This window comes from Saccopteryx bilineata, chromosome X, assembly GCF_036850765.1.
Source record: "Saccopteryx bilineata isolate mSacBil1 chromosome X, mSacBil1_pri_phased_curated, whole genome shotgun sequence".
NCBI lineage: Eukaryota > Metazoa > Chordata > Mammalia > Chiroptera > Emballonuridae > Saccopteryx > Saccopteryx bilineata.
Window position 1 is genome coordinate 43,600,713 of NC_089502.1, and position 288,358 is coordinate 43,889,070.

Here is a 288,358-nt window from a genome sequence, read left to right on the forward strand (position 1 = left end):
GCTCCAACTGGAAATGATTCTGGGATGTTGTTACAAAGTCAGAGCTCCCGAATGATTCATTCCTGTCTTGTGACTGCATTAGAGTCCAACTTTTCCCTTCCTCCAATCTTGTTTCTTTTCCTACTTCTCACATGTGTTGATCCTAAGAACACTCTCCAATATACTTTTCTCTGACTTGTAATCTAATTTCTGGAAAATTCAACTTACTACAATTAAGTTGAAAATACTTATTTTTAAAAAAGGATTTTACTTATTGACTTTACTGAGAGAGGAGGAAGAAAGAGAGAAGTATCAATTTATAATTTCTTCACTTTAGTTTTTTATTGGCTACTTGTTGTATATTCCTTGACTGAGCAAGTCCCAGGTTTCAAACTGGTGATCTGAGAGTCCCAGGTGAATGTTCTATCCATTGTGCCATCATAGGCCAGGCAAAAATACTTATTAACATTGGAAGATATTAAAATTTTTTTTCTAAATGAAGAAAGCAAAGTTTCTAACAATTTCTAGTAATATACCCAGCTAAATTAACTGAAAACCCTTTTGATACAAACTTCTGTAAGTGAAAGAGAAACTATACATTCTTTTAATGACATAACTGAGCTCACAAAAAAATAAAAGAAAGCTCCCAGATGCCAGAAATGCAGAGGAAACTGAAAATCAGAGTTGTGATCTTGTGAGTGGAAGTTGTGTTTGCCTTGGAAGGGAGTTTCAAATTCTAAGAACCACAGGGATCCAAGGATTCCATCATAAAGTTCCCCTAAAGGACATACCTTCCATGAAAAGTTGGACTAGAAGAAACTCTGCATCTGTGGCACAACAAGAAACTTTATCTGTTTCTGTCTAAGTCCTAGATTGAAGAAAACAGTCCCTCTGAGTATAATAACACAGACTTGTACCTCATGTTGATTTCAGGTTTTAATTTACCTGCATATCCAGGGAAATTTTACTCTGAGGCGCTTGGCAGAAGCAAAGAAAAATTACTTTGCAAAGATGCTCCCACAACACAGATCACAAGAAGTTTTCAGAGAATTTTTAAAAGCCCCATTAAAAAAAGATATTACAATAAAAATCTACAAGAATACATTATCTACCATGAGTGAGATTCGGTAGATGCAATTACCAGCAACATTAGAATACTGAGAATCATTGAGCTGAGGGACAGATTTGAGAAAATTATTCAAAATTTAGAACAAATAGAGATGGAAAATATGACAGGCTAAAAGAAGTGGAGTATACAATGAAAGATCAAACCTTAATCTAAAAGGAGTTCCAGAAGGAAAATAGAGAAAATGAGAGAAAGGCAATATTCAAGGACATAATGAATGAGGATTTTCTAGGATCAACAAAGGACTCAAAAAGCACAAATGCCAAGTAAAATAAAATTAAACCAATATCCAGACCTCTATTAGTCAAACTGCAGTACACCAAAAACAAAGAGAAAAATCTTTAAAAGTACCAGAGAGAAAAGACAGATTACCTTAAAAGGAACGGCAATAACATAGACAACAAACTTTTAAATTACAAAATGTAGGCCAGAAAACAAGTAAATATCATCTTCAAAGTTCTTAGGGAAAATATATGTCAACCTAGATTTCTAAACTCAGCTAAATTATTATTCAAAAGGGCAGTAATTGCTGAGTTCAGCAGCATATATGCTAAAATTGAAACAATACAGAGAAAATTAACATGGCACTGAGCAAGAATGATATGCAAATTTGTGAGGTGTTTTGTATTTTGTTCAGTGTCTTGGTATCCTCATATGCTTGGCTGATTAACACACATACACACACACACTGAGGGCAATAAAAACATTTCTAAAAATGAACTGAGAGAATCAAGAACTCACAAAGCCTTGCTGAAGGATATACTAAAATATGTCCTCCAACCAGGAGACAGTGATGTGGAAAAGAGAATAGTAATCAAAGATATTAGTAAACAGATGGGAAGATGTAAATAAGCATTGGTTGTAAAAAAAAAAAAAACAATAATAAGGATGATGAATGATTTAGAGATATAAAAACAAAGTTGGAGAGGCATATTTAGGTTAAAAATGTCTAAGTCCTTGAGTTGTTTTAAGGAAGGGTAGAACTAATGAAAAACTTTTGACATTTTAAGTAAAAAAACCCACAAAACAAAAAATATAATGTATAACTTAAAAACTAGTAGGAAAAAAATAATTCAAAAACTGACTAATAAAGAAAATCATGAGAGAGAAAAAAAGCATAGAAGAAAGTAGAACAAGAGAAAAATCCTGTGATAAGGTGATATAAATACAAATATAACATTAATCCCAACAAATGTGACTGAACTAAAACTTGTGATTTTTAAAGACATAATCTTGGCTGCATTTAAAAATCCAAAATTTACTGTAATTACATTAACTAGTGTTAATTTAATAAATTCAGTAACAAAATTTAGCTAATTTCTGTTCATAAAAGTCATATCTAAAACATAAGGACATGGAAAGTGATGGAAAAATATATGCGAAGCAAATACTAGCCAAAGTTGATGGAGCTATGTTAATGTTAAGCCAATAACACTTTAAAACAAATATTTCAAGGTTAAATTGTGTCACAACATACTGATAAAAAAAAAACAGTCCATCAAGAAGATTTAGCAATTCTAAATCTGTCTGCCTCTAAATATATTGCCTCAAATTATATAAAGCAAAACTTGACAGAATTATAAGAAGATACCAAGAAATTGATCATCAATGATACATTTAATACCCCTCTCCATGTTGATAGAGAAAGCAGACTAAAAATGAACAAGAATGTAGGTTTGAGCAACACAATTAAAAAAAAATCTTGAATTGATATACAGGGTAGAACAAAAGTAGGTTTACAGTTGGAAGTATGCAAAACACAAAGTTTGTTCTTGTGTTACTACTTATTAATCATTGTATTATTTTCCATATGAACAACTCTAAACTTACTTTTTGCCACACCTTGTATATAGAATTCTGTGCCTGCCTGACCAGGCGGTGGCGCAGTGGATAGAGCGTCGGACTGGGATGAGGAGGACCCAGGTTCGAGACCCCGAGGTCGCCAGCTTGAGCGCGGGCTCATCTGGTTTGAGCAAAGCTCACTAGCTTGGACCCAAGGTCGCTGGCTTGAGCAAGGGGTTACTCGGTCTGCTGAAGCCCCATGGTCAAGGCACATGTGAGAAAGAAGTCAATGAACAACTAAGGTGTCACAATGAGAAGCTGGTGATTGATGCTTCTCATCTCTCTCCATTCCTGTCTGTCCCTATATGTCCCTCTCTCTGACTCTCTCTCTCTCTCTGTCTCTGTAAAAAATAAATAAAGAAAAGAATTCTGTGCCCAATAACTACAGAAACATATTCTTTAAAGATACATGTAAATCATTTATTACACTCTTTTGACACAAAGCAATAAAATTAAAACTCCCAGAGACAGCTAATTAAAAAAAAAGAATACATTGGAAATTAAAAGAAAGCAAGTTATAAAACCAGTAGATGCAATATCACCCCACTTGGGGGAAAAATAATATCTATTTTATGGATTGAAAGGGGGAAAGGTTTCTTGGCTCAATGGTGATTTTTCGTTTTGTTTTATTTTTAAAGACATGATTTTTTTTTGTATTGTTAAAACTTTCTGCTTGGAGCATGTAAAGCATGTATTTTTTTTTTTCTAATTAATAAAAGTCAACAATGAGTTTTACTTAGGATAACATGTATAATAATACCTTGTCTGGGCTATTGAAATAGTCTCTTAACTATGAATGAGTCTCTCTTCATTCATATTCTTACCTCCTAAAAGGCATTCTTTTCTCTAAAGCACTTAGAATAAAATCCAAATTCCTAACTTTACCCTGCAACATTCTACATGGCATTGCTCCAGACATTTCCAGACTGACCTCCGGTCACACTTCCCAGGTTCACTCTATTCCAACCACACTGGCTTTCATTTCCTTGAACTCTCCAAATGTTTGTCCACCTGGTTCTTCATATTGGTTACCCCTTCGCCTAGAAGCCGTACTGTTCTCCTCCCCCCAACACTCTCTTTGCCTGGCTATGTCCTAGGTATTATTTATGTTTTATCTAAAGTGTTCAATCCTTAGGAAAGCTTTTTCTGCTCTCCCTTCCCAGACTAAGTTTTGTTTTTCTGGTAGATAGTCTCAAAGTACCTATTTTTTCCCCTTCATAACAGTAACAATAAACTTGAAAATACTTGTTTATATGTTTACTTTATATTGTTTGTCTCCCTTGCTTAACTGTTTACTCTGTGAGGACAGGGATTATATATATATATATATATATATATATATATATATATATATATATATATATATAGTTTGTTAATTGCTATACTGCCATCTCCTAGCACAGTGCTAAGTGAATATTTGTTGAAAGAATGCATAAATTAGTGAAGAAATAAATAATTGAGTCCTCACAAATTTTACTAGAAATTATAAAACTAAAAAGTGAGGTAAAGAAGTTTGTGAAGGAGAAGGTTAATGATATGCCACAATTGTGGTTATAACTTCCAGTTCTGGTAATGGCTAAGATTCATTGAAAAACGCTGACAAGATCAACTTCCTTCTACATTCTCTTTCCTATATTTTCTTTAGTAAACTATTCCTCTTTACAGAAAGAAAGTCCTCTGAATTACCTTAAAAACATAGCAACAACAACAAAGTTATTTCTGAGGCCAAAACCACAAGGACAGTGAAGTAGAATGATTTATAGATGGGTATAAATTAGTGCATTGCATTTCATTGTCTTGAATCAAGCTCCATTTCAATATATAATTGATACAGTACCAATTAACCAAAGCTTAGTTCAGGTTGGCCTGGATATGTTCTACCTTCTTTTCCAGGGACAATTGTACACATTCAGTCAGTTTGAATAATGGTCTCTGTACATAATAATAGACCAGTACATAGGAAAGAGATACATTTTCCCACCTTCTCACTGCTGTTTCTCTGCTTAAGTTTGCTCCAGAGTTTATGCTTTAAGGGGTAATCTTAAATGCTTAAAATACAGCCTTTGAAAAAGATGCTAAAAAAGCAAAGTAGGATGTTCTTTTCACCTTGCAACATCATGGACTTAAATTAAATACTAGTTTCCTTTCAGTTACTCCCATCCTCAACTCTTAACTTCCACAGAAGAAAGCCATGGCAGTAATTTTCATGTCAAATTTTCCATGAGAGCATAATGTTTTAATGCAACAACTTTTTCCAAAATCTCAGTTTTTTCCTTCGAATTGATCAAGTCACAAACTAGATGTTTGGTAGTTATCTACATAAGTAAATCTAGGAAGTATCTGCTGGAGTACTTAGTCCCTTAATAATTCACAGAGAAGCAATAAAAATCTTCATTTATTCATATCTTTTCAAAATTTACTCCCAGGTAACACCAAAGTTCTACAATAATGTGTGAGGCCAAGTCATACAAGCTTTAAAATAAATTTATTCATGAATAATTCTGAAATAAATTTATGCAATGCAGTAGAAAAGAGGTAAGAGACATTGGCTTAATTCACAAAAATAGGTATGACCACTTAAAAATAAAGATAGAAAATGAGAGAACAGGATTTGTAAATGTATCACACTTTTCCTTATAATCCTTTTAATTGTCAAGGATTTCAATTACTAAATATAAACAATATCTTGAAAAGCATTGTTAATAATTATTAGTGTATAAAATGAAAATATTTTTAACGTAACTAGATTCAAACATTGAGAGTAGGACTGATGAAGCCAAATAATACTGTATGCTCAAGAGTATTTCTGATTCAAGTAAAACAAGAGATTAGTATGGTGCATCAAACTATTTATAATCCTTTGTTATTTGTATATTCCAGAACAATAACGAAAGACTAAACAGAGGACACTAAATCATTTGATCAACGAAAAGACAACCAAATACACTTTTTTGATGATAATAATGACCAATTGCTATGCAAATGATTGTATCAGAGTATAATTAATTGGCTTAAGTTCTTATGACTACTGAAATAAAGTAGACCTACCATTTCAAGGTCATATCTCAGTTATTTGATTGACCAGTAGTAATATAATGGTTAATCTATAAATTCTATTCAGCTATCACTGTAATAATGGAACAGCTTATTAGTATGAGAAAAGAATATTTTCTACCAGAGTAACAGAAATGACTTTAAATGATCAGAGTATCAGTACAATTGAATTAGGTCCTTTCTAAAGTATGTCAGAATAATAAAGAGAAGATAAGAAACATTAACCAATTTTTTCAATTTTGAAAAATTTTATCAAGGCTATTTTGACATGTTTCCCCCTTATTCATGCAGTTTTAGAAGAAACTTAAACATCCAACTCTTTTTTCAAAGTCAGGGTAACTTCAAGAGTTTCAGTTTCCAGAGTATAGACAGCTTTGGCACTGTTGCAATCCACAGGATGAGGAAGGTTCAACAACAGTTTCCTAAACAAAACAAAACCATAGAATCAGCTTCCTAAAAGGATATCAAGAAGATATCATTTTAATAAGACAATGGAAAGCAGTATATACTCTCAGAACATTAGAAATCAGAAAATAATATTTAGACAGTATGAGTACTAGATCAAAAGTATGCTTAAATAACACAAATAATATACCAGTTTTCAGGGCTTAAAAATCCAAGTAGTGGTTTTGACTTCCCCCTCTTTTTTTCTAAATTGACCTCATTTTGTATTATATAAACATAGTCTCGGGCTATGTTTATAGATATAGAAATAGAACCATTCCAGCTTTAAGTTGGTTGGATACATCTGTTGCCAGCTATACTTATGTGTGCATGGAATGTGGCTAGCTGATACAAATCTGAAAATCGGAATAGTTCTATAAGAATTCTGCTAACACAACTTTAGGCTGAATCTTTATTGCAGGTGTAGTTCTTGAATCTCAGGCCTGGGATGATTTCAATACCAGATCGATGAGAGTGCTTCTCTCTGCTTACTTCTGGTTCTTTCCTCTATACACTAACAAAAATTCCTTGTGAGGGATTGCTGGATTTATTTTGCGGTTGATGGGTCAGTTGCTAGATAGCTTCATGCTTTAGATGCATTGCTGGTATGTGACAGACAGAGTTCTGTCATAGCTGTGTGAGTGAATTATGCATGGGGTTGGCACATTCTGGTAGTTAAAAAAAATTAAATGCCTGAAATACTTGTTACTTCACATTCTTGATAAAGGTTTAACTATCTCTACAAAAAGTGGGGTGGGTCTCTACAAAAAGTGAACTGAAAAGCTTTTTTTTTACAAGATATAAGATCCACATCAGGGCCTTGGCCAGTTGGCTCAGTGGTAAAGTGTCAGCCCAGTAAGTGGATATCCCGGGTTCAATTCCCGGTCAGGGCACACAGGAGAAATGACCATCTGCTTTTCCACCCCTTCCCCTCCCCCTTCTCTCTCTCGCTCTCTCTCTCCCTCTCTCTTTCCCTTCCTCTCCTACAGCCATAGCTTGATTGGTTTGAGCACATCAGCCGGGGTGCTGAGGATGGCTCTGTGGAGCCTTGGCCTCAGGCACTTAAAATAGCTCAATTGGAAGCATGGCCACAATGGGCAGAGCATCGGCTCCAGACAGGGGTTTCCCAGTAGATCCCAGTTGGGGTGCTTACGGGAGTCTGTCTATCTCCCTTCCTCTCACTTAAAAAAAAGATCCACATCAGTAAAGGAATCTGGTACATTTTAGGGGTATTATTTGATACTTGTATAAAGAACTAGTATCTGAAAACAAAATCCTTGAAAATCAGTTGCTTCTTTAATCATTTGCAGACCTCAATTTAGGACACTAGACTCATTCAAAGTATTTATCACACATCTAGGAACCTGAAGGAGAAAATTTCTGTGACTGTTATTTCATTCCACATATTTGGGGCAGGAGAAACAGTTCCTTCCACCTTAAGTAATGAAATCACAATGCATTTTAATGTGGCCTGTAATATTTGACATCTCAAAAAAACGTAGGTGCAGAAACATTTAGATTCGTCTTTTTGTTTTTATTTTTTAGATTTTTAAAAATTTATTCATTTTTTAGAGAGAGGAGACAGAGAGACAGAGAGAGAGAAGGGGAGAAGAGCAGAAAGCATCAACTCCCATATGTGCCTTAACCAGGCAAGCCCGGGGTTTCAAACCAGTGACCTCAGCATTCCAGGTCAACGCTTTTACCCACTGCACCACCGGTCAGGCCTAGAGTCTGTCTTTTTAAACTTGTTAACAATATAGGTTGTGTTAGAGTTAGATTTGCTTTATCTCTTTTTCTACAAATGATAATATATTCACTTTAAAAAGGAAGTAAAGATCAGTGATGGTAGCTTCACTGCACTAAAAGACAACTATAAATCAGCTGAAGAAGGAGTTCCAGTGATAATGTGCACTTCTCTGCTCAGAGAGAAATAAATTAAAAAGAGACATTTAATGGCCATCAAAATGATCCATCTATTCCTGCATTTCTGTCTAGTCCTTAGTAGTATGATTTCACATACTAAAATTTTGAACAATACAAACTGTGAAACTTATTTAGGCTCTTAGGAGAAGGAAAGTATTTTTGTCTTGTCCATTTTACTGTCTGACAGCTGAACTGAGATTTATATTTAAACAAAGTAAAATTCTACAAATACTTAACCATGTACAAATCATTAAAGGATACGAATGTATCTTATTTTGGTGTTACCCCAGTTTCTAACAGAAGACTTTATTAATGTTTGTTGAGTGAATAAATAAATGAATGAAAAGCAAATCAATCACTGCAAAATGACATTTGAATAACTATTATAGATTAGTACTATAAAATATGAACAAATATTTAAACCCAAATCCCTCTGCTTTTACACTGATAATATGTCTGTCTTGTAACAAGCTACAGTTTAAACACTAATCGTATGTTTATTCAGTGCCAATTTTCATTAGAAATTATTTGAACTCAAACAAAATATATAAAAATAAAAATTACCTACACAGTGAACTCTAGAGATTTACATGCTTACATTTATATTGGAAAATTCAAATTGATGTAGCTTGCAAAATATTTAAATAAAGGGCAACTTTGCTTTGTGCATATTTACATAATGCAGTTTTATTTTATGTAATTAATAATGATTTGATTTACATATCTGGGTTAAAAACAGACATGGCCTTTTTAAGGTTTCATATTGGAAACATAACTATTTTCAGATAAAGTGCAGAAATAGCTACTGAAATGTAATTCACGATTCCATTTAGAAAACTTTTTTTAGCTATCAATGTCATTGTCATTGAATATCAGTCAACTCACAATCTGAATTAAAAGAGCAAAGCAAAGGTGAGAATAATCTAAAGCAGCACTCAACCAAAATTAATTTATGTGTTTTTAGGATGTATTTTTATTATCACATTCAAGGAATTCATGTATAATATTCTTAAAATTCACTTCAGAAAAATAATGAAACTCCTTATGAAGACAAAGTCAGGAAACTCTGGAAAATTATTCAATATCCCCTATGTTTCCTCCTTTTCATCTACTTAATGTTGGAAATCTACATGACAAAACAGTTTTTTTTAAATGAAGAATTCAGTAAACTGCTTTATTTTTTTATTAAATTTAATGCAGTGACATTGATAAATCAGGGTACATATGTTGATAGAAACATCTCCAGATTATTTTGACCTTTGATTATGCTATATACCCCTCCCCCAAAGTCAAATTGTCTTCCGTCACCTTCTAACTGGTTTTCTTTGTGCCCCTCCCCTCCCACCACCCCCTCTCTCCTTCCTTGCCCCCTCCCACCTACACCCCCCTCCCCATTACATTCACAGTCTTGTCCATGTCTCTGAGTCTCATTTTTATGTTCCATCTATGTATGGATTCATATAGTTCTTACTTTTTTCTGATTTACTTATTTCACTCCATATAATGTTATCAAGGTCCATCCATTTCATTGTAAATGATCCAATGTCATCATTTCTTATGGTTGAGTAGTATTCCATAGTATATATGTACCAAAGCTTTTTAATCCACTCGTCCTCTGACGGACACTTGGGCTGTTTCCAGATCTTCGCTATTGTGAACAATGCTGCCACAAACAAGGGGGTGCATTTCTCCTTTTGGAGCAGGTCTATGGTGTTTGGGGGTATATTCCTAAAAGTGGGATAGCTGGGTCAAAAGGCAGTTCGAGTTTTAATTTTTTGAGGAATCTCCATACTGTTTTCCACAAAGGCTGCATCAGTCTGCATTCCCACCAGCAGTGCAGGAGGATTCCCTTTTCTCCACGACCTCGCCAGCACTTATTCTGTGTTGTTTTGTTGATGAGCGCCATTCTAACTGGTGTGAGGTGATATCTCATTGTGGTTTTAATTTGCATTTCTCTAATGATTAATGATGTTGAGCATTTTTTCATATGCCTATTGGCCATCTGTATGTCTTCTTTGGAGAAGTGTCTATTCATTTCTTTTTCCCATTTTTTTTTTTATTGGATTGTTTGTATTCCTGGTATTAAGTTTTACAAGTTCTTTATAAATTTTGGTTGTTAACCCCTTTCAGATGTATTGTCAAATATTGTGTAGTTTGTCTTTTTATTCTGTTCTTATTGTCTTTAGCTGTGCAGAAGCTTTTTATTTTGATATAGTCCCATTTGTTTATCCTGTCTTTTATTTCACTTCCCCATGGAGATAAATCAGCAAATATATTGCTCCGAGTAATGTCGAAGAGCTTACTGCCTATGTTTTCTTCTAAGATGCTTATGGTTTCACAGCTTACATTTAAATCTTTTATCCATTTTGAGTTTATTTTTGTGAATGGTGTAAGTTGCTGGTCTAGTTTCATTTTTGTGCAGGTAGCTATCCAATTTTCCAAACACCATTTATGAAAGAGGCGGTCTTTGCTCCATTGTATTTCCTTACCTCCTTTGTCAAATATCAGTTGTCCAAAGAGCTGTGGGTTTATTTCTGGATTCTCTGTTCTGTTCCATTGATCTATATGCCTGTTCTTATGCCAGTACCAGGCTGTTTTGAGTACAACGGCCTTGTAGTATAACTTGATATCAGGAAGTGTGATACCTCCCACTTTATTCTTCTTTTTTAAGATTGCTGAGGCTATTCGTGTCCTCTTTTGGTTCCATATAAATTTTTGGAATATTTGTTCTATATCTTTGAAGTATGTCATTGGTATTTTAATTGGTATTGCATTGAATTTAAAGATTGCTTTGGGTAATATAGACATTTCATGATGTTTATTCTTCCTAACCATGAGCACGGTATATGCTTCCACTTGTTTGTATCTTCCTTGATTTCTTTTATCAATGTTTTATAATTTTCCGAGTACAAGTCTTTAGTATCCTTGGTTAAATTTACTCCAAAAATAAAGGTACTTTATTTTTTTGGTTGTAATAGTGATGGAGATTGTTTCCTTAATTTCTCTTTCTGACTGTTCATTGCTGGTGTATAAAAATGCCTCTCATTTCTGAGTATTAATTTTATATCCTGCCACTTTGCTGAATTCATTTATCAGGTCCAGTAGTTTTTTGACTGAGACATTAGGGTTTTCTATACACAATATCATATCATCTACAAATAATGATAGTTTTACTTTTTCTTTCCAACTTGAATGCCTTTTATTTCTTCTTCTTGTATGATTGCTGTGGCTAGGACTTCCAGGACTATGTTGAATAAGAGTGGTGGAAGGGGGCAGCCCTGCCTGGTTCCTGATCTTAAGGAGATTGCTTTTAATTTTTGCCCATTGAGTATGATGTTGGCTGTGGGTTTGTCATAGATGGCTTTTATCATGTTGAGTTATGTTCCCTGTATTTCCACTTTGCTAAGAGTTTTCATCATGAATGGGTGCTAGACTTTATCAAATGCTTTTTCTGCATCTATTGAAATTATCATGTGGTTTTTCTCCTTTCTTTTGTTTATGTGATAAATCACATTGATTAATTTGCAAATATTGTACCAGCCTTGCCTCCCCAGAATAAATCCCACTTGATCACGGTGTATGATTTTTTTCATATACTGTTGCATCCGGTTTGCTAATATTTTGTTGAGGATTTTAGCATCTAAATTCATCAGGGATATTGGCCTATAATTTTCTTTCTTTGTGTTGTCTTTGCCTGGTTTTGGAATCAGAATTATGATCACCTCATAAAAGGAGCTTGAAAGTCTTCCTTCCTCTTGAATTTTTAAAAAAAGCTTGAGAAGGATAGGAGTTAGTTCTTCTTTGAATATTTGGTAGAATTCACTTGTGAAGCCATCAGGGTCTGGACTTTTCTTTGTTGGAAGTTTTTTGATAACTGTTTCGATCTCATTTGGTGTAATCGGTCTGTTTAGGTTTTCTGATTCTTCCAGATTGATTTGTGGAAGATTGTATGTTTCAAGCAATTTGTCCATTTCATCTAGGTTGTCTATTTTTTTTGGCATACAGTTCTTCATAGTATTTTCTTACAATATTTTGTATTTCTGTTGTGTCAGTTGGTATTTCTCCACTCTCATTTCCAATTTTATTATTTGAGTCCTCTCTCTCTTTTTCTTGGTGAGTCTAGTTAAAGGTTCATCGATCTTGTTTACCTTTTCAAAGAACCTGCTCCTAGTTTCATTGATCCTCTGTATTGTTCCTTTAGCCTCTATGTCATTTATTTCTGCTCTGATCTATATTATTTCCTTCCTTCTACTAGCTCTGGGCTTTACTTGCTATTCGTTTTCTAGTTCTTTTAGATGCAGTGTTAAATTGTTTATTTGAGCTTCTTCCACGTTTCTTAAAGTGTGCCTGTAGTGCTATGAACTTCCCTCCCTGGACTGCTTTTTCTGTGTCCCATATATTTTGAGTTGTTGTATGCTCATTGTCATTTGTTTCTAGAAATTTTTTTATTTATTCTTTGATCTCATTCTTAATCCATTCGTTATTTAACAATGTGCTATTTTGTTTCCATGTGTTTGAGAATTTTTTAGCTTTTCTGTTGTGGTTGATTTCTAGTTTCATGCCATTGTGATCAGAGATAGTGCTTAATATGATTTCAATCTTCTTAAATTTGTTAAGACCACTTTTGTTCCCTAACATGTGGTCTATTCTAGAGAATGTACCATTAGCACTTGAAAAGAAAGTATATTCTGCTGCTTAGGGTGAAAGGTTCTGAAGATATCTATTAAATCGAGTTGATCTAGCATGTCCTTTACATCTGCTGTTTCTTTGTTAATTTTCTTTCTTGAGGATCTATCTAGTGATGTTTGTGGGGTATTGAAATCCCCTACTATTATAGTATTGCTGTTGATCTCGCCATTTATATTCATCAAAGTCTGTTTTATATATTTAGGTGCTCCTATATTAGGTGCATAGATACTTATAATAGTTATATCTTCCTGTTGGATTACTCCCTTTATCATTATGTAATGGCCTTCTTTATCTCTTACTATATCCTTTGTTTTAAAGTTCATTTTGTCTGATATAAGTATTGCTACCCCAGCTTTTTTTTTCATTTCCATTTGCATGAAATTTTTTTCCCATCCTTTTCCCTTCAATCTATGTGCATCTTTTGATTTAAGGTTTGTCTCTTGTAGACAGCATATGTACGGGTCCTGTTTTCTTATCCATGCAGATACCCTATGTCTTTTGATTGGATCATTTAATCCATTTACATTTAAGGTTATTATTGATATGTAGTTGTTTATTGCCATTTTATTGGGTTTTTTTGGTATTTTTATGAAGCTGGAAATGGGGAGGCAGTCAGACAGACTCCCGCATGTGCCTGACCGGGATCTACCCGGCATGCCCACCAGGGGGTGATGCTCTGCCCATCTGAGACATTACTCTTTTGCAACCAGGGCCATTCTAGCACCTAAGGCAGAGGCCATGGAGCCATCCTCAGTGCCCGGGCCAACTTTGCTCCAATGGAGCCTTGGCTGTGGGAGGGGAAGAGAGAGATAGAGAAGAAGGAGAGGGTGAGGGGTGGAGGAACAGATGGGCGCTTCTCCTGTGTGCCCTGGCCGGGAATCTAACCCGGGACTCCTGCACGCCAGGCTGATGCTCTACCACTGAGCCAACTGGCCAGGGCCTTATTCTTTAAAGCTGTATTCCTTTTTTTCTATATTCTTTTGCCACTTTGATCTGTTTACAACAGGGCCCTTAACATTTCCTGCAGCATTGGTTTGGTTGTAATGAATTCCTTGAAATTTTTTTTTGTCTGGGAAGATTTTTATTTCTCCTTCAATTTTAAATGATAGCCTTGCTGGATAAAGTAGTCTTGGTTGTAGGTTCTTGTTCTGAATTATTTTGAATATTTCTTGCCATTCCCTTCTGGCCTCAAGTGTTTCTGTTGAGAAGTCGGATATCATCCTTATGGGGGCTCCTTTGTAGGTGATAGCTTTTTTTCTCTTGCAGCTTTTAATATTTTCTCTTTATCACTTAGCTTTGGTATTTTAATTATGATGTTTCTTGGTGTGGGTTTTGTTTGGGTTTCTCTTTAAGGGAGTTCTCTGTGCTTCTTGAACTTGTGAGAGTTTCTCCTGCATTAATTTAGGGAAGTTTTCAGCTATGATATGATTGAACAAAGTCTCTATGCCTTGTTCTATCTTTTCTTCTTCAGGAACCCCTATGATGTGAATGTTATTTCTCTTCATGTTTTCACAGAGCTCTCTAAGAGTTTCCTCAGACTTTTTGAGTCTCTTTTCTTTTTTCTTCTCTGCCTTCTTGCCTTCATTCAAGTTGTCCTTTAACTCGCTGATTCGATCTTCAGCTCTATCCATCCTGTTTTTAATTCCTTCCATTGTGGTCTCATTTCTGATATTGTATTTGTCATCTCCAACTGATTCTTTTTTAATGTTTTAATATCCTTTTTTATACTTGCTATTTCTTTATTTAGGTGTTTGTAATAACCATCCATTGTTGTTCTAAGATCCCTAAGCATCCTTACAATTATTATTTTGAACTCCACATCTGGAAGTTTGATTATTTCCATATCACTCAGTTCATCTCCTGAAGGTTTCTTTTGTGGTTTCATTTGGATTGCACTTCTTTGTCTTCTCATTATGTCTGTGTTTGGGTATTTTGTTTATAGAGTTGGTTGAGTCTAGGCTTGGTGTTGTCTGCCTCCAGTTTTCAATTGTGTTATTTCTCATAAACTGCTTTATTTATTTTGGTTGTAGAATGTTAAGTACCTTGGTATTGTTAATAATTACAATATAATTCATTATTTGACTAATATTAGTAGTGAATTTAGTGAAAATGAATTCACCTGTTCTCTGCCTTAAAGATACATGAACAGAATGTCCTCTCTTATCATTCTTAAAGCAAGTAAACATAGGTTTACAGGGTGTCAAAGTCAGAAACTAAAGAAAGTAAATGTTAATATAAACAAGCTAAAAAACAAGACACATTTCCAATAATACAATTTTGGATAATAGCATGGCTCCAAAGAATGCTCCAGTATTTAAATAAACAGATAAAAACCTTAATTCTATCTTCTATCTTAATAATTTTTCCTTAAGAGACAATACCTCTCTGCACTGATCATTTAATATATAAGTACAGCATGATTGAAATGACCTAATGCAGCCCACATTCTCTGTGGAAAAGTATCTCTGCATCAATATTTCATTTAGTGGTCTCTGATAGAGATCTGGAATGACAGCATAGCCAGAGAAGCTGCCTAAAGATTGATGGAGACCATGAGCACTGCTAAGGGAACGGAAATTAACTCTATGGTGTGTAGATATGTGTGTACTTTTAACAAGCGCTATATAATGGAAGATTGATTATCCATTTAACTAACTTTCTTTGCACAGTTTGGGTGCAAGAATATATGTGTGTATAATATGCAATAAAAATTATAATACTCCTTGAAGTGAATAGTAGAAATAGTGAATAATTTTTATAACATAGACAATCATGAGGATACATCTTAGAAATTATTATATAAGTAATGAGAAAATATTTGATATGTATTTATACTGTAGAAATCAAAGTTAAGCTATGTATGTACATTAAGTTGTTTACACATATAAGTCTTTTGCATGAGGGAACTATTATTTATTATTTTGAAGCTCTAAGATCAGCAAAGGAGAATTATAGGTACTGATAATGGAAGGAAGAGAATGTGCCTGCAGCTGACTGTTCCTCACACCCAGCTTGAAATGTTGATGAGTTATTAAGAAGCACTGCAGTCAGCCAAAGTATGCTCACTGCTATCCATCCAGATGAAAAGTGAATAAAGCAGTGAGATATTTAGGTATTTTATCTAGCACACACCAGGTTCCACTGAATCCTTCTTTATAGAGTTAGTTTTGAGAAAAAGGACTGATTCATACAGGTTTCAAGATAAACATTTTATATCAATTTTACAGTATGTACTCCTTTAGGAACATAATTTGAACCTGTGTTATAATAATACTCTTTTGAAAATATCAAAATATTTAACTGAATCATTCCATTACCATCTGTATTATTTTTAAATGTATTCATACAACTTGAGGATCTAGTGATAAATTTGCTGTTAGAATTTCTGTTTTAAGTAATTGAATGACAAGAATTTTTGTTGATTTTTAGATGAATATAATTATTTAATCCTAGATCCCCTGCCATATCCAAAAAGTTTAAAGATGCTTTTCTGATGCCAAAAATGTACAAAAAACAAACAAATGAAAAAGAGCATATGCAAGACTTACAACTTAAGGGACATTTTTCCTGACAAATAAGCCAACTATATCTGAATGTCAAGAATGGTGTTTTGCTGTTACCAACCTATTCCAAATGTGCAAATTCACAATAGAAAAAAAGCCTCAGTGTTTCCAAATACATTTATGTTCATATCAATTAAAGATATGAATGATTAACTGACATTTTAACTTTTCTTTAGATTTTAAAGTTGATGCAAAATGACTATGTACATTTTAAAATATACATATAAATTAAAAACTCATTAATATTATAATACATTGTTCTAGTTCTAAGTTTTACTCACTTATCAGGAGTACGAAGGTCAAGGATCACTTCCTGGACATTAATTTCAATTTCAGAAACGTTTGTATTTGGCAGTTTAATTTTAATCTGAATGAGAAAATGAGAAGAAAAATGTCATTGTTTTGAACAAAGTTAATTTGAAGAGTGCCAGGCTATGCTCTTTCCTCACGACAATCTTGAGAAGCAAGTATTATTACCCCCATTTCACCAATGGAGAAATTTAGATACAGTAAAGTTTAGTGAGTGGCCCAAAAGCAATGGTTTGTAATTTGACTAAGGTCTATCTGACTCCAAAGTGATATAGAAACACTTTGATCAAGGTACTTTCCTGTAACCTTCATTGTCTGAAAGTGCATTCTTGTGCACCTGCTAAATTCGGAGTCCTTCAGTTGCTTTTATATCAGTGGACACTTTGTATAAAAAATGGTTAGTTCTCATGTTAGTTATGGTTGATGAAACCATCTGGTAGTCTCCTGGTATAAACTCCCATACCACATTTCCTTGAGAAGTGTAGGAGTCCAGAAAAGTTGTTAATACAACAAAAGAGAAATAACAGTATGACCCTTACACATAAAATGGGAGTATTTATTAGTTTGGTAAGGTTTACTTAAAAAGGTCTCATCTCAATTACCACATAACCCAGCAATTCCACTCCAAAGAGCATTAAAAGCAGGTGTTCAAACAAAAACATGTACATAATGTTTTTTGTTTATAGCTTCAGTATTCACAATAGCCAAAAGATGGAAACCACCCAAATGCATATCACCTAATGAATGAACAACTTAAATGGTATATCCATAGAATGGAATATTATTCAGCCATAAAAAGCAATAAAATACTATTATGTGGATGAATCTTGAAAACATTAAGCTAAATGAAAGAAGCCAGGAACAGAACCTACCTATTGGAATATTTTTTTATGTAAAATCCCAAGAATAAGCAAATCCATAGAGACTGAAAACAGATGGGTGGTTGACAGAGGCTGGGGAGGGAGAATATAAGAGTGATTGTTGGTGAGTGACATCAGAGAAATGGTACCATGAGGAGTGCCCCCAATGCCTCTCCTTGAAACTTCAACAAATTCAACAACCAGAGACAGAAAAACAATCCCAGGAGCATCTGAAATACACTACATCAAACAAAGGTATGACTGGGTGAAAAGGAGGCTGAATATATAATCCACTCTGAAGGAAATAAGATGAAGAATGGAGTATTCTGCTTTCCTCACTGACCTGAGCAAGGGCTGCTTTCACTTGGAATTGAGAGAAAGAGAGGGCTGAGGGTGCGGAAAAATCTGGGCTAGGGCAGAGATGTTCAAGCCGAGGAGAGAGTGTGCCCATGGTTCAGCCCACGCAGAGCTAATGCCAGTGGCAGACCCTGGCAGACGTGGGCGAGCGGTTGCCTTGTTTACTATCGGTATCTTGGTCAGCAAGTGTGGGTAGTGTATGAGTGGATCCATCTGGCACTTCGGGTATGGGTGCCCGCATTCCCAGATGGAGGGGCTGGGTCAGAGACTGTGAGTAGTGACCCTCTGTGTAGGCTGTGACTAGAGTTTCTGAATAATCCCAGCTTTCTAAACAACAGTGCACGGGAAGTGCATGAAAGCTGGCTTCCCTACACCCAGACTTGTCTGGGCGTGGCACCTCCACAAGCTATACAGGCTAACAAAGCACACTCTTGGGAAGACAACTACATAAGTGGTGGGGGGAAGGGCGTGCAGGCAGCTTGCAGACAGCCTGTGAACAGCAGAGTTGCAGAGTGCTGAGGCATACTAGACATGCCCAGAGGCTCATAGAAAGAAAACTGAAAGGCAATTGGCTCCCAGTCCTGCCTGATTATGCTGGCAGCTCTGGCTAACAAAGCCTTATCCAGAACCCTGCATTGAATGGGGATAGACGGGGGATTTGGCAGCTCTTAGAGCCTCTTGCTTTCCAGGCAGTGGTTGGAGCAACTTCACAGCTGGTCTCCAGGCTGCTGGTTCAGGAAGGAGAGATTAGGAGAGAGTCTCTGGGAAAATGGACTCTCCCATTGTCGGAGCTTGCAAATGCTAACAAGCCCCACCTACCAATGGGATTAAGGCCTAGTTTATGTCATCACCATAGTGACACAACAACAAATCTCTGCCTAAGAGTGCCACAGGGGAAGAACCTGGGGTACAGTGCCACCAGCCAAAAAGAAAGAGAAGAAAAAGGAAGAACATAACTTCTCAAAACCAGGAAAAATCCAGTCTTTATAACTTTTTCCTTTTTTTTTTTGTATTTTTTATCTTTTTTTTCCTTCCACCTTGGTCATTTTATCTTCTTTCTGTTTTATTCTTTTCCTTTCATTTTGAACATTATTACCCATAGGTGTTACATTTTCCATTCTTTTTTTTTTTCCTGAGTGTTACATTCCAAAAAACTTAACTCAATTGCTTTCTCACTCTCTTTTTGTTTTTTCTTTTCTCTTTCACTTTTTCTCTCATTTGAATCTCACCCACAAACAAATTATTTTATTCTGGATTCAAATTTTTTCCTTATAGCATTTTGTGCCTTTTTATCTCTTTAGCATTTCCGCCAACTCCAGCTCTCCAATCTATAGTTTTTATGCCATTTAATACAATAGAATTTTCATTTTTCACTGTATTTTTTCTTTTTTTCTTTTGTTTTCTTTTCTCTTACACTCTTTCATTAGACCATCATTTACAAACAAATTATTTCATTCTTGATCCAAACTTTTTCCTTGTGGCATTTTGTGGGTTCTTGTCTCATTTTTTGCCTCTTTGTAACTCCCCCCAACCCAGGCCTTCTCTTCTACATATTTTTGTTAACACAATAGAATTTTCAGTTTTTCACTGCATTTTCCCCCCAAAAAATTTTTATCAACTCTTATTAGTGTTATTAACAATACTACTCTCAAATGTCATTAAATAAAAATAAATTTAATATCATGGATACAAAAGACAATAATGTAGCTAAGATAGATTAGGAAAAATCAACAGGAAAAAAATTTCAATAGCTATACTACTCAGCCATAAGAAATGATGACATCAGATCATTTACAGCAAAATGGTGGGATCTTGATAACATTATAAGGAGTGAAATAAGTAAATCAGAAAAAAACAAGAACTACATGATTCCATACATTGGTGGAACATAAAAATGAGACTAAGAGACATGGACAAGAGTGTGGTGGTTACCAAGGGTGGGGGGGAGGGAGGACATGGGAGGGAGGGAGGGAGAGAGTTAGGGGGAGGGGGAGGGGCACAGAGAACTAGATAGAGGGTGACGGAGGACAATCTGACTTTGGGCGAGGGGTTTGCAACATAATTTGATGACAAAATAACCTAGACATGTTTTCTTTGAATATATGTACCCTGATTTATTAATGTCATCCCATTACCATTAATAAAAATTTATTAAAAAAAAAATTTCAATAGCTTAGAAACCTTGAAGATAAATGACAGAGAATTTAAAATTGAAGTTTGAAAAATACTCAGGGATATACAAGAAAGCACAGAAAGGCAATTTAGGGAGCTCAAAAAACAATTCAATGAACAGAAAGAATACTTCACCAAGAAAATTGAAACTATGAAAATGAATCAAACGGAGATGAAAAACTCAATTCATGAACTAAAATCGAGGTAATGAGCTTAGCCAATAGAAAAGTCCAGATAGAGGAGAGAACTAGTGACATAGAAGTCAGGCAACTAGAAGTACTACAGAGAGATGATGAGACAGACTCCCAAATTTAAAAAAATGAGATAGCCCTAAAGGAATTGTCTGACTCCATCAGAAAGAGCAACATAAGAATAATTGGTATATCAGAAGAAGAGAGAGAAAATTGAATGGAGAACATATTCAAACAAATAGTAGACGAGAACTTCCCAAGCCTGTGGAAAGAACTAAAGCCTCGAACTCAAGAAGCAAACAGAACACCGAATTATCTCTTTTTTTTCAGGGACAGAGAGAGTCAGAAAGGAGGATAGATAGGGACAGACAAACAGGAACAGAGAGAGATGAGAAGCATCAATCATCAGTTTTTCATTGTGACACCTTAGTTGTTCACTAACTGCTTTCTCATATATGCCTTAACTGTGGGCCTTCAGCAGACCAAGTATCCCCTTGCTCAAGCCAGCGACCTTGGGTCCAAGCTGGTGAGCTTTTTGCCTGCGCTCAAGCTGGCAACCTCGGGGTCTCGAACCTGCGTCCTTCCACATCCCAGTCTGATGCTCTATTCACTGCACCACCACAAGGTCAGGCATCACACCAAGTTATCTTAACCCTAACAAACCTACTTCAAGGCATATCATAATAAAATTGGCACAAACCAATGACAAAGAAAAAATTCTCAAGACAGCCAGGGAAAAGAAGAATACGACATATAAAGGAAGGCCCATTAGATTATCAACAGATTTCTCAGCAGATAATCTACATGCTAGAAGAGAGTGGACCCTAATATTTAAAGTTCTGAAAGAGAGGAACTTCCAGACAAAAATATTATATCCATCAAAATTATCCTTCAAATATGAAGGAGAAATAAAACATTCACAGATACAGAAAAGATGAGGGAATTTATCACCAGAAAACCCCCACTTCAGGAAATACTAAAGGGGGTTTTCCAACCAGACACAAAAACAAAACAAAACTACAAGTAAAAGCTCCATCAAGATGGCAATAAAAACAAGATTAATCTGTGATAAACAAAAAGAGGAGAAGACAAAGATTAACAGTAGCAAAGGAGGATGGAGTGCAGAAGCACTCATGAGATAATGTACTACAATGAACATGATATGTATGCTTTCCATTACTTAATGGTAAACACCCCTGAAAAAAACAAGACTGAAGTACATGGCTTGAAAAAAGAAGTTACAGAGAAAAGAAGTATGGATTACAACCAAACAAACAAATGATAGAAAAATAAAAGAGAAGAACCAAACAAGATACAAAACTACCAGAAAGCAATATATAAAATGGCAATAAAAAACCCTCAAGTGTCAATAATTATATTGAATGTAAATGGATTGAACTCACCAATAAAAAGACAAAGAGTAGAAGAATGGATTAAAAAAGAAAATCCAACTGTATGCTGTCTACAAGAAAAACATCTAAGCTACAAGGATAAAAACAAATTCAAAGTGAAAGGTTGGAAAACAATACTCCAAGCAAATAACATCCAAAAAAAGCAGGTGTAGCAATACTCAGATCTAACAATGCTGGCTACAACACAGCAGAGGTAATCAGAGATAAAAACGGTCATTTCATAATGATAAAGGGGACATCGAATCAAAAAGACATACACTTCTTATTATATATGCACCAAACCAAAAAGCACCAAAATATATAAGACAGCTACTGACTAACCTTAAAACAAAAACTGAAAAACATACAATCATACTTGGAGACCTTAATACACTGCTGAGGGCTCTAGATCATTCATCCAAACAGAAAATCAATAAAGAAATATTGGACTTAAACAAAACACTAGAACAATTGGATATAATAGACATCTACAGGATATTTCATCCCAAAGTGCCAGAGTATTCATTTTTCTCTAGTATACATGGAACATTCTCAAGAATTGACCATATGTTAAGCCGCAAAAATAACATCAACAAATTCAGAATGATTGAAATTATACCAAGCATATTTTCTGATCATAAAGCCTTGAAACTAGAACTCAAATGCAAAATAGAGGTAAACAAACCCACAAAAATATGGAAACTAAACAACATATTTTTAAAAAATGAGTGGGTCAAAGAAGAAATAAGCGCAGAGATAAAATACATACAGGCAAACAAAAATAACAATACAACATATCGGAATCACTGGGATGCAGCAAAAGCAGTAACAAGATGGAAGTTCTTATCACTACAGGCCTCTGTGAACAAATGAGAGCTCAAGTAAACCACTTAACTTCACATCTTAAGGAACTAGAAAAAGAAGAACAGAAACAACCCAAAACCAGCAGAAGAAAGGAAATAATAAAAATCAGAGCAGAAATAAATGAAATAGAGAACAGAAAAAGTATAGAAAAAAATTAATAAAACAAGGAGCTGGTTCTTTGAAAAGATCAACAAAATTGACAAACCCTTGGCAAGACTCACCAAGGAAAAAAGAGAAAGGACTCATATAAACAAAATCCAAAATGAAAGAGGAGAAATCACCACAGATATCACAGATATACAAAGAATTATTGTAGACTACTATGAAAAACTATATGCCACCAAATTCAACAATCTAGAAGAAATGGATAAATTCCTAGAACAATACAAATTTCCTAGACTGAGTCATGAAGAAGCAGAAAACCTAAAAAGACACATAAGCAGGGAGGAAATAGAAACAACTATTAAAAACCTTCCCAAAAATAAAAGTCCAGGACCAAATGGCTATACTAGTTAATTCTATCAAACATTCAAAGAAGACTTGGTTTCTATCCTACTCAAAGTCTTCCAAAAAATTAAAGAAGCAATACTGCCAAACACATTTTATGAGGCCAACATAACCCTCATACCAAAACCTAGCAAGGAGAACACAAAAAAAGAAAACTACAGACCAATATCTCTAATGAATACAGATGCTAAAATACCAAACAAAATACTAGCAAATCGAATACAACAGTACATTAAAAAATAATTCATCATAATCAAGTGGGATTCATCCCAGAATCACAAAGCTGGTTCAACATACGTAAAATGGTTAACGTAATACATCGTATCAACAAATTAAAGAACAAAAAACATATGATCTTATCAATTGATACAGAAAAGGCATTCGATAAAATACAACATCATTTTATGTTTAAAACACTTAACAAAATGGGTATTGAAGGAAAATATCTCAACATAATAAAGACCATCTATCATAAACCATCAGCTAACATCATATTAAATGGCATAAAACTGAGGACTTTTCCCTAAAATCAGGTACAAGACAAGGTTGTCCACTCTTATTTAACGTAGTGCTGGAAGTTCTAGCCAGAGCAATCAGACAAGAAAAAGAAATAAAAGGCATTCATATTGAATAAGAAAAAGTAAAGGTTTCACATTTTGCAGATGATATGATCCTGTACATCAAAACCCCAAAGACACCACGAAAAGACTACTAGAAAAAATAAACCAATACAGTAAGGTCACAGGATACAAAATTAATATACAAAAGTCCATTGCTTTCCTATATGCCAAAAATGAAACATCAGAAAACAATCCCCTTCATGGTTGCACCCCCCTCAAAAAAAAATACCTAGGAATAAACATAACAAAGAATGTAAAGGACCTATATAATGAAAACTACAAAGCTTTGTCAAGGGAAATCAAAAAAGATATAATAAAATGGAAAAATATTCCTTGTCCTTGGATAGGAAGAATAAATATAGTCAAATGACTATATTACCCAAAGCAATATACAAATTTAATGCAATTCCCATCAAAATTCCAATGACATTTTTTAAAGAAGTGGAACAAAAAATCACTAGGTTTATATGAACTATAAAAACCCCCGAATAGCCAGAGCAATCCTAAGGAAAAAGAATGAAGCTGGGGGCATTACAATACCTGACTTCAAATTATATTACAGAGCCACGATAATCAAAACAGCATGGTATTGGCAGAAAATTAGACACTCAGACCAATGGAACAGAATAGAAATCCCAGAAATAAAACAACATGAATATGGTCAAATAATTTTTGATAAAGGGGCCAACAACATACAATGAAGAAAAGAAAGCCTCTTCAACAAGTGGTGCTGGGAAAACTGGAAAACCACATGCAAAAGAATGAAACTTGACTACAGTTTGTCCCCTTGTACTAAAATTAATTCAAAATGGATCAAAGACCTAAATATAAGACCTGAAACAATAAATTACATAGAAGAAAACATAGGTACTAAACTCATGGACCTTGGTTACAAAGAGCACTTTATGAATTTGACTCCAAAGGCAAGGGAAGTGAAGGCAAAGATAAATAAATGGGACTACATCAGACTAAGAAGCTTTTGCACAGCAAAAGAAACTGACAACAAAACAAACATACAGCCAACTAAGTGGGAGATGATATTTTCAAACAACAGCACAGATAAGGGCCTAATATCCTCAATATACAAAGAACTCATAAAGCACAACAACAAACAAGCAAATAATCCAATAAAAAAATGGCAAGAAGACATGAACAGACACTTCTCCCAGGAAGAAATACAAATGGCCAACAGATATATGAAAAGATGCTTATCTTCATTAGCTATTAGAGAAATGCAAATCAAAACTACAATGAGATATCACCTCATACCTGTTAGATTAGCTATTATCAACAAGACAGGTATAAAAAGTGTTGGAGAGGTTGTGGAGAAAAGGAACCCTCATCCACTGTTGGTGGGAATATAAAGTAGTACAAACACTATGGAAGAAATTATGGTGGTTCCTCAAAAAATTAAAAATAGAATTACCATATTACTCAGAAATTCCTCTACTGGGAATATACCCCCATAACAAAAAAACACTGCTTCGTAAAGAAACATGCAGCCCAATGTTCACTGCAGCATTGTTCACAGTGGCCAAGACATGGAAACAACCAAAAAGCCCTTCAATAGATGACTGGATAAAGATGTGGTACATATATACTATGGAATACTACTCAGCCATAAGAAATGATTTATGGGATCATTTACAACAACATGGATGGACCTTGATATCATTATTCTGAGTGAAATAAGCAAATCAGAAAAAACTAAGAACTATATTATTCCATACATAGGTGGGACATAAAAATGAGACTCAAGGATATGGACAAGAGTGTGGTGGTTACCAGAGTTGGGGAGGGAAAAAAAGGGGGTGGGAGAGAGGAGGGGCACAAAGAAAACCAGATAGAAGGTGACAGAAGACTATATGACTTTGGGTGATGGGTATACAACATAATCAAATGTCAAAATAACCTGGAGATGTTTTCCTGAACCTATGTACCCTGATTGATTAATGTCACCCCATTAAAATTAATTAAAAAAAAGAGTGACTGTTAAATAAGTATGGATTTTCTTTTGGGTTGATGAATATATTCTAGAATTATATATTGGTGATGGTTGCTCAACATTGTGAATGTATCAAATGTCACTAATGGCAAATTTTATATGATGTGTATTTCATTATACTGCAAAGTCTCATCTTTCTTATTTAATTAATTCTCTTTTTTATAAAATTTGATTATCTATCTATCATCTGAGATAACATGGCATATGGTTTCAAAATACAAGAGAAAACAACCTAAGGTTGAGGTAAAATATGAGGCTTTATCTAAAATGAGCTGAAAGACTTAAAATATTGGATATCTGGTGATTTCAATGCTGCAATGGCAGGGATAAAAGGCATAGGTTATGAGAGAAATACATATTAAAAATAATGAAAAAAATAAAGTAGGCAATAGCATTTTTGCCATATAAAGTATGTGGATCAATACATATCTGTAAGTTATAGATTACTTTATTAAATCTGTGTATAAAAATATTTGTAAATAAGTTTTTAAAAGTCTTACTATCTAGGAGACAAGATGGCGCTGGAGTAGGGGGAAGTACCAACATCCACCTCCCAGAACCAAAGTGGATTACAAAATAATTTCAAGGACTATCATCTGGAAAGGACAATTTTGGACTAAACTAAGAGGACTCTTCAGCCAAGGAACACTGAAAAAGCCACACTGAGACTGGTAGGAAAAGCGGACATGCAGAGAAGGCTGCCCAGCTCCCCGGAGCGAATGGCAGCTGGAAGAGACTCGTGTGGCGGGAAGTGAGTTTAGCAGCAAGGGGAGGGTACTGAGCCCCAGGAACAAAGTCCCAGCCTGCAGCCCCAGAGCCCAGAAGAGGCATAAGGACAGTATTTAGCTGGAAACAAGTCAGGATACTGTTTGTGAGAAAAAGTCTGATTTCTCACACCCAGGATTCTTCTTAAAGGGACTGCACAGAACACCTCTCTTACAACCACTCACCCGGGGCTCTGGGGATCAGGGAGAGAGGAGAGTACCAGAGTAGCAGGAAGAGAGTGTAATCTAGGAGGCACAGGGAGAAACATTTTGGGAGACAGCCATCCTAACTCCTGGGATGAGTCACTCCCCAAATCTGAAGTGAATATTTTCCCCTGGAAACAGCAATACCAGCAAAGGGAAGCAGGACACCAGCCAAACAAGCTCCCTCATGGTACTCAGAGCAGAGATGCTTAGAAGGAGGGAGCTTTCAGGTCTACAGTAGTGTGTGTTAGGGTCTGAGTTGCAGCGCCCACACCCCACATGGCTGAGAACTCGCCAGAGGGTGTGCAGCAGCGGGACACAGAGGCACAGTTCTGTCGGCCAGGGTGGAAGCCTGCTGGCCACCACTGGGCTCACGTGTGAGTTCAATCTTGCCTGGCTGGGGAGGAGTAGGCATGCAAAAGCGGTCAAGCCCAGCTGCCTGCAGCCTGTAATCCAGCCTGCGGGAGAATGGCGGGAACCCTGGAAGGGGTGGAGACCAGCCCTTGAGCAAGGCACAGGAGCACAGCCTTGCCCCACCCACAGAACTGAGGCTTGTGGCCTGACATGGGAGCCAGCTCCTCCCTCAGGGGTGGAGCCAATAGCCCAGAACAGGCAGAGTTCCACTACTGAGCTGAGCGTGGGCATGCATTCCTGCCCGGCTGATAGAGCCCAGGCTAGCAGTCGTTCCATAAGTGGGCTCCTCCTGCAAGGGCAGGGTAAAAGCCCAGAAACAGGCAGAAACCCGCAGCTGAGCCAAGGTGCTTGCCACTGTCCTCGGGGCCAAGCATAATGCCACCCACGGGGGCAGGCAAATGCCAAGGTCACCAAGGTTTGTGAGCCCAAGCACGTGATCACAGCCACTACCATGAAGGAGGTGGAAACCACAGCAAGAGCCCCAGTGGGCAGGCACCGGCAATGATCAAACCCAAAAGCCCTAGGCAGCAACAGAAGAGGGGGTGGCGAGCCTGCAGACAGACCATACTTAGGGAACAGAAGCCATACCCAGTGGACTCCAGTGGCCAAAACCTTTGTTTATACAGAGAAAATGAAAAGGCAGAGAAATGCAACACAAATGAACCAAGAGAAATCCCCCAAAAAGGACCTAAATGAATCAGATATAACCAAATTACCAGATGCAGAGTTTAAAATAACAATTGTTAGGATGCTCAAAGATATTAGAACATCAATAGATGGTCATTATGAACACCTAAATAAAGAGATAGCAAATATAAAAAAGGACATTGAAATAATAAAAAAGAATCAGTCAGAAATGACAAATACAATATCTGAAATAAAGAACACAATGGAAGGAATTAGAAGCAGGATGGATGAAGCAGAGAATCGAAACAGTGAGTTACAGGACACGATAAATAAAGGCATGGAAGCAGAGCAGAAAAAAGAAAAGAGACTCAAAAAGTCTGAGGAAACTCTAAGAGAGCTCTGTGACAACATGAAGAGAAATAACATCCTCATCATAGGGGTTCCTGAAGAAGAAGAGAAAGAACAAGGGATAGAGACTTTGTTCAAGCATATCATAGCTGAAAACTTCCCTCAATTAAGGCAGGAAAACATCTCCCATGTTCAGGAAGCACAGAGAACTCCATTAAGGAAAAACTCAAAGAAATCAACACCAAGACACATCATAATTAAAATACCAAAGCTAAGTGATAAAGAGAAAATATTAAAAGCTGCTAGAGAAAAAATGACTATCACTAACAAAGGAGCCCCCATAAGGATGACTTCCGACTTCTCAACAGAAACACTTGAGGCCAGAAGGGAATGGCAAGAAATATTCAAAGTAATGCAGAACAAGAGCCTATAACCAAGACTACTTTATCCAGCAAGGCTATAAATTAAAATTGAAGGAGAAATAAAAAGCTTTCCAGACCAAAAAAAAACCCCCCAAAAAACAAAAAAAAACAAACAAACAAACAAAAAAAAGCTTTACAGACAAAAAAAAAACCTCAAGGAATTTACTACAACCAAACCAAGGCTGCAAGAAATGATAAGGGACTTGTTGTAAACAGATCAAAAGAGAAAAAATATATAGCAAAAGAGAAATACAGTTTTAAAGAATGAAATGGCAATAAACAATTACATATCAATAATAACCTTAAATATAAATGGATTAAATAATCCGATCAAAAGACATAGGGTAGCTGCATAGATAAGAAAACAGGACCCATACATATGATGTCTACAAGAGACACACCTTAAATCAAAAGATGCACATAGACTGAAGATTAAAGAATGGAAACACATATTTCACGCAAATGGAAATGAAAAAAAAAAGCTGGGGTAGCAATACTTATATCAGACAAAATGAACTTTAAAACAAAGACTATAGTCAGAGATAAAGAAGGTCACTACATAATGATAAAGGGAGCAATCCAACAAGAAGATATAACCGTTACAAATATCTATGCATCTAATATAGGAGCACCTAAATATATAAAACAGACTTTGATGGATATAAAGAGCGAGATCAACAGCAATACTATAATAGTAGGGGATTTCAATACCCCATTAACATCATTAGATAGATCAAGAAAGAAAATTAACAAAGAAACAACAGACTTAAAGGACATATTAGATGAACTCGATTTAATAAATACCTTCAGAATCTTTCACCCTAAAATAGCAGAATATACATTCTTCTCAAACGGTCATGGTACATTCTCTAGAATATACCACATGTTAGGGCACAAAAGCGGTCTCAACAAATTTAAGAAGACTGAAATCATATCGAGCACTTTCTCTGATCACAATGGCATGAAACTAGAAATCAACCACAACAGAAAAATCGAAAAATCCTCAAACACTTGGAAACTAATTAGCATGTTATTAAATAACGAATGGGTAAACAATGAGATCAAAGAAGAAATTTAAAAATTCCTAGAAACAAACGATAATGAACATACATCAACTCAAAATTTATGGGACACAGCAAAAGCAGTACTGAAAGAGAAGTTTACAGCATTACGGGCATACCTCAGGAAGCTAGAAAAAGCTCAAATGTACAACTTGACCCTACATCTAAAAGAACTAGAAAAAAAAAACAGCAAGTAAAGCCCAGAGCTAGTAGAATGAAGAAAATTATAAGGATCAGAGCAGAAATAAATGACAAAGAGGCTAAAGAAACAATACAGAGGATCAATGAAACCAGGAGCTGGTTCTTTGAAAAGGTAAACAAGGTCAATGAGCCTTTAACCAGATTCACCAAAAAAAAAAAAAAGAGAGAGAGAGAAAAGACTCAAATAAATAAAATTAGAAACGAGAGTGGAGAAATAACAACTGACACAACAGAAATACAAAATATTGTAAGAAAATACTATGAAGAACTGTACGCAAAAAACTACACAACCTAGATAAAATGGACAAATTCCTTAAAACATATTAATCTGGAAGAACCAGAAACACAAACAGATCAATTATACCAAATGAGATTGAAACAGTTATCAAAAAACTGCTAAAAAAAAAAAGAGAAAAGTCCTGGGCCTGATGGCTTCACAAGTGAATTCTACCAAATATTCAAAGAAGAACTAACTCCTATCCTCAAGCTTTTTCAAAAAATTCAAGAGGAAGGAAGACTTCCAAGCTTCTTTTATGAGGCGAGCATAATTCTAATTCCACAACCAGGCAAAGACAACACAAAGAAAGAAAATTATAGGCCAATATCCCTGATGAATTTAGATGCTAAAATCATCAACAAAATATTAGCAAACCGGATCCCACAATATATAAAAAAAATCATACACCATGATCAAGTGGGATTTATTCTGGGGAGGCAAGGCTGGTACAATATTTGCAAGTCAATCAATGTGATTCATCACACAAAAAAAGGAAGGAGAAAAAACACATGATAATTTCAATAGATGCAGAAAAAGCATTTGATAAAATCCAGCACCCATTCATGATCAAAACTCTCAGCAAAGTGGGAATACAGGGAACATAACTCAACATGATAAAGGCCATCTATGACAAACCCACAGCCAACATCATACTCAATGGGCAAAAATTAAAAGCTATCTCTTTAAGATCAGGAACAAGGCAGTGGTGCCCCCTTTCACCATTCTTATACAACATAGTTCTGGAAGTCCTAGCCACAGCAATCAGACAAGAAAAAGAAATAAAAGGCATCCAAATTGGAAAAGAAGTAAAACTATCATTATTTGCAGATGATATGATATTGTATATAGAAAACCCTAGACCTGATAAATGAATTCAGCAAGGTGGCAGGATATAAAATCAATACTCAGAAATCAGAGGCATTTTTATACACTAATAATGTACTGTCAAAAAGAGAAAATAAAGAATCAATCCCCTTTACCATTGCAACCAAAAAAATAAAGTACCTAGGAATAAATTTAACCAGAGAGATTAAATACTTGTACTCAGAAAATTATAAAACATTGAAAAAAGAAATCAGAGAAGATACAAACAAATGGAGGCATATACCATGCTCATGGTTAGGAAGAATAAACATCATTAAAATGTGTATATTACCCAAAGCAATTTATAAATTCAATGCAATACCAATTAAAATACCAATGACTTATTTCAAAGATATAGAACACATATTCCAAAAATTTATATGGAACCAAAAGAGAACACGAATAGCTTCAGCAATTTTGAAAAGGAAGAAAAAAGCGGGAGGTATCACACTTCCAGATATCACGTCATATTATAAGGCCATTGTACTCAAAACAGCCTGGTACTGGCATAAGAAGAGGCATATAGATCAATGGAACAGAACTGAGAACCCAGAAATAAACCCACACTTTTATGGACAACTGATATTTGACAAAGGAGGTAAGAGCATACATTGGAATAAAGGCAGCCTCTTCAACAAATGGTGTTGGGAAAACTGGACAACTACCTGCAAGAAAATGAAACTAGACCACCAACTTACACCATTCACAAAAATAAACTCAAAATGGATAAAAGACTTAAATGTAAGCCGTAAAACCATAAGCATCTTAGAAGAAAACATAGGCAGTAAGCTCTCTGACATCTCTCGCAGCAATATATTTGACGATTTGTCTCCACAGGCAAGTGAAATAAAAGACAGGATAAACAAATGGGACTTTATCAAACTAAAAAGCGTCTGCACAGCTAAAAACAATAAGAACAGAATAAAAAGACACACTACACAATGGCAGAATATATTTGACAATGTGTCTGATAAGGGGCTATTAACCAAAATTTATAAAGACCTTGTAAAACTTAATACCAGGAATACAAACAATCCAATCAAAAAAAATGGGCAAGAGAAATGAATAAACACTTCTCCAAAGAGGACATACAGATGGCCAATAGGCATATGAAAAAAATGCTCAACATCACTAATTATTAGAGAAATGCAAATTAAAACCACAATGAGATATCACCTCACACCAGTCAGAATGGTGCTCATCAACAAAAGAACACAGAATAAGTGCTGGTGAGGATATGGAGAAAATGGAACCCTCCTGCACTGCTGGTGGGAATGCAGACTGGTGCAGCCACTGTGGAAAACTGTATAGAGATTCCTCAAGAAATTAAAAATGGAACTGCCCTTTGACCCAGCTATACCACTGTTAGGAATATACCCCAAGAACACCATAGCACTGTTTGAAAGAAGAAATGCACCCCCATGTTTATGGCAGCATTGTTCACAATAGCAAAGATCTGGAAACAGCCCAAGTGTCCGTCAGAGGACGAGTGGATTAAAAAACTTTGGTATATATATATACTATGGGATACTACTAAGCCATAAAAATTGATGACATCGGATCATTTACAACAACTTGGATGGACCTTGATAACATTATACTTAGCAAAATAAGTAAATCAGAAAGAACTAAGAACTATATGATTCCATACATAGTTGGGACATAAAAATGAGACTGAGAGACATGGACAACAGTGTTGGGGCTACAGGGTGGGGGAGAGGAGAGGGAGGGTGTTGGGGGAGGAGAGGGGCACAAAGAAAACCAGTTGGAATTGGCTCAGCGGTAGAGCGTCAGCCTGGCGTGCGGGGGACCCGGGTTCGATTCCTGGCCAGGGCACATAGGAGAAGCACCCATTTGCTTCTCCACCCCCCTCCTTCCTCTCTGTCTCTCTCTTCCTCTCCCGCAGCCAAGGCTCCATTGGAGCAAAGATGGCCCGGGCGCTGGGGGTGGCTCCTTGGCCTCTGCCCCAGGCGCTAGAGTGGCTCTGGTCGCAGCAGAGCATCGCCCCCTGGTGGGCAGAGCGTCGCCCCCTGGTGGGCAGAGCGTCGCCCCTGGTGGGTGTGCTGGGTGGATCCTGGTCGGGCGCATGCGGGAGTCTGTCTGACTGTCTCTCCCCGTTTCCAGCTTCAGGAAAAAAAAGAAAAGAAAAGAAAACCAGTTAGAAGGTAATGAAAGACAATTTTATCAATGTCACCCCATTAAAAGTAATAAAAAAAAAAAGAATGTGTCTCACAGCTAATTCAGGCAGTTAGAAGAATAGTATAAGTGTGCTAATTCTGCTTCTCAGGCCACATCCTGCAAAAGGGGCCCCAAGCAAATTGGTGATTTGGCTCCTCTTATTTTGCCAATTGGATTTAAAAAAAAGTAGGTCAGGAACGCCCTGAAATGGAACTAACAATACATGAGCATAAATTTAAAAGACTTTTAGATACTGGAGCTGATGTATCTGTTATTGCTAAGCTACATTGGCCTCCTTCCTGGCCCACTCATGCAGCAGCCACAGAATTACATGATATAGGGCAGAGTAAATCCCCTCAACAAAGTTCTAGTTTTCTACATTGGGAAGATTAAGAAGGTCATTCTGGATTTTTTAAGCCTTCTGTGCTCCCTGGATGGCCAAGTAATTTGTGGGGTAGAGATGTTTTGAAAAATATGGGAGTGTTGCTTGTCAGTCCTAATGGTTTAGTCAGTACTCAGATGCTTGATTGGGGATTTTTGCCCACCAAAGGACTAGGGAAAGAACAGCGAGGAATTCTCACACCCATAGACATGGTACCCAATACCAGAAGGTGTGGATTAGGATATCAAAATTTAGCATAGGGGCCTTGGTAGCTCGTGCTACCTCAATAATGCATTGTGCAGACCCAATTATTTAGAAATCGGATAATCCTGTATGGGTATACCAATGGCCCCTTTCTCAGGAGAAACTTAGGGCAGCTGCTCAATTGGTACAGGAGCAGCTACAGCTTGGGCACATTGACCCATCTAATAACCCACGGAATACACTTCCATATTTTGATCTTGTTGCCTCCTGGATTATCAAGGGGCATAGGCCACCCTTACAGCTTATAGGTTTTGAGCCTCAAAATCATTGTTGTTCCTTTTTTCAAAGGATCAACAACAATGGCTCTGGGAAACTTCCATTAAATGGCAAATTGCTCTTGCAAATCAATGGACAACTTTATACTGAAACTGTCAACTTAAAATCAGCTCAAAGTCTAGAATTATATACCATGATCATGGCTTTTCAGCATTTGCCATATTCCCCCTTTAATCTATATACAGACAGCAAATATTTACTTATGGTGTTTCCACTATAAAGACTGCTGTCTTGGCCCTGGCCAGTTGGCTCAGCGGTAGAGCGTTGGCCTGGCGTGCGGGGGACCCGGGTTCGATTCCCGGCCAGGGCACATAGGGGAAGCACCCATTTGCTTCTCCACCCCCCCTCCTTCCTCTCTGTCTCTCTCTTTCCCTCCCGGAGCCAAGGCTCCATTGGAGCAAAGATGGCCCGGGCGCTGGGAATGGCTCCTTGGCCTCTGCCCCAGGCGCTAGAGTGGCTCTGGTCGTGGCAGAGCGATGCCTCATAGGGGCAGAGCATCGCCCCCTGGTGGGCAGAACGTCGCCCCTGGTGGGCGTGCAGGGTGGATCCTGGTCGGGCGCATGTGGGAGTCTGTCTGACTGTCTCTCCCAGTTTCCAGCTTCAGAAAAATACAAAAAAAAAAAAAAGACTGCTGTCTTAGGGACAAATGCTGATGAACTATTTCAGCAGTTCCTCTTTCTTCAAAGACTTGTATGTCAACATAGAGCTCCATGTTTTATAGGACATACTCGAGCTCACTCCATGCTTCCTGGAGCTTCAGCACAAGGGAATGTCCTTTTTTTCCTTTTTTTTTCCTTTTTTTTTTTTTTTGTATTTTTCTGAAGTTGGAAACGGAGAGGCAGTCAGACAGACTCCTGCATGCGCCCGACCAGGATCCACCCGGCACGCCTACTAGGGAGGGATGCTCTGCCCATCTGGGGTGTTGCTCTGTTGCAACCAGAGCCATTCTAGCGCCTGAGGCAGAGGCCACAGAGCCATCCTCAGTGTCCGGGCCAACTTTGCTCCAATGGATCCTTGGCTGCAGGAGGGAAGAGAGAGACAGAGAGGAAGGAGAGGGGGAGGGGTGGAGAAGCAGATGGGCTCTTCTCTTGTGTGCCCTGGCCGGGAATCGAACCCTGCACACCAGGCCGACACTCTACCACAGAGCCAACAGGCCAGGGCCTATAAATGCCCTTGTTGATTAAGCTACCCAAAAGAAAATTATTTGGAGCAACCATGACAGATCGGGCAAGTCAGTCTCATACTATTCATCACCAGAACACGGCAGCCCTGTGTAAACAGTTTCAACTTTCTTGGGAAACAGCACAGCATATTGGGAAATCCTGTCCAAGGGGTCCTATACTACAATCTGCCCCTTCATTTGGAGTTAACCCTCAAGGACCCCTAACAGGAGAACTTTGGCAAATGGATGTTACTCATATACCTTCATTTGGCAAAGAGTCCTATGTCCACGTTACAGTGGATACATATTCTGGATTTATAGCAACCTCTGTCAGAACAGGAGAGGCTGCTAAGCATGTTATAGCTCATTGTCTGTATGCATTGTTCTATTATTGGATTTCCTAAACTGGTTAAACTGACAATGCTTCTGCATATGGAGCAAAAGCATTGACTGTATTTTGTCAAACCTTTCAAATTATGTGTATTTCTTACAATCTTTAAAGTCAAGGTATTATTAAAGTGTACCCAGCAAATATTTTAAGGTCAATTTAAAAAATTTAAAAGGGGGGAGTCATATCCTGGAACTCCTATGGGTCTACCATATCATGCTTTTTACTTAAAAATATTTTTAAATTTTTTTGAATGCTGATGAACAGGAGACGCCAAATCTTTTTCTCCTGCAAACTACAACCTTCTTTATTTGATCCAGCTAATAACACTGTTTTGTCTTTTTTTTTTTTTACAGAGACAGAGAGTGAGTCAGAGAGAGGGATAGACAGGGACAGACAGATAGGAATGGAAAGAGATGAGAAGCATCAATCATTAGTTTTTCGTTGTGACACCTTAGTTGTTCATTGATTGCTTTCTTATATGTGCCTTGACCGTGGGCCTTCAGCAGACTGAGTGGCCCCTTTCTGGAGCCAACGACCTTGGGTTCAAACTGGTGGGCTTTTTTTTCCTCAAACCAGGCGAGCCCGTGCTCAGGCTGGTGATCTCAGGGTCTCAAACCTGGGTCCTCTACATCCCAGTCCGACGCTCTATCCACTGTGACACAGCCTGGTCAGGCAACACTGTTTTGTCTTTTTCCAAATAGCTCCAGATATATAGGAAAGATTTATATAGGTGGATGGGGATCCTCAAACCCCTCAGCAAGATCTTGTGAGCATGGCTTTTAAGATACCAAGAGGCAGAAAAAGCCCAATAGAGATCAGGGGAACTACCAGCTTTTAGGATACGCCCTTAAAGGCTCCAATGCCCCAAAGGGGTCTCATAGGATGCCACCTGGGTCCTGCTTCAATAGTGGAAAGGAAGGCCATTGAGCTAAAGCCTGCCAGACTTACATGCCTCTGCTGTGAAGAAACAGGGACACTGGAAGGTAGGCTTCCCCCTCGCTCCTCTAAGGGAGGGTTCAGTCTCTTCCAGCCCTGCTCCAGTCACCTATGACCTAACCTTGCCCAGAATGCTGGGGTTTGCCACTGAAGGCTGAAGGTGCCCAGGGCCGTCGGCCCCATCTACGACACTGTGGACGAGCCGAGGGTATTTCTTCCAAGAAGCAGGTAAACTGATCTCATTTGCACAAGGGCCACTTAACTATGTCTTGCCTGAATAGTCAGGTTTTTTGTTCTTCCCTCAAAGATCTCTGTTGTGGGTGTTGATAGTCCTATTTTCTGTTATTTTGTTTAACATATAGTGTTTCCTTTATTCCTCCTACCTCAATGCCCCACTCATATCTCAGGCTGGGACCTACTCCTAATTTAGAGCTCTCTTTCCCTCTTTTGCCAACTTCTAGTATGAATCTACCTTTGCCACCCAGCTTAGTGTATCCCAAGGTTCTCTTTACCAAGCCACAGTCGCAGAGCTCCAGGGAAAAACAACCTGGTCTCATGTCTCCAGGCAGAGAACAGAAGCTCCATCTCCACGCAGGCTGCAGATGGCTTTTCCAGTGTACCTGAATCATTACCAGCTAGAAGCAGCAGTCATTGGGACTTGGACGTGAGCTGCCAAGTATAGAATTGTGACAACAATTCCAGTGCCGTGTGGACTTTTCCTGGATGTGGACTTTTCCTAGACTCCTGTTCCTTCTGCTCCTTGTGACAGCTCCTAACAGACTGAACTGGGGTTGGGTTGTATTTTTCATGGATTTGGCATGGTGGTGGTGCCAACTTGGACTTGGTGAACATGTTAAGGACACTACTTTTTTATGGATTCTTGCTGTATTGGCCAAGAGTTTGCTTAAAGGCTTTAATCACTGTAAAAAAAAATAGAAGACTGGATAAAGATGTGGCACATATACACCATGGTATACTATTCAGCCATAAGAAATGATAACATCGGATCACTTACAAAAAAATGGTGGGATCTTGATAACATTATACGGAGTGAAATAAGTAAATCAGAAAAAACAAGAATTGCAGGATTCCATACATTGGTGGGACATAAAAACAAGACTAAGAGACATGGACAAAAGTGTGGTGGTTACGGGGGGGTGGGGGGAGGGAAGCAGGGAGATGGGGAGGGAGAGGGGGAGGGGCACAAAGAAAACTAGATAGAAGGTGATGGAGGACAATCTGACTTTGGGTGATGGGTATGCAACAGAATTGAATGACAAGATAACCTGGACATGTTTTCTTTGAATGTATGTACCCTGATTTATTGATGTCACCCATTAAAATTAATAAAAATTTATTTATATATGAAAAAGTCTTACTATCTAAATATGCCCTATCCTCCCCATTCACAGGAGATCCATTAGCTCCACCCTCCTGACTCTTCACAACCCAAATGTGGTATATCCATTGAATTGAATACTATTCAGCCATTGAGCTCTGGCTCCTGGCAGAATCTTCAACAGGATGAGCTGTGTGACTCCAGAACAGGAAACATTTTTTCTTTTCACAGCACTCTGGTGCAGAGTCCTCCTTTTGTGAGGTCAAATCTTGGTCTGGATCTGTTTGGCCTTGATAAACTCTGCTGGCCTCATTCTGACAACTCATTGAGACCCTGCCCCACCAAAAAGGTCTATAGACACCTGGCAGGTGGCAGCTAGACTTGGTAAACCCTAGGGTGTTTGCTGAGTATCCTCAGATACAACACTAGTGCTGAGTTTGAGACTTTATCAATGTGGTGAACACCACTTGCCCCTATCTGGTGACTCTTTGAGAACCTACCTCATGGAACTCCAGTACTGCAGAGAATCTTTCAGTGACTAAACTTAACAGGCAGCAGAAAGGGGCAGACAGCCAGAGGCAGATCTCCAGGTGCCTTGGGACTTTTGCTGACCTGCTCCTGGGCCCAGTGCTGGTAAAAACTGGTTTTGATGTGGAAGTTGGTCTTTGCAGCCACACCAAAGTCCAGCAGAGGCAGCCACAAACTGTGGTTAGCTTTGTAACTCCAAACAGGTTGCCCAGAATCAGTCTCAGGAATAGTCTGAGATTGGACTGCACTAGAGTCCCTTTCAAGAACACCAGAACCAACATAACCAGTGGCCAGCTTTAGACAACATAAGAGCAGAATCCAATTAGCTTCACAAGTCTCATATCCAAAGGGAGAACTTAGCAGGCACTAGACTCTGAGAAAGCAAATTCTGCTTTGTGTTTTCAACACTTGTACATCAGCTCATACAATGGGGTCAAGGTCAATCCTCATAGTCAACCAGCTTGAAGGTCAATCCAACCCCAAACATAAATGAGCCAACAGCAATCAATACTGAATTACAATAGGAGGGCCCACATAATCCACACAAGAAACATTCTTGGAGTGCCAAGCTCAGGTGATCAAGTAGACTGTGCCACTGGGTCCCACAAGACACCTACTACATAAGGCCACCCTACCAAGACTGAGAGTTATAGCAGATCTACCTAATAATTGAAACAAACACAAAGAGCAGCTAAAATGAGGAGACAAAGAAACATGCCCTAAATGAAAGAGCAGGGGAAATTTAAAGAGACAGAGCTAAATGAAATGAAAGCAAGCAATTTACCAGATATATAGTTTAAAAAATGATTATTAAAGATGTTTAAGGTACTTGGGGAAAAGTTCAACAAAGAGTTAGCAAGCATAAACAAACAGAAACCATAAAAAATAATCAGTCAGAAATGAAGAACACAATCTCTGAAATAAAGAACACGCTGGAAGGAACAAAGAGTAGGTTGGATAAAGCAGAGGAAAACATTCGATCAGAGTCACAACAGGAAAAAATAATTTTTAAAAAATGAGAATACTTTCAGAAATCTTTAGGACAAGATGAAGCATAGCAACATATACATCATAGGGACAGCAGAAGGAGAAGGGAGAGAAGAAAGGATTGAGAACCTATTTGAAGAAATAGTGACTATAAACTTCCCTAACCTGGTGAAGGAAAAGGACACTTAAGTCCAGGAATCACAGAGTCCCAAACAGGATAAACCTAAAGAAGTTCATACCAAAACACATCCTAATTAAAAGGTCGAAGGTTAAAGACAAAGAGATAATTTTAAAAACGGGGGGGGGGGGAAGACAGTTATCTACAAGGGAGCTCCCATAAGGCTGTAAGCTGATTTCTTAATAGAAACATTCCAGGCCAGAAGGGATTGGCATGAAATACTCAAAGTGATGAAAAGCAAGACTTCTTTACCCAGCAATGCTATCATTTAAAATTGACTGAGAAATAAAAAGTTTCCCAGAAATGAAAAAACTAAAGAAGTTCATATTCCCCTAAATCAATATTTCAGGAAATGTTAAAGGCTCTTCTAGAAGAGGAAGAAGAGGAATAAGAATAAGAATAAGAATAAGAATAAGAATAAGAATAAGAAAAAGAAAAAGAATAAGAATAAGAAGTAGACATGGAGGAGGAGGAGGAGGAGGAGGGAAGGGGAAGGTGAAAGGGAAAAGGAAGAAGTAAGAAAGAAGAAGAAGGAGAAGGAGGAGGAGGAGGAAGAGGAGGAGATAGAAACAAAAGATCATAGTTAAAAGGATAAAATGGCAAAAAATATGCACCCATCAATAATCACTTTACATGTAAAAGGCTTAAAAACTCCAATCAAAAGACATAGGCTAGTTGAATTGATAAGAAAGCGAGACCCAAATATATGCTGTCTACAAGAGACCAACTCAGAATGAAAACTACAAACAGACTAAAAGAAAGGATAAATAATGCAAATGAAAAAGAAAAAAAAAAGCTCAGGTAGCAATACTTACATCTAACTAAATAAACTGTAGTAAGTGACAAAAAAGGATACTACATAATGATAAAAGGAACAATCCAAAAGGAGGATATAACTTTTATAAACATTCATGCATTCAACATAGGAGATCCTAAATATATAAAAAAAATCTTTATGGACATAAAGGGAAAGATCAACAGTAGTACACTCACAGTAGGGAATTTTAACACCTCATTGATAGAAATGGATAGATCTTCCAGATGGAAAATCAACAAGAAATCAGCAACATTCAATGACACATGTTAGTACACAAAACAAGTCTTAATAAATTTATGAAGATTGAAATCATATCAAGCACCTTCTCTGATTATAATGTTACTAGAAAACCCGGCGGTCATACGAAATGACCGCTGTTCTAGATATTATAAATTGTAATTAAAATGATTTGTGCAAAGGTGTCTGCTAATTCAAACTGAATTACCTAGGGCAGGCGGTGAGGACGCCCCTTTGCTTAGTGCCCCATGGGGTTTCCCCCTTCTACTTGCTTAATTGTTTAAAGTAGAGTGCAATGAAGGAAACCACTGGTGGTACATTTCTTAAGAGCCACCGCTAGCTCAATAAATAAAAGTGATTTAAATAATAAAATGTTAATTCACATGTCAAAGATCTCTTTGTACACAACATTTCTTGTGTAGATCTTTCCATCATTTTTAAGCTCGCCTTGCAGAGGACCATCAATTATTTTTAATTTTACGTCCGTTCGGTCAGCATTACTTTGTTGTTTTTTTGCATTTCTCTCCTGCCTTTGTTCAAGGGACTCATTTTGTTGAGAGAGGCTTTTTTGTCTTGCATCTGAGGCAAGCCTTGTTTCTCTATGCTCATCAGTCTCATTTTGCTGAGAAAGACGCATTTGCTCTGCGACTGAAGCAAGCCTTGTCTTTCTCTGCTCAGTGGTTTCTTTTTGTTGAGAAAGCCGTCTTTGTGCAGCTTTAGCTTCTTTTCTCTCCTCTTCAGTGCTGTATTTTCTAGGAGGCATTCTTAAAAGAAATTACGTTAAGACGTAGTTTTTATGTAAAACAGATGATTGCCAATGCAAACAAATGTTCACCTTCCCCCTGACACGCTCAATTTGCATTCAGCCTTAAATTGTTTCAAAAGCAGATGATTGCCAATGCAAACAAATGTTCACCTTCCCCCTGACCCGCTCAATTTGCGTTCAGCCGTGGCAACTTCACCCCATTGGCTAGTACAGTTACGCAAGCAACCAATAAGCTATCGGTGACAAAAAGACACTTAAGCCGCATATAATAAAGAGGAAACTAGAAATCAAAAAGGAGAAAACTGAAAAACACACAAAGACATAGAAGCTAAATAACATATTACTAAATAATGAATGGGTTAACAAGAGATCAAGGAAGAAATCAAAAGATATCTAGAAAAAAATAAAAGTGAAAACAAAGCAACCTAAAATCTATGGGGACACAATGAAAACAGTCCTCAGAGGGAAATTCATAGCATTATAGGCCTATCTCAAGAAACAAGAAAAATCTCAAATAAACAATATAACTTTACACTAAAAAGAACTAGAATAAGAACAACAAATAAAGCCCAAAGTGAGTAGAAGGAAGAGAATTATAAAGATCAGAGCAGAAATAAATGAAATAGAGTGTAAAAGAACAATATAAAAGATCAATGAAATCTAGAGCTGGTTCTTTAAAAAGATATACAAGATTGATAAACCTTTAACCAGACTCATCAAGAAAAAGGAGAGATGATCCAAATAAATAAAATCAGATATGAAAGAAAAGAACTAAATTTGAATCCAAAGAAATACAAGGGATTGTAAGAAAATATTATGAACAACTACAGTATATGCCAACAAATTAAGCAATATGAACAAAATGTATAAATTCTTAGAAACACATTCTTCCAAAATTGGATCATGAATAATCAGAAAATCTGAACAGACCAATTAAAACTAATGAAATTAAACCAGTAATCCAAAACTCCCAGCAAACAGAAGTTCTGGACCAAATGGCTTCACAGATGAATTTTGACAAATATTCAAAGAACACCTTTTCTTCTCAAACTATTCCAAAAAAATTCAAGAGAAGACTCCCAAGCTCATTTCATGAGGCCAGTATTATTCTATTTCCAAAACCAGATAAGATCACTACAAAGAAAGAAAATCATGGGCCAATATCCTTGATGAACATAGATGCTAAAATCCTCAACAAAATATTAGCAAATCAGATCCAGCAATACATTAAAAATATCATACACCATGACCAAGTGAGCTTTATTCTGGGGATGCAAGGTGGTACAACATCTGCAAATCATTAAACATGATATCTCACATAAACCAAATAAAGAATAAAAATTACACGATTATGTCAATAGATGTGGAGAAATCATTTGATAAAATCCAGTACTTATTTATAATAATTACCTCTTAATTTATATTTTGAAAATTGAAATTTTCATAATTAAAGATATTTTAAGTGAGAGAAATAGGACATTTCTCAAAGAGGTAGTTATAGATGCTCTACCTCAAAGTAAATGAGTATTCTATTCGACAAAGACCTATTTTTATCTTAATAACATTCAGAGCTGACAGTGGAGTTGAGACTTTCTTTAGTTGCATGTCACCTGAACCAGGGGTTACAAATATTTGTTTCTTTAGTTTGAGATGTTTAAATCTTTCAAGGGAAAATATTTCCTCAGGGTTGAAATGACATTTGAAGGATGAAAAAAATATATGACTTCCATGAAATTTAAATACAGCTTCTAGCCTGACCAGTGCAGTGGATAGAGCATTGGATTGGGATGTGAAGGACCCAGGTTCGAGACCCCAAGGTCACCAGCTTGAGCACGGCTCATTTGGTCTGAGCAAAAAGCTCATCAGCTTGGACCCAAGGGGTTAACTCGGTCTGCTGAAGGCCCGCAGTCAAAGCATATACGAGAAAGCAATCAATAAACAACTAAGGTGTTGCAACAAAAAACTGATAATTGGTGCTTCTCATCTCTCTCCATTCCTGTCTGTCTGTCTCTATCTATCCCTCTCTCTGACTCTCTGTCCCTGTATTAAATAAATAAATAAATAAATAAATAAATAAATACAGCTTCTAGGTAGAACTTACAAGCAGTTCTTGAAATCATTTACAACTCTAGTGGAAAAGTAATTTAGAAACAACTAATTTTTCCTCTTAAGGAAATAAAAATTGTATACTACAATGGCTTCAAAGACAGGACAAGAAAGGGAACAATAAAGTGAAATAGTACACATTAATAAATATCTCATAAGAATGAAGGTTCAGTGAAAAATCTTAATAGAAAACACCTGGCCCTGGCCAGCTGGCTCAGTGGTATAGTGTCGGCCAGTTGTGTGGATGTCCTGAGTTCGATTCCTAGTCAGGGCACACAGGTGAAGTGATTATCTGCTTCTCCAACCCTCCCCTTCTCTCTCTCTCTCTCTCTCTCTCTCTCTCTCTTTCTCTCTCAACAATGGCTCCATTGGTTAGAGTGCATTGCCCCAAGCACTGAGGATGGCTCCGTGGAGCCTCCACCTCAGGAGCTGTAAGTAGTTTGGTTGCAGGCATGGCCCCAGATGGGCAGAACATTGACCCCAGCCCGGGTTGCCAGGTAGATCCCAGTGGGGGTGTATGTGGAAGTCTGTCTATCTCCCTTCCTCTCATTTGGAAAAAAGAAGAAAAGAAAGGAAAGAAAGAAAAGAAAAGAAGAGAAAAGAAAAGAAAAGAAAAGAAAAGAAAAGAAAAGAAAAGAAAAGAAAAGAAAAGAAAAGAAAAGAAAAGAAAAGAAAAGAAAAACTCCTAAAACATAAATCTGGCTTCTTTAGAGATACTTTAATGAACACCATGAAAATAGACATGATTATCTATTGATTTCTAACTGATTGTACCCAAGTCTTAACTTGTTCTACATTAGTAAATACAGTATGTCACTGACGAAGCAATTAAAGTATTGATGTTTCTTTAGACAGGATGTAAATTGATTTTATTTCAGACAATAAATTATTTTAATGGGGAAACTAAGAAAAACTGCTAAAAATTCTATTGGGAAATTTGCAACCTTTTAGAAGTTCAACTTTTGGAGTTAAATTTGGTGTTGATTTCTAGTTCTGTTACTTATAAGTTATTTATTGTTTATTAGTTATTTGTTATTACATAACCAAAACAAATTCCACCCACATACCCAATTTTTATTATTATTATTATTATTATTATTGTATTTTTCCAAAGCCAGAAATGGGGAGGCAGTCAGACAGACTCCTGCATGCCCACCAGGGGACAATACTCTGCCCATTCTGAGCATCGCTCTGTTGCAAGCAGAGCCATTTTAGGGCCCGAGTCAGAGGCCATGGAGCCATCCTCAGTGCCCGGGCCAACTTTGCTCCAATGAAGCTTTGGCTGCGGGAGGGGAAGAGAGAGACAGAGAGGAAGGGGAGGGGGAGGAGTGGAGAAGCAGACGGGTGCTTCTCCTGTGTGCCCTGGCCAGGAATCGAACCCTGGACTCCTGCACGCCAGGCCGACGCTCTACCACTGAGCCAACTGGCCAGGGCCCCCAATTTATTATTTAATACAGCAATCAACATTTATTGTCTCATGTTTTTCATGCATTAGGAATTTGGGAGTGACTAAGGTAGGTAGTTCTGACTCAAGGTTTATCATGAGGTTGTAATCAAGATATTAGCTATGACTGCAGACATCTGAAGGCTTTACTGGGGCTAGAGGTTCTGCATTCAAGATGGCTCACTCAATGGCTATTGGTAGGAGGCCTCAGGTATTCACCACGTGAACCCCATAAAGCTTAAGGTTGCTTGAATGTTCTTATGACACAATAGCTGTCTTCTCCCCAGAGTGAATAATCCAAAAGATCAAGACAGAAGCAATATATCTTTCATTTTTTTATTTATTAAATTTTAGAGAGAAAGAAAGAGAGAGAGAGAGAAATTTTATTCCTCTTATTGATGCCATTACTGGTTGATTCTTGTATGTGCCCTGATCAGGGATCTAACCCACAACTTCTGCATGTAGGGACGATGCTCCAACCAATTGAGTAACCTGGCCAGGGCTAGCAATGCCTCCTTTAACATAGCCTCAGAAATTATATTGTTTTGTTTCTGTAATTTCCCATTAGTTATACATGGCAGCCCTATTTAATGTGAGAAGAGATTACACAAAGGGAAGAATATCAGGAGGTGAGAATCTTTGGGGGCCATCTTTGTAGATATCCACCACTAACTTTAGTTGAAATCTTTGTCTTCTGGCCTTGTGAATAACAAGTAACAGGAAAAAAGGTCTACTAATTTAAAGTTTGTGATATCCCTTCTTCCCATTTTTAGTTTTCTTTCAGGCAATTAGTCAAAACCACTCACTTGGTCTCTCCCTCTCTCCCTGGGAGTTCACTTTGGGGATTTTCTGGAGATAGGTAAAGGTAGGTCAAATTGCTTACAAATTGTTTTCATGGCCCTTCACTTATTCTCCTTTACGTTTTGTAACAGAGTTGCCATAAGATGTCATAGCTTTTGGAAGGAGGGTTATTAATGTGGGATCATCATTTTTAGTTTTAAATTAACTCTTTTCTATCTTGATTTTTGATAGATTTATATGGCAAGATTGTTCCTGAAGAAATCATATTCATACAATCTAAAAATGATTAATGCAGGTGCCCCGACTCCTCAGATAAGTGTCTATGATCAAATTATAATGTGTCTGAATATTGAAATGAGAAAGTCAAATGACAAGTATTCTAAAGAAGTCATCTATTCTAGGTTTCTTCTTGAACTATCATTTCCTAACTACCACAACATGAAAATAAATGAAACAAATCTTATATGTAACTTGGCCAGTCCATGCTATTTCCTAAAATGTCAGTAAAACTTAAAATATACAGAAGGGTCTGGGCTGACACTTTGGAAGATACTCTAATTTATGTGTTCCAGATAGTTTACCCAAAGCACTCATAGTCTCACCACCACTAACTCTTCTGAGACTCCTGGAACTAAAGTTATTATATTTTTATTTCTACTTGTCAATAAACACAAGAAGCCTCAAATTCCCATGTTCTCCATCATCACCTAATAATTACCATCTAGATCTTCGTATTTCTCTCTCTTTTTTTTTTTCATTTCCTACACCATGGGATAAGTACTCTGGAACATACAGTACATCATCCCTTATCTCATAAATTTCTTTGAATATTCACTTCATCTTCTTTGTCTAACTGAAATCTAGATCTCCTTTGGGACACTGTTTTTCTTATAGTCTTCTCGATTGGTGTCTTTCCCCCCTCCCATTCCTTTTATATCACTGGGTATGACCCTTCCCTTCAGCTTTTTAAAACAAAACTCATGTTTTCACACTATACCATCAATCACTCTCCTTGTTGCAGTTATCTATAATCCTAGGTCATACCCTCACCGTAATTTTTCTAACAGTTCTTTGTTCTCCACTGATATTTTAAACATTAACTTCTGTCTTAAATCTTGGATATTTAAATACCTACTTAGATAACCTTTCTAACATCTTTGCCTTACTTACTCATCTCCTTCAAGTCTGAACAAATATTGCCTTTTCAGTGAGATTGTACTTGACCACACTACTTAAAATTGCTGCCACTACAAATCCTGGTACTCCCTATCACTTCCTCTTGCTCTTTCTCCTTTCATAGCATTTATCACCTTCCAATGTACAATAAAGTTCATGCATTTATTTTGTTTATCTCTCCCACTAGAAACTATGCTCTATGAAGGCAATAATACTTGTTTTTTGTTTACTACAGTATTTTCAGTGCTTAGAATAGTACCTCAATAAATTTTTTGAGTAAATTAATAAAGGCAAGAATGATTCAATATTTAAAATTTAACATAATTACCAGTAGTAGATCAAAACTAAAAAATCATTCTGATCTTCACAAAAGTTAAGGAGGCATTTGATCAAATTCATAATCCATTCTTGATTATGACTTTTAATAAAATCAAAATAAATAGTTCTTTTACACACAACCTAAAATTCAGCATCAGGCTGAATGCGGAAACACTAGAAACATTCTAATTAATGTGAGGAATACAAAACAATAGCCGATATTTACCACTATCATGTAATGTGGTTCTGGGAGGCACTAACTGATACAATTAAACAAGAAAGAAACAGAAAGTAGGATTATCATTATCTGAGGGAAGAATATTCCAAGTGGAATAAACAGCAAGGAATCAGGGAAAAACTTGACATATTGAAAGATCAGAAAGAAGGCTAGGGTGGCCAGCACGTAATCAACAAGGAAGAAAACGTAGCATCAGATGAAACTGAAATAAATAGGTAGGGGTCAAATCACATATAAGGCCTCATAGGTCAAGATAAGGGGTTTGGATTTTTTCTAAGTCCAACAAGTAGACTGTGGTTTTTAAGCAAAAGGAATATTTCTGAACACTGTAGAAACGGTGCCAGGAAACTAAGAGTAGAAGGAGGGGGAAAAGTCAGGAGGGGATTTTAACGGTCCAGGTGAAGGGTGATGGCGGTTTGGAACATGGTGGTGTTTGTGGTAGTCATGAAAATTAGATTGATTTAGAATACATTTTGAAAGTAGAGCCAACAAGACTTGCTGATGGATTCTATATAAGGTACAAATGGAAGAGGAAAAAGGGGTGATGCTTGTGCAGTGGTGAATGTTCTTGCCATTTCCTGAGATAAGGAAGATCAATAGGAAAGAGGTTTGGGAAAGACGATTAGGAGTTATGTTTTGAACATCGGTTTTGAGTAGTTGTCTATTAAACAAGTAAGGGAGATCAAGACTAAAGAGATAAATAGTATTTAAAATCAGGTGAGTAGAAAGATAATAGAGGGAAAAAAGACATAAGTATTTTTCAGAGACCTAGAGAAATTCAGGCAGGAGCAGCAAAGCCAGTGGTTTGGAACCAAAGAAGATAAGGAATGCCCAGTGATTTTGGAGAAAAACCAGGAGAGAGTGAAGTCATTAAAGAGACAATGGTATTTCAAGAAGGAGGGAGTAACCAACAAGGTGTAATACTACTGAGTGGTCACCCTCATATCTTCAATATGCTTTTTTCTAATTTTGTGCAGTAAAACTCTTCATTTTTCAGAAGTATCCCTCTAATTGCAGGATTTAGAGCAATCCCTAGTTCCTGAGTACTAAATGTCAAAGCATCCTATAACCAAAAAATGTCTCCAGCCATTTCTAACAGTCCTTTAGGAGCCCATACCACTATTATTATTATTATTATTATTACTATTTGTTCATTGGCTTTAGTGACACAGTAAGCACTCAATAAATATTACCCAAGTAAATGAATTGATCCTTGTCATTAACTGGAAAGCATTCTTAAGTATTTCTTATTCTAAAAAACAAACAAAAAACCCTTTAAATCCTGTCTCCTTTCAAAAACCATCTCCTTTTTCTGCCTAACTTCCTCAGAGAACAATCTATACTTGTTGCCTTGTTCTCCTAACTTTCTATTAACTTCTCACTTCTTATTTACTACTCAGCTTTCTTCAGTCCAGTGTTGGCCCCCTACCACACCACCGAAGCTTATTTCACCAAAAAACTTCTTAATTGATGAATCTAAAAATTCCTTCTGACCCTAATCTTGCTTTACTTTTTTACAGCAGTAGATACTGTTATGATTTTCCACATCTCTTCCTTTATCCATCTCTCATATATATATATGATATATATATCATATATATATATCTCATATGTATACATATATTATATATATATGTATAATTATGGGGACTTATTTTCAACTCTACTAGTTAGAAATATAACAATTCTTTACAAATAGATGAGTTTTTAAGGAGTATCCATCTCCCCACCATTATTATGAAAGTATATTATGATATTAAGTAAAAATGTATGTATATTACTATGATAACTATTAGAAATTTAGCTGAAGGTTTACTGTGTGGTCTGTAGCTGATAGAAAGAAATTGCATTACAGCTCAAATATCCGTCTCCCTGCCACACAGTCTGATATATAGCCAGTGATATCAGGTTAGCATAATCAGAAAACCTCCAAAAAAAGTGTCTGTCCTCTAGAATTTTAAATGGAAAAGAGAATCCATTCCATTATCAGGAAGCCAAATCTATTTATTCATTAAAAGTAAATGAATATGACTGCTTTAACCAGGGTTTGAAGAGCAGACCATTCAAGAAGCAAGTGAATTCTCAGAGGATAGGCAGACACTTTGCTCAGAATGATTGATAGCCCTTTCTGAGATGAATACATGTGATATATATTTGACTCCTGATTGTGTCTGTCAGATGGTGACAGACTCCTATCCCATTTTTGACCTCTATCCCATTCTTAATGAAATTTAAAGATGGAGTAAGGCTCATATCCCAGAGAGGAGATGATGATGATGAAAGAAACAAAACAAAACAGATTAGTAGCTTGTTTCTTAGGTCACATCAAAGTGTCTATTAATCAATATAGATACATTAAAGTAGGAGCACAAAAATATTATGTACAGATTGCAGCTAAAAAAAAAAAAAAGAGTATTGTTGACCTGGCCTGTGGTGGCACAGTGGATAAAGCATCAACCTGGAATGCTGAGGTCGCCAGTTTGAAACCCTGAGCTTGCCTGGTCAAGGCCCAATATGGAAGTTGATGCTTCCTGCTTCTTTTTCCTTCTCTCTCTTTCTTTCTCTTTCTCTCTTTCCCTCTCTCTCTCTCTCTCTCTAAAATGAATAAATAAAATATTTTAAAAAGAAAAAGTATCACACTATCTGAAGGTAACTTTTCCCTTCTCCTAGAACAAACAGTAGGTCATTTGGCAGAATAGCAATAACCTTAGCATCATGCATTTTTGGATTTTAAAGATAGTCTGCTGTTCAACACCCGTGGATGAAAATGGAAATCCACTGACTTGCTTCTCCACTGCACCCATCCTTATGTTGTCAAAAAAAGGGGCTATCTCCCCACATTTCTTCAATATCTAAAGCTCCTTTTTCCACACATTGCAGTTGGCACGCAAAAAGTCAGGTACATCAATCTGACTGTATCTCGTGGGGAGGCAGATTCCCATTGTTTGTTTTCCTAACTTGCTTATATTACAGCTTTTTGCTGCCCCTGTTGTATCTCTAAAATCATGCCACAACCTTAACCTCCTTTCATTTATTCAGTTCTTCTTGGTTTTCAATACCTGGCCTGAAACTGGAGTGAGAATTTACAATGTCCATGTTTCAAGTCTGTCTCTGATTGTTGACCCCATCTTAAGGGTCACCTATTCTTTTTCAAGTTAGTCCCATTTCTGCAAGTTTGCTAGTATCCCTGTCAAGAACTCTTCCTCTCTAAGTATACATAAGCCACTTAAAATCAGCTGTCCTTTATTCCAAGCCCGAAGCAAAGCCATCACTCTGTGGATATTGTGTAACTCTTGGAGAGAACAAGCACAAATTTTGAAAATCAACATCTCTAGTTTCTGTCTTTGAGTTCCACATAGATTTATATTTCTAAAAGCCTACTAGACACTTCCAACAAGATTTCCTACAGGCAGTTCAAACTCAATATAACCCAAAGTTAATATTTTTCTCCTATAAATTTGGGTTTTTTTCTTTTGTATTCTATACCTGATCTCCACAACTCAAACAAAAACAAATCCTTTGTTTGCTCTCTTTCTAAAAGTAATCTATGATAACTGTAAAAAGATGTGGAAAACTCAGATGAGAAAAAAACAAATAAAAATCATCCCTAAGACTAACAGCCAAAGATAAACCACTTTACATTCCCATATCTTGATTAATGTCATCACCATTCACCGAATCACCTAACTAGAAATCTGACTTGTTTCTCCTTTACAAATCACATTTGGCCACTTTTAAAATCATATCAATACTACCTCCAAAATCTCTACTGAAGTAATTCTATTCCCATTGTCATAGTCTTATTTCTCTTACCTCTCTTACCTGTACTAGAGCAATTGTCTATCAACTGGTTTTCCTACTAACTAGTCTTCCAAACTCACAGTCATATCCTACCATAATCTCGACCAAATTATTTACAATAATCTGCCCCTAAAGTTATTCTGAAATGTGCACCTAGTCATCATTTAACTCACCTGCTTTGAGCCATTTAGTTTTAATGACCACAAGATAAAATCCAAATTTCATGGTATCTTAGTCTGCTCAAACTGCCATAACAAAATACCACAGACTGGAAGTCTGAGTGTGCCAGACATGCCAGCATGGTAAGTTTCTGGTGAGAGCTCTCTCCCTGGCATGTAGACAGCTACCTTTCACTGTGTGCTCACACAGCAGGAAGAGATAGCAAGCAGAGCAAGCTCCGGTATCTTTTCATACAAAGTCACTGATATCATCATAAAAGCCCCACTCTCGTGATCTCATCTAAACCTAACTACTTCCCAAAGGCTCCATCTCCAAATACCATCATACTAGGAGTTAGTGAAATGGGGGGGAGAGCACAATTCAGTCCATAGCACGTGGTATGATATTTTACGGTTTCTATAATTTGCTTTAAATTGCCTATTCTGTTTTATATTTTATTACTCCATGCCGAGGGTTCAAACACCACAAATAGTTCTCAAAACACATCATATACTTTCATAGAACTATAACTTTGCTCATGCTGTTCACTCTGCTTAGACAACTTTTCCACCCTGACAAACTATTGTGTCCTTCAAATGTCCAGGTCAAATGCCACCTGTATTATGAAGTGATTTTTGTCTTCCTTCTCTTTGTGTCATATCCCTTTGCACATACTTCTATCAAATTCAAATTGCTTGGGTTCAAATTGTCGTTCTGCCAAATTCTAGATGTGTGACTTTAAGCAAGTTACTTCTTTGTGGTTCAGTAACTTCATTATTAAAATGGGGATAATAGCACTGATTTCATAGAGTTTTGCTGTGGAGATTAATGAATTACCATGCACAAAGTTCTTAGAGAAATGCCTGGCACCTATTAACCATTTCATAAATTATTTGTTATTGTTATTTTATTAAATGAAAACAATTGGGGGGAAAAACCTTCTGTTCATAGACTGTAAATGTATGAAAATGTCTCCACTCTGATATTCTGGTGACCTTGCACTACTTACATAGGTCACTCAGGCAAGTTCAATTGTGGTCCCCCAGGTCTTGGCAGAACATTCTGTGATCCTCTCAGAATGTGGGAAGATGAGCAGTATTGTGAGGAGTTGCCGCAAGGCTGTTTTTTATCTGTCTTTCTTCCTTACTGGAGCCTCCTTATCTTGCAGATGGCTACCACAACGCACCTCCTGGTTCCAGTAAGGCACAGGACTTTCCAAGTCTCTCCCCTTAGGTATAGATAACAGAATATTAAGCAGCTTAGCTGCAGTCTAGAGTGAACTCATCAGAGTTCCCTGCTGCTCATGTCATCGGTCCTCTGGCTCCTTTAATTTAATGTTATCCTGTGGGGCAAAGGAATATTGGGAGCTGACACCACGCTGATCTTATGCTCTCTGTGTAAGTAATAATCTATATCCATTTGATCTAATTGTTTCCTTATTTGTTGGATCTGTAAAGGTCTTTTCTGTTGCTTATGGACTGCTTAATCTATTGACAGTAAGCTCCCTGAGAGAAGGAGAAGTATCAATTTTTTCTACACTATATATTGAGTATCTGGTTTATAGTAAGTGCTTGATAAATATTTGTTGAATTTAAAAATATAGCAAACAATGATAAATATGTATTCAAGGATAAGTACTCAAACCCATTATAATCGGAACCTTGTGGGGAGAGATGGAGAGTATAGAAAAGAAATGAGAACAATATAAAATAAAACAAAACCAGACAGGGGCATTCTACTCATGGAGTATAAAGAAAAACATAGATATGTCATTTAGGAGGGAAAAGCTCTCTAACTTGCTTGTTGTTTTTCCATTAATTTATGTGAGTACTGAATACCTTGTAAGCTTGACATTATTTCCTCAAATGGAGTGTAATAGAAAGAAGGAAGACTAGATTATCATCTTTCATGTTCCAAAGATTCCCAGATTTTTCTCCTAGAAGCTGCCTCATGGATAATAGCACCCAAGGTGGGGTACTTTTATATGCTCTGTACGTTGAGCATTCTCATGGAATTTTACTTGAGAAAAAAAAAAGAATTGGCAGATAAAAACAAGGAAAAACAAAGCAAACATGCAAACCACCAGCCTAGTTCTAGCTCTAAAATTAATGTACAGCATGATGACTGTGGTTAATAATACTGTATTGAATCCTGGGAATTTGTTAAGAGATTAGATTTCACATGCTTTTACCACACGCATGTGCACATGCACACACATACTCAAATAGTAACTATAAAATATATGTTAATTAGCTTTACTGTAGTAATCATTTCACTATGTATACGTATAAATCATCATGTGGTACACTTTAAATATAGACAATTTTTATTTAAAAATAAAATGTCTAAATATAGATCAAGGCAATGAAGTTTGGTAGCTACAAACTTGAGAGTAGAGTAGCAGGCAGAATTTGGAAAATGGAGATCTTTGGATTGGGGTTAGAAGGAAAGAATGGAAGGCTTGCTGAAGATATATGTATTATTAATACCAAATTTTGTTTAAAACAATTGCTTTGCTTTAGGACTTACAAACCTTGCTTTCTTATTTGAAGTTTGTTGAGGGTGGTCCTTGTGGAATTTTAAACACCAAATCACTTGTTGTACATAAACAGATCATTTATACTCCTATTAAACCTTCTTAAGTTAAGCAGAGGTCTTCTTCTAAAAGTCTCTGAGATGGATTGTTACATATAGACCAGGTCCAGGATCCAAGTATCATACTTAGTCAATTCTAAGGTGCAGTTTTCCCTGCATTTTAATGTTTCTGATATTGGGATGCACCATAAAATCGACATGTACATTTAATGCAGTAGCATTACTATTTTCCTTTGTTATTAAATAAACGACCCATATACAATTTGATAATGTCTTACATTTGAGAAAATACCATATTATCAACACGAATAATAAGCTTATAAATTTGAACAAGAAATACTTCAAAATAGGGTCAACAACTTCTTTAGTCTGAGTCTTACCAGTGGGTTTAAGCAATGACAGTGATATCATCATTAATATAACTACAGGATAAAATTAAAGCAAAAAATGAGTGCTTTTTTTTTTCTTTATGAGAGTCAGCTTACCAGCACAGCACCCATTATTCTTTATTCTTGTTATAGTCAATGCTTACTCAATTAAGCCATGCTATTTCATGCCTGGCTACCACTCCATGTTCTCTTACCTCTGCTTGGAATACCTTTCTTGGAATGTTGTCCACCATAGAAATCCTATCCACTCAAACAGACTTATTCCCTTTCTGCTTTATGTCACTATATACCTGGTACATGCCTCTAAATATGTATGTACTGACCATACTGAACTGCAGTGATTTGTTAGGTGTCCATCTCTTTTACTGAAAATTCCTGAGAGTAACTGACTGTTTCTTATTTATTTCCATAGCTCTAGTACTTAGGACAGCGCTTAGTATGTAACAGTAGTCACTAAGTCTTCAAAGATTAAATATATAAATAAAATAAAGGAAAAAAAGAACAGTATAATGTGGTAAAGTGCCATAACACCAACAAATATTTTATTTGCTGCTGCCATTCAGTGGTGTTCATTCCTTATCCAAACCCTCTGAACTCCCTGAAGACATGAAATTGTCAACAAGAGTTTAATTGTTAATAATAAAATAAGACATTTATGTCTCCCCAGTTGATTATAAACTCATTAGAGGGAGGAATCGAGTCCTTTTCTGTATATACTTGTTGAGGGTTTTCTTTTTGTTCTGTTTTTTTTGTTTTGTTTTGTTTTTAAGTGAGAGTAGGGGAGATAGTGAGACAGACTCCCACTTGCGCCTTGACCAGGAACCACCCAGCAACCCCATCTGGAGCCAAATCAACCAAGCTATTTTTAGTCCCTGAGGCTGACACTCAGACCAAACGAGTCACTGGTTGTGGGAGGGAGAGAAGGGGGGAAGAGAGAGAAGCAGATGATTGCTTCTCATGTATGCCCTGACCACAAATCAAACCCGGGATGTCCATACATCGGGTTGACACTCTATCCACTGTGACAACCAGCCAAGGCCATACTTGTTGAGTTTTAGATAAATTGTATATTCCTATTCTGAGGTGTGATTTAGTTTCCAAGGGTTGTCACTCAGTATACCTTTATCATCAATACTAGTAGAAATTTGCATGAGAAATATGAAAAAACCACAACAGTTTTATTTATTTAAGGCCTAGAATTTTTCCAGAGTTTAAAGCAATCTTAAATACTAGACATCAAAAACATAATTTCACAGTAATTTAAGAGAGAGGAATTTGAATATTACTGCTAAAACCCTGGGAGCAAATTACTTCAAGATTACTTGAAACCTTAACTCATTCAAGTTTAAAAAACCTCCCAAGGTACTTAAAGTCACTATTCCCATTATGTTACTTGATTCAATTGAACATCTCAGATCTTGCTAATAAGAGAAAACCTAAAGTTTATGCAAAAGAGTGATTCCATTCATTATTTGCTTAAGGAAAAAAATATTAAGCATCTCTTATAGGCACTTCAGTACTCTATATGTACAGTATTATAAGGGAGGGAGGGGAAAAGATAAATGCAGCACTGGATCTCAAAAAACAAATTCTCAACACAAGAATTACTAGTGTATATTGTCAAAATGAGTTGCATTCTATACTATTGGTTAGACCCAACAAGAATATTATGAGACTCAAATAAGCAAAAATAAAGTGGATTCAACTGATATTATGGGTGCTGCTATTGCAATTATATAGAAACAGTGGCTTGACAAAGATGCTCTCCAATATGCTGTAGTGTCATTCAGATAAGGAAGTAACACTTTAGATGTCTTTTTAGAGTTTTAAATCAGAAGTTCCAAATATTAAAAAAAAACTCATTTTTTAAATTCCCCAATGTAAGCTGAATCATTAAAAGAAATACAGATATAAAAGAGAAGATAGATTCAGGGAAGGAAATATTTCATTCTGATTACCTGTCAACTCATAACATTACTAAACAATTAGATGGCATGCACAAGACAGATGTAGGATGAAAAAAATTCAGTCCAATCAGATTGGACAGTTTTAAAAGGACTAAAAATAGTGTATTATGTCATATGATTCTATTTTGTTTATCTGTAAATCTTATCCACATGTATAAGGTTAGTTTGTTTTGTACATGTTTACCAAATTTAAACTGTCTGTCCCATTATTCCCTTACTACTTGAAACAAAGATACCACTATTTTTAAAGAATTTACAGCCTTACATTCAGTGTTATGTATAGGAAAGGCAATTGATTTAGCTATAATGGCCGTAAGGAAAATGGTAAAGGGGGGAGAAGCTTACCACTATATCCTCACAACATGCTGTTGAAGAGTCCTTTTCCATCAATCCTAGGAATACATCCTCAGTTCTCACTTGCTGTTTGTATATAATATCATATCTGCAAAAAGTCATTGATAGAGACTCAAATGAAAAGACATTTCCTATCATAGAGTAGAAAAATAGAAACTTATAAAAATATGCCGTTACAAAAAAGTAAAAGGACTAAATAAAATGCTTGCAGTTTTTCAGGCACATAGCAGAACATAATGGAAAGTAAGTCTAGAAATTCAGTCAAAAAGGCCCTGGCCGGTTGGCTTAGTGGTAGAGCGTCGGCCTGGCGTGCAGGAGTCCCGGGTTTGATTCCCGGCCAGGGCACACAGGAGAAGCACCCATCTGCTTCTCCACCCCTCCCCCTCTCCTTCCTCTCTGTCTCTCTCTTCCCCTCCCGCAGCTAAGGCTCCATTGGAGCAAAGTTGGCCCAGGCGCTGAGGATGGCTCTGTGGCATCTACCTCAGGTGCTAGAATGGCCCTGGTTGCAACAGAGCAACAACCCAGATGGGCAGAGCATCGCCCCCTAATGGGCATGCCAGGTGGATCCTGGTTGGGTGCATGCGGGAGTCTGTCTGACTGCCTCCCCATTTCCAACTTCAGAAAAATACAAAAAAATTGCCTAACTGTAAAGCAGGATTTATATCCTGTATACTTCTTTTCTAAAATGAAGCTTAACTGTTTTAAAGCTATACAAATAAAATGGATTGAAGGAACTTCTAATAAAAGTCTAATAACACTTGAAGAAAAAATGGAAGGCCCTCTTCAGGAAAACAATGGCTCAGAAAAATAGTAGGCCCATAACTAAGAGTTTGATGAATAGATAGAAACTTTCCTCTGCTAAATTTAAGCCACAAAGTAGAGTTTGAAAATCCAGGTTTAGTACCATTTCTGTCATTAACTGTGTGACCTTGGTCAAGTCACAAACTCATGGAGTATTGGCTTCTACATTTGTACAATTTATGGAAGGAGTGAGTTTGAATTAAATGATATCTATCTTTTCTACCTCTAAAATTCTACAATAGAAACATTGGTAATGCATTTAACACAGTTATACTATAATGTTTAGAATCTAGTCTCAGAATTTTTAGTTTGATGAAAGATTTTCCTGGTATTCTACTTCATGCATGACAATTCACAAATCTTTCCTTGGCCCCAAACTTGGGGCACTTAGAGGTAGGATGGTTTTTAGAAGCACCTAATCATAATGTACCCTGTCATTTTAGATAGAATGAAGTAAGCAAACATTTACAAATGATCTTTTCTATTTAATTCCACCCTAATGAAGAAATGGTAAATGTCTGGACAAAACAACTAAAGAACTACGTTGAACTTCAGACAACTGGCAAAGAAGAATGCCCAAGAATGAAAAAGGAATTTCTCTAATTTGAAACAGGACTAACAATAAGTAGCTATTTGATATGGGGTATTTTTTCTCAATAGACTATAATACATATCAGGTATTTACAAAGGTGAAGCCAGGTTAAAACAAAATAGAAATGTATTGATTCACATGCCCATGATTCCCTATTTGCTCCAGCTGCTGCTCTTCTCGTCTCCAGAAGCAATTTTCTTACTGCCTACTATATGCATTTGCCTGGATGTCCCAAAGGTACTTCACCATCCACAAATCTAAAAAGAAAATCCGTCACTTCCCTCCATCTACATTCCCTGTTACAGTTAATGGCCCCACTATTCACACAGTCACCCAAGCTAGTAACCTCAGCATCATTTTTGACACTTTTCCTCTCATTCATTATATATAATCAAATATCAAGTCTGCCTTCAAAAATCTCTCAAATAAAGATCCTACTGCTTCTTCCTGAGGCCAGTGACTTAGATAAAGTCTTTATTATTTTTTATTTGGTCACTAGTCATTCTTGTTTTGTGATCTGCCACACCACGTTCTTTACCCGTTTTCCTCTTTCCCCATTAGAGCATTTGAAATATAATTGCATAAAATAGAAAATAAAGATTAGAAAAATCTTAAGGATCCATTTTCTTTATATCTTGACTGAATTACTTATTTCTGTAAAGCTTTCATGTGCTTTCTTTCTACAGAACATCAAACATTAGGAAAAGTGACATGTAGCTTAAGCCAGCAACCTCACACTCAAGCTGGTGAGCCTGTGCTTAAGCCAGTGACCTTAGGGTTGTTTTTTTGTTTGTTTGTTTGTTTGTGTTTTTTTAATTAAATTTAATGCAGTGACATTGATAAATCAGGATACATATGTTGAGAGAAAACATCTCCAGATTATTTTGACATTTGATTGTGCTGTATACCCTTCCCCCAAAGTCAAATTGTCTTCTATCACCTTCTATCTGGTTTTATTTGTGCCCCTCCCCTCCCCCACCCCCTCTCTCCTTCCTCGCCCCTTCCCCCCTCCCACACCCCCACCCCCACCCCCGTTGCCATCACATTCTTGTTCATGTCTCTGAGTCTAATTTTTATGTCCCACCTATGTATAGATTCATATAGTTCTTAGTTTTTTTCTGATTTACTTATTTCACTCCATATAATGTTATCAAGGTCCATCCATGTTGTTGTAAATGAGAAGATCTGGAAACAGCCCAAGTGTCCGTCAGTGGATGAGTGGATTAAAAAGCTTTGGTACATATATACTATGGAATACTATTCAGCCATAAGAAATGATGACCTTAGGGTTTTGAACCTGGGATCTCAGCATCCCAGGTCAATGCTCTATTCACTGCACCACCACCGGGCAGGACAGCACAGTTTTGTTTGTTTGTTTGTCTTTTGTTTGAAACATTGGACACAGTTTTATAATCATAGTCAATGTGGAACATTGAGCAATTAAAAGCAAGCCTTTGACATATAAACATAGTGTAATAATTTAGTTTGTATGAATGCCTGTAATTTAATAGCCTATTTTCTTACTGTTAGTTCTACATTATACAAATAACTGACATTAAATATAAATTTATAATGGAAATGACTGTATTTTTCATTTTTTGTTAGATAAGTGAAAAGAAGATTTATCTTTTATTGTTTGTTTCTGTTTTAGAAGGGAAAAATCATCAATTACACATACCTTCTGTGTGTCACTGTTGTTTTATCTTTTATATGGTAGAAGTCACTTTATGAATCTTGTCAAAAATAGAATGGTATCAGATGACGCATCTAGTTTAAACCCTTAAACACATTCCCGGCTTCATTTGACTTACTCTGGTATTTCTCTAACATCTGACGTGTCAATGAGCTCTGCTCCTTCTGAAACTTCTTCTGGCTTCCAGATGGCCTCGCAAGATTCATTACTGGTTTCAGGGTTGACTGTAAAGAAAGGGAAGATAAAGCTGAAGCTGTTGCCCATTTTCTCAAAATTGTTCCTGTTCTTCTTTACACTTAGTTTGGAATCATTAAAGTAAAACATTTTCTATTTCTAATCTCTACCTTGTTTTTGGTTAAAATAAAGAGATAAATTAGTAACAACTTGTTAAATATTTTGATCAATACACAACCAATAAACTGTAGAATTTTAATAATAGTTGTAGAAAATTTGGAGAAAACATTTAAGCAAATAAATAAAATAATCTACAATCCCACTGCTTGAAGATAATGAATGATAGTATTCTGATGTATACCCTCCCTCCTTCTCTCTCTCTCATATGAATATGTATAAACAATTCTAATAACATATATATAATATATAACATTTTATATGTTACATAATATATATGCAAAGAAATATAACATATTTTTGTATAAAAACAAATCAAACAATCACAGATTTAGGTAGAAATGTCTTATCTTGCATTGTGTTTTACTTTATAAAAGTAAACATGACATAATTAATTCAAACATGACATAATTCTTAAAATATACCATCAGTTAAAAAACTTAAAGTGTTCACTTTTTTTTTTTTTTTCCTGAAGCTGGAAACCGGGAGAGACAGTCAGACAGACTCCTGCATGCGCCCGACCGGGATCCACCCGGCACGCCCACCAGGGGCGATGCTCTGCCCACCAGGGGGCGATGCTCTGCCCCTCCGGGGTGTTGCTCTGCCGAGACCAGAGCCACTCCAGCACCTGGGGCAGAGGCCAAGGAGCCATCCCCAGCGCCCGGGCCATCTTTGCTCCAATGGAGCCTCGGCTGCGGGAGGGGAAGAGAGAGACAGAGAGGAAGGAGGGGGGGTGGAGTAGCAAATGGGTGCCTCTCCTGTGTGCCCTGGCCGGGAATCGAACCCGGAACTTCTGCAGGCCAGGCCGACGCTCTACCGCAGAGCCAACTGGCCAGGGCCAAAGTATTCACTTTTTAATCCAGTATTTTCCTTATGTAGACATGAGCTTTAAAAAATATCTCCATAGGCCCTGGCTGGTTGGCTCAGTGGTAGAGTGTCGGCCTGGCGTGTGGAAGTCCCAGGTTCGATTCCGGCCAGGGCACACAGGAGAAGCGCCCATCTGCTTCTCCACCCCTCCCCCTCTCCTTCCTCTCTGTCTCTCTCTTCCCCTCCCGCAGCCGAGGCTCCATTGGAGCAGAGATGACCGGGGCGCTGGGGATGGCTCCTTGGCCTCTGCCCCAGGTGCTGAAGTGACTCTGGTCGCGACAGAGCGACGCCCCAGAGGGGCAAAGCATCGCCCCCTGGTGGGCGTGCCGGATGGATCCCAGTCGGGCACATGCAGGAGTCTGTCTGACTGTCTCTCCCGGTTTCCAGCTTCAGAAAAAATACAAAACACACATACACACACACACACACACACACACACACACACATCTCCATAACTTGTCTTTTATGTAGAACTGAGCATGTGCCTGGGTTTCTACATGTCAACTTTAAATGTAAAACAACTTAATAATTTTTTATTAATTACATCTTCAAATGCTAATATTTTGGCTATATTAGATTAAATGAAACATGCTATTAATTTTTTTTTAGAGAGAGAGAGAGAGATAAAACAGTGGGGAGAAGTAGGAAACATCAACTCGTAATAGTTGCTTCCCGTATGTGCCTTGACCAGGCAAGCCCAGGGTTTCGAACCAGCAACCTCAGTGTTCCAGGTTGATGCTTTATTCACTGTGCCACCACAGGTCAGGCTTAAATTTTTTTAAAAAAATAAATAAGCATGTAAAACCCAACTTACCTTTGTCCCAACTATTAGAGCAGCAAATGGAGCACCAGATTAGGTGCGGAACATTATTTGGAGTCCTTTTAATCATTCCCCGCAAATGCACCTGATTGTCAGGTTTTTAAATCTGCTAGTTTTTAAAAATTATATGCTGCTGTCTATCATGGGCTTTGTAAAGCCAAATTACATATTTATGCATAATACTTTACATATGACTAATTGTTCTTAGAACTGAGAAATTATTAGAAATATAGGCAGCATAGAAATACATTCAAATTTGAACTAATTTTCTATGAATGAAAGCTCTTAAATGAGGTAAATAGACTCTTGAGTACATCAAGCAATAATAAATGAAAATTTAAAATCATGCCTTCAGGCCTCATTTTTATTCATCATTTTAAACAGTTTTTTTTTTCTTCAGATAAAATCTTTTATAATTAGCTAAATTGGTGACAAGACTTCACTTCCTTTCCCTGTCCAGCTTCTGGCAACTGTGATCATGACTAACAGAATTAGAGCTTTCTATAGTTTTTAAGATGTATAAAATGTTCAGCCAAAATGCTAGGAATACATTCAAAAATATGTATTCCAGTTTATTGGACCTGTGACTATGTAAACCACTCCATGGGCTTTAATTTATAAACATTTCAATATAAGATAAAATTTTGAAGTTTTTTGTTTTGTTTTGTTTTATTGTGTTCTGCAAAAGACTGTTAGCTTAATTAGGGAAGATATTTTTTCTATATTTCTATTGTTGTCTCAGAAATTATCATGCCTGGTACATAAGCTTTCAATAAATATTTATTGAATGAAGTAATGAATGAATTCTGTAAAATTGCCAGAATATAACAGGGTAGAAGGTGAAGAAGCTAAGAATCTTGGTCAGTAGATCCTAAGTAATAAATCATTTAACCACACATGACTGTGGTTTTCCATCTCAGGAAAAAGCCAAAACATGTGAATAATTCAAGGCAAATTTATTTTCATTGCTAGAAAAACAACTGACCTGCGCCCTGGCCGGTTGGCTCAGCGGTAGAGCGTCGGCCTAGCGTGCGGAGGACCCGGGTTCGATTCCCGGCCAGGGCACATAGGAGAAGCGCCCATTTGCTTCTCCACCCCTCCGCCGCACTTTCCTCTCTGTCTCTCTCTTCCCCTCCCGCAGCCAAGGCTCCATTGGAGCAAAGATGGCCTGGGCGCTGGGGATGGCTCTGTGGCCTCTGCCTCAGGCACTAGAGTGGCTCTGGTCGCAACATGACGATGCCCAGGATGGGCAGAGCATCGCCCCCTGGTGGGCAGAGCGTCGCCCCATGGTGGGCGTGCCGGGTGGATCCCGGTCGGGCGCATGCGGGAGTCTGTCTGACTGTCTCTCCCTGTTTCCAGCTTCAGAAAAATGCAAAAAAAAAAAAAAAAAAAAAACAACTGACCTGCAACATTAGAGTTAAAGCAGCATCGTTATATATAAATGACTGTTTATCATTTCTACAATTACTTGAGTTTATCTTTGATAAGTGCTAGTGTTAGTATTACTCTCCTTATAATTTTGTTCTCAAAGAAAAGATTGCACTAATTATTTTGGCTTATACACTTTATTAAATAACTTACCTTTATGCTCCTCTATATTTGATTGTCCAATATCTCCAGGACCCATAGCTCCGATTGCAGATGAACAATTAGACTGGAAGAAAAGAAAAATTCCCAACTTTTTATGCTACTTGTCTAAAGTATGTGACCAGTAATATTTTAAATTTTATAAGATTTCTATCTAAAATTTCACAGAGATTCCCAGTTTAATTACCTATAGTTGTTATGCAACAGAGAGCCAGATGTCAAGTATTATTTTGAATGTTTTCCTTGTATTTCAAAAAGTATTTGTTTTAACAGGCTCTAAGGCAGAATTGATCTTTGATCAGACTAAATCCTCAGTTCCAGCCCAGTGAAATATGTATTCTTGGGGACAGAGGAAAGAACCACATTAATCTCTTTGAAGGTTAGAACCAAGTGTTAGTATAAGAGCATTGACACCCTTGGGCTTTGGCAGTTTCTGGTCACAGTTAGATGGGGGATAGAAGTATGGAAATGTTTTATAGAAATAAAAACAAACTACCAAAAAGAGTCTAAGTATTTAAACATCAAATGACTCGTTCAAAAGTCCTGATTTCAGCTTTCACTTAATTTTCACTGTGAGTATGAAACACTGCTTCATTCCATCACTCATGATACTGAACTAAGTGAATTTAAACAGCAACCTCAAATTAATAGTGTCAAATATATGCTAACCACTACAAGTCTTCATACAAATTTATTTTACCATATTCTGCACAAGCATACACCCCCCCAACAGGACTGCCCTTGATGCACCAGTACAAGAACAGCTTTCCATTTTCAACCAAGCAAAACACATATTATACTATCATTCTAGTGGTAACTACTTCTTTGGTTTGTTTCAGGGGTTCTTTGATATTTCAAGAGAACCCCCTCCCTTTTTTTTTACTAATTGTTCTTGTCAGATGATGCGCTCTAATTCACTTTATTGCTAGTAGTAAAAAAATTCTTCTCTCTTTGGATCCTGGCAAATTAGTACATCTAGATCTCCTTTCTCAGGTCCCTTTACTGATCTTCCAAGACTTAAGACATGTATGAAAGTTATAATGTCCTGTTTGAGCAAGAGAAATAGTGCCTGTCCTTGAAAGTTTTTACAAAATCTCACCTAGGTCTTTTTATGCTAAACTATTCCAACAGTTATAAATCAGAAATTAATTTATAACATGTCAACAGTTTTTTCATACAATTACTATTCCTTTCCAAAAGGTGCTTCCTAAGTGCTCTGTATGTGGTTAAGGTGTTACAGGCATTTTAATATAAAAATCCCAAGATAATATTCTGTATATTTTAAAAATTTTTTATGAACTACGGTCATATAAACTTGTAGTGCTTTTCTTAAATTATTAGTAAATGGAATACTAATAGTGAATCAGGGTAAAGCATTTCTTAAAACATGAGGGCCTCTTGTCTTGTTAAGTGCCTCCTTCCACAAAAAATTAAAATCTGTAGAAATAAATACTTGAACATCTCTGGTAAAAATTACTATGCTCTCCATGGACAGTGATGATTGAATCACTATATCAGAACATAGGGGGAGTTTCAGTTTATTAACTTAATAAAAATAAATGATTAAAAATAAAATTTTCAAGTGAAAAGATGGATCAAGGTAATAAAACCATTAAAAGCCATCTGGCAACTATCTTCTAAAAGAATTTTGTTTCAGCCTTTACTATGAATCCACATCCAATTATCTGAGCAATTTATCATTGCAGTTCATGCTACTTTGTAATATGTAAGAGAGAACATCTTTGTTATAATGACTGTGCAGAGTATTGAACAGTATTTCCCACAGGTTTTAAAATCCTCTTGTGGGTTTAAAACCAGCAAAAACACCCTGACCAGGCGGTGGTGCAATGGATAAAGCATCGGATTGGGACGCAGAGGACCCAGGTTTGAAACCCCCAAGATCGCCAGCTTTAGCGTGGGCTCATCTGGTTTGAGCAAAGCTCATCAGCTTGAGTCCAAGGTCGCTGGCTCAAGCAAGGGGTCACTCGGCCTGCTGTAGTCCCGCTCCAGTCAAGGCACATATGAGAAAGCAATAAACAACTAAGGTGTTGCAACAAAAAATTGATGCTTCTCATCTCTCTCCTTTCCTGTCTGTCTGTCCCTGTCTATCCCTTCTCTGTCTCTGTCTCTCTCTCTCTGTCTCTCTCTCTCTCTCTCACACACACACACAAACAAACAATAAATAAGTAAATAAATAACAACAACAACAGCAGCAGCAAAAACAAACAAACAAAAAACCCACAACAGTTATATTCTCTTCCTAATCTCCCATATTCTTCACAATTATGGCGGGGATAGTATAAAATGAACCAATGTTTATGCAACAGTTCTAATGCTGTTTTCAGAAAGTGTATAATCAAAAACATATCACTCTACAGTGCTCAAGATAAATACATATGGGAAAAATGTTTCTCTTTTGGAATTTTCAAATAAAATTTATTTAGACAATTAGTTTTAACGGGGTGACTCTTTTGGAAAATTTAATAGGTATTAAAACATTAATTATTCTCTTGTTATCTTGGTAATTCAATTGTATATCTGCTAATGATATCTGTACTGAAGTGTCTGAATGACCAATTATCTTAAAATTGCTTATAACCCAGAGATACAGAATCATACATTATTATAGTAATTTGCTTCTATAAATTGTACAATTTTGTAAAACGGTCGTAGTCTCTATTCTCCTAAGCACTCATCTTTACCTGAGGAACACTTCTAGATGCAAACAAACATCTCCACACTTAAACACTAAAGGGAACCGGCTTTGTTACCAAGGTAATTCCTTTTCTCTGAATCTGTTCCAAATACAAGCTTCACTTCCCTTTGTTCAAGAGCACTGTTTCTCAATCTCAAGTATTTTAACTTAGGAATAAACATAACAAAGAATGTAAAGGACTTATATAATGAAAACTATAAACCATTGTTAAGGGAAATCGAAAAAGATATAATGAGATGGAAGAATATACCTTGTTCTTGGCTAGGAAGAATAAATATAATCAAGATGGCTATATTACCCAAAGCAATATACAAATTTAATGCAATTCCCATCAAAATTCCAATGACATTTTTAAAGAAATAGAGCAAAAAATCATCAGATTTATATGGAACTATAAAAAACCCCGAATAGCCAAAGCAATCCTAAAGAAAAAGAATGAAGCTGGGGGCATAACAATACCTGACTTCAAACTCTATTATAGGGCCACGACAATCAAAACAGCATGGTATTGGCAGAAAAATAGACACTCAGACCAATGGAACAGAATAGAAAGTCCAGAAATAAAACCACATATATATAGTCAAATAATTTTTGATAAAGGGGCCAACAACACACAATGGAGAAAAGAAAGCCTCTTCAATAAATGGTGCTGGGAAAACTGGAAAACCACATGCAAAAGAATGAAACTGGACTACAGTCTCTCCCCCTGTACAAAAATTAACTCAAAATGGATCAAAGATCTAAACATAAGACCTGAAACAATTAAGTACATAGAAGAAGACATAGGTACTCAACTCATGGACCTGGGTTTTAAAGAGCATTTTATGAATTTGACTCCAATGGCAAGAGAAGTGAAGGCAAAAATTAATGAATGGGACTACATCAGACTAAGAAGTTTTTGCTCAGCAAGGGAAACTGATAACAAAATAAACAGAAAGCCAACTAAATGGGAAATGATATTTTCAAACAACAGCTCAGATAAGGGCCTAATATCCAAAATATACAAAGAACTCATAAAACTCAACAACAAACAAACAAACAATCCAATAAAAAAATGGGAAGAGGATATGAATAGACACTTCTCCCAGGAAGAAATACAAATGGCCAACAGATATATGAAAAGATGCTCATCTTCTTTAGCTATTAGAGAAATGCAAATCAAAACGGCAATGAGATACCACCTCACACCTGTTCGATTAGCTGTTATTAGCAAGTCAGGTAATAGCAAATGTTGGAGAGGCTGTGGAGAAAAAGGAACCCTCATACACTGTTGGTGGGAATGTAAAGTAGTACAACCATTATGGAAGAAAGTATGGTGGTTCCTCAAAAAACTGAAAATAGAACTACCTTATGACCCAGCAATCCCTCTACTGGGTATATATCCCCAAAACTCAGAAACATTGATACGTAAAGACACATGCAGCCCCATGTTTATTGCAGCATTGTTCACAGTGGCCAGGACATGGAAACAACCAAAAAGCCCATCAATAGATGACTGGATAAAGAAGATGTGGCACATATACACTATGGAATACTACTCAGCCATAAGAAATGATGACATCGGAACATTTACAGCAAAATGGTGGGATCTTGATAACATGATACGAAGCGAAATAAGTAAATCAGAAAAAAACAGGAACTGTATTATTCCATTCGTAGGTGGGACATAATAGTGAAACTAAGAGACATTGATAAGAGTGTGGTGGTTATGGGGGGGAGGGGGGAATGGGAGAGGGATAGGGGGTGGGAGGGGCACAAAGAAAACAAGATAGAAGGTGACAGAGGACAATCTGACTTTGGGTGGTGGGTATGCAACATAATTGAACGACAAGATAACCTGGACTTGTTATCTTTGAATATATATATCCTGATTTATTGATGTCACCCCATTAAAAAAATAAAATTATAAAAAATAAAAAAATAAAAAAATAAAAAAAATAAATTAAAAAAAAAAAAAGTATTTTATATACTTCTTGTATTTGACATAACACTACCTTTCCTGGCATATATCATTCCATTTCAGCTAAGGTAGCAAAAATGAGCTTGCCTTCTCAACTTCATTGAGACATGCTCCAAACATTTTTTCCTGTGTCTTATTTGTTGTATGTATTCAAACTGTAATTAACATCCTGATTTTTCTTTATTTTTGGTTTTTCCTAAGACTTTTCCCTAATTCAAACTTCTTGGTTCCTGATCGTGACTCCAAGCTGACTCAGTGCCTCTCTTCTATAAATTTTATTTCTATTGTATGTCTTATTTGATCCTGTTCTGTTCCACTAAAGCTCTTCCTGAAAGATAGAAGCTAAATCCAGAGTCAATACCAGCCACTAAATTTACTGCCTGTTCAACTTGCTTTTTTGCACTATGGCAAAAAGAATTTTGAGAGGAGTAAATTGATTTGCATTTTCTGGGGAGATAGTTTGCTCATAGTAAACTGATCATAATAATGAAAACTTTATCAAAATAAGTGAAAGCAAATCGATATATTCTACTGAAGTGAGAAATTTCTGCCCAAACTTTTGTTTGCCTTAGGCAGTCTGACAGCCATGGTTTGCTGATATCTAAGGAGTAGGAGAATGGAGAACAGGGTGTTACATAAAAAATATTTTGATTATACTAGGCCTAGGGATATTGGCAGCAACTGTGGAGTGACCAAAGTTCAGCTCATGGAAATCACCCATCCAAAATGAAGCCCATCTTGTTGCTGCTAACTTCCCTGGGATTACCTGTCGTGACCTCAAATGCTATTCAAGTATATAATTGCATTCCACAGCTCCATATGAGAATGTACCCAGAAGCCAATTTCGGTAGGCTGCAGCTAGTTTGACCCCTTGTTTGGCTCAAAAATATTTTCTGTTCTGCTGTCATCTATAGATCATTAAAAAAGAATAAGGGGACTGAATTTGAGTGGTTTAATTAATACTGTCTACTTAAAATTATTTGTTTTATAGAAGTACTGTATAGGCTTAAAATCCTAGCAATCACACTTTATAATGGTTGTCAAGCATTCTGCCCATAAATATAAATGACAAACATTTTGAAATGTAGCTATTGTTACCATAGTTACAAAACGATTTTCCCATTTAGCATTCAGGTAGTTTAGAAAAAAATATAATTATGGTTGCTAGAAATGTACTAGAGGTTTTCCTCTCATGTATAATGAGCCCTGCAACCTCCTGCAAATGTGTCAGATGACATAGCCCTACTCCCACAGCAAGGTTAGAACGAGTTGTTCAAATAAGTTCCACAGCACAATGTGAACAAAACTAATTCATCTGTATGTATACAACCACCTGTTCAAACTCAAAATCATCCTCTTCAGGATATAGTAGCTTAGAGAGGGCTTGCAAATTAGAAACTGAAGAAATAGTTTCAGTTTCCATATATTCTGATTCCATATTATCAGTTTCCATATTTTCATTTGCTGCATATTCTGGATCCATGTTTTCCAATTCTATAATCTGAGGAAGAAAATAATCAGAAAGAAGTATTTTAGTTTTCTATTTTATTTAAGACATCAAGTGTTTTTATTATGATACTGTCCCTTTCCCAAGGCCACTTAGTTATTTATTTCTTATTCTTCCTTGAAAATCCTTGCAAAGTCCCTCAAAGATATATATATATATATATATTGCTGACTCACTGACCGGGGTTGGCAAGTAAAGTCAAATATTCAGCTTACTTGACTAAAACTTCATGCTCATTCTAACAAGCATTTATTAAGGACTTACTATAATGGTTCTCAGGTTTTAGTACGCTCAAGAATCACTTGGGGAGTTGGTGAAAAATGCAGATTTTTTAGCCCTACCTGCAGAGAAAGTGGAGTCAGTGCCATATAGAATGTACATTATTATTTAGACTACCTTTTAATCTGTCTCATTCTAGACTGTGTATTCCATTTAGTAAACTGAAAAGAATGTTGCAATGTATGACTAAAAGAACTTTCCACTTTGCCTCAGGTAGCCTGTACTTTCTGCTTTATTCAAAATTTTAATTAGCTGTACTTGTAGATGATTATTAGCATTATATTGCCATTTGAGAATTCAAAAGGGTTGGTTCAATGATGTTAGTAAAAGTTCACACAAACTTTCTAATTAAAATAATGGTACTGTACAAGCCTATTGTGGAATTTTAGGAAATACTACATTAAAAATCAAAACTACCTATAATTCTACCAACCAGACATCAGTCTTTTAAATAATGTCTACAGTTATATTTGGACTAAGAATTCAGGATCTTGAAAAATCTTGAAGTTTAGACTTGAATGACTAACCTGAATAAAGACTGTAGAATTAGGCTTATTGTTAGTGATTTAGGCATAAATATAATAGAAATCTTTTCTATACTTCTGCTCATATTTTTAAACAGTATTTTATAAAATTAATTCGCAGGAAACATAACTTTAGTGTTCTTATTAAATGGCTCACTAAAATTTTTGAATTATGCCTAGAACAAGAATGCAAAAGGAATTCTGAAATGTGGACTGGTATAATCACCTGTCAAAAATCAATCTGCATGCAGATAGTATTTTACAGACCTTCTGTGTTATTATTATTTCTTTACCATTATTTTTATTTTCTTCTTTAAATGGAAAACTGATTTTCATGATTATAGGAGATGTTAAGGATATGAAACAAATGTTAAAATGCCCCATACATCCAGCATAGAAGCATTATATCATAGTGGGTAAGAAAGAGTAAGGACTCCCAGATAACACGGCCTAGATTTGTTATCTGTCAATTACATCCTAGCTCTGTGACTTTGGGCACATCATTTCAACTCTCAACACCTCATTTTCCTTATCTATGAAGTGGGAGTAATAACAGTGCAATCTCAGAGGGTTGTTACAAGGACTAAGTAGCTTAATATACGTAAAAGCTTAGAACAGCGCCTGACACATACTAAGCACTCAACATATGTTAGTTATTATTGGTTCTTAAATTTTTTTAATTTTTATGGGCATGACTATCACTTCTAATAACTATGTTGAATAAGTTAATAATAAAGTTCACTACAGTGGAAACTCATGAAATTGGAAAAGGTGAAATGAGATGTGATAAAACAATCTTCTCTCATAGAATGGTCTGATAGTCTGCTATGGAAATGAATAATTGACACAAACTAAACAGACACTCCTGTTTATATTTTTAAAGTCCTAGTTGATTATGTGTCCATTAAATATTTACTTGACATTAAAAGCAAAATGTTTGAAAGATTTTCTACTTTTCAAAGGGGAAGAAAGGGGAAAATGGATCCAAATATCAGATGCAATGATATAATTAGTATTTTGAGTTGATATTGTACAGTGAGACTTTTAAAAAACAAATATAGCAGCAATTATTTCATCATTTCAGCATCACCTACCTTATAAAATTGTTGTGCTGCCATTTTATACAATGTGTGTGAAAGAGTTTGCTAAATTATGAAAAGCTATGTAAAAATATCTATCACTGTTATCTGGCACGTAGTGCCAGCACCCTCAGATACTTGATGATGCGGCTTCTGAAAGCTCAATGGTAGGCTGGTGAGAGGGGAACAAACTGAAACCAGAATAGCTAACCTGCAAGAAAGGTATTCTGAAGTCCCAAATATAATATCTGACCTAGCAGTCAGAACTGCTATTGATGCATCCTCATGTGCTAGGCAGGGCCATGGTCAGGAGGAGTTCTGGGATGTGAGCAGTGTTGCAGGGCAGGAAGGTTGAATAGTTGAGGTTACAGAGAGGCCCACTTAGGGTGAACTAGGATCCTGGTCCATAGGTAAGGGTATAGGAGGCATGGTCTAGTTCTTGAGAATTGTGAGTGAGTTAGTAGAAAAATGAAAGTTTAGAACAGGGCAGGGCTCACAGTCACAGCTCGGAAAGAGAAAATGAACCAGGCACTGCATCAGAGGTTTTGTCATGTCACCTGGGTAGCCACAGTACAAGTTATAAAGAAAACCTGCGCTTCAGTGAGTACACTGGATACTGGATTTAAGGAAAGCAGATTAATTTTAAATCCTCATGCTAGGAAGGAGCTCTGGCCTGGTTCTCACTTGGTGAAAGACAAGGCAGCGTGGGCAGTGGAAAGCTATACCTGTAGGCTAAATGTCTTCTATAACTGGAGCTGACATGTAGTCAGCAGTTGATGAATACTGAATGAAGCATGATTAAATTCATATGAATGTTATATTTCAAAGTAGTCACTTTGGAAGGGTATACACTGATGTAAATTATGCCATCAATGCTCAAAATATTTTGGAATTGCTTTCGTATATATCACCGAGAAAATAGACATCATTACGGTACCACTTATTTTGATAGCACATCAGATTTGTATCCTACTAATTTCTAGGTATATCTAGATACCACATCCACTTTCAAAAAGAAAATTTGTTACTATGAGGATATTCAAAAGAATGTGCTACAGGCTTCAAGGAAATTCTAAAAGAATAGTTTCCAAAGTAATTTGAGCAATAATAAGAACCTTAGAATAAGTGGATAGATAGCCTTCCAAAGTGACTGTTCTGAAGAAAATGCTACTCCTTGGGACATGTATATTTGAGTGTATGTGTTAAATCATTCACAATAGTTTATAGTAACACTCTATATATCTGAAGCATATTATGAATTGGTTTTCTTAAACTCCAAGCCATGCTGACATAAAATAATATAAATTCATACTAAGCTAAATTGGAGTAAAGATTATCATAATATAATTTATACTTTAACAAATTTAATTACATTAAATCAACTGTAATAATAATTTGTAAATACAAACTAATAAATCATGACAAGTTTGTTGATACTATATTTTGAGAAACAGAAGAATCACCAATACTTTGTGAATAACTAATTAAATTATTCAAAGTATCAAGACAAAAAGAATAATGTAAATTTTTGAAAAAAATATTCTAAATTTAATGAAAATGAAGATTTGATTAGCTTTTTCAGAAGTCTTACAAATTACAGTTTACTAAAATTCAATAAAATATATTAAAATTCATATGACGCAAACAGATAACACTGAAAAAACTAAAGTGAGAGGCCTTTTTATGAACTATGCAGTATTGTTTATTTGTAGGGCTATATATTATTTGTAAATTTCAAATACATTGAGTTCATCTTCAGCCTGGAAATCAATGTATTTCAGGATAAAACCCAAACCTAACTTTCTGCTCTTCCCTCCTATAATTCTTCTACATGTAATCTGCATTCTGTTAAAAAAGCTAAACTGCTTTTTAAATATATCTTATACTCTTCTGCCCTTGTACCTTAGAATGTAGTCTTCTTTTTGCCTAGACTAATCAGTAAGTATAATGTAGAGATAAAAAAAGTATTCTAGAGCCACAATACTTACACTTGAATCTGGCATTGCCACTTAAATAAACCAAGAATAAGCATAAACTAAGAAAAATTTAAGTAGGAGTTTCATTAAAAACAAAATATATTGCTAAACCTTTTTATTTATTTATATATTTGAGATTTGATTACTTAGAAAATAAACCTAGGACCTTGTTTTATTTTTCTCTCTCTGTCCTTTGCTAAGCCAATTCCAATGGCAGCGTATTCCAGACAGAGCCTTTGGGTTTTCTACATCAATCTGAGCCCTTATGGCCTTCATAGATAGAGGTGTGATTGGAGGACCGCTCTTGGAACTAGCCACAATGAGCTAAAGAGATGGACACTTCAAAACAGTCTCATTATCAAAATATCGGAGCCAGTTAGGGATTAAACAAGCTCAACTAGGGTAACTCCAGACCCATGGTGCTGAAGCAATATAAATAACCTGGTTGTGAGGGTTGGAATCATGCATTCTATTTTATTTGCCTCCATTCACAGTGTCAATAGGGATAGCTCTTTGATGTAAACTAGTTGGATAGAAGTATATGTTAAATTAATGAAAAATGTGATTTTTAGACTACTCATAAAGAAGTGGTATTTTATTAATTGAACTATATGTAGTAAGTGAAATCCAAATAATAATCACCAAGTAGTATCCTTTGAGAACTTGTTTAATAGGTAAAGTCATACCCCTTTATAAAGTACTATTTATAGCTGAGTGATTTCAAAGTAGTCAAAATCTACTTACTCTCTTAAATAAATTTGACATTTCTTTTGCAAGATTTTTTTACATAATGCCTCATTTAGCATTACTTCTATTAAAATTCAGAAGTAAACATCATCTTTTCCTATATCTGAATTAAATTATAATATACTGGTAAATTGTTTCCCTTTTTACATTTTTTTGATAACTATACACATCAAAAATTATATGCCCATTAAAAATAATTCATTTTGACAAAACCAAGAAAGATTTCTTTTTTTTTTTTTTTTGGACTCTAATTTTCACTGAAATTCAATGTACCAAGTCATGAAGAATTATAGGGACTTAACAGAATTTTGTTACAAACTGAAAATATAATTAATGGAAGATGATTTTTTGTATGCCTGAAACCTGTATAATTTTGTTAACCACTGTCACCCCAATATTAAATAAATAAATAAGTAAAATGAAAGTACCTGGAATTTTTCATAAACATAAAGGTTAAGAAATGAGCATTTTTATTTAATATTTCCTCTGCCTATTTATTCTTTATTTTAGCCAATTTTTTTTTTTTTTTTTCATTTTTCTGAAGCTGGAAACAGGGAGAGACAGTCAGACAGACTCCCGCATGCGCCCGACCGGGATCCACCCGGCACGCCCACCATGGGCCACGCTCTGCCCACCAGGGGGTGATGCTCTGCCCATCCTGGGCGTCGCCATGTTGGGACCAGAGCCACTCTAGCACCTGGGGCAGAGGCCACAGAGCCATCCCCAGCGCCCAGGCCATCTTTGCTCCAATGGAGCCTTGGCTGCGGGAGGGGACGAGAGAGACAGAGAGGAAAGCGCGGCGGAGGGGTGGAGAAGCAAATGGGCGCTTCTCCTGTGTGCCCTGGCCGGGAATCGAACCCGGGTCCTCCGCACGCTAGGCCGACGCTCTACCGCTGAGCCAACCGGCCAGGGCCTATTTTAGCCAAATTTAACATAGTTGTGAATAATTTTTCCTGTTTCTCTGTCTCATTCTCATATTCTCATACTCCACCTCTATCTAAAAGGGAGTTGAGACAAAATTTTCCTTCAGTACTTTGAACATTTCCCCCCAAGTCAAGAGGCCTGTTTTCTTCATTTCTTTAGGAAATAGTCTCTGTTCTGAATCCTTTTCACAATAGGAAACTTGTAGGACAAACGAATCTTACTTCTCTGGTCAAATTTGCTTCCCTCACCTCACTTAAATTTTATTTTTTGATATAGTTTGTCACCTGATGATGGGGACGTACTTTCCCAATTAGCCCTTGATGAGTAGCGAATTTGGTGGGTACAAGTTGTCTTTATACGCTGTGCTCCAGTACCCGAGTGGGGACTACTTCTCACTCCTCAGGGGTCCCAACGGTCGTCCGTTGGAACCCTCAGGCCGCGGCGTTCTCGCACACGGGGCATTGTCCAAGTAGCAAGTGGCACAGACCAATTTTTACAGTCTGAACAGCGTTATACCCCCTAAAAAATATATCCCAACCAAAGCGTCCTGGTCCAGGATAAATCATGCTTATACGTGTAAAATTAAATCCAGTGGCTGCTGCCAGGGGCGGATTCAACCGCGGAGGCACGAGGCGTGCGCCCTGGGCCTGTACTTCTGAAGGGCCCCGCAAAGCCCTAACTTGACACTTCCTTTCTAACGGAAGGGGCCCAATATTTTATTCTGCATCCGGGGCCTCAACCGACGTTAATCCGCCTCAGGCCTGCGCCCACTTGGAGCACCTAGATCTACCAAAAGGGAAACGTAATTTTCACTCTCAAACTCGCGTGGCGACGGTTAGTGTGTGAGAGTGGAGTGAAAGGCGTTGGGAAACCTGCATTTGTTCATTTTCCTTTCTGACATTTGATCAGTATCCATCCCCTATTTGGTAAAACTACCCCCTCTCTAACCCCCATCCTAACACACTGAATTTTGTTAGAGCGTCTCGCTTTGAGTGTCTCAGGTAGGGGACTTTAGGGTCTGTTCTATCTGTGGCTTGTGGCGTGCTTTGTTTTTTTTTCCCCTCAGCGTTGTGAGTATCTAGAGTTCTCCCTACTTTCTCTGATAGCCAGGGTCTCCGAAGACCCCATCTGTCCCTCACGAAAGGGGTCGGTTCCTCACCTCAGGCAGTTTTCGGGTCGCTGGCTAGGCTCGAATAACAGACGCCCGCTGCGTCCCTCTATTGCCTGGGTAACAACTTTGTTTCTCCCCGCCCACTCGCCACCTCCGGATTCCCGCTTAACTTTCGTAGCCAATCAGGGAGGAGTGTCCCTTGTACGATACCCGGAGCAGCCAATCGGAGCGCGTGCCAAGGTAAGGTCAAAGGCTGCCCCTTCCACTTAGCGAGGTGAACCAGCTCACCTCTGCCTTGGACAGCGTCACTGCAGCGGACACCTGTCCACTTTGGAGGACGCTTCTCCTCGGCCCCGGTGGGTCCCAAACGGCCTTTTTGGCTGCTACCCAATTACTTTGGGGACCTCAGTGATCGACCGCCGCGCTAGCCATACGTAAATTTGTGGGGTTTTCGTCCGTCCCGTTATCCGCAGGCTCGCTTTTCCCTGACGTGAATTAAGCTTTTCCCTGACTTGGATTCCAGATCGGACAACTCCGGAGCAGCGGGAGCCGAACGGTAGGCTCGGTGATCCCGGGGTTAGGAGGTTTGGTTGCCGCTCGACACGCACTTCCCACGCCCCTACCTGGCCGGCAGGTAGGAAACCAGGAGTGTGGTGCCCGCGGATCTCAGCGTTCCTGTGCGTAGAGTGGGATCGCACTTTTTCCCTCTGATGTGGGCAGGTACCGGTATTCGGGGTTCGGAGTCGCAGCATCCCCTACGGTCACCACGTAGGTTCAGTTAGGCTCCAGCTAGAACTCCCGTGACTCCCGTTCCCGGACACGTCGTGGGGCCCTATGCCCCGCTTTTCCCGACCTAGGATGGAGAAAGGCAGGTGCGCCGCCAGTTTGCCAGCGGTTGGCAGTCTGAGTGTCTTCACTTCAGTTAGAGATGCAGTTGTGACCCCAGGTTCCCATTGATACTGTGGTTTGGTGTTTTAAAGGGGGCGGGGAGGGGAGGGAGATGGCTCAGTAAATTTTTGGAGTATCCAGAACTGATTAGCTGTGTTCGTTGGTGGGACCATGCATTCATTATTTTGAGTACTGTAAGCAAGGAAAGAGAGAGAATGGTTTTAACAGATCGTTTCTTTTCGTTATCCAGGGTTTGGAATTCCATAATGAATTAAGTAAACAACTTTCCTTCTTTCTGCTATCATATTTTTCTAACTTTCATCCCATCTGGTAAAGGAGATAGTGAAGCTTGAGTAATTTGTCTATACTTGTTTCCATGTTAAACAAACAAACAAACAAACAAGGGAGGTAGAGTATTTATTTGTTAAAGTTAAAAGTTATTGGCTTTTTGACCAAATACTTGTACCATAATACCCTTATTCCTTCTTTTTTGTTTGTTTGTTTGTTTCTTGCCACTTATTTCTATATATGATCAGAGTTAAAGTGTCTTCAGTTTTGTTCCACTGGATATTTATGAAGCTTAAGTTATATATATATATATATATATATATATATATATATATATATATATATATGGCTATCTCCTTCTTGCTTGCTTTGTTGTTTCTTTTCTGCCTCGTTTTGCATTATTTTAAGTCCTTAATGCCTAATTCATGCTTTTCAGACCTTTTGACTGTGACTCGCAATTAAGAAATAAATTTTATATTGTGATCCAGTACATAATACAGATATAACTGATAACTGTTTTGCAGAAAAAGAAATGTTTCCTACACACTTTCCATTAATATATTTTAAAAATGTAGATCACAGCCCACTAATAAATTGTCGTTCATAGTATGAAAAACCTTTGGTTTTCAAACTTATGTGTTTAGCAATCACTTAGGACATTTATTAAAAATGTAGATTTCCTTGGCTCACTCCAGGATCTGGTTCTGTGGGTCTGTGGTGGTTCATTTAGCAGACAGAAAGGACTTGGTACAGTACCAGATGCACAAATATTCAATAAATAGTAATTTTCCTCTTGGGAAATAAATGCTTTTTTATTTTTAGGGATATAATCACCTCTTCAAGGTTTGTCCTGCCCCTGACAAGGTGGAATCTAATGCTAAGCACTGTATTCTTCAGGGTTGAGGAAGTAGGAAGGTAGGGGATAGGTCAGGGGTCAGGAACTTTTTTGGCTGAGAGAGCCATGAATGCCACATATTTTAAAATATAATTCCATGAGAGCCATACAATGACCTGTGTACGTTATGCATTATCCAATAAAAATTTGGTGTTGTCCCGGAGGACAGCTGTGATTGGCTCCAGCCACCTGCAACCATGAACATGAGTGGTAGGAAATGAATGGACTGTAATACATGAGAATGTTTTATATTTTTAACGTTATTATGTTTTATTAAAGATTTGTCTGTGAGCCAGATGCAGCCATCAAAAGAGCCACAGCTGGCTCATGAGCCATAGGTTCCCTGGGATAGGTCCTGGATCTGAGATAAATCTTCAAGCATTTGACTTCCTTGGAGAATTTCATATATACTGACATTTAGGGCTTGAGGAACACAAAGATTAAAGAGGTTCACTAAGACAGAACTCACCTGATTGAGTCTAATATTCTTGTCTATTTTGCTTTAATGGGAAGTCAGATCTAGGGGCAGAAATTAAAACAGAAATTGGGCTTCCCTGTCTTGCCTATCCCAGAAGCAGAGGCTAAAGATTTTCTGGCTTTTGACTGCTAGGTTAGCTTTAGAGTAATGAAACTTAAGAGATCTAAAAGATTAAAGAGTATGCCTAAAAGTGTCTGTGGGTTATAGCTATGAAGAAAGGATATAGTTCAGCTAATTGTTTTATAATGTATAGATAAACTGTTTTAAAACACTAGTCAAATTATTTATTAAACCAGCATTAAAGAAATTAAAGGTGAAAAATTTCCCTCAATTCAGCCACCAAAATATAAGTGATATTTCTATTCCCCTCCAGTTTTATTATCCGTACCCACATTTCTACATCATCTTTATTTTTGTTTATACAATTATTTGTTTCTTTTAGTTGATACTGTTCTGAGAATTTTTCTATGTTCATAGTCTCCATATTTATTACTATTATTTTTAAAGATTTTACTTATTCATTTTAGAGAGGGGAGAGAAAGAGAGAGAAGGTGAGGGAGGAGCAGGGAAGCATCAACCCCCATATGTGCCTTGACCAGGCAAGCCCAGGGTTTTGAACCGGTGACCTCAGTGTTCCAGATTGATACTTTATCCACTGCGCGCCACCACAGGTCAGGCTCAATATTTTTTATTATTAATAGCAGCCTAACATTTCATAGAGTTAGGTGACCATACTTTATTTAGTCTAATTTTTTTAAAGTAAGAGTATAGGAGATACAGAGACAGACTCCCACATGTGCTCCAGCCGGGATCCACCTTGCAACCCCCATCTGGGGCTGATGCTCTGCCCATCTTAGGCCATGCTCGTAGCCAAGCTATTTTTAGTGCCTAAGGCAGAGAGTTGAGGGAACCATTCTCAGCACCTGGGGCCAATATGCTTGAATCAATTGAGCCATAGCTGCAGGAGAAGAGAGAAAGAGACAAAGGGAGGGAGTGGGGGAGAAGCAGATGGTTACTTCTCCTGTGTTCCCTGACTGGGAATCGAACTCAGGACTTCCACATGCTGAGTCAACGCTCTACCACTGAGCCAACTGGCCAGGGTTATTCAGCCTTAATAAATGAACAATGGATTTACTTACAGTTATTCCATGCTATCATTAACACTGTAAAGTCTTGGCTATTTAAAATAATTTCTATAACTTTTACCTTCCATGAAACTCAAGAGTAATCCTAGCCCTAGCTGATGGTGTAGAGCAGGGGTCCCCAAACTTTTTACACAGGGGGCCAGTTCACTGTCCCTCAGACTGTTGGAGGGCCGGACTATAAAAAAACTATGAACAAATCCCTATGCACACTGCACATATCTTATTTTAAAATAAAAAAACAAAACGGGAACAAATACAATATTTAAAATAAAGAACAAGTAAATTTAAATCAATAAACTGACCAGTATTTCAATGGGAACTATGCTCCTCTCACTGACCACCAATGAAAGAGGTGCCCCTTCCAGAAGTGTGGCGGGGGCCGGATAAATGGCCTCAGGGGGCTGCATGCGGCCCGAGGGCCGTAGTTTGGGGACCCCTGGTGTAGAGCACGGTCCTTGGAGCACTGGGGTTGTGGGCTTGAGCTCTTGTCAGGACACATATGAAAAGCATTCAGTGGAACAGGGAGTTGATGTTCTCTCTCTCTTTCTCTCTCTTTTCCTCCTTCTCTCTCTAAAAAAAATAAAAAGCAGGGAAGTCCTAACAGAAAGGGTAAGGATATGGACATGAACTATGAGATTTTTGCCCCCGTTGAACGTGTGAATTTGCCTGTGTAGGTTTCTATGTGCTGGAGCAGCAGTGATCAACCACAATTTTCATTATAAACACGAGATTAGGTTGAATGTATTTTTTAACTAATAGGTATAAACATTTTCAAAATGATTTCCTTTAAAAAATATGACTCATAGGAGATTCAAGCAGATTTAAGTGCCACAATAACAAGCTGATTAGCTTTCTTTATAAATACTTTTTCCAAAGATTATATGAGTGGGTATTCATTTGTAATTAAATTTTTTTTTTTTTTGCATTCGTCTCCTCTCACAACGACATCAAAATTACAACTAAATTACAGGAAACCTATAATTCAGAACCACCTGAAATCTGGCAAAATAAAAGTCCTATGACTTAGAATTAAAGAAGAAGCCATATCTAGACTGGTAGGAGGGGTGGAGAACTGAACGGGCTGGTCCCACATCTATGTGTGGTGGATAAAAATCGGGAGGTATATCCTGGCTGCAGAGGTCTCCCCTGAGGGATGAGCGCCCTAACTCAATACCAGGCCCCTTGTCCCAGGGTTTCAGTACCAGAAAGAGACATCCCCATAACTTCTGGCTGTAAAAATCAGTGGGAATAAGGCTGAGGGAGATAGAGGCTGCTGGAGCGTCAAGCAGTTCCTCTTAAAGGGCACACTCATGGATTTATTTGGACTCACTCCCTCTGAGTTGCAACACTGGAGCAGCAGCTTGAAAGGCACCAGAGACGTACTGGGAGGAACTGAATTGTCTGGCATAATCACAAGCTCTGAGAGGACAGCTTTCTGCCAGACAGAAGTGCTGACAGAGGCCATTCATTTTCCTTTGATTAACCTTCCTCTCACAGAGCTGGCAGCCAGGCACAACTTCTGAGTCTCCATCAACCTGGCTCACACTGTTTGCCCTGCTCCGATGATTCCCTAAGGCCCCACCCCACCCAACTTTCAAGCCACCCTAGCTGTTTCCAGTGGCTTTTCCATACTAATGCTTGAGATTTCCCCAAAAACCTCTCAAATAAGCAGTATCTGGCCTCAATATGCCCCATACTTCTCGCTAAGTGGCCTCAGGCCCGGCACTGGTGGCAGCCAGCCTTGGTTCTCAGCTTGGCTTCACCTGGGTACCTCGAAGCCGAGCACAACTAGTAGCTGTCTGCAGATCTCTTTGTAACTCATGCCAGGTAGACCTGGGTAGAGCATGAGGGATGGCTGATCTTGGCTTGCACCTCCCAGGAGGCCCCAGAGCCAGTGTACCCAGTGGACATCTTCAAACCTGTCAAAACATTACCGCCCAACCAGCTCTACAAGTGACACACTTGAGGGATGGACTTAGTGGGCACCAGAGCCTGACTGAAGTGTCCTGGTTTGTAGGGTGGGTGCCTGCACAGCTGATCCTCTATGGTGGTCAGAAGTTGGTGGCCAAAGACAGTCCTTCCAACTGATTAGCCTGGGAATAAATCCCTTTCATTGATATGCCAACATTAGTCAAGCTCAAGTATACCAGAAGGGTGTACACAGCCCACGTGGCAGGGGTGGGGGGTGCACCTCAAATGCCCAAATTGGGTGATCAGGGAGGCTTGCCACTGGACCCTACATATCACCTACTACATTAGGTCACTTTACCAAGCTTGGGAGACTATAGTAGCTTTACCTAATACATGGAAACACAATGTATTGGTTTCACAATGTATTGGCAACACAGGATGGCTGCCAAAATGAAGAGACAAAGAAACATGTCCCAAATGAAAGAATGAAACAAAACTCCAGAAAAATAACAAAATGGAGATAAGCAATCTACTAGTTGCAGAGTTCAAAACACCTATTATGAGGATGTTCAGTGAACTTAGTGAGAACCTCAACAGCATAAAAAAGAAACAGTTATAAATGAAGGATACACTGCCTGACCAGGCAGTGGTGCAGTGGATAGAATGTTGGACTGGGACACAGAGGCCCCAGATTTGAAACCCCGAGGTCGCAGCTTGAGCATGGGCTCATATGACTTGACTGCAGGCTCACCAGCTTGAGTGCAGGATAGCTGGCTTGAGCGTGGGATCACTGGCTTGAGCTTAAAGGTCGCTGACTTGAAGCCCAAGGCTCCAGCCCCGCAGTCAACGCACATATGAGAATGCAATCAATGAACAACTAAGGAGCTGCAATGAAGAATTGATGCTTTTCATCTCTCTCCCTTCCTGTCTGTCTGTCCCTATCTATCCCTTTCTCTGACTCTCTCTCTGTCTCTGTAAAAAAAACAAACAAAAAAAAACACAAACAAACAAACAAAAAGAAAGAAATGAAGGATATACTAGTTCAAATGAAGAGTAATTTACAGGGAATCAACAGTACAGTAGAGGAAGCCAAGAATCAAATTAGTGATTTAGAATAAAAGGAAGCAAAAAATGTGTGTGTGTGTGTGTATATATATATATATATATATATATATATATATATATATATGGATGGTATAAGGAACCTCTGGGACAACTTCAAGTGTACCAAGATTCACATCATGGGAGTGTCAGAAGGTGATGAGAGAAGGCAAGAAATTGAAAACCTATTTGAAAAAAATAATGACAGAAAACTTCCCTAACTTAGTGAAGGAAATAGACATATAAGCCCAGGAAGTATACAGAGAGTCCCAAACAAGATGAACCCAAAGAGGCCCATACAAGATATACTATAATTAAAATGCCAAAGTTTGAAGATAAAAAAGAGAATCTTAAAAGTAGCAAGAGAAAAGCAGTTTGTTACCTACAAGGGAGTTCCCATATGACTATCAGCTGGAGGTATAGACAAGAAATATTCAAAGCAATGAAAACAAAGAACGTAAAAGCATGATTATTCTGCCCAGCAAAGCTATCATTTAGAATCAAAGGACAGATACAGAGCTTCCCAGACAAGGAAAAGCTAGAGGATTTCATCATCACTAAACCAATATTACAAGAAATGTTAAAGGATCTTCTTTAAGAAAAAGAAAAAAAGAGACAGACCAGGTGGTGGCGCAGTGGATAGAGAATCGGACTGGGACATGGAGGACCCAGGTTCAAAACCCCAAGGTTGCCAGCTTGAGCATAGGTTCATCTGGTTTGAACAAATCTCACCAGCTTGAGCCCAAGGTCGCTGGCTTGAGCAAGGGGTTACTCGATCTGCTGTAGCCGCCCGGTCAAGGCAATCAATGAACAACTAAGAGGCCTCAATGAAAAATTGATGCTCTTCACTTCTCATCTCTTCCTTCCTGTCTATCCCTCTCTCTGACTCTGTCTGTGAAAAATAAAAGAAAAAAGATAAAAAATGAACAATAAAATGACAATAAATATATATCTAGCAATAATTGAATAAAAAAATAGAATAAACAAGGAAGCAGAACAGAAACAGACTCATGGATACAGAGAACGTTTTGATAGTTGCCAGATAGGCAGGGTTTGGAGGGGATGGGTGAAATAGGTAAAGGGACTAAGAAGTACAGATTGGTTATTACAGAATAGTTATGGAATAGTTATGGGGATGTAAAATAAACCTAGGAAATATAGTCAAGAATATTCTAATAACTATGTGTGGTGTCAAATGGATGTGAGATTTATAGAAATAATCACTAAGTTATGTAATGTCTAATCACTGGGGTGTACACCTGAAACTAATAGAATAATGTGTGTCAACTGTAATTGAAAAATAAAAATGATTTTAAAATGAAAAATAAATAACTTATATCCATAAATTTTTTAAATAAAGATGACAATTAATTTGACTGGGAGAATATAAACTATAATCAGCTTATGTTAGCACATCTCCTGTTTCAAAGCCCACACATTATCTTATTTCATAACATTTAAACCATCCCTCTTTTCAATATTATAGACATTCATGTTATTGCAAATATCAGGATTTCCTTCATTTTCATGACTAAATAAGAGTCCAGTGTGTATGTGTGTATCTCCTGTCCTCTGCGGATAGACATTTCGGTTGTTTCATGTCTCGGCAGTGAGTAATGCTGCCATGAATATGGGATACAGATTTTGGGATAGTGATATCATATCTCTCAGATAAATATCCAGAAGTGGGATTGCTGGATTATATGGATTTTTTCCATTTTTGTAGTACTCTACTGATTTGCGTTGATACCAAACAATGCACAAGAGCTTGGTTTTCTCCACATTGTTGGCAATATTTGCTATTTCTTGTCTTTTGGATAATAGCAATTTTAACAGGCCTGAGATGAAATCTCACTGTGGTTATGATTTGCATTTTCCTGATGATTAGTGATGTTGAGAACTTTTTCATGTACCTGTTGGCCTTCTGTATATCGTCTTTGGAAGTTTCTATTCAGGTCCTCCGTCCATTTTTAAATTTTATTATTATTATTATTATTATTATTATTATTGCTACTGAGTTTCTTATATATTTTGGATATTAACACATTATCAGATATTTGGTTTGCAAATATTTTTCCCATTTTGTATGTTGCCTTTTTATTTTGTTGATGGTTTCCTTTGATATGCAGAAGTGTTTTTAGTTTGGTATAATCCTACTGGTTTATTTTTTATTTTATTGCTTTACTTTTGGTGTCATATCCTAAAAATTGTTCCCCCGAGCAATGTCTTGCATGCCATATATGCTTGTATAAAACTTTTATGAATACTATGTTTCAGAATTCTACAGATTTTTGTTTGTTCTACTTCTCTAACATTTTGGAGAAAATTCTTCTAAGGATAAGTTTTCCTTCGAGGTTACTTTTTTGCATTTGAATGCTATTCTTCCCTTTTTTTTTTTGTATTTTTCTGAAGCTGGAAACGGGGAGAGACAGACAGACTCCCGCATGCGCCCGACGGGGATCCACCCGCACGCCCACCAGGGGCGATGCTCTGCCCCTCCGGGGCGTCGCTCTGCCTAGACCAGAGCCACTCTGGCACCTGGGGCAGAGACCAAGGAGCCATCCCCAGCGCCCAGGCCATCTTTGCTCCAATGGAGCCTTGGCTGCGGGAGGGGAAGAGAGAGACAGAGAGGAAGGAGGGGGTGAGGGTGGAGAAGCAAATGGGCGCCTCTCCTATGTGCCCTGGCCGGGAATCTAACCCGGGTCCCCTTACGCTCTACCGCTGAGCCAACCGGCCAGGGCTCCTTTTTTTTTTTTTTTTTTTTTTTTTTTTTTAAGTAATTCTCTCTAGTGTTTTCCTCTCTTCTCTTTCTCCTTCCTCCTCCACATAACCAGTGGTGAGATTAAAATAATTTAACAACCAGTTTTTTGCCCTAATGACTGTTTTAAGTATAAAAAAACCCAATAGAACAAATGATAGTTTATTACTTAATACATTTAGTACTTAAATAAGAACAATAAAAGAGGTACACAAAACTAGATTATAAGAAAGAGTTTTAAAACATTAATGAAAAAATATTAAACAATACCTGACCAAAAACAATAAAACTGTTATTTAAGGTATTTCTATATTGTTTCTTGATTGGTATCCTCACTTGCAATATTTTCCCTCTATGGACGGAATGGACATTATTACTACAGGTGCTTAGAATACACTGTTGTGCAGATGAAAGTTAAAAAAGAGTGAGGAATGTCAATTTGTGATTTTCACATTGGGCGGCTGCCCAGCTGCCTACTTTAGAGAGAACCCTGATGACAAGTGACAATTTAACAACCAGTTGGCTGAACTTAACAAAAAAATAGGTATTGGTTCTGCTGAACAGTGCAAACCAGCTGAATCCCACCACTGCACATAACCCTTTTCTCCACCTTTCTGCTCTCTTGGGTGCTTCTGCCACCTTTCCACACCATCATGCCTTCTCTTTGCATCTCTCTGCACTCCACACCCACACTGTCATGAATCTCCCTCTACTCTGGCACACACATCATCCTTTCTTGGGTACTTCTCAGTTCCTCCAAGGTTCGCCCTCTTTTTTATTCCATTTTACATTTTTATGAGAAATGTATGAGGATTCTCATTTCTCCATATTCTTGCTAACACTTGTTATTTTCTGTTATTTTTTATTTAGATTTTAAAATTATTTTATTTTCAATTACAGTTGACATTCAATATTATATTAGATTCAGGTGTACAGCATTGTAGCATAGACATTTATATAACTTACAAAATGATCTCCCAATAAGCCTGATACCCACCTTCACCTTTCACAGTTATTATAATATTATTGTTTATATTCCCTATGTTGTATTTTTACATCCTAATGACTATTTTGTAACTGCCAATTTGTACTGCTTCATCTTTTCAACTTTTTCACCCAGTCTCCCAACCACTCTCCCATTTGTTTGTTTGTTTGTTTGTTTTGTTTGTTCTTCTTTTCCAAGTGAGAGGAGGGGAGATAGAGAGACAGGCTCTCACGTTTGCCCTGCCCGGGGCCCATGCAAAAACCTCCATCTGGGGCTGATGCTCTGCCTGTCTGGGGCTATGCTTGCAACTGAGCTATTTTTATTACTTGAAGCAGTGGCTCCAGGGAGCCATCCTCAGCGCCTGGGCTGATGCGCTCAAACCAACTGAGCCATGGCTGCAGCAGAGGAAGAGAGAGAAGAGAGAGAGAGACAGACAGAGAGAAGTGGAAGGGGTGGTAAAGCAGATAGTTGCTTCTCCTGTGTGCCCTGAATGGAAATCAAACCCAGGACATCCACATGCTAGGCTGATGCTCTACCACTGAGCAAACTGGCCAGGGCCTCCAACCCTCTCCCATTTAGTAACCAACAGTTTGTTCTGTGTATCTGTGAGATTCTCCCTCTCTTGCATCCTTCTACCCACCCTTCCCTTTGGTCCCACCCCTAGTCTTTCCTTTTCCAATTTTTGTAACTCTAAAGCCCTTCACTGAAAATGAGAACTGTTTTATGGCTATTTACAGTGTTTTGCAATATCATACTTCTAATGTTTAGAAAGTTGGTTTTATTTTGGGACTTTTTTCCCCTTAAAATAAGTTTCTGACCTTATGGCTTCGACATGTTATAGTATGAAGGGGGGAGAACGGCACTTAAAGTGAAAAGTAATCAGTGAATTTTACTGCTTAAGATGTTTGACATGAACTCAAACTAACATGCCATTTTCAGTAGCCCTGTATTTTATTTCCGCATAAAATAAAATGCACATTAGAAGTTTGATCCCTTCCAATTTCCTTAAAAATGGCTGTGCTAATTTCACCTCTTTCTGTCAATATGTCTCTGGGGCTCAAACATTTAGAATAAAACATTAGTAATTCAGTTTTAATTTCCAAAGCTGGCATTCATAACTGTCAGTGCAAATAAAGAACTATTGTACTTCAAGGCTAATGCTTTTCTATTTTATTCTTTAATGACATTTCTGGAAGGCTTTCTTCATGGAACAAGGGGTTTGTTCAATGAATTTGTACCTTTCCTTAGCCTTTCTGCCTCTTTCTTTAGTTGGATAATTAATGATATATTAAAGAGCCATATGTGTTCTCAGAAGTTATTTATCAGAATGATTTTATAACATGACTAATCACATTGCATGAATTTTCAGGCCAGATCAGTTAGTCATGATGTTCCTAAGGAAATGAAGTAAATTGATGGTTGTCAAGTAACTGGGCAGTTTAGGGAGACTGTTGCCTCTAAGGAAGAATATGCTTCCAAAAAGGTAAGAAAAATGTTAATAAATTATATAGCTGAGATTCTATGATAATCACCTCTTGACAGTCATTTCTCAAAGTAATGGAGTATATTATCATGAGTGGTCACCCCCAAATCACTTATACTTGTGAGACAGAAGCTTCTAAACATTTATGTTGAAATGCCTTAGAATAGGTATACTGGCTTAAACTTACCTTTTTTCTGCTTTTTAAGATGCAGATTCATTTTCCTAATAATGTGTTACTTAAGCAAATATTAAAATGGAAGTATTGTGTCTAGTTCCTTCACTTAACTAGTTGCTGGACCTTAGGAATGTTATTTAGTATCTCAGAACCTCAGTTTCTTTAACTATAGAATGGAGTTGTTGTTTTTTTGTTTTGTTTTTTGTTTGTTTGTTTGTTTTTTTAGGTGAGAAGAGAGGAGATAGTGAAGCAGATTACTGCATGCACCCCGACTGGGATCCACCCAGCAACCCCTATCTGGGGCCGATGCTTGAGTTCGAAGCTTAGTGCCTGGAGCTGATGTGCTCCAACGAAGCTATCTCAGTGCCCAGGGCCATGCTTGAACCAATTGAACCACTGGCTGTGGGAGAAGAAGAGGGAAAGAAGGGCAGGGAGAGAAGCAGATGGACACTTCTCCTGTGTTCCCTGATCAGGATGGAACCAGGGACGTCATATACTGGGCCAACACTCTATTCACTGAGCCACCAGCAGGGTCCAAAAACCTTTTTGGATTTGAGGGTGAATAAGGGGTTTCAGATTCAGTAAGTTTTATCTTTTATCTTTTCCCCCTTTATATTATGTAAGGGATTCAAGAATTTAAGTGGTAGCCCTAGCATGTGGCTCAGTGGATAGAGCATAGACCTGGTATATGAATGTCTCAGGTTCTGGTCGGGGCACATAAGAGAAATGACCGTATGCTTCTCCCCCCTCCCCTTGCTCCCCTCTACCCATCCTGCAGCAAGTGGTTCGACTGGTTTGAGTATGGCCCCGGGTGCTGAGGATAGCTCCGTTAGAGCAAATTAGCCTCAGGCACTAAAAATAGCTCAGTATTTGAGCATCAGTCTAAGACAGGGCTGCTCAGTGGATCCTGGTGGAGGCATATGCAGGAGTCTGCCTCACTATCTCCCCTTCTACCCCTTCCAAATAAAAAGAATTTAAGTGGTAAAGTGGTGTGTCTTGAAATGACTTACCATTTTAAGTCAAATTTCCTACTACCTAGAACACTACTCAGGTTAATAAATGACAATATGTAGTAAAGAGATAAGATCATTTATTTGCATGCTGATAAATGAGATAAATATGTAGTAGGCTTTTTTAAATTATAATTTTGAATACATTTTATGTTCACTCTCTGGGCCAAGTAAGAGAGTGCTCCATAAGGATCCTTAATTTGTTGATCTTCCACTGATAGCAAGGAGAACACTGACTTTATATTTTGGAAAGATCTCATATAGTGCCTTACATTAAATAAAATTAGACAAAGTAATATATATATATATATATATATATAATATCGAGGACCTTATGTAAACTTATTTAAAATATTTTAGGCCTGACCTGTGGTGGTGCAGTGAATAAAGCAACCACCTAGAATGCTGAGGTTCTTGTTGGAAACCCCAAGCTTGCCCCGTCAAGGTACATATGGGAGTTGATGCTTCCCACTCTTCTCCCTCCTCTCTCTCTCTCTCTCTCTCTCTCTCTCTCTCTCTTCTCTCAAATAAATAAATAAAATATTTAAAATATATTTTACTTACTCAACTGAACTGCAAGAATCTTAGAGGTAAGGAAACTGAAGCTCCAATGTATTTAAGTTACTATCACAGTCTAATCACCAAAAGGAAAATGATGAAGCGACATTAATGGCAGTGGCACTCATTAAATTGTTTACTTTCTATCCAGATGTTTAATTCTGTAAGCCCTATTTAGATTGGACTGCCAGGGAGGGAACGCCTATCTTCCCATTTCCAAGAGCCTTTCAGTGAGCTCTGATGATTTCTTTGGGTGTAGTGGGTTTTCTGCGAAAGCCCTTTACCATGTAGTATTGCTTTCTTTGAACATATGTGCTTACATGAAGGCATCCAAGATAGAACTGTAAATTGAGGCCAACATAAAAAGCTGTAGTTTTGTCAACTTTAAGCTCTTATAGTCAAGCAGAGTGGATAAGGAAAGATCACTTTGAAGAGAAATACAGGTTGGCTGGGGGAACTCAACAATAACAGGTGAATATTCCTACCCATAGCCACACATAGGGTGTATAGATTTGTTTTTCATTTTTAGTAAAGCAGTGCTATTCTGCATAAGATTAAATTGTGTTGAGGTTAAAAAGGATGAGGAAAACTGATTAAATCAGGCTTTGTTAGAAAAACATGGATTTGTCCCTATGTTAAAACAGAGAATTTAAGAGAAAGTCATACAAATCAATATAATTAGAATATGGAGTTTTAAAGGATGGGGAAACTAAAGTAAATTACATTAATCCAAATATGCTGGAAAAGATAAAAGAGATATACAACATGAAAAATTAAAATGACACAATAAAATGGAAGAATCCTATTGTATCAGTAATCACTATAAATGTGAAGAAATTGCCTGACCAGGCAGTGGCGCAGTGGATAGAGCGTCAGACTGGGATGCGGAAGGACCCAGGTTTGAGACCCCGAGGTCACCAGCTTGAGCACAGGCTCATCTGGCTTAAGTAAAAAGCTCATCAGCTTGGACTCAAGGTCACTTGCTCGAGCAAGGGGTTACTCGGCCTGCTGAAGGCCCGCGGTCAAGGCACATATGAGAAAACAATCAATGAACAACTAAGGTGTCGCCACAAAAAACTGATGATTGATGCTTCTCATCTCTCTCCGCTCCTGTCTGTCTGTCCCTAGCTATCCCTCTCTTTTACTCTCTCTCTCTGTCCCTGTAAAAAAAAAGTGAAGAAATTAAACTCATTAAAAGAATCTTGATGATTGAATTTAAAAATGTTCAGCTTTTCTATTTAAAAAATAATACATAAAATAACACAATGAGATTGAAAACAAAGGATGGAAAACAATACACAAGGCAGATACCAACCAAAAGAAAAATTCTAAAACAACATCAATGTCAAACAAAATATAATTTTAGGCAATTTAGTAATAAACAGACATTTTATACTAATAAAAGGTAGGAAATCTGCTAAGAGACTGTCAACCGTGAATTTATACCCCTAACAACATAGTCTTGAAATATATAAATCCAAAAACAATAAGATTGTAAAGAGAAAGTGCCGATGCCTGGTAATATTAAACTTCTCTGTCAGAAATTGCTAAGCAAAATAGATTTTTAAAAAGCATAAAGGCCCTGGCTAGCTGGCTCAGTGGTAGAGCGTCGGCCTGGCGTGCAGGAGTCCCAGGTTCGATTCCCGGCCAGGGCACACAGGAGAAGCACCCATCTGCTTCTCTACCCCTCCCCCTCTCCTTCCTCTCTGTCTCTCTCTTCCCCTCCCGCAGCCGAGGCTCCATTGGAGCAAAGATGGCCCGGGCGCTGGGGATGGCCCCATAGCCTCTGCCTCAGGCGTTAGAGTGGCTCTGGTCGCGACAGAGCATGCCCCGGATGGGCAGAGCATCGCCCACTGGTGGGCGTGCCGGGTGGATCCCGGTCGGGCGCATGCGGAAGTCTGACTGCCTCCCTGTCTCCAGCTTCAGAAAAAAAAAAAAAAGCATAAGGATATGAAAGATTTAAGATATAAATGAGGTGGAAGGGAGAGGATCTTTATTTTCAAATTGTTAGTGATAAAAGTGCGGTTTTTGTCCAAAAGTGATTTTCTCAAATTTCTAAGGCAGAAAAAATTTAAAGGTTCATGCTATACTTAAGGAATTTCTTAAGTTATTTCCAAAAGAGTAGAAAGTCCACGCATGCAAAGGCACAGGAAAAAAAAATTCCACCTTTTGATGGCTCCCAGAATATTTTCCTTTGGCCTGCAATATGATATTGACAATTCCTAAATCTGAAAGTGTTCATTTCTATTAGAGTATCAATCCATAGTTTGACAACAATAAGCTTTTCTGCCAACATGTATAATATTATATAAATATATAATAAAATTATAATACTGTATATAACTATATATTACATAACTTATGTACAAATATTACTATTGTTATCATTTATAACAGCAATCTCAGGAGAGTGGTTCCCTGGGGAATGTAAGACTAAATATAGCAAGTACTCTTATTCTGCTCAGAATGTCTCCCTTTCTGTGCTTTCAAGGACTGAGTTATAACTCTTGAAATAACCATTTGGAGCTTACATGTTCAAAGTTTTAAGATCTGTATATGACTTAACAATAAGCATGTCATAACTAACACATTCAGATAAATATTGTCCTTCCGAGTTGCCCTTAGGAAGGGTATAAGGTGTTCACTTATACTCACGACACTGACTCCACTATACTGTATTTCAATTTTTGAGAGGTCCAGTTTTTGTATTTTAACATCTCTAAAATTGAAATGAGTCATAATTGTTGATGGGGTCTTCTAATCCCTTTTGGCCAGGTGACAATTGTCACATCATTGTTGTTCCTGAACATGTAATATCACTATCACAATGTCTAGAATTAAAATTTGTGTAATGGGTGGCTTGGGTGAAAATCTCTGAAACAAGAAGGGGTCCTTTTAACTCATAGAAACCAATGATTGAGGGGAGAGAATGGAGGAGATAGTGAGTCAGATTTAGTTATTGATTATGCTGAAGAGGGAGACAAAAGGAGGCTAGTCTACACATTTGCAAAGCTGGCTTGAAAGATAGTGAAAACGGCTTTTAGTTTCTTTATGACTTCTTTAAAGAAATAGTGCATCAACAATGCTCCTGGTGCACAGAAAATGTCAAGGAATTTGACCTGAAAATTGGATTTGGAATATTTTTTCTTAATGTATGCATGTTTGATTAAAATATACACTGAAAAGAGCTCTTTTGAAAAGTATAAAAAATTTAGATGATAGGAAGGAATTGTGACAGGTTGGGCTTTTTTTTTCTTTTCTTACTGGTGCATGAAAGTAATGGGGCTCTTAAATTGAAGACATATTTTTGAAACTGATTTCTTAGAATTGCCTTTCAGAACTATTATATAAAAAATGATCTGTAGTTACATCCCATTGAATAAATCTTGATTAGGATAGAATCATAAATACACAGTGATTTTCCTTTAACATTTTAAAGGTATTATTCCATCATCTTTTAACATTTATTATTGCTAAATGAAGAGCCTGCTATAATTCTGGTTATTACTCCTTATTAGGTAAATACGTTTTTTTCTCTCTGGTAACATTCAGATTTTTCCCCTATACTTAACATTCTAGGGTTTCAGTATATTGTGTACAAAAGATATGAGTGTGTATATGGTAGAGAGGAGGGGTTGCCTTTATGCACTGTTGGCTTTTTAAATACTGTATAAGGACTCATTTTTCTTCAGTTCTATCAACCTCTTTCAGTAACTCTTTGAATATTGTCTCTGCCATTCTATTTTTTCCTTCTGAAATTCATTCTAGATATATATTGAAACTTTTTTTTTCTTCTTCTTATCTCTTAATTTCTCTCTTCTTTCCTATCACTTTATCTGTCTCGTCTTCTGGCAGATTTCTTCTATTCTCTTTTACTGATTTTTTTTTTCTCTTCAAGTGTGTCTAGTCTACTATTTAAATTTATCTCTTGAGCCTTTTTATTTCTAATACTGATATCCATTTCTTGGATTTCTTCTTGGTTGTTTTTCACATTCACTTGTTTGCTTTATGGGTTTTTTTTCTTTTCTGAGCTCTTTGAATGTATTAAACAAATTTTAATGTGCCATTAATATTGTTCTATTATCTCTAACCCCATAGATAAGATTTCTCTCATTTTTTGGAGGTCTTTAAACTACTTACTTAGATGTTTTGTAATTCTTGTTTATGCGTTCATCTTCTTTGACCATGTATAATCTAAGAAGCAGGCAAACTGCTTGGGTCCTGAAGGTTTCACGAGCTCCAAATCAGTTTTTATGTTAGCATCTTAGCCTGAAGTTCCTACTCCACAAAGGTAAATTGACTTTTAGTCATCTACGCATATTTTCTGTACAAGCTCAGGGTTCCTGCATGTTTCCATTGTTTTTTCCATTCTTCTGTAGATGTTTCCCAGACTTAAGCATTTCAACTGATTGAGGAACTTGTGGCCTTACCCTGTGGACTCAACTCATACCCACAACCCAGCAGATTTTGATCTATTAAGATATATATCTCATTTAAGTCACCCCCTTGGATGAAATAGTTTCAACTTCTACTGATCAGTATAAATTCCCTCTCTTTCTAGCACCTGAAAAATTATCTTCTTTCTCAAAAAAAACCAAAAAAAACAAAAACAACTCTGCTTTGTATTTTTCTTAAGTGTGTTTAAACTGATATTTCTAGGAGTTTGGAGAAAGAGAGAGTGATTCCAGCATGGCTTGATCCACCATCTTGGAGGTTTCATTGAGATACCTAAAGTATTTTTTTTCTTTCATTCCCTCTTTTACCCACATTTAAGGTTTGGAGTCATAAATAGGCTTAATTTGGGAGGAACTAGTACCCCTACAAGTGGGTTCACTTTTGGCTTTGCAAAGGGAACAACCACCATTTCAGCTACGGGTATACTTTCTCTACACCTGTTATAGGAGCGTTTCATTCTGGGATTTCATCCCAATCAGTTACAAGTACATCTTCTAATGGCCTGTTCTCATTCAGTACAGAGTTTCAGCTACACAGACTACAGGTTTCAGCTTTGGAACACCAGTTCAACACCTGTCCCAGTAAGAACTAGATTTTCCTTAGAGTACAACTAAAACACTGATTTTTTTGGTGCCTACAGAACTAATCATCTCTCAAAGACAAACTTTCAATTTAGAGTATGGAAAGGGTAAAGACATGATCTAGTATTTCTAAGTCAACTATTTGAAAATATGACACTCATTTCCAATACAGGGGGTCCTCGAGTTACATACAACACAGTTCCTATTGTACAACAGTGATGTAACTTGAATTTTTTTTTTGTATTTTTTTCTGAAGCTGGAAATGGGGAGAGACAGTCAGACAAACTCCCGCATGCGCCCGACCTGGATCCACCTGGCATGCCCACCAGGGGGCGACGCTCTGCTCACCAGGGGGCGATGCTCTGCCCCTCTGGGGTGTCGCTCTGCTGCGACCAGAGCCACTCTAGCGCCTGGGGCAGAGGTTAAGGAGCCATTCCCAGCGCCCGGGCCATCTTTGCTCCAATGGAGCCTCGGCTGCGGGAGGGGAAGAGAGAGACAGAGAGGAAGGAGAGGGGGAGGGGTGGAGAAGCAAATGGGTGCTTCTCCTGTATGCCCTGGCCGGGAATCGAACCCGGGACTTCTGCACGCCAGGCCAATGCTCTACCACTGAGCCAACCGGCCAGGGCCCGTAACTTGAATTTTGGTGTAAGTTGAAACACACCCTAACCTAAGTCACTTACCTATCCTAACATAGTTGTGAAACCATAATCAAGAACATAAAAGCACAACTAAGCCACAGGAAAAGAATACTGCATATTCTTCCTCTGCATGCAACCAGACTATATAGTTTGCCCACATAGTCTGTAAGTATGACACTAACAGTGTAAGCTGAAACACTCACATCTCAATTTTTTAAAGTTTTTATGGGAGTGAGTGTCATAAATTCGAAACGTTGTATGTCAAAACTGTCATGACCCAAGGACCCCCGTATAGTCTTATAAATTGAAGCCATCTCAGATTTGAGGCACAAGGCACATTGAATACTGATTTGTGATCTCCCTTCATTTTATGTGAGCCATAGGAAAAGTACTCACTGAGTTTTGGCCATTTATCATCTTGGAATTAGGCTGCTTGCTTATTAAGTGTCTCTCTCTAGAGAGGTCTTTATCTATTGATCATTATAATGACCTTGAATATACATTCTTCCCTCCTGCATCTCAGAATTTTAAAGGGAGCACTCTTTTAATACCTGTCAATGCAAATCTAGTTGGACCCAGCCATTTCTTTCTGTAGCACCAGATAGCCTCATGAAAGCTGGAGCATTTTTTTTTTTTTTGGAATTCTCCCCTATTCTTTTAGTTATCTAATAACTTGTAATTGTGACATCTTGTTATCTTTTGTTCTGTATTGACGTGAAATAATATATAGAACAAAACTTTGAAAACTGTTAATATTTATTTTATTGAATTTACTGGGATGACACTGGTTGATAAATGTATACAGGTTTCAGGTGCACAATTTCACAACACTTCATTTGTACGTTGTATTGTGTGGTCATCACCCCAAGTCAAGTTTCTGTCCTGACAACAGTGTGGTGATTGTCATGGGGAAGGGGCATTGGGGGAGGTGGGGGAGGGTATAGTGAGATAAATGGTGATAGACATAAACTGTTAGTATTTTTAAAAACTAATTTGACAGAAGCTATGTAACCTAGCTGCCATTTAATGTGTCAGAGTACTATTATACTGATATTTTTCCTTTCTTTTTACTTAGAATAAATGCAACAAAATTAAACTTTGGCAATAGTGCTTTTACACAGCCTACAGTGATTATGGAGGCTTTGGGTCTGGGCACTAATGCTGTAGCAGGCATTGCCCCATCACACTAGGTCGCAGCCTCCGCCCCTTTTGCTCTGCTACCACCTTTGCTATTCAGTCTGGAACTGCCACAGGTCTCTCGTTAATGACGGGAGTGCACCTCAGACTGGGACCACCAATCTCTCTACAAGAAAGTAAGCTCCAAAAAAGCATTTGCAGGAGTACTCCTCATTCCTGCCACTGAGGCATAGTATATTTTAACAACTTTTAACTCTCAACCTGCCTCTATCATTATTTTTGAATCAGGTTTCTTATAGACAGCATATAGGTGGCTTGTGTGTTTTTTTTTTTAATATGCTCTCCAATTTTTTTTAATTTGTGTATTTAGGCCATTTACATTTACTATAATTATTGCTGCATTTGGGCTTAAGTCTGCCATTTTACTTTTGATTTTTTTGTTATGTTTTTCATTTGTCAGTTTCCTGTTGCCTGCCTTCCTATTGATTACTTGAACATTTTCAGATTTCATTTTGGCTTATCTATAGTGATTTTGTGCATATCTCACCATATAGCTTTCTTGGTAGTTGCTCTAGGTATTCTATATATACAACATTATACTCTACTGATGTCATTTTACCATTTTGAGTGAAGTAGAAAACTCTCCCTCTGTATGTCCCATAACCCTTCCCCATTTGTATATAATTCTCTTAAATATTCCATCTATATACATTTAAAACCACATCAGGCAAGGTTAGTCTTTCCTTCAACCATCAAATATAATTTCAAAACTCAAGCCTGACCAGGAGGTGGAACAGTAAATAAAACATCAACCTGGGATGCAGAGGACCCAGGTTAGAAACCCCAGGGTCACCAATTTGACTGCGGGCTCAGCCGGCTTGAACTGGTATCACAAACTTGACCCTATAGTCACTGGCTTGAGCCCAAGGTCACTGGCTTGACCTAGGGGTCACAAGCCCAGCAAGAGCCCCCTGGTCAAGGCACATATGAGAAAGCAATCAATAACAACTAAAATGCCACAATGAAGAATTGATGCTTCTCATCTTTCTCCCTTTCTGTCTGTCCCTGTCTGTCTCTCTCTCTCTTTCTCTCACTCTCAATTAAAAAAATAAAAACTCAAGAAGGAAAGCCTATTGTACTTATGCATATTTTTGCTCTTCTATTTGTTGTTTCTTCTTTTTTAAGGTTCCAAGATTCCTTCTTTTATTGTTAAGTTTTTGTTTAGAGAACTTTAGCCATTCTTTTAGGGTGGTGTACTGGCAACAAATTTTGAGTATTCTTCTCAATGTGTTGGTTTCCTTTTTATTCCTGGATGATATTTTTTACTAAATATAGGATTCTGGGTTGGCAGTTTTTTTTTTCTTTCAGCACTTGAAAAATGTTGTGATCCTTCCTTCTTGCCTCCATAATTTCTGATGAGAAATCTGCCATTCAAATATTTCCCCCTATAGGTTAGATGCCATTTGTCTCTTGAAGCCTTCAAATTTTTTTCTTTGTCTAATTTTTATAAGTTTAATTATTGTGTCTTTATTTGGATCTCTCTTATTCTGTTATCTAGTTAATTAATTCTTATTTCTACCCCTCTGTTTGCTGGGTCCTTCCACTTAGCTTTGCATTTTGATTATGGTACATTTCAGTTCTGAAGTTTCCATTTGGTTATTCTTTGTATCTTCTATTTTGCTGTTGATGTGTTTTTTTAAATTTTGGGGGGGCTAAAGAAATGTTTTGTTTATTTCATGTGTATTTGTAATTACTTGTTGATGCATTTTTAGTATGAACACTTTAAAGTCTTTGACAGATAATTCTGATTAAATAATTCTGTCATCTTTTTTAAAGATTTTATTTATTGATTTTACAGAGAGAGAAGAGACAGGGATGGGTAGCAAAAGTGTCAACTTGTAGTTGCTTCACTTTAGTTGTTCATTGATTGATTACTTGTCATATGTACCTTGACTGGGCAAGTCCAAGGTTTTGAACTGGTGATCTCACCGTAATTGTATGTATTCTACAGAATGTCTTCATGGATTTGCTAAAAAATAAAAATAAATATTTTCAGTCCTCTACCTTATTTTTAATATAAATTATAGTGTACTTTAACCACAATTCTATACCTTGCTTTTTATACTTTATACACTTATTTTAAACATTTTAGAGATCTTTTCACATCAGTCAGTATATAGAGAATTTCCTAGTATTTTTTATAGCATCATATAATTCTATGGTCTGGATTGCTATAATTTATTCATCAAGTTCAGGCGTCCCCAAACTATGACCCGCGGACTGCATGCGGCCCCCTGAGGCCATTTATCCAACCCCCCACCGCACTTCTGGAAGGGGCATCTCTTTCACTGGTGGTCAGTGAGAGGAGTACTGTATGTGGCGGCCCTTCAACGGTCTGATGGACAGTGAACTGGCCCTCTATGTAAAAAGTTTGGGGTCCCCTGACTAGTCTCTTGCTGATGGGAATTTGTGCTATCTCCTCTCTTATTAATAGAAACAGTAATGCACTGGATATTATTTACCTGTCATTTCACAAGTGTACAAGTACATCTTTGTGGATAAACTTTTAGAAAAAGTATTGCTGGTTCAAATGATAAATACATTTGTAATTTTGAAAACATTGTCCACTTGTTTTCAATAGGGGTTATATCAATTTACAATCCCATTAGGAAGCTTGGAGCCTGTTTCTTCACAGTGTCCTTAACAGAGTGTGTTACTAGCTTTTTATTTCTTACCATCTGTTAGGTGAAATTGTTCTCAATTTAGTTATAATGTGTGATTTTCTTCAAAAATGAGGTTGAACACTTTTTATTGTTTAAGAGGGAAAACCTTTTGACACATGATATATAAATATAAACCATAAAGGAAAAATGATGGAGAGATTTGACTACATAAACAAAAAACTTTAAAATGAAAAACGGCTTGGGAAATTTTTGCAACAATTGACTAAATAGTCTTGATATAAACTTTTATTATTAAAAACCAGTAGTAATAAGAGGACCATGCTTCTATGAGAAAAATAGGCAGATGATATGAACAGGCAATTTTGGAAATTAAAATAAACTCATAATTAAAATTTAGCTCCACTGGTGCATAATAAGTTATAAATGTTAAAACACCTTTGCTATGAAATTAGTGATTTCTTTAAAAGTATATATGTAGGCCCTGGCTGGCTAGCTCAGCGGTAGAGCACTGGCCGGGCATGTGGAAGTCCTGGGTTCAATTCCTGGCCAGGGCACACAGAAGTGCCCATCTGCTTTTCTACCCCTCCCCTCTCCTTCCTCTCTATCTCTCTCTTCCCCTCCCACAGCCAAGGCTCCACTGGAGGTGGCCCTGGGCAGTGAGGATGTCTCCAAGGCTTTCACCTCAGGCCCTAAAATGGCTCTGGTGCAGCGGAGCAACGCCCCAGATGGGCAGAGATCGCCCCCTGGTGGGCATGCCGGGTGGATCCTGGTCGGGCGCATGCAGGAGTCTGTCTGACTTCCTTCTCACTTCAGAAAACTAAACTAAACTAAATAAAATAAAATAAAAGTATATATGTGGTGCTTCTCCTAAATAAAACATAGGAATAATCCACAATACACGTTTTAAATGTGTGGTAATTTTCCAAATTCTTTCTCAGCATCTCTTTCTTAACCTCTTCACCCAATGGCCCTAGATGTTTTGGGTAGGAGAGTCTTACGCCATATACTGCCATGAGCTGTTTAACAGTTGGATGTGGGCAGCAATAGATTCAAATGCAGTTATTTATTAAGCAGTTTTTTCTTTTGAAGAGGAAGTAGACCATCTGTTATTATGTATTGGTGTCCGGAAAATATTGCTTCAATTCAACAGGAACAGTCTTGAGTTAGGGCAGGGGGTGAACACACAATATGGTGTACAGAGATGTGATGTAGACTTGGGCAGCTGAAACCTTTATAATTTTATTAAGCAGTGTCACCCCAATAAATTCAATTAAAAAATTAAGCAGGAACATTTATTGAGCACTTACTACTATATGTCATATATAATAATCTACTGTGAGAATGAAAAGATGAACCTTGTTTTCAGTTAATGAGTTCATCTTACTTGTATTTTATGTACTTAATTCCTCTAGCTTTATTTCTTTTATAGTTTTTATTTTAAATTTTAAAGAAAGAGCCAAATAATCTTTTCTGAAACTTTATTCCAGACTTTCTCACAATTGTATCATTACATGATTCACATACTATATAATATACCCATTTGAAGTGTACACTTGTTTTTTATTATATTCACAGAGTTGTGCGGCCAATACTGTAGTTGATTTTAGAATACTTTCATCACCACCAAAAGAAATTCTATACCCATTAGTAGTTACTGCCTACTACCATTCCTGGCAAACACTAATCTGCTTTCTCTGTATTTCTATTCTCGACATTTTCCTTAAGTTGAATCATCTAATGTGTAGTCTTTTGTGATTAGCTTCTTTTTCTTAGCATGATGCTTTTAAGGCTCATCCGTGTTTTAGCATGTATCCATACTTTTCCTTCCTATGGCCAAATAAAATTCCATTTTGTGGATATACCTTATTTTACTCATCTATTCATTAGTTAATGTTTAATTGAGTTGTTTCCACCTTTTGTCTATTATGAATAGTGTTGCTGTGATCATTTGTGTGCATGTACTTGTGTGGATATATGTTTTCATTTCTCTTGTGTAGATACCTAGGATGGAATTACTCATTCATATGTAACTATATGTTTAACACTTTGAGGAAGTGCCAGAAAGATTTCCAAAGAGGCTACACCATTTTACATTTCTATCAGCATTGTATGTGGTTTCCAGTTTCTCCACATCCTCACTAATACTTGATAGCTGTATTTTTTAATATGACCATCCCATTCGCTATGAAGTGGTATCTCGTTGTTTTATAAAATTTAATTTACTGGGGTGACATTTATTAATAAGATTATATAGGATTCAAGTGTACATCTCTATGATACATGATCTTCATATTGCATTGTGTGTCCACCACCCAAAGTCAAATCTTCTGCCACCATATATTTGACCCCTTTTAGCTTTTACTACACTACTCATGAACATTAGGGGATATTTTATCGCTTCATATTCATTTTTAAATATCCTCTCATTTTTGTGAGCAGTATACTTCCCTACATCCCTTACATCTTAGAATCACCATGCTGTTGTGTCTGTGAGTTTTTGTTTGTTTTTCTTGTTTCTTCATTTGTTGCTTTCAGTTTTATATTCCACATATGAGTGAAATCATATGGTTCTTTGCAATTTCTTAATGACTAATCACATTGAATATATATTTTATGTGTTAGATGGCCATTTATATCAGCAACTTTACATCTTTCTGACCATTCTTTTGTACTCACATAACCCTCTGACCACAGCCTGGAAAGGATCTTTACTTTTAAAGATTCATGTCATTGGATTTTGTTTACCTGGGTGTCCAGGGTATTCTTCCTATCTCAAGGTACTTAACCTTGGTTCTTGACACATGCTTTTGTTGGAGGACCCTCCCTGCTTCAGATTTGCCAACAGCTGAATTGAGAAAAGTTAGGCAATTTCAAGCTCAGGTCAGGATAAGGAGCAAGGATAAAACTCGCAGGAAGAGAATGATACATAGAACAGCTACAGATGGTCACAAAAAAAATTTCAGAATTCTCTTTAAAAACTGGTTGTGAATAATATAGCTGGTATTAAAGAGGTGAACATGATTGCAGATAATGGAACGGTTATTCATTTCAACATTCCAAAAATTCAAGCTTCCCTTTCTGCTAACATCTTTGCAATTGCTGGTCATACAGAAGCCAAACCAATCACAGAAATGCTTCCTGAAATACTAAGTCAGCTTAATGCTGACAGTTTAACAAGTTTTAGAAAGTTAGCTGGACATTTCCCTTGGCAAATGTAGGACAGCAAGCCACCAAAACCAGAGGAAGAGGAGGATGTTCCATATCTCATAGAAAATTCTGATGAGGCATCAAAGAATGAAGCTAACTAAAATCTTTTCCTGTTTTTGGAAGCTGGCATGGACTAGATTTAACAAATCAGCTATGTGATTCCAAAGTTTTACAGACACACAGAATGTCAACTGTTACTAGTTCAGTAATATAAATATTTTGTATATTAATAATGCTGTTTGTTTAGCATTTTTTGGTCACTTAATTTTGCATTTTGCACTTCCTTCCAAGATCTATACTTTTGGTCAAAATATAAAATATTGATGCAGATTGAGGGTGTTTTGATTTTTGATTCTTGGTTGTTTTTCTGTGCGTGTGTGTGTTTTCTGTGGAGTATTTTTGATGTGCGCACGTGTATGTGTTTATGTATGTATGTGGGTACGTGTGTGTATAAAGTGGAATACATAGAAAAACAGTTCTATTTATCCTCCTTTTTCCTCCAGTAGAAATGAAACAAATATTTACTAAAAAAAATTTACTTAACCTAATCACATCCTTAAAAGTACATTTCGTCAAGTAATATTATATATAAGGCTCTGAGTATTAGGATGTGACCATTTGGGGGAACCATTTTTTCTGTCTACCATACCATCTTAAGTATATTAAGTTTTTTGATCCACAAATATGAAATTTTTATTTATTTAGGATGTCTTTAATTTCTTTCAATGATATTTTGTATTTTTCTGGGTAACAAGTCTTATACTCCTTTTGTTAGATTTGTTCGTAAGTATTTTATTCTTTGTGAGCAATCATAAATGCAATAATATTTTTATACATTGATCTTGTGTCCTGCAACTGTGCTGAACTTGTTTATTGTAATAGATTTGTTCCTTAGAATCTTCTGTATTCATGATCATGTCTGAATAGAGATAGTTTTATTTCTTCCTTTCAATCTGGCTGCCATTTATTTTGTTTTCTTACTTAATTATGCTGACTATGCTTACAATGTATTGTTGAATTGAAATAGAGCATACAACTTTCACTCTTGCCTGCCCAGAGGGTGACGCAGTGAATACAGTGTTGGGCTGGGACTTGGAGGACCCAGGTTCAAAACCTTGAGGTCGCCGGCTTGAGCATGGGCTCATTTGGTTTGAGCAAGTCTCACTAGCCTGAGCCCAAGGTCACTGGCTTGAACAAGGGGTCACTCGATATGCTGAAGCCCCCCCCCCCGTCAAGGCACATATGAAAAAGCAATCAATGAATAACTAAGGTGCTGCAACAAAGAATTGATGCTTCTCATCTCTCTCCCTTCCTGTCTTTCCCTCTCTCTGTCTCTCTTTGTCTCTGTCACACACACACACACACACACGCAGAAACACAAAACAAACAAACAAAATTTTGTTTCACTCTTGATGGTAACAGGAAAATATTCAGTCTTTCAACATTAGTATGTTACTTGTGGAGCTTTTGTAAATGCTCTTTATCATGTTGGGGATTTCCCTTCTCTTCCAAATTTGAGTGATTTCACCATGAAAGGGTGTTGGATAGTATCAATTTTTTTTCCACTTCCTTTGAAATTATCTGTATTTTTAAAGTAACAGGATAATTGAGATATCATTCACATATATTAAAAAAACACTCCTTTAAAGTGTATAATTCAGTGGTTTTTAATATATTCACAAAGCATAAAATCATCACCACTATGTCCTTGCAACCACTAACACTTTCTGTCTATGGATATGCCTCTTTTGGACATTTCATGTAATTGAAATCATACAATAAGTGACCATTTGTGTTTGGTTTTTCTTTTTTCATTTATCACAATACATTCAAGATTCATCCATGGTATAGCATGTATGAGTACTTAATTCTTTTGATCTCAAGAGGAAGGCTCTTTTCACCTTCTCTTCCCCTGGTTATCTTTGATAAACTCTTAGGCTTACAGCTTAAGCTGGTCTCATGAAGCTACTTGCCTCCTCTTCCCTGCTTACCATCAAAATCTCCAATTTTTTTTTTCGAGAGATTTCTTTGGTTTGAAATTCCTCACTCTGTTTTTAATAAAGTCAGTTCTTTTTTGAGAGGGGAAAACTCCATTCTTATGGACTGCCTTTATCCCTAGGCAAAATATTTGAACCAGTGCTTTGGGCTCTGGGCAGTGACAGTTACCTCCGGTCTTCTTGCTTACCTCTTCAGGCATGGAAACTCAGCCCTGTAAGTGAATTAAAGCAAAGCAGTCAGGATAAAGATGATGGCACTCAAGTATGGCACTCCTGCCATACTTGGCGCAGAGCCTCTGCCCTTTGAGTGGAGGCTGACTTGAGGAAGGCAATCCCTCAACTCTTGGCTGTATTCATCAGGAATTTCAGCTGTAATTGTATTGGAAGTGATGAAAAATGCTGGCTGCTTGCCCCTCCCAATGAAATACTGTATTCTTTATTTGAGGGCTTGGGGAAGAGGGAGTCCAGTATTCTTGGCTACTCCTGCCTGAAGTATAGCTTCAGGTGAGCAGGTGAGCGAGAGTAGCTCATCAAAGTAAGCAGGGAGTTGGAGGGAAAAAAAGTGGGTTGTGATTCATATACCATAGCCTCTCATTGGTATTACTGAGTTTTAGTAGACTTTTTTGAGTAAATGTTCTTCATTTGCTGTATACCTTTAGTGTAACTTCTAGAGATTTCTAATGTTTTTTTAAAATACGTTTATTTTACAAGTTATGGTTTTTTATTGGGCGGTGGGTCCCCAGGAATTATGTCACAATTCTGGAAGTGGATCCCTCTCTTGTGTTTACCTTTTTAGTAAAGTAGAATTTCTTTCTTACAATGGTGCTGGAAGGATGGCTATACTAAACAGTACTGATGAATTATTTTTTAATCAAGTTTTTACTATGTCATATTAGATTTCAGAGTAGCTGATTTCCTTGCTTCTTATTTCTGCATATAAATGAACCTTATTAAAATGATGTTTTATAAATTACTTTTTATGTATGGTCTAAGATAGTGGTCTAGTTTCATTCTTTTGCATCTGGCTCTTCAGTTTTCCCACGGTCATTTATTGAAGAGACTTTCCTTTCTTCACTGCATATTCATAGCTTCTTTGTCACAAATTAGTTGCTTATTTATGTGTGGGTTTATTTCTGGATTCTCAGTTATGTACCATTGGTCTGTGTGTCTGTTTTTATGCCAGTATCATTCTAGGGAGTATGATACCTCTAGTTTTGTTCTTTTTTCTCAGGATTGCTTTGGCAATTTGGGGTCTTTTGTGGTTCCATACAAATTTGAGAACTTTTTTGTTCTAGTTCTTTGAAAAATGCCATTGGGATTTTGATAGAGATTGCATTGACTCTATAGATTTTTTTAGGTAATATGGACATTTTAACAATGTTAATTCTTCCAATCCATAAACATGGAATATCTTTTCATTTCTTTGTGTCTTCCTCAATTTTTTTAACAATGTCTTATAATTTTCAGTGTGGCATATTTTTATGCTTTTTATTTTTATTTTTAGGTTTGACTCCAGCATCTACTGTTGCCATTGCTATTAGTTCAAGTGCCATGATGTTTACATCAATATCAAATGTGTCTGTCTCCACTGCTGCTACTTGGTGCTCACGTAAGTTACTGGTTGAAAATAAAATACTATTATTTTGCATCAGGCCACTTAACTCAATTTTCCAGTATAAACTATGGATCTCTTGTATCTCTCATAAATTATCATTATGCTTGGACCCATCTATAACGGCTGACATCAATAGTAGCTTTGTTAAATAACCTAACTGTCATGACTTTAGCTGTGAATTTTATTTTAACATGATTTTTATAGCTTAAAGTGATCATTTTAAGTGTATAATTCATTAACATTATAATGTTTTGAGACAACTTCTTGAGGCTAATGTGAATAAGAAGCGTGGGAGTTTTGCCAAGTATGTCTGAAGGGAAGAAGTCTTATTGTCCACATGAATAAGATAACATAAAGAAATAAATGTTGGAGCCTTGCTATAGCATATTCTTCTATATATACCAGGTTTGTAGTCCTGGCATTTTACCTATCAGAAGTCTTACATGTTAAAAGGATGAGCTTTAGTTTGGGGTTTTAATCTACACTGTGTGATGTCTCATGGACTCTCCCCTTGAAGAGAACATCTGGATTCTTAGAGCTAAAAAGTAGGACATTAATCATCTTGTAACTCCAACTTTTTAGCTACATATTTTCCATTAGTAGAGAAATAGCAAATGTTGAGAATGTTGAATTCTGTATATGTGTTAGGCAGTTCTTTTTTACAGGGCTATAAGCTGACTGTGCTTTCAAGGCATCTTCTCAAGGCCGTGATGTTCATCATTAGGTTTTGTTTTTGTTTTTGTTTTTTCTTTGTGACAGAGACAGAGAGAGACGGAGACAGGGACAGACAAACAGGAAGGGAGAGAGATGAGAAGCATCAATTCTTCCTTGCATCACCTTAGCTGTTAATTGATTGCTTTCTCATATGTGCCTTGACCGGGGGGTGGGGGTTCAGCAGACCAAGTGACCCTTTGCTCAAACCAGCGAGCGACCTTAGGCTCAAGCTGGTGAGCCTTGCTTAAACCAGATAAGCCTGCGCTCTAACCGGAGACCTTGGGGTTTCAAACCTGGGTCCTTTGCGACCCAGTCCGATGCTCTAAACAATGCACCGCAGCCTGGTCAGGCTCATCATTAGTTTTTGTTATTGTAATCCTAGCTGTAATATGATTCTACCAAAACACTATTATAGCAAGATTGTCACCATTCCTAAGAATAAAACTTGCCGGGAATTGGTGATGCCTAGTAGAGCATGAAAAAGAGTAACTTACCATCCCCATTCATTGTACAGTTGGCATAGACACACATTAGTTAAAATTGCTGGTTACCACTTGAGTAGTATTTTCTACCAAGTAGACTTCTAGTTTTGAGTCATGACTGAGACTCTGGAAAGCTTTTGATATACGTAAGCCATACCTTTCTTAAGTACGATAGATTTTGTAAATATGACCATATCAAAGGTTGGGAGTTAAAATTATTAAATGAATTCTTTTTTTTTCCTTCCAATCTTTGATGTCCTTGCCTACAAAATGATATTTTGACCACAGTAATTTTTTCACAGTATTTTTAAAAATTAGCTTTAATGAAGTATAACTACATATCATCAAATTATTTTAAATGTACAATTCAGTGTTTTTAATGTTTATTGAAGTGTGTATTACTATAATCCAGTTTTAGAACATTTCTATCACCCCAATAAGTTTGCTTATCCCCTGACAACTGCTAATCTATTTTTCTTTCTTCATAGATTTGCCTTTTCTGGACATTTCATATAAATGGATTGACCGTAGTTTTATGAAGTCTAGCCAAAAGTTTCTAAAGGTCGCTTCAGATAAAAAAGACTACATAAATTTCTCACTGTTTTTTATTAAAAGGGTAATAGGTAATATGTTATTCTCTGTAGTTGGCACCCTAACAACTTCAGCTGCAATGCTTGGTGGTATAACTTTGGGATTTGGATTAAAATTCCCTGGAGTGGGTGGAGCAGCATCTAGTAAGATTTTAGAATTAATGAGATGTGTTTCGCTGTTCATTAGAAATAGACTATATAACAAGCAATAAGTAGGTTGTATTCTATAGCTCTGGGACTTTCTAAGTAGGTTCTGATCATCTCATAGGAATATTCCAAAAGTATGCTAATATTGACATTTACCAAAGAATAGAAGGAGACAATTGATATCAATGGCATTACTTCTTTGAGTTGACTACAACCAAAGCTACTATCAAGTTCTTGTCAACTTTTTTTAATGGGGGGGGGAGTCAGAGACAGAGACAGGGACAGATAGGGACAGACAGAGAGGAAGAGAGAGATATAGGAAACATCAATTCTTTGTTACAGTACTTCAGTTGTTCATAGATTGCTTTCTCACATGTGCATTTACCTGTGGGCTATACCAGAGCCAGTGACCCCTTGCTTAAGTCAGCGACCTTGGGCTCAAGCCAGTGACCTTGGACTTCAAGCCAGCAACCTTGGGCTTCAAGCCAGTGACATTTGGGCTTAAGCCAGCAACCTTGGGCTTCAAGACAGCGACCTTGGGCTTCAAGCCAGTGACCTTGAACTCAAGCCAGCAACCTTGGGCTTCAAGCCAGCGACCTTGGGCTTCAAGCCAGTAACCTTTGGGCTCAAGCAGTGACCCTGAGCTCAAGCCAGTGACCATAGGGTCATGTCTATTCTGAATCAAGCTGGTGAGTCCACACTCAAGCTGGATGAGCCTATGCTCAAGCGAGTGACCTCAGAGTTTCAAACCTAAGTCCTTAGCACCCCAGGCCGATGCTCTATCCACTGCACCACTGCCTGGTCAGGCTCAACTTTTAAACTTATTTTTTTGGTTATTGAACATAGTGTGTAAATTGACCCAATATATTATGATTGTAGAGGTTTTTTTTTCTCTAAACATTAATTTTTGATCTGTGTTAAAGTTGACTCTCTCTTAAAGCTGATTACAACAGTTTTTTTCGACTTATCTTAAATTTGTTTTTGGCAGTTAGGAACTAGTTAGGTTGTAGGTTGATGAACACTTGGTTACCTATTGCCTTATAGTTATGGTGAGCTGGGTGGTTGAGAACAGTTGCTACTTAGATGTACTATTTTAAATCAAACTTTATTTTAAGAAAGTCTTGTTTGTTTTTACTTGAAAACGTTTGCTGAAATTAATCTTTCTTCAAATCTCGCATAAACTAAAAGTCAATCCCTTTTAAACTTAAAGTAATTATTCCTAAACAAAGATGCACACCATCTATATATTCTTTTGTACAATCAACACTTAACTGAGTTTGTACTGTGTACTATACTAACTGACCAACTTATGAGAGTTGTAAAAGGGTATATCTTGAGAACTTTTCAAGTTACCATATTTGCAAAACACATAGCACATATTTCCCTCATAAAACGCTGAACAAAGAACTGATTGTTTCAATCATGTTGGGTCATAGAAATATGAATTGGTAGGCTTTTTGGTGATGCTACCATTACCTACCCCCTACCTAAGTCTCAATTTTTTTTTCAAACTGTACCTTTGTTACTAGCTTAGCCCTTATTGACATTTTGTTCAACCTTACCCTAGGTACTTGTCCATCTTCTCATCAGATATGTCTCAACTCCACACCAACAACTCTGAGTTGTTTCTTCTATCCAAGTATATTTATGTGCTCTAATACTGATGTACCTCACAAATCAACCTTGTAAAGCAGCTTTCAGGTGTCTGTGTCTGTAAATTTATAACCATTTGGGATTATTCTCTACCTTAGGTATGATCAGTAAGTTTTAAGAGAAGTTTGTTATTACTCTCATATTTTATTTTAGTTTGAGAAGGTAATGATGTCCAGTCCCAGCATGGAGTAAGGTACACAATTGTTGACTGAGGACAAGATAGGAAAATTGGATAGTAGAATCTTTGAAAGGATGTTTGTACTGTGTTATATAATAATTTTAAGGCCATCAGAATGAGATTTAATTAGCTGTAAATCCAAGTTTGGTATGCAATTATTTTGTTATTTAAAGAACTGTGTTTTTTACTACACAGATATGTAGAGTTGACTATATTTAATTTAGACCAAAGTTGTAACTTGGAAAATCAGACTGTGATAGAACTTTCATTCTCAAATCCATTGCTTCTTTTGATATTAATTGTAATATTATTATTATTTAAATGTTATATCATGCCAGAGTTAATTTATACTTTTTAAAAATAGCATTAAAAAGAAACAAAGATTAAATACTGTATAAAAAAGTTTAAATAATCATACCATTTTTTATGACTCAAGACTCTTTTATGTTTAGGTTGACAGGTATTAATTTCCTGAAGGGTATCACTTAACATCTCTGGAAAGTGTTTTATTTGCCTGTATAACTGTTTCTTTAGTGGTAGGGATGTAGTTACTTTTTTATTATAAAAACCATATACACGTGATTATACACATATAAACATACATTACTCCCTATAGAGAGAACAGTTTGCTTTTTTTTTTTTTTTTTTTCGTATTTTTCTGAAGCTGGAAATGGGGAGAGACAGTCAGACAGACTCCCGCATGCGCCCGATCGGGATCCACCCGGCACGCCCACCAGGGGGTGACGCTTTGCCCACCAGGGGGCGATGCTCTGCCCCTCCGGGGGGTCGCTCTGCTGCGACCAGAGCCACTCTAGCGCCTGGGGCAGAGCCAAGGAGCCATCCCCAGCACCCGGGCCATCCCTGCTCCAATGGAGCCTCGCTGTGGGAGGGGAAGAGAGAGATAGAGAGGAAGGAGAGGGGGAGGGGTGGAGAAGCAGATGGGCGCCTTTCCTGTGTGCCCTAGCCAGGAATCAAAGCCGGGACCTCCGCACGCCAGGCCAACGCTCTACCACCGAGCCAACCGGCCAGGGCCAAGAACAGTTTGCTTTTTATGTTTACAGTCTTTTTTCCAAAGACATACAAACATACATTAAATGTATTTGTTTTACAAAAATGGGATACACACACACACACACACACACAATGTTAAAATTTACTGTTTTCTCTTTGGACATCTGTCCATGTCAGGAAATGCAGATTACATTTTTTCCTATAGAAAATTTCCCTGTATTACATTTTTAAATTTTTTATTTTAAATGTTTTTATTTTTAAATTACAGTGTACATACAATATTATATTAGTTTCAGGTGTATAACATAGTGATTAGGTGTTTATATAATTTACAAAATGATTGCCCTGATGAATCTAGATTACTTTTTAAAACATCTTCTTTGGGTAAAGATAAGCTCCTTTATAAGAACTCATTTAATACAGTTGGTATAGTTTTAGGCATAAGACTCATTTTTTTCCTTAATTGTTCTTCTGTTTGAATGTGGCAGATACCATGTGTTTGAATAAATTAATCAATAGAGGGAAGATCTCTTGGTAACATCATTAATTTTCAGCATTTCTAGGGAAGGATTTCTTTTATATAAGATTGTTATTCTCAGGTAAAGAACACAATGACATATGACTACAAAGAATGCCACACAGGATCCAATCTGTAGTCTCTCCAGTGTTTTTGGTGGATAGTGCTCACATGGATCCTTTGTGACAGGGATGGTGTTCTTCTGTGGCACTCACTCCATCCTCCCAAAAGCTAACATGAAAAATGGGAGAATTATTATAAGGATGCTAGTGGCCAAAAATGGAAATGGAACCTTGTGGAAATATAATACAGGTATTATTGAGGCACTGAAGTTCAAGGAAATTAGAACTTAAGAGTTGTTCTAAAGGCAGGCTTCAGTTCTTGTCCTTTGTCTACTTTTTTGTAACTTCCCATTGGTTTCCTTGTCTCTTTTTCTGCCTTACTGTTTTAGCTTATTCTTAATTTTAACCTACTCATGGCCCCTTAATTCTTCTTCATGTTCTTCCTCTGTCAGTCCTTCCAACTCCCTCTGCCTATAGGTCTGATTCTTTCCACACTTTTGGAACTATTTCCAAATTTCTACTAAAGTCTGATTCTTTCCATACTGTATTTCTGGAAATATTTTTATATTGCTCTCTAAAGTCTAATTCTTTCTATAGTTCTGAACTTTTTAATACAAGATTCTGACCCATCTTATCCCTGTTTGGCTACAACTTTTTCTGCCAGATCTTCTCACTGACTGCTAGTCACATATAGGATAGCTGCTTCGAGGTCCATCCATATTGTCATAAATATCACTACGTCATCATTTTTTATGGCTGAGTAGTATTATACTGAGTAAAATAAGTAGATCAGTGAAAGCTAAGAACTGTATGATTTCAAACATAGGTGAGATATAAAACTGAGGTTCATGGACATAGATAAAAGTGAAGTGGGGCCTGACTGGGTGGTGGCACAGTGGATAGAGCGTCGGACTGGGATGTGGAAGACCCAGATTCGAGACCCTGAGGTTGCCATCTTGAGCGAGGGCTCATCTGGTTTGAGCAAAAGCTCACCAGCTTGAGCCCAAGGTCGCTGGCTCCAGCAAGGGGTTACTCGGTCTGTGAAGGCCCGTGGTCAAGGCATGTATGAAAAAGCAATCAATGAACAATTAAAGTGTTGCAATGCGCAACAAAAAAACTAATGATTGATGCTTCTCATCTCTCCATTCCTGTCTGTCTGTCCCTGTCTATCCCTCTCTCTGACTCTCTCTCTGTCTCTGTAAAATAATAATAATAATAATAATAATAATAAAAAGTGAAGTGGGTACCAGGGGGAGGGGGATATAGGAGAGGAGGACAGAGAAAGGGATGGGGGAAGGCTATAAAGAGCGACAAATATAAGGTGATGGAAAATGATTTGACTTTGGGTGATGGACACACAACATAATCAACAGTTCAAATGCTACAGAAATGTTTACCGGAAACCTATGTACTCTTATTGATCAATGTCACCCTGTAAAACAGTAAATAAATTAAAAAAGGATAGCTTTCCATACTTCAGATGTCCATCTTTGTCCCAATCAACTGTGAACCGGGCTCAAAGGGCAGAGCTGCTGGAATAAAATATGGGTGTCTGAGCCTAATCCCTCAGCAGGAATGGAGCAGGCTGGTTTCCCTTAGAATAGTCAGTGTACGTTGGTAGGGTCCATGATATATGCATTTATCTATTGCAGCTGTTAACTTGAAAATATTGTTAACTGGGAAATCAAAACTAATGTAAAGCAACTGTGTACATGTTATGGGATATTTTATAACATTTTTGTTATAGATGCAGCATTCATTAATTATAAAAACATTTGAAAAATACAGAGAACCAAAAGAAAGAAAAGAAAACACGTCAGTCTCCCCAACCACAAATGTTCTGAACATTGTTCTTTAACTGCTCAGTGTTTAGGAAAAAGCAAAAGTACTACAGAAGTTAAGAAAACCAAGAGATAACAATGATTAGAGGAGTTGTGGGCAAAAAACAGGGCGAAGGAGATATTTGAGTTAGGCCACAAAGTATATTGAGGAGTTAATCTACAGAGGGCAGAGCATTCTAGTAGAGATGCAATAGAAAAAGATACATAGGAGAGAGCTCTGTGCTCTACATAAAACTGTGAGAAGCTTTTATCTATTGGACTGGAAAATATGTATGCCTCGTATGGGCTATGATGTAAAGAAACAGGTACTCTTTTCTATTAATAGGAATAGAAATTGGCAAATCTTTTTTGTAGGGCAATTTGGCAAGATACATTAAAATCTATAGCATGCTCATCATTTGATCCAGCAATTTCATTTCTAGGAATTAATTACACAGATGTGTTCATGTAAGTATTGCAAAGATGGTGTACAGAGAATTTGTGTATGGCTGCAATTATTCTTTCTTTGAAAGTTTAGTAGAACTTACTGATGAGGTCATCTGGGTCTGGAGTTTTCTTTATGGGAAGAGTGTTGAGAATTGATTCAATTTCTTTAATTGTCATAGGTTGTAAATTTTAATTTTCTGTGAATCTATCCAGGAGTTTTTGTTTTCAGCAGGAAGTTAATCCAGATACCTGGTCTGCCGTATATCACTTCATATTAGAACAACGTTGAGTTCAAATCTATACAACTTTAAGTTTAATTCAAATTTTAAAAAATAATGCTTCTATAGTTTTCATCCTGAATCATCAAGGACTAAATAAAAGTTTCTCATTTCTTACTGACATTATACATTTTATTTCCCAGCTACACCATCAACAAGTACCACTACCACCATCACCACTGACACCACCACCACCACTAACACAGCCATTAATGACCTGATCTTCAGTCAAGAGCTGACATCAACTTGTATTAATAAGACTGTTCCAGTTGGGTTTGCCTCTACACCTTTTACTTCGACTGTTAAGTAAGCCTATTTATTTGAAAATTTGTGTTTCATTTTATTTTTCATGCACAGGCATAATTTGCTCATATAGCTTCAGAACAGTGTTTGAAAATTAAATAGATGTCTCAAAAGTTGAAGGGCCAGTTAGAAAAAGAAGTTCTGTATCTTAGAAAATTGAACAACTAACAGGATACTTTTGTTTTCTAAATACCATTATAATAAAATTATTACTATCACTAATAGTAGTTAACATTTATTCCATAACTACTATATGTTTAGCAGTTTGACAATGCTTTACAAATATAATATAATTTAATCCTTACAATAACCCTATGAGATAGGCAAGTATTTTGTTCCTATTTTATAGATGAGAAAACTGGAGCACATAGAGATTTTATAATTTGCCCCTGGTCACACATTTAGTAATGGTTGAGCCAGGATTAAAATTCAGGCAGTCAAATTCCAGAGCCTATATTCTCTTGGTCTATGCCATGTTCCTCTTTAATTGTTTCTTTTTTTAATTAAATTTTTATTTTGGGATAATTGTAGATTCACATGTAGTTCTAAGAAATAATAACAAAAAATTCTGTGTCTTTGTACCCATTTCCCCAATAATAACTCTAGTACAATGTCACATGCAGGATGTTGACATTGATACAGTCAAGATACAGAGATACAAAATAGTTCTATAGGTATGTACAAGGATCCCTTTTGTTACTCCTTTATAGCCACACTCATTACCCTTCTTTCCCTGACCCCAGGCAAAAATTAATCTGTTTTCCATTCATATAATCTTGACATATTTAGAACTGTTATTTAATTGGAATCATACAGTGTGCAATTTTAGGATATTAGATTTCTTTTTTACTAGGCATAATTCCTTGAGATAAAGTTGTCACATGCATTGATAATTTGTTCTTTTTTATTTCTCAGTAGTATTCCATGGTGTTGTGGATGTACCATAGTTTGTATACCTATTTACCTGTTGATGGTCATCTAGGTTGTTTCCAGTTTTGTACTATTATGAATAAAGCTTCTATAAAAATTTTGTACAGTTTTTTGTAAATCTAGTCCCATTTCCGGGATAAAAATGCCCAGGAGTATAGTTGCTGGGTGGGATGGGAGGTGTATGTTTGTCAAGTTCTTTTTCAGAATAGCTGTGCCATATAACATGCCTAGCAGCAATGTATGAGGGATCCAGTTTAACCACATACTTGCCAGGATTTAGTGTTGTTAGTATTTTCTTTTTATTTTTAGTCCTTCTAATAGATATAAAGAAATCTCATTATGGTTTATATTTTTATTTTTCTGCTGATCAATGATGCTTGAACATTTTCATGTGTTTATCTGCCATTAGCCTATCTACTTTGGTCCTTTTTTAATGTCTTTTGTCCCTTTTCTACTTGAATTTGTTTTTTTTACTAAGTTTTATATATGATTAGTAGCAGTTCTTTCTTTTCTTCCTTCTTTTCAAGTGAGAGGAGGAGAGATAGAGAGACAGACTCCTGCATGCACCCCCACCAGTATCCACCTGGCGACTCCTGTCTAGGGCTGATGCTCTGCCTATCTGGGGCCATGCTTGCAACTGAGCTATCTTTAGCTCCTGATAGAGGCTCCAGGGAGCCATTCTCAGTGCCCAGGGCCAATGAGCTCGAATCAATCAAGTTATGGCTGCGGTAGGAGAAGAGAGAGAGAGAGAGAGAAGTGGGGGAAGGGGTAGGGAAGCAGGTGGTCGCTTCTCCTGTGTGCCTTGGCTGGGAATAGACCCAGGACTTCCACACGCTGGGCCAACACTCTACCACTGAGCCAACAAGCCAAGGCAATAGCAGTTCTTTACCAGACAAATAGTTTATCAATATTTTCTCTAACTCTATAACTTGTCTTTTTGTATTTTCAACCTGCTATTTTGCCAAACAAAAACTTTTGATTGATGAGGTCTAATTTACCAGTTTTTCCTTCAATGGAGTATTCTTTTAGCATCAAATATAAAAGATTTTTGTCTAATTCTAGATCCGTAAGATTTTTCTCCTATTTGTTTTCTAAAAGTTTTATAGTTTTATATCTCACACTTAAGCTCATGATCTATTTTGAGTGAATTTTTGTATAAGGTATGAGTTTTATATTGAGGTCTATTCTTTTTTTTTTTTTCATCTAGTGATGTTCAATTTTTCCCCTCACCATTTGTTGAAAGGTCATCTTCTTCCATTGAATTGCTTTTGCACCTTTCTCAAAAATCAATAGGACATTATTTGTGTTCTGACTTAATTGATATGATCATATAAGATTTTTCTTCCTGCTTGACTGGTGGAGGTACAGTGGGTAGAGCATTGACCTGACACTAGGTCCTGGGTTCAAAACCACAAGGTCGCTGACTTGAGCACAGGCTCACCAGCTTAAGTGTTGGGTCATCAGCTTGAGTGTGGGATCATCAACATGATCCCAAAGTCACTGGCATGAGCCTAAGTTTTCTGGCTTGAGCAAGGGTTCAGTGGCTCAGCTGGAGCTCCCCAGTCAAGGCACATATGAGAAGCAATCAATGAACAACTAAAGTGCCTCAACTAAGAGTTGATGCTTCTCATCTCTCTCTCCTCCTATCTCTCTCTCTCTCTCTCTCTCTCTCTCTCTCTCTCTCTCTCATGCAAAAAGAAAATTATTTTCCTTCCTTAGCTTGATGGTATGGTGAATTACATTGGTTGATTTTCAAATGTTAAACAAATCTTACATATGTGGAGTAAATACCACTTGGTGTGTAATTTTTAATACATTTTGGGATCCATTTTATAAGATTTTTTTGTTTGTTTGTTTGTTTGAGGACTGTTGTATCTAAATTCATGAAAATTATTGGTCTGCAGTTTTGTTTTTATCTTATTTTATTTCTGGTTTTGATATCCAGATATTACTTGCTTCACAAAATGATCAGGAATTATTTCCTTTTCTTCTGTTTTATAGAAGAAATTGTGTAAAATTGGTGCTAATTCATTGGAGTTTGACAGACTTATCCACTGAAACTTCTGGGCCTATTATTTTTGGGAGCTTTTAAGTTGCAAATCTATTCCTTTAGTGGTTCTAGGATTATTCAGGTTATCTGTTTCATCTTTGATGCATCTTAGTAGTATATAGTTTTTAGAGAATAGGTCTGTTTCTTCTAAGTTATCAAAGTTATTAGTGTAAAGTTGTTTGTAGTATTCCTTTTTTTCCTTTTAGTAGCTGTAAGGATTATTTCTGTTACATTTCTGATATGGGTAGTTTGTACCTTTTTAAAATCAATTTTATTGATCCTTTCCCAAAGAAGTAATTTTTGTTTCATTGATTAGTCTCTATTATTTTCATTTTTAATTTTATTAATATCTACTCATTTTTATTCCCTTCTGACTATGTTGGGTTCATTTTACTCTTTTTTTCTAATAATTTGAGGTATGAATTTTGATTATTGATTTGAAACATTTCCTCTTTTCTAATATAAATGTTTAGTACTATAAGTATCCTTATCAGAACTGCATTAGCTGTGTACCTATTTAGTTATGTTGTATTTTCATTTTCATTCAATTCTAAGTACAGTTCACCATTTGAAAATCTGAATTTGAATTTCATTTGTCCACTTCTATATGGATTTTTTTCAATAAAAACTAAATGTATTTTCTCTTCCTTATGATTTTCTCAATAACATATTTTACTCTAGATTACTTTATTATTAGACTATAGTATATAATACATATAACATACAAAATATGCATTAATTGACTATTTATGTTATTGTTTAAGCTTCTGATCAACTGCAAGCTGTTAATAGTTAAGTTTATAGGGAGTCAAAAGTTATACATGGATTTTCCACTTGAAACTAATATAAAATAATATTGACTGTCAACTATAATTAAAAAAAACTTATACACTGATTTTCAACTGCATCGAGTGTTGGCATTTTTAACCCCCATGTTTTTTAAGGGTCAACTGTAGTTTAACAATTTTTTTAGAAATTCCTTTTTGACCTATAGATTATTTAGAATTGTGTTGTTTAATTTCCAAATGTTTGGATATTTTTCTTGTTTTTCTTCTATGTTGATTTCTAGTTTGATTCCATTATGATTGGAGAACATGCTCTGTATGATTTTAGTTCTTTTATATGTGTTCAGGTTTGTTTTATGAGTGAATATATGGTCTTGGTGACTATTGCTCGGGCACCTGCAATTTGTGTTTTCTGCTATTGAGAGAAGTGTACTATAAATGGTAATTAGATCCTGTTTCTTCATTACATTTTCAGATCTGCTTTTCAGATTTTTTCTTTATCTTAAATTTTCAGAAATTAAATGTTGTATGTATTATTTTGTTTGGGGTTTGCTCAGCTTCTTGAATGGTTTATATCTTTTGCAAAATTTGGAAAGTTTTCAACCTTCATTTTTCATAATACTTTTTCAATCCATTCTCTGTTTTCATCTCTACTGTATCATCCTCTGATGTTACAATTGTTACCTCTTTTTTATTACTGTCCTCCAGAGCCCTTGAGATTTTTTTTTTCATTTTTGTGCATATTTTCTCTGCTGCTCTGTAAATTCTATTTATTTATCCTCAAGGTGACTGATTCTATCCTTTGTCATCTCCTCTCTAGTATCAAACTCCTCATGTGAGCTTTTCCAGTTATTTTATTTTTCAGTTCTTTGATTTCCATTTGATTGTTTTTCATAACTTTTATTTCTTTGATGAGATTTTTCTAGTTTTCATTTGTTTCTGCAAGATTTATAATTGCTGTTAGAGCATTTTGTTAAAGATTGATTTAAAATTCTTTTCAGATAATTCCAACATCTGATACCTCTCAGTGTTGGCATCTGTAAATTGTATTTTCTCTTGTGGTTTGCAATTTTCCTGGTTCTTGATATGATGGGAAATTTTCTTTTGTATCCTGGACATTTTGTCTATTATGTTGGAGGAGTCTGAGTCCTATTTAAATCTTCCTTATTCATCAGGCAGTCTTTTTGTTGAGGTGGATTGCAAGGGTTGGGTGCATTTCCATGTTCAGCTTTCCACTAGACCCTGCTCTTACCACCCCAGCAAAAGTGGAGCACTGACTCACACTGCCTCAGTGCAGATGACTGATATGGAAGTTTAGCTCCACCCTCTTCCTTGCTGACTCCTTCCTCATGTAAGAGGAACATTGTGTCATACCTCTTCATTGCATTTAAGTGGGAATGTAAGCTCAGCTTCCAGCTGAGCCACCAGATGCCCAAAACAAGGGAAAGTGGATGACTAACTCATACTGCTTAGTTACTGCAGTGTAGAGGCAGAATTTCAGCTTCCTACTGGGCTCCACCTACACAAGAGGGAAGAAGCAAAATGTCAACTATTCTGTCTTATATCACTTTATTCAGCCTAGTTGATGCTGGGTTGGTGTGGAAGCTTAGCTCCCTACTGGGACTCACTGACACAGGCTCTGGGAACAAGGGGGACAGATACTGACTAGCCCTGCCTCATTCAGTCTTGGTTTTAAGTGAATACAAAGGTTAAGCTCTCCAGTGAGCTTTGCTGACACCAAGGGTAGTGACAACTAGGGTCCTTACTAGTCCCTGATTGCATTACCTTTTCAGAGTCAATGATGCCAAGTGGGTATAGAGGTTAGCTCCCTGTTGGGTCCTACTGACACTGAAAACAAAGGTTGAAGACTAATGATACCTAATCCTGCTTCAGTCTACCTTATTAAGCCTTGATGCTGCTAGGTAGGGATTTAGGTTCAGTTTGTCACTGGACTGAGATGACAGTACCCTTGTAGGGGAATTAAACAGTGTCTGCCTCTGCTGGGGATGGAAATGATGATTACCTCTCCAAACCGCCCTGCTGACACTTGCCCCAGCACAAAAATCAGAACATTGCCTGGTTTCACTGGTCAGAGGATCAAAGATCAGCTACCTGCTCAGCCTTTTTGATACCAACTGGAAGAGGAAAGGGAGTTTTGCTTGTTAGAGAGGGAAGATAAGCTACCTACTCAGTTTAAAGGGTACTGCTTAGACCTGAAATGGATCACCTTGACTAAGAGATGAGGAGAGAGGGAGTCCTATCTCTTTTGCCACACACATGCAGAATGGAGCTATCATTATGTTGATCTGAGGGTACAGAAAAGAGCAGGTTACAGCACAGACTTTAGCTGTTCTTAATGAGATTTAGTAGATTTTTGGAATAAATCTATATTTACCGTATTTCTTTAGGATAATTTCCAGACACTTTGAATAGCTGTTTTTAAAATAATCTTTACCATTTATGATGGATTTGGGGGGACAGAGGCAGGTCTGAGAAACTCTTCATGTGCTATTTTCTTCATTAAGTCCTCTTATGTTGTTATCCATTTTTAAAAAATCTGATCATGCTTCTAAAAATATTATCATACTGTATTGTTTTGTGGTTTTTTTTAGTTCGATCCTAACTCCTGTGATGACATGTTATCAACTGGATGATATCATAAACAAATGGAACCTTGTGTTAGAGGAGGATAAAGAGACACACTTTTTGTACCAGGCCACTCATATCAGTGCTTGGGACCATGCATTGACTGAGAATGATGAGGTTAGAAGATATTCTCATTAATCTATCTGCATTGTAAAAATATTTTCTGATGAATACAAGAGAACAGACGTGTGTTTAGTGGTTCATTGTCTATTCCATTTTTGATAATCAACTTCAAAATATTTTCTTAGGTATTAAGTGTTCTGAATTAGAAACTCTTTCATATTTGAAGTATATATAAGAAAATTAATATTGCTTCAAAATTACAATATTAATTCTAATACTTATATTATTGTATTCTTATTTTCCTTTATAGATTACTATTTTACATGGAGAAGTGGAAGAAGTGAAACTATATCAAAAAAGGTATAACCTTAGATTCCCTAATTGAAAGATTAAAGATCTATTTCTTAGTTTTGTTTGTTTGTTTCTTTGTTTTAATTGTAGTTGATTGCCACTTACTTTGTCACTCCAAATCCCTTTCCTTGGCCCTTCTGTTGACTGTTTTTTTCAGCCTGGAACAAGATTTGGATTTTGTCCTATTGCAGCAAAAGGAACTAAAATCTCTCTTGATCCCTTTAGAGGAGTCTTTGAATGACCAGAGTGGGTCTGTTTATCTGAAGTATGCAGATAACGAGTGTGAGAAGCTGTAAGTAACTGAGTATAGATCAAAGAATGAGGCAGGACTTAACTACTAGAAAAGGGAGGAAATGTAATTGAAAAGCCAGAAATAAAGATTCATAAAAAGAGACAAGTTCTTAAAGTTGTCATTTATCAACTTATTTGACTATTTTCTGTTTATCTTTTCAGGATGCTTAGATATAAAGTAATCATTCTGGCAATTTTGTTTTATGGCATTTTAAAGACTTTTATTAATTTCAAGCTTATTACATGATCCTTGTAAAGTTTTTATATTTGTGAAGTTTGTTCTTAAATTAGAAAAACAAACTTTATGTCTTTAGTGTCACAGTATTTTAGGACATTTATGGTCCTATTTATGTGACTCTTATTTTACTTTTTTATTGAATTTATTAGGGTAGCATTCATTAATAAAAACATATAAGTTTTACCTGTGTAATTTTGTTAACGAACGTCACCTGAATAATTCAATAAAAATTAAAATAAAACATCTTGCACATCGCTGCAATAAATAAATGGTAAATAAATAAAATTACACAGGTTTCAGGTATACAATTCTATAATACATCATCTGTATACTGGTTTGTGTGTTCACCACCCAAGTCAAGTCTCCTTCCATCACCACCTATCCCCCCTCTACCCTCTTCCATCTCCTCTCTTTCCCTCTGGGTCTTTTTATTGACTCTTAAACCTAGTGTTCATGCAGTTGCTTCAGTGATAAATTATTTGCTATTTTAAATACAATTTTTGATCTGGGGGAAAACTGCATAGCTTTTAAAAATTGGATAGTTTTGTCAAAGTCTTGGGATGAATATATTGTATTTGTGTACAATTCAGTTTTTACCTTCAATCAATACATTGCCAATGTTCCCACAGTGACTTGATCTCTCTGGATCTCAGATTTGGTAATGAGGTGAAATTATAAAGTGTTCTTGAGAACTTGTATGAATAGAACTATGTAAAATAGATTGAGATGAAATTGAACTCATTTTATCAATGACTTATTAGTGAGTTAAGACTGGGCTTACTTTTAAGATGTTTGCAACTTAACATTTTTGTAGGTGCAGTAAATGTGGTAAGTGCAGCTAATCTGGATGGACCTATATTCTGTTTCTACTTTTGTATTTCACCTTTTGTGAATCTTTTGTTTGCATGTCATTCTATGCAGTCATATTTTTTCTTTTTTTAAGATTTTTATTTATTGATTTTAGAGAGAGAGGAAGGGAGAAAAACATTGATTTGTTGTTCCACTCACTTATGCATTCATTGGTTGATTCTTGTATGTGCCCGGACTGGAGATCAAACTGTAACCTTGGTGTATTTGGAACAATGCTTTAACCAACTGAGCTGCCCATCCAGTGCTGTCATTTTTTCTTTGAAACATACAGAGTTGTATTTTTGGCAGTGAGATCCTAACTGCAGTTTGAAGAAATGATTGAAACATTTTTTCCCAATTGTTTTATGTTGTCAGATTTATAATGTGATGGAATCTGTACTAGAATCTTCAACAATCTAGGCAACCGATAAGTACTTTAGAACAGAAAGACAGTGGTAGTTATCAATAAATCTGATTAAATTACTTAATCTTTATAGACATTAAGGCTGAAAAACCCTCTGATCACTTTTCTCGTAAATATATTTATTGACTACGTGTGTGTGCACGCGCGCTCACGCACGCATAGTTTGGGTGGAAATCTTGAGAATTTACCCTGTTGTGAACTTAGCAGACTTATCAGTCTTTAATTATTGTGAATATCATTTCTCAAAACATCTTTTGTTGGATAATGGAATATATTTATATAAAGTTTTACTTTGAAAATTTGTGTATTCAAAGTCATTGAAGACATCTCTGCACTTACTGAATATTGCTAAATACTGAATAACTCTCGATATGTCCTATAGGTTTATTTTGACTTCAAAAAGATTTCCTTCATTTCAGAGCTCCTTTGCATCAGAACATTAGTAAGAGGTAAATGGGTGACTGCAAAAGTGGCAAGGAGGGTAAAAACCTTCACCTATGGAGCTTTTTAGAATATGGTAATAATAAGGTCATGAATGCTTCATCCATAAATATGCACCATTAGTCATAACTGACACCCTGTGAAAAGGTAAAGAAATTGGGGCAAATCCAGTTGACAGTATCATTGTTGTATGTCAGTAATGATACATCAATGAAGAAAACATTTCTTGTTAATCCTTTTATTTTACTTGTCTTTCTAGTTACAAATTAGCAGAAAATATAGATGTTCAGCTGAAACAAATGGCCCAGGATCTCAAGGACATTACTGAGCAACTGAATATATTTGAAAAACCTGCTGACACTACTGAGCCGGTGTGTTAACCGCTTTATCTACTTAGATAACTAAGATTTAGTATGAAATTAGCATTCTATGGTTCCTTTAACTAGTTACCTTCTCCTGCCCTTTCTAGTTCTCTTTATTTGCCTCTAGAGATATGAAACTCTTGGGTGTAGTTAGCGGGGCAGGAAATATTTAGGGGCAGATAAGGTTGTGAGTTTTTGTGATTATTCCAAGGTGGGTAAAACAATGACATTCCTCCTTAAATTTTCAGGGTTTTCTCCCTTTTCTTCACATAACTAAATCATTTTCTTGTACTTATATTTCTGTCCACTTACTCATTAGCTAGTTTATTCTACCTTTTATATATTTACCTACATATTTGTATAAATGTGGTATAGATGTTTCAATCTCTTAAGTATATCGGGTAATCCTTAATTTATAATTAGGTTATATCTTAAAAATTTGATAAGTCAACTATTTGAGACTTAAAAAATATTTTTCCATAGAAACTTAGCTAAATATGGTCATTAGGTTTCCACCGGTCCCTACTTAAATTATAATGTAAATATTTATAGCATAGGAAATTACAGCCAAAGCTCCAATTAGCTGAGCAGTTTTGGATTAATTTGATGGTAAAAGGATTTTTTTCTTTATCTACACTCTAAAGAGCTTATTTCCTCTACCTGTCCCTAGTGTCTTAGCAGCTAAACGGAATCCTCCTTTTTCTTTTTTCCCTCCCCAAGGCAGTAATAGTAAGAGGCATCACTCATTGTGGGAACTCCCATTATATTTTCTATCAGTTGATTATTATTATTAGGAGTAGACCCAGAGTTTGGGTAGGTAATGATGAATGATATATATATATATATATATCATAAATATATATCATAAATATATGTATATATTTCTTTAGTAAGCTCTTTGTCCAGTTATATACAGACAGTTCTTTATCTGCATACATATTACTAGCCTTTTTAATTATTAAGAGACAGCATGGTGTATTGAGAAAGCAAAAGAATTTCATTTAAGTCACTTAATCACTCTGGGTCTTGGTTTTGCAAAATGTCAAGGATGGACAAAATGATCTTGAAGTACCTTCCAGCTATAAAAATTATGCCATTCTCTACTTTAGATGAATCTAAAGTTGAACAAAGGCAAATACAAATTAGTCTGGTATTATCCAGGCTACCATTTCCCTGTGTCCACATAGATCATCAAGAGTTGACAGAATATAGATTTTCTTTTTAATGAAGTATTAGATCACCATTGTGATTCCAAATTCAAAATTGTTTTGCTATAATAGAATTTTAATGCACAGATAAATATATGCAGATTTAGATATGAAACAGAGCTGATATCTAGTCTCTGTTTGGAATTAATATGTGTTTGAATATAGTAAGTAAAAGGAGACTGTAATCTTATTCTTTTTCTCCACTTAGCCTTGTTTTTTTAAATTTTATTTTAGTAGTGGGGAGTAAGTGGTTTGATTCTTTTGTTTTTGTTTTTCTTGGCCAGTAAGATTGAGATGTTTAAGATGAGAGAATTAAAAGATGATTGCTGCTTGAAAGCAGAACAAAGGGAGTGAGAGACCAGCAACAATTCATTTCTTTTCTCAGGCAGCATAAGCAGAGAACACATTTGCTAAACAATAATATTGTGCACTGTAGATAATTTATTCTAACCAGATCAACAAAGCTTCATTACTGTGGGCCATACACCAGAGTAGAAAAATAACAATTATTTTTAAAAGTATTCACAATGGTAAGATTTATTTTATTTTGATCTTTTTTAGGGGAAGATGAGAGACCATCTAATAGCTAAAATTTTTATTAAGCTAGTCCATATTTTGGTGTGTGATAGTCACACTTTCTTACAAAAACTCATTGTTCGTACTACAAATTATATTTCTATTTGTTATACCAGAATATGCTAAATTTGCTCTTGTCATTATATAAACTGTTCTTTTAAGTGTGGAAACATTTTCATTTCCTCCTATTTTCAGTATTATCCTGGAATTTGCTAGAAAATTCATCAAGTGTTCTAAATTTTTTAAATGTTTAGTGTTTTTTATTACAATGGTAATATATATATATATACTTGTTCAATGTATTAAGTTAAAAAATATGGAAGTCTGTAAAGAAAATTAAATCACCTATATTACCAGTCCTCTGCTATTATATTGGTTTATTTCTTTCAAGTCATTTTTTATTATGCTGATAAAAATCATTTTTGTCTTGAACAGCATTGGAAACATACCTATATAAATCTTTTATTCTGTCTTCATTTAATATTCTTTCATGGTGTTTTCTCAAAATTGTAGTAATTCTTTGAAAACATGTTTTGATTTTATATTTGTTTCAGGTATACAGTATAATGGTCAGACAATTTTATAATTTATTAACTGACCCCCTGATAATTCTAGTACCCACCTGGCACCATACAGAGTTATTAAAATATTATTGACTATATTCTGTATGCTTTACCTAATTCGGGTGGCTATTTTGTAGCTTATTACTCCCTTCACCTTTTTCACCCATACCCCTCACCTTTCTCCCATCTCTGTATCTATGAGTCTGTTTCTGTTTGGGAAAACATGATTTTAGTGGCTCTTTAATATTTTATCAGTGATAACTTTACCATAACCATTTTTTATTGATGGAGATATTGTTTCTAATTTTTTTCCATTACAAAATTGCTCTATAATGACTAGTTACTTTTTTTCTTCTTCTTTTCCAAGTGAAAGGAGGGGAGATAGAGAGACTTCTCCTACATGCACCCTGGCACCTGGCAACCCTCATCTGAGGCTGATGCTCTGCCCATCTGCCATGCTCGCAACTGAGCTATTTTTAGTGCCTGAGGCAGAGGATCCACAGAGCAATCCTTAGCACCCGGGACCTATGCACTCAAACCAATGAAGCCATGACTGCGAATTGGGGTGGGGGAGAGAGAGAGAAAAGGGAAAGGGGGAGGTGTAGAGAAGCTGCTGGTCGCTTCTCTTGTGTGCCCTGTCAGGACATTGAACCCAGGACATCCACGTGCTAGGGCCAACACTCTACCACTGAGCCAACCAACCAGGGCCGACTAGTTATGTTTAGATTTGATTATTTCCTCTGGATGGATTACTAGAAATAGAATATACTAAGTTAAAAAGTATGACTATTTTAAGACTTTTGATATATATTGTAAAATTTTACATTTTGAAGGGTTCAGTCAATTTGTATTACTGTTGGCTATAAGTGAATGTACCTATATATTTTTCCCACACACTTGACAACTGAATACTACCATTATTAAAACTGCTGATTTAGAAATCCTGTCATTTATGACAACCTGGATGGACTTTGAAGGTATGCTAAGTGAAATAAGTGAAAAAGAGAAAGACAAATACAGCATGATCTCACTTATATGTATAATTTAAAACAAAAACAAACCAAGATAATACATACAGAAAAGAAACTGGTGGATGTCAAAGGCGGAGATGGGCAAAACGAGTGAAGGGGTACAAAAGGTACAAACTTCCAATCATAAAATAAATAAGTCATGGAAATATAATGTACAGCATGGTGACTATCGTCAATAATACTATATTGCATATTTGAAAATTGCTAAGATTATAAATTTAAAAATCCTTATCACAAAAATATTTTTTATAGAGAAACAAATATAGGGTGATGGAGGATGATTTGACTTTGGGTGGCAGGCGTCCCCAAACTACGGCCTGCGGGCTGCATGCATCCCCCTGAGGCCATTTATCTGGCCCCACATGGCACTTCCAGAAGGGCCACCTCTTTCATTGGTGGTCAGTGAGAGGAGCACTGTATGTGGCGGCCCTCCAATGGTCTCAGGGACAGTGAACTGGCCCTCTGTGTAAAAAGTTTGAGGACCCCTGGTACAGCATAATCCACTGTCCAAATGATGTGGAGATGTTTTCTCTAAATCTATGTACTCTGGTTGACCAATGTCACTCTGTTAAATTTAATTGTCTAAATAAAAAAATATCCTTTTTGTAACTATGTATGGTGACAGATGTTAACTAGACTTATTCTGGTAATCTTTTCACCATATATACAGATAGCAAATTATGTTGTAACCTGAAACTAATATAATGTTATGTCAGTTATACCTCAATAAAAAAATGCTGGTTTGATTGAATAAAAGTAATATGTTAAATTTTTATATGAATTTTTGGTCTTGTGAAATGTCTCTTAATGTTCTTTACTTATATTTGTACTGCAGTAGTCAGTTTCTTGTTGAATTGTAGGAATCAGATTCTTGACAGTTGCAAAGTAAATAGATTAAACTAATATATAGATGCAATGACATTACAAATATGAAATAGCAAAAGAAGCTGTTAATATTTAGTACATTTGTGGTGCATTTCTTACCAGAAGAGATTAAGTTGCTTTCTAATTTCAAATTTGTGTTTGTTTTTTATTTATCACATAGAAAGTATAATCTAAAATTTTTCTGCGTGTTTTTAGCTCCAGCAGATCTGCAGAATTCTGACTGCTCATATGGACTCTCTACACTGGATTAACCAGAATTCAGGTACAAGTTTATTTGTAAACAAAGCTATCTGCATTGAAAATAGAAAATGTGATAAAAGTCAGGTTTAGTGCACCATAAGCACACTCAAATAAGAGCTCACTTAAAGGAGAATTGCTTAATTCATGATATGTCTACAGTAGTTCTAAAACTAATTAGTTCTGGAGCACCAAAAATAATTATAATTGCTTATTTTTATAAAAATGAAAAAAAACCACAATAAACTAGACCTAATAAACATAGGGGATGTATAGTAATGTGGTGAAGAAGGTACAGACAGAAGAAGAACTTCTCTGAGTATACCTTTTTATATAGTTTTGATGTTTCGACTATGTAAAAGTTTAAATACTCAAGCATTATAATTAAACCAAAATTAATGGGAAGAAAAACAAATACTAAAACTGGATACTAACTGAGACAAATAGACCTGTGTAACTAATTTATAACGTACAGTTCTGAACATAGTATTTCTGATGATGCATCTTTATAGGATGTAATATTTTTTTCTTTAATTTTATTTATTGATTTTAGCGAGAGAGGGAGGGAGGGAGAGAGGAAGAGATCTGTTCCTGTATGTGTCTTTACTGGGTATTGAACCTGCAACCTCTGTGCTTCGGGACAATGCTCTAACCAGCATAGCCATCTGGCCAAGGCTATAGGATGTAATCTTAAGGATAAAAAAACTGCAAAGAAATTCTAAATTCTCTTAATAGGTTTATTGTTGGTTTCAGAATTACAATATAAATATATACATAATTTTTTTACAGAGACAGAGAGTCAGAGAGAGGGACAGATAGGGACAGACAGACAGGAAGGGAAAGAGATGACAAACATCAATTCTTCATTGCAGCTCCTTAGTTGTTTATTGATTGCTTTCTCATATGTGCCTTGACCGGGGGGCTCCAGCAGACCGAGTGATTCCTTGCTCAAGCCAGTGACCTTGGGCTCAAGCTGGTGAGCTGGGCTCAAACCAGATGAGCCTGTGCTCAAGCTGGTGACCTTGGAGTTTTGAACCTGGGTCCTTTGCATCCCAGTCTGACACTTTATCCACTGCACCACTGCCTGATCAGGCTATATATATAATATTATAATACAGTGTATATATTATAATATTACTACTATTTTATATATATTTTAGGATAAAACAAATGCACGAGTATATTAGTGATAACAGAAACCAAGATTTTCACTGAAAGATAAGAGATATATTTTTCCTTTCCTCCTTTTATATTTGTTATAATTTATATGGCAGTATAAATTCTTATTCCCTTGTTCCATACATGGAAAGGGCTAAGAAGCAATGACAGATACCCTAGTAGCCATAAGCACATGCAGTGCCTGGATGTTGGTTTCTGAATGTCATTCCCATTAAAGGGACTCAAGACTTTTGGGGGAAATATTTGAGCTCAGGACTCAGACAAAGAAAATGCAAGGTGAGTTTTGGACATGTATGCCAGCAAACAATGCTTGTTCAAAAACTAATGAAATTATAGCAGGACACAAGATTGTGCTTGAATGGGCTCCTACTGGTCAAATTAGGATGGTTTGAACATCAAAAAGACTAATGACAGTATGGATTCTAGTACACTGGATGGGGGGGGGACTATGAGTTCCCAGTGATATTCCAGTAAAAAAAAAGAGAAACATGAGGTGCAAAGAAAAGTCTTTAAAGAAGCATGTCAGCTAATACTTGTAGAAGGAATGTTAGAGTTGGAGAACCACCATTAAAACAATTTCACAAAAACATTTTTTTTATTTAGAAATTAAATTTAACGGTGTGATATTGGCCCATGGGAACACATAGGTTTCAGGTGTACATCTCCATAGCATACAAACTATTTGTTGCGTGTGTGCCTATCATTTAGAGTGGAATTACTTTCTGTCATCATGTCTTTGGCCCCCTTTACACCTCTCTCTCGCCATCCTTTCACTGGTAACCACTTTATTTTTATCTATTATGTCCATAAGTTTTATTTTTATATCCCGGCTATGTGTGAAATCATATAGTTCTTAGCTTTTTCTGATTTTCTTATTTCACTTAGTATAATGTTTTCAAGGTCCATTCAGGTCGTCGTAAATCACACTGTCATCATTTCTTATGGCTGAGTAGTATTCCATTGTATATATGTAGCCCTTCTTCTTTATCCAGTCCTCCATCGAGGGACACTTTGGTGTCTTGACCATATCTTGACCACCGTGAATACTGCTACAATGAACATGAGGATGCATATATCTTTGTGTACAAATGTTTTCTAGTATTTTGGGGTAGATAACAAGTAGAAGGATTCCTGGGTTATATGGTGATTATATTCTTAATTTTTTGAGGAACCACAATACTATCTTCCATAATGACTGTACTACTTTACATTCCCACGAGCAGCGAATGAAGGTTCCTTTTTCTCCACAACCTCCTAAACACTTGTTATTACTTATCTTGTTGATAATAGCCAATCTAACAGTTGTGAGGTGGTGTCTCATTGTACTTTTGATATACATTTCTCTAATAGTGACGATGAGCATCTTTTCATGTATCTATTTGTTGTGTGTGTGTTTTCATGACAGAAATGTCTGTTCAGATCCTCTCCCCATTTTTTAAATTGGATTGTTTGTTTGTTGCTGACCTTTGTGAGTTCTTTACATATTTTGGATATCAACCCCTTGTTGGAGCTGTTGTTTTTGAATATCATCTTCTTTTTGGTTGGCTGCCTTTTTGTTTTGTTGTCAGCTTCTTTTGCTGTGCAGGAGCTTTTTAGTTTGACATTGTCCCATTCATTTATTTTTGCTTTTTTCCCCTTGCCTTTGGGGTCATATTCATAAATGATCTCTACAACCAAGGTCTGTAAATTTAGTTCCTATGTTTTCTTCTATGTAATTTATTGTTTCAGATGTTATAGTTAGGTCTTTAATCCATTTTGAATTAATTTTTGTGCCTGGGTGTAGGAATATGCTATGAAAATATGCAGAGTTAGGATGAAAATTAGAGATCGTGAGGTGTCCTAGGGCAAAAGCCCTAAGTAGATGAGAGTCCGGGGGGGGGGGGTCTCTGACCCATACTGGAAACAGTGCATGCTGGAAACAGCAAAACAGTAGGATAAGATTTGGCAACACAGAAATGTTTAGGCTCTCAGAATAGAGATTAGAAGTCAGCATGTACCTTGTACTTTATCCCCTGAAAACTTCTGCTCTCTGCTTCCTTGAGTTATTTCTACTGCCTAATAAATATCTGAGTAAGGTTGGGGAAGGAGCTTCAGTCCTTCAGTCTGCTGACCAGGGCTGTTGCCTCCTCTCAGCCCCTCAGAGCATTCCATTTGGTCTCTGAGTAGTTCATTGTTGCTGCGACACATGGGGACAAACTGTAATCAAGTTTTATTCATGTTTGGAAAGCATGTGGCTTTCCAATTTTCCCAGCACCATTTATTAAAATAGCTTTCTTTTCTCCACTGTGTGTTTTAGGCTCTTTTGTCAAAAATCATTTACCCATATACACGTGGTTTTATTACAACAGAATGCTTTTATTAAGCTTATCTTGAATACTTTGCCTCATTTATAAAATGTTTCAACTGTCAGTCATTTCTTGGCTGGAAAAATATGCTAGCAGAGAATGGACCAAATATATACTGCAAAAATGTTTTATTGAGGAAGATTATACATACCACTGATTTTACCCATTTTGATTGTACATTTTAATGGGAAAGCCACCATTTTGCAGCCCCAGCATAATGACTGATTCAGGTAATGGTCACCACTGAATACTAACATCATCGAGTTTAAGATTGTTGGGGAACAGTATATTTACATGGTAATAGAAATATCTCTCCACATATTAAAAGGATAAAAAAAGTATCTGTACAACAGAACTATCTGACAAACATCATTTTAATCAAGCAATGAAATTTAATATCAGCAATAGTGGGATAACTTGACACTGTGTCTCTTGATAAGAAGTACACAATGACACACATGTAGTATCTTATCAAAATTGTTTAACCTGAATCTAATCATAGGAAGATATGGACTATTCAAAAGGCAATCATGGAAAAAAAAATCAAGACATAAAAATACTAAGGGGATTGTTTTAGATTAAAAGAAACATAATAATCAAGCCTACCATATTAAGTTTGATTAGATATGGGGTCAAAACCAAGAAAACATTATTTAGAACGATTGGAGAAACTGAATATGGACCACATATTAAATGATACTAAGGATTTAAAATTTTTCCTATGTGTGTTATTGTGATTATGTAGAAAAATATTTTCATTACTAGAAGCTGCATGCTACAATGTTTTTTTTTTTGTTTTTTTTTTTTCATTTTTTCATTTTTCTGAAGCTGGAAACGGGGAGAGACAGTCAGACAGACTCCCGCATGCGCCCGACCGGGATCCACCCGGCACGCCCACCAGGGGCGATGCTCTGCCCACCAGGGGGCGATGCTCTGCCCATCCTGGGCGTCGCCATATTGCGACCAGAGCCACTCTAGCACCTGAGGCAGAGGCCACAGAGCCATCCCCAGCGCCCAGGCCATCTTTGCTCCAATGGAGCCTTGGCTGCGGGAGGGGAAGAGAGAGACAGAGAGGAAAGCGCGGCGGAGGGGTGGAGAAGCAAATGGGCGCTTCTCCTGTGTGCCCTGGCCGGGAATCGAACCCGGGTCCTCCGCACGCTAGGCCGACGCTCTACCGCTGAGCCAACCGGCCAGGGCCACTACAATGTTTAAAACACTGTCACAATGGTATTTTTCTTTCAAGTGGTTCAGCCAAAACCATTGTGAATAGAAAGAGACTGAGCATTTGTGGCTAAATGGTAACAGTTGGTTAATCTAGCTAGATAAAGGGTATACGTGCTTGTGATTTTAATTGTTCTCTCAGGTTTTCGTATTTATAAATTTTTGCCTAAATATACAATATAATGAGGCTTCAGTAATTGAAACAAATGGGAGCTGGTGAGCGATTCAGAGTTATTGTTTTTAAAGAGATAGCATGAAAATAATACAAATTTTCTTATTTGGCATTCTAGTCTTCATTTTCTGCATTAATAAAGATCAACCATAAACTTCTTCAGCTTCTTTCCCTTCATACCATCTTGACTTTCTTCTCTTCTGTGTCAGAGTAAGAATTGTCCTGTCCCTTTTCTTTTTCAGAGACAGAGAGAGTCAGAGAGAGGGATAGATAGGGACAGACAGACAGGAATGGAGAGAGATGAGAAGCATCAATCATCAGTTTTTCATTGCGATACCTTAGTTGTTCATTGACTGTTTTATCATATGTGCCTTGACCATGGGCCTTCAGCAGACCGAGTAACCCCTTGCTCGAGCTAGCGACCTTGGGTTCAAGCTGGTGAGCTTTGCTCAAACCAGATGAGCCTGCACTCAAGCTGGAGACCTCAGGGTCTCGAACCTAGGTCCTCCGCATCCCAGTCCAATGCTCTATCCATTGCACCACCACCTGGTCAGGCTGTCCTGTCCCTTTCTAAACTGTGTTTTGAATCATTAGAGGGATGCTAAATTCTATATTGCTTTAGTACTAATTACCTAATAGGGAGAGGTTTCTAAGTCAGATAGATAGGGGTTCAAGTCAAGGCATCACCTCTTAATAGTTTTGTGATTTAACTGTTACTTAATCTGAGTCTGAATCCTAATTTTAAAAATGAGAGATAACATTTACCTTGGAGGGTTTTTGTAAAGATTAAAACAACCAACGTTGAACTTTCTTTGAGAAATGCCTGGCCCATGGTTGATAGTCAATAAATGATATGGCAGAACTGGTTATCAGTTTACTTTGTACGAGAGAAAGAGATATTATTTGGTTCAAAGGTAGGTTTTAAATTGGTTGTAGAGAAGGCAATTTCAGGTAGATTATTATTGCAAACCACTCACTCACTTAGAGGAACTATAAGAACAGCCGCAATATGGGAGAATGTCAGTAGCTAGAAACACTGAAAAATGAGATTATACAAAGTTTGACTCAGTTGTCTTACTGTCACATATTTTCTTACAATGAGCAATGCTTCTTTGGTGAAGCTGGAGGTTTGTCAAAATGTAATTAGGGCTGTAAAGAAAGATTATAGTTATTCCCCCAGCCTTTGGCTGGGATCCTTTTTGTCATAAATGAAACCTCAAGGCTCTCAAGCAATGTTCACTTATTTATAAAATTAAGATAATTAGTTCTGCAAAGAACTTACTTTATATAAATTTTAAAAACGTGTTCCAGAGAGGTTAAATGACTTCCCTAAGAACACACAACTAATTAGTGGCAGAGTTAGGCCTGAATCCAAATTTCCTTATTACCAAAACAGTATTTTTTCTACTGGTATGTTCTTAAAAGAATTGTAATGTAGGCATTACTGGATAGAAGAACAAATTTTAATCATGTACCTAACTGTACAGGATGATGGTATGATAATAGTTGTATATTGGGTGGTATATAAGTTCTAGGTATCTGAGTAAAGTTCTCAGTCAACACAGGTTAAAAAGAATGAGACAATGGAGAGTAATTACTGGGAGTGACCTTTTTGCTAAAAATTAAGTGAGCTGGAAAGGAAGTGAGATCTATTCTAGGTTCTCAACTGAGACAAGGAGGCCATGATGAAGAATAGGGAAAGGCCTGGTAGTTCTTAATACTGTGGGCCCCTTTTTGCTGTTCCACACAGGGAACCTTTCCTTTTCATTTGAGGAAATGACATGAGCAAATACTAGAGAGTGGCAGGGTTTAATTATGCTGTCTAAGAGTGTTCTTTTGTTTGCTGGTTGTTGGTAGTTTATTTTATTTTTTCAATAGATAATGGGATCAGGTCTGCAAAAATAGTCTGTGGTTTTAAGGTTAAAATTATCAATGAACCTTGGCTGGATTGCTCAGTTGGTTAGAGCATCATCCCGAAGCACAGAGGTTGCTAATGTAATTCCCGAGCAGGGCACATACAGGAACAGCTCGATGTTTCTCTCTCTCTCTCTCTCTCTCTCTCTCTCTCTCTCTCTCTCTTCCTTCCTCTCTCGCTGAAATCAATAAATAAAATTTAAAAAATAAAATAATTACTGAGTCCATTTATTCACATCCAAATAATAGCTAAAAAAACTAATAGATGTGCTACTTTAATAATACAAATAATATATTTTTAACTGAAGAGAAATCTCTAACTTGTATATTTTTAAAATATGATTCTAAAGTTGAAAACTGTATTTTAAAAGGTTTTTAGGAAGGTTTTTATGATTTAATATTTTTGACATTGCTACAAATTATTTTATATTATAAAATATTACAACTATTATGCAAATAGAATGCTGTATTTAACTTAAAATCAATTTATCTTTTTAAAAAATTATTTATTGATTTTACAGAGAGAGATGGGAAGAGCGAGAAGTATCAACTCATAGTAGCCTCATTTTAGTTGTTCATTGATTGCTTGTCACATGTGCCTTGACTGGCCAAGCCCAGGGTTTTGAACCAGTGACCACAGCATTCCAGGTCAATGCTTTATTCACTGCACCACCGCAGGCCAGGCAAAAGTCAACTTATCTTTAAAAGCTACTTGGAAATCATGCATTATAATTTAAATGTTAAAATATTACACTGTCCAATCCACTTGTCAATATCCATGAGTAAGTTATAAAGAACCAGTCCCTTTTCTCCTCTAACCTACATAGAACTGACTGTGATTGAACTGAACTAGGAAGGGGTCAGAGATGAGAATTAAATTAGTGAGAATCTGAACATGTACCTGTGTTGACCAGTTTTCAAACTTGATACTTATCCGTTGTTTAACATAATCTATGCCTCTTTTCCTCATTATTAGTATGGATAATTGAGAATTAACAGTAACTCTAGTCAAATGCCAGTTCCCTTTCTTGTTTTTCTCTTTGTAAAAATTTACAGCATTATTTCGAGGTTGGCTTAATGGCAACGCTGCTGTCACACATCTGTCTTCTGAGTTGGCAGTCACTGAAACTGCAGCAACTCTAGCTCTTCTGAGACCACTTATGATGGAGTTGGCAATTGAGCTGAGCCAATCTGTTATTCATTTTAAATATATGGAGCTACTTTTTTAGAGGGGGAGGTAGGAGTGAAGGATAAGCATTTTTTGTTAGTTCATATACCAAACCATTGTTGTGTTGATTAATATTTATCAAACATCACAGCAAAGGGATGGGCAGTGGAAAATCTTATGCTTGCCATTATTTGAAAGTTCCTTAAGTGTTTTCATGGTGTTTTGCTTCTTTCATGAAATGTCCCAAAGCTTCACAAATAAATATATTTCATCTATAATCATTGCAGTCTCTGATGAGTTAAAAGCCCATAATTATTTAATAGCTGCTCACAACATTTTAACTGCTATTCAGGTAAGAAAAGAATTCTTAGAGCAACTAAAACTCCTTAAGGAATTTATGTGATATTTCCAAAATATAGTCCCATTATTACTGGTCTATGAACACATTATTACTATTATTATTGTTATTATTATTTTGATGTAAAACATTCTTGGTCATCCAGCCTGATATAACTAACTTTTGGTTAAAATGCCTTCAGTATCATTTTAGAGAAGCAACTTTTTGTGATATGTTATCATCTAATTTCCTTTTTCCCCATGTCAATATTTGTTTGAGGGAATTATTTTAAATTTGATTTTTCAAGATTGGGTATTTTTAATTTTTCTTAAATTGAGGTATACTTCACATAGAACATTAGTTTCAGGTATACAACACAATTCAATATTTGTATACATTGCAAAATAATCACCAGAATAAGTCTAGTTAACATGTCACCTTATGCAGCTACAATTTTGTTTTCTTGTGATGAGGACTTTCAAGATCTATTCTCTTAGCAATTTTCGAATATGCATTACGTGGGAACTACAGTTAAGGTAGTTCCCATGCTACATTTTTTAAGTAGCTTTGGTCCACTCAAATAAGAAATGCTTTAAAAATATTTTATTACCGGTAATCATTTTTAGCCCTCTAATATCTGAAGACTATCAAATTCTGAGATGCCAAAAGATGCCTTTGAATTCCAATTAAAGTGTTTTCTTCCTCTTTCATCTTCAAGAATAGAATCTGATTTACTGATTGAGGTGCTTTCTTTTACCTCTTCTTTTCCCTAAATTGTTTAGAAAACTTTGGTGACATTGGTTGATTGGTGAGGTCATCTTTTGTGTTCTGGAGTATAATGTTCCACTTCAGACACTTGAAAGGCAAATTCTTTTGATCTGTCAGAGGCAGTGGTGATGTGCAAAGATTCACATTAAGGGTCTCTTAAGCTTAACAGAGACAAGTACTCACTTGCTTCTGCCCATTGTAGTTAATGGAAAGGTATTTTTATGTCTTTCCATTGTTTGATGTGCTACCTGCTCATCTCTGCTTCCCTTTATAAAATAGATTCAGTGTCAGATCATTGTTTCTTGATTCTATAAAAAAATATATATCTTGTGGGTTAGATTAGGGCACTAAGATTAAAAATGATCAAGTCTTCAGCTCCTATTAAGAAAGAGTACGTGGCCTTGGCCGGTGGGCTCAGTGGTAGAACGTTGGCCCGGTGTGTGGAAGTCCTGTATTCAATTCCTGGCCAGGGCACACAGGAGGAGCACCCATCTGCTTCTCCACCCCTCCCCCTGACCTTTCTCTCTGTCTCTCTCTTCCCTTCCCCCAGCCAAAGCTCCATTGGAGCAAAGTTGGCCCAGGTGCTGAGGATGGCTCCATGGCCTCCACCTCAGGCACTAGAATGACTCCGGTTGCAGCAGAGCAATGCCCCAGATGGGCCAAGGATTGCCCCCTGTTGGACATGCTGGGTGGTTCCCAGTCAGGCACATGTGGGAGTCTGCTGACTGCCACCCTGCTTCTAACTTCAGAAAAATAAAAAAAAAGAAAAGAAATAGTACGTGATACTTAACATTCACAAAGCTCTACTTCCCAAACTTCCTTTTCTGTATGTAAATCCATATTTGAAACACACTCAATATATCTGCAAAATTAGATTTCTCACTAATCCTGCTGATGTACATTTTGTGCCCAAGTGAATTTCCTCAAGCTGGAGAGTCTCTCAGATGAATTATATGTAACATGATTTGAATCACTCCCAAAAAGTGGAATGTATATTGTTTGTGAGATATACAGATTTTTATGCAAAGCAATTTCCTTCCTGTTAGTAACTATTATAAAAACTATAAATATACTGGAGCCTTGCTATAATGCTGTTTTTGAACCCAATACTCTTTGGCCACCTCATAGACAAAATGGCCTGACAGGATTTCACCAATGAAATCTCCCCAAATGGGATTCAGATGCTTACCTTATTTGAGCACTTTATTGTTTGAAGGGACAAGAAATAGCATTATGCTATGGTGCCAATTATTAGCTCAGTATAATGCTTTCTATTTAAGATTTTCACAGCATTTGACAAATAGGTGCACTGTAATAGACAAAGTACTCTTCAATGGGAGTCTAAAGGTACTAGTCTTAGTTTTGGCTTTTGGTGGTAATGGATGAGAGACAAGAAGTCAAAGGTGATGCCTAGGTTTATGAATATTTTGGTAATTGCCTTTAACCTTTATTCAAAATTTAAAATAAAAACTTGGAACAATTAACAACTTACAACATACTTATTACTCAATATATTCTTTTGCTTTGACCTACTACAGTTTCCAGAGCCACACATTCCACTACAATCGCTTAAGAATCTGCCGCACAAAGTTCTGGGACTTGACATCGCAGCCTGTTGATCTGCATTAGAAATGGGGGCCTGTCAACATTTATCATACAATATTCCCATTATGTACTTACATGTCTCTCTTCTTTACTGGAATTTGAGCTCCTTGATGATAGAGATAATGTCTTAGTTATTTCTGTACCTTCAGAACTTAATGTCTTACATGAATTTGGGAGCCAATTTTTTTCAAAAACGTATATTGTACTCAGCTTTTGATAGTAAAAGAGATACACAACTAACAGAAAAGTATATATGAATCTCTTTCCATGCTACTGAATATTCTACACTTTCATGGCTGCTATATTTTTTACTATATGAATATACCATAGTTTATTTAACTATTATCTCATTATTAGGTATTGGTTCCCAACTTTTTGCTATCTTAAATTGTGCTGCGCTGAGTGTAGATGTAGCTACATTTTAGGGTAAATGTATGGTTGTTGGATATAGATAAAAGTTTTAGGGGTTCAAATGCTGAATTAAGAGTAATGTCATTTTTAAAGGCTTTTGATTTATAGTTTCTTCAAGTAAGTTGTACCACTTTATGTTTTCTGCATTTCTTCCACTATAATCATCACTACCACCACCACCATCTTTATCATTCCTTGCTAAAGTTTACAAGTGAAAATAATGTTTCCCTGTTTAATTTCATTCTTGTGGTTACTAATGATGTTGGGTATTTTAAAAATGTTTATAAACAGTTCATATTTTATTTTCTAAGTTGCCTATTTGTACATTTTAATCATTTTTGCCAAGATATTTTTTTCTTACTGCTCCAGTTGTTTTTCTAGGAGAATAAGAGGTGTTCTATAGAAGTGTTTATGAAAGGACATTTTTTCCCTGACCAGATAGCTCAGTTAGTTAGAGTCATCCCGAAGCACAGGGGTTGGAGGTTTGATTCACTGTCGGGGCACATACAGGAACAGATCAGTGTTCTTGTCTCTCTCTCTCTCTCTACTTCTTCCTCTCTCGCTAAAATCATTTTTTTTAAAAAAAAAGTACATTGTTCCCTGGCTGGATAGCTTGGTTGGTTAGAGCATCTTCCTGAAGTACAGACGTTTCTGGGTCCATCCCCAGTCAGGGCACATACAGGAACAGAGTGATGTTCCTCTCTCTCTCTCCGTTTCTCCATTTCTCTCCCTAAAATCAATAAATTAAAAAAAAATTTAAGTACATTGTTTCATTTTTTTTAGATTTTATTTATTCATTTTTAGAGAGAAAGGACGGAGGTGTGTGTGTGTGGGAGAGAGAGAGAGAGAGAGAGAGAGAGAGAGAGAGAGAGGAGCAAGAAGTATCAACTCCCATATGTACCTTGACCACGCAAGCCCAGGGTTTCAAACTGGTGACTTCAGAGTTCCAGGTTGACACTTTATCCACTGCACAACCACAGGTCAGGCTACATTGTTTCCTTGAAAGTGAATTTAATATCATCTAATATTTATAACTTAAAAATAATTATACTAGAAAGCTATGTTTGGCTTTAATGACCAAAGTTATTTTTATAACTTTCTGTGAAAGTCTTTTAATCTTTACCCGAAATATTTGCAAATGGGCTAAGGTGACAAAAACATCTCTTCCCTAAACAGAATGGGGCTGGCTGTAAGCAGTGTTACTGGAGTCTTTTTTGTGGGTGGAAGAAGGGGAGTAATTTTTTTTTTTAAGAAATATAGGATGGGGCAGTCTGACCAGGCAGTGGCACAGTGGATAGAGCATCGGACTGGGACATGGAGGACCCAGGTTTGAGGCTCCAAGGTTGCCAGATTGAGCACGGGCTCATCTGGTTTGAGCAAGGCTCACCAGCTTGAGCCCAAGGTCGCTTAGCAAGGGGTCGGTCACTCGCTCTGCTGTAGCCCCTCAGTCAAGGCACATACAAGAAAGCAAACAAAGAACAACTAAGGTGCCTGACCTGTGGTGGCACAGTGGATAAAGTGTCAACCTGGAAACGCTGAGGTTGCCGGTTCAAAACCCTGGGCTTGCCTGGTCAAGGCACATATGGGAGTTGATGCTTTCTGCTCCTCCTCCCTTCTCTCTCTCTCTCTGCCCTCTCTATAATGAATAAATAAAAATAAAATCTTAAAAAAAAAAAAGTATATTCAAAGAACAACTAAGGTGCCACAACAAAGAATTGATGCTTCTCATCTCTCTCCCTTCCTGTCTGTCCCTATCTGTCCCTCTCTCTGTCTCTGTCTCTCTCTCTGTCACACACACACACACACACACATGCACACATACAAAGAAATATAGGGTGGGGCAAAAGTAGATTTATAGTTCATATGGAAAATAATTCAGTAATTAATAAATAATAATACAGGAATGAATTTTTTGTTTTGCATATTCACAACTGTAAAGCTGCATTTGCCCCACCATGTATTTTAAATACAGGCAGTCCCTGGGTTACGAGCTATATAGGTTCTGTAGGTTTGTTCTTATGTTAAATTTGCATGTAAGTTGGAACAAGTACATTTACCTAATATATGCAACTTAAACAGATGTTTGTCTTTACATAGTATTTATGTTTACCTTTCTGTGCATATAAATACTTAAATATTTTCTTTTTAAGATTTTATTTATTCATTTTACAAAGAAAGGAGGGAGGGAGCAAAAAGTATCAATTCATAGTTGTTTCACTTTAGCTGTTCATTTCTTGCTTGGTGTATGTGCCCTGACCGACCAGGCAAGCCCAGGGGTTTGAACCACTGACCTCAGAGTTCTATGTTGATGCTCCATCCATTGCACCACCACAGGCCAAGCTAAATACTTAAACATTTTCAAGTACAACCTTAAACAATCTTGTATGATGCAGAAGATGATGGACTTGTTGGAGAGGATAGGACTGGTGTTAGAGAGTCAGGGTTTGATTCTGCTGCTGCTGCTAGAGTCAGTTTTCCTGAAGTCGGCATCAAGGGAGGTTTGGACAGAGCTTTTCTTTTCTTTTTTTTTTTTTTGCATTTTTCTGAAGCTGGAAACGGGGAGGCAGGCAGACAGACTCCCGCATGCACCTGACCGGGATCCACCGGGCATGCCCACCAGAGGGCGATGCTCTACCCCTCTGGGGCGTCACTCTGTTGCATCCAGAGCCATTCTAGCACCTGAGGCAGAGGCCACAGAGCCATCCTCAGAGAGGAAGGAGAGGGGGAGGGGTGGAGAAGCAGATGGGTGCTTTCTTCTGTGTGCCCTGGCTGGGAATTGAACCCGGGACTCCCACACACCAGGCCGACGCTCTACCACTGAGCCAACCGGCCAGGGCCCAGAGCTTTTCTTTTTTTCATCATAAATGGTTATGTAGCATCTCAGGCCTTTGGTAACTGTATAGTAGACTATGGTGAATTTCTGTGTATCAGAATCTTGCTTCTCTAACTTTGCCATTCTTGCTTCAGTGAGACAAAGAGCATCAGCTAACTTTTTGTAGAAAACACTTTTGGTTCTGAAGTTTCTGGATCCCTGTTTTCTTCCCTAGATGCTGTCATCTGCTTCTCTAGTTCCATAAGGTCTTCATTGGTTAGTTCTTTGCCATGGAAGTCGAGTAACTCTATGATATCATGTTCACTGATGTCCAACTGCAGTTGCTTACCAATAGTCCTTAAGGCGCTCCATTCATAAGTACGAGCTGTACATAAGTGAGATGTTTGTAACTAGGGGACTTACTTTACACAAATATGCCGTCTGAACCAACAGCAGTTTAATTCAAGCTATAGAGCTATGCAGACATCACACAATCCACTTTTAGAGCATTTCCAAAGTTCCTTTTTGCCTGTTTGTGGTTAATTGCCCATTCTTAACCCCAGGCACCACGAATCTATTTTCTGTCGTTATAGATTAGCCTTTTCTGGAGAGATGATATAAATGGAATCATATGATATGTGGCCTTTTGTGTTTTGTTTAATATTTTCAAGGTTTATCTATGCTGGAACATGTTTCAGTACTTGATACATTTTATTGCTATGTAGTATTTCATTGTATGGACTGGACTACATTTTGTTTATCCACTCAACATATGTTTTATTTTCCACATATAATTGAAGCTCTCAACGTTTAGATCAGTAATCCACCCTGACTTGATTTTTGTGCACAGAAGTAGGAATTCAACTTCTTTTACATGTAGATATCCAGTTTTCCACACACCATTTGTTGAAAAAGACTATGCTTTCTCCCATTGAATTGCCTTGGCATCTTTGTCAAAATAAACTGATCATAAATACAAGGTTTTTACTTATAGATTTTCTTTCTGTCCCATTGATCTCTATGGCTAGCCTATGTCAATACCACACTGTCTTGATCACTATAGCTTTAAGAGTAAATTTAATAGTATGTTTTAAAAATGGGTAATGCAATTCCTGAAATTTTTATTCCTCTTCAAGATTGTTTGACTATTCTGAGTCATTTGCTTGTCCATGTACACTTTTTTTAAGTGAGAGGAGGGGACATAGATAGACTTCTGTATGCACCCTGACTGTGATCTACCCAGCAACTCCTGACTGAGACTGATGCTCAAATCAACCAGGCTATCCTCAGCGCTGGGGCCAATGCTCAAACCAACCGAGCCACTGGCTGAGAGAGAGAAGGAGGAAAGTGAGGGGAAGAGAAGCAGATGGTGGCTTCTCATGTGTGCCCTGACTGGGGATTGAACAGGGACGTCTGTAGGCCAGGCCAATGCTCTATCCACTGAGTTAACTGGCCAGGGTCCCATGTAAATTTTAAAGCTGTCTCTTTTTACAAAATAGCCTGCTGGAATTTTCATAGGGATCACACTGAATTTGTAGATCAATTTGTGGAGAACTGCCATCTTAACACTATTGAGTCTTTTCAATCTATGAATCTGGAATATCTATTTTTTTAGTTCTTTAGTTTCTCTTAGCAATATTCTGTAGTTTTCAGGAGTCTTATACTTTATTTAGTACATTTATTCCTAAGTGTTTTAATATTTCTAATGTTATTATAAACGGAATTTTCTTAATTTCATTTTTATACTATTCAGTATAATTATTTTTTAATAATTCAAAATATGTATGGTGTATTTCCTCCCAAATTTTGACTATTTACTAGCATTCAACTTCTAGTATGATATATAATTTAGTAGGCTTAAAGGAACCAATCATTGAAACATATCATGGGACAAGACCTCAAGGTAGTTAATTATTACTGTAGATGAAGTTTTTGCCCATACAGAATGAAATTCTCACCTGACTGGTGGTAGTGCTGTGAATAGAGTTCAACCTGAGATTCTGAGATCCCAGGTTTTAAACCCTGAACCTGAGTTGAGCACGGGCTTATCCGGCTTGAGAGCAGGCTTACCAACTTGAGCATGGGATCATTGACATGATACTAAGGTCACTGATTTAAGCCCAAAGGTAACTGGCTTGAAGCCCAAGATTGCTGGCTTGAGCAAGGGGTCACTAGCTCAGCTTGAGCCCTGGTCAAGGCATGTATGAGAAGCAATCAATGAATAACTAAAGTGCCTCGACTGTGGATTGATGCTTCTCATCTCTCTCCCTTCCCCCCCTTCTCTCTTTCTGTCTCTCTAAAATTTAGACATGACAAAATGTTTATAGTAAGGCTCTCTTAATAATGCTGACTTGTGTTTCTTGACATTTTATTGATTCTTAAAGTTTTTTGTAGAAGTATTGCTTTGCATTTAATATGTATCAATCAGTAAATTAAGTAGATTATGCTTATGCTGATTCTTCTGGCCTCAAGTTAATGGCTTGTTGTACTGTTCGTTTATGTTTCTATCACATTGAAAAATGTTATTTAAAGAGGAAAACTGTACCCTGTAATTAGTTATTACAACAAAAAGGAGATGTATTTTTCCAGGCTCAATGTATACTGTTTTTCTAGCCTTTCAGGAAACAACCATTATTTAAATCACTTGTTCATAGGTATGATCTTTCAGTGCCTCTAAGATAGGATGAGGTATTACACTTTGAAAACTGAATAATATTTGGGCATTACCAATTGGCTGAATAAAATTAAAGTATATTGTTTCAAATTTTTAGTTTTTCCCTTATAAACTTTTTCTTAAATCTTTGTCAGCAGTTATTGCTTCTCAGTTAGTGAGCATTGGTGAATACTAGAACAAATGATCAATTTATTTCTGCATGTTAAAAGAAAAACTCAGATTATCACACTTATGTCAAAAGTTTATTTTTACTATAGGAAGTTTCTGTTTTATATGGTAAGAATAATAAATAGTATTTGTGTTGTTCTGCTCTTAGCAAATTCAAGGAAGACCAAGTTAAAGAAGTCATTAGAAAGGAACAGAAATGTGAATATATTCAATGTACTAATTTGCTTAGAGGCCAGTGAACACCTACAAAAACATATGTCCTCAATTTAATGACCACCTTGTATGGCACTTTTATGCTGTGATGTGTAAAAAGCAGTTAACACTTCTCTTTAACAAAACACAAATGTCAAGTACATTACTATTTGCTTGAAAGCTAGAGAGATCAAATCAAGAAAATAGTCCTGTCTACTGTTTTTAAAGTTTCCAAACAGATTAATGAATGCTTTTCTATATTCTATATTTGATAATACTTAAATCTGTAAAAATTAATATGTAAAGTTTCATAAATCGTATATTGAAGAGAGAATATAAGTTATTATGTTCCTTGTATTTTTTGGTCTCAGATTAATGATGTGTGATGCTTTCTCCCTATAGGATTGCTGCAAAGCAAGATGGAAGAGATAGCACAGGTTTTCCAGCATCATCTTGAAAACAAGACTGTAACATAAGGACCGCTTTCCATTGAATGACCACATCTTCGGCATGTTGTTTTTGGTTTATATATTATCTTCAAATTTTGATGACATTAGAGTAGTAGTTATAGTTGGTATATAATCATTAGTTGCAAAAAAAGTGTGTATATGTTTAGGAATTTTTTCCCTTTAAATATTGTACTATTGAGAATTATACTGTAGTTTGGCTTTTAGTATTAGCAAATCAAAACTACATTAGCTTTTTCATATAGGAAGCAGCCTCTTAGATGTTGACTCTGTTTTGTAATTTGTATCTTACTCACCTAGATTCCATATCCTACCACCAGCACACATCTTCCTTCTCAATTCAATTGGATCCTAGAGATATGCTTGCCAAAAAATAAATGCCAACTAGTCTTTGATGGATGCCTGTTAGTTAGTAGTAGTAGGTTCTGTAAAGTCTCTCTCCTCAAGGAACTTACTGTCTAGCTTGGGATATAACTAATGCCCATCTGTATCACAGCAATATAGACAATACAAGGAAGTGCGCTGTGAATTATTGAAAGTGTGTTATAAAAATTCAGAGGTAGAAAGAAAAGTTAGGGTAGGCTTGGGACTTGACTTAAGTTATTTTTGAAAGGGTAAGTAAGGTTCAGACAATTTGTTTATTTTTATGTACAATTATTCTGGTATTTAACTTGGTTTTAGTATATGACTTAAAGTCATTTGAGGTGTGGTGTGGTTTTTTTGTATTTGTTCATTTGTTTTTCAAGAAAAAGCCTTGTTCGTAGCTTGAGAACAATCTGATCTCTCGTGTTTCAAGTTTCACCTAAGTCACAAATAAAGGTGATGTTCTAAAAAATATAATTATAACACCAAAATAAACTATTTGCAAGTTTTTTTAGTGAGTAGTGCTTAGTTTCCTATAACTACTGAGCTGAAATCCTGTTGTACTGGGTGCATATGACCATCCTGAGGAGTACATACTAATGGAAGAAAATGTTTTTCAAATGAGTATCAATGATTTTCACCACCCTTTGAGTAAATTAAATATCAGAACTTACACGGCCTCTTTTTCCCTACCCAAACTTCCCAAAGTAGCTGCTTCTTATTAGGTAAGTTTTTATTACCACTCAAAATTATAAAATATGAAAATAATCCAGAGACCATTTAATTTTGTGGATGATTTCTGTAGGTAAAGAGCTTTTGAGTATAATCTTGAGTAATCTTTATTTTTGAGTCCAGTGTTATTACTATTATACCCTAGATAAAAACATTTTCCTTATTGTTTTTGGAGATTCAACTCAGTTAAGTAGTCTGTTCATAAATCAAGTTCCACATTCAGTATAGGAGGAAACACTGGATTTTGTCTGTACTTAATTAACTAGACAATTTCATTTGAAGATTATATTTTGTCAGTAGCATGAATAAGTTGAACCGTGTTAAGTTTTGCCCAACTGAAGGAAATGAGTTTTTCATTTCTTTGAAGTTTTGTTACTCTTTGATATCTTTTCACTACTAGTAAGTGCTTATTACAAAGTTCCTTAATAATGCCTCACTGGTGGTGGTGCAGTGGATAGACCATTGGCATGGGATGCTGACGTCCCAGGTTCGAAACCCCAAGGTTGCCAGCCTGAGCTCAGGGTCGCTGACTTCAGCATGAGATTACTGAAGTGATCCCATGGTTTCTGGCTTACGCAAGGGATCACTGGCTCAGCTGGAGCCCATTATGAGTTGATGCTTCTCATCTCTCTCCCTCTCTCTCCCCTCCTGTTTGTCTCCTCCTGTTTGTCCGTAGGGCTACAGTACTCCTATTGACTTTGCAGTGGGAGTTCTAGTGTTGTTTTTTTTTCCAGGACATAGAAGGGGCCAGTGGATGGCAGGTGGCTTCCAGATCAGTACAGTAACACTGCACAGTTTCCCGGTAGATTTCAGTGTACTGCCTGTGATCTGGAGCCTTAGACTAAATAATCTCTAAGGTTCCTCTGACTTCGGTTCAACATACATTTTTGAACAAATATTAATTAAAAGATGAGACATAACCTATTTTTTCCAGTAATTTTAAGACATTTCTGTAAGGTGCTAGAATTTTGCCCCACTCCCCACCCCCATTGTTAAAGGCCAGGTAAGATTAGCTGAAGGAGAATCTTTTAATTTGCGATTTTTCTACTTTCCCAATACTTGACTACATTTTTGTTTTTTTAAAAAAGATGTTATATTTGTTCTCTACAACAGCATTTATGCTAGCTCATTTGAGGAGTATGAAAGACATGCAGTTGTTTACACATAATATTAGACAAGTGATGCTATCCCTCTTAAAGAGAAGATTTTTGGTTTTAGCATCTTTTTCCATATCTGGAAATTACAATTGCTTCATAATGCATTCATCATAAGTGTGCTGTGAACAAAGTGCCCCAAAAGAACAAATCCTGAAAATATGTCTATGTTAAGAAGGAGCTTCTGGCTTAATTAAACTAACCTTGTTAAATTGTCAGAAAGACAAATGAGGCATATTTTTCAGTTTGTCATAAATTCTTCTAGGGGTGAAATTACCTCATGCTAATATATCTGTGCCCCTGAATAACATCTAGAATTCCCAAAGCTTTTTATATACTGTCTGATATCCTTTTAAAGTGGGGAGAGGGATGCTATAGGAAACAGAATAGCTATTATTCCAGTTAATAGTTTGGCAGAGCTAGAAATAGCCTGGTTTTCCTTCTAGTGCAATTTTCTGAATGTTTTTCCCTTGATACCTACCACTCAGGCTGGCTAAAATCATACACAGGTACACAGAGTGCTTCTTTATGACCTTGCTATCCAATTGCAATCTCAGCCTATGTGAGTATATCTTTTTAGCTATTCTCCACTCATCCCACTCAGTGGGTTTGTAATGTAGTGGGTACCAATTCAGTACCAAGGGGCTGTATGTTTTATGGTCAGTGTAGTTTTGTTTTCCCCTTTGCCACCATCCCAAGGGGTAAACACACTAGCAACCTTATTGTATTTTTCCATCTACTTATTGATTAATGTGTCATCTGGACATTTTGGTTGAGCAACACAGTTCATCCCCACCACCACATAGGATTCACCTGGTAAAGGCTATGGCATCACCCAGACTAATACTTCCCGTGAGATTTTTGATCAGTTAGAAGTTTTCAGGATACTAAGGTCAATGTCTTCCCGTTAACTGCTCTTTGGTTTTCCTGAATCCTGTAACTTGAGCATGGCAATATAGCCAGTTTGAATACGTTTGAACCTACTGGATAACCTTGGAATATTTAGTCATAGATTAGCACCCTGTCAAGTGACTTTAAAACCATACTTTTGTAAAGTACTTTATAGTCACTCTATTCTAAGGTATCATCTTCATTTTATAGGTGAGGAAACTCTCTTATCCCAGTTAAAGAAACGTACTGAAACCCGCACAGTCATTTACCAAAACAAAAGTTCAAGTCCAGATTGCCTACTATGTTATATTGTCAATACATGGAAACTGAGAAATTTAAACGTTGTGAGCCCCTCACCTCGTAAACCCGTGATCTTTTTCTTCTTTGGATTTTTGTGATATAAAAAGGGTTCCATTTAATTTTTTAAAATGATTGACTAGGTAATATAATCATGTAGCTCAATATTTAAAGGGTATAAAAATATACTGAGTGAAGTTTTTCCCACCTTTGTTCCTCAGCATCCAGTTTCCTTACCTGAAGGCATTCACTTACTACTTGTGTATTTATTTTCCCAGAGGTACTTTATGCACATATAAGCAAACAGATACATCTATTTTCCCCCTTTTAACTCAAATGTAAGCATACTATATACATTGTTCTGCACCTTGTCATTGCATGCAATACATTTTGGGATTGTTCAGTAGCAGTAGATAGAGAACTTGGTCATCTTTGGGAAACAGCTGCGTAGTTTTCCTTTCAATGGATGTATTACATTTGTGGATATTTAAGTTGTTTTCAGTATTTTGTTGTTATAACATGAGCTTACATAGTATATAGAATACCATTCATACATGTTCAATTGCTGTGCTAAAGGGAATGTGCATTTATGATTTCACTTGTCTCCCACAGAGGTACTAATTTATGTTCCTACTAGCAATGTATTGAGAGGGCCTATTTCTCCACAGTCTCAACAAAACAAGTGTGTTCTCAAACTTGTGGATGTTTACTAATCTGGTAGGTCAAAAATGCTACTTTAGTGTGATTTTCAAAAATAAACTTTATTTTTTAGAACAGTCTTAGGTTTATAGAGAAGTTGAACAGTATATAGTTCCACATACTTCCACTTGGTTTCCCATAGTGTCAACAACTTAACATAACTGGTATATTTGTCACAGCCCATGAATCATGATTAACTAAAGAGCAAGTTTATTCATATTTTCTTAACTTTTACCTAGAGCCCTTTTTCTGTTCCTGGATCCCATCCAGGATACCACTGTTACAATTAATCATCACAGTATCTCTTTTGGTTCCTTTGGCTGTGACAGTTTCTCAGACTTTGCATGTTTTTGATGAACTTGACCATTTTGAGGATTACACGTCAGGTGTTTTAAAGTCACTGAACTTTGAAATTTCTATCTCATCTGTGATATTAAACATCTGTAGATGGAAAAGGGGCCACATGATGAAACTGAGAAGCTCAGGGGAGGCCTGCATTGTGGCCTTGCAAACTCAGAGGCCTAAAGTAACCAAGGACAATCTCAAATTAAAACTTACTAAATGAAAGCAGTTCATGGTGGGTAGTTATGTCCTAAGGTGGTATTTTTCTCTAACAAAGGTCCGTGCTTACTTTAATAGGGCCTGTCAGTTGTCTTCTTCTTCTTTTTTTCATCTACACAAGGTACCTAATAACATGCCTTTGAAATATAAGAGTAATCTTCTCCGGACGCCTTAGGGCATCTTTCCAACCAGAGAAGAAACCAACAACCCCCTCCTTGTTACTAAATATTATCATGTTAACTGTAAACTATCTTATGCTTGCATACATAGAAGAAGTATGTGTCTATACATTTTACTTTTTATCCAATCCCAAAGATTTCCCTGCTTTACCTTCTCCCGCCTCCCTAATCACCAATGGATTTCTTGTAACCCCATTATGTCTTCTTCTTTGATTCTGATGTATAAAATAAGTGGTGAAACTGCCATTTTCTGGAGCATTTTCTCAATACCTTGAGATTTTGCTTCCAGTCAACTGCTGACGGTTTGGCTCCAATAAATTCATAAAAATTCTTACAGGTTTGGACTTTTTTTACATTGACATATCCTTTAAAAAAAACACTATGCTATATCCCTCTCGTGATTCACTGTAATTCATAAAACGTTCACGGGTCTGAGTACATGTGGATTTCTGATTCTCAGAAAGTAAATGTCTCATAAGTCCATTACAGACAGAGAAGAACCATTAATGCAAGTGATATGTCAAACTTGTGTCTGATCATTCTGGATACACTGGAGGATTGACCAGAGGCTCCACTGCAAACAGCAGGTAGGTCTGATAATAAGTCCTTGGAAGCAGAAGCAGGGATAATAGGAACACATTTAAGGGAAATTGGAGGCACCAGGGTTTGATAGAAGGTCAAGAAGTCAAAGGTGACTCCTGAGTTTATGAGCTGAATATTTTGGGTGTTGTCTTTAACCTCTAAAAGAAATTCGAGAGAAATATTTGAACAATTTACACAACATACCAGTTACTCAATGCATACTTTCCCTTTCCGTTTCTTTAGCTCTGCGCTACTACAATTCCCAGAGCCCCTCACTCCACCACAATCCCCTTAGAATCGGCCGCGCAGAGAATTCTGGGACTGGAAGTCCGCGGCCTATTTACCCAAGTTGGAGCAAAGGGCCTGTGGAAACATGAAGAGGTAAGTGGTTGTGTGAAAGCAGGCGGCGCAAGTAGCTTTGTTTTACCTTTTAACTTAAACTGACTTTCATTACTTTGTGTTTGGGGTATTTCTCGTTCTCGGGATGCAGTTTCGTGGGAGAGGGAAGACAAAGGAGGAGGGAGCGAGGGAGAAGGGCTAGGCCGGCCTGCGGGGCGAAGTTCAGGAAGGGCGGCCGCCGCCGCGGGTTCCCGCAGGCATGCCCTTCGAGCCCAGGCATCCAAGCCGCGGCGCTGGCCCCGGGGGCCGGGCGGCTGCTGTGGCCTCTTCCTATTGCAGACGGACCCACCCAGGGCAAGGCTTTAGCCCGACCGAAGCCTAGCGCGGGACAAACCGAGGCCCCCCTTCCCCGACCCCCTCCCAGCCTCCCAGCACCCAGGGCTGGGCGCCTTTATTTGCAGTGTTTGTGGATTAAGGACTCGCTCGAACCCCGTGGGCATGCAGCGTTTTCAAATCTTAAAGTTAAGTCACGCTCTTTCTGCAAATTTCGAAGGCAAGTACAAAACCGATTCAATGTCACAGGAAAAGAAAGGCACAGCCGCGAGCAGTTCCCCCTGCTGGCTCTGCAGGAAATGCAGGAAGTGACTGCTTGGTGAAAGCCTGAGCTTCCCACCCACTTAGTACAAGTGCTCTGGTATAGCGCTTTGTGTTTAAAATTCTTAACTGATACTGTGCTCTTCTGCACTATCAGTTTCAGCATCTTTTATAGAACTGATTCTGATTTTCCCTGCCTCAAAATGACTTTAAAAAATGATTATTATGTTATATCTCACACATGTAAAGTAATGTGTATATGAAGTTTAAAGACTTTACATAGACTCACATACCCACTACAAGCTTTATACCTGGAACAATACCAGGACCTTAGAAGTCCCCCGAGTGACGCCTCCCTGACTGCTTCTCTCCCTCGGGAAGAGACCGCTATCCAAAGTTTGGTGCTAATCATTCCCTTGCTTTAAAAAAAAAATTGTTTTACCACTTGGGAATTTATCCCTAAACAAAATGTTGCTTGTTTTATCCATTTTTCTTTTTCCATGATATGATTTCATTTATATTAAATATACGGCACAAATAAATCCATACAGACTGAAAATAGATTAATGGTTGCCAGGAGCTGTCAGGTAGGGGAGAATGGAGAGAATAGCTAATGGACATGGGCTTTCTCTTTAGGCTAATCAAATATTCTAAAATTAGATAGTGCTGGCGGTTACACAGCTCTGTAAATATACACTTTAAAAGGCTGTATTTCCAATGTAAATTATCTCTTTCAAAAGTATTTTTTTATTAAATGTATTAGGGTGACACTACTTAACAAAATTTTACAGTTCTACAACACATCTTTGTACACTGTGTTGTGTGTTCACCGCCCCCTCCAAGTCAGGCCTCCATCCATCACCATTCATGCCCCCTGTTCTCTCCTTCACCTTCCCCCGACCCCCCACCTCTCGGTAGTCACCACACTGTTGTTCCTGTTTAGTTTTTTTTTTCCCTTTTTGCTCAATCCCTTCATCCCTTTCACCCAGGCCCCCCTACACACATACACACACACACACACACACACACACACACACACACACGGCAGTCTGTTCTCTATGAGTCTGTCTCTATTTTACATCTTCATTACATTGTACATATAACTGAAATCATTTGTCTTTCTCTGACTGGATTAGTTCATTTAGCAAAATAATCTCCAGTTCCATCCATGCTGTGGCAAAAGGTAAGATTCCCTTCTTTTTTATAGCCAAGTAGTATTATTCATTGTATAAGTGGATCACAGCTTTTTTATCCACTTACCTACTGATGAACACTAGGGCTGCAACCAAATCTTGTCTATTGTAAATAATGCTGCAATGAACATAGGGATGCATATATATTTTCTAATTTGTTTCAGGTTTATTCTGATAAATTACCAGAAGTGGAATGGCTAGGTCATAAGGCAGTTCCATTTTTTAATTTTTTGAGATAATTCCAAACTGCTTTTCATAGTGGCTGCATCCCCATCAACAGTGCACAAGGGTTCCCTTTTCTCCACACCCTCACCAGCACTTGTTGTGTTTATTGATGACAGCCATTCTGACAGGTGTATAATGATATTTCATGGTGGTTTTAATTAGCATTTCTCTGATGATTATTGACATTCAGCATCTTTTCATACATCTATTGGTCATCAGCTTATCCTCTTTGGAGAAGTGTCTATTCAGGTCCTTTGCACATTTTTTAATTGAATTGTTTGTTTTTTTGGTGTTGAGTTTTATAAGTTCTTTATAGATTTTGGATATTAACCCTTTATCAGATGCAGTGGTGAATATATTCTCCCATTCAGTGAGTTGTCTTTTCATTTTGTTGATGATTTTCTTTGCTGTGCAAAAGCCTTTTAGTTTGATGTAGTACCATTTATTTTATTTTATTTTATTTTATTTATTTTTATTTATTTATTTTTTTGACAAACATAGAGACAGAGAGAGGGACAGATAGGGACAGATAGGCAGGAAGGGAAATGAGAAGCATCAGTTCTTCATTGTGGCTCTTTTGTCTCCTTAGTTGTTCATTGATTGCTTTCTCATATGTGCCTTGACCTGGGGGACTACAGCAGAGTGAGTGACCCCCTGCTCAAGCCAGTGACCTTTGGGCTCAAGCCAGCGACCATGGGGTCATGTCTATGATCCCATGCTCAAGCCAGCGACCCTGCGCCCAAGCTGGTTAGCCCATGCTCAAGCTGTCAACCTCGAGGTTTCAAACCTAGGTCCTCTGCATCCCAGTCCGATGCTCTATCCACCGCTGCACTGCCTGATCAGGCTAGTACCATTTGTTTTATTAATTTTTGTTTGTTTGTTTCTCTTGCTACAGGAGATATAGCTGAAAATATGTTGCTATGACACATGTCCGAGATTTTACTGCCTGTGTTTTCTTCTAGGGTTTTTATGATTTCAACTCTAATATTTAAACCTTTAATGCATTTGTGTTTATTCTTGCATATCTTGTAAGACAAAGGTCTAGTTTTCGTGTTTTTGCCTGTATTTTTCTAATTTTTCCAGCAGCATTTGTTGAATAGACTATTTTATTCCATTATGTGTTTGCCTCCTTTGTCAAATATTAATTAACTAAAGTCATGGATTTATTTCTGGGTTCTATATTCTGTTTCATTGGTCTGTTTATTTTTATCCCAGTACTATGCTGTTTCAATTACAATGGCCTTGTAGTATAATTTGGTATCGAGTAGCATGATTTCTCCAACTTTATTCATCTTTTTCAAGATTGCTGTTGCTATGTGGGATCTTTTGCAGTTCCATATAAATTTTACATCTGGAGTATTTGCTCAAGTTCTATGAAATATGCCATTGGTATGTTTTTAAATTATTTATTTATTTATTTGTGTGTGTGTGTGTGTGTGTGTGTGTGTGTGGCAGAGACAGAGAGCGTCAGAGAGAGGGACAGGTAGGGACAGACAGACAGGAAGGGAGAGAGATGAGAAGCATCAATTCTTCGTTTTGGTTTCTTAGTTGTCCATTGATTGCTCTCTCATATGTGCCTTGACCAGGGGACTACAGCAGACCTGGTGAGCCTTGCTCAAACCAGATGAGCCCGTGCTCAAGCTGGCGACCTTGGTGTCTTGGACCTGGGTCCTCCACATCCCAGTCCGACGCTTTATTCACTGTGCCACCGCCTGGTCAGGCTAATGTGGACAGTTTACTTTTGTTAATTCTTCCTATCTGTGAACATGGTTTATGCTTCCACTATTTGTATCTTCTTCAGTTTCTTGCTTCAGTGTCTTATAATTTTCCGAGTACAGGTCTTTTACGTTCTTGGTTACATTTATTCATAGATATTTTAATTTTTTTTTTTTTTTGTATTTTTCTGAAGCTGGAAACGGGGAGAGACAGTCAGACAGACTCCCGCATGCGTCCGACCGGGATCCACCTGGCACGCCCACCAGGGGCGACGCTCTGCCCACCAGGGGGCGATGCTCTGCCCCTCCGGGGCATCGCTCTGCCGCAACCAGAGCCACTCTAGCGCCTGGGACAGAGGCCAAGGAGCCATCCCCAGCGCCCGGGCCATCTTTGCTCCAATGGAGCCTTGGCTGCAGGAGGGGAAGAGAGAGACAGAGAGGAAGGAGGGTGGTGTGGAGAAGCAAATGGGCGCTTCTCCTATGTGCCCTGGCCGGGAATCGAACCTGGGTCCCCTGCACGCCAGGCCGACGCTCTACCGCTGAGCCAACTGGCCAGGGCAGATATTTTAATTTTTTTTGAAGCCATTGTGAATGGGATTGTTTTCTTAGTTTCCCTTTCTGATAGTTCACTATTGGTGTATAAAAATGCAACTGACGGTGGTGCAGTGGATAGAGCATCGGCCTGGGATCCAGAGGACCGGGCTTGAGCACAGGGTTGTCGTCTTGAACGTGGGGTCATAGACATGACCTCATGGTCACTGGCTTGAGTCCAAATGTCTCTGGCTTGAAGCCCAAGGTTGCTGGCTTGAGCAAAGGGTCACTCGCTCTGCTGTACCCCTCCAGTCAAGAAATATGTGAAAAAGCAATCAATGAATAACTAAGGGGCTGCAACGAAGAGTTGATGCTTCTCATCTCCCTTCCTGTCTGTCTATCTCTCTCTCTCACTTAAAAAAAATGCAACTGATTTCTGTATATTTATTTTGTATCCTGCTACTTTACTGAATTCATTGATCAGTTCTAGTGGTTTTTGGTGAAATCTTTAGAGTTCTCTGTGTACAGTATGATAATAGTATCTGCAAATAATGACAGTTTTACTTCTTCCTTTCCAGTTTGGATGCCTTTTATTTCTTCTTGTCTGATTGCTGTGGCTAGGACTTCCAGTATTAATGTTGAATAAAAGTGATGAAAGTAGATATCCTTGTCTTGTTCCCTATCTTAAGAAAATCTATTACAGTTTTTTGCCCATTGAGTATGATGTTGGCTGTGGGTTTGTCATATATGCCTTATATTATGTTGAAATATATTCTCACTTTGCGGAGAGTTTTTATTACAAATGAGTTCTGGATTTTATCAAATACTTTCTCTGAATCTATTGATAGGATCATGTGGTTTTAATCCTTTATAAGGGATCCTCGGGTTATGACACAACTCCGTTCCTTTGACAATGACATAACCTGAATTTTGGAGTAAGGTGAAACATACCCTAGCCTAAGTCACTTACCTATTATAACATAGTTATAAAATCCTAATCTAGAACATAAAAGCACAACTAAGCCCAGAAAAAGGAAAAGGACATAAATATACTGTACTGCACACTGTACTGTACACTGTACTGTACAGTGTACTGTAGTGACAGAAAAAAATGACAAAAAATGAATGTAAAAAAAAATTCCTTACCTTTATTCCTGTGGTTGGCTTGCACACTGGAAGGGGCATTGCAAGGTGGGAAGGAGTGAGCTATTGGGAGGAGGAAGCTGGAGAGGCAGGAGAACCTGCAGACCGTGCTGGCTATACTGGGTCAGGTGAGTCAGGATTGCCTAAGGAACATGCAGGAGACGCTGGAGATGGTTCTACCTGTACTACAGGTGTTTCATCTCAAGAAGCAGCTGATATGGAGGGTACAGGATCTGTTGCAGGCCTCTCTACCTTAAAGAATTGTTCCAGGCTAGTCTGAAAGGTTGATGACTTCTTTTGTTCTAAACTCTGCCGATAGCATTGCCAGGCATCTATCACACTGAAACACGTCTCAATGTTTTTAAAGTTTTTATGGGAGTGAACAGCGTAAATTAGAAATGTCATATATCAAGTCTGTCATATCCCGGGAACCCCCTGTATTTTATTTATGTGATATATCACATTTATTGATTTGCAGATATTGTACTTCCTTGCATCCCACTCAATCATGGTGTATGATCTTTTCAATGTCTTGCTGGATCCAGTTTGCTAGTATTTTGTTAAGGATTTTTAGCATCTGTGTTCCTCAGGGATAATGGCCTATAATTTTCTTTGTAGTGTCTTTATCTGGTTTTGGAATTAGGATAATGTTGGCCTTGTAAAATGAGCTTATAAGTCTTCCCTCCTCTTGAATTTTTTTAAATAGTTTGAGAAGGATAGTTCTTTGGATGTTTGGTAAAATTCACCTGTGAAGCCATCTAGTTCAGGACTTTTGTTTGTTGAAAGTGTTTTTTGATTACAGCTTCAATTTCACTACTTGCAATATGTCTATTCTGAGTCTCTGATTCGTTGTGATTCAGTTTTGGAAGATTGTATGTTTCTAAGAATTTATCCATTTTTTTTTCCTTAATGTCCAATTTGTTGGCATACAATTGTTCATAATATTTTCTTATAACTCTGGTTACTTCTCCACTTTAATTTCTGATTTTATTTCTTTGAGTCTTTTTTTTTTTTTTTTTTGTATTTTTCTGAAGCTGGAAACAGGGAGAGACAGACAGACTCCCGCATGCGCCCGACTGGGATCCACCCGGCACGCCCACCAGGGGGCTACACTCTGCCCACTGGGGGCGATGCTTTGCCCCTCCGGGGTGTCGCTCTGTTGCAACCAGAGCCACTCTAGCGCCTGAGGCAGAGGCCAAGGAGCCATCCCCAGCGCCCGGGCCATCTTTGCTCCAATGGAGCCTCGGCTGCGGGAGGGGAAGAGAGAGACAGAGAGGAAGGAGAGGGGGAGGGGTGGAGAAGCAGATGGGCGCTTCTCCTGTGTGCCCTGGCCGGGAATCGAACCCGGGACTTCCGTACGCCAGGCCGATGCTCTACCACTGAGCCAGCGGGCCAGGGCCTCTTTGAGTCTTATCTCTTTTTTTTTTTTCTTGGTAGTCTGGTTTATCTTTTCAAGGAACCATCTCTTGGTTTTATTGACCTTTTGTATTGTTTTTTTATCCTTCTATTAACTTTGGGCTTTGTTTGTTGTTGTTTTTTATGGTCCTTTATGAGTACTATTAGATTGTTTATTTAAGATTTTTCTTGTTTCTTGAGATGGGCCTGTAATGTTATGAACTTCCCTCTTAGGACTGCTTTCACTGTGTCCCATAGATTTTTGGGTTTTTCAACTTTATATAAATGGACACATATCATATACATTTTTCTTGGATTTGCTTTTTTTTTTTTTCTGTATTTTTCTGAAGCCGGAAACAGGGAGAGACAGTCAGACAGACAGACTCCCGCATGCACCCCACCGGGATCCACCCGGCACGCCCACCGGGGGGGGGGGGGGCGACGCTCTGCCCACCAGGGGGCGATACTCTGCGACCAGAGCCACTCCAGCACCTGGGGCAGAGGCCGAGGAGCCATCCCCAGCACCCGGGCCATCTTTGCTCCAATGGAGCCTGGGCTGCAGGAGGGGAAGAGAGAGAGAGGAAGGAGAGGGGGAGGGGTGGAGAAGCAGATGGGCGCTTCTCCTGTGTGCCCTGGCCAGGAATCGAACCCGGGACCCCCACACGCCAGGCCGATGCTCCACCACTGAGCCAACCGGCCAGGGCCTTGGGTTTGCTTTTTATCCTCAATATTTCTTTTTGAGATTCATATATACTGATGTATTTACCTATGGTTTATTCATTTCAAAGCCATTTTAAACTTAGCAAGAACTTTCTGAATTCTAAATAATAAATAAAAATTAAGATACTTAAAAGGAATTTTTAAAAAACCCTGGGCCTCTGGCCAGTTAGTTCAGTGGATAGAGTGTCAGTCTGGCATGCATGCATCCTGGGTTCAGTCCTTGGTAAAGGCACACATGAGAAACAAACATCTGCTTCTCTTCCCCTCCTTCTCTCCCTATTCTCTCTTTTCCCTCCTGCAGCCAGTGGCTACATTAGTTTGAGCGTTGGCCCCAGGCACTGAGGATAGCTCGGTTGATTTGAGCTTTGGCACCAGATGGTGCTGGGTGGATCCCGGTGAGGGCACATGCAGGAATCTCACTATCTCACCTCCTCTCACTTATAATACATACATAAATGAATGAATGAATGAATAATGAAAGTCTTTCTAGAGCATGAGAATTTTGCATATAATTATGAGGGATGCTTTCCTAGGCCCCAATAGTAAAAGGCCATTTCATAAAGAAGGAATTCACAATTTATTTTCCTCATGGAGTTAGCTCCATTTTTCTGTTATTGTCTTTTATAATCTGTTGTTGTCTACTTAAATGGTTCTGCTATTTCTTTACACTATAATAAGTGTTTTCAGTTATCTATGGTTACGTGGCTCATATTAGCATTACCTAGATTTCTACACAGTAGTTCCCAGGCTATAAAATGTTATAACCCTTTTCACATTTATTTCTATACTTTCTCCTTTGGAGAGCTCCTCTTTCACAGCTCCTTTTCCCGTCGCCTTTTCCCCTTCTCCTCTTTCCTCCCCTTTCTCCCACTCCTATTTCCCTTCCTGCTAGGCACATGCACACAACACATACAGACACACATATTTCATTTTCCTAAATGAATTGCAAACTCCTTGAGGATAGGGACCATGTCTTGAATATCGTACAGTGTGTTGTGTATAAATAGTTATTTAATAAATGTTTGTAGAATGAAACATAAAGGGCAAGGAATTGTTAGAGAAGGGTCTTTGAATAAATGGGGTCAATAAAGGTAGCTAATATTTTGAGATTTTTTTTTTTTTTATTAAGTGAGAGGCAGGGAAGCAGAGAGCCAGACTCCTGAATATGCCCCCACTGGGATCCACCCAGCCAGCCCCTACCAGGCAATGCTGCCAGGCTGGGCTGCAGCTCTGTTGCTTGGCAACCAAGCTATTTTCGAGCCTGAGCACAAGGCCATGGAGCCATCCTCAGTGCCTGGGGTCAACTTTGCTCAAATCATTTGAGCCATGGCTGTGGAAGGGGAAGGGGAGAGGGGTGAAAAGCAGATGGTTGCTTCTCCTGTATGCCCTGACCAGGAATCGAACCTCAGACTTCCACACAGCAGTCTGACACTTTACTGGTGACCCAACCGGCCAGGGCCTATTTTGCGATTTCACTATCTCTTCTACTCTCTGTATATACCCGTATATCTACTCTAGGATAAACAGCTGTGTGAAGAGTGATGAGCATGTCCTGGAAGAGTTGGAAACAGAAGGGGAGAGGCAGCTGAAAAGCCTCCTTCAGCATCAACTTGACACCTCTGTCTCCATTGAGGAGTAAGTATTGATTTTGCAAACAGGTAGAATATCATAGACCCTCACCTCCAGGTGACCCTTAAAGCCTGGCTGGAACACTCGTCTCCCACCACTCTTTCCTTGCCACATGTCTATGTATCAGGCAGGGTTTTGCTTCTGTGTCTCTTCCTCTACAAATCCTCCCATATGTCACTACATCTAGGCTAAGTACCTTTCCGGTGTCTTCCGTAACATACATGCACTTACAGCCCAATAGTCCATTGCCCATTTACTTGCCGTTCCTTCCACTGTTCCTCCACAAAAGCAGAAACCGTCTTTATCTTTGTCAGTTCTCAGTACCCAGCACACTGTCTGATGCCCAGTGGCTACATACTTGATTCAGTCATTTATCGGTCCTGGATAAGGGCACTCTCGGCATGGTTCCACATTGTTGCAGTGGCGCTTCAGCCTAGAAATAGGACGTGAGAGAGAAATTGCTGATGAGTTTTCTTGAGCCTCTTTTCCCGGTTAGCCCCGTTTCTGTGAACTGCGGTACCTTGAGGATGTTCTCACTGTCTTCCTTCTCGGTTTGCAGGTGTGTTTCAAAGAAAGAGAGCTTTGCTCCTGGTACTCTGTACAAGCCCTTTGGGAACGAAGCGGCCGGGACTATGACTTTGTCCCAGTTCCAAACACTGCATGAGAAGGACCAGGAAACTGCTTCTCTCAGGGAACTGGGGCTCAATGAAACAGAAATCTTGATCTGGAAAAGCCATGTTTCAGGTGAAAAGGTGAGCAGGGCAATTTTTTTCCTGGACAGTGAAGAGCAATATCTCTACATTTGGCACCAAGAACCTTTTTATTTTTAGTTCTCACAAAACTGAGCTTTGTGTCTGAATCTTCTTTGGTTTCTATGACAGGGACCCTGGGAAAAGAGAGGCTATCCCTTGACTTATTGTCCACTGCATTGATAAATGTTCATTTCTGGGCCCTGATATCTTTTTTCTTAACTGGAGGCATCAGACCATGCCTTTCAGGGTGTGTCCTGTATGATATATGTCCTTTCATTTGTCTGGTTTCAGAGGTCAAGACTGAGGGCAACCCCTGAAGCAATACAGAACTGTCTTCAAGATATTGAAGAAAAGATCTCAGAGCGTCAACGCATTCTTTGCCTGCCACAGAGATTTTCGAAGAGCAAACAGCTGACCCGGCGAGAAATGGAAATAGAAAAGTCTTTATTTCAGGGAGCTGATCGTCACTCCTTCCTGAAGGCTCTTTATTACCAAGGTATGTGATCACCCCTGAACTTTGATACGTTCTTTCACTGAGAGAGAGATTTACCATCAGCGCATTGAATATGAAGTTAGTGAAGGGGTTGGGGAAAGACAAACTGTCACTACTCTTGAGGAGTATGTAGTCATGTGAGAGAGCAATATGTTCAGAGTTAGTTGCAATTTCATTGCTATTTGTAGACATGTGAATAAAATGCTGAGGGAACACAGAACATAGAGCATCTAAGTCTAGTTGGAGGAGTCGGGAGTTGACATGTGTACTAAGTCTTGATGGATTAAAGGGCATTTGTCAGGTTAACAAGGGGAAGAGGGCATTACAGATGATAGGGGACTAGGAGTAGGATTGTGAAAGGACCTGGTGTGTCTAGGGAACAGTGACAGGTTCAGTGTGGCAGGCAGTGTAGGACTGGAAGGGAACTACAGGGAATGACAGCGGGAAGGAAGATGAGGCTAGATTGTAAAAGGTCTTTAGACTACACTATAAATTAGAGCAAAATATATAGAGAAATGATCTGTGTCTTAACCGGAAAGAATGAATTTAGCAGATAAGTTTTGCTAGACACAATGGAAAGTGCACAGAAGTTGAAGATATGGTTCCTGACTTTGCACCAACTATAGTCTGGTTTGTGAGAAACGACATTTTAGTAACATTGCTAGATGCAGTTACGTGCTGTAGGAGTTCGGAGGGAAAGGCTGCTATGCTTAGCATGACTGAACAAGGCCTCCTAGAGGAGGGTAAGCGTTAAATATTCTTTTATATTATCTATTCTTTAGGAACCAGAGGAAAAGGCTTTTGTTTCAGCAGATGATGTGAGCATTATGACGTGTTTGGGGTTGTTGTGAGAGACAAAGTAGCTTAAATTTTTTACCTTTCTTTGGTGGGCAGTATAGACCTATACAGAGTTAGTTGTTTATTCAGTCAGTCAGTGTGTTCATGGTTAAAGGAGTAACATAAGAAAAGCAGTATTTAAAAATGATTAATCTGGAGACCAAGAAAAACAGGTTGGGCAAAAGGAAGTTTACAGTTGTTTATATAGAAAATAATACAATGACTAATAATACAAGAATAAACTTTTGCTTACCCGCAAGTGTAAACCTACTTTTGCCCCACTCTGTATGGTGGGAGAGGCAGAGGTAGAATAAGGGAAGTGATTTAGGGGATAATCCAGCCCTTTAGATGTGAAGCTGTGGACTAGAGCACTGGCAGTGGAATTGGGAAGAGGTGGGCATGTTGTATGAGAGATCAGAGGGAGAATTGGTAAAACCTGTTGACTGAGATTGAAGGAGGAGGGTCCATGGAGAGGAATGTGTCACAGGTCATCCATATGTTTTAAGGCCGTGTGACTTAATGGTCAAAATGAAGAAAGCTTCATTTCTTTCTGGGAAATTTTGAGGAAAGCGATGAGTTTGACTTTGAACATGTTGAATTTGTGAGACTGGCGTGATCATTAGTGCAGATGCTGAGGAGGCGGTTAGAAAGGCACCAGTGAAGCTCAGGAGAGAGGTCAGAGCTAGATCTATAGAACCGGGAATTTTCTCTGCTTTAAGGAGAGGGAAAGCCGTGAGAACGAATGAATGATTTGTTGGAGACCATAGACACGAAAGAGCAGTGGTGCGGGAAGGAAATGAAAAAAGCCTTTTGTAGAGAGACATAAGAACGTGGGTTCTGGAGGCAGACTCCTGGGAAAACTCTGGCTTCCCACTTACTAACTGTAAAGATTGTGGGCAAGTTACCATGCTATGCTTCAATTTCTTCGTTTGTAAAATGAGAATATTAATAGTAGCTATGTGGTAGGATTGTTAGGAGGATTAATACATGTAAATCCCTTAGAGCAGTGCCTGTATTTGGGGGTGGGCGGGTGGTGTATGAATCTGTTCTGTTTCCTATCTTTGAAACTGCTTGCTTTAAACCTTCACAGCATACCACAAAAAGACAAGTGCAGACAAGTACATGACCTCAATGAAGAGGAAGATAAAATTAGGCACAAAAGGCAAGTCGAGAGTTTTCTTACAGTGTTAGATTTAGGAATGTCACGTAGGGTCCCAGCCTTCTAAGTTGAGTGCTTATTTAATTCCATATCCAGTATATGACAATGTTTCTAGGAAATGATACGGAGCGAGCATATTATCCTGATGTAGAATATTAAAGAGAGGAGCTAGTACAAGTTGTAAAGCTTTTTTACATTTAGTGTTGTAGAGTTTTTACTCTATACCTTTAAGTTATTGTACAAGACATAAAACAACCGTAATGATTTTTAGATCCTATTTCAAAAGTAATTCTGAATATTTTCATTAATCAGTAAAGTATAACTATTAATGATGATGATGATGATATAATAGCTATATTTTATTTTTGAAATGAACTTACAATAAAATTGCCTGATTTTTTTTTGTGTGTGTGTACAATTCTGTGAATTGTGAATCATGTCAGTCAGGTAGATTTATGTAATCACCACCACAATCAGGATAGAGAACAGCTCCATCACCCTTAAACTTCCTCATACTGTCCATTGATAGTCATCTTCAACTTCATCCATGATCTCCGGCATTCACTGATCTGTTTTCCATCACTATAGTTTTGTCTTTTAGAGAAAGTCATAAAAGTGGAATCACAAGATGTGTAATCTTTTAAAAGTGGCTTCTTTCATTCAGCATAAATTCCTTTGAGATTCATCCAAGTTGTGTGTATCAGAAGCTCATTCATTTTGCTGAGTAGATCCATTGTACCGGATGTTCCCATTTGTTTATCCATTCACCCATTCAAGGATATTTGAGCTATTTTCAGGTTATGGTGATTATGAATAATACTGATATGAACATTCTTGTACAGGTTTTTGTATGAACATAAAATTTTTATTTCTCTAAGGTAAATATCTAGGAGTGGGATTACTGGGTCACATGGTAAGTGTTTGTTTAACTTTTAAGAAACTGCCAAACCATTTTTCAGACTGGCTGAATCATTTTGCATTCCCACCAGCAATGTATGAGAGTTCCAGTTGCTCTACATCTTTGTTGGCATTTGGTATTGTTGGTCTTTATTTTAGTTACTCTATTAGCTGTGAAGTGGTATCTCATTGCAGTTTTAATTTGCATTTCTTTAGTGGCTAATGGTGTTGAACATCTTTTCATATGCTTATTTGCCATCCTTATATATCCTGTTTGCTGAAGTGTCTGTTCAAATCTTTTGCTGTTTTTCCAATTGGGTTGTTTGCTTTCTTCCTGATGATTTTTGAGAGTTCTTTATATGTTCTGAACACAATTTGTTGGCTATCTGATTTGCAAATATTTTATTCCAGTGTGTAGCTTGTCTTTTCATTCTTTTAACACTATCTTTCGTAGAATAAATTTTTTATTGTGGTAAAATATTATCTAACTAAAATGAACTATTTTGACCATTTTTTAAGTGTTCAGTCTGTGGTGTTGAGTATATTCATTCACATTGTTGTGCAGTCATCCATATGCACAAGTTTTTCATCTTCCCAAACTGAAACTCTGTCCCCGTTCCACACTAACTCCCCATCCCCCTTCCCTCAGCCCCTAGTAACCACCATACTACTTCCTGTGTCTGTGAATTTGACTAGTTTGTCCTTTTGTGTCTGGCTTATTTCACTTAGCATAATGTCTGCAAGGTTATCCATGTTGTGACATGTGTTGGAATTTTCTTCCTTTTTAAGGCTGAATAATATTCCACTGTATGGAGACACCATGTTTTTCTAATCCACTTATCTGTCAGTAGACCCTGTGTTGCTTCTACCTTTTGTGAATAATGCTGCTGCGAACCTGGATGTACAAGTATCTGTTTGAGTTCCTGCTTTCAGCTCTTTTGGGTGTATACCCAGAAGCAGAATTGCTGGATCATATGGTAATTCTGTGTTTAATCTTTTGAGTAACCACCATACTGGTTTCCATTTTACATTTCCACCAGCAATGCAAAAGGATTTGAATTTTTCCATACCCTTGCCAACACTTCTATTATTTTTTATAATAGCCATCCTAATGTTTGTGAAGCGGTATTTCCTTGTGATTTTTATTGTGTTTCCCTAATGACTAGTGATGTTCAGCATCTTTTTTTGTACTTGTTTTGCCATTTGTATGTCTTTGGAGAAATGTCTATTTAAGTCCTTTGCTATTTTTAAATGGGTTTTATTTATTTGTTGTTGGGTTGTAGGAGTTCTTTATATATTCTGGATATTGATCCCTTATTAGATATATGATTTGCCAGTATTTTCTCCCACTCCTTGAGTTGTCTTTTTACTCTGTTGATAGTGTCATTTGATGTACAAAAGTTTTTATTTTTGATAAAGTCTATTTTCTCAGTTTTTTCTCTTTTTACCTGTGTTGTTGCTCTTATATCCAATAAATCACTGCCAAATCTAATTTCATAAAGCTTTGTCCTATATTCTGAGAGTTTTATAGTTTTAGCTCTTATATTTAGGTCTAGAGTCCATTTTGAATTTTTGTGTATGATATAAGAAAAGGGTCCAACTTTTTTTTTTTTTTGATTGATTTTAGAGCAAGGAAAGGAGAGAGACAGAAAGACAGAGAGATAGAAACATCAGTCTGTTCTTCTTTGCCCTGACTGGGGATTGAACCCACCACCTTGGCATATTGGAATGATACTCTAACCAACTGAGCTATCTGGCCAGAGCCCTACTTCACTTTTTAAATGTTGGTATTTAGTTTTTCCAGTACTACTTGTTGAAGAGACTGTCCTTCCCCAGTGAATGGACTTAGCACCCTGTCTGAGAATCATTTGATCATTAATGTGAGAGGTTCTCCATTCTATTCCACTGGTATGTATGTCTGTCTTTTTGCCATTGCCACACTATTTTAATTACTGTAGATTAGTAAACTTTGAAATTAGTATGTGCAAGACTTCCAACTTTGTTCTTCTTTTTCAAGATGTTTTTACTATTTGTGGTCCTTGAAATGCCATATGAATTTTAGGATGGCTTTTCCTACTGAATAACCAGTCATCAAAAAATGTCACAGGTGACATTAGAAAATACTTTGATATGAATAAAAACAAAACTTAACATATCATAACTTATGAAATACAGTAAAAGCAGAACTTAGGGGTTATTTAAAGGTGTAAATGCCCATATTAGTAAAGAAGAAAAATCTCAATTAGTAACCAGAACTTTTACATTAAGAAACTATAGTCTGACCAGGTGGTGTTGCAGTGGATAGCACATCAGCCTGGGACGTGGAGGACTCAGGTTTGAAACCCTGAGGTCGCTGGTTTGAATGTGAGCTCATCCTGCTTGAGCGTGAGGTCACTGGCTTGAGTGTGGGTGGGATTGTAGATATGATCCCATGGTCACTGGCTTAAAACCCAAGGTCGCTGGCTTGAGCCCAAGGTCGCTGGCTTGAGCAAGGAGTCACTGGCTCAGCTGAAGCTGCTGGCCCTCCCCCCCCCCCCCCATCAAGGCATGTATGAGAAGCAATCAATGAACAACTAAAGTACTGCAACAACAAGTTAATGCTTCTTATCTCTCTCCCTTCCTGTCTGTCCCTGTCTTTCTCTGTCTCTGTCTCTCTTAAAAAAATGTGAAAAAGAAAAAGAAACTATAAAAATTAGTCCAAGCCCATAAAATATACAATACCAAGAGTGAACCGGACTGTAAATTATAGACTGGGTAATTCTGATGTGTCAATGTAAATTCATTTTTTGTAACAATGTGCCATTCTGATGGGAGATACTAATAATGGGGAGGGCTCTGCATGTGTGGGGACGGAGGACTGTGTGGGAAATCTCTACACCTTCAGTTGTGCTGGGAACGTATAAATGCTCTAAGAAAGTAAAGTCTTAATAAAATAAAAAGGAAACTACAAAAGGAAGAGCAAACTAAATCCACCTCAAGCTAAAGGAAGGAAATAAAGATTAGAGCCAGAGTAAATGAAATAGAAAATTGAAAAAATAGAGAACAACAACAACAACAAAAGTTGGTTCTTTGGAAAGAGCAACAAAATTCATAATCCTTTGTTAGACTTACCAAGAAAAAAAGAGAGAAGACTCAAAAAAAATTCTTATACCCTGCTCTACTTGAATTCCTTTTTTTCGTTGAGTATCTCTTTTCCATCCTTTCAGTGTTAACATTTTTTTAAAAAAATCTAAATTGTAGACAGCAAATGGACCATGTTTTCTTTTGAATTCATTCTCTAGTTGAGTAGAGTGCTTAGTTCCTTTATATTTGTTTTAATTGGAGTTAGTTGATAAAGTAGGCTTTACAAAATCTACCCTTTTGCTATTTGTTTTTTGTGTGTGTTGTATCTTTTTTGTTCCTCTCTTACTCCATTTATTCTTTAATGTTAAATAGGTATTTTCAGTATATCATTTTAATTAACTTGTTGCTTTTACTATTTTTAAAGTTATTCTCTTAATAGTTGCCCCGAGGGTTATAATTAACATCTTAGCTTAAACAAATTCGATTCTATTAATACCAACTTAATTTCAATAATATTCAAAAACCTTGCTTCTGTTTAGGTCTGTTCTCTTCTTCCTCCTTTGTACTATTATTGTCATACAAATTATGTCTTTATAGACTTTAAGCTCCTCAGCAGTTTTATAATTATTGCTTTATGCTGTTATCTTATTAAGTCAAATAGGAACAGAAAAAGAGCCACCAAAATGAAAAGACTTATACTGTATTTTATATTTACCTATGTAGTCAAATTTAGTAATTTTCTTTCTTTTTGTGGATTTGGATTACTGTATAGTGTCCTTTTATTTCAGCTTGAAGAACTCCCTGTAGTTTTTTTCAGAGGTCAGCTCTTTTAGTAATGACATCTCTGAGTTTGTGTTTATCTTGCAATGTTTTAATTTATTCTTTAGTTTTAAAATACAGTGGGGTTTTTGTTGTTGTTGTTGTTGTTGTGTTTGTTTTTTGCCAGACACTGAATTTTTGGTTGGAAATCTTTTTCTTTCAACACATCAAGTATGTCATCTCACTACCTTTTGGTCCATGTAGTTTCTGTTGAGAAGTCATCTGTTAATCTTAGGACCCCTTGTCCATGAGGAATCTCTTCTCTCTTGCTGCTTTCAGGATTCATTCTTCATCTTTCTCTTTTGACAATTTGGCTACATGGCTAAGTGTCTCTTTGGACAGACTACAAGTAGACCTCTTTGAATTTATCTTACGTGAAGTCTTCAGAGGGTCAGTGATATGTAGATCAATGTTTTTCATCAATTTGGGGAAGCTTTCAGCCATTAATTCTTCAAATATTCCTTTGGCCCTCCCTCTTCTTCTGGTATGCTCAATGGTTTCCCACAGGTCTCTGAGTCTCTTGTTATTTTTTCTTCATTATTTTTTTCTTTCTGCTACTCAGATTAGTCCTCCTCTGCTGAGATAGACAACATATCCCAAAGTTTGCCGATTTTTCTGTCAGCTCAGATCTTCTATTGAGCCCCTCCAGTATATATATTTTTTAAATTTCAGTTATTGTACTTTTCAATTTCAGAATTTCTATTAGGTTCTTTATTATAATTTCTCTCTTTATTTTTATTCCCTTTTTGGTAAGGCATTTTGAAACTTTCTTTTAGTTCTTTTTACATGATTTCCTTTAATTATTTGAAGAACTTATAATAACTGATTTAAAGTTTTGTCTGAGAAGTCAAATGTGCTTTCTCAGGATAGCTTCCATCAATTTCCTGTATATGGGCCATACTTTCCCCCTTTTCCAACATCTTCGTCTTAGCTCAAGCTGCTGTAGCAAAGTACCATAGACTGAGTAACTTATAAATAGCACAGGTTTATTTCTCACAGTTCTAGAGACTAGCAGTCTCAGATTAGGATTAGAGAATGAGCAGGGTCTGGTGAGAGCTGTCTTCTGGATTGCAGCCTGCGGACTTCTTGATGGATCCTCACATGGCAGAGAGCAGAGAGAAGTAGCAAGCTCTCTGATGACTCTGACAAGGGCAATAATCCCGTTCATGATGGTTCACCCTCATGACCTCATCTAATCCTAATTACTTCTCAAAGGACCCCACCCGATAATATTATCACATTGAGTATAGGATTTACAAATTTGGTAGGGAGATACAAACATTTAGTTTGTTTCAGTCTTGTAATTTTTTATTGCAAATTAGATTTTTAAAATAATATAATGTGACAACTCTGAAAATCAGTCAACCCACCCCAGGGTATTTTGTGGTTGCTATTTATTTATTTAATAACTGTACTGGACCAGTTCTTTAAATTTTGAATTGTTTCCCGTGTACAGCCACCAAAGTGTCTGTTTAGTTATCATAGTGGTCTGCTAATGACTAAAGAGAGTTTTCCTTAAATGCCTTTAATCAGAAAACCGACCAGCCTTTGCCAATGGGGTGTGTGTGTGTGTCTGTCTGTCTGTCTGTGTCTGTGTGTTTGGTTACCCTTTCAGTGCCCAGGCAGGTAGTTTGCAACTGTTCCTTAGACTTTACTTTTTGCTTCTGAAGAGCCTCAGGTCAGTCAGAAGTGAGACATCAGTGAGTCCTCAGGCCCTAACTTTCCTAGGCATGCACATAGTCCTGCACGTGTTTATGACCTTCTAGAGTCTTAGGAATGTGTCTGAACTTTTCAGAATTTTCTGTGGGCATCTCAATCTCTATTATTATTTCATTTTTAAATTGTGGTAAGAACTTCATATGAGATTTACCTGTTAACAAATTTTAAGTGTACAATACAGTATTCTTAACTGTAGGTATTAATGTTGTACAGAAGATCTCTGGCACTTCATCATCTTGTATAACTGAGAATTAATGAGTACTTAATAGTAACTCCCGATGTTTCCCTTCCCACCCCTCGCAACCACCATTATACTCTGTGTCTCTGTATTATCTATCTCGTGTAAGTTGTATCATGCAGTACTGGTTTCTTTTTGACTGGCTTATTTCATTGAGCATAATGGCCTTAAGGTTCATCTGTGTTGTCACATAGGTGGATTTGCTTCTTTTTTAAAGGTTGAATAATACCCAGTGCATGTATATACTACATTTTCTTTCTTCATCCATCTATGGACATTAGGTTATTTCTACATCTTGGCTATTGTGATTATATGAATGAGATTTCTCTTAAGAGTCTCTGATTTCAAGTCTTTCAGATAAATGACTTTATTTAATTGCTTAACACATGGTACTTCTAGTTTCACTCTTGTGTAGAACTTCCATACTGTTTACTGTAGCAGCCACTCCATTTGACATTCCCGCCAGAAATGGACACGTGTTCCAATTTTTCCAGACTCTTGCCAACACTTTTGTTAATAGTCATACTATAATCTCATTGTGATTTTGATTTGCATTTCCCTGATGATTAATGATGATGAACACCTTTTCATGTAGCTAGTGACTATTTATGTCTTCTATGAAGAAATGTCATTCAAATACTTTGCCCATTTTTTAATCAGGTTTTGTTTTTATGCCATTGAGTTGTAGGAGTTCCCTATATGTTATGGATGTTAACCCCTTATATCAGGTAAATGGTTTCTAAATATTTTACCCCGTACTGTAGGTTGCCTTTTTACTCTATTACTTGTCTCTTTTGCTATCCAGAAGCTTTTTTGTTTAATTTTAGTCTTACCTCTTTTTGCTTCTGTTGCCTGTGCTTTGGGGCTTATATCCAAGAAATCACTGTCAGTACCTGTGTCAAGAGGCCTTTCCCCTATGCTTTTGTCCAGGAGTTTTAGCGTTTCAGGTCTTATTTTGAAGTCTTTCATCCATTTTGAATTGGTTTTGCCTAGTGGTGTAAGATAGGGATCCGATTGTATTCTTTCATGTGTAGCTACCCAGTTTTCCCAGCACCATTTGTCGAAAGGACTAGCCTTTCCCCATTGTGTATTCCTGGCACCCTTGTCAAAGATCAGTTGACCATATATGTGTGCTTCATTTCTGGACTCTGTTCTCTTCCGCTGATCTTTATGTCTGTCTTTAAGCCAGTAGTCATCTGTTTTAATTGCTGCATCTTTATAGTATTTTTTGAAATGAGAAAGTATGATGCTCATCGCCTATGTTTCCTTTAAGTTTTTTGTCAGATGCTTGTTAGCCACAACAAGTAATGCCGTCTCAAGCAGCTGCAATTCTAAGCAATCCCCATTGCTTGGATTTGACAGATGCTCTAGGGATGGGATGTTATCATAGAGTGATTTATGAAGCAAGTCAAAAACAAACCCTCAGAATATAGCTTTGCACTGACGTGCTAGGCAGGTCAGACATTGACCTTTCTCTCAGGATGGGGCTTCAGGAAGCTCCAGAACTGCTCTGTGTCCTCTAGCATTGGTTAGTCTGGTCTTTGTTTTTCTGTTTGCTTGTTTTTCTTGTTTTTTGGGGTTTTTTTTTTTGCAACTGCCATAGTTGTGAATTATTGGTTTACAAAGCTACTGCAAAGCTGGAGATTATGGAAATTACGGAAAGTTGAAATCCAACAAATCTTCATATTCTTACCAAGATTCAGCTGTTTTTTCCGTTGATTAACTGTTCCTCATGTTGTCGCAGGCCTTTACGTAATATCCAGATTTATCAGAAGTTTGATTTTGACAATTTTTGCAAGTGTTTGTTTTGCTTTTATGGAGCAGCAGATTTTCCTAGGTCCTTACTTAACATTCAGAATTATTTTCTCTCCGTTTTTACTTTTATCCTATCTATATTATTATATTTGAAAGTGGGTTTTGTATTTTAATAAAAGTAAGTTTCCAAAAGAGAAGTAAGTTTCTTATACAATGTAGCTGGGTCATTTTTTCTCACTTCTTTATTGAGTTATCATTTACATACCATAAAGCTCACTCATTTTAAAGGTACAATTCAGCGATTTGTAGTAAATGTACAGGGTTAGTCAACCATCCCCACAATCCAGTTTTAGGACACTTCTACCACCCCAGAGATGGTTCTCAGTCCCTGTTTCCTCTCCCAACCTGGACAGCCACTGATCTACTATCTGTCCTTATGGATTTGCCTATTCTGAACATTTCATATAAATGGAATCATATACTGTAATATGTGCCCTTCTTTAATGTAACACAATGTTTTAATTATGTTTAGAACTAGTACTTGTCCTATGACTGAAGGCTTTCCCAGGACTGAGAGATTTTGTGTGCAAGCTGAGGATATCTTCAACAGTCAGCCAGCCAGTTTACAATTTCATCTTAGCCTTCACTTCCTGTTTGCTCAGAGACTCAAGATTAGTGAGGAGTGAGAGCTTAGGGCTTTTTCAGGTCTTTCCTGAGAACTCACAAAGCTCTGGCCATGTGGACAGCCCTGTTATGCATGTGTGTGGCCTTCTAGTTTCCTAGAAATAATATTGGAGGTTTTCAGAGCTCCCTAAGGATATTTAATTTTCCAGGATTTCTTTTTCAGCTTTTTGGTTAACCTATTGTTTGCCCCAACTTTGCCACCTCAGATAGCTGTAAAATTCAACTGCCACTGATTGTTTTTGACAAAAGTTGTGGGGGAAAGGCTGTTGGCATTGGGTGAGCTTTAAGTCAGGTCAGATAAAAACAGCATTGCCTCGCCCTGGCCGATTGACTCAGTGGTAGAGCGTCACCCACTGTGTGGAAGAGCTGGGTTCAATTCCTGGTTAGGGCACATAGGAGAAGCAACCATCTGCTTTTCCATCCCTCCCTCTCCCCTTCTCTCCCTCCCTCTTTCTCTCCCTTCCTCCCTCTCTCCCTCCCTCTGTCCCTTCCTCCTTCTCTCCCTCTCTCCCTCTTCCCTTCCCACAGCCATGGCTCAAGATTGGTTCAAGTGGCCCTGGGTACTGAGGATGGCTCCATGGCCTCGTCTCAGGTGCTGAAGTGCCTCAGTTCAAGCATGGCCCCAGATGGGCAGAGCATTGCCAGGTAGGGACCTTGCCAGATGGATCCTGGTTGGGGCACATGCGAGAATCTCTCTGCCTCCCCGCCTCTCACTTAGTAATAATAATTTAAAAAACAAAAACGAACAGCATTGCCTCTGGAGTCATTTGACAGGTGAAGAAATGAAAACTCTGAGAATAGTACATTGAGGGAGCTTCAACCCTGTTCTTCCTTCTTCAGTGTCTGCCATGCTGCTGCTTTTCACTGGGATTTGGGGTGGTTGGTTTTCAAGGTTACCACAAACCTGAGAGAAAAGGGGGAGAAAGGACACGTTGAAATGCCACAAATCTTACTGTTCTTACTGAGATTCAGCTCAGTAATAAATGTTCTTGAGTAAATGTTCCCCAGGTTGCTGCTAGCCTTTGGATAATAAGTTCCAGAGTTCTGAAAACATTGATTCTGCTTGTTTCTGCCAGTATTATCATTGCTTTTATGGAGAAGAGAATTTGGGAGGTCCTTGCCCTGCCATTTTCCCTGATGTCACCTCTTTTGATGGCATCTTTTGAAGCTTGAAAGTTTTGTGATTTTGATGAAGTCTTCTAAATTTCTAATTTATTTTATGATTTCTGCTTTTGGCCTGTTAACAAAGATTTCTTTCTAACTCAAGATCAGAAAGATTTTTCTCATATGTCTTCTAAGCAGGTTTATACTTTTAGCTCATACATTTAGTTCTATGAACCACTTTCATTTTCTGCATGATATGTATGGTGTGAGATTTGGGTTACATTAATTTCTGCATTTGGATGTCCAATTGTCCTGACACCTTTAGTTGAAAAGACTATTATTTTCCAATTAAATTTTTTCCTTTTACTCTTTCTGTTTACTTTATAGCAGTCTGATTATACTGTGTCTGGGCTTGGGTTCTTTGTGATTTCAAATTCTGGGCTTTTACCTATTTTACCTGCTACTAAGTAGTTTTCATGGTCTTAGCATACTCCACACATTGTCTCTAGGTTTTATCATGTATTCGGTGAGAGTATACACAGGGCACAGTGCGCTGACTTCATCTTACTCAGAAACAGAAGTCCTAATAGCTAATAGTTTTTGAGGGCTTATTTGTGCCAGTCCTTGTGCTAAGCATTTTGCACATTAACTTATTTAAACCTTACAATAGCCTGACAAGATAGTAGTAGTATTATACCTATTTTACAGATAACAAAATTAAGCTTCTGAGGGGATAAATAACATTCTAAAAGCTAGTTATTAAGTGGCCATGCTAGAACTTAAATCTGGGTCTGTTCTTATGTGTAAATCTGTGATACTGGTCATGGCACTTGTATATGTGATTTGTAAAGTATTTTGGTTGGTTAAATGTGATTTTACTATATCTTGAGATAGTTATTTTTGGGTGGTAACACATTTACTGTTGTTTCTAACCTTAAATTAGTGGGAAAATAATGTACCGGTATATTATCTCTAGAAATATACATCCTCTGAAATCCTAAACTCCAATATATTAATGTGACCGCAACCTTTTTCTAATCCTGGCTCTCAGAACTCTCTTAACACCATTATACAATTTCTTCAATTCTACTCAAGTCTCCAATTCCTTAACCTTTTTCTTTTCTCCCAATAGGCCATTCCCTGCTTGTCTCCTTTTCCTTCCCACGTCTCACTTAGACGCTGCTACCACCCATTATTTACCCATGTTCTTGCCAATGAATCATTATCCTTGCTTTCTTGCCTATGAATCATAGCCACCCAGCAAAACATCAACTCTGAATCAATCCAACTAATTGCCTTCTTTATACCTTTATGCTGGATCCCATTCCTCTTCTCTCCCACTGGCACCTCAATCAGTTACCTTTTCAAGATTTTAATGTGATTTGTATTATTTGCCAGGTTCCATGGTGTACATATTTCTACCATGAGCTATCTTTTAAAAATGATGTTTATCAGGCCTAGCTATAGATGGTTCGGTTTGTTAGAGCATCATCCCGAAGTGCAGAGGTGGCAGGTTTAATCCCAGTCAGGCACATACAGAAACAGCTCGATGTTCCTGACTCCCTTTCTCACTCTCTTCCTCTCTTGCTAAAAATCAGTCAGTCAATAAAAATAAATAAAAAATAAGTTATATTTAAAAATGCTCTTCAATTGTTATAGCTACCTGAGCAAATAATACATTTAAATTCTCTCCCATTACTGTATACTATTAAGTAACAATTGGTTTTAAAAATGAAATGTAAAACTTGAAGCCCTTTTAAAGAAGATAGAATTAAGTACATATGTTAATATTTTTGATAACCACATGGGGAAATGTTTTTTTCGAATATTTAATGAAAATTTTCAAAGACACAGAGAAGCTGAGAGTTTTATCACAAACATCTTATACCACTGACTAGATTCTACCATTAATATTTTACTTTATCACATATCTGTCTTTTCCTCTATCAGTCTCTTATTTTATTAATATATTTAAAATAGTGGAAATATATGTTCCCTCTAAATAACTTCAATATGCATATTGTTAGTTAAAATTAAGCATTTTACATTTTTAAAAAAATTTGTTTGCAACAAAATGCATAAATCTTAAGTGTTTATTTCTTGTCTTTTTTTCTTCTTTTTTTCCATGTGAGAAGAGGGGAGATAGAGAGACAGACTCCTGCACACACCCCAAACGGGGTACACCCAGCAACCCTCTTCTGGGGCCAATGCTCTCTCTGCCCATCTGGGGCCATGCTGGCAGCTGAGCTATTTTTACCACCTGAGGCAGAGGCTCCATAGAGCCATCCTCAGCACCTAGGGCGATGTGCTTGAACTAATGGAGCTATGGCTGTGGGAAGAGAAGAGAGAGGGGAGGGAGAAAGGGATGGAGAAGCAGGTGGTCACTTCTCCTGTGTGCTCTGACCAGGAATTGAACCCAGGACATCCACATGCTGGGTTGATGCTCTACCTTTGAGCCAACTGGCCAGGGCCTATTTGCTGTCTTTTGACCAATGTCTACAACTTTGTAGTGATGTGTTGGTAAATGTTTAACACCCAGCTCTTCAGAGAGAAAAAGTCTCTTGATTTGTATGCCAATTTCTGTGGTTTACATACTTTTTTGTGGCTGATGTCAAGCTACCGATGTTATCATTGAACATGGAGTTGGGAGGAGATATGCAAATCATTGATCCATCCCAGCTCTTTACTCCATCTTTGTAACCTAACCCCTGTCAACACAAAGCAGATTTCTATCACCCCAGAAAGTTCCATTATACTTCTCAGTAATTCCCTTCCAGAAACAACCAGTGTTTTAATTTTTTTGACTGTAGATTAGTTTTGTCTATTTTAAAACTTAAATGACTGAAACCATACACTATTTATTCTTTGTGTAAGGCTTCCTTAACGCCCCATAATCTTTTTTAGATTCATTCATATGGTGTGTATCAATAGTTTTTTTCCTCTCTCTACAGTAGAATTTCTTGGACGAGTTTTTTATAGTCACTGTATTATTTTTCCAGAGCTGCCATAACAAATTACTAGAAATCTAGTGGCTTAGAACAACAGAAGTTTATCTTCTCACAATGGTTAAAAATCTGAAATCAAGGTGTTGGCAGAGCCACGGTCTTTTTGGAAGCTTTAGAAGATCATTCCTTGTCTCTATAGGCTTCTAGTTGTTGCCAGCATTTCTTGGTATCGTAGTTACATCATTCCAGTCTCTGTCTTTGTCATCCTGTGGCAGTCTTCTTGTGGGTCTGTGTCTCGAAATGGCCTTATAAGGATACTAGTCTTGAATTTAGGGCCTACCCTAATCCCATATGACCTCATAGTAACTAATTACATCTGCAAAGACCTTATAAAGTCATATTATGAGGCTTTGGATGGATATGATTTTTTTTTTTTTTTTTTTTAAGGAGAGAGAGGGAGGGAGAGCTATGAGAAGCATCAATTCTTGTTGCGGCACCTTAGTTGTTCATTGATTGCTTTTTCATATGTGCCTTGACTGGGGGGGCACAGCAGACCAAGTGACCCCTTGCTCAAGCCAGCAACCTTGGGCTTCGAGCCAGTGATGATGGGGCCATGTCTGTGATCCCACATTCGTCAGCAACCTCGTGCTCAAGCCAGCAACTCCACACTCAAGCCAGATGAGCCTGCTCTCAAGCTGGTGATCTTTGGGTTTTGAACCTGGGTCCTCAGCATCCCAGGCTGATGCTCAGTCCACTGCACCACCACCTGTTCAGTCTGAATGGATATGAATTTTGAGGGTATGCTATTCAACCCAGTACAAGTCTCCCTCTGAACTCCAACGGTTTGTATCTATCTCACATGCAAAACACATTCACCCCCTCACAACATCCCTAGAAGTCTTAACCTATGCCACCATCAAATCTAAGTTCCAAGTCTCATCTAAATATCATCTCATAAAGTCCCAAGTCTCTATCTGTGAGGATCTGAGTGTGTTCCATCCTAAGGAAAAATCCCTCTCTGTCCAGAGACCTGTGTAACTAGATAAGATAACCGTTTCCAAAACACAGTGGTGAGACTGGCATAGAATAGGTACCTCCATTCTGAAATGGCAAAATAGGAAGTAATAAAGGTAAGGTTAGTGGTCTAAACTAAGGCCATTTAGCAGGCCAGCACAGCAAATTCCATTAGGTTTCAGGGCCTAAGAAACATGCTCCGGGCTCAGTGTTCTGTCCGCCAGCCCCAGGGGCAGCCTCACTCTCGAGCGCCCTGGAATACCCTCCTTCTTAGCCTCGCATCTTATAGTTTTTTGCATCTGTGGCTTTGCCCTCAGAGTCATCCTTCCTTCATTCTGTCCGTCGCTGTCACTTTCATACCAGGCTGGCCCTGTTTCTGCTCATATAAAATTCTTAAAACCTTGTCAGTGTCACGTATGTCAAGAGATTCAAACCATTAGATTTGAGTGTTTCCCACAGATCCTTTCTGGATAGCCCTTTCTCTCTCTATTTCTGGCTTCTGCTGAGATGGCAAATTGGACCCATGAGTCACATACCTAATCTTTTCAGTGGCGGTTTGTCCAGCCACACTCCTGGCCCTGTTTCCAGAGCACATTCCCTTAGATAGGCTGAGAAATCTCCAGACCGCCAAGTGCTGGTTCCTTTTTTTTCAGCAGATCCTTTCTCAATTTCTCTCTTTATTCTCTCATTTTGTTATAAGCATCAAGGAGAAACCAGGCTACATCTTCCACACTTTTCTTGTAAATCCCTTCTGCTGAATATCCAGATGTATCACTTATTATAAGTTATACTCTCCATCCAATAGCAAAACTCAGTCCAGCCAAGTTTCTGCCATTTTCTGAAAACGATCGCCTTTCTTCCAGTGTCCAATAACATGTTCAGTTTTAATGTTCATCTTGCTAGCAGCATTCTGTCTGTGGTGATATATGCATTCTCTAAGATGACAGAAGCTTTCTCTCCTGTCCTGTCTACTTCCTTCTCAGCACTCACCAGAACTGCTATTAACATCCATATTTCTACCAAGTCTCTTCAAGGCAACCAACCATTCTTCTGTTGTCAAGCCACTCAGAAAATTTTTCAGCTTCTATCCATTACCCAATTCCAAAACCACTTCCTCATCTTCAGTTATTTGGTACAGCGGCACCCCGTTTCTCAGTAAACAGTCTGTATTACTTTACTAGGGCTGCTTTAACAAGGTACCACAAACAGGATGGTTTAAAACCAAACTTCTCTCCCAGTGATGGAGGCTAGAAGTTCAAATCAGGGTGTTGGCAAGGTTGGGTCCTTCTGCAGGGTCTGAAGGGAATTGCTTCCGTGCCTCTGTCCTAGCTTCTAACGGTTGCTGGCAGTCCTTGGCTTGTAAATGCATGACGACTCCAGTCTCTTCTTCCGTTATCACTTGACATTCTCCCTGTGTGTCCATGTCTCTATGTCTTCATGTAGTTTTAAATAAACAGCAGTTATTGGATTTAAGGCCCACTCTAATCCAGTATGACCTTATCTTAACTAATGGTATCTGTAAATACCTTATTTCCAAATAAGGTTACATTCCATGTGGAAATGAATTGTGGGGGATACTACTGTTCAACCCAGTATACTCGCTGATCTCCCTTCCCTTACTTCTTCATCCTTTGTAAAAAACAATATTTTTAATGAAATGGAACATGCTAAAGAGTAAAACTTGTGTTCAGTTAGATCAAGAAGTAAAATATTTCCAATACTCCAAAAGTCTGTATGCCCTGCAGAAGTCACAACCCCCTGCCTACCAGAAATAACCGCTGTCCTGTCTTGTGAAAATAATGTTTTTCTTTATATTTCTTCCTCCCATAGGGAAAACACTAGACAGTGTTTGGTTTTGCCTGTTGTTGTTTTTTTTAAGACTTCATTTATTCATTTTAGAGAGGGGAGAGAAAGAGAGAAGGGGGGAGGAGCAGGAAGCATCAACTCCCATACGTGCCCTGACCAGGCAAGCCCAGGGTTTCAAACCAGCGACCTCAGTGTTCCAGGTCCACGTTCTATTCACCGCGCCACCGCAGGTCAGGCCAGTTTTGCCTGTTTTTAAGTGTTATATCAATGAATTGTACTATATGTGTTCTGCCAGGTCTTTCTTTTCTACTTAATATTATATTTGTGAGATTCATCCATATTGCAATGTGTAACCATAGTTCATTTATTTTCTCTGCAGTATAGTGTTCCTTTATATGAACATACTTACCTATTCTACTGTAGTTGGAAATATAGGTTGTTTCCTTTTAGTGAGCTGAAAGTGTCAGTCCTGCTACTGTGATCATTCTCATATGTGTATCCTGGAACACGTGCAGGAATGTCTCACCATAGATACCTAGGAGTGGAATTGAGGGCTGAAGACTTCACACATTTTCATCTTTAATAGTTGTTAACCCTTTTGTGAAGGGATTGTCCCAGGTTAAAATCCCACCGATCTTGTATCAATGTTCATATTGTTCCATATCCTTGTCTACACTGGATATTGTCAGACTCCAGTCTAATGTGTCTTTACTTGTGTTTTATTGTATTCTTTTTTCCCTTTTACTTCTTTTTATAAATTTTATTTAAAAAGTTAAAATTTAATGGGGTGACATTGATAATCAGAGTACATAGGTAAGTATTTCTATAGCATTTGAACTGTTGATTGTATTGTGCACCCATCACCCAAAGTCAAATCATTTTCCTTCACCGTATATTTGTCCCTCTAATCACCTCCCCCACATCTCCCTCCCCTGGGTAACTACTTCACTTTTATCTATGTCCATGAATCTCAGTTTTATATCTAACCTATGTGTGAAATCATACAGTTCTTAGCTTTTTCTCATTTACTTATTTCACTCAGTACCATGTTCTCAGGGTCCATCCATGTTGTCGTAAGCGGCAATACGTCATCACTTCTTGTGGCTGAGCAGTATTCCATTGTGTGTGTGTGTGTGTGTATTTGTACCACATCTTCTTTATCCAATCCTCTATTGAGGGACACTTTGGTTGTTTCCATGTCTTGGCCACTGTGAATAATACTGCAGTGAACAAGGTGGTGCATGTGTCTTTACGCACCAATGTTTTTAGTATTTTGGGTAGATACCCAGCAGAGGGATTGCTGAGTCATATGGTTGTTCTAGTCTTAATTTTTTGTGGAAAGTGCTATTTTCCTCAACCTTCTATTTTGAAAAATTTCAAACATGGAGAAAAATTCAAAGAATAGCACACCCACATCCTTCATCTACATTTACCAACTGTTGGCATTTGTCCACGTTTGCTTTAACTCTCCCTCTACATAAGAATACATCTATGTGTGTAGTTGGTTTATTGCTAAATATTAAGAGGTTTGTTCCTATACACTCTAGTATTCTTAAGAATATGGACATTCTTTTATATAATCACAGTATTATGATCACACATAAGGTATTTAATGTTGTTACACTAATATTATCTAAAATATAGTTTGTAATTATATTTCTCAGTTTTACATCTTGGATGCAACCAGGGATTACACATTGCATTTAGTTTGCTTTAGAACAATTCCCCGGTCAGTGTGTGTCTGTTTGTCTGTCTTTCAGGACATTAATATTAAAGGAGTCCAAGTCTATGTTGTTTGTTTCATTGTGGTTTTAATTTCATTTTCTTGGTATCTAATGTGGTTGGAAATATTCTCACACATTTATTGACCATTTGGGAAGCCTCCTTTATGAAATGGCTATTTAATTCTTTTCCCAATTAGCAAATGTGGAAATATCTGTTTCCTGCCTGAATGTCTTTCCATCTGCTTGTATCTGTGCCCAGATGCAGTCTTGGTTCAGAGGTCACTTAGGCAAGGATCAACACAGTAGCTCAGCGCCAGAGCTCTGGGATGTGGCAGATCGCAGTGATTGCTACAGAGAAGAGGCAGCTCGGAAAGTGTTGTGGTTTTATGTCCTGACTATTCTGCCTTCAAATTTCATCTCTAATCTTACATGCATTTCTTATAAATTTGTACAAGTTCTTTATTATTGTGGATACTTTCTCTTTGCTGGTTATATGTGTTGAAAATGTCTATTCCCTTAGTGTGGCTAATCATTTCACTGCCTCCAATGTGCCTTTTGAAGAATAGAAGTTCTTAATCTTTATGTCACAAATGTATTAATTTTTTTCTTTCTAAGTGCTTTTTGTAGTTTGATTAATAAAGTCTTTCCTACAGGAGCTCAGGAAGATACTGTTCTTTCTCTAAAAGCTTTATGGTTTTTTTCTTTCACATTTAAATCATTAATCCACCTGGAATTGATTTATATATGTGCTATGAAGTGGGATTCCACTTTATTTTTTATATAGATAATTCCTCTATCCCAATGCCATATATTAAAATTGTTGCCCCTACACTGTTATTCTATTGACAGCTCTGTCACATATTATATGTTCATATAAACGTGGATGTTTTTCTGGGTTCTTTCTTTTGTTTTTTTTTTATCATTTTTGGCTATTGCAAAATCAGTATCACACAATTTAACTTTTTAAATGTTTTTATATCTGGTACAGCAGAAGAACAATTTATTCTATCTTGTTCTTCAAGAGTGTTTTGTCTACTTTGAGCATTTTGTTTTTCCATGGAAATTTTAGAATCAGCTTGTCAAGTTACTCTCTCTTAATATTTTGATTAAGATTCCATTGAGTATTTAAATTAATTGAGGATAATTACCATATTTACAATATGAATCTTTAAGTCTTCAGATGTGAATATGATATATATTTTTTTATTAATTTAAGTATTATTTAATATCTTTTACTATATTTCCATTCTAATATTTTTTGAGACTGAATAGTTTTTTTTATTAAACAGCTTTATTGTATATAATTTACATGTGATGAAATTCACCTGTTGCAAGTGCTCAATTAGGTGAGTCTTGGTTAATTTATTGAATTGCACAATTATTACCACAATTCAATTGTAAGACATCTCCATCACTCTGCAAAATATTCTTGAGCCTATCTATAGTAATCTCTCTCACATCTACCCCAAGCCTTCTGTCTTTATAAATTGGTTGTTTCTAGAAATATCTTATAAATGGAATCTTCCGATATGTGATCTTTGGAATATGAATTCTTTTAGGTAGCATAATGTGTTTGAGGTTTGTTAATATTTTAGCATGTATCAACAATTCATTGCTTTTTACTGCTAAATAGTTTTCCATTTTATAGATATACCAACACTTTGTTTATCTCTTCACCACTTGATTCCAATTTGGTTGTTTCTAATATTTGGCTATAATGAACAGTACTCTGAATATGTCCAGGTTTTTTTTGTATGGATATGTTTTCTTTTTTCTTGAGTGAATTGAATTTCTAGGTCATGTGGTAACTATATATAATCTTTTGAGGAACTGCCAAACTATTCTCCAATGTGGTTACTGTGTTACTTTCTCTTGAGCAATGTATGAACATTCCTACTTCTCTGCATCTTTGTCAATATTGTTACAGCCTGTTCTTTTTATTGTAGCCATTTTAGTATGTATGAGCTGATATCTCCTTGTGGTTTTAATTTGAATTTCTCTACTAACATATAATCTTGAATACCTTTTCACTTTTTATTAGCCATTCATGTTTTTTTCGATGAAATGTTCTAGTCAAGTATTTTACCAGTGTTTCTATTGGAGTGTTTGTTTTCTTATAATTGAGTGGTAAGAGTTCTTTATATGTGTGTTCTGAATATAAGACCTTTATAGGATGGAATATAATTTATAAATATTCTCTTTCAGTCTGTAGCTTGTCCTTTTGTGTTCTTAATGGTGTCTTTTAAAGCACAGAGGTTTCTAATTTTAATGATGTTCAATTTATCAATTTGTTCCTTTTATGATTTGTGCTTTTGGTATCATATCTAAGAAATCTTGGTTGAACTCGAGGTCAGAAAGATAATCCTTTGTTTTCTTCTAGAATGATTATAGCTTTAGCTCTTACAATTAGACATATTATCCATTTTAGTTAAGTTTTGTATGTTAGATAAAGGGTCCAAGTTCATATTTTTGTAAATGGATATCCAGCTGTCCTAGCACTGTTTATTGTAAAGCCTATGATTTCCCCATTGAATTGTCTTGACACCTTTGTGGAAAATCAGTTGACTGAAAAGGTAACGGTTTATTTCTGGACATTCATTTTGGTTATATTGATCTATATACCTATCCTTATATTCTGAATCTCATTATCTTTATAGTAAGTTTTGAAATTGGGTAGTGTAAATTCTTCAACTTTGTTCCTTTGTTTCAAAATTGTTTTGGTTATTCTAGTTCTTTTGTATTCCCATGTAAATTTTAGAAGCAGCCTGTCAATTTTTCTACAAAAGCCTGTTGGAATTTGATAAGGATTATGTTGACTTTGTAATTCAATTTGGGGAGAATTGACATTTTAATAATATTGAATATTCTAATCCATGAACATGGAATGTTTCTTTAGATCCTATATAATTTGTTTCAGCAATGTTTTATAGTTTTCAGTTTATAACTATTACACTTTTATTAATTTCTAAATGTTTTATTCATTTTATGCTCTTGTGAATAAAACTTTTCTTATTTCATTTTCTGATTGTTGCATGCAAGTATATAGAAATACAATTGATTATTGTATATCAGTCTTATATTTTGTGACTAAACTCTTTTATTAGTTCTCTTAGTTTTATTGTAGATATCTTAGGATTTTCTAAAAAGACAATCATGTCACCTATGAATAAAGACTGTTTTACCCTTCCTTTGCAATCTGGAAGTCTTTTTTGTCTACTTGCACTGTCTAGAACAATGTTGAATGAAAGTGGTGAGAGCGGACATCCTTGCCTTGTTCCTAGTCTTAGCGGGCTCTCTCTCTCTCTCTCTCTCTCTCTCTCTCCCCCTCCCTCCATATATATATATATATATATATATATATATATATATATATATTTTAAATTATATATATATAATTTTTAGCAGCATATTACTTTCCTATTAGTGCTGTAACTAGTTACCATAAACTTAGTGGCTTAAAGCAACACAGATTTCTTTTCTCATGGTTCGAGAGGTCAGAAGTCTTAAAGTCAAGTTGTCCACAGGGCTGCATTCCTTCTGGAACTCTCTAGGGGACCCTTTGCCAGCTTCTTGAATCTGCCAGCATTCATTAGCTCATGGCCCTTTCTTCACATTATTCCAGCTTCTACTTCCATCAGTATATCTTCTACTGTGTCCCTGACTTTCATGCCTCCTTCTTAAAAGGACTGTTATGACCATAGTTGGCTTGTCTATATAATGCAGAATAATCTCCCTATCCCTATCTTTTTTTTTTTTCAGAGACAGAGAGAGAGTCACAGAGAGGGATAGACAGGGACAGACAGACAGGAATGGAGAGATGAGAAGCATCAGTCATTAGTTTTTCGTTGCGCGTTGCAACACCTTAGTTCATTGATTGCTTTCTCATATATGCCTTGACCGCAGGCCTTCAGCAGACCGAGTAACCCCTTGCTGGAGCCAGCGACCTTGTGCTCAAGCCAGTGAGCTTTTGCTCAAACCAGATGAGCCCGTGCTCAAACTGGCGACCTCGAGGTCTCAAACCTAGGTCTTCCGCATCCCAGTCTGACGCTCTATTCATTGCACCACTGCCTGGTCAGGCCCAAGAGCTACATCTTAATTACATCTTCAGAGTCCCTTTTGCAATATAACATTTTTACAGATTCCAGGGTTTAGGATGTAGACATCTTTGGGGGGAGAGCCCTACCACATGCAGATTGAGGATGTTCCCTTCTGTTTCTAGTTATTGAGGGTTGTTGTTTGAACCATGAGTGGGTGTTGCATTCTGTTTATTGCTTTTTTGCACCTATTTTGTTGATCATGTGGTTTTAAGGTCTTAATCTATAAATGCATGATGTTGATTGATCTTCAGATGGTAAACCAATATTTAATTACTGGTATAAATCCTACTTATACAGGATGGGGCAAAAGTAGGTTTATAAGTGTGAGTATGTAAAAGTTTATTCTTGTATTATTATTTATTATTGTATTATTTTCCGTATGAACAACTGTAAACCTACTTTTGCCCCACCCTGTATGTGTATAATAATCTTTATGTTTCTGAATTAGGCTTCCTAATGTTTTGTTAAAGATTTTTGTGTCTGTATTCATAAGGGATATTGGTTTGTAGTTTTCTTTGCTTGTGATGTCTTTGTTTAGCTTTGGTTTCCATCTAATATTGATCTCATAGAGTAAGTTGGAAAATATTCTCTCCTGTATTTTCTGAAAGTGTGCAGGATTGATATTATTTCTTTAAATATTTTGTAGAATTCACAAGTGAAGCCACCTAGACCTAGACTTTTCTTTATGGGCACTTTGTCGATTACTAAATCAACTCCTTATTATAGATTTATTCAACTGTTCTCCTTCTTCATGATTCTGCTTTGGTAATTTTTATCTTTGAATTTATTCATCTAAGCTTTCTAATTTGTTGACCTAAAGTTATTTATACTATTCCCTTAAAATTGTTTCCATTTCTATAAGTTCAGTAATGATGCCTCTTCTTTAATTCTTTGTTTTAGTCATTTTTGTCTTTTCTAATTAAAAAAAAAATTTACATGCCCTGGGCGGGGATCGATCCCACAACCTTGGCGTATATGGATGATACTCTAAACAACTGAGCTACCCGGCCAGGGCTTCTGTCTTACTTTCTTGATCAGTCTAGCTCAGAGTTTGCCATTTTCTTAACCTTTTCAAAGAACTAGTTTTTCGTTTCATTAATTATTCTCTATTTTTAGTTGTACTGGTTTATTTTCTTCCTTCCTTATTATTGTCTTCCTTCTGCTTTCATTGTGCTTAGTTTGCTTTCTTTAGTTTCCTAAGTTGAAAGCTCAGGTTATAGATTTGAATCCTTAATTCTTTTTTTGTTGTTGTTTTGTGGGGAGTTTTTTGTTGTTGTTACAGAGACAGAAACAGAGAGAGACAGATAGGGACAGGCAGACAGGATGGAAGAGAGATGAGAAGCATCAATTCTTTATTGTGGCACCTTAGTTGTTCATTAATTGCTTTCTCATATATGTCTTGAACAGGGGGCTACGGCAGAGTGAGTGACCCCTTGGTCAAGCCAGCAACCCCACACTCAAGCTGGTGAGCCCACACTCAAGCCAGCAATCTCGGGGTTTTGAACCTGGGTCCTCTGCATCCCAGGCTGATGCTCTGTCCACTGTGCCACCGCCTCGTCAGGCAACCTTAATTTTTTTTTTTTTTGATGTAGGTGTTTAAAGCTACAAATTTCTTTCTGAGCTCTCTTTTAACTATATCCATAAATTTTGGTATGTTGTGTTTTCATTTTCATTTAGTACAGAATATTTTATTAAAGTTTTCCTTTGTGAGTTTTTTGACCTATAAGTTATTTTAAAGTGTATGTGTTGTCTAATTTTCATATATTTGTGTTTTCTCGGAATTCTTCCAGTAGTGAATCTCTAATGTGATTCCACTGTGGTCAGAGAAATACATTGTATGATTTCAGACTTTTTAAAAATTTTAAGACATACTCCCACGTTGGGCGACTCACTTTCTTTCAGTCTTCTCTTAAATGTCACCTTTTCAATGACACCTACCCAAACCCATATTAAAATTGCAACCACCATTACTGCTACAGTCCTTCGCACTGCCAATCATTCCTTACTCTGTTGTATTTTTTCTTTTTCAAAGCACTCATAAACTTCTAATATAATTCATTAGCTCTATGAAGGTAGAAATATCTATTTTATTTATTGATTTATCTCAAGAATCTAGAATAATGCCTGGATCATAGTAGTCAATAAATACTTTTGAGTGAACACATAAGGATATTCATCTACTTGGTCATATGGAGCTGAAATTTGTTTACTTTTATTGGAATGTATTTCATTATATAAACTTACTACAATTTTATAACTGGCTCTTCTTGCGTGAACAATTGTATTTTTGCTAGTTTCAGGCTACTATAAATACCACTGATCTAACCATTCTTGCCCTAGGCAGGTGGCTTAAGTAGCTAGAGCATCATCCAGGTGTGCCTAGGTTGCAGATCTAATCTCTGGTTAGAGCACATATTAGAAGCTACCAATGAGTACACATCTAAATGGAACAACTAAGAGGAACAATAAGTTGATGCATATCTCTCTCTCTCTCACTCTCTCTCTCTCAAATCAGTGGAAAATTAACCATTCTTATTATTGTGCCCTGGTGCATATATACCCAAATTTTTCTAGGGAATATATGTAGAAGTGGAATTGAGGGATCCTATTATGAGCACACGTTCAACATTAATAAATAGTGTCATAGTGGTTTGCACTGTAGTTACACATTCCTACCGGCAATGTATGAGAGTTTCATCTGCTTTACAATCTCACCGATAATGTGGTATTGGCATTCTTTTTCATTTTTTGCCAATGTGGTAGTTTCAAATTTAGTTTTGTTTTGTTTTTTCTGAAGCTGGAAATGGGGATAGACAGTCAGACATACTCCCGCATGCGCCCGACCGGGATCCACCCGGCACGCCCACCAAGGGGCGACGCTCTGCCCACCAGGGGGCGATGCTCTGCCCCTCCGGGGCGTCGCTCTGTCGCGACCAGAGCCATCCCCAGCACCCGGGCCATCTTTGCTCCAATGGAGCCTGGCTGCGGGAGAGAAAGAGAGAGACAGAGAGGAAGGAGAGGGGGAGGGGTGGAGAAGCAGATGGGCACTTCTCCTGTGTGCCCTGGCCGGGAATCGAACCCGAGACTTCTGCACGCCAGGCCAACGCTCTACCACTGAGCCAACCGCCCAGGGCCTAGTATTTTTTCTTAATTAGCATTTCCCTTAATTCTAACATAGTTGAATACTTTTCTATATATAATATTTATTAGGCATGTGTATTTTATCTTTTTTGAGGTGCCTTTTCAATCCTTTGCCCATTTTCCTAATGGTTGTGTTCTCTATCAGTTATTTATGCAGCAAATATTTTTTCCCATTCCAAGGCTTTTCTATCTCTTTATGATATTTTTGATAAGCATAAGTTTTTAATTTTAATGTAGTTATATTGGGCAATATTTTTCTTTAATGGTTAGTGTTTCTGGGGACTTAAGAATTCCTTCCATATATATTCTTATACCTTGCTGGTGGAAATGCAGAATAGTACAACTCTACAAAGTAGAATTTAGCAATATGGAGGAAAAATACATACACATTTGACTTTTGTCTCAGCAAAGCCACCTCTTGGAATCTATTTCAAAGATACACTAGAAAAATACAAAATTCTATATGCACAAAGTTGTTTGTCAGAGCATTATTCATAATAGCAAAAACACTGGCTATAATACCAGTGTGCATCAGGAGGGACTAGTTGAATACACTATGGTACATCCACACAGTGGAGTATTATGAAGATATCAGAACAAAGGGAAAGAGCTCTACAAATTAATATGGAGTTATCTCAAGTATAGTTAAGTGCAAAAAAGTAGGTTCTAAACAGTATATAGTAAGTTACTGTTGATGTAACGGAGAGGTATAACTAATGAATTGTGTGTGTGTGTGTGTGTATATATATATATAATTCATTCTGTACACACACACACATATGTATGCGTATGCCTACTTGGTTATATTTTCTAAAGAGAATCATGAGAACCATAAAGCCAAAACCTAATAAAAATGATTATTTACGGGGAAGAAAAGGAATGAGATTAAGGGGACAGAGAAGGATTTGAGATTTCTATGAAGGTATTATATAACACAAATTTTTCTTTACCCATGTAAATGTTTTACATAACTTAAAATTCAAAAAGGGAAATCATCAATCCCTAAAATTCATAAACAACCTGAAACAAATGCCCCTAACTATAAATAAAGTTGGTAGTATAACAATACAGAAGAAATAACTATTTGAAAGGACTTCAAAATAATATTTTTACATTCTTATGGGATCTATTTTAAGGACAAAGGTAACTACAAATAAATAATTGTTTAGTAGTTTCATGTTGATAGTCATGTTAATATTGTTACTGACAGTTTAGAATTCTATAACTATATTGTAGGGAAAGGCTAATAAGTAATTTTGTTAATATTGAGACTCCATATTTTAAGCATATGTGAAAAGAGATAGGCAAATCTAGAATCAAGGAATTAGAGTAAAGCCCTTATAATCTTCAATTTAAAGCGGAAATACCAGTATGATTTATTTTCCTCTTTAAATAATATTCTGGTTTTGTTCACTGAAAATGCCTAGAAGTATTGACAGCTCAGTAACAATGAACACACCTAGCAACACATTATACTTTATAAATACTATTTCTCATTAAAAGGAGCCAGGAGTCCTTGGAGAAGTATTCTAGGTTTAAGTGACGAAATGTGCAAGATGAGCTGGGAACATCTTGCTGTGCCAGAAAACTGAAAAGTAATATAGGAGTCAGATTACTGGTCCTAAGTAGGATAATTTGACCAGTAAAGAATAATGTCTGTATTTCATTGAAGCATATCAAATATATGAAAATCCTTGATCTCACAATATACCAAATATAAGTATTAGCCATCTCTGGACATTTCTAAGGTGCAAATTCATTTCTCTCATAGTTGGTATATGGAAAAATCAGTCATCTATCCTGCCTTTCCTGTAGGAATTGTGTAGTATATAGGGAGACTTAGTTGATGACGGTAAGTTTATTTTAGAATTCTAGATAATACATACAAAGAAAGAATGAAATTAGAGGAGCTTCATTTCACAACTCCTAATAGATTAATAGATCTAGGTACTAGTCATCAATGGATGTAAAACCCATTAGGTGAAAGGTCATGGGAAAACTTTATAATGAAGGGATCCAACTAATACCGTCTGAATTTACTGATCAATTTCAACATCACAAAAAATGGACTCACCAAATATTATGTGCCCAACGATATAGTAGGAAGCACACATCTATCTATGGAGGATTCTTCCCTAAAATATGGAACCTGAATCTAATCAGACCTCTAAATCAGTACTATCCAATGCAACTTTTATAATGATATAAATGGTCTTTATCTTTTCTGCCCAATATGGTATTTACTAGCCACAGGTGGTGGTTGAGCATTTGAAATGTGACTAATTTAACTGAGGAACTGACATTTAAAAAATTAATTTAAATGGATTTGTGTGGCCAGTGGATACTGTATTAGAGAGAATAGCTCTAGATTTAACTGCCAGTGTGTAAAAAATGGAGGGGATTGAGAAACAAGTTAAATAGTACAGTGAAAAACAGTCAGTCAAATTCATTTATTCCGGGAACAGATGTTGTGATTCTTCTAATAAACCAATGGAATAGGGAGAAAATGGGTTGGAGGGTGGGAAAGAAGGGGTAGAATTTTAAAATAAAAGAGACTTAAGAGATATAGCGGCCAAAGGCTGGTTCAAACAACCAAGTGTAAAAAGATATCTTTGAGATAGTTAGGGCCATTTCAACATGAACTTGGTGTTATTAAAGGAATTAGTAATTTTGTGAAGTGTGATAATGTCATGCTGGTTACATTTTTCAAATGTCCTTTTGAGTTAGATGCATGTACTCACATGAATGACCCTGAGAGGGAGTGAGCAGGCGCCCCCTTACATTTTGTGCCCCAAGTGCCTCACTCGCCTCCCCAGAGTCCCAGCCTTGCTTGAGATGTGCTGTGTTAAAATATGCAGCTGTATATTATTGTCATTTGTTGTGGGTTGTAAACACCTGTCTCAGCAGAGTTTCTGTATCTGAGATCCAATCTTTAATTTTTATTAATTTGTCAAAGGTTGTATTGGTAGGCTTTGTAGAACTTCCCTATCTCTTTGTCTTGATCCAGATGAACCCCAAAAGAAGAACAAAGGTGATCCCATGAACAACCTGGAAAATTTTTATCAAGAGATGATAATGAAAAAACGTCTTGAAGAGTTCCAACTTATGAGAGGTGAACCCTTTGCTTCCCACTCACTGGTCTCAGCTACGTCAGTGGGAGATAGTGGCACAGCTGAGAACCCGCCATTACTCCAGGACAAGGGAGAACAGGCAGCACAGGGTAAAGGTCCCAGTCTCCATGTGGCAAAAGTTATTGCTAATTCACCTGAGCAGTGTTGGACTGGGCCTAAGAAGCTGACGCAGCACGTAGGATTTGTCCCAGAAGATGAGATCCAGAGAAATCGTTTGTCAGAGGAAGAAATCCGAAAAATTCCTAAGTTTTCTTCATATAATCCAGGGGAGCCAAACAAGGTATAGGCTAAATCAAGAAAAGAAAAAAAACGTGGATTGTTTTCATTTTAATTTACCTCTACGTAAAGTAATACTTTAAATTCTCTTTGATTATATCAAAGGATTATGACGTAGACATAGTGTTTGTGTTTTTCCTTGACCTTGACTATTCTTTCTCTACACAGTATGTAAGTAGTACATTTCCTATGATGTTCTTTATGGTTTTCGAAGGTCCTAAGCTACCCTTAGAATTTAAAGAAATCTTGAAGAGACTCTAAAAACATGAATTGAAAGAAAAGTAACTTCCAATTTCCTAGGCTAGTAATAAACCAGGTAGTGTTCATAGGACCACCATGTCTGGTCACCATGGTGCCTCTGGAATTAGTTATAGTCGACTTCCTGGTTGCGAGGAGGGTTTACTGTTATCACATGAGGTTTCTCTTCAGAATGTTGCACCTGGCTTTCATATGACATATGACTTAAGTCGCTGGTAGTTAAGAGTAAAGTAAAAGCACAGGGCCTCTAAGTCTTGAGAAACTGTTAAGTATCTCATTAAACTTGTAAATAACCTTTATTTTTATATTGTTACTACATAGCCATATATTAATAAATAACATACAGTTTTATATAGTCAAAACTATATAGATGAAATCATACTTTGCATACTCTTTTACAACTTGCTTTTTTTTTGTACATCTTGCTTTTTAAACTCGATATACATAATCTTTTTCAAATTAATTTCTAATGCCATAAGGAACTATGTATTCCATTGTAGAAATATAGTATTAATTTATCCATTCTACTGAAGATTTTCTTTCATTTTTTCTATTACAGAGACTTCTGCAATGAATGTTATTGTACAATTAGTAGGTCGCAATCAGCAATTTTTTAATGAAAGGAAATAGAGTAGAATTGAAAATATCAATGGACATTTTATAGAGTAAGAGCAATTACTGTTTCCTGGAGGGTTTGTTTTAGAAGTGTGTGTACACGTACGTAAGAAAAGGGGGTATGGATGTGTATGGGCCAGAATGCACTTCTTGTAGCTCTTAGTGAAAAAAGTTGGGAAAATATTGCTTTGTTTCAGTGATTATCAAATGTTAGTGTGCACCAGAATCACCAGGTAGGCTTGTTAAAACACAGATTGCTGTGCTTGGCCCCTAAAATTTTGTATTCAGGAGGTCTGGAATAAGGCCTGAGAACTTGCATTTCTAACAGGTTCCCAGGAGATGCTTATTGCTGCTGGTCTGAGAGGTAGTTGAAGAATTACTATTATAGATTACATACATAGCAGTGAAATTACTCTGCTATATAAGACAGGTATATCTTCAGCTCCATGAGCAGGGTTTCAGAGATCTCTTCCATATTCTTGCCAAGACTTTATAGTATTAGACTTTATTTTTGCCAGTCTGATATATTTTAAAGGTATCTCATCATTTTAATTTGCATGTTCTTGATTTCCAGTGAAATTTTGTGTATATTTATATATTTATTAGCCTTTCAGGAACCCTCTGTGATTTGCCTGTTCCATTTGCCCATTATTTGGTTTAGTTTTTTCATATTATTTATAGAGATTAATTTTAAATTCTGAATACAAACTCTTTCTGCTTATTTAGCAAATGTATTCTCCTAGTGAGTGGCTTATTATTTTAACATTGCTTCTGATGTCTAATATCAAGCAGAACCCTTTCATTTTAATGTAATCATATAATCACTATTTACTTGATAGCTTGTGCTTTTTGAGTCATTTTAAAGAAATCTCTCCCTACAAATCACTAAGAAAAACACAAATAATGTAATAAAAATGGTCAGAAGATATGAATAGGCAATTCACAGAGGAGAAAAATATGAATGGCCAATTAACTTATGAAGTCTCATTAGTAATCAAAGAAAATGCAAAATAAAATTATAATGAGATACCATTTAATGCCCACGATGTTGGCATAGACATGACAGTGCCAAGTATTGGTGAACATATGGAACACTAAGAACTGTCATATACTTCTGACTGAATATAAATGAGTGCAACCACTTGCAAGAGCATTATGGCAATATCTAGTAAAATGGAAGATGCTCAGTATAAATCAGCAATCCCACTCCTAGGTATTTATCCTAGAGGAATCTTACACATGCACATTAGGTGATGTTATAAGGATGCTCATTGTAACATTTGTTAACACACATATTCATCTGCAGGCGAATGGCTAAAGCATGATATATTCATAAAATAGAATACTATACAGTAGAGAAAATGAATAAAATATAACCACAAGTATTAGTGTGGATGCAGCTCACTAACATAATGTTGAAAGAAAAAAGCTAGTTACAGATTTTCGGTTTCAGCTCCAATATATAAAGTGCTTAGAAGTCATCACTCCTATCTTACAACAAGGAAAACAGACAAGCAAACAAAAAATCAATTACTTTTCCTTGGACCCATCAGAGAATTGAATTCACAAGCAAACTGCAACCCTGAAATCTGAAGAGACAGGCCATTTCACAGAACCACAGCTGTGATATATTTACCAGGAACAGAAAGCCACGGGACCCATAAGCAGATAGGAATACTTAAGTGGTAACTTTGAAAAATTGCTCGAGGCAAAGTGTAAATCAGTGTTTAAACATAGCATGTTCTCAAGTTGAAAAGCCAAGGAAAAAAATCTGTTCCTGGCTAGTAAAAAATCAGGTAGTATTCATAGGACCACCATATATAATAGCCATAGTGCCTCTGGAATTAGTCAATAAATACCTCCAGAAGTGCTTTAAGTTCTCAAGCTGAAGAGGGAAAAAAATACATATATAGGCCCTGGCCGGTTGGCTCAGTGGTAGAGCGTCGGCCTGGCATGCAGAAGTCCCGGGTTCGATTCCCGGCCAGGGCACACAGGAGAAGCGCCCATCTGCTTCTCCACCCCCCCTTCCTTCCTCTCTGTCTCTCTCTTCCCCTCCCGCAGCCGAGGCTCCATTGGAGCAAAGATGGCCCGGGCGCTGGGGATGGCTCCTTGGCCTCTGCCCCAGGCGCTAGAGTGGCTCTGGTCGCTGCAGAGCGACGCCCCAGAGGGGCAGAGCATTGCCCCCTGGTGGGCAGAGCGTCGCCCCCTGGTGGGCATGCCGGGTGGATCCCGGTCGGGCGCATGCGGGAGTCTGTCTGACTGTCTCTCCCCGTTTCTAGCTTCAGAAATATACAAAAAAAAAAAAAATACATATATACCTAGCATGGGGAGCAAAAAAATAATCATTTTGAAATACACCCAGAGGTTTGACCTAACAACAGACTATCCAGCAAGTGAAACAACTTTACCAAAGCCTTCTCCACTGTGAGAGTAGAGAAGTCATATGACTTCAGACCCCTCTAGCCTTCCTGTCTCTTTTAAGAGAGAGAGAGAAACCACTGTGAAACACTTCTGAAGTTTACAAGCTGGGAACACAGGCACACTGAAAGAATGAGGCTTAATTAATGGATTACAGAATGTTTCTCTTAACCCTACACCTTACCACCACATCAACCAGACTTCAGTACAATAACTGGATTACAACAGAAAGACCCCCCAAGGTTCAGACTCTATTTAAGAAGTTTTTAGGGAAACCCAAAGAAAACATAGGAGACAAAAACAAGGACATTAGCGGAAATTAAAACCTGTGACACCTGACAGCCTATTGACCTCAGTTCTTATTCCGTTATACATCATGTCTGGCTTTCAACATAGAAGAAATTGTAAGGCATGCTAAAAGAAAAAACAGACTCAAGAGAAAAAAAAGGTATTATAACCAAAGTCAGATATGACTCGGGTTTTGAACGATCACATATATGTAATTTAAAATAATTATGATTAAATGCTAAAGAATCTATTAGAAATAGTATACAACATGCAAAAACAGGTAATGTAAATAGAACTAGAAACACTAAGAAAGAATTAAAAGGAGATGCTAGAAATAAAACACACTGTAGTAGAGATGATACCTTTGATAGGCTCATCAGTAGACTGGATATGGCCAAGGAACAAATCAGTAAGATTGAAGACATGTCATACAAACTTTCCAAACTGAAACACAGAGAAAAAAGGCTTAAAAAATGGAACAGAATATCCAAGAACTATGGGATAATTTCAAAGGTTGTAGCATGTGCATTATTACCAGAAGGATATGAGAGAACAGAGCAGAAGAAATGTTTGAAGTCATGGTGGCTGAGAATTTTCCAAAATTAATGATAGATACCAGACCACTGATACAGGATTTGAGCAGAGAACACCTAGCAGGATAACTACCAAAATATATATAGATATATAGAAAATTTGATCTCTATAAATAAAGATCAGAGAAGGAATATGTGAAGATAGAATCTATTTTTAAGTGACCTAAAAGATAATTGTTTAAAGTAATAATAGCCATGTGTTAGGTAATTATAGCATATGGATAAGTGAAATGAATGGCAGGAATGTTCTAAGGTATAGGAGGAAGGAATTAGTGTTTAGTGTATGTAACTATTATAAGGTATCAGTACTACCTGTGAAGTGCTATAGTGTTAACTGAGCGTGGGCTTAGATTAGCTGTAAATGTATATTGCAAACTCTAGGGAAACCAGTGAAAAATTATAAAAAGAAGTATAATTGATAAGCTAAGAGAGGGGTAAAAAATGAAATCAGATAAATTGAAAAACATTCTCTACAAATCTAATTTCCCAGAAAATAGAAGCAAAGGGAACATTTTTGACTCATTTTATGAGAACCAGCCTTAGCTTAATACTAAAACCAGAAAATGATATTATGACAAGGAAAAACTATAGACTTATCTCTTTCATGAGTATAGATGAAAAATCCTAAATATTAGGAAAATCAAATAGTTGATTGAAATATTTTGTTTAAAAATCAAATATTAGAAAATGAAACCTAACAGTGTATCAAAGGAAATCTATATTATGAACAAGTGGGATTTATTCCGATATCCGAGGCTGGTTCTACATTTGAAACTCAGTTAATGTAATCCACCACATCAGCAGAATAAAAATAAATAAATCAAGCCTGACCTGTGGTGGCACAGTGGATAAAGCATCAATCTGGAACACTGAGGTTGCTGGTTCAAAATCCTGGGCCTGCCTGGTCAAGTCACATACAGGAAGCAACTAGTAATGAGATGATGCTTCCCGCTCCTCCTCCCCTTTCTCTCTATCTTCTCTCTGAAATGAATCAATTTAAAAAATTACTATGAGGGTAAGGAGGATTCTTGCTAAACTGACTGAAAAAAAGAAAAATATTTTTCAGTTGACATAGAAAAAGTACTTGGCAAAATTCAACATCCATTAATGACAAAAACTCTCAGCAAACTAGGAATAGAAGGAATCATCCTCAACTTGATAAAGAATATCTACCAATCCTATAACTAACATCATACTTAATGGTGAGAAACTGGATGTTTTCCTCTTTGATCAGAAATAAGGCAAGGACATCCCCCCTCCCTACACTTTAAAATATTGTACTAGAAATGCTAGCTAGTAAAATAAAACAAGAAAAGGAAATAAAAAGTGCACATATTAGAAAGGGAAATATAAAACTGTCTTTGTTTATAGATAACATGTATGTCTACGTGAAAAATCCCAATCAACCCGTCCTAAAACAACTTCTGGAACTAATAAGTGGAGGATACAAGGTTTATGTATAAAAGCCAATTGTTTTCCTGTATACCAAGAAATGGACAAATATAACAATATTTGTACAAGATCTGTATGCAGAAAACTATAAAACCCTGCTGAAGAATTAAAGAAGATCTATAGTAAATAAATGCAGAAATGTCCTGTGTTCATAGATTGGATGACTCAATATTGTTAAGGTGTCAGTAGATTAAAACAGTCCCGCCGAAAAAGCTATTTTGTGGATATAGCCAAACTAATTCTAAGTTTCTAGGAAGACAGATGATCCACGATACTGAAGAACAACAACAAACTTGAAGGACTAACACTACTCAACTTCAATATTTACTATAAGCAAGTAGTTTGGTGTAGGTGAAAAAAAGAGACTTATATCAATTGAGCAGAATAAAGACTCCAAAACAGACTCACAGAAATATAGTGAACTGACCCTGGCTGGTTTGCTCAGTGGACAGAGCATTGGTCCAGTGTACAGATGTCCTAAGTTCAGGCCTTGGTCATGGCACACATGAGAAGTGACCATCTGCTTTTCTTCCCCTCCCTCTCCCCCCTTCTTTCTCTTCTCATCTTGCAGCCAGGGCTCGATTGGTTCGAGCGTTGGCCCCAGACACTAAGGATAGTTCGGCTGGTCCAAGTGTCAGCCTCAGGTACTCAGGATAACTCAGTTGATTTGAGCATCGGCTCTAGATGGAGTTTGCCAGGTGGATCCCTATTGGGGCGCGTGCGGGACTCTGTCTCTATATCACCCCTCTTCTTACTTAAAATAAAAGAGAGAAGGAAGAAATATATAGTGAAATGATCTTTGACAAGGAGGCAAAGGCAATTAAATGGAGAAAGGATAGTCTTTTCATCCAAATTGTCCTGGTACAACTGGATGCAAAAAATGAATCTAGTCACGGATTTTACAAACTTCAGAAAACTCAAAATGGGTTATAGATCAAAATGTAAAACATAATGTCAAAAAACTTCTAGAAAGAAAAACAGGAGAAAATCTAAGTGACCTTTTATTTGATGATACATTTATTGGTACAACACCAAAAGGGTGATTTATGAGAGAAAAAAATTGATAAGTCAGATTTTAATATAAATTTCTGCTATGTGAAAGGTATTTTTGAGAGAATTAAAAGAAACTCACAGACTAGAAGAAAATATTTTCAAAACACATGTCTTATAAACGACTTGTAACCAAAATTCACAAAGAACTTCTAAAACTCAACAGTAGTAAAATGAACCACCCAATTAAAAATAGGCAAAAGGACAGACGCATCCCCGAAGAAGTTATGTATGTGTAAAGTAAGCATATAAAAAGGAGTTCACTATCAAGTGTCATTAGAGAACTGCAAAATAAAGCAGTAATAAGATGCCATTATACACCTAATTAGAATGGCTAAAAAGCACAATAAAATTGCCAGTACGGAATGCTATTGAGGATGCTAAGCAACAGGAATTCTTATTCATTACTGGCAAGAATACAAAATCTTAGAGTCTCTTTGGAAGTTAGTCTCTTACAAAGCTAAACATTGTTTGAAAATCTATATTCATACAAAACCTAGCATGTGAAATGTTCATAGCACTCTTATCATAATTGCCAAAAAATTGCAATCAACATGGTCTTCTATAGATAAATGGAACATTCACCTGTGCTATATCTACACAATGGACTAGAATTCAGCAATATAAAGAAATGAGCTGTCAAGCTACAAAAAGACTTAGTGGGACTATAAGTGCATTTTAATAAGTGAAAGAAGCTAATATGAAAAGATTGCATATTGTATGATTCCAATTATATGACATTTCAGTAAACACAAAACTATAGCAACTGTAAATGATCAGAGGTTGCCAGGAGTTTGGAGGAAGTGGGAGAAAGGAATAGATGAGGCTTGGAGGATTTTTAGGGCAGTAAAATTATTATTAATGATAATGTATTAATGGATACAAGGCATGTGTTTGTCAAAACCCTTAACACTACAGCGTGAAGCATAACCCTGGATGTATACAAATATTAAAAAAATCATTTAGGAGGTTGGGGAACTCCAGGAAAGAATGCAGACTGTGCCAAGAGAATCTGTTACAAATACGTGAAGCGACCTCAGGGAAGGTGTGGAGGAAAGGTCCTGACGTAAGTTATCTTTGGAAATGTGTGGAGCGTGGAGCAGCAGAGAGGCAGACAGAACTGCACGTAATTGCTGCACCCTAGTTGATCAGATTGTGTAACATGGGGGTACAGGTTAACAATTCTGATAATTGATACACATGTATAATTAAAGGGAGCAATTAAGTAAGTGGATGGCAGATGGTGGGAGCCAGGTTTCTCCTTGGTCCTGATGTATAAGAAAGGGTGGAAATGAGAGTGATTCTGTGGTAATAATGGGTTATAGTTGGAGACATCAGTATGAACTCATGCTTAACTTAATATGTAGATGGTTACATGTGGAGATATTTATAGATAGGTGTATATACACAGGTTAGTATTAAACATTTTTTTTCTGTTAGCCGAGGGTCTGCATGAAGTGACAGTTCAGTAGCAACAGGCTTGTTCAGCATGCAGATCTTAGTTTCTAATCCCATTCTTTAATAAAAGTAACCAAGCCCCTCAGTGAAATGGCTGATTCAAGTACTGGGGGCTGGAAATATACAATTCGAGCCGGGGCATTTTATAGTGCCAGAAAATAAGGAAGTGATAGAAACATTGTTGGAGGTTATGTCAAAGGAGCACAGGAGCCAACTGAGTTTCCAAGCTCCAAAGTTGGAACAATTTGTGCAATACTAAGTAAATTAATTTTGGACTGTAACCCAAAATATAGAGTGAATATCTATGCATTCATACTGATAATAAATGAAACAGTTGAGTAAGTTGATAAGTGGGGTATAGAAGATAAATAAACCATGCAGAAAAATTCTAAATAATTTAGGTAGATGCTCCACTTCAAGGAGTGGGGAGCATACCTCCCTATTCCTTTGTTCTGAGCTACTTATAATGAGTTCTTTCCAAAGAGTACAGTATGGAAAGGCAGGAAAAAATAACATTACAGCGTAGAAACCTAAAACTGCCTCAGCCCCGTTATCTAAGCCAACATCAACAGTTATCAATCATGTTGATAGTATGTATGGTTGGTATGATGTGCTCAGTACTGCACTTTTCTTCTGTGGTCTTTTTTCTAATAATCCATAGCCCCAATCTAACCACAAGGAAAACACCAGAAAAATTCTAGTAGTGGGGCATGCTACAAAGTATCTGATTAGTTTTCCTCAAAACTATCAAGATTATTGGAAACAGAAAGTCTGATTAAACCAGCACAGCCAGGAGGAGCCAAAGACATGAAAACTAAATGTGCTTAATGGAATCCTGAAACAGAAAAAGGATGTTACAGAAAAATTAGGGAAATCTAAATAAATGATGGACTTTAGTTAATAATAATGTATCAGTATTAATTCATTTATTTTAGTGATGTACCATAGTGATGAAAGGTGTTAATAAGAGGAAATTAGGTGTGCGGTATGTCTGTTTTTATAAAATTTAAAACTGGCAGCTGAAAATGCATAGAGTTTACATAAAGTTTTAAAAATACAAAACAGTAGGGTATTGCAGAGGTATACCAGAAAGAGACTCATTCTCTGTTATCACTTGGAGTTTTGTTTTTCTGTTTTATAGAAATTTCCATCTTGTTTTCAAGCCTTCCTGTATTCTTGTATTTATCTTTTTATATACAAGTATATATTTATGTTGTGGGTATATACATATGTACATACGTGTGTGTGTGTGTGTGTGTGTGTGTGTGTGTGTGTGTGTGTGAGTATGTATCTGTGTTTTTGGAGCAAAGAAGATGCATTCAAGCAAGAAGTGACCAAGCCACCTTGAACAGAAGTTCTCTTGATATTTTAAAGATGTTCCTATCAAAGGGAATAGTCTTAGTGTGGATCTTTTCTACTTGATGAGAAACTTGCCAGATGTTGCACATACCACTTCTTTGGTCTTTTAATTTAATGATGCTTTCATGATGAATCTTTTAGAACCAAAACTAGATCACCTGAAATTACTTAAGTGAACCACAAATCAGTTATTCTATATCCTTGTCTTTGAGATGAAAGTATAGTTAAATGCTAAATATGTGAATATTAATCTTCTGAAGACTTTGAGACAAAAAAAACTCCTTATTACAATGTCTGCTATACTTATTCATATGTTTCAGAGGTTAAGTCGTTTAAGTGGGCTCCATTTTCTAGTTCTTTGCTTTTGCTGCTTCTGTCTGAATTCTCCTCAGGTTCCTTCAAGATATTAAAGGATATAACTTATACCAGTAAATGTAGAGATTTCTTTTTTCTCATCTTTTTTTATTGTAGTAAAATATACAAAAACGTAACCTGAGATCTACCATCTTAAAATTTTAAGTATACATTATAGTATTGTTAACTACAGGCGCAGTGCGGTACAGCACATCTCTAGAACGTAGCCATCTTGCATGACTGGACTTCACACCCATTGAACAACCCCTTCCACAGCCCCAGACAACTGCAGTTCAAGTTTCTGCTTCCATGGGTTTGACTACTGTATGATACCACAAGTGATATCATACACTAATTAGTTGTGTTGTCACTGGTTTATTTGACTTAGCATAATGCCCTCAAGGTTCGTTCATGTTGTTGCACATGATAAGATTTCCTTTTTCTGGATGAATAACATTCCATTATGTGTTATACCACATTTTCTTTCCTTTCGCTCTTTTCTAATTTATTGATTTTAGAGAGTGAGGAAAGGGGATAGAGAGAGAAACATCAATTTGTTGTTCTATTTATTCATGCATTTATTGGTTGATTCTTGTATGTGTCCTGATTAGAGGATTAAAGTCGCAACCTTGACATATTGGGAGGACACTCTAACCCAATTTAAAAATATGAGCAAAATACCTAGAGATTACCTCAAAGAACACATACACAAAATAAGTATTGATGAGGATGTAGAGAAACTGGAATCCCTGTGCACTGTTAGAAAAATAAAATGGTGCAGCCTCTATGGAAAACAGTATGACGGTTCCTCAAAAAATTAAAACTAGAGCTACCATATGATCCTGCAGTCCTACTTCTATGTACTAATTTAAAATAATTAAAATCAGGACCTCAAAGAAATATCTGAATTCACACATTCACTGCAGCACTGTTCACAATAGCCAAGAGATGGAAACAACATATTTCTATTATGGATGACTAGATCAGGAAAATGTGGTCCATTTGTTGTAGAAATTCCCAATCCCAAATTAGTATTTTGAGATCTTTCCTCTGGGGGCTAATCAGGTTTTTTCAGAGAAGACACTAACAAACACTTCCCTAGGAGGTCCTGCCAGCACAGTAGAAACCAGGTGGGAGAAACTGTCTGGGATATCTTCAGTATTCACATGCATTATTTATCTTAATTTTCTTGCTTTCAGAACTAGTATGCATACCTTCAGCTGTGTATGACATTCCCATATTCGGAGAATGAACCTCCAGTATTCACCACAATTGGGAGTGGGCTTTAACCAGTAGCATCTTGTAGGGAGGATATTTTAAGATCTAGTTGGCTTTTAAACAGCTCTCAAACTACCCACCTTATCTTAACCCCATCCCTTTATATCTACTTCCAGAGATACCTGAAGCTTTTGGTTCCTGAGTTGTTTTAGAATTCTTACATATAGGTTGGATTGGTTCCTGGCTTTCCCCACTGCTGGTTGAAGATTCAGCTTTCTTGAGTATGCTCATCCAGTATTTTCCAACTTCCAGAATATTGTTGCTATTACTGCTTGTCCTTGTTCTTTCGTATCTTGCAGTTTGTTAAAAAATAAGTAAAAACCCTACAGGTTTTGAGAGTTTTCTGGAGGGAGTGAAATTAGGTACATGTGTTCAATCCACCATCTATTTATCTGAAACTAGTGAATTCTAACCACAATGAAGCAATTGCTTTACCTCTTTCATGTGATACTTCTGTTGATCTTCGGTTTATACTAGGTGTTATACCTGAAGAACCTTAGCCCTCGGGTGACCGAAAGAGATCTAGTCTCATTGTTCGCTCGGTTCCAGGAGAAAGAAGGACCTCCGATTCAATTCCGAATGATGACTGGACGGATGAGGGGGCAAGCCTTTATCACCTTTTCCAGTAAGTAGCTTTTTATTTATTTATTTTTTTTTGTAACAGAGACAGAGAGAGGGACAGATGAGTACAGACAGACAGGAAGAGAGATGAGAAGCATCAGTTCTTTGTTGCTGCACCTTAGTTGCCCATTGATTGCTTTCTCATATATGCCTTGACTGGGGGGCTACAGCAGAGCTAGTGACCCCTTGCTCAAGCCAGAGACCTTGGGCTCAAACTGGTGAGCTTTGCTCAAACAAGATGAGCCTGCACTCAAGCCGGAGACCTCGGGCTTTTGAACCTGGGTCCTCAGTGTCCCAGTCTGACACTCTATCCACTGTGTCCCCCCCCCCCGTCACACTCCAGTAAGTAGCTTTATCTGGATAATTACTCAGTTGTAGCATCAGCCTTAGAGACTACATATACCTGCTCTGATTTAGATATAGTCCTTTGATTTCTCTACAACATATGAGAAGCATGTTCTTAAGTACATGGAAAAAAAGGGAAGAGAAATAAGCAAAATATGTTTTCAATGTGCCTCTGTCTTTCCTTTTCTGCTTCCTCTCATTTATTGACTGTACATAACTGCCTTACGCCATTGTCCTCAATTTTCTCCAACTGTGACACTTTCTTCCCATCTTATCAAACTTTACCTTTAAAAAATTTACTTTAGCCCTAGCCAGTGGCGCAGTGGATAGTGTGTGGTCCTGCAGCGCTGGGGTCGCTGGCTTGACCCCCAGGGTTGCCAATTCAGGCCCCAGTCAGGGTACATATGAGAAGCAATCAATGGCACAACTAAGTGGAATAACAAGTTGATGCTTCTCTCTCCCCTCCTCTCTCTTTCTCCCTCTCTCTCTCTCTCCCACCCTCCCTCCCTCCCTCCCTCCCTCCCTCCCTCCCTCCCTCTCCTTCTCCTTCTCCTACTCCCTTTCCCTCTCTCTCTTTCTCTCCCTTCCTCTCTCTCTTCCCCTCCCTTCCTCTCTCTCTTCATCTCTTTCTTCCTCTCCCTTCCTCTCACTCTCAAAAAAATTGACCTTTGCTCACAGTAGTATTTATAGTCCAGTTTATATCATTAATATATTGGTATTCTGATCAGAACACTTGCACTTGCTTAATGCCCCAGTCCTTTTAGGACTAAGAGATGGCAAGTTGATATGCTAATTCACTAGTAATTCATAATTAGTGAATGATGATGTATTCTTATAACTGTTGTTTGCATCTTAATACATGATTTCAGTATCCTAATCCAAAGGAAGCAAGAATATAGGAATTTCAGTTTCTCTGACAGACCAGACTTTTTGGTGGAGGCTGGGTATGAGCTATACCTTTCATTATTTCTAAACTGTCATCACGTGTAAACAACCTAGTAATCTATGTATAGGCAAATGATTTCCGGTTGAGCAGTTCCGTACTCCACTCTTTACATATAGTCTTGTACTATCTTTTTTTATCTTATTGAAGGTTTGTGGATCATCTATACTAGTGGTTTTTAGTCTTTTTAAGTGTGAAGACCCTTTTAAACTTAAAAAATATTTCATGGACCTTCACCTAATATGATCCATTAACGGAAAAAATATTTTTAAAAAAGACTTTATAAACTAAGCTGTTTTGCTAACCATAATAGCAGCTATCCACATTTGAAAATTTATAGTACATATATAAATTATGACATAAATTGGTTCAGTCTAAAGACACTGCTTGTCTACTTTTGATTTCACAGACTCTGGGCAGTAATTCCACTCCTTTTTGATTTCCCACATCAAGGCTCTGAAACCCATAACAAGGATACTCCTGCTGTGCACTGTGTCCTCTCACACCTCAAGTTTCTACGTGCTTACAAGGATTATTACACTCATTTAGCTCCATGTGGGCTCCCACATTCACTCTCCCATCAAAAGAAAAAATAGCAAAATGTCCTTAATAGCACGGTAACTTCTTTTATTTGTGTTGCCATTAAATATTTCGTTCATTTAATGAAATAAAATGAATTCGTTCTCACAATACCTATAATCTGTTATCTAATATGGAGGCTTGTGTTTTAGCAGTTATAGCTTAGCCTTATTTAGCACACTGCCTATATTCTTGTTTCTTTACCTATATCTTTTAGTTAGAGGGCACTCTCAAACACCCATTTAAGTTTTTCTTGCCACTTTATTAGCCAGTTCTTTAATCTTGCTGAGTTATACAAATGTGAGATTATGGAGAAGATAGTATCAAATAGCCTTATAGCCTACATTTAATTCCAAGGCAAAGAAAAGAAAAAAGAAAAAAACCCACAAACATAAACTAAACTTGGAATAGACTTGAATTTTTAAACCTGTGTAAATTGATTTTATTTTTCCTTTCTTTTAGATAAGGAGATAGCATGGCAAGCATTTCATCTAGTTAATGGATATAAACTCCATGAAAAAATACTGGTGATAGAATTTGGGAAGAATAAAAGGCAACAGTCAGATCTCCAGACTTCTTCTCTCATGCCATCTGCTATAGAAAGCACTATGGAAATCAGTGACAGCTAGAAGATACACAGATGGTGAGTCCCAGGAGATCTTTCTTGCATCAGAATCTTGGATCTAGGATTTCTGTATCAATAGCAATTTGTTTGGACTTGAAGAAGAGAAACTAAGGAACAGAAAAATCTAGTTAAGATAATCCCTTTAACTTTTAGAAAGAATTGGTAGAAAACATTTTCTATAATCAAACACTATATAGGAAAGACAAGATGCTGAGTCTGAAGGGTAGGGTACAAAGAAGATTATTTTTCTCAGGATAAATTACAAAGGGTTATTTCCAAGGATTTTTTTTAATTTTTATAGTTTATCTGTGGTCTTAAATACTTGTCCCTAGACATAACATTCTTTCTAAGATTTTCTCCTATATACAGAACTAAAAAACTAAGTGTTGACATATTTATTTATTAGAGCCTATTTGTCCTTAATTCTATTTCTGTAATAAATAAATTCCTAGGATCTGAGGCCTAAACATCAACAAATGCTATTAAATGAGAACTATCAGCAGTAACAGTAGGTAGTTTCATAAGTCAGTACATGTATTGAATGAATACATCTCGTTGTGTCATCCGTGTCTTCAAAAAGCCATATATTTTTCTAATGAAAGCATCTAGATATAACTAATGATGTTTACCTGGTCGTTTAATTTAGCTACTATTGAGTAATCATTGAATTCAAAGCAATAAAAATTAAATAAGCATCCACTATATGCTATGTATTAGGTGTATGTATTTTAGAAGAGGAACATACTAGGACAAAATACTAAAGGGGAGATTGGAAGAAAGGGTTCTCTAGAAGAGACGCAGCCAGTCCCAACTTCCCCAGTTTGTTTATAGTTTCTAGAGACCAGAAAGACAATATGGTATAGAGGAGGAAGTATGAACTTTGGACTCAGGCCTATGTTTAAACTTCACAGTCACACTTACCACTCCATGACCTTGGCAAGTCAATCTGATAATAATACTACTTACCTCATTGAGTTGTGAGAATTAAATGAGATGATATTATCCAGGTAGAAGAAAAAAGAATGAAAAAAATTGAACAGTCTATGGAACCATTAACTACTCCAACATACTTGCCATGGGAGTACCAGAAAAAGAGATGAGAAAGAGAGCAGAAAAAGTATTCTAATACATCCCATATTTGTTGAGAAACATTATCTACACATCAAGAATCTCAGTAAACCCCAAGCAAGATAAACAAGAAGAAATGCACAGATACATTATAGTAAAAGTGCTAAAATACAAAGATAGAAGGTCTTGGAAGCAACATGAGAAAAACGAAGCATTACTTTCAGTGGACCCCCAACAAGATTAATAGCTAATTTCTCATTAGAAACAATGGAGATGGCAGGGGGATAACATATCCAAAGTGTTAAAAAAAAATACCCGTCAATATAGAATCTCATACCATTAAAGCTATTTTTCAAAAATGAAGATAAGGATATTGACACAAAATCAAAAAAACTGAATTTGTTATTGGAACACCTGATTTACAGGAAATATAAAGGAAGTTCTTCAGGTGGAAAGCAAGTGATCTCAGACAATAATTTGAATCTACACATTCAAAGAAAACTAGCACAGGTAAAGTTAATTATAAAAGACAGTTGAAATGCATTTTTAAACTGATTTAAAAATAAATTTTATAAAACAGTTTGTATATAATAGTTGCATTTTGGAACCTACCACATATGAAACTAATATATTTGTCCACAACAGGACAAAGAAGGTGGGTAGAAACAAAATTGCATTGGACTAAAGATGTAAGTCCATATGGTAACTCAAATCCACTGGAAGAGATGAGAATAAAGTTAATACTAAAGTGCTATAAATATATACTTACTCTGCCTTTCTCTCTAGCTTCTTTAAAAGACATAAAATTATGTTAAGTGATAATCACAACAATGTACTGTTGGATTTATAGCATGTAGAAATTATATATATAGCAATAATATCATAAACAAGTGGGGAATGGAATAGGTTTATATAGGAATAAGGTTTTTATATTTCTTTTGAATTACAATATATATGAAGCCAATTCAGTTTAGATGTGCATGGTAAGCCTTAAAGTAACCACTAAGGAAATAATTTAAAATATTATTAAAGAAATTTAAATGTTAAATGAAACTAGACCACTCTCTTACATATGCAAGAATAAACTCAAGATGGATTAAAGAGTTAAATGTTAGACTCAATACCTTTAAAATCATAGGAGAGGCCCTGGCCGGTTGGCTCAGCGGTAGAGTGTCGGCCTGGCGTGCGGGGGACCCGGGTTCGATTCCCGGCCAGGGCACATAGGAGAAGCGCCCATCTGCTTCTCCACCCCTTCCCCCTCCTTCCTCTCTGTCTCTCTCTTCCCCTCCCACAGCCGAGGCTCCATTGGAGCAAGGATGGCCCAGGTGCTGGGGATGGCTCCTTAGCCTCTGCCCCAGGCGCTAGAGTGGCTCTAGTCACGGCGGAGCGACGCCTCGGAGGGGCAGAGCATCGCCCCCTGATTGGTGGGCAGAGCGTTGCCCCTGGTGGGCGTGCCGGGTAGATCCCGGTCGGGCGCATGCGGGAGTCTGTCTGACTGTCTCTCCCCGTTTCCAGCTTCAGAAAAATAAAAAAATTAAAAAAAAAAATATCATAGGAGAAAACATAGGCAGTAAAATCTTAGATATTTCTTGTAGCAATATTTTTTATGATATATCACCTCAGGCAAGGAAAACAAAACAAACAAAATAAAAACCAAATGGGACTATATCAAAATAAAAAGTTTGCACAGCAAAGGAAACCATCAACAAAATGAGAAGACAATCTACTGACTAGGAGAACATACTCACTGATACATCTGGTAAGGGCTTAATATCAAAAATTTGTAAAGAATTTATAAAACTCAACACTCCTCCCCAAAAAAACAACACCAAAAAACAAAACAACAATCCAGTTAAAAAATAGGCAAAGGACCTGAATAGACAGTTCTCCAAAAAGGACATACAGATGGCCAATAGACATATGGAAACATGTTTAATGTCACTAATCATCAAATGCAAATTAAAACCACAATGAGCTATCACCTAACACCTGTCATAATGCTAGCATCAATAAATCAACAAACAAGTGTTGATGAGAATATAGGGAAAAAGGAGCCCTCGTGTACTGCTGGTGAGAATGCAGACTGGTGCAGCCACCATGGAGAATAGTGTGGCGTTTCCTCAAAAATTTAAAAATGGAACTGCCTTATGACCCAGCAATTCCACTTCTGGGAATATATTCAAAGCAACCTGAAACATTAATTCGAGGAATATATGCACCCCTATGTTCATTGCAGCATTATTTACAACAACCAAGATTTGAAAGCAGTAGTACCCATCAGTAGCTGAGTGGATAAAAAAGGTATGGTGCATTTACACAATGCAATACTCCTCAGTTGTAAAAAGGAAGGAAATTTTACCTTTTGTGACAGTATGAATGAACCTGCAGAGTATTATGCTAAGTGAAATAAGCCAGTCAGAGAAAGACAAGAACCATATGATTTCATTTGTTTGTGGAATCTAATGAACAAAATAAACTAACAGCCAAAATAGAAACAGACTCACAGGTACAGAGAACAGACTGACAGCTGTCAGAGGGGAAGTAGTGGGTTCGGGGCTGGGTGAAAAAAGTGAAGGGATTAAGCAAAGAAAAAGCCTCATAGACACAGACAACAGTGTGGTGATTATAAAGGTGAGGGTGGAGGTAGGAGAAAGTCAAGCGGGATAAATGGTGATGGAAGGATACTTGGTTTGGGGTAGAGAACACAGGATACAGTGTATGGATGGTGTATTATAGTAACAGAATTGTACACTTGAAACATATAATTTTATTAACCAATGTCACTCCAATAAATTCAATTGAAAAACAAAAAAAAAAGAAAGAAAATTTAAATGTTGCATTAGAAAAACTTAAATGTTAATGCGAAATGAGAAATGGAGAAACAAAAACAAAAACTGTACCATAGAAAACAAACAGTAAAACGGCAGTCCTAAATATACCTATATGAATAGTAACAGTAAAATATGAATGGATTAACCCTTTGAGCAGTACAAACGTTCATGTAGGTCCTTGTGCCTCCTGACCATCCAGAGTACAATTGTACAAAAATTTTTATTTTAAAAATGTATAAGGCAACATTAAAAAAAGGCAAATGTATGTTCTGGTTTCCATAAATTGGTTATCAAACAAACATGATTTTAAGTTAATAAAACTATAACTGGAACTAATTTCATTCTTTGAAAAAAAACTCTCAGGGGTTAGAGAGCATGAAAAAAACCCTCACTACTCAAAGGGTTAAACAATGCAATAAAAAAGTAGAGATTGTCAAACTGGAGAAAAAAAATAAGATCTACCTCTATGCTAAAGGTACAGAGTAAAGGTAAAAGGATAGAAAGAAATATCAGGCAAATGGAAACTAAGAAACCTGGAATGACCCTACTAATATCAGACAAAATAGACTTTAAACAAAGACTGCCACTAGAGATAAAGAGTGACATCTTATCATGATAAAAGAATTAGTACATCAGAAAGATATAACAATTATAAATATGTATGCGCTTAACAATAGAGCACCAAAATACATGAATCAGAAACTGAACTAAATAATGGGAGAAATATACAAGTCTACAGTAAGAGTTGGGGAATTCAGTACCCAATTTTTAATAACAGAATAACTGGACAAAAGATAAACAAGGAATTAGAAAACTGGAAAAATGCCATAATTCATGTAGACCTTCAAGAGATGTATAGAAAACTTCACCCAACAAAAGCAGAATACACATTCTTCTCTAATGTGCATGTAACATTTTCAGGATAGAATTTAAGTGGTCTGCAATCATGCAAAGTATGTTTTCTGACCACATGGACTGAAACTAGAAATCAATAACAGAAAGTTGGAAAACATACAAATATGAATTAAACACACTTTTGAATGACCAGTAGTTAAAAGAAGAAATCACAAGGGAAATTAGGAAATCTTTTGAAATAATAAATGAAGATTCAATATGACAAGACTTATGGGCTGCACCTAAAGTAATAGTTAAAAAATTGCCTATATTTTAAAAAGATCACATATCAGTAACCTCACTTTACCTTCCGACACTGGATAAAGAGGAACAAAGTAAACATAGAGCAAACAGAAGGAAAAATTTTTTTTGATTAAAAGATGTGGAGAATAGAAAAACAGTAAAGTCAATGAAACCAAAATTGGTTGTATAAAAAGCTCAACAAGCCCTGGTTGGTTGGCTCAGCGGTAGAGCGTTGGCCTAGCGTGCGGAGGACCCGGGTTCGATTCCCGGCCAGGGCACACAGGAGAAGCGCCCATTTGCTTCTCCACCCCTCTGCCGCACTTTCCTCTCTGTCTCTCTCTTCCCCTCCCGCAGCCAAGGCTCCATTGGAGCAAAGATGGCCTGGGCACTGGGGATGGCTCCTTGGCCTCTGCCCCAGGCGCTAGAGTGGCTCTGGTCGCAACATGGCGACGCCCCGGATGGGCAGAACATCGCCCCCTGGTGGGCAGAGCGTCGCCCCCTGGTGGGCGTGCCGGGTGGATCCCGGTCAGGCGCATGCAGGAGTCTGTCTGACTGTCTCTCCCCGTTTCCAGCTTCAGAAAAATGAAAAAATGAAAAGAAAAGAAAAAAAAAAAAAAAAAAGCTCAACAAAGAACAAAGTGACAAACCTTTTGCTAGTTTGACTAGGAAAAAATGAAAACCCAAATTATTAGAATCACAAATAGAGGAGGAACATTACTACCAACCTTACAGAAATAAAAAAAGATTATGAAGGAACATTGTGATTAATTGTATGCCAATGAATATAATACACAAACTTCTGAAACCAATGAAAAAAATATAAAAGGACTTGTAGGAAATAAAGAGGTTAATTAGTAATTTTTAAAAATACCATGGAAAAAAGCCCACGTTCAAATAACTTCTCAGATCAAATCTAGTAGACACTAAAGAATAATTAATACAGATTCTTCACAAACTTCCAAAAACTAAAAGGAGGTAATACTTATTGTATATGCTACAACATGGAAAAACCCTGAAAACATGCTAAATGAAATAACATTCACAAAAGACTATGTATCACTTGATTCCATTTATATGAAGTTTCCAATATTGGCAAATATAGAGACAGAGAATGTATTTGTGATTGTTTGGGCTGGGAGTGATAGCTGAAATGTGTCTTCTTCAGAGGTTGATGAAATGTTCTAAAATTGACTGGTGATAATTGTACAAATCTGAATATACTACAAACCACGATTATAAACTTTAAATGGGTAAAATTTAAGGTATATGAATTATATCTAAAAGTCACAAAAAAAGAAATCGAATATAACCCAAATGCCATCAGTAGGAGAATGGATGAATAAATTCTCAAATATCCATTTTAATGGAATACTATACAGCCATTAAAACGGTGGGGTATATCTGAATACATTCTGAACTGTATGGTGTCCAGGATTTTATATCAAGTTAAAAAGCAAGAAATATGTAGAGTTGATCCTTAAACAATGTGGGTTTAATTTGAACTCTGCAGGTTCATTTATACATGGATTTTTTATCAATAAATACATGTAATGTTTTGATCTGTGGTTGGGAGTCTGTGGAAGCAGAGGGCTGACTACATATGCATTGATCTGCATCATTTTATATATGGGACTTGAGCATCTGCAGATTATTTATTTATTTATTTGTTTGTTTATTTATTTATTTTAAGCATCCACGGATGTTAGTATTTGCAGGGGGTTCTGGAACCAGTCCCTCACAGATGGCGAGCAACAGGGTTTCTGGGGAATCAGTTATATGTGGATTTCTGACTGTGGGGTGTTGGTGCCTTTAACTCCCACATTATTCAAAAGTTAACTGTATAATGTGAACACATTTATAAACAAAAACATTTGTACATATGGTATATGTATATATAGATATTTCTAAATAAATTTAGGAAAAAGCTGGGAAATATACATACCAAATTGTATTCCTTTTAGAGGTGGAATTGGATGGGTTGACGGGAGACTTTTGCTTTATGCAATTTTTTTAGTGTTGTAGTTTGGGGTGATTTTTTTTTACTAATTTTAACATTTTTTTAATTGAAAGGAGTTTTTTTGTTTGTTTTGGACTTTTTTTTTAATATTCCGCCAATGACAGCTTCCAGAATATTTTTCAGGCCTGTTCTGAGGATATCATCTAACTATACTCAGGACAATCCTATTCCTTTGATATACTGCTCACTTAAGATTAAATCTCCAATTTTAAATGTAGTTTAAGGGACAAGAAGTAAGTTAATCTTGTTATAACCTCTCATACATGTTACCCAGGACATACTTCTAACTTGGACTTTTCAGAAGGAATTTATTCCGTATGGTAGAAACTCTCACCTCTGCCCTTTGCTAGTTCTATGACCACTAACAGTAGAGGAAAAGAGAAATGAAGGGTGGTCCTCAATTGGTGCATAAACTGTGGGATTACCCTACAATGGAATCCTACTAAGCAATAAAAACTATGATGAACACTGATACATGCAACAACTTGAATGAATGTCAGATGCATTTTGCTAAGTAAAAGAAGCCAAACTCAAATGCAATGTTTGATTGCATTTATATATTCTGGAAATGAAAACTATAGGAACACAACAAATCAGTGGATGTCAGAAGTGAAAAATGGGAGATTGATTACAAATTGGTAATACAAGGAATTTGTTCTAATAATGGAATTTTCTGTATCTTGATTATAATTACTTGAGTGTATGCATTTGTCAAAACTTCTATGACTGTACACCAAAAAGGATGAATTACTGTATATAAATTTTAAAATAAATGTAATTTTTATTGGAGAAAAGAGTTTCTCAAAGTTATTTCCATAATGCATTGTACCTGTTCAGTGGTCTTTTGATTACTTTTGAAGACTTAAAGCCACATGGCTACTCTTCCTTACTTTCTGCCCACAGGTCAGCAGGAGTTGTCAGTTAAAATCATCTTATAAGCACATATGCACACAAACCTACGTTTTAAAAAAATCCTCAGAAACAGATAAATAATTTGCTACACACAAGATTGTGTCCTTAGCATAAAATGTATACAGTCTTCTTAATACAGGGGGTCCTCAGGTTATGACACAGTTCCATTTCTACGACAGTGACGTAACCCGAATTTTGGTGTAAGTCAAAATACACCCTAGCCTAAGTCACTTACCTATCCTAGTACAGTTGTAAAATTAAAATCTAGAGCATAAAAACACATCTAAGCCACAAAAAGAATACTGTGTATTCTTCCACCACACATAACCAAACTAGTTTGCCCATGTAGTCCATAAGTACAATGCTAACAGCATTAGACAAAACACTCATGTCTCAATTTTTTAAAGTTTTTATGGGAGTGAGCATTGTAAACTCGAAACATGTTAAGACTGTCCTAACCTCGGAGCCCTGTATACAAAAGTCAATAATCAAATAAAAAGGTAGGTAAATGAAGCCCTGGCCAGTTGGCTCATTGGTAGAGTATCGGCCCGGCGTGTGGAAGTCCCAGGTTAGATTCTCGGTCAGGGCACATAGGAAAAGCTCCCATCTCCTCCATACTTCCCCCTCTCCTTTCTCTCTGTCTCTCTCTTCCCTTCCCACAGCCAAGGCTCCATTGGAGCAATGTTGCCCCGGGCGCTAAGGATGGTTCCATGGACTCCACCTCTGGTGCTGAGGATGGCTCTGGTCACAGCAGAGCAATACCCCAGATGGACAGAGCATTGCCCCCTGGTGGGCATGCCGGGTGGATCCTGGTCAGGTGCATGTGGGAGTCTGTCTGCCTCCCAGCTTCTCACTTCAGAAAAATACAAAAAAAAAAAAAAAAACCATACACATGGCCAATAGACATGTGTAAAGAAAAAAAAAAAGTAGGTAAATAGGTAAATGAACATTTATAGAAACTGAAATATACATGACTGATAAGCTAAGAAAAAATGCTCAAAGTAGTAATACACATTAGGACAACTAGCCCTCTTAAAAGTCACAGAAATAAGGCTTTGGCCGGTTGGCTCAGCGGTAGAGCGTCGGCCTGGCGTGCGGGGGACCTGGGTTCGATTCCCAGCCAGGGCACATAGGAGAAGTGCCCATTTGCTTCTCCACCCCCCCTCCTTCCTCTCTGTCTCTCTCTTCCCCTCCCACAGCCAAGGCTCCATTGGAGCAAAGATGGCCCGGGCGCTGGGGATGGCCCCTTGGCCTCTGCCCCAGGCGCTAGAGTGGCTCTGGTTGTGGCAGAGCGATGCCCCAGAGGGGCAGAGCATCGCATCCTGGTGGGCAGAGCGTCGCCCCTGGTGGATGTGCCGGGTGGATCCCGGTCGGGCGAATGCGGGAGTCTGTCTGACTGTCTCTCCCCGTTTCCAGCTTCAGAAAAATACAAAAAAAAAAAAAAAAAGTCACAGAAATAGTAAAAACATTCACATATGTCCTTCACCCAACTTCCCCTAATGTTAGCATCTTACATAACCATAGTACAATCATCAAAACCAGGAAAATAATATTGATATAGTAGTGTTAACTAATTTACCTTATTTGATTTTTCCATTTGCCCAACTAATGTCTTTTTATGATCTAAATTTGGAATCTATTTATCTATTTATTTATAAATACAGTTCACATTCAGTATTTTTGTATTAATTTCAGGTGTATAGCATAGTGGTTAGATCTTTTTAGGATCAAATCCAGGATCCCACACTGCATTTTGTTATCATGTGTCCTTATTCCATCTCTATCTGTGATGGTTCTCAATCTATGTCTTTGATGACCCTGTCAGTTTTGAAGAATACCATCTTATTTTGTAGAATGTGCAAAATTGGGGTTTGTCGAATGTTTTGCTGTAATTAGATTAAGGTTACGCATTTTTGGTAAGAATACTGCAGAAGCAATGTGCCATTTTAGTGCATTATATCAAGAGGTACTTGCTGATATGTCTTAATACTGGTGATGTTAATCTTCATTGTAACTTTCTTAAGGTTGTCTGCTATGTCTCTTCACTGTAAGGTTACAATTTTCTTCTTTATAATAAATATCTTGTAGGAAGATAGTGAGACCACTGAAATATTCTGTTTCTAATCATACTTTTAACTGCTAATTTTGGCATTCATCAGTGGTTCTCTGTCATGACAGTTACTACTATGGCATTTACCTAATAGTGATTTTCTATTCTATTTCTTCTGTATTTATTAACTGAAATTCTGTTAAGGAAGAGGTCTCATTTACTCATTTATCTATATCAACATGTTTTATTCTATGACATAACCCAATTTTGTCACTATTTTGTTGTTCAAATTGTTCCACCTTTGCCCATTAGGAGATTCTCTGTAATTTTGACTTATCCATGTTTTGGCTACTTATTTTCTGGTACCACAAGGTCTTCCAGGATAATCTTATGTTTTCCCTACCCCAGTGCTAGACTCAATCATTCTACATGGACCTCTAGTTCCTTTTATTGGAAAATGGTATTTAGAAATCAAGGTCTGGGCACTAGGTGTTACCTTTATATATCCTTACAGAATGTCAGATACAGTGGTACCTTGAGATACGAGTTTAATTCGTTCTGTAACCGAGCTTGTCAGTCCACTTGTATATCAAACAAGTTTCTCCCATTTAAAATAACTGAAATAAACTTAATACATTCCAGCCCTGTGAAACATCCCCAAACCATCGTAAATTATGAAAAAAGACATGTTTTTCATTAAGAAACACACATGTATACTTTACCAATGTATAATAAAAATATATGAAATAAAAGAAAAAGGTGTTATTTAGTACTGTATTCTTACCTTAGAGACAGACGAGTGCAGCTAACGGAGGTGAATGGTGGAGGAGGAGGAAGAGAGGAAGGGATGCAGGCACTATAGACATATAAACTAAAACTGCACTTTCTTAACACTAAATGTAAACTAAAACTGCATTTTCTTTACTTAAAATAAAACCAAAAAAACTTAATTGTAAAAAAAATGCACTTTTTTAACTTTAAACTTAACCTAAGCTTAACATTACATATTTTTCATTTAATCATCACCTGTTTTTGCCTTTTAGGCTGCACTTTAGGCACGTTCACTTGCAGGACTTTTGAATAAAAATCTATGCAAAGAGGTTTGCTTTTGCTTGTCTTTTAAAATGTTACAGATATGTGACAAACAACTGTCATTGAAAAGTGCTGAAGCACGCCCAGTTGAAACTTTTTCTGGGTGTTTCTTTTCAATGAAACTTGAAAGCTTCTCCCACATTGCCAGCATGTCTTTAATTTCACTTGTAGAAATCACTTCCTCACAACTCAAATCTCGGAATGTCGCTTGGATCTCAAACAAAAATATGGACCAAGTCACAGCTCGTATCTTAAAAAAAATTTTTTTTTGTATGTTGGTCTGTTTGTATCTCAAGGTACCACTGTATAATGGTTGATGAAGCTAGATGTTTCCAAGGATATGGAAGATAGACATTCAGACAAAGTAGGTGGGAGTATAAGTAAGTATAACCTTTTGGTAGGACAATTTGGCAATATCTATTAAAAATTTAATTGTAAAGTCTAAAAAATCTACTTCTAGAAATTCATTATACAGATATACTCAAAGAAATATACACAGGAATATTCATTACAGCATTGTAATAGCAAAAACCTAGAAACAACTGAAAAGTTCATCAATAGGGACTGGTTATTTAAGTAATTAAATTGTGGTACAACCATACAAAAAATATGCTCACATTAAAGGAAATGAGACATTGCGACAGCATGGATGGACCTGGAGAATATTATGCTAAGTGAAATAAGCCAGTCAGAGAAAGACAAATACCATACGATTTCACATTAGATTCATGTGGAATCTAATGAATAAAGTAAACGAACAAAATAGAAACAGATACATAGATATAGAAAACAGACTGACAGCTGTTAGAGAAGAGGGAGGTGGAGGGGAGCTGGGTAAAGGCATTAAGCAAAAAAAAACAAAAGCAACTCAGAGACAAAGACAGCAGTATGGTGATTACAAGAGGGAAAGGAGTGTGAGACGAGGTAGAAGAGGGGAAAGGGATAAATGGTGAGGGAAAGAGACGACTTTGGATGGTGAACAGAATACACTATAGAGGATTCATTATAGAATTGCACACTTGAAACCTATATAATTTTATTAACCAAAGGTTCCCAATAAATTCAATTAAAAAAAGAAATGGGACTGATCTGTAGATATTGATGAGGACTTTGCTTCACATTTATTTATTTGTTTGTTTGTTTATTTTTGTGACAGAGTGAGGGACAGACAAGGCAGGAAGGGAGAGATGAGAAGCATCAATTCTTCGTTGCGGCTCCTTAGTTGCTCATTGATTGCTTTCTCAAATATGCCTTGACTGGGGGAGGGGGGCTCCAGCAGACCGAGTGACCCCTTGCTCAAGCCAGTAACCTTGGGCTTTAAGCCAGCGACCATGGAGTCATGCGTATGATCCTGTGCTCAAGCTGGGTGAGCCCACACTCAAGCTGTTGACCTCGGGGTTTTGAATCTGGGTTCTCTGTATCCCAGTCTGATGCTCTATCCACTGTGCCACTGCCTGGTCAGGCGCTTCACATTTAATTGAGATAATAAAAGCAATAAGATGAGAACTTCCTCATCTTTTTAACCCCAAATCTACCATTTACTTACATTTGTGCCTACATTCTGTCTTCCTCCATTTACTGCACCGATCCTGAGTGGTTAAGGGTATGGGATCTAATGCCATACTCTCAGTGCTCTAATCCTGACTTGACCATTCACTAGCTGTATGACCTTGAGTAGGTTATATGAACTTGCTATGCCTTGTAGGGTTTCTCATTTGTTTGTTTTATTTTTCCCTGTTTTAATGTGAATGGAACAATAATAGTATTTAACTCACAGGATTGTCGAAGAATTAAAGTCCTATAAGGCATTTCAAATATCATCTGTCACATTGTAATACCTCAATAAATATTAGATTATTACTACAATGAATGCAGTGTTCTTTTTCCTATCAAAGGCTATTCCCTTCATTTGTGCTTTGGATTCTAGTCCCCTACTTTCTCAAAGACTTGACATAGGCAGTGTACTCCTTTCACCACCAATCTGTCATTTCCATTAGTAGATAAAAATGTCCTAGTATGTCCCATTTATTAAAAAAAAACTTGATGACCTTCATATTCCCATCAAAGTATTGCTCCATTTCTCTATTCATCACAGCGCACTTTCTTAAAATTCTCTATTGTCGCCCTGGCCGGTTGGCTCAGCGGTAGAGCGTCGGCCTAGCGTGCGGAGGACCCGGGTTCGATTCCCGGCCAGGGCACACAGGAGAAGCGCCCATTTGCTTCTCTACCCCTCCGCCGCGCTTTCCTCTCTGTCTCTCTCGTCCCCTCCCGCAGCCAAGGCTCCATTGGAGCAAAGATGGCCCGGGCGCTGGGGATGGCTCTGTGGCCTCTGCCCCAGGCGCTAGAGTGGCTCTGGTCGCAACATGGCGACGCCCAGGATGGGCAGAGCATCGCCCCCTGGTGGGCAGAGCGTCGCCCCCTGGTGGGCGTGCCGGGTGGATCCCGGTCGGGCGCATGCGGGAGTCTGTCTGACTGTCTCTCCCTGTTTCCAGCTTCAGAAAAATGAAAAAAAAAAAAAAATTCTCTATTGTCATTGTCTCCACCTCTGTTTTCTCCTGAATCTACTTCAATAAGGCTCATAACAAGGTCTTCTGGAACAGCCCCCACCCCATCTTGCCAAAGCAATGGTAATTTCTCTGTCCTCATATATCTCAATTCTTTAGCTGCATTCAGTGCAGTTCACTGCCTTTTTTTTTTTCCTGAAACACTATTTTCTTGACTTCTGTAACACCGTAATGTTGCTTTTCTTTCTACTTCACTGATAAATTTCCAGTGCCCTTTATGGCTTCTCTGCTTCTTTAAATGTCACAGTGCCCCACGGCTCCCTCCCTCGTCTGGTTTTTCTCACTTGACTCTCCTTTAAAGCTCACATCTAGTTTCACGACTTTACTATCTATAGGCTTATGACCACTAAACCTGCTGTTTATTTCTAGCTCAGACCTTTCTGCTGAGCTCCAGATTCTACATCCAATTGACTCCCTGCCAGGGCCCCCGGAATGTCCAAATCCTTTTCAAGTGAAACATGTTCAAAATAAAAGACGAATATTTACCTCCTTCAGCCCATCAGTTTTCTAGTCTTTTTCTCATCAGTAAATGGCTCTACTACCCAATTTCTAATTATGATCTTTGTTCCTCTCTCCTTCTTAATTTCTACATATACCCATAAACAATCCCAGAGATTATGTAGCAGTAATCTCCAAAAATATACCAAGAATCACCCACTTTTTTCCTCCAACTTGACTACTAATTCAGTCTACCCTAGAACAGTTCATAGTTGAATTAACTACTACATAAGCCTTCTAACTGGTGGCCTTTCTTCCACTCTTGCCTCTCTACAATCCATTCTCCAAAGATCATAGAAAGGCATCTTTTAAAATTTTTAACTTTATTCTGTAACTAATTGGTTCAAAACCCTTTAATAAATTTCCATATTAGTTACAAAGAAAAACAAACCCCTGAGAGTACTGTCACTGAAAATGGAGGAGTGGGGAAAGTCAAAAGTTCATCTCTCCACTAATGCAATGATGAACTGGCAAAGCCTCTCAAAATCAACTTTGTCGGAACTCTGAAATCTACTTTAAAAACAAACAAAAAAAACACACTTAAGCCTGACCTGCTGTGGCGCAGTGGATGAAGCGTCGACCTGGAACGCTGAGGTCACCAGTTTGAAACCCCAGGCTTGCCTGGTCAGGTCAAGACACATGTGGGAGTTGATGCTTCCTGCTTCTCCCCCCTTCTTTCTCTTCTCTCTAAAATGAATAAGTAAAGCCTTAAAAATGTTAAAAAAAAAATAATAATAATAACCAGGGTAGTGCTTAATGAAGAAAATGGCTGCTGAGTTTTTTACGGCATTTTTACTTTTCTGCCCACCATCCTCCAATCAACGGGGCAGTGACAGCCATGGAACGGCCGGCTTACTGGTGTCAAAGGAGGCAATACAGACCTTGTTCTCGAATGGTTATGGTTCTGCATGGGACCTGCCTGCTGACTCCCTCAGGGGTCAGTGCAGGGACTTGACTTGATTTTGCTCTTCCACCCCAAACTTATCTCAAGACTGAATGGCCTGGGCAGTGATTTTTTTCCCAAATTTTTTTTCTTTTTGTGGTAAAGTACAAATAATATAAAATTTGACATCTTAACCATTTTAAATGCACAATTAAGTGGTATTAAGTACATTCATACTGTTGTGGGACCATTACCACCATCCATGTTCAGATCTCTTTCTCTTGCAAGACTGAGACTATAAATACTAGCAACTACCATTCTACTTTCCATCTGTATGATTTTGACTACTATATGTACCTTCTATAAGTGGAATCATACAGTATGTGACTTTTTGATGGGCTGATTTCATTAGTATAATGTCCTCAAGTTCATCCAATGTTTAGCAGATATCAGAATTCCCTTGCTTTCTAAAGACTGAATAGTATTCCATTGTATGTGTATATCATATTATATTTATCCATTCATCAATGGATGCTTGCACTGCTTCCGCTATTTAGCTACTGTGAATAATGCTGCTGTGAACACAAGTGTACACATATCTCTTCTAGGCACTGTTTAAAATGTTGATGGTTATTTTCCCAAAAGAGGAATGGCATGAATTATATGGTAATACTTTCTTTTTCAAATAAGAACATTTTTATTGATTGATTGATTTTAGAGAGAAAGAGAAATGTTTATTTGTTGTTCCACTCATTTATGCATTCATTGGTTGATTCTTGTAAATGCCCTGACCTGAGATTGAACCCACAACTTTGGTGTATCAGGAAAATGCTCTAAGAGCTACCTGGCAGGGCTTACAATGATATTTTTTAATTTTTTTGAGAAATCAACAAAATATTTGCCATCATGGCTGTACCATTTACATTCCCACTGACAGTGTATTATGGATCCATTTTCTCTACTTCCTTGCCAACACTTTTTTCTTTTTTTAATAGGAGCCAACCTAATGGTTGTGAGATTTTATCTTATTGTGATTTTTATATTGGGTGGCAATTTTTGAAACATTTAAAATCATATAGTAGCTGTAGCTACTTGAGGTAAGGGTAAACAGAGTACAATTATCAGACAAACTGAAGAGACTGCAAAGAGGCTTGGGAAGAAGGCACTAGAGGACAATAATCTGAGAAACTTCTGCGTATTGAGGGACCTAGAAGGATATATGCATGCTGAGGGATAAACACATGTTCGGGAAAGACTTCAGAGACCCAAAGCCTTCAATTTTGGCTGATTTTTTTTTCAAATAGGAAATAAAGACTGAGGAAGAATCATAAATGTCCTGGCTAAGTATTGACAAAGTTCCCCAACTTAGAGCCAGTCTACAAAGATTAGCATTTTTGTTTTATTTGTTTGTTTGTTTGTTTTTGTTGTTGTTTGCTCCAGATTTATAGGAGACGAAGTCTACGTAGGGAAAGGTCCCTTACTAAAAGGGAAAGATCTGTTTTTAGATTTTTTCCTTCAGACTTTTAGTTAGAACTGAGTGGGACTATAGGAACAACCCAGTGCCAACCTAGTTCAATCCTTAATTGGTTTGAGATGATTAGCTCCTTACTCAGTTTCCTCTAGGAGGAAAAAACATGGCCATCAGACTGTGGTCACATTATACACAATGTTCAGCATACAAAAAATTAGGAGACATAAAAAAAACCCCAGGAAAATACAAGGTATAAGCAAAAGGAAAAATAGTAAAAAAACACCCACTGGTGATCTAGATGTTGGATGTAGTCATACCTGCCACAATGTGGTTGTACCTGAACACATTGTGCTAATTAAAAGAAACCTGGCACAAAAGGTCACATATTGTTTGATTACACTTATATGAAATATCCAGAATAAGTAAATCCATAGTGACAGAATGAAAATTGATGGTTACTAGGTTCTAGGAGGAGGCAAAAATAGGGAGTTGTTTATTAATGGGTATGGAGTTTTCTTTTGAGGTCATGAACATGTTTTGAAATAAGAGGTGCTGCTTGTACAACATTGTGAGTGTACTAAATGCCACTGAAGTTTACATTTTAATTACTTTGATGTTTGTGAATTTCACCTCAATTTAAAAAAATAATTCTTTTAATGGGTTTACTTGGAGATTGAACACAGCAGAAGAGGGGGAAGGTAAAATCAAAGACATTTAATAGAAACTATCCAGCCTAACCATGCAGTGGCACAGTAGATAGAATATTGGCCTGGGATGCTAAGGATCCAGGTTCAAAAGCCTGAGGTTGTCAGCTTGAGCAAGGGCTCACCAGCTTGCCGGCTTGAGTGTAGGATCATAGACATGACCCGAAGGTGGCTGACTTGAGCAAGGGGTCACTGGCTCAGGTAGAGCCCCCCCCCCCAGTGAAGGCACATATGAGAAAGTAATCAGTGAACAACTAAGGTGCCACAACAAAGAATTGATGCTTCCCTCTCCCTCTCTCTCTCTCTCCCTCTCTCTCTCTCTCTCCCTCTCTCTCTCTCTCTCTCTTTAAAATGAGAGACTATCCAAACTGAAACAGAGACTGAAAAACAATAATAAAAATAAGAGAAAAAAAATAAAAATACTTGGTACATTGTTGGTCGATTTAATATATATGTAGTTAGAACCACAGAAAGAGAAGAGCAAGAGAATGAGGGGGGAAAAGTTTTTGAAGAAGGTAATGGCTAATAATTTCTCAAAAGTGATGAAAGATATCTACCCATAGATCCAAGAATCACAAGCAGGATAAACACTACAAAACCATACCTACGTACACCATAGTCCAACTTATGAATCCAGGATAAAGGGAAAAACCCAAAAGCAGCCAGAGGGTGAAAAGGGCAAAATGTCTTCACAAAAGCAAAAAAATAAAACTAATAGCATACTCTTCCACACAACACAGACCATGGATGCCAAGATATAATGTAGTCACATCTTTAAAATACTATAAGAGAAAACTGCCACTCTATAATTCTATGATCAGTGGAATATTCTTTAAAAACTAAGGGGAAATAAAATGTTGAAACAAACACGAGTTGTGAGAATTCCTAGCCAGAAGAACTGCAATGTAAAAAAAAATACTAATTCCTTTTGGCTAAAGAAAATGATACTACTGTGGAGGCATATGAAAAAATGCTCAACATCACTAATCAAAGAAATGCAAAGTAAAACCACAATGAGATACCACCTCACACCTGCCAAAATGACTTTTATCAGTAAATCAACAACACATGTTGGAGAGGATGTAGAGAAAAGGAACCCTCGTGCACTGTTAGTGGGAATGCAGACTGGTGCAGCCACTGATTGAAAACAGTATGGAGCCCTGGCCGGTTGGCTCAGTAGTAGAGCGTCGGCCTGGCGTGTGGAGGACCTGGGTTCGATTCCCGGCCAGGGCACACAGGAGAGGCGCCCATCTGCTTCTCCACCCCTCCCCCTCTCCTTCTTCTCTGTCTCTCTCTTCCCCTCCTGCAGCCAAGGTTCCATTGGAGGAAAAGATGGCCCGGGCGCTGGGGATGGCTCCTTGGCCTCTACCCCAGGCGCTAGAGTGGCTCTGGTCGCGACAGAGCGACGCCCCGGATGGGCAGAGCATCGCCCCCTGGTGGGCGTGCCAGGTGGATCCCGGTCGGGCGTATGCGGGAGTCTGTCTGACTGCCTCCCCGTTTCCAGCTTCAGAAAAATACAAAAAAAAAGAAAAAGAAAGAAAACAGTATGGAGTTTACTCACTCAAAAGTTTAACAATGGGGCCCTGGCCAGTTGGTTTAGCAGTACAGTGTCGGCCCGGCGTGTGGAAGTCCCGGGTTCAACTCCCATTCAGGGCACACAGGAGAGGCGACTACTTGCTTCCCTACCCCTCCCCTTTCTGCCTTCTCTCTCCTTTCCGCTCCCACAGCCATTGCTTTAAGTGGTTAGAGCAAGTTGTCCTGGGGCACTGAGGGTGGCTCCATGGCCTAGCCTCAGGTGCTAAAATAGCTTGGTTGTCAAGCAATGGAGCAGCACCCAGATGGGCAGAGCATCTCCTGTTAGGGGGCTTGCCAGGTTGATCCCAGCCGGGGAGTCTATCTGCCTCCTTGCCTCTTACTTAATAAAAATAAATAAATTAAAAATGTAACTGCCTTATGACCCAGTGATCCCACTTCTGGAAATCTATTCTATGAATCCTGAAACATTATTTGTAAGAATATATGCACTCCCATGTTCTTTGCAGTGTTACTTACAATAGCCTAAATCTGGAAACAGCCTAAGTACCTATCGGTAGATGAGTGGGTGAAAAAGCTGTGATACCTTTACACAATGGAATACTACTCAGCTGAAAAAAAATAAGGAAATCTTAGTTTTTGCAACAGAATAGAAGGACCTGGAGATTACTATGCTGTGAAATACACTAGTCAGAGAAAGACAAATACCATATGATCTCACTTATATGTGGAATCGAATGAACAAAATAAACTGACAAACAAAATAGAAACAGAGACATGGGCACATGGAACAGACTAACAGCTGTCAAGGGAAGGTGCCTGAGATACTGCATGAAAGAAGGTGAAGGGATTAAGCCAAAATAAACCCGTGTGTGTGTGTGTGTGTACATGAACACAGACAACAATATGGTGATACCCAGAGGGAAGGGGGGGTAGGTGGAGGTGAAAAATGGGGTAAAAATGAGGACAGAAAGAGACTTTGCTTAGGGTGAAGGGCACATGATGCAATTTGCAGATGTCTTATTGAGTTGCTGCACACCTGAAATCTGTACCCCGATAAATTTAAAAAAAATTTTTTTAAGAGAAAAGGCAATGATACTACTCTGAAGAACATAACTGCAGAAAGCAATGAAGAGCACCAAAAGAAGTACATATGTGGTTAAATATAAAAGTTTGTTATTTAAATTAGCAATAATATCATTGCCTTGTGGAGTTATAATGTATATAGAATTGAAATATATAATAATATTACCAAGGATAGGAGCTGATAACTGGAGTTTACTTTTTTAATGTTTATTTTATTGATTTTAAAGGGAGAGGAAGGAAGGGAAAGAGAGGGAGAGAGAGAGATATAGGAACATCTTTCTGTTCCTGCAAGTGCCCCAACCAGGAATTGAACCAGCAACGTCTATACTTCAGGACAGTGCCCTAACCAACTGAGCTATCTGGCCAGAGCTAGATGTAGCTTTACTTTTGAACAATTTTTGCATTTATCATGAAGTGGTAAAGTACTAATTTAACCCTCTGGAGTATGATTTCTCAACCTTGTCACTAAGGACATTTTAGACTTGATAACTCTTGTTATGGGGGGTGCTCTAATATGTTACATGATGTTTACAAGTATCCCTGTCCAGTAACCACTAGATGCTCTTCCCCCAAACTTTGACAGTTAACATCAGCAAAGATAAGTCATGTTGATATTACCCACTCCCAGTATGATGATATGATGCAAAGAGGACACATCGTTCTATGCTATGGGAACCAAAAATACCTTTGAACATTTCCAGATGTTCCTGAGTACCAAAATTACATCTAGTTGAGAAATACTACTCTAGAAAAACCTGTTAAAACAATAGAAAATTGTATAAACAACATGCTAATTGAAGACTCAAAATGGAGTAATAATCATGAGAAATTTGATTAATCCAAAATAAGAAAGGAAAAGAATATAAACAATAGACAAATGGACAAATGAACACAATAACAAAGTGATAAGCTTACATGCAACTATATCATTAGTTACATTAATATAAATGAACTAAATTTCCAAGGGACATTTTACATATAAGGATACAGATAAACTGAAACTTAAAGGGTGGAAAATATACCATGCAAACACTAACAATAAAAACAAAGTTGTCATGGTTATATAAATGTCAAAGTACTCTAAGGCAGGAAGTGTTACTGGAGATAAAGGGGCACATTCATAATAATAAAAGGGTCATTTCAAAAGGAAGACAGTATTCCTCATTCTATAAAGTAGGTGCTGTGTTTTTATTATTCTTATTTTTACAGATGAGAAATTTAAGTCACAGTAACATTATGGACCTACACATATAATAAATAATGTATCCAGAACAAGCTTATACTTTTAAATACTATACAGTATTTTGGGGGTTAAAACCCCCCGATCATTTCTCTTTGTGATTGAGATGAAAGAATTACAGTGTTCAAGGAATAATGCCACTTTTCTGTATTTCTTTAGCAAAGCAGGGCAGTTTCCACACACCGCCATTAATTATTTAAATTAAAACTTCAACTACTAAAAAAAACAAACAAACAAAAAAAAAACACTTCAACTACTTTAAGGCCTTGTTATGTAATTTCAGTTGTAGAGGTAACAGAACATTCTATGATACCCTACCCTAAGTGTAAAGGTACATTCAGCCCAGCTGTGGTCTAGGATCCTAATAGAACACTACTTTCAAGCAACTTCCAAGAATTAAGTTAAAGTCATCCTCTTTTAGGTTGCTATAAAACAAAATGGAAACTTTCTTTTTCCATTACTACTGAAACTGCTACAATAAAGCAAGTCCTATATTCCTGAGAAGTACAGGAATGATACAAGTGAAATTTAATTTTGTCAGAAAAGTAAATAAAAAAATTTCCAGTAAGCCATATTCCTCTGTTCTCTGGAAAATAACATTTTTAGTGTCTGACCCTCCTGGAAAAGGCTCTGGACAGGTTAGGAAACCACAAATCTTCAGGGATCCATTTGGTCCTTGGAATCATTTTCTCTACCTTCAAAAATATGTCATTAGTTATTTTATTATAAAATGAATACATACTGGAAAGGAAAAAATATTAAACTGAAACATCATTAACCACGTGATCAAGGTTAACATCAGCAGAGGTAAGTCATGTTCATGTTATGTATGATATGAATCAAAGAGTATATGTCATTTCTATGGTATTTTATGGGTTTTTTTTTTAAATAGTAACTGTGTTCCAATCATGATAAAAAATATCATTAACACAAACTGAGGGACATTCTATAAGATACCTACCTGATCCGTCCTCTTCAAAACTGTCAAGTTCAGCCTGACCAGGTGGTGGCGCAGTGGATACAGCATTGACCTGGGATGCTGAGGACCCAGGTTCAAAACCTGAGGTCACCAGCTTGAGTGCGGTTCACCAGCTGAGCACAGAGTCATGAGCTTGAACATGGGATCATACACATGGCCCCATGGTTTCTGGCTTGAGCCCAAAGGTTGCTGGCTTGAAGCCCAAGGTCACTGGCTTGAGCCCAAGATCGCTGGTTTAAGCAAGGGATCACTGACTCAGCTAGAGTTCCCTGATCAAGACATGTATGAGGAAAAAAAAAACCTGTCAAGTTCATTACAAACGAGGAAATTATCACAGAGCAGACTAAGGAGACATGACAACTAAATTCAATGTGGTGTCTGGACTGGATCCTGGAAATTAAAAATGAAATTAATGGAAAAACTGGTAAAATATGATGAAAGTCTGGAGCTACTTTATAATGTACCTATATTGATTTCTTAGTTTTGACAAATATGCCATGTTACTGTAAGATCAACTGAAACAATGTGCTATTTTTACAACTTTTATGTAAATCTAAAATTATTTCAAAATTTAAAAAATCTTCTTTAAATATGTACTATGTGATTGTGATACCAAGAAGAAAAAATAAAAGAAATAATAAAGAAAGTAAAGAAAGAAATGGAAGGAAGAAGGAGAGGGAGGGAAATAAATATAAAAACTTGATAAATTTTAAGACATCTCCAGTGGTAAACTATTATTAAAGTTTTTTTTGTGGGCCCATGCCAGTGTGCTCAGTCAGTTAAAGAGGCATCCTGAAACACCAAGGTTGTGGATTCAATCCCTAGTCAGGGCACATACAAGAATCGATCAATGAATGCACAGCTAAGTGGAACAAGAAATGGATAACGCTTTTCTCTCTTTTTTTCTCTCTCTCTCCCTCCTTCTGTTTCTCTAAAATCAATCAATACATATAAAAAAAGCTTTCTGTGTACAATTCCAGACTTCTATGCATCTAGACATATTTAAATACATATGATTTTTTCACAGAGTAAAGATACTATTATGTAAATTCTGTAATTTGATTTTCACTTACTATGTATCTGCTATATTTTCATGAATTCACACATTGATTTACTTAGCAAATGTATAGTGACCTGAAAATTATTCAGGAAGGAAGAGTGTGGGAATGTGGCCTTACCAACATTTCCTGAAGGTATTATTCTGAAAGTCATGAGAAATATTAGAAAAGGAGAGGGGGAGTACATGACAAGAAAATTTTAAGGCTACTCTCTAAAACTCTACATCTTTAAAAAGACTGACTCTTCCCAGAGAGGAAGCTACAGATGTTATTTGATATGCCCACTTGCCTTGGATATGAAGACACTTCTACAGCCCAAAGCCTAGTCCTATCGCATAAAAAAAAAATTAGACCTGTTATTGGAGCAGATAGTGGGAAAAAACAAGCTTTTTGTGGATCATGAGGGATGAACTGAGGATGATCTTAGGGAGCCCTATACCAGGACCAAGGAGAAAAGCATAGAAACTTGGACTGGGTTATCCTACTGAGATAGAGCAAGAGTACATACACCAGATATGGAAATGAGAAGAAAGAGGATTAAAAACTTAAAGTAAGGCCCTGGCCAGTTGGCTCAGTGGTAGAGTGTCGGCCTGGTATGCAGGAGTCCTGGGTTCGATTCCTGGCCAGGGCACACAGGAGAAGCGCCCATCTGCTTCTTCACCCCTCCCCCTCTCCTTCCTCTCTGCCTCTCTCTTCCCCTCCCGCAGCCAAGGCTCCATTGGAGCAAAGATGGCTCTGTGGCCTCTGCCTCAGGCGCTAGAGTGGCTCTGGTCACAACAGAGCAATGCCCCAGATGGGCAGAGCATTGCCCCCTGGTGGGCATGCCGGGTGGATCCCGGTTGAGCGCATGCGGGGGTCTGTCTGACTGCCTCCCCGTTTCTGGCTTCGGAAAAATACAAAAACAAAACAAAACAAAACAAAAACAAACCCTAAAGTAATTCAAATTATCCAGGGAAGGTAAAGCTTCTGTTAGAAAGACTAAATATTCAAAAACTCATGAGCTGGTATTTGGGAGTATTGAGAGCCATAAAGATGTGCAAAATATAGTAGCGCTCCCTTATCTGCAGTTCCCTTTTCCACAGCTTCAGTTAGCTGCAGTTAACCATGGTCTGAAAATATTAAACAGAAAAGTTAAAAAATAAGCAATTCATAATTTTTAAATTGTGTGCCTTTCTCAGTAGCATAATGAAAAAGTTCATGCCATCCTGCTCCGTCCCACCCAGGATGTAAATCACCCCTCCATCCAGCATGTTCGAGCTGTATGTGCTACTGGCCTGTTCATCACTCAGTAGCCATCTTGGTTATCGCATCATTGCAGTATTGCAGTGCTTGCGTTCAAGCAACCCTTACTTTATTTAATAATGACCCCCAAACACACGGGTAGTGATGCTGGCAATTCGATGTGCCAAAGAGAAGCCATAAAGTGTTTCCTTTAAGTGAAAAAAGTATGTATGTATGTATAGGGGAAAACATATATATATATATATATATATATGATTCTGTACTATGTGTATATATATATGATTCTGTACTGTGTGTGTATATATATATATATATGATTCTGTACTATGTGTATATATATTATATGCGGCTTAAGTGTCTGTTTGTCGCCGATAGCTTATTGGTTGCTTGCGTAACTGTACTAGCCAATGGGGTGAAGTTGCCACGTCATTCAAATAGTCCCGCCTTCTGGCATGCCACCTCACAAATTGAGGTTAAAGATTGGAGCAATTATTATGCTGTTAAGAAATCCTAACACTAGCCTGACCAGGTGGTGGCGCAGTGGATAGAGCGTTGGACTGGGATGCGGAAGGACCCAGGTTCGAGACCCCGAGGTCGCCAGCTTGAGCGCGGGCTCATCTGGCTTGAGCAAAGAGCTCACCAGCTTGGACCCAAGGTTGCTGGCTCCAGCAGGGGGTTACTCGGTCTGCTGAAGGCCCACGGTCAAGGCACATGTGAGAAAGCAATCAATGAACAACTAAGAAGTCGCAACGCGCAACGAGAAACTGATGATTGATGCTTCTCATCTCTCTCTGTTCCTGTCTGTCTGTCCCTGTCTATCTCTGCCTCTGGGAAAAAAAAAAAAAGAAATCCTAACACTAGAAGGGGTCTTTGCAATGGTACAAGACTAGAGGTTCTCCAATTGAAAAATAATGTCGAGAGTAATGGCGGGGTAGGAAGCGATACCAATAAATCTCCCCCAAAACTCAACAAGATCTTCAACCAGAAACAGAAAAACCTATCCTTGGAGCCTCCAGATGTTTCGTAATACACCCGAAGGTATGGTCGAGCGAAAAATTGGCTAAATATATAACCAAACCCCGAAGGAAATAAGGAGTTAGAAATGCTCCGCCTTCCTCACTAACCTAAACAAGGCGGCTTTCACTGGGAACTGAGAATATAGAAACTGAGGCAGGCAAAGGGGGTGAATAGATCCAGGCCGCGGCACAAACGGCCAAACCAGGCTGTGGCACGGAGATCCAAGCCGAGGAAAAACTGTTCCTGTAGCAACCCGGGCAATACAAGCTAACACTCGCGCCAAACCCAGACAAAGAAAGACAAGTGGGGCAGCCATTTTCCCCGATCCCCTGGTCGGCGCGCGCAGATAGTAGGTGAGAGATTCCTTCCAAAGCCCCAGGAGTGGGCGCCCATGTTATCCCACAGAGAGGCAGAGTCAGAGGCCTTTGTGTGGGCCAAAAGCGGAATCTCCGGGCCGCCCCAGCGCCCTGGGAAAGCCGCGCACGGGGAGGGAGTGAGAACTAATTCCAACGCTGGAACTTTTCCGTGCTGGTGGGGGTTTCACTCAGAGGGTGAGGCGGCCGGCCTGATATCCTGGTCTGCACGCGCAGATAGTGAGCAAGAGTTTCCTCTGAGTGCCTCAGCAGTGCGCGCCCGTGTTATCCCACAGAGGGGCAGAGTCAGGGGCCTTTGTGTGGGCCAAAAGCGGAATCTCAGGCCACCCCAGCGCCTTGCAAAAGCCGCGCATGGGAACGGAGTGAGAGCCAATTCCAACGCTGGAACTTTTCCATGCGGGTGGGGGTTTCACTCAGAGTGTGAAACTGCCGGCCTGATATCCTGATCTGCGTGTAGCAGATACTCTTGGACTCAAACTCAAACTCTCTTGGAGTGAGAGTTTCCTCCAAGTGCCCCAGGAGTGGGCGCCCACCCGTGTTACCAGACAGAGTGGCAGAGCCAGAGGACTTTGAGTGGGTGGAAGCCCCGCCTGATTATGCTAGCAGCTCTGACTGACTGAGCCTTACCCAGAGCCCTGTGCTGAGTGGAAATAGAGTGGGGAGTTGCCAGCAATTTGAGCCTCTTACTATCCAGGCAGAGGCAGCAGCAACCCCATAGCTGGATTATCAGGCTACTAATTGAGGAAGGAAAGACTAGGAGAAAGGCTCCAGGAACATGGACTCTCTCACTGGTGGAGCCTATAAATGCTAATGAGCCTCGACTGCCAACGAGACTGAAGCACAATACATGACATCGCCATAGAGACTTATCAACTGCAAACCTCTACCTGAGCGTGCCAAAGGGGCAGAACCCGGGATACAGAGTCACCGACCAGGAAGAGGGAGAGAAAAGAGAAAGCAAGAAGATAACCTCTCAAAATCAAGAATAATACGCAGACTTTATAGCCTATCCCATTTTATTATATTTGTTCATTTGTTTCTCTTATCTTCATTCTAGATATTTTTTATTCCTCCTCCAATTTGGTCATTTAACTCTCTGCCGGTCTTACTCTCTCCTCTCCTTGAACTACACTACCCATAAGTGTTACATCTCCCATTATCTTTTCTTTCCTCTTTCTTTCTATGAGGGTTGCACTCCAAAACCCTTAACTCTCTCTCTCTCTCTCCTCTTTTTTCTTTATTCTTCTTTTAGTGGTTTTCTCTTTTTTTCTCTCTCTCTCTCTTTCTTTCCTCCCTCTATATTAGTTTCTTCCTTTCTCCTTTACGTCTCCTCTCATTCAAACCTCAAAAACGAACAATATCTTATCTGGGACTCAAACTTATGTTGCATTTTGGGTTTTTTTTTCTTTTGTATTTTTCTGAAGCTGGGAACGGGGAGAGACAGTCAGACAGACTCCCGCATGCACCCGACTGGGATCCACCCAGCACGCCCACCAGGGGCGACGCTTTGCCCACCAGGGGGCGGTGCTCTGCCCCTCCGGGGCATCGCTCTGCTGTGACCAGAGCCACTCCAGCACCTGGGGCAGAGGCCAAGGAGCCATCCCCAGTGCCCGGGCCATCTTTGCTCCAATGGAGCCTTGGCTGTGGAAGGGGAAGAGAAATACAGAGAGGAAGGAGGGGGGTGGAGAAGCAAATGGGCGCCTCTCCTATGTGCCCTGGCTGGGAATCGAACCCCGGTCCCCCGCACGCCAGGCCGACGCTCTACCACTGAGCCAACCGGCCAGGGCCTGGGGGGTTTTTACTTCACCTTTTTAACACACTAGCAGTGCTCCCATCCCTGTTTCTCCATTTTATCTAGTTCTTGTTCCACTAAATACAATAGTAATTTTTTAATTTGTCCCCCCATTTTCCTGTTTCCCCCTTATTCCTCTCATCATAACTCTTAGTCAGCCAACACCTAAAAGCAAATCATTTTATTCTTGACCCAATTTTTTTCTTATTTGCTTTTTGTGGGTCCATACGCCCTTTTCTTTTCTTTTTTTTTTTTTGCCCCTTTATTACTTCTCCCCAATTCAGGCCCTCCATTACAGGCATTGTTTGTTCTATTAAATACAATATAATTCACAGTTCACCACAAGATTTTCTCAAGAAAGAGGGGAGAGAAGAGGAGAGGAAAAATGGAGGGGGGGGAATAATTTCCTTTTTTAAAAATTTTTATTTTATTTTATTTTTCTTTATTTCATTATTAATTTAAAAAAACAACTCTTTGATTTTTTTATTTTTTAACGTTTTATTATTTATTAAATCTCATTAATACTATCAACAAAACCACCCTCAGATGCCATTAAGGAAGAGAAAATCGAATATCATGGATACAAAAGAAAGAGAGGTAACACAGCTAGATGAGGAAAAATCTATGGAGAAAAAATTTAATATATTGGAAACCTTGGAGCTAAATGACAGAGAATTCAAGATAGAAATCCTAAAAATCCTCCGAGATATACAAGAAAACACAGAAAGGCAATTTAGGGAGCTCAGAAAACAACTCAATGAACACAAAGAATATATGTCCAAGGAAATTGAAACTATAAAAACAAATCAAACAGAGATGAAAAACTCAATTCACAAGCTGAAAAGCGAGGTAACAAGCTTAGCTAATAGAACAGGCCAGATAGAAGAGAAGATTAGTGAAATAGAAGACAAGCAACTTGAGTTACAACAGAGAGAAGAAGAAAGAGACTCAAAAATTAAAAAAAAAAAATGAGATAGCCCTACAAGAATTATCTGACTCCATCAAAAAGAATAACATAAGAATAATAGGTATATCAGAGGGAGAAGAGAGAGAAAATGGAATGGAGAACATACTCAAACAAATAATAGATGAGAACTTCCCAAGCCTGTGGAAAGAACTAAAGTCTCAAATTCAAGAAGTAAACAGAACTCCGAGTTTTCTTAACCCCAACAAACCTACTCCAAGGCACATCATAATGAAATTGGCACAAATCAATGGCAAAGAAAAAATTCTTAAGGCAGCCAGGGAAAAGAAGAATACAACATATAAAGGAAGGCCCATTAGATTATCATCAGATTTCTCAGCAGAAACTCTACAAGCTAGAAGAGAGTGGACCCCAATATTTAAAGTCCTGAAAGAGAGGAACTTTCAGCCATGAATACTATACCCATCAAAGCTATCCTTCAAATATGAAGGAGAAATAAAAACATTCACAGATACAGAAAAGATGAGGAATTTATCATCAGAAAACCCCCACTCCAGGAATTACTAAAGGGGGTTCTCCAATCAGATACAAAGAACAACAACAACAACAACAAAAAACAAAGCCACAAGTGAAAGCTCCAAGAAGAACACAATAAAACCAAATTTAAACTGTGACAACAACAAAAAGAAAGGGGGGGAGAGGATGGAGATTAACAGTAGCAAAGGACGATGGAGTGCAAAAGTACTCACAAAATAGTGCACTACAATGAACAGGGTAGGAACCCTTTTCATTACTTAAAGGTAACCACCATTGAAAAAACCACCACAGAAGCACATGAGATAAAAAAGATAGCAACAGAGGAAAGATGTATGGAATACAACCAAATAAAAACAAAAGATAGAAAAACTAAAGAGAAGGATCAAACGACACAAAACTAACAGAAAGCAATACATAAAATTGAAAAATAATGTCATAATAGCTAAGTCTTTGACTGGCTCCTCTAAAGGTGAAATACATGTCATTCCAAGAATTGATTTGGCTCCATCTCAAACAGGGTTGCCGTTTCAATTGAGACGTAGACAATTTCCTGTAAAACTTGCCTTTGCTATAACCATCAATAAGTCTCAGGGCCAAACGCTTAAGCGTGTTGGCATTTTTTTACCTGAGCCTGCATTTGGACATGATCAAGTTTATGTTGCCTGTTCAAGAGTTCGTGAAAGAACGGACGTAAAATTCAAAATAATTGATGGTCCTCTGCAAGGCGAGCTTAAAAATGATGGAAAGATCTACACAAGAAATGTTGTGTACAAAGATCTTTGACATGTGAATTAACATTTTATTATTTAAATCACCTTTATTTATTGAGCTAGCGGTGGCTCTTAAGAAAGGTACTGCCATCGCCCTGGCCAGTTGGCTCAGCGGTAGAGCGTCGGCCTGGCGTGCGGGGGACCCAGGTTCGATTCCCGGCCAGGGCACATAGGAGAAGTGCCCATTTGCTTCTCCACCCCCCCCACCCCCTCCTTCCTCTCTGTCTCTCTCTTCCCCTCCCGCAGCCAAGGCTCCATTGGAGCAAAGATGGCCGGGGCGCTGGGGATGGCTCCTTGGCCTCTGCCCCAGGTTCTAGAGTGGCTCTGGTTGCGGCAAAGCAATGCCCCAGAGGGGCAGAGCATTGCCCCCTGGTGGGCAGAGCGTCGCCCCTGGTGGGCGTGCCGGGTGGATCCTGGTCGGTCGCATGCGGGAGTCTGTCTGACTGTCTCTCCCCGTTTCCAGCTTCAGAAAAATACAAAAAAAAAAATTAAAAAAAAAAAAAAAGAAATGTACTGCCAGTGGTTTCCTTCATTGCACTCTACTTTAAGCAATTAAGCAAGTAGAAGGGGGAAACCCCATGGGGCACTAAGCAAAGGGGCATCCTCGCCGCCTGCCCTGGGTAATTCAGTTTGAATTAGCAGACACCTTTGCACAAATCATTTTAATTACAATTTATAATATCTAGAACAGCGGTCATTTCATATGACCGCCGGGCTTTCTAGTATATATATAATTCTGTACTATGTGCAGTGCAGTTTCAGGCATCCACTTGTGGTCATATTCCCCTCATATAAAGAGGGAACTGCTGTACACTTCTTCTTAATTAGACTGCGGGGGAAAGGACATCTGCTTAGGGTTTGAGGCTGGACATACTGTTTAAAGACAATAAATAAAAAGGGAACAATTGAAACAGAAGGTAACACCTCAAACTAGTGAAGGCAGGGGCTACCCTGAGAAGAACAGAGCTGAGGCTCTAGTTTTCCACATAGGGACAGATTTCTTTATCTCTCCCATGATGCACATGACATGGAAAGGAAAGAAGGAAAATGCTAGAGCCCTAAGTCAGTAAGAAGAGGAAACCTAAACTGATGTGACTAGAGAAACTTGTTTAAATGATAAAAAATTCAGTGAAGCATGAGCAGGCGATGGCACAGTGGATAGAGTGTCAGCCTGGGACAGAGAGAACCCAGGTTCGAAACCCCAAGATCAGCAGCTTGAGCACAGGCTCACCAGCTTGAGCATGGGGTCACTGGCTTGAGTATGGGATCATAGACATGACCTCATAGTCACTAGCTTGAGCCCAAAGATTGCTGGCTTGAAACCCAAGGTCGCCGGTTTTCACTGACTTGAGCAAGGGGTCACTTGCTCTGCTGTAGCCCCCCCCCAGCCAAGGCACATATGAGAAAATAATTAATGAACAATGAAGGAGCTACAATGATGAATTGATCCTTCTCATCTCTCTCCTTGCCTGTCTGTCCCTATCTGTCCCTCTCTCTGTCTCTGTCCCACACACACACACACAAATCAGTGAAAAAGAAGGTGTGTGGTCATCTGTAATCCTTCAAAGTGAAAAATCACCAGACAAAGGGGTAACATGTAAGCTACAAAACAAGCTAGCCTGTTAAATTTTGATAGATGTTGAGGAATGAGCACATGTGGAAAGACCATGACCATGAAACCCCATCTGTATTTTTCTTAATTATAGTAGACATTTGCTATTCTTAGCCACCTACCGTCCATTCCTCTATCCTTCTGTAACAGTGTCCTGATTTTCATTCAGGTAGCCATCTCTTCTTCCCCAACAGAGACCATGTACTTTAGGGGAAAATGATTTCACTCCCACATTCACTTCTAGATCCTGATTTCCTTTCAAGCTAATTTGGTCTAAGGAGACCATCACATGTTTGCTTGGGCTCTGTATAAGAAATTTTCTTGGTTCTTGGTGAAAGCTATCTGTAGATGTCCATGTCTTTCTGTATGTGAACGAGAAGCCAAGACTCCAAAAGTCATTTTGTTACCACATGGACAGCCCATCACAAATGATGTGGGCCTCAGTGAGAACAGAGAATAAAAATAAAAAGACTCTAGTGATATCACTGAGATGTTAAATTAAACTTCACTTGAAACCTGACTTTTGGTTGCAAGAGACAATAAATTCTTTTTATTATTTAAGTTTATTTGTTTCAATTTACATGCAACTGAATGAGTCTAAACTAGATGCTTCAAAGTTGGAGGACATCCAGGAAAGTTTGAGAAATGACAGTTTGTCAGAGACTGCTGGTTTTCCTCCAATATCCAAATGACTAGACTGGGGACCATGCATTTTGTGTACAGAAGACTACACAAATCTGAATTACGGTATATTATTTTAAGTGAAATTTTCTGAAAGATTACTAGAAGCATTGTCAGTCATATGCCTGACCTAGATAATATGCAAACGGTGGCTTGGCCGGTACTATAGGCAATAAGCTAGCACCTAAAGAGGAAGAATGCCTGGATCATATGATAAGCATACATTTAACTTTTTTAAGGAACTGCCAAACACTTTTCCAAAGTAGTTCACATTTATACAGGCAATGTATGAGATTTCCACTTGCTGTGTATTCTCACCAACACTTAGTATTGTCAGTCCTTTCCATTTTAAGCATCCTATTAAGTTTGAAATGATATCTCACTGTGATCTTTTTTGTATTTTTCCGAAGTGAGAAGTGGGAGTGGGGGCAGACAGTCTCCCGCATGCGCCCACCAGGATCCACCTGGCAAGCCCACCATGGGGCAATCCTCGGCCCATCTGGGGCATTGCTCCACTGCAATTGGAGCCATTCTGGCACCTGAGGTGGAGGCCATGGAGCCATCCTCAGCAACCAAGCCAACTATGCTCCAATGGAGCCTTGGCTGTGGGAGGGGAAGAGAGAGATAGGGTGAAAGGAGAGTGAGAAGGGTGCAGAAGCAGATGGGTGCTTCTCCTGTGTGCTCTGGACAGAAATTGAACCCGGGACTTCCACACGCCAGGCTGATGCTCTACCACTGAGCCAACTGGTCAGAGCCCTCACTGTGATTTTTAACTTGCATTTCCTAAGTGACTAAGCATCTTTTCATGTGATTTCTCTTCCGTATTTTGGTTTGACTACAAAATTACAGCCTTAAATAATATAATAAATATGGTATAGTAAATATAATTCAGATGTGTGTAGTCTTCTATATACTAAATACACATATTATTAATTTGGTTTGACTACAAAGCCCCCTCTCCACTCATATCTACTGTTTGTTCTCCATTATTACAGTTTTGTCTTCTCCTGAATATAATATGAATGGAACATAAAGAATGCATCCTTTAGCCTGACCAGGCAGTGGTGCAGTGGATAGAGCATAGGACTTGGGTGTGGAGGACCCAGGTTCAAGACCCCGAGCTTGCCAGCTTGAGTATGGGCTCATCTGGTTTGAGCAAAGCTCACCAGCTTGGACCCAAGGTCGCTGGCTCCAGCAAGGGGTTACTCGGTCTGCTGAAGGCCCACGGTCAAGGCACATATGAGAAAGCAATCAATGAACAATTAAAGTGTCGCAACAAAAAAACTGATGATTGATACTTCTCATTTCTCTCTGTTCCTGTCTGTCTGTCCCTGTCTATTCCTCTCTCTGACTCTCTCTCTGTCTCTGTAATAAAAAAAAGTAATTTTGTTAAGAATGCATCCTTTAGAGACTGGCTTCTTTAACTCCACATAAAACCTTTGAGAAGTATCCATGTCATTGCATATATCAATAGTTTGCCCCTTTTTATTGCTGAATAGTATTTAGTTGTATGGATTCCATTGTTTATTTATTTATTTAGTCACTTTAAGGACTTGTGTTGTTTGCAGTTTCTTTTGGCAATTATCAAGACATTTGCTGTAAACATTCATGTACAGGTTTTAGAGTGAACATCAATTTTTCATTTCTCCAGAGTAAATACTTAGAGGTGGAATTGTCGGGTTATATGGTAAGTGTATGTTTTAATTTATAATAAAAGTGCTAGACTCTTTTCCAGAGTGGCTATACTGTTTTTGCATTCCTACCAGCAATGTATGAGAGTTCCAGTTGCTCCAAATTCTCACCAACAGTTGGTATTAGTAGAGTTTTGTTTTTTTGTTTTTGTTTTTGTTTGCCCATGACACTCCAATAAGTATTGATATGTAATGGTATCTCTTTGAGATTTTAATTTTCATTCCCTTAATGACTAATAATGCTGAACATTTTCTGATGTAGTTGTCATCTGTACATCCTCTTTGGTGAAATGTTCATACAAGGTTTTTGTTTGTTTGTTTGTTTGTTTGTTTGTTTTGCCCATTGATATAATTGAATTGTTGGGTTTTTTTCTGTTGTGTTTTATATTTGTTATATTTTTCATTTTATTTAAACTAAAAACAAAAAGAGCTCTCCCATTTCTCCTTAGCTTTTAAATTTTGAACTATTTTTAGATTTACAAAACAAAGAGTGCAAAAAATAGAACAAAGAGGTCCCGTATACCCAACTAGTTTTTCCTGTTTTTAACATTTATATATATATACACATACATATATAGATAAGTGTGTATATATATATTTTTTTTGATTGTGAGTCAGAGAGAGGGACAGACAGGCTGGAAAGGAGAAAAATGAGAAGCATCAATTCTTTTTTTTCTTTTTTGCAGCTCCTTAGTTGTTCACCGATTGCTTTTTCATATGTGCCTTGACAAGGGGGCTACAGCAGAGCAAGTGACCCCTTGTTCAAGCCAGTGACCTTGACCTCAAGCCAGTGACCTTTGGGCTCAAGCTAGAGACAATGGGGCCATGTCTATGATCCTATGCTCTAGCCAGTGACCCTGTATTCAAGTCGGCGACCTCAGGGTTTTGAACCTGAGTCCTCCGTGTCCCAGTCCAACACTCTAACCACTGCACCACCGCCTGGTCAGTCCCAATGTTAATATATTAAGTTTATACTTTATTCTGATTTCCTCAGTTTTTACCTAATGTCCTTTTGCTGATCTAGTATCCTATGCAGGGTACACTTCATATTTTATCATCATATCTCATTTGGTTCCTCTTGGCTATGACAGCTTCTTAGACTTACCTTGTTTCCAGTGACCTTGGCAGCTTAGAGGAGTACTGACCAGGTATTTTGTAGAATATTCCTCCAATTATTTTTTTCTGATGTTCTTCTCATAATTACACTTGAATTTGGGGAGACATACCACAAATATAAAGTGCCATTTCTTTTTATTGATATATAATTCACATATCATATAGGTTACTCTTTTAAGTGAACAGTTCAGTAATTTTTTAGTGTATTCACAAAGTTTTGCAACCATCAGTATTGTTTAATTCTGTAACATCTACGTCACTCAACTATATCTTTTTAGTGAACTACATCTCTTCAAATATTTTCCCATTTTTAATTGGATGGTTCTATTTCTATTATTAAGTTGTAAGATTTTTTTATGTATTCTAGAAAGAAGTTCTTTGATGGAAATATGTTTTCCAAATATTTTCCCCAGACTGTAATTTGCATTTTTATTTCACAAAAGTATATTTTTCCATGTTCTAACTTTTTTCATATTCTAACTTATATATGTATAGTAAAATTCACTCTTTTTGCTATACAGTTCTACCAGTTCAGATAAATGCATGCAAGTCTTGTGTCAACTATAATCAAGTTTTCACAGCACATTAAAGATACATACTATCAACATGACCTATCAATGTTGACTCTAATTTTGATCACCTTTCTATTAAATTTTTACTATTTTACATCTTCTCTATACAACTCCTTTGCCAGATATATTGTTACATGCAACTATTTTTGTATGAACAAAATGAATATGTTAAGAAATAGAAAAAAAATCTGCAGTTTAAAAATACAATAACTGAAATGAAAGGTTCACTAGAGAGATAAAACAATAGATTTGATCAGGAAAAAGAAAGAATCAGTGAACTTCAATTAGGATGATTAAAATTGTACAGTTTGAAAAGCAGAAAGAATACCTAGGGATACCATCTAGTAGGCCAAAATATACATATGGGAGTTCCAGAAAGACAAGAGAAAGAAAAGGAGACAGAAAGAATATTTGAAAAAATAAAAGCCTGACTGGTGGTGGCATAGTGGATAGATCATCAGCCTGGAACACTGAGTTCTGTTCATGTTTTCACTTTTATATACAGCAAAATTCACTCTTTTTTCTATACCCTGAGGTCACAAGCTAGAGCATGAGCTCATCAGCATGAGTGTATGGCCTCCAGCTTGAGCATGGGGTCACCGGCTTGCACACAGGATCATCAACATGATCCCAAGGGTGCTGGCTTGAGCCCAACATCACTGGCTTGAGTCCAATGTCACTGGCTTGTGCAAGGGGTCACTGGCTCAGCTTGAGCCCCCCAGTCAAGGCACATATGAGAAGCAATCAATGAACAATTAAAGTAAAGCAACTACGAGTTGATGCATCTCATCTCTCTCTCTCCTCCCTGTCTCTCTCCACGTCTAAAATAATAATAATAATAATAATAATAATAATAATAATGGCAGCCCAAAACTTTCCAAATTTGATGGAAAACATGAATCTACACATCCAAGAAGCTCAACTAATTCTCAGCAGAAGAACTCAGAGATCCAATCCAATACATTATATCATGAAATTGTAGCAAGCCTAGGACAAAGAGTACATCTTAAAAGCAGTAAGAAAATCTTGAAAGAAGAAAGAGAAAAGCAAACTTTCACATACAAAAATCCTCAATAACATTAATAGCTGATATCACATTGGTGACCATAGAGACCACAAAGCAGTGGGAAGACATTTAATATGCTGAGAGAAAAAGAAACTTGCCAATGAAGAATTCTATATCCAATAAATTTATCTTTGAAGAATGAAAGAGAAAATAACAATGATACAAAAACTAAGGGTTATATTACCTGGGTGTAGAATTTTAAATTGACAGTGTATTTCTCTCAGCATTTTATATATGTTACTCCTCCCTCTTCTACCTTGCATTAATTTCCAATTTCCTTATCTTTTTCCCTCTGTAAGGATTGTATGTCTGAATGTAATGTGTTTTCTGGATACTTTTAAGAGTTTCTCTTTATCACTTGTTTTAAGAGTTTAAGATCAGAGGACAATTTGACTTTGGGTGACGGGTATGCAACATAATTGAACGACAAGATAACCTGGAGATGTTTTCTTTGAACATGTGTACCTTGATTTATTAATGTCACCCCATTACAATTAATAAAAATTTAAGAAGAAGAAAAAAAGAGTTTAAGATATGGCTTGGTATATTTTTCTTCATATTTCTTGCATTTGAGATTCCTTCGACTTTTAGGATTTGTAAATTTATAAATTTTATCATATAGTTTCTGTCATTTCTTCAAATATTTTTCTTGCTCCCTTCTTGAACTTTAATTAAACATAGAGTAGCCTGCTTTAAGTTGCCCCACAGAGCTAACTCATGCTCTATCATTTTTTTAAATCTTTTTTCTCTGTTTAATTATGGATTTATTCCTATGTTTTCAAGTTTACTAATATTTTATCTGCAATATATAATCTATTAATCCTATTTAAGGTATTTTAATCTCAGAAATTTTATTTTTCTGAAAACGTTTACTTGGAGTATTCTATTTCTCTTAACATAATCATACTTTCTTCTACCTCTTTGATCATACGGAGAGTAGTTTTCATGTCTGTGTCTAATAATTCTATCATATGTTTTTATTAACTTTGATCCTCATTATGGCTTGTATTTTTATTCTTCTTTTCATGCCTGGTAATTTTTATTAGCTTTTCAGCCATTGTGAATTTTCTGGATGGATGTTGGATTTTTTTTTCTTTTCCTTTTTTTTTTTTTTTTGTATTTGTTTAATGTTTTTGAACTTTGTCTAAGCTAATGTTAAACCAGTGAAAAATAATTTGATCCTTTTGAAGCTCACTTTTAAGTTTAGTTTGGTAGGATCAGAGAAGCTCTTAGTGCAGAACTAGTTTGTCCTCACTATGGAAGTAATACCTTTATGGGTACTGAAACTGATGCCCTCAAATTAGGGAGTTTTTTGCTCTGGCTGGAGGTAATACAAACTATTCCTTATTCTATGTAAGCTCTGAAGATGGCTTTCCATACTTCTTTCCATTTCCCTCCACCTCTAGCCTCAGATGGTTTTTTCACATAATGTACTATTCAGTAATCAGCTAAAGATTGAAGGAAAACCCTCTGCAGATCTCCAGAGTGTTCTCTCTCTCCCACTCTCTCCTCTTTCCCTCCCTACCTCCCTTCCTCCCTTGCCCCCTCTCTTTACTTCTCTTATCTTCAGTACTCTGCCTTGCAAATTCTAGATGTTTCAGCCTCCTTGAATTGTCTGTATCCTCAATTCAGGGATAGTAACAAGTAGTATCTTTTGGAGATAACTGTCCTGTCCTATTGTTCCATGTTGGAAAATATTTCTTTTATATGTTTTGTCCTGTTTTATAGTTCTTTATGGTGAAAAGGTAAATCTGACCAGAAACCTACCACCTGATCTTTTTTTTTTTGTACTATGTCTTTACATAATATTTCCTCTTTACCTGTCTGTGTCAAATTTTTCTCTTGTAAGGACATACATAGTATTAAGACTTCATTTTAACTTAATTACCTTTTTAAAGACCCTATCTACAAATTCAGGCACAGTATGGGATACCAGGGGTTAGGACTTTAATATATTAATTTGAGAGGGGGTGACACAGTTCAGCCCATAATAAGAACTACCAGGGGTTAGGACTTTAATATATTAATTTGAGAGGGGGTGACACAGTTCAGCCCATAATAAGAACTATCACAGTGTCGAATCTAAAGCAGATTAAGCAGTAAGTATGCTTATTATCTCACATAATAAAAAGTACAGATATATGAAAGTCTCGAGGCTGGTGGAGCAGTTCAATGGATTCATCAGGGATTCAGGTGCTCTCCATCTTTAAGCTTTCCCCTTCTCAGTATATCAGTGATATCTTTCTTCAGTGGTTGCAAGATTGCTACCCATCACATACAGACAAGACCACTTTCAACAAAAAGAAAGGTATTTTCTTCAAAGCATTAATTTTATAGGGGTAAATAATATTTACTATAACTTCTTCAGAATTGAACTACATGGTCATTGCCTAGCTACAAAGAAAAATTAGTATTTGACATTTTGATCTGTATATTATAGAATTTATGATATCTATGCCAGCAAAGGATAGAAGCAGTGCTTAGTAGGTAGGAAACTGACATAGTTTACTACAAACTTCCAGAAAACAAATGATCCACAAAATGTTTATTTTTATCTAAATCTTTTTTTAATACACTGTCATCATTAATTATCTTTACACTTAAACCTCCATGGCTAAATTGAAACTATCTTTAATTAAGGGGTCAAACTATCTGTAGCTCCCAACGTATAGGACACATTCTTGAGTCAAAAATAGCCAAAAGCTTGGGGCTACTTTCAGAGACTGGGTCTATGATGGGGATCAACTCTGTTATCACGGCAATTTGTCAATGTTCCAACTAAGAGTCAGACCTGGAGGAAAAGACAATGGACAAAATACAAGCTAAAATGGCTGATCAAAGGAAAAACCAAAGGCCTCCTAGGAGAAACTACATATGCTATCTCCAGAGAAATAAGTATTTTGCTAAGAATAGCATAAATGAATACAGATTCATGATATATTACATTATACCCTGTACAAGGCAATGGAAACAACTGATTAATTTCAAGAATGCTATTCTCATAGTTTTGAAAATTTTACGTAATGTCATTAGCCATTTGGGGAAAGAAAGAACTGAAGACAAAAGATCTAGTTTGGGTCTGAAGATGATTAAGGGCACCAAAGCCAAATGTGAAACCTACCCTCTGCATTCAATAACAAATGTTGCCAACACAGCAACTTTGCTAGATGTCATTTAAAACTAAATATTCCCTGTAGTTGGTAAGTGTAGCCTCCTTACTTTGCCCCAGCCACGTCCCCAGAATCCAGAAGAATGTGCAGGAGAGGGTTTCCCTTGAGGGAGAACTGGATGTAGCTTTTTCTTTCTGTCTGTCTTTCTTTATTAAGATTTTGTTTATTGATTTTACAGAGAGAGGAAGGGGGGAGCAAAAAGTATCAACTCATAGTTACCTCACTTTAGTTGTTAACTGCTTGCTTGTTGCTTGTTCTATGTGCCTTGACTAGGCAAGCCCAGGGTTTCAAATCAACAACCTATGTTCCAGGTCAATGCTCCATCTACAGCCCACCACAAGTCAGGATGGATGTAGTTTTTTCATACTATCATACTATGTAGCTCATCCTGCCTGCTCCACTACAAGTGTGCTGAACTTTTGTTTTGATTCTTGGAGACCCTATAGAGTTGCATTCCTCCTAGTAAACTCCTTCTTCCTGTAGTCATTGTCCCTACCCTCACTCCTCCACAAGCCACTCCTATTCTTAAAACTCACTGCTTTCCAAAGGGGGGGGGGGCGCCTCATGGACACAGACAACAGTTTGGTGACTACAAGAAGTTTTATGATTTCTTTTACGGTTTGGACTCACAAGGAATAAGACACATCAGATGAAAGTAGTACAAGCAGAGGGCTGCGACTCAGAAGCAGAATCAGCCCCGAGAAACTGAGAAACTGTGCCACTGCATATTTATCGAGTTTCAAATGCCACAGCTCAGCAGATAAAGCTAGAAAGCTACAAAAGCCTTTTTTCCCAACCATACCATCCCCAGTCCTGCACGTCTACTGTTTCCTTCATGATCAAGGACACGAGAAGAGTCAGAGTCTCAGAGTTTATCAATCATAAAGGACATCTGGTTCTTGGAGGCATTCCTCCAAGAATCCTGAGTACTTGCCTTCAAGTAACCCCAGGTCAGTCTCCTGTTACGGTTAACACACTCCAGGATCTCTTGTCTCCAAGTAACCCCTGCTCTGAAGTTAACTACCGTTCATATTTGTGCAGGGTCTCTCCCTTCAAAAGGGAAAGTAGGGTGGGGAAAGGTAGAGGAGGGTAAAGGAGGGATAAATGGTGATGGAAGACTTAACTTGGGGTGGTGAACACACAATACAGTATACAGATAATGTATTATTTTAAAAAACAAGAAAACAAACAGAAAACCACTCTGCTTTCCTCTCCTGAGCTCCTACATTTTGTCTGCTTCAGTCTTTTCCCAGGTTGTCATTTGTCCCATCTTAGTTCTTTCATGGAAGATGGAAAGTTATTTAAATTCATTAGTCTTCCATTTGAATAAAACTCCCATGAGTTATTATGCTGAAAGACTTGCAGTCTCTTTAGTCTACTTACAGTTGCATTTCAAAGAGCCCCATTCTATTATCCTAGTCTCTCTTTATTTGTTCCCACAACCTCACCTAACTCTCATACCATTCTAAGAAAGAGCAATTAAATTGAGAGACCTCAGAAAGATTGCTATTATGAAATTATAACCAGAAATTTTTATTGATTGTACCTAGTGTAATGTGCTCCCTGTCCATCTCCCCTTCCTTCACATAGCAGTATCTATTTTACCTCCAATATTACCTATGAGAAGTTTTTTTCTTTAATTCTGAAGAGAAGAACCAAAAAAGATAAAGAAAGTGTATAGAGGTGATGATACAGGATGTGGGCCCAACCCTGTGGACTGAGTGGCTTCTTGTGATTAAGGATGGGTAAATGAGCTAGAAACTGCAGGGAGAATTTAAGAGAGTTTCTGAAACTCTGGGCACAGACAAATCAGCTTTAGAACTCAGGCAACACAGTTTAATACAGTGTAGGAAGGCCCTTTCCTTTGTCTATTCATTTGACCCAGTACAGGTCTGATGCACCAAAAATTGGGCGTTTTATTTAATTTTTAATTTTTATTTATTTTTAGAGAGAGAGGAGAGGCAGGAGGCAGTGCAAGAAGCATCAGCTCCCATATAAACCCTGGGCTCACCTTGACCAGGCGAACCCAGGGTTTTGAACCGCCAACCTCAGCATTACAGATCGACACTTTATCCACTGTCCCACAAGATTGGGCATTTTATAAGTATCTAGAGATAGACCTACTTGACACTATTTGTGGTATTAATGGCAATGCTTTTCTGAGTAGATTAATAGGTAGCAGATGTAGACAAGTGAGGTACAGAAAAGGAGGAAAGAACAGAGTAGATGCTACATGAGTACCACTACTAATAGATTGATTTGTAGTCACATGTGAGGCATCCCATTGCTACAGTCTTTCAGCAAACTTTTTTATTACATACAGATACACACACACAAAGTCATGAAAAAAAGTGTTGACTACATGAATATGTATGTAGAAACACAAAATAATCTATAATTAAGTATAACAAATAGATTTTGCAAATTCACTGGGTAAAAATCAACGTGTGAAAATCAATTTTATTTTTACTATAATATCAACAATTTTATTTCTTAATTTTTATTGTTTTTTTTGTTTTGTTTTTAGAAAAAGAAGAAGGGGAGAGAGAAAGAGAAACATCGATTTGTTCCAGTTTTTTATGCATTAGTTGATTCTTGTATGTGACCAGGGATCAAACCTGAAATGTTGGCATATCAGGACGGTGCTCTAACCTAGTAATCAGCAAAGCGCGGCTTGCGAGCCACATGCGGCTCTTTGGCCCCTTGAGTATGGCTCTTCTACAAAATAACATGTGTGGGTGCTACCTCAGTAAGGAATGTACCTACCTATATAGTTTAAGTTTAAAAATTTTGGCTCTCAAAAGAAATTTCAATCGTTGAACTATTGATATTTGTCACTGTTGACTAATGAGTTTGCCGAACACTGCTCTAACCAACTGAACAATTTTAAATTAAAAAAAATTTTAAATACCATTTACAATAACATAAAATGCTTAGGAATTAATTTAACAAGACATAAATACAAGAAACTACAAAATATTATTTTAAAATGTTGAAACAAGAGGAACAAATATACAGTGACAGAAAGTTATTTGACTGGGTAGTGGGCACACAATGCAATCAACAGTTCAAATGCTATAGAGATGTTTACCTGAAACCTATATAGTCTTATTGACCAATGTCACCTCATTAAATTTAATTTATAAATAAAAAATAATTAAAAAGAAAAAGAAAACCATAAGCTGAAAAAAAATGTTGAAGCAGATGTAAACAAATAGTGGTATTTGCAAAGTTTATGGACTGGAAGACTCAGTGTTGTGCAAATGTCAGTTCTCACCCTGGCTGAGTAGTTCAATTGGTTAAGAGAGTCCCCATATGCCCAGGTTGTGAGTTTGATCCCCAGTCAGAGCATATACAAGAATGAACCAGTGAATGCATAAATGAGTAGAGCAACAAATTAATTTTTTTCTCTCTCCTTCCCTTTCTTTCTCTCTCTCAGATCAATCAATAATTTTTTAAAATGTCAGTTCTCTTCAAATTGATTTATAGATGCAATTTAACCAATCAAATCTGCATATCTTATTTTTGGAGCATGAAAAATAAGAGGCTCACTATAAAATTTGTAAAGCAGCTCAAAGAACAAAGAACAGCCAAGACAACACTAAAGAAAAACAAAGTGGCCCTGGCTGGATTGCTCAGTTGTTTAGCATTGTTTGGAAGTACAGAGGTTGCCAGTTTAATTCCTGATTGGGGTACATGCAGGAACAGATTGCTGTTTCTCTCTCTCTCTCTCCCCCTCTCTCACTGATATCAGTAAAAAAAAAAAGAAAAGAAAGAAAAAGTTGGAGAATTGACACTATCATATAACAAGACTTATAAAACTACATGAATAAAGACAATTTGGTCTTTTGAAAAGGGTAGACAAATAGAGCTATAGAACAGAGCCTAGAAATAAGACTACACATATATGGACATTTGATTTATGACAAAAATGATGCTGCAGAACAATGGGAAAATAAATTTTTTAAATTAATCATTATATATCAATGAAATATCCATAAAGTAAGAAATGAATTTTGACCTCAACCTTACACTTATACAAAAATAATTTCAAGGTAGATTGCAGATCTAATTGCAAAGGTAAAACAATAAAGCTTCTAGACCATAACATAGTAGAATATATTTATAACTTTGGGGTAACAAAAATTTCTTGGATAGAATATAAGCATAAAACCATTAAATGAAAAGACTGATAAAGTAGAATACATTAAAATTTAGAACTTAACAGCATCTAATTATAACATTTAGAGAGCAAAAAAGGAAGCAGAAGAGATATTTACAAAGTACATAATTGACAAAACACATAAAGACTACTACAAATCAGTCAGAACAAGGGAAAATCTTACTTAAAAATGAGCCAAAGGCTAGAATAGGCAATGAATTTAAGAAGATATACAAATGATGAAGAAACATATTAAAGGACTTGCATCATTAGCATCAAAGAAGTTTAAATTAAAAGTACAATGATATTGAGTAGTAGATTCTCTCCACATAGGATAATTAAACTTTACCATATACTAAATTGGTAAATATACTTTTTTCTAGACTTCCTATTCTGCTCTACTTTTGTATGATGTTTCCAAAACCATAACATTTTATTTTTTTAAATAAATTTTTATTAATGTTAATGGGGTGACATTAATAAATCAGGGTACATATATTCAAAGAAAACATGTCTAGGTTATCTTGTCATTCAATTATGTTGCATACCCATCACCCAGAGTCAGATTGTCCTCCGTCACCCTCTATCTAGTTTTCTTTGTGCCCCTCCCCCTCCCCCTAACCCTCTCCCTCTTTCCCTCCCACGTTCTCCCTTCCCCCACCCCTGGTAACCACCACACTCTTGTCCATGTCTCTTAGTCTCGTTTTTATGTTCCACCAATGTATGGAATCATGTAGTTCTTGTTTTTTTCTGATTTACTTATTTCACTCCATATAATGTTATCGAGATCCCACCATTTTGTTGTAAATGATCCGAAGTCATCATTTCTTATGGCCGAGTAGTATTCCATAGTGTATATGTGCCACATCTTCTTTATCCAGTCTTCTATTGAAGGGCTTTTTGGTTGTTTCCATGTCTTGGCCACTGTGAACAGTGCTGCAATGAACATGGGGCTACATGTGTCTTTACGTATTAATGTTTCTGAGGTTTTGGGGTATATACCCAGTTATGACATAACATTTTAATTATTGAAATTTTATAACACATCTTAACCTCAGATAGAATTTCTTTACCTTTATTTTTCATTTATAGTTACTCTTATTTTTCAGTTTTCCTAAATATTTACTCTTCCAGATAAACTTTAAAATCATTGGGAAGATCTTCACAAAAAATACTACTTGCTTTGTATTAGGACTGCATTAAATTAATACATTAATTCAATGGTCCCCAACCTTTTTTGGGCCACGGACCAGTTTAATGTCAAAAAATATTTTCACAGACCAGCCTTTAGGGTGGGGCAGATAAATGTATCACGTGACTGAGACAAGCATCAAGAGTGAGTCTTAGATGGATATAACAGAGGGAATGTGGTCATTTTTTAAAAATAAAACATCCTTCAGACTTAAATATAAATAAAATGGAAATAATGTAAGTTATTTATTCTTTCTCTGCGAACTGGTACCAAATGGCCCAAGGACCGGTACTGGTCCGCGGCCTGGGGGTTGGGGACCACTGCATTAATTAATATGTAGATAATTAGAATCTTTGTAATGTTGAATCTTTCTTGCTTGGAACTCAGTTTATCTTCCTATTTATTCAAATCCTTTTTTATTTTTTTCCATCAATAAAGTTTTGTTCTTTTTTTAGTAATTTTATTTTTTTTATTTTTTAGTAACTTTATTTAAACTGTATTTTAATTTTTAATTTTATTGATTTTAATGAGAGAGGGAGAGAAACATCTATCAATTCCTGTATGTGCCCTGACCGGGGATTGAACTGGCAACCTCTGTCCTTCAGGTTGATCTTCTAACCAACCGAGCTATCCGACCAGGGCAGTTTTGTTCTTTTCTTAAAAAAATAAAAAAGTTATATACCACTTCACACCCACCAGAATGTCAGAAATTAAAGAGTGGCAAGGGCAGATGAGAAGGATATGGAGCAACAGAAATTCACATGTAATGCTGTTTTAAAAATAGTAATTGGTATTACCACTTTAGAAAGCCATTTGGCATTGTCTGCTAAATATGAACATGTAAATATTATGACTATGTATAAGAGAGCTAACACTACAGTAACATTTCAATAAAATGATGTGCAAGATATATGGGAATAATTTTTCTTGGACACAGTACTTAAAAATGCCAGTAGAATGAGGGAAAGATTCTTATTGGCATAGCTTCTAAGAGTACATTGTTGCTTTTTGATTGAACACTAGGCTTCATTAGCTTAGTGTGCTGCCAAGATGAAGATAAGATTTAGGTATCTATGGATAATTGGGGTAATCTTGAGAAATAATTTCTGTGAAAAAGGAGAAGAAAGAATTGCTAGCAGGTTAGAAGAATTCTTTGTTGAAAAGCAGAGTGTTTGACAATTATCTTTATGAAGTTTCATAGATGATTGATACAAACTCTGTCCCAGGTTCCACCAATATCTTTGGTAAATAATCTATACCCCTTTTTTATGAAACAGCCTTGGCAAGCTTTAAGAAAGGTCGTTACCAGGAATAAGATTTTACTGCTGTGCAATCACTCATGCACATAGTCAAGGAAATGAGACCAACCTTCTTTATTTTCCCTATCAAATCAAAAAACAGTTCAAAATTTTCCTCCAATAGGCATTTGGGAATCCCACCTTTCTTCCTCATCTCTTCTATTTCCAGGAAATCTTCTTTTTAAAAAGCTTTATTGAATTTATTAGGGTGACGTTAGTTAATAAAACTATATAAGTTTCAGGCGCACAATTCTATAATAAATCATCTGCATATTGTATTGTGTGTTTGCCACCCAAATTAAGTCTCCTTCAGTCACCATTTATCCCCCTTTACTTTCTTCTATGCCCACCTACCTCCTTTCGCTCTGATAATCACTGTACTGTTGTCTGTGTCTATGATTGATTTCTTGTATGTTTAATCACTTCAACTTTTTCACTCATCCCCCCAACCCCTCGTTCTTCTAACAGTTGTCAGTCAGTTCTCTGTATCTATGAGTTTGTTTTCATTTTGTTTGTTTATTTTGTTCATTAGATTACACATGTAAGTGAAATAATATAATATTTGTCTTTCTATGACTGGCTTATTTCACTTAACCTAATACTCCCCAGGTCCATCCATGCTGTTGCAAAAGGTAAGATTTCTTTATTTTCTATGTCTGAGTAAGTATTTCATTGTGTAAATGTACCATAGCTTTTTTAACCATTCATCCACTGATGCACACTTGGGCTGCTTCCAAGTCTTGGCTATTGTAAATAATGCTATAATTAACATAGAGTACATATATTCTTTTGAATTAGTGTTCTGAGTTTCTTCTGATAAATTCCCAGAAGTGGAATTGCTGGATCATAAGAGAGCTGCATTTTTAATTTTTTGAGGAAACTCCATACTGTTTGATGGCGAACCTTTTTATAAAAACCGCCCACTTTTGCAGTGCTGGTCAACCTAGTCCCTCCCACCCACTAGTGGGCATTCCAGCTTTCATGCTGGGCCAATCGTGGCACTGTTTGGTTGCTCCACTACTGCCCACCATGAAAGCTGGAATGCCCACTAGTGGGTGGAGGGACCAGGTTGACCAGCACTGCAAAAGTGGGCAGTTTTTATAAAAAGGTTCACCATCACGGGGCTACACCAATCTGCATACCCACCAATAGTGTAAGAAGGTTCCCTTTTTTCTGTATCCTCACCAACACTTATTGTATGTTTATTTATTGATAACACCTATTCTGACAGATGTGAAATGATATCTCACTGTGGTTTTAATTTGAATTTCTCTGATGATTAGTGACTTTGAGCATCTTTTCAAATGTCTATAGGCCATCCATATTTCCTCTTTGGAGAGGTGTCTATTCAGCTTCTTTACTTCTTTTTTAATTGGACTGTTCATTTTTTTTTTTTTGGTGTGTAGTTGTATAAGTTCTTTATAAATTTGGGACATCATCCTTTTATCATATATATCATTGGCAAATATGTTCTCTCATTCAATAGGTTGTCTTTTCATTTTTTTGATGATTTCCTTTGCTGTGCAAAAATTTTGTAGTTTAATGTAATCCCATTTGTTTATTTTTTATTTGTTTCCCTTGCCTGAAGAGATATAGCAGAAAAAGATACTGCTACAAGAAATGTCTGAGATTTTATGGCATATGTTTTCTTCTAGGATATTATGGTTTTGAGTCTTACATTTGTCCTTAATCCATTTTGAGTTTATTGGCATCTTGTGTATGGCATAAGAAGGTGATCTAATTTCATTCTTTTATACATATCTGTCCAATTTTACCAGTACCATTTATTGAATAGATTATTTTTATCCCATTGTATATTCTTGCCTCCTCTGTTTAATATTAATTGACCATAAAAGCATGGGTTTATTTTGGGCTCTCTATTCTCTTCCATTGATCTATATGTTTGTTTTTATGCCAGTACCATCCTGTTTCAATCACTATGGCCTTGTAGTAAAGTTTGATATAAGATAGCGTGTTCCTCAAAATTTGTTGTTCTTTCTCAAGATCACTGTGGCTCTTCAAGGTCTTTTTTGGTTCCATGTACCTTTTTGAACTATTTGTCATCATTCTGTGAAATACACCATTGGTATCTTGATGGGGCTTGCATTTAATCTATAGTTTGTTTTGAATACTGTGGACATTTTTAACAAGGTTAATTCTTCCTATCCATGAACATGGTATGTTTTCCCTCATTTCTAACTTCTTCAATTTATTACTCAGTGTCTTATAATTTTCCAAGTACAGGTCTTTTGTATTTGTGGTTAAACTTATTAGTTATTTTATTCTTTTTGAAGCAATTGTGAATGGGATTGTTTTCTTAGTTTCCCCTTCTGACAGTTTATTATTGGTGTATAAAAATGCAACTGGTTACTGAATATTTATTTTGTATCCTTCTACTTTTAGACTCTATTTCATTTATCTCTGCTGACCTTTATTATTTCCTCCTTCTCCTCACTTTGGGCTTTATTTGTTATTCTTTTTCAAGTTCCTTTAAATGTAAAGTTAGATGGTTTATGTGAGAGTTTTCTTCTTGAAATAAGCCTAAAATGCTATGGATTTCCCTCTCAGAATTGCTTTCAGTGTGTCCCATAGATCTTGGGTTGTCGTATGTTCATTTTCACTTCTTTCCACGTTTCTTTTGATATTTTTTTATTAACCTTGTTGTTAATTCATTTATTCCTTAATAACATTATGTAGCCTCCATATACTTGAGTGTTTTCCAGTTTTTTTCTTGTGATTGATTTCAAGTTTCATAGCATTATGGTAAGAGGAGATGCTTGATATCATTTCAATCTTCTTATATTCATTGCAACTTGTTTTGTCTAACATGTGATCTATCCTAGAAAACATCTATTTGTACTTGGAAGGAATGTACATTATGCTTTGTGAGGGTGAAATGCTCTGAAGATATCAGTTAAAGTTATCTTATCTAGTGTGTCATTTAAGGCCACTGTTTTCTTATTATTTTCATCTGAAAGATCTATCCATTGATGTCAATTGGGTATTAAAATTACCGACTATGACTGTTTTGCTGTCAGTCTCTTCTGTCCATCAATATTTATTTTATGTATTTAGTTGCTCCTATGTTGGGCGCATAAATGTTTACAAGGGTTATATCCTATTGTTGATTGGTCCCTTTAGTATTATGTAATGTTCTCCTTTGTCTCTTGTTATGGCCTTTAGTTTAAAGTCTATTTTATCTGATACAAAATATCTTTTTAAGTCTTGCTCCTACTTTCTACATTTCTACTCTTGAGTTCCCTACCTAAGAGGACTTTATGTAAATGTTTTATATTCCTAGAAGTCTGTGAAACAAATAGACTTTCAGTTGGATTTTGCTGACTTTGCTGATATGTTAATGTGCTACCTGCCTCAAGACCCCAAGAAGAAGAGAAAAAGAAATAAAAAGGAAATAAGCCTGACCTGTGGTGGTGCAGTGGATAGTCAACCTAGAAATGCTGAGGTTGCCGGTTCAAAACTCTGGGCTTGCCTGGTCAAGGCACATATTGGAGTTGATGCTTCCTGCTCCTCCCCCTTCTCTGTCTCTCTCTCTCTCCCCTCTCTATAATGAATAAATAAAATCTTTTTAAAAAAGGAAATAAATTTTCCTAGCAGAAAGGTAATTTTATTAATGCTATGTGTGTGGGCTTGCATTTATTTAGGGGATGCACTGGTGGTCCTGAAGTAAAAGCAAGGGATGCCCATGAGGATTTTGTCACAAACTTGTGGCTACTGTCATTATTCCAGTCATATTTAACAAGCATTATAACCCTTTTATTATTGAAAAAAATGAACATACAGCTAAAACTGGCCTTGTCCCTCTATAGCTCCCCACCTTGAAGTTGTTCTGAAAGATGTGAGAGCATAGTCCTTCCAGTTTTCAAATGGTGGACTGAAAGCAGTTCTGAAGGACTGAAGAAATTAAAAAATGATGCAAAACTTACAGTTCTGGAGTATCACTTTCAAAGGATCAGAAAGAATGTACATACAGCTCAGGGAGATTCAGAGGCCATAATTTTGATGAAAAAGGGTTTTAATTATAATATTAATTTATATAAACTAACTGGCATTAAACACATAGTGAAGGACATAGACATTTACCCAGAGGAGCTCAAGGAAGACAATTTGGAGTTCAAGGTTGTAAGATGGTACATTTATGAAAAGAAAAGAGGAAGTTTACAGAGTAAGATCCTGATGTGTATAAATAAAGAGGGCAAAGTCAGAAGAATATTGGGGAAGGGAAAAGATACCTTATAAATAGCTTGTATTATTGCATCCCATTCTTCCCTCTTTAGGAAAAAGCAAAAGCAACTCTGAAAAAAATTGCAGATGAAATGCACACAAATAACCATGGCTGATTATACTTGAAATTAAACACCTTATCCAGTGTAGAATAAGATAGATTCAGGTGCCAAGTTAGTCCCAAAGACCACCAGGCTCATGAGGGCAAGCACTTTTCCAAGACTCAAATATGATCTGTGTCATTTATCTGTTTGGCTATGTTTTCTTTTTAAAATGATCGTTGTGCATGGATGACAGGTTAAACATTGAATTAATACAATAAGTTGCCTCTCTTATAAGTCAGAAAAGAGAATATTTATTTCATTTGAAGTTCTAGAATTCTCTTTTGGTGAGAAAAAGTGACTTTAATCCATTGAAGGTCCAATTATTTTAGAGTAAAAACATACATGTACTTATTCTAGGCCAGATGTCTTAGTTTCTCTGACTACTTATAGGTAAACCATAGAGGAAAAGCCTCCAAAAGTTATGTGCAGCAAGGTTAAGAAAAAGAAAGCCTGACCTATGGTGGCACAGTTTTATGAGTGGATAAACTGTCAACCTGGAATGCTGACATAGCTGGTTCAAAACCCCAGCCTTGATCAGTCAAGGCACATAAGAAAAGCAACTATGAATTGATGCTTCCCATACCCCCCCACCCAGTCTCTCTTTTTCCTCTCTCTCTCTCAAAAGTAATAAATAAAATCTTTCAAAAAAAGACTTAAAAAATATCTGACCAGTGGTGGCACAATGGATAGAGCATCGACTTGGGATGCTGATCTCCCAGGTTCAAATTCCCAAGATCACTGGCTTTAGCACAGGCTTGCCAGCTTGAGCATGGGGTTGTCAGCTTGAGCATGGAATCATGGACATGATCCCACGGTTGCTGGCTGGAGCCCAGGGGTCACTACCTTGAAGCCCAAGGTTGCTGGCTTGAGCAAGGGTTCACTGGTTTGGCTTGAGTCCCCTGGTCAAGGCACATATGGGAAAGCAATCAATGAACAACTAAAGCGACACAACTACGAGTTGATGCTTCTCATCTCTCTCCCTTCCTCCCCTCTCTTTCTAAAAAAAAAAGAAAAGGCCCTGGATGGTTGGCTCAGTGGTAGAGCATTGGCCTGGTGTGCAGGAGTCCTGGCTTTGATTCCCGGCCAGGGCACACAGGAGAAGCACCCATCTGCTTCTCCACCCCTCCCCTTCTCCTTCTTCTCTGTCTCTCTCTTCCCCTCCCGCAGCCAAGGCTCCGTTGGAGCAAAGTTTGCCCAGGCACTGAGGATGGCTCCGTGGCCTCTGTCTCAGGTGCTAGAATGGCTCTAGTTGCAACAGAGCGACGCCCCAGCTGGGAAGAGCATTGCCCCCTGGTGGGCATGCCAGGTGGATCCTGGTCGGGCGCATGAGGGAGTCTGTCTGACTGCCTCCCTATTTCCAGCTTCAGAAAAATACAAAAAGAAAAGAAAAGAAAAGAAAAGGAAGGAAAAGGAAGGAAAAGAAAAGAAGAAAGAAAGAAAGAAAGAAAGAAAGAAAGAAAGAAAGAAAGAAAGAAAGAAAGAAAGAAAGAAAGAAAGAAAGAAACATTTGTTACCGTTTCTCAATGGTAAAACTGAGAAACTGATGGTCTGTCCCTGAAGAATTCAGCTTTTTCCAACCAGAGTTTAGTTTGAAAGAAGTGCAGTAAGCTAACTTTTGTGTTAATGGAGAAAAGTCACTGTGGTGCTTATGTATTATGCATATATTGTTTTATTATTTTTGTTCTTTGTAAATAAAATGCTTGAATTCTTTATCTCATTTTTTTTTCTTAGCAGTATCTATTAACTCTTACTCTGTGAAATGAAGATAAAAGCACCCAGGCTTTTACTTCATTCTCTCCTACCTGCTACTATCTCTCACCTATTGTCTTGACAGACGTAATAATATTATATTCTGTTCTGTAGGCAGATCAAGTCATCATGCTCTGTCTTTAGGTTGATTCTAAAGCTTAAAAACCAAAACCTAGCATTACATTATAAATACTACCTAAATACTGAGTACTGTTAGGTCAAATGGGCTACTGGTCATATCATCTCTGCAGGTCCAATGTAAACCCCATGTCCATGTATCAGTTGCCCAAAATCATGCAACACACTTGGACAGCTTTCTCGTTTTTCCTAGTTTCTTGTTGCTCAATTTACTTTCAAAGAACCTGAAGAAGAGCCAAGAGCTTTCAGGCCCTGGTCCTTAAATTTGGCTCAGTATATTCCACAGAAATCTCAACATTTTTAGTTTTATAAATCCTCAGCCAAATGCTGATTTTAGATACATTCTGTGGAGAGTATTGATGTTAGTGGGGTTCTAAAATGTATGCCTTATCATTCCCACACAGTTGCTGTATGGCTTTGCATTTCTGACTTGATGATATGTCTTCAATTCTTTTCTTGAAATTCACTTATTAGTGGTGCCAACTCTATGATTCAGCAGTTTCCTCAGAGGCTTACTGTGAGCCAGGTCCCAGTAATAGCCTATGTCCTGGAGTAAGTAGCTGGCCCACCTTCTTCCTGCTCAAAGTTAAGCTTCAGGGCTTCTCAGGTTAGTCATATTTGTCATCCCTTTTCAGGTGTTTTGTGTCAGCTGATTAAGGGCTGTTCTCTGTGGGCTTGTACCAAAACCATTAAAAAAAGAACTATTATGCTTGAGGCATTTGCATTCTGAGGACAAAAGAATCTATTTCCTTGACTTGTCCAATCGCCAAATCTTCCCCAGAAAGATGTGGACTGTTTTTATTTAATGCTTGATGTTGGATGTCAGCACAAAATAGAACAACAGAATTTTCCCCCTCCATAAAAACTATGATAAGACTTACAAAAACTGTCAGAATTAACTTTTTAAGAAATCTCAAAACTATCCAAAGTCTTTCAGCAAGATAAGGAGCACTTATGTAAGAAAAACTGCTAATTCTCAAGTTTTGTGGTTTTAATTTATTCTACACTCATGCCCCACTGTCCTTCTCAGGGTAGCCTTAAAAATAACAGCCCACATTCCCAATACCAGAGGGAGAAGAATACACTACATTCACAAAGAATTAAAAAATATTTGTCATAGCTAAGAAGTGTAAACAATCCAAATGAATTGATAAGCAAAATGTGGTACATTTGTACAATGAAATATTATTTGGCCATAAAAACAAATGTGGTGGCCTGACCTGTGGTGGCGCAGTGGATAAAGCGTCGACCTGGAATGCTGAGGTTGCCGGTTCAAAACCCTGGGTTTGCCTGGTCAAGGCACATATGGGAGTTGATGCTTCCTGCTCCTCCCTTCTCTCTCTCTCTCTCTCTCTCTCTCTCCTGTCTAAAATGAATAAATAAGTCTTTAAAAAATTAAAAAAAAACAAATCTGGTATTGATGGATGCTACAACATAGATAAACTTTGAAAGCAGTAGGCTACATGGAAAAACCTGGCCATAAAAGACTACATGTTGTATGTTTCCATTTATATAAAATGGCCAGACTAGGCAAATATGAACAAAAACCAGATTAATGATTTCTAAGGAATGAGGGAAGGAGGAATTAGGAGTGACTGTTAACAGATAAGAAGTTTCTATTTGGAATAATGTAAATATTCTTGAATTAGATAGTGGTGATGATTGCACAACATTATGAATATACTAAAAACTTTGTACACATTAAAATAGTGAATTTTGTGTTATTTGAATCAATTAAAAATTGCACTCACACACACAATAAAGTTCAAGGACATCACACCTTCCTTATGCCCCTGTTAACTGTAGCTTTTATGATTTGATCAGCATCAGAATTCTGATTAAAGTTGTAGTAATTAGGGACATTGTCTGTGAACGTGACAGGATGTTGGCAGGTGGAAGAGAAAGTGTCCCACTGCCTGCGATAGCTGTTTTAGGTCACATACAAACTGCCATCACAGGCTGTTTACCTCGGGCTCAAGGTCAATTTTAGGAGTTCTAAAGACCTTGGACACAGTGTTAAAAGGTTATAGGAAAAGACAGTCAGCTGCACAATTTGTTGAGGAACAGCTAACATCTTGAATTTCATGAAAATGCAAGGCCAAGGCAAACAATAATGAAGGGAAATGACCTATAATTAGATGCCATGTAAGTGATTGAATTCTAAATAGATTCCTGGTACTAGTTATGAAGTGTAAAGGAAAAAGTTAATGATCTTAGTTTGAAAGATGTCCTTCTTGTTTTGTGGTAACTGTTGTATATGAATATAAGTAATACCCCACAGTTCTGAATACTTTTTATGTGCCAGGCCCTGGAAAATGTGTCTTAACTGTTAGTACATATAGAAAGTGTTACAATTATTCTTATACTTTTAGGTTAAGTATAAAAGAGGTCAAGAAGATCCAGGATTGGAACACAAAGCTCTTATTTCCAATCTCTTCCCTAAACCATCTTCATGGGTGCCTGTCTGTTAACAAACTCTATCAGCTTCTCACGAACATCTTAGATTGAACTGCTAGTTTTTGTTGGCATTTAGACACTGAATAGAGACAGTTTTTCTAGGAACCTGGCTGTGTTCCCTTTAAAGGTGTTGCAGAGTTGCACTGACCTTTCAAGTAGAGCCAATTCCCATATCAAGGTCAGTTTCCTCTGTGAACAAAAAGTAAGCTAAGGCTCACCAAGGTGCAATGGAGTCAGATGGAAGACAGACTTTTAAGTAAGAAACATAAGTTCAGGCATAGTGGATGCTGGAAATGAAGAGCAGATTTGGGTTTGAGAGAGTTTTAAGGAACTCAAGAACAGAAGTTCTAGGCTCTTTACTTCAAGCCTCATCTGCAAAGGATGAGATTTGAACACTGACTCCACATGTATTCTTATAGCTAGCTACTTTTTTCCCACAACTTCCTGGGTTGAGTCTTTGTTCTTTGGTTCCAATCAAATGATCCTTAGAGAGGTAACATGCTCCACATTGTAAGTATTGAGTGTCCTTATGATCGTACACCTTAAAGAGTCCGTTTATGTCTAACCAACCCTTTCTCTAAATGAACTCATACTCTGATAAATAATAAGCTAAAAAACAGAATTTAAAATGACACCTACCTGAATTATCAGCTTTGAAAATGGAATCTTCAAACTTTGTTTCCATTTTTTCTAAATCCACAACCACTACTCCATCATTACTCACTCATCCTCTTCGGCCTTCCATATAGGCCTGTCAGAGTCAACCACTTAGGAATCTTAGGAATCTTCTCTGTAATTTCTATGTCAGATAAGATGGAGTCCTGCATGACTATTATTTTTAACCAAATTAAGGTTTGAGAACAAATTTCAATAATGTGGTACTTATAGGTTCTCAACTCAGGGAATTGGACATTAATAACATACAAAAAACCCACAACTAAAGTTAATGAATACATTGTGTCTGTTGATTCATGTGTTTTTAAATGGGAAACTGAAGGAGAAATCAGGACGAAAAACACAAAATTTTGCTTAGCATGATATTCTCAAGATCCAACCATGTTGTTGCAAATGGCAGTATTTTATCTTTTCTTATGGCTGAGTAATATGAAATAAGACAGTCAGAAAAAGTCAAGCATCATATGATTTCATTCATATGTGAGATATAAAACTGAAAGGAACAAATGAACAAATAATAAAAACAAACAAAAACTCATAAACACAGAAAACATTATGGTGGTTACCACAGTGAAGGGGGGTAAGAAGGTATTAAAGGGTAAAGAGAGTCAGTTACATGGTGACAGAAGAAGATTTAACTTTGGGTGGTAGGCACACAATGCAATATATAGATGATGTATCATAGAATTATGTACTTGAACCCTTTATAATTTTATTAATTTTTAAATTTAATTTTAAAAACTCACAAATTAATTAAAGTAGTCCATGTTGGTATGATAGTATGAGACAAGTGCTTGAACAATGTCATAACTGACATCTACACATGATGTTTAAGTCATGGCTATTAGGAATAAAAACTACTAAGCCAGTATCCAAGATGGCTGCAGGGTAGGTGAAAGCTACACACACCTCCTTCTGACACCAAACAAGATTTACAGCTAAATTATAGAGCAGTACAGCTGAATGACTAACAGAAGGGCAGCTAAATAGGAGTATTATATCCAGGGATTTATAAAAGAAGCTACATAGAGACTGATAAGAAGGATGGAGACATGGATAAGGCTGGCACCTGCACCCAGGTGTGGTGGCTGAGAAACTGGAGGGATATCTTGGCTGAAAAAGTCCCCCTGAGGAGCATGGAGTCTCTACTCCTGGACTCCCAAACCAGAGCGCCAAGGCTGAGAAAAAGGAACCTGCATAGCATCTGGCAGTGAAAATCAGTGGGGACTTTTTCCGCTGGAAAGAGGAAGGAGTCTGTTAGAATTACAGGTGTTCTCTTAAAGGGCTAATGAACAGGAGCATATGGAAGCCATAAAGAGAAGATCTGGAGAATGATCTGCAGCGTCAGCTATTGAGGTCCTGGTCCTTAGTCAACATCCACACTCTCGGGTACCATCTTGCAGGGTTCAGCACTCCTTTCTTATATCACCAGCTGGAGGAGTACACAAACCTGGTCCTCCAAATACTAGTGGCACTACCCTGCCAACCTCAAATACAGCAAAAAAGACCATTGTCTGCATCCAACAGGGACCTGAGGTGTGCTCTCTTTTTTGATAAACTATAGGCAAACTCTCAGACAGTCACTGAACTCTGTAGATTTGGAACTAAGGCCAATCTCTTTCCCCTCCCATTAGTTCAGCAGCTGCCACCTTCAATAGAAGACTTCCTTATTATAGACTCTGGTGATGTGGCTGTGAAGCTAGTGGGAGTCATGCAGCTTGCTCTTCTCACATGGGCCTGTATCACCTCCAACACAGTGCTGCCTTGATCTGCATTTCCAAACCCACTGACCCCATCCTACTAAGCTCAGGTCCTCAGGGGTGAGGGGGGCACAGTTCAGAGCTGGAACCTTGGGCACAGACCCCTGGAAGCCTCTTATCAGGGTTTCTGGCAGCACTATTGCAGAGCTAAGGGGAAGGCATAAAGTTCGCTCCCCTCCTGAGGGCCAGCACCATCCCCAGTGAAGGGCTACCTTGATCTGTTCCTCCAAGTCCCACTGGCCCAGATCTGCGGTGCTCAGTTCTCTAAGGTGAAGGAAACACAGTTCAAAGACAAAGTCTTCAGAGTATGGCTCTGCCAAGGTCTCTGGTGGTGCAGCTGTGAAGGTGCGCAGCTTACTCCACTTCTGCAGACCAGCACCACCATGGCCCCATCCTGCTGGGCTCAGTTCCATGTGGGGGGTGTAGCTAAGCTCAGAGCTGGGACATTCAGAGTACATGTCCTTCAGAGGTTTCAGTCTGGGGCTCAAGCAGTGGCTACATAGCTAAGAGGAGGAGTGCAGCTCAACCTCTTCCTGTGGCCCATTTAATGCCACCCCCAGTGGAAGATTTTCTTAATCTGTTCCCCAAGTCCCCGGGCCCTGCCCTGCTGAGTTTGCTCCTGCAGTGGGAATAGCTGACTGCACCCAACCTGAACCTGTGGTGAACTCCTCATATGGGTATGGGAGCTGGAGTTGGAGATTCCAGTAGAGACTGAGTGGTTTGGCTCTGCAGTAGGAGCCACACTATCCCCATTCAGTTCCTGACTATGCAGCCCCCAAATAGAGGACCCACTTTCCCTGTTACTCATACATTGTTACCCTACCCTACTGAGCTTGAGCCATGTGGAAGGGTCAATGGGGTGAAGCCAGCTTGGTCCCAATCTACAGCCTTTGTTCATAAGACTCTGAAGTAAGTCCAGGCAATCTCAGGGGGTGGGGGGCAAAGTAGCTGACTCCCAGCTGACCTCAGGGAACCTTAGATTTTTATTGATTTTCCCCCAGCTCAAAGCTTCAGAGAACCAATCCTAGTACACAGCCTGACCTGTACCACACACACCCAGGCCCAGTAGATGCAGGCACAAACAGTGAATAGTGTGGTAGCTCCACAGTTGCCCAAAGCCAGTTACACACAATGTCTAGCATCAACCTGCACTGGAGCTGTGGCCAAGTGGGCCCAAAACCAGCACAACCAGTGGTGAGCTTCAAACATCATCAGAGCTTGATCCAACTAGGCACAGCATTATCACAGCCAAAGAGGAACTCCAGCAGACACCAGACCCTGCTGGGAACCATTCTGCTTCAGGAGGAGCCCCTGAGCAGTGACTCATACACAGTGAATGGGGCCTATCCTTCTATTCAGTCAGCCTGAAAGTTAACTCTACCCACAAATATGCCAAAAGCACTCAAGACAACTACAACAGGAGAGGGCACACAACCCACACAAGAATGACTTATGGAGCTCAGATGATATAGAAGATTGTGCCACTGAAACCCACAAGGCACCTACATTAGAAAGCCCTCATAACAAGCTTAGGATTCATAGCATATCTACCTAATACACAGAGACAAACATTAAAAGGCAGACAAAACAGGGAGACAAAGAAATATGCTCTAAATGAAAGAACAAGAGAAATCTCCAGAAAAAGAATGAAATGAAATGGAAGCAACCAAAACACCAGATGCAGAGTTTTAAAAGCTGATTGTACAGTCAATAGTGTGGTGATAGCCAGAGGGAAAGGGAGGTGGGGGGGATAGGTGGAAGTGAGCCAGAGGATGGAATGGGGATGGAAAGAGACTTTGTTTGGGGTGATAGGTGCATGATGCAGTGTGCAATGTTTTATTGAATTGCACACCTTAAACCTGTACCCTAATAAATTCATTAAAAAGAAAGAAAAATGGTTATAAGGCTGCTCAAGAACCTTAGAAGAAAAATGAATAATCTCAGTAAGAACTTAAATAAAGAGATAGTAAGCATTAAAAAAGACATAGAACCCATAAAAAAGAACCAGTCAGAAATGAAGAATACATTACCTTAAATGAAGAATACACTAGAAAGAATGAACAGTAGATTAGATGAAGCAGAGGATCAAATCAGTAACTTAGACAAGATAATAATAAGCACCCAAGCAGAGTATCAAAAAAAATTAAAATTAGGAAAGTCTAGCCTGACTAGTAGTGGTACAGTGGATAGAACATTGACCTGGGATGCTGAGGTCCCAGGATCGAAACCCTGAGGTCACCAGCTTGAGCACAGGCTCATCTAGCTTGCGCATAAGCTTGTCAGCTTAAGTGAGGTGTCACCAGCTTGAGTGTGGAATCAACAGCATGATCCCATGGTCACTGGCTTGAGCTCAAAGATCACTGGTTTGAAGCCCAAGGTCACTGGCTTGAGCTAGGGGTCACTGGTTCAGTTTGAGCACCCCAGTCAAGGCACATATGAGAAACAATCAATGAACAACTAAAATGCTGCAACTACGAGTTGATGCTTCAATCTTTCTCTCTTCCTATCTGTCTCGTTTTATCTCTCTTATTGAAAAAAATAATTAGAGAAATCTAAAAGACCTCTGCAACAACATCAAACATAACAATTTCTGCATCATAGGGGTACCAGAGGAGAAGAGAGTAAGCAAGAGATAGAGAACCTGTTTGAAGAAATAATAACTGAAAGCTTCCTTAACCTGACAAAGGAAAAAGCCACACAAGTTCAGGAAGCACAGAAAGTCTCAATCAACATGAACCCAAAGAGGACCACACCAAGACATATCATAATTAAAAGGCCAAAGGTTCAAGACAAAGAGAGAATCTCAAAAGCAGCAAGCAAAAGCTATTAGTTACCTACAAAGAACCTCTCATAAGATTATCAGCTGCTTGTCCAGGTGGTGGCGCAGTAGATAGAGCATCAGACTGGGATGCAGAAGACCCAGGTTCGAAACCACAAGGTTGCCAGCTTGAGCACAGGCTCATCTGGTTTGAGCAAGGCTCACAAGCTTGAGCCCAAGGTCGCTGACTTGAACAAAGGGTCACTCAGTCTGCTTTAGCCCCCCCCCCCCAGTCAAGGCACATATGAGAAAGCAATCAATGAACAACTAAGGTACCACAACGAAGAATTGATGCTCCTCATCTCTCTCCCTTCCTGTCTCTCTCTCTCTCTCTCTCTCTCTCTCTCTCTCTCTCTCTCTCTCTCACACACACACACACACACACACACACACACACACACAGAAAACTGTCAGCTGATTTCTCAACAGAAACATTTCAGGTCAGAAGATATTAGAAAGAAGTATTCAAAGTGATGAAAAGCCAGGGCCTACAATGAAGACCACTCTATCCAGTAAGTCTATTATTAAAAAAGGGAGCTGTAATAAAGAGTCCCTGGACTAGAAAAGACTACCACAAAACCAGTATTGCAAAAAATGTTAAAGGGCCTGCTTTAAGGGGGAAAAAAAGAGGAACATAAGCATAAAGAATCAGATGTCAATAAATAAGTACCTATTAATAACCTTAAATGTAAATGAAGTAATGCTCCAGTCAAAAGTCACAAGATAGCTGAAATGATCCATATATATATACAGTATGCTGTCTACAAGATATTGACCTCAGAACAAAGGATTCACACAGACTGAAAATGAAAGGATAGAAAAAATATTACATGCAAATGCTTATGAAAAATAAATAGCTGGGGTAGCAATACTTATACTAGACAGAATATACTTAAAAACAAAAGCATTACAAGAGACAAAGCATCACATAGTATTATTACATGATACTAAAGGGATCAATCCAACAAGAGGATATAACCCTTATAAACATTATATGCATCCAACATAGGAGCACCCGAGTATATAAAGAAAATCTTGATGGACATTAAGAAAGAGCTCGAAAGCAATATAGTCATAGTGGAGAATTTTAATGTCCTGCTGACATCAATAAATAGATCTTCCAGACAAAATAACAATAAGAGAACAGCGACCTTAAATGGCACACTGGATTGGATGGATTTAATTGATATTTACAGAGAATTTCATCCCAAAACAAGAGACTATACATTCTTCTCAAGTGCACATGTAACATCCTTGAAGATAGACCACATGTTAGAACACAAAGTAAGTTTTAAAAATTCAAGAAGACTGAAATCATATCAAGCATCTTCTCTGACCACAATGGTATTAAACTAGAAATTAACTATAATAAAAAAAAACCTGAAGAACACTCAAATACATAGAGGCTGAATAACATGTTATTAAACAATCGATGGGTTAGCAATGAGATCAAAGAATAAATTAAAAGTTACCTGAAAACACCAAATCTATGAGACACAGCCAAAGCAGTCTTGAGAGGATATTTATAGCATTGTAGGCCTACTTCAAAAAGCAAGAAGAATCTCAAATAAAGAATCTATCCTTACACTTAAAAGAACAACAAACAGGCCCTGGCTGGTTGGCTCAATGGTAGAGTGTCAGCCTGGCATGCAGAAGTCCCGAGTTCAATTCCCGGCCAGGGCACACAGGAGAAGCACCCATCTGCTTCTCCACCCCTCCCCCTCTCCTTCCTCTCTGCCTCTCTATTCCCCTCCCACAGCCGAGGCTCCATTGGAGCAAAGATGGCCCGGGCACTGGGGATGGCTCCTTGGCCTCTGCCCCAGGCGCTAGAGTGGCTCTGGTCGCAACAGAGCAATGCCCCGGAGGGGCAGAGCATCGCCCCCTGGTGGACAGAGCGTCGCCCCTGGTGGGCGTGCCAGGTGGATCCCAGTCGGGCACATGCGGGAGTCTGTCTGACTGTCTCTCCCCGTTTCCAGCTTCAGAAAAATACAAAAAAAATAAATAAAATAAAATAAAAAAAAGAACAACAAACAAATCCTACAGTAAGAAGAAGTAAGGAAATAAGAAAAGTCAGAGCAGATATAAATGACATAGAGACAAAAAAATACCTAAGGTTATTAAAACCAATAGCTAGTCTTTTGAAAAGATAAACAAGATTGACAAACCTTTAAACAGGCTCATCAAGAAAAAAGAGAGAGTTCCCAAATAATTAAAATAAAGAATGAAAGGGAGAAGTAGCAACTGACACCACAGAAATACAAATGATGGTAAGAAAATACTATGAACAACTATATGCCAACAAACTGGACAACCTGGGCAAAATGGATAAACTCCTAGAAACATACAATCTTCCAAAACTTAATGAAATTGATTTGACTTTGGGTGATGGGTGCACAACACAATGAACAGTTCAAATTTAAAAAGAGAAAAGAAATTGAAGCAGTAATCAAAAACCTCCCAGCAAACAACACTTGATCTTAAGCAAAAGGCCAAGGGAAACAAAACAAAACAAACAAACAAACATAAAAACAAACCACCTTCCATTAAACAAAAGTCCTGGACCAGATGGCTTCACAGGTGTTTTTTTTTCTGAAGTTGGAAACGGGGAGGCAGTCAGACAGACTCCCGCAAGCGCCTGACCGGGATCCACCCGGCACGCCCACCAAGGGGTGATGCTCTGCCCATCTGGGGCATCGCTCTGCTGCAACCAGAGCCACTCCAGTGCCTGAGGCAGAGGCCACAGAGCCATCCTCAGCACCTGGGCCAACTTTGCTCCAATGGAGCCCCAGCTGTGGGAGAGGAAGAGAGAGACAGAGAGGAAGGAGAGGGGGAGGAGTGGAGAAGCAGATGGGCACCTCTCCTGTGTGCCTTGACTGGGAATCGAGCCCGGGACTCCTGTACGCCAGGCCGACACTCTACCACTGAGCCAACCGGCCAGGGCACACAGGTGAATTTTACTGAACATTTAAAAGAAAAAAGAACACCTATTCTTTTTAAACTATATATTTCAAAGACTTCAAAAGGAGGGAAGACTTCCAAGCTCTTTTTACAAGGCTGGCATTTTCCTAATTCTGAAACCAGATAAAAACACTACAGAGAAAGAAAAGTATAAGCCAATATCCCTGATGAACATAGATGCTAAAATCCTCAACAAATTATTAGCAAACTGGACCCAGCAATACATAAAAAAAATCATAATCATGATCAAGCGGGATTTATTCCAGGGATGCAAGGTTGGTATAATATTCACAAATCAATAAATACGATACACTACATCAGTAAAAAAGATTAAAATTACATGATTATATCAATAGATGCAGAAAATGGTTGATAAAATCCAGCACCCATTTATGATAAAAACTTTTAGCATAGTGGGAATAGAAGGAACATACCTCAACATGATAAAGGCCATATATGTATGACAAACCCATCTCCAACATCATATTCAATGGTCAAAAACAAAATGTGTTTCCCTTACAATCAGGAACAAGACAAAAGATGTCCACTTTTTGTATGTGTGTGTGACAGAGACAGAGAGACAGACAGAAAGAGGGACCAACATACAGGAAGGGAGAGAGATGAGAAGCATCAATTCTTCATGGCAGCTCCTAAGTTGTTCATTAATTGCTTTCTCATATGTGCCATGACGGCGGGGCGAGGGTGGAGGGCTACAGCAGAGCATGTGACCCTTTGCTCAAGCCAGTGACCTTGGGCTCAAGCTAGCAACCTCGGGCTTAAAGCCAGCGACCTTTGGGCTCAAGCCAGTGACCATGGGGTCATATCTATGAGCCCACGCTCATGCCAGCGACTCCACACTCAAACTGCTGAGTCCACACTCAAGCCAGATGAGCCCGCGCTCAAGTCAGGGACCTTCTCGAGGTTTCAAACCTGGGTCCTCTGCATCCCAGTCTGACACTCTATCCACTGCACCACTGCCTGGTCAGGCAAAAGGATGTCCACTTTTAACACTCTTATTCAACATAGTACTAGAAGTCCTAGCCACAACAATTAAAGAAGAAGAAGAAATGAAAAACATCCAAATTGGAAAGGAAGGCGTAAAACTATCATTATTCATAGATGACATGATATTGTACATAGAAAATCCTAACCTCTCCACCAAAATCACAACTGGATCTAATAAGGAAATTCATCAAAGTAGCCGGATAAGTAATTAATATTCATAATTCAATGGCATTTTTATATACAAATAATAAACTATCAGAAAGAGAAATGAGGCCCTGGCTGGTTGGCTCGGTGGATAGAGTGTCATCCCAGCATGCGAATGTCCCTGGTTCAGTTCCTGGTCAGAGCACAGATGAGAAGCAACCATCTGCTTCTGTGCTCCTCTCTCCCCTTTCTTTCTCTCTCTCTTCCCTTCTCGCAGCCAGTGGCTCAACTGGCTCAAGCATCGGCCCCAGACAGGGGTTACCAGGTGGATCCCCGTCAGGGAACATGCAGGAGTCTGTCTCTCTATCTCCTCTCCTCTCACTTAAAAAAAGAAAGAGAAGTTAAGAAAACAACCTCATTTACTATTGCAACAATAAAAAGAAATAAATTTATCTAAGGAGGTAAAAGACCTATACTCAGAAAATTATAGGACATTGAATAAAAAAATTGAGGAAGGTACAAATAAGTGGAAGCATACACTGTGTTCATGGATTAGAATAATGAAAATCATTAAAATGTCCAAGCTACCCAAAGCAAACTATAGATTCAATGCAATTCCTATTAAAATACTAATAGCATATTTCACAGATCTAAAACAAATATTCCAAAAATTTACATAAAACCAAAAAAGACCTTGAATAGCTTCAACAATCCTGAGAAAGAAGAACAAAGTTAGAGGTATCACACTACCTGATATTAAACTATACTACAAGGTTAATGTACTCAAAACAACATGGTATTGGCAAAAAAAACACATATAGATCAATGAAACAGGATAGAGAACCCAGAAATAAACCCATACTCAGAGGCGGATTAAGGTCAGTTGAGGCCCCGGGCACAGAAGAAAATATTGGGCCCCTTTAAAAAAAAAGAGAGAAAGGGAAAATAAAAATACATGTTAACCATATTTTTAAATAAATATTATTACTATTAATGTTAAAATTGCACATATGAAACCAAACTTGGTGTCATTAGAAAAAAGTGTAAAGTTGAGGTCCTTCAGAAGTTGGGGCCCAAGGTGCGCTACCAGTGCACCCACTGTTAAATCTGCCTCTGTCTACACCTTTACAGTAAATTAATATTTAACAAAGAAGGCAAGAACATACAATGGAGTAAAGACAGTCTCTTTAATAAATGGTGTTGGGAAAATTGCACAAGTTCATGCAAAAAAAAATGAAACTACATCACCAGCTTACACCACACACAAGAATAAATTCAAAATGGATAAAAGACTTAAATGTAAGTAGCAAAACCATCAAAATCCTAAAAGCAAACATAGGGAATAAAATCTCAGACATATCTTGTAGCAATTTTTTTTGTCAATATATCTCCTCTAGGAAATGAAACAAAGGATATTTTTTTCCTTTGTGACTACATCGAACTATAAAGCTTCTGCAAACAAAGGAAACCATGAACAAAATAGGGAACCATTGAATGTGAGAACTTATATACCAATGATAATTTTATAAAAGGTTAATTTCCAAAAGATATAAAGAACTTACACAACTCAACACCAGGAAGACAAACAACCCAATTGAAAAATGGGCCAGGTACATGTATAGACACCTCTCCAAAGAGGACATACAGATGGCCAATAGACACATGAAAGAAATGGTCAATATCACTAATCATCAGAGAAATACAAATTAAAACTACAATGAAATATCACTTTACATCAGTCAGAATGGTGCTCACTAACAAAACAACACATAATAAGTGCTGGCGAGGATGTGGAGAAAAGGGAACCCTCCTGCACTGCTGGTGGGAATGCAGACTGGGGCAGTCACTGTGGAAAACAGTATGGAGATTCCTCAAAATTTTAAAATAGAACTGCCTTTTGAGTCAGCAATTCCACTTCTGGGAATAACACTATTCAAAAGAATTGGACACCTTTATGTTCTTGGCAGTGTTACTTAACTTAGTCAAAAGCTGGAAACACCCATACTTCCCATCAGTATATAAGTAGATAAAAAAATTGGTACCTTTTGCAGTGGAATACTACACAGCCATAAAAAAGAATTCTTACCTTTTGTGACAGCATGGATGGACCTGGAGTTTCTATGCTCAGTAAAATAAGCTAGTCATAGAAAAACAAAATACTATATGGTCTCACTTATATGTGGAATCTAATGAACAAAATAAATTGATGAACAAAATAGAAAAGAGGCATGGATACATGAAACAGATAAACAGGTGTCAGAGGGAAGAGAAATTGTGAGACTGAATGAAGAAGCGTGAAAGGATTGAGCAAAAATTGTGTGTGTGTGTGCGTGTGATATAAATAACACAGACACGGGTAACAGTGTGGTGATAGCTAGAGGGAAAGGGGGGTGGGGATGGGTGGAGGCGGGCAAAGATGGGTAATGGGGACCGAAAAAGACTAGGAGATGAGCACACGATGTGGTGTGCAGATGATGTTTTATTGAGTTGTACACTTGAAACCTGCATGGTTTTACAAACCAATGTCACCCCAATAAATTCAATAAAAATAGATATAAAATTAAAATAAAATCCTGCTAGGCCATTAGATTTGGAGGTAATTTGGTGAGGACCTGTGTTTTGATTGATCAACAGAGTTAGGTTGACTATGGTTCCCTTTGTCTACCAGAAGCCTCACAAAGCTGCACATGTTGTTGGAAAGTATACTTTCTCAAAATAAAGATGCATTTTTGCTTGAATAATCCTCTATAGACACTCAGAACTGAGACCAATTTTTTTTTGCTATAATGTGTCCATATTTGTAGTACTCCCTTAATATAATAATATAACAATTCTCCAATGGAACAAGTCTCTGCCATACAAAGCAGAGTTTATGGTATCATTAGATTCTATTATCCTCAGTGTGGAAACTCTTTGGACAACGAAAAAAGAAATGTGCATTTAGTCATGGTAAGGTAAAATAAAAACATCTTATAATAACAAATTTTAGTCAAGAAGAAATGTGCACATTCACACTTTGGTAAATTTAGAGAACAATTTAAGGCTCTAACAGGCTTATTTTAAACAGAAAAGGCCTTTCATGTATGGGAGAGAATAAGGATGCCAGTTATGCATGTAGGATATTTGGAGTTAGAAAACTTTAGTAGACTCCCTTCCTCCAATCTTGGTAAACTTGAGTATAATTTGTTAAACTAAGTCTCAGTTTTCTCATCTGTAAAATGGATTAGGTTTATCCTCTTGGATATTCCATTGGCATCTTGTATGTACTTACTGCCTTCATTTTAGTATTGATCACATTATGTTGTAATTGCCAGGTGACTTGTCTGTATCTCTCATTTTTTTACATTGGTACTCCTTATCTATAACCTGTAAATTATATTCACACACCTATCAGCATAATTATTGAGTCTGTTTCTATGTTTTACCTCTTAATTTTTAAAGTGTCGTTTGAATCATTCATATTCATTGGTATTCTGTTTATTTTTATTTTTTTATTTAGTGAGAGAAGGGGAGACAGAGACAGACTCCTGCATGTGCCCCAACCAGGATCCACCCAGCAAGCTCACTAAGGGGTGATGCTCTGCCCAATTGGGGTGTTGCTCTGTTGCTAAGCAACTGAGCTCTTCTTAGCATCTGAGGTGAAGCCATAGAGCCATCCTCAGCGCCCCAGGGCCAACTCGCTCTAATTGAGCCATGGCTGCAGAAGGGGAAAGGAGGGAGAGAGAAAAGAGAGGGGGAGGGATGGAGAAGCAGCGCTTCTCCTGTGTGCTCTGACCGAGAATCAAACTTGGGACATCCACACACTGGGCCAATGTTCTACCACTGTGCCTACCGACCAGGCCCAGTATTCTGTTTATTTTAGCATTGCTTCAAAGCATTTAAAACAAATGAATCATAAACTGTTTAAATGTGAATTAGAAGGAGTTAAAGGTTAGTACCAACAACAATTCTTATCTTTTTATTTTTGAACATTAAGAGACTAAGAATATGTTCAAAGAAAAAGTGCAATTATATTGAGAAATTTTCTTGGCCTTCAAAATTTAGCTAATAAATGCTTTAAAAAAAAGGTGACAATTAAAAACAACACCTCCAACAAGGGCTAAATAACCAAAAAATATAAAGAACTTACACAACTCAATACCAAACAAACAAACAATGAAATTAATAAATGGGCAGAGGACCTGAGCAGACACACCTCTTCCAAGAAGAAATGCAAATGACCAACAGATATATGAAAAGGTGTTCAGCTTCACTAGCTATTACAGAAATGTATATCAAAATTACAATGAGATACCACTACACACCTGTTATAATGGCTATTATCAACCAGACAACTAATAACAAGTGTTTGAGAGGTTGTGAGAAAAAAGGAACCCTCATTTAATGCTGGTGGGGATGTAAACTGGTACAGCCACTATGGAAAACAGTATGAAGCTTCCTCAAAAAAGTAAGAATAGAATTTCCATATTACCCAGCAATCCCTTTTCCAGGTGTCTACCCAAAACACTCGAAAACATTTATTCACAAAAATTTATGCCCCCTTATGTTCATTGCAACATTATTCATGGTGGTCAAGACATATAGACAACCAAAGTATCCTTCAATAGATGACTGGATAAAGTAAGTGTGGGATATATATACTATGGAATACTACTCAGCCATAAAAAATATGAAATATGAAATACTTGTGACAACATGGATGGACCTTGAGAATATTATGCTAAGTGAAATAAGTCAGTCAGAAAATGCTAAGAACCATATGATTTCACTCATACGTGGGATATAAAACTGAAACTCATAGACACAGACAAAAGTATGGTGGTTACCAGAAGAAAGGGGGTGGGGAAATAAAGGGTAAAAAGGACCAGAAATATGGTGACGGTAGATAATTTGACATTGGGTGGTGAACACACAATGCAATATACAGACCATGTATTATAGAAATGAATACTTGAAACCTATATGATTTTATTAACCAATGTCACACCAATAAATTTAATTTTTAAAAAAGACAATGTCAAATGCTGGCAATATTTGGATATGGAACAATAGGAATTCTCATTGCTGGTAGGAATGAAAAATGGTAGAGCCAATTTGGGATACAGTTTGGCAGTATCTTAGAAAACTAATTGCTGGATCAAAACCATATAATACTAGCAACTGCATTCCTTGGTATTTACCCAAATGAATTGAAAACTTATGTCCACACAAAAACCCACACACAAGTGTTTATAGCACCTTATTTATAATTGCCACAACTTGGAAGCAACCAAGGCATCCTTCAATAGGTGGATGGATTAATAAACTGTGCCAATTCAGATAATGAAATATTATTTAATGCTAAAAAGCAATGAGCTATCAAGATATGAAAAAACATAGAAGAAAATTAAATGCATGTTACTAAGTGAAAGAAGCCAATCTATAAAGGCTACATACTGAATGATTCTAACTACATGACGTCTGGAAAAGACAGAACTGTGAAGACAGTATAAAAGTCAGTGGTTCAGCCCTGGCCAGTTGGCTCAGTGGTAGAGTGTTGGCCCTGCATGTGGAAGTCCCGGATTTGGTTCTTAGCCAGGGCACACAGGAGAAGCATTCATCTGTTTCTCCACCCCTCCCCCTCTCCTTTCTCTCTATGTCTCTCCTCCCCTCCCACAGCCAAGGCTCCATTGGAGCAAAGTTGGCCCGGGTGCTGAGGATGGTTCCATGGCCTCTGCCTTAGGCACTAGAATGGCTCCAGTTGCAATGGAACAATGCCCCAGATGTAAGGAGCATCGCCCCCTAGTGGGTGTGCCTGGTGGATCCTGGAGTTGGGCACATGTGGGAGTCTGTCTCTCTGCCTCCCTGCTTCTCATTTCAGAAAAAAAAAGTCAGTGGTTACCAGGAGTTAGGGGGAAAAGGGGGCAGTGGAATTTTAAGTCAGTAGCAGTCATCTAATGAAAATATAATAATGAATACATGTCATTACAGATTGCTCCAAACCCACAGAATGTACAACCTCAAGAACAAAGTATAATGTAAACTATGAACTTTGTGTTATGGATGTATCAGTGTAAGTTCACCAGTTGTAACAAATGCACCACTCTGGAGGGGATACTGATAATGGGGGAGGCTATGCAGATGTATGTAAGGGTTATATGGGAAATCTTTCACATACATATGCTATTATATACACATATATATATTATGTAAACCTTCCTCTTAATTTTACTATGAACCTAAAACTGCTCTAAAAATTGTCTACATAAATAAAATGCATTTATTTTATGAATAAAGTTGAACACATCTCTTTGAATGTCCTAAATTGTTTATTAGGTAGGAATTTTACAAACATTACTTATATTAGCAGTAACAGCAGAGCAGGAGAGTATTATGCCATCTCCAAGCTGTAGGACAAGAGCTATCAATAGTGTGGTAGAATTGTGGCTCTCTCCAAAGCTATGCTATTGAGGCCTGCAGATGTCAGCCCTCACATTTCCTGTACTTGTGGCCTCATTTCCTGATCCGTGGGGTGTCAGGATTCCTTCTGATAGCCTTATAGAATGGATCAATGATGATAACCTCAAAGAATTTGTATGTGGACTCTTCACCAATCCAGTAAGATCTCAGGACTCCTAGAGCCCTGCAGTGGTGTCCAGCTCACTCTTCAGCAACAGACTGAGGCTTCCAGCAAACTTTAGTCGGTTAACATGATGATAGACAGGCTTGCTCTGGGCTGCACCCTTAGGAACTGGGCGTTTGCCACCACCATAATACACATGAATCCAATATATGACATAACCTTGCTTGGCCTTGTAATCCCAGCCTGCATGCTTTATGTGCCCAGGTGGGGCAGGGGGCCCTATGCAGCACAGAGAACTTGAGGTACTACCAGAAGCATGCCCTGAGAAAAAAGTGCAGTATATTGGACTGCTTCTTCCTTCATAGCTCCTGAATATACATTTAAGTAACCATCTTGGCCTGACCAGGTGGTGGTGCAGTGGATAGAGCGTCGGACTGGGATGCGGAAGACCCAGGTTCGAAACCCTGAGGTCACCAGCTTGAGCACTGGCTCATCTGGTTTGAGCAAAAGCTCACCAGCTTGAGCCCAAAGTCACTGGCTCAAACAAGGGGTTACTCGGTCTGCTGAAGGCCTGCATTCGAGGCACATATGAGAAAGCAATCAATGAACAACTAAGGTGTTGCAACACACAACGAAAAACTAATGATTGATGATTCTCATCTCTCCGTTCCTGTCTGTCTGTCTCTGTCTATCCTTCTCTCTGATTCTCTCTCTCTGTCTCTTTAACAAAAAAAAGTAACCATCTTGGCTTTACCTGATGGCTGTGGCCAGATGGAAAGCGGAACACATTTTAAAATGCTTAAGAGGCATTTTAACATCTCTCTTAATGAATGTCTTTTGAAACAATTTTGCAGAGTTTTGGACTTTTATTCCTCTATTTTAAAAAATTCTTCATTTATATGGAACATTAGCCCTTTAACTGTGATATACCAGTAAATATTCTAAATATTTTCTCCTAGGTTATTTTTTTAAACTTTTTATAATATTTTGTTATTATAGAAACAGCACATATACTTGCAATAAAATTAGAAAATATTAAAAAATGAAAATTAGAAAAATTACATACTACCAGCATCCAGAAATCAACACAGTTAACATAAGTAGATTCTTTTGTTTGATTATTTCAAATTTTTTTGTGTAAATCATCCTGGGCCATTATATAATGATTTTTTTAAGTGATAGGAACAGAGATAGTGAGACAGACTCTCACATGTGCCCCAACTGGGATCCATCTGGCAACCATGTCTGTAGACGATGTTCCAGTACTGAGTCATTTTTAGTGCCTGAGGCTGATGCACCTCAGCACCTAGGGCCACACTCTGAGTCTAACCAATCAAGCCACTGGCTGCGGGAGAGGAAGAAAAGGGGGAATGGGAGGGGAAGGGAAAGAAGCAGAAGATCACTTCTCGTTATGTGCCCTCACTGGAAACTGAACCCGAGATGTCTATATACCAGGATGATGCTCTATCCACTGAACCATCAGCCAGGGCAATATAATGATATTTAAATACAGTACTAGATTCATTTCATTGATATTTTATTTATGAGATATCTATTCTCATTGATTAAATTGCTTTATTGCCATGATTCTTTTTACCTCAGGCCTAGTATTGAATTTACTGTTAAATTTGATTGCATGGTATTGAGAAAATACTGATTCACACCGATAAATATTTTTAAACTTGTGGGGATTTTGAAACATGAATGCATATTATTTTATATTTTTACTATTGAGAGGCAGTAATTTCCTTAAATCTAGGCTTAGTGACTCACTTATTCAAAACAGTTTACCCTGAAATAGACTTATATTCTTCATTTAGCTGATAGGAAAAGAAGCTTTATTCAAAGATCTTTCCAAAAATGAGCTAAACCTGGCAATTTAATAAATCAGTGGTCTCTAACACTTTTGACATATGACACATAAAAGTATATCCATGATTTTCATTAGAGCGTTTAAAATAACTTTAAAAGTTAAATCAAAATAAAAGGTTACGAACTGATGCACCACTATTATACCTGATATTAGCCAGCTAATATCACAATACCAAAATATCACAGACTGGGTGGTTTAAACAATTTGAAATATACTTTCTCACAATTCCAGAGTTTGGATCGAAGTTCAAGATGCTATCAAGGTTGATTTCTGGTTAAAACTCTTCTTAGCTTGTAGATAGATGCCTTCTCACTGTATCCTTGCATGATCTTTTTTTTGTGGAGAAAGGGAGAGAGAGAGAGAGAGAGAGAGAGAGAGAGAGAGAGAGAGAAAGAGAGAGAGATATCTGGTTTCTCTTCCTCCACCAGTCTTGACCAGGCGGTGGTGCAGTGGATAGAGCATCAGACTGGGATGTGGAGGACCCAGGTTCGAGACCCGGAGGTTACCAGCTTGAGCGCGGGCTCATCTGGTTTGAGCAAGGTTCACCAGCTTGAGCTCAAGGTTGCTGGCTCGAGCAAGGGGTCACTTGGTCTGCTGTAGCCCCCCAGTCAATGCACATATGAGAGAGCAATCAATGAACAACTAAAGAACTGCAATAAAGAATTGATGTTTTTCATTTCTCTCCCTTCCTGTCTGTCTGTCCCTATCTGTTCCTCTCTCTGACTCTTTCTCTGCCAAAAACAAAAGACAAAAACAACAACAACAAAAAAGAACACTAGTCCTATTGGATTAAGGCCCCATCCTCACGACCTCATTTAACCTGTATCACCTCTTTACAGGCCCTATCTCTAATACAGTCACATTGAGAGTTATGGCTTCAACATATGAATTTGGAGGTGACACAATTTAGTCCATAACAATATCTGAGAGATTCCTGAAACATGTCGGAGGAAAAAAACTAATCTAATCTATTCAGCTTCCTTACTTTACTTATGAGGAAGTAGGTCCAGAAAAATACCATAGCTTTCCTGAGTTAATATGGCTGGACTCAAGTCTCCTAGCTATCTAGGGTTCCTCCTGCTGCAATAAAAGACACACTTTTCTTCCCTTTGTTCTCACCCATTTTTATCTAAATGGGATCCTTGACTAAGGATAATTTTTTACTGAATTGTTTTCCATTAGGCTCCTTAAGTAAGGGTCATTTTTTACTGAATTGTTTGAAACCATCTATTTTTTTTCAACCAATTGGCAAAGAACTAAGATTCAAATCCTAGTTCAGCCTAGGCTCAGCTGAATCCTGACACTCTCCAGTCCACAGCATACAACTAACTCTGACAAGTTGTCAGCCACTGATTGGTAAAATTGGGCTGACTATGCTTTACCTACCAAATGACTGGGCTGATCTAGTGAAGCCACAAGACCTTACAGCTCTAGGATCAACAGAGAACTCACTGGGGTCTACAATTCTGTGACATGGGTTACTTCTTCCTTCCATAGTGGGACTCTGTACCTTACCCTCTCATCATAGTTAGTGATTAGTGGAAACAAATTGTGAAGGGCATCATCCCTGTCCTCAGCCAGAATATTTATTCTTGTGGAGATGGTGATGATGGAATTGGCATTACACCGGCAGAGTTGGTTACAAGAAGGCACTGGCTTTTAATGCCATGATTTCACTTAAGGTATTTCAGGAAATCCTGTTCTCGTTGTGGATTCTGCTTGTATAATTATTTGGGGTTTTTTTGTTTGTTTGTTTATTGAAATATAATTCATACACCATCACTACAATGAATTTTAGAACATTTTCTTTACCCCTCGTACCCATTATTATTCCCTTCCCCACACCTTAAGTAGCTCTAACCAAACACTAATCTACTTTCTGTCTCTATAGATATACCTATTATGGTTTTAATTTCCAACATCCTAAAAAAGTTTACTATTTTTATAGTATTCTTATTACTATTATGGAAGAGAGACTTTCAGAAGTCTTTACTCTGCCATTCCTGCTGAACTCACCACTCAGTTACTTAATTATACTTACAACTCAGCAGCAAGCTCAAACTGGCATGGCAGATAGCATAAACTAAGCTATTTATTCTGGTAATTGTTGAAATTTACTACATTTTTCTGAACTTTAAATTTATATTATGCAACTTGCTTGGTACTTGAAACTATGTAATTATATTATAAAGATTAGTTTATAACTAAAATATAATTTAAATAATTGTATTTGTAAATTGGTTCATATAAAAACTCAGACAATGTTGTAAAATTATAATAGACCTACTGTTTCTATTTGACTTCTGGGTAAAAATAAATAAATAAACATAAAAATAAATTTTCTGAGTGGAGGTTAAGAATATAATTGTTCTTTAGTACTTTAAAAAGTCAATGTTTTGTGTTGTAATGTCAATGTAAATGTATTTCCTTTATTTTTTTTTATGACAATGATCTTCATACAGCAAGTTAAAACCCCAAGAAAGCAGTTTCCTAACACAACTGAAAAAGAGAAAAAACAGGTGATCATCAGGAAGTGAATGTATTTTCTGACACTTAAAAAATGTTTTAGAGCAGTAAAGTAGAGATATAATAATATCTATAACTATTTAAATAATTATAAAATGTAAGATTTACACTAAATATGGTTGGTATTGTTAAAGAAAAAAACACAGGCCCCAAACAGTGTCACTTGTATTAAAGCCCATGATACCAAACCTAGATTTAACATCTGACCTTATTGCTCTTTCAAACTCCCAGAAACATAATCTTAATCAACCAGTCTGGAATTTTCTGGTCAACACCAATGAGGTAATCTGTTATGTGGGCCCTCTCCATCCCCCTCATAGAAAAAAAAGTAATAATATGCATAATAAAAGCCCTTGCCATTCTCTGCCTGCCACAAGAAGATGCCCTGGTCTAAAAATAATCCTTTATTTCTTTTGTCAATAGCTCCCTTGACCCACCCATTTTCCTATAAAATCTTTCATTTTGTACAACCCTTAGAGGCACCCTTTTAGTTGTTACAGGGGATGCTGCCAGATTAATGAATGACTTAATAAAGCCAATTAAATCTTCAAATTTACTCTGTTGGATTTTTTTGACAGTATAAAATTTTGAAAGAAAAAAAAAATACAAAGCCACCATACAACCCCTGTATGAGCTCTACGTATTTTTGTATAAATATAAATGATATCACCTTTTCTAAAGCTCAAAGTAAAGTAATAAATAACTAATACATTATGACTATTATCTTAATTATCCATTTTAGTAAGACTACAATGCTTTCAAATTTTATTTTTAGGCCCTAGTTGGTGGCTCAGTGGATAGAGTGTTGGCCTGGAGTATGGATGTGCTGAGTTTGATTCCCGATCAGGGCACACAGGAGAAACAACCATCTGCTTCTCTCCCCATCCTTCTCCCCCTTCTCTCCCTCTTCCTCCTCCTGCAGTCAGTGGCTTGATTGGTCTGAGCCTGGCCCCAGATGCTGAGGATAACTCCTCCTGAGTGTGACAGCCTCAGGCACTAAAAATAGCTCAGTACTCAAGCATTGGGTCCAGGCGGGATTGCTGAGTGGATCCCGGTCAGGGCACATGCAGGAGTCTGCCTCACTATCTCCTCTCCTCTTGTCTAAAAAAAAAAATATATGTATATATTTTTATACATTATATAGCCTCACAATTTAAATATTAAGGATAACTACATATAGTATAGTATACTGAAGTTAAAAAAAAAGACATTTATGTGTTGATGTAAGAAACATCAAAACCTGTAGAGAATTTTTATGAGTTTATTTGACCCAAACTGACAACAGTTGCTGGGAAGCAAAATCGCAATGGATTGAGAAAATGTTCCAAAGAATGGCAGTTTTGCATCTTATTTTATACATAATCAAGAATAGACTAAGGATAGTTACCTGAAATCTATTAATGGGGTGGGAAAAAGCAGAGCAAAGGCAATCTCTGGGACTGGATAAAAAGTAAAATAGAGAGACACATACTTTTGTAATACCAGTGGGTACAAGATAATTAACATTTACAGCACATAAAGATGGCATGCAGGAACAAGATTACAATGAGGGGTTCTGTGGTCTCTCCTCTGGTGTGGAGGTTGTACCCTGAGGGTATATGTATGGCAAAGGAGATTACTCTGACATTTCAAAGGTATGTTATCTTAGATATAACAAGACAATAGACAGACTCGCTTAGGGTAAAGATTGATCTTTGTTAAGGAAGCTACAGGCCTAGTACTTTACTACCTTCCATGACCCAATGTTAGAATTTTTTAGTTCAGACCACCCTATATGGTTATTTTCAGTCTCTGAGTTTGTAAGGCCCACCATGCAGGCCTCCTCTGAGCTTTTCAGGTTTATCATGTAGCCTATTTTTCCTGCACATAGAGAAAAATCATAATGTATCATAAAAAATAGAGAAGCTTTGTGTGACCACAGAACCAGCTCAGAATATTCCTATCCTGTTTAACAAGATACTGAGTTGCTTTTCAGTGACAACAGACCAAAACTTCAAGGAGAGAACTGTGACTTCCTGCTATACCTAGCACCCAAGTCTCACTCCCCACCCCCACCCCCACAAAATTAAAGGACCAGGACATACTGTAACTGCAACTTGAACACCAGAACCCTTTCAGAAAGAAAGGGTTCATTGTCTAAGAAGATTCGGTATTGACACGCCTTTATCATAAGTGGTCAAGCTTCAAGGCCCTCCAAGTATAATTTGCCCCACTAGCAATTCTGCATACATGTTCCTTCTAGACCAGGGGTCCCCAAACTTTTTACACAGGGGGTCAGTTCACTGTCCCTCGGACCGTTGGAGGGCCGTCTATAAAAAAAGACTATGAACAAATCCCTATGCACACTGCACATATCTTATTTTAAAGTGAAAAAACAAAACGGGAACAAATACAATATTTAAAATAAAGAACAAGTAAATTTAAATCAACAAACTGACCAGTATTTCAATGGGAACTATGCTCCTCTCACTGACCACCAATGAAAGAGGTGCCCCTTCCAGAAGTGCGTCAGGGGCCGGATAAATGGCCTCAGGGGGCCAAATGCGGCCCTCGGGCCGTAGTTTGGGGAACCCTGTTCTAGACCCTTAAAAACCCTTAACCTAATCCAGCAAGCAAGGTGGATTTGAAGAACTATTAAGCAATGGTGGGATTCAAATAATTTAACAACCAGTTCTCTGTCCTAATGACTGTTGTTTTAAGTATAAAAAAAGATTTCCTGAAAGGTAGTTTATTATTTCATGCATTTAATACTTAAATAAGAGCAATAAAAGAGGTACACAAAACTAGATTATGTTATATGAAAGAGTTTTAAAATATTAAATAATATCTGACAAAAAATACAACTGTTATTTAAGGTATTTCCATATTGCTTCTTTTTTTATAAATTTTTATTAATGTTAATGGGGTGACATCAATAAATCAGGGTACATATATTCAAAGAAAACATGTCCAGGTTATCTTGTCATTCAATTATGTTGCATACCCATCACCCAAAGTCAGATTGTCCTCTGTCACCTTCTATCTAGTTTTCTTTGTGCCCCTCCCCCTCCCACTTCCCCTCTCCCTCCTTCCCTCCCGCACCCCTCCTCCCCCCACCCCCAGTAACCACCACACTTTTGTCCATGTCTCTTAGTCTCGTTTTTATGTCCCACCAATGGATGGAATCATGTAGTTCTTGGTTTTTCCTGATTTACTTATTTCACTCTGTATAATGTTATCAAGATCCCATCATTTTGTTGTAAATGATCCGATGTCATCATTTCTTATGGCTGAGTAGTATTCCATGGTGTATATGTGCCACATCTTCTTTATCCAGTCATCTATTGATGGGCTTTTTGGTTGTTTCTATGTCTTGGCCACTGTGAACAATGCTGCAATGAACATGGGGCTACATGTGTCTTTACGTATCAATGTTTCTGAGTTTTGGGGGTATATACCCAGTAGAGGATTGCTGGTTCATAAGGTAGTTCTATTTTGTTTTTTGAGGAACCACCATACTTTCTTCCATAATGGTTGTACTACTTTACATTCCCACCAACAGTGAATGAGGGTTCCTTTTTCTCCACAGCCTCTCCAACATTTGCTATTACCTGTCTTGTTGATAATAGCTAATCTAAATGTGTGAGGTGGTATCTCATTGTAGTTTTGATTTGCATTTCTCTAATAATTGATGAAGATGAGCATCTTTTCATATATCTGTTGGCGATTTGTATTTTTTCCTGGGAGAAGTGTCTGTTCATGTCCTCTTCTCATTTTTTTATTGAATTGTTTGTTTGTTGTTGAGTTTTATGAGTTCTTTGTATATTTTGGATATTAGGCCCTTATCTGAGCTGTTGTTTGAAAATATCGTTTCCCATTTAGTTGGCTGTCTGTTTATTTTGTTATCAGTTTCTCTTGCTGAGCAAAAACTTTTTAGTCTGATGTAGTTGCATTCATTTATCATTGCCTTTACTTCTCTTGCCTTTCGAGTCAAATTCATAAAATGCTCTTTAAAACCCAGGTCCATGAGTTTAGTACCTATGTCTTCTTCTATGTACTTTATTGTTTCAGGTCTTATCTTTAGGTCTTTGATGCATTTTGAATTAATTTTAGTACAAGGGGACAAGCTGTAGTCGAGTTTAATTCTTTTGCATGTGGCTTTCCAGTTTTCCCAGCACCAATTGTTGAAGAGGCTTTCTTTTCTCCATTGTGTGTTGTTGGCCCCTTTATCGAAAATTATTTGACCATATATATGTGGTTTTATTTCTGGACTTTCTATTCTGTTCTATTGGTCTGAGTGTCTACTTTTCTGCCAATACCATACTGTTTTGATTGTCGTAGCTCTATAATATAGTTTGAAGTCAGGTATTGTAATGCCCCCAGCTTCATTCTTTTTCCTTAGGATTGCTTTGGCTATTCAGGGTTTTTTATAGTTCCATATAAATCTGATGATTTTTTGTTCCATTTCTTTAAAAAATATCATTGGAATTTTGATGGGAATTGCATTAAATTTGTATATTGCTTTGGGTAATATGGCCATTTTGATTATATTTATACTTCCTATCAAAGAACAAGGAATATTTTTCCATCTCATTGTATCTTTTTCGATTTCCCTTAACAATGAATGCTTTGTGGTTTTCTCTATATAGGTCCTTTACATTCTTTGTTATGTTTATTTCTAGGTATTTTAATTTTTTTGTTGCAATCGTGAAGGGGATTATTTTTTTTAGTTAATTTTCTAATATTTCATTGTTGGCATATAGAAAGGGTATGGATTTTTATATGTTAATTTTGTATCCTGCGACCTTACTGTATTAGTTTATTGTTTCTAGTAATCTTTTTGTGGAGTCTTTGTGGTCTTCAATGTATAAGATCATATCATCTGCAAAAAGTGATACCTTTACTTCTTCTTTTCTGATATGGATACTTTTATTTCTCTCTCTTGTCTGATTGCTCTAACCAGAACTTTTAGCACCACGTGAAATAAGAGTGGAGAGAGAGGACAACCCTGTCTTGTTCCTGATTTAAGGTGGAAAGTCCTCAGTTTTATGCCATTTAATATGATGTTGGCTGATGGTTTATCATATATGGCCTTTATCATGTTGAGATATTGTCTTTCTATACCCATTTTGTTGCGTGTCTTAAACATAAAGTTGTGTTGTATTTTATCGAATGCTTTTTCTACATCTATTGATAAGATCATGTGGTTTTTGTTCTTCGTTTTGTTGATATGGTGTATTACGTTAACCGTTTTACGAATGTTGAACCATCCTTGAGATTCTGGGATGAATCCCACTTGATCATGATGTGTTATTTTTTTAATATGTTGTTGTATTCGATTTGCCAGTATTTTGTTTAGTATTTTAGCATCTGTATTCATTAGAGATATTGGGCTGTAATTTTCTTTTTTTGTGCCGTTCTTGCCAGATTTCGGTATGAGGGTTATGTTGGCCTCATAAAATGTGTTTGGATCATATTAAATGGCACAAAACTGAAGGCTTTCCCCCTTAAATCAGGAACAAGACAGGGTTGTCCACTCTCTCCACTCTTATTTAATGTGGTACTAGAGGTTCTAGCCAGAGCAATCAGACAAGACAAAGAAATAAAAGGTATCCATATCAGAAAAGAAGAAGTAAAGGTATCACTTTTTGCAGATGATATGATCCTATACATCGAAAACCCCAAAGAATCCACAAAAAGACTACTAGAAACAATAAGCCAATACAGTAAGGTCGCAGGATACAAAATTAACATACAGAAGTCAATAGCCTTTCTATATGCCAACAATGAAACATTTGAGAATGAACTCAAAAGAATAATCCCCTTCACAATTGCAACAAAAATAAAATAAAATACCTAGGAATAAACATAACAAAGAATGTAAAGGACTTATATAATGAAAACTATAAACCATTGTTAAGGGAAATCGAAAAAGATATAATGAGATGGAAGAATATTCCTTGTTCTTGGTTAGGAAGAATAAATATAATCAAGATGGCCATATTACCCAAAGCAATATACAAATTTAATGCAATTCCCATCAAAATTCCAATGACATTTTTTAAAGAAATGGAACAAAAAATCATCAGATTTATATGGAACTATAAAAAACCTCGAATAGCCAAAGCAATCCTAAAGAAAAAGAATGAAGCTGGGGGCATTACAATACCTGACTTCTGGCCTGACCTGTGGTGGTGCAGTGGATAAAGCATCGACCTGGAAATGCTGAGGTCGCCGGTTC

The 288,358-nt window shown here is 37.5% G+C and overlaps 3 protein-coding genes, 1 non-coding gene and 1 pseudogene across 7 annotated transcripts; 4 read left to right on the forward strand and 1 right to left on the reverse strand.

Annotated features, from left to right (window-relative positions):
* Positions 1–1,631: 1,631 nt before the first annotated feature.
* LOC136317978 (U6 spliceosomal RNA) lies at positions 1,632–1,737 on the forward strand. The gene has a single exon (XR_010727964.1). It is a non-coding gene; the product is annotated as a U6 spliceosomal RNA (small nuclear RNA).
* A 3,985-nt stretch (positions 1,738–5,722) lies between these two features.
* DNAAF6 (dynein axonemal assembly factor 6) lies at positions 5,723–69,746 on the reverse strand. Its single transcript, XM_066249835.1, has 6 exons — positions 69,588–69,746; positions 63,573–63,645; positions 60,072–60,177; positions 56,859–56,955; positions 16,902–16,987; positions 5,723–6,423 (listed from the first exon to the last, which is right to left on the reverse strand). Exons 1-6 carry the CDS (start codon positions 69,735–69,737, stop codon positions 6,306–6,308), a joined length of 630 nt encoding a protein of 209 aa, XP_066105932.1. The 5' UTR covers positions 69,738–69,746; the 3' UTR covers positions 5,723–6,305.
* Positions 69,747–76,711: 6,965 nt separating this feature from the next.
* NUP62CL (nucleoporin 62 C-terminal like) lies at positions 76,712–146,735 on the forward strand. Of its 2 annotated transcripts, XM_066249644.1 has the most exons (9): positions 76,712–76,957; positions 106,280–106,384; positions 114,433–114,595; positions 120,970–121,120; positions 121,377–121,426; positions 121,575–121,709; positions 123,920–124,031; positions 128,481–128,547; positions 145,891–146,735. In XM_066249644.1, the coding sequence occupies exons 2-9, from the start codon at positions 106,327–106,329 to the stop codon at positions 145,962–145,964; spliced, it is 810 nt and encodes a 269-aa protein (XP_066105741.1). In that variant the 5' UTR covers positions 76,712–76,957; positions 106,280–106,326; the 3' UTR covers positions 145,965–146,735. The 2 variants fall into 2 exon arrangements, with proteins under 2 accessions (XP_066105741.1, XP_066105742.1); XM_066249645.1 differs by lacking the exon at positions 121,575–121,709.
* Positions 102,589–102,879, forward strand: LOC136317088 (transcription factor BTF3 homolog 4 pseudogene; annotated as a pseudogene).
* A 5,005-nt stretch (positions 146,736–151,740) lies between the features above and the next one.
* On the forward strand, positions 151,741–214,566 carry RBM41 (RNA binding motif protein 41). 3 transcript variants are annotated; one of them, XM_066249932.1, is made up of 9 exons: positions 151,776–151,794; positions 155,067–155,153; positions 160,787–160,903; positions 161,457–161,649; positions 161,941–162,145; positions 164,070–164,141; positions 192,152–192,555; positions 204,152–204,299; positions 206,625–214,566. In XM_066249932.1, exons 4-9 carry the CDS (start codon positions 161,530–161,532, stop codon positions 206,789–206,791), a joined length of 1,116 nt encoding a protein of 371 aa, XP_066106029.1. In that variant the 5' UTR covers positions 151,776–151,794; positions 155,067–155,153; positions 160,787–160,903; positions 161,457–161,529; the 3' UTR covers positions 206,792–214,566. The 3 variants fall into 3 exon arrangements, with proteins under 3 accessions (XP_066106027.1, XP_066106028.1, XP_066106029.1); XM_066249930.1 differs by lacking the exon at positions 155,067–155,153 and having other exon boundaries at positions 151,741–151,794; XM_066249931.1 differs by lacking the exons at positions 155,067–155,153; positions 164,070–164,141 and having other exon boundaries at positions 151,741–151,794.
* The last annotated feature ends 73,792 nt before the right edge of the window (positions 214,567–288,358 follow it).

Coding starts and splice junctions, on each gene's coding strand:
- DNAAF6 (XM_066249835.1), bottom strand. CDS start 69,737: ATGGATCCAGAATATGCAGCAAATGAAAATATGGAAACTGATAATATG. Junction 60,178..63,572: donor AAATATAGAGGAGCATAAAG/GTAAGTTATTTA, acceptor CTTTCTTTACAG/TCAACCCTGAAACCAGTAAT. Junction 6,424..16,901: donor GACCTTCGTACTCCTGATAA/GTGAGTAAAACT, acceptor TGTTTTGTTTAG/GAAACTGTTGTTGAACCTTC.
- NUP62CL (XM_066249644.1), top strand. CDS start 106,327: ATGATGTTTACATCAATATCAAATGTGTCTGTCTCCACTGCTGCTACT. Junction 106,385..114,432: donor TGCTGCTACTTGGTGCTCAC/GTAAGTTACTGG, acceptor TTTATTTCCCAG/CTACACCATCAACAAGTACC. Junction 121,427..121,574: donor GTGAAACTATATCAAAAAAG/GTATAACCTTAG, acceptor TGTTTTTTTCAG/CCTGGAACAAGATTTGGATT.
- RBM41 (XM_066249930.1), top strand. Junction 160,904..161,456: donor ACCTCTGTCTCCATTGAGGA/GTAAGTATTGAT, acceptor CTCGGTTTGCAG/GTGTGTTTCAAAGAAAGAGA. Junction 162,146..164,069: donor GAAGGCTCTTTATTACCAAG/GTATGTGATCAC, acceptor AAACCTTCACAG/CATACCACAAAAAGACAAGT.